The sequence below is a fragment of the Perognathus longimembris genome, chromosome 7, assembly GCF_023159225.1.
Source record: "Perognathus longimembris pacificus isolate PPM17 chromosome 7, ASM2315922v1, whole genome shotgun sequence".
Taxonomy (NCBI): Eukaryota; Metazoa; Chordata; class Mammalia; order Rodentia; family Heteromyidae; genus Perognathus; species Perognathus longimembris.
Window position 1 is genome coordinate 5,792,122 of NC_063167.1, and position 261,043 is coordinate 6,053,164.

At 47.8% G+C, this 261,043-nt stretch overlaps 6 protein-coding genes and 1 non-coding gene across 8 annotated transcripts; 3 read left to right on the plus strand and 4 right to left on the minus strand.

Annotated features, from left to right (window-relative positions):
• Positions 1-4,726: 4,726 nt before the first annotated feature.
• Positions 4,727-26,353, plus strand: Pik3cd (phosphatidylinositol-4,5-bisphosphate 3-kinase catalytic subunit delta). Its single transcript, XM_048350196.1, is given in 27 exon segments — positions 4,727-4,846; positions 12,947-13,082; positions 13,085-13,116; positions 14,324-14,399; positions 14,402-14,551; positions 14,626-14,655; positions 14,658-14,842; positions 16,137-16,316; positions 17,214-17,324; positions 17,326-17,364; positions 17,668-17,757; positions 19,686-19,907; positions 20,856-20,952; positions 21,035-21,165; positions 21,607-21,657; positions 21,725-21,892; positions 21,971-22,092; positions 22,178-22,321; positions 22,423-22,522; positions 22,646-22,824; positions 22,943-23,046; positions 23,203-23,281; positions 23,631-23,798; positions 24,295-24,418; positions 24,691-24,836; positions 25,108-25,240; positions 25,675-26,353. Coding segments are annotated over 26 exon segments (3,081 nt in total). The 5' UTR covers positions 4,727-4,846; positions 12,947-13,000; the 3' UTR covers positions 25,813-26,353.
• Positions 26,354-27,437: 1,084 nt separating this feature from the next.
• Clstn1 (calsyntenin 1) lies at positions 27,438-97,530 on the minus strand. The gene is given in 20 exon segments (XM_048350198.1): positions 27,438-28,903; positions 29,526-29,696; positions 29,698-29,711; positions 29,960-30,095; positions 31,391-31,536; positions 31,826-31,996; positions 32,399-32,625; positions 33,144-33,292; positions 33,529-33,686; positions 34,701-34,757; positions 38,443-38,605; positions 40,593-40,714; positions 41,066-41,314; positions 44,291-44,476; positions 44,587-44,736; positions 45,117-45,325; positions 46,595-46,790; positions 47,921-47,950; positions 56,712-56,834; positions 97,412-97,530. Coding segments are annotated over 20 exon segments (2,946 nt in total). The 5' UTR covers positions 97,503-97,530; the 3' UTR covers positions 27,438-28,705.
• LOC125355843 lies at positions 70,578-70,765 on the minus strand. The gene has a single exon (XR_007211767.1). It is a non-coding gene; the product is annotated as a U2 spliceosomal RNA (small nuclear RNA).
• A 19,184-nt stretch (positions 97,531-116,714) lies between the features above and the next one.
• On the minus strand, positions 116,715-174,532 carry Ctnnbip1 (catenin beta interacting protein 1). Its single transcript, XM_048350199.1, has 5 exons — positions 174,397-174,532; positions 142,421-142,505; positions 136,220-136,341; positions 135,489-135,579; positions 116,715-117,040 (listed from the first exon to the last, which is right to left on the minus strand). The coding sequence occupies exons 3-5, from the start codon at positions 136,313-136,315 to the stop codon at positions 116,982-116,984; spliced, it is 246 nt and encodes an 81-aa protein (XP_048206156.1). The 5' UTR covers positions 136,316-136,341; positions 142,421-142,505; positions 174,397-174,532; the 3' UTR covers positions 116,715-116,981.
• Positions 174,533-196,989: 22,457 nt separating this feature from the next.
• Lzic (leucine zipper and CTNNBIP1 domain containing) lies at positions 196,990-210,030 on the minus strand. The gene is made up of 7 exons (XM_048350202.1): positions 209,877-210,030; positions 206,954-207,062; positions 204,727-204,862; positions 204,250-204,348; positions 201,756-201,851; positions 201,529-201,610; positions 196,990-197,682 (listed from the first exon to the last, which is right to left on the minus strand). The coding sequence occupies exons 2-7, from the start codon at positions 207,052-207,054 to the stop codon at positions 197,624-197,626; spliced, it is 573 nt and encodes a 190-aa protein (XP_048206159.1). The 5' UTR covers positions 207,055-207,062; positions 209,877-210,030; the 3' UTR covers positions 196,990-197,623.
• Positions 210,031-231,009: 20,979 nt separating this feature from the next.
• Nmnat1 (nicotinamide nucleotide adenylyltransferase 1) lies at positions 231,010-238,523 on the plus strand. 2 transcript variants are annotated; one of them, XM_048350200.1, is made up of 5 exons: positions 231,010-231,307; positions 232,673-232,843; positions 234,340-234,523; positions 236,911-237,053; positions 237,342-238,523. In XM_048350200.1, the coding sequence occupies exons 2-5, from the start codon at positions 232,729-232,731 to the stop codon at positions 237,740-237,742; spliced, it is 843 nt and encodes a 280-aa protein (XP_048206157.1). In that variant the 5' UTR covers positions 231,010-231,307; positions 232,673-232,728; the 3' UTR covers positions 237,743-238,523. The 2 variants fall into 2 exon arrangements, with proteins under 2 accessions (XP_048206157.1, XP_048206158.1); XM_048350201.1 differs by lacking the exon at positions 231,010-231,307 and adding an exon at positions 231,965-232,015.
• Positions 238,524-250,133: 11,610 nt separating this feature from the next.
• On the plus strand, positions 250,134-255,810 carry Rbp7 (retinol binding protein 7). The gene is made up of 4 exons (XM_048350203.1): positions 250,134-250,255; positions 253,025-253,203; positions 254,306-254,407; positions 255,569-255,810. Exons 1-4 carry the CDS (start codon positions 250,183-250,185, stop codon positions 255,617-255,619), a joined length of 405 nt encoding a protein of 134 aa, XP_048206160.1. The 5' UTR covers positions 250,134-250,182; the 3' UTR covers positions 255,620-255,810.
• Positions 255,811-261,043: the final 5,233 nt, after the last annotated feature.

The window sequence follows — 261,043 nt, forward strand, 5'->3', positions numbered from 1 at the left end:
CCCGCAGAAGGGCCCCCCACCCCCGAGCGCTGCAGGCCAAAGCCAGCCCAGCCGGGAAAGCCCGGGAGACGCTGGTCCCCAGTAACAACCAAGAGCCATGGTGGAGCTGTGGCTCGCACAGCAGGGTGCTAGCTTCCATTGAAGACAGCTACGTGAGAGCACAAGGCCTTGAGCTCAAGCCCCGGTTATTCTGGACACCGACACACACATGCATACACACGCACACGCACATGCACATTATATGTGCTAGGTGTTTTTCTAGAGATGTCCTGTGTACCTTGTTATTTAATTCTCCTTTGGACAATCTATCATGGCTTCTCTCCCGGATTTGCCAGTGCGTTCTATCTTGGTATTCCAGGCGTGTGACTTTTGATAAGTTTTGCCATTTCAAAGAAGCCACAGCCCGGTGCCCCCAGTCTGCAGCCCCCCCTCCCCCTCCGCGCCCCCCCCCCCCCCCCCCGTCGTCATTGGCTCCATGGCTGACGGCGCAGGACTTGTCTTTGAGCTTGGCTGTAACTCAGCCCATACTAGGGCACAAGGGGCGTCTCTAGGCTGAAGGACAGGGCTGGGCTGGGCCCGTGGGGTGCAGATGGGGAGTCGGGTAGGGCGAGGTGGGGTCGGCGAGTCTTCCCTTGAGGGGGAGGGGGACACCCTCTGTGCCCAGCTGGCTGTCAGGGCAACTTCAGTCCCTGTGGGTCAAAAGTCCAGCTGTGACTTGTGACTTTTTTCCCTTTCTCTGGAGACATCCCCACTCTGGGGCGGAGGGGGGGGGGGGTGTCCGTGGTGGCCTGGGAGCCGGAGTCGGGGAGCTGAGCTATCTGGGGTGGCCCAGATCCGCTCCCAGACCACCGGCCCCCCAGGAGGGGAGGAGGAGGGGAGGAGGGCGAGGGGGCACGGGGCTGGGCAGGTCCCCGGGCCCGCTCTCCGCCGCCCCCGCCCCGGGCCCTGGCTCCGCCCTCTCCAGGACCGAGGCCGTCTGGCCGGGAACCACCGGCCGCACAGCCCGCGGGATGGGCGCGGGGCTCGGCGCCTCAGCGTGTGCCCTCGGGCGCCGGCACCCATCGCGGCGGCGGGACCTGTGTAGGGCCTTTGGGGGTGTGGCGTGCGGAGATGGGGGGCTGCCCTCTCCCGCCGCCCCACCCCGCCCCGTCGGATGCCAGCGGCGGGGCGCCCGGGCCTGAGGCTGGACCTGGCGAGGCCCAGGTCTGCGCCTGAGGTCGTGGGTTGGGCCCACACCAAACCGGTCCGGGCCGAGGCGGGGGGCCCGCCCGCCCCCGAGTGGAATGGGCTCCTCGGCCACTACCCAGGGGCGCAGCCCGGCCCAGTGACACGATGGGGCGGCAGGTGGCATCTTGGGCAAACCCACTTGCTTTCTAACTCTGACCTTCCGGGGACCCCTGACGGCGGGCCCTCGGCTGGGGACTCGCCAGCAGCCTAGATCCGGGCGCCGAGCGGAGGCTGGCTAAGTCCTCGGGTGCCGGCTCGAGTCGGCGCCCGGCCCTCAGCGCAGGCCCCCGGCAGCCACGCCCGGGGCCGCGGGCCGGTCAGGTCCTCGGGCATGGGGCAAAGAGACGCCCGCAAACCGCTCTCCACCAGGCGGGGCCGAGGCCAGGGCCGGTAGCGGATCGGGGGCTCCGCGCGCGTGGGGAGCGAGAGAAGAACCCGCCGGGCGGGGTGGGGGAGCGGTCGGCCCGTCCCGGCCACGCGAACCTGGCTTCGCGCCCCAGCGCTTCGCCGGGCTGGGGGTGTGAGAATTTGCAGACGGTGCCCCAGCGTTCTGGCGTCTGGCCCCGCCCCCTGCCGGGCCCGGCGACGCCCCGCCCCCCCCGCGACGCCCCGCCCCCGCGACGCCTCGCCCCGCCTCCGCCCCCGCGACGCCCCGCCCCCCGCGCCAGATGTTGCGCCCCGCCCCGGCCGCGCCCCGCCCCGGCCGCGCCCCTCCGCCCGCCGCGGCCCACACCTCCCGGCGCCGCCGTCCTCGCCCGCGGGCGCCGGTGCCGCCGGCCAGCTGCGGTCCCTCCCGGACCCGCCCATCGCATCCCCCGGGCAACTGTCTCCAGGGAGCCCGAGCCCCGCCCCTGGCACCGACTCCCGGTACGGAGCCCACCTGCGCGGGCGTCGGCAGGGTCCCAGGGCGGGGCGCCCCCCACCCCGCGCGCGCGCGCGCCCGGCACCGCCCAGCGCCGGGCTTTGTCAGCCCGGGTCCGGGGTGGGCGGCCACCGGGGGTCCGGGCGCGGGGCCTAGGGGCGGGGGCCGGTCCGGAGCGGACCGCACACGCGCTCACGCACGCGCGCGCAACCCCGCCCGGGCGAGGCGGGCGGAGCCCCCGGGCTGGTCCGGCGCGGGCGTGGGGTGCGAGCCGCTCCGTGTCCGCTGGCATCCTTTTGTGCTCTCCGGAGGACCGAGTCCGGGTGTCGGGGCCGCGCGGGCTCCGGGCAGGACCACGCGCCCCGACTCCGACCCCGCGCCCCGCCGCCTGCCCCGGCCTCCCCAGCGCCCGCGTCCGGGCTCGCAGCGGGCCTGGAGCAGGGTCACCCGCATCGGGGGGGGGCGGGGCTCCTGGCCGGCTTCCCCGGGGGGCTCGCCGCTCCCTGCCACCCTCCTGTCAATCCCGCCCCGGCGCCGACGCCCTGCCCCGAATCCCCGCGGAAGCCTCGCCCAGGCCTCCTAGCGCGTCCCTCCCCACGCTCCGGGGCGCATCGGGCTTCATCTTTCCCGTTTCGGAAGCGCGGTCCCCGGCCCGCTCCTCACCCCCGGCGTCCACCCTGCCACTCCGTGTGGGGCTCCTCCCTGCGGTGCTCACCCGTGGGCAGTGGCAGTTACTTCTTCCTTAGTCCTTGGCCTCCCGGGTCTCCTGCCTGCAGGGCCTTGGGGAGCCCTGGCCGGTCTCCCTGGACGCTATTGAAAGGTCCTTCGCATCCTGCACCCTTCCCCTCTGTCTCTCACCCTGGCCCCTGCAGCTGGGACGGCAGAGCGCCCTTTGCAGGGGCTGCTGGCAGGCCAGAGGGCTCCCTTTCTGTTCTGGGGTTCCTATAATAAATGCATTTGCAGTGGGTACCGAAGACCTCTGCTCCCCCCTCCCCCCCATGGAGAAGCCAGTAGTTTAGGTTTTCTGTTTATCAAGAGCCCTCCTCAGCTCACCTCGGGGCTTCCAGGCTGAAGGCCCACCCACTGTGGCCGGCCCACGCGGGGTCAGGACTGGGAGTGGAGCTGGTTCTGGAGTTCATCTGTCTGCGCTGGCGCTTCGGTGTCTTTCCCCCTTTTCTTCGGGGTCGTTGTGTTGTCAGGGGTGCCGGAGGTGCGGGAAGAAAGCATCGGTGCGTGGAGCAGGTGATCCCGCCGCTCTCCTGCTTTTCACCTCCCACCCAACAGGGATGAATTTTCCTTAGTCTTGGGCTTTGGAAACAGATCCACATAGGGGATGAAGCTAAATTCACAAACTTAACTCTTCAGAGCCATTGAATAGAATTCGAACTCAGGCATGGTTCAGGTTAATTACTTGGCTTTCAAAAAGCCAAACAAGGGCTGGGAATGGGGCTTCGTGGTAGAGTGCTTGCGTCGCATGCAGGAAGCCCTGGGTTTGATTCCTGAGCCCCACAGACACAGAAAAAGTGGGATGTGACACTGTGGCTCAAGTGGCAGAGTGCTAGCCTTGAACAAAAGGAAGCCAGGGACAGTGCTCAGGCCCTGAGTTCAAGCCCCAGGACTGGCAAACACACACACACACACACCAAAAAAAAACAACCCAGGCCAAACAAGTAGTTCTAAACTCCATGTGAATAACCTGTGTTTCTGACCCTGTTGCAGGCTCTGGAAGTTTCCTTTAGTGCCACCAAAGGGAGCTGACATTGATATGGAAGTTTCCTTTAGTGCCACCAAAGGGAGCTGACATTGATGTGGCATTGACAAAGGTGGTTAGGGGGCCCAAGAAAACACAATGGATTAGTTTGCAGCAAGAGAACAGGCTGAGGCTGCCACTTTTTTTGTGTATGTGTCATTAGGACTTGAACTCAGGATGATGATGCTGTCTCTTTTTCACACTCAAGGTTGGCACCCTACCACTTGAGCCACAGTTCCACATCTGGCTTTTTGCTGACTAATTGGAGATAAGCACCTCACAGACCTTCCTGCCCAGGCTGTCTTCAAACCAAGATCTTCAGATCTCAGCCTGTTGAGGAACTAGGATTACAGGTGGATGAGCCACTAATGACAATCTACGTTTCTTTTTGGTCCCAGTATTTGAACTCAGGGCCTTACTGCTGGAGTTCTTTTGTGTTCTTTTTTAAGTAGGGGCTCACATTGTGTCTGGGTGGCCTGGACCATGATTCACATCATGAGATTGTGTCCAGCTTTTATTGGTTGAGAAGAGGATCATGTTGTCTTTTTAAATGCGCTGCCTTCAACCATGATCTTCTTGTGTACACCTCTTAAGGAGCTAGCATTACAGGTGTGAGCCACTGTGCCCAGCCAGTTGTCACTTGCCTGCTTGCCTTCCTTCCTTCCTTCCTTCCTTCCTTCCTTCCCTCCCTCCCTCCTTCCTTGTTGTCGGAGAGCAAGACTCACCCTTGGCACCTGACACTTTTGCTCCTTACCTGGTCCTCTACCACCAAGCCACGCCTCTAACCTCCGGCGGCCACTCTTACGTTAACATCGTGTAAGAGAACACACGGTTTCTGACACATTCTTGTTTTTTTAAGATGTTTTTCTTTTCTCTCTTCTACTCCAGACCTATCAGGAGTTCAGATTCAGGGAAGGGTGGGATGAAGCTCGTTGATGCCGGTACACCTGTAGTCTGCCGGCCAGAGGCACCTTTGCTGGTGGTCTCTTGTGGCCCATCCCAAAGAGGTAGGTCGGAGGAAGGGAGCAGTACTGGGGAGGGGAGAAGAAAGAATGTGCTGTTGGTAAGTTAAGAATTTGGAGAAGGGCTAGGGATGTGGCCTAGTGGTAGAGTGCTCGTCTCATGTACATGAAGCCCTGGGTTCGATTCCTCAGCACCACATATATAGAAAGAAGCCAGAAGTGGTGCTGTGGCTCAGGTGGCAGAGTGCTAGCCTTGAGTAAAAAGAAGCCAGGGACAGTGCTCTGAGACCAAGGCCCAGGACTGGCAAAAAAAAAAAGGATAAAATCTACTGTCTCCAACTCTCTAGCCACACATAGCCTGAGGAAGAGAACAGGGCAGGGGACATGGTCCTAACGTAGCAGGCACAAGGCTCTGAGTTCCGTCCTCAGCACCAGAGAAAGACATACTGAGAAAACGGGAATCACAAGGGGGAAGTAAGCTAGAGCTCACCCAGCCGCCCAAGGAAAGCTTCTAGAGGGCCGGATGCCGCTGGGCCGGAGCTCCAACTAGGATTACAGAGGTGAGCTTCACATCTGGCCGGCAGGACTGTCAGCAGCGAGGGTGGCAGTGATCTAGGGGCGCCTCCTGCGCTTACTTAGTGAAAGTCAAGTGTTCTGGGTTTGTTTTGTGCTGGTCCTGGGGCTTGCATTCAGAGACACTGTCCCTGAGGTGGTGGTGGTGGTGCTTGTTGTTATAACGGGATGGACAGAGGAGTTACAGTTACGTAAGTCAAGAGTCCATTTCTTTTGGGACAGTGCCAGATTTTTCCTCCTGTCTCCACCCACAAGTTGTAGAGTTGATTTTCATTGCATTCCATTGAGTCTGTTCTCCCTTTTCTATGCCTCCTCTTATCCTCCCAAAGAGAGAAACAAATAAGACAGAAAGAAAAGAAAACAAAAACAGCAACAAAGGAAATAAGCTTCTTGTTTCCATTTCCTGGAGTTCATTTAGATGAATGTCATTTTGTAGGATCAGATGCACACAGGCATTGTGCCTTTCTTTGGGGTCCTCCCCCAAGCGCATCCTCCTTTGCTCTCACTGTGTGTGAACACCTAGAGTCCTGTGTAATTGATCATGTCCCAGTGCAGTTTAGATCTAGTTTCCATGTATGAGAGAAAACACGGGCTGTTCTTCTCTCTGAGCTTGGCTTACCTCACTTAACATGATTTGTTCTAGATGCATCCATTTCCCTGCAAATGACATAATCATATTCTTTCTAATGGATGAGTAAAATTCCATTGTGTACAGGTACCACGTGTTTTGGATCCATTCATCTATTGTGGGGCACCTGGGCTGTTTCCATAGCTTGGCTATTGTGAATAGTGCAGCAATGGACACAGATGTGCAGGCATCTTTATGGTGTCCTGACTTGTGATAGTCTGCATTTCCTCTCTGCTAATGCGTCGTTACTGTACAGAGATGCTACTGGTTTGTGCGGGTTAATTTTGTATCCTGCTACTTTGGCAAAGTTATCAATCAGCTCTAGGAGCTTGGGAGTGGAATCTTTTGCATCCTTTAGATATAAATTCATGTCATCTACAAATAAGGATACAAATGACTTCTTTTCCTATGTGAATCCCTTTTATATCTTTTTCTTGCCTATTGCTCTGGTGGGGAATTCCAGAATGACATAGAAGAGGAGTGGAGAGAGTGGGCATCTTTGCTTTGTTCCTGCAAATGGAAACCAGGGCCTTCTTCATGGTAGCCACATGCTTTACCTGCTACTGAGCTACACTTGTAAAGTCCACAAGTTCATTTTCTAAGAGGTTAAGAGTTGCTAAGTCAGAAGTGTACTGCAAGCTGTATGTATAGGAGGGAAATTTAGAGTCTGCTATTTGCTGTGAGTTTTAATGTTCTTTGTTTTGTTTTGTGGGAATAGGGCTTGAACTTAGGACCTCAAGCTTGCTAGGCAAGCGCTCTAACCACTGAGCCAGGCTTTCAGCCTTAATATCTTTCCCAGGCCAGTTTCAAATGTATAATCTTCCCTTTTCTGCTTCTCAAGTTGCTGAGGTTACAGACATGTACCACCATGTCCACTACATTTTAGATTTAACTTGTTAAATCATACGCCCACATAATTTACATAGAAATTAAAATTAAAGTGATCAAATTTATAATCATCAATAATATAACCTTTATTTTTTCTATGCCTTCTGAAGTCATTATATGCAAGCATGTTCCAATTATTGTAAACACATTTATTATTATTATAAAGATTATATACAGAGGGGTTATAGTTACATAAATCAGGGGCTAAGTACATTTCTTTTTTTTTTTTTTTTTTTGGCCAGTCCTGGGCCTTGGACTCAGGGCCTGAGCACTGTCCCTGGCTTCTTTTTGCTCAAGGCTAGCACTCTGCCACTTGAGCCACAGCGCCACTTCTGGTCGTTTTCTGTATATGTGGTGCTGGGGAATCGAACCTAGGGCCTCGTGTATCCGAGGCAGGCACTCTTGCCACTAGGCTATATCCCCAGCCCAGTACATTTCTTTTTCTTGAACAATGTCACCCCTCTAAGCACATTTTTTCTTTTATTTTAAATTAAATTTTATTGACAAGGTGTTGTGCAAAGGGGGTACAGTTACATAATAAGGCAGTGAATACATTTCTTGTGATATCTTACACCCTCATTTTTCTTTCCCTTCCCTAGATCAGGTAGGCATATATATAATATCTAGTGTACCAAAATCATATACAGTAACCATGTAGGGTATGCCACAGGAAATTCATCTAGAACTTTAAAGATAACCTCCACAATAGAATCTTCCTGTGTCCTTCTCTTGGAGTTGTTTTTGCTTATCCTCTCCTTTTTTTTATTAATTAAATTTTGTTGACAAGGTGTTGTACAAAAGGGGTACAGTTACATAATAAGGCAGTGAGTACATTTCTTGTGATATCTTACACCCTCGTTTTCCTTTCCCTTCCCTAGATCAGGTAGGCATATATACAATACCCAGTGTACCAAAAACATAAACAGTAGCCACGTAGCGTATGCCAAAGGAGATTCACCTAGAACTCTAAATGTAACGTCAACAATAGAATCCTCCTGTGTCCTTCTCTTGGAGTTGTTTTTGCTTATCCTCGTCTTATATGATCATGTGTACATAGCTGTTGAGCTATTGTGATCCACTGATAGGTCTATTCTAGACCTTTTTATGTTTGTTTAGTAGTTGTTTGGTTTTAGATACATAATGTAAAGTCGCTGACCCAAACATGTGGAAATACCACTTGAAAAGAAGTTTGTTATTTTGCAGACCTGGTCTCTACTGTTCCCCCCCTCCCCCAACAGTCATATATCAAGGAGACCATGCGCCTTTGTTCTCTGTGTTCTAGGCTTGTCTTGCTCAACATTATTTGTTCAAGTTCTGACCAGTTCCCTGCGAATACCAGTATTTTATCATTTCTAACCGCTATGTAGTATTCCATTGTGTATAGGTACCTCATTTTTTGGATCCATTCATCTGTAGTGGGGCATCTGGGTTGTTTCCATATTTTGGCTACTGTGAATTGTCTAAGCACATTTTTATCTCACTGTTTGTTGTAGTGGTGTATGGAGTTTGTTGTGTGGTATGCGAAGGTATCATTATTTTAAGATTATTTTTTATTATCCTAGAAGAGTTATACTGGGTGCCAGTGACTCATGCCTGTATAGCGTAGCAACTCAGGAGATTAAGATTTGAGCATCACAGTTCAAAGCCAGCTTGGGCAGGGAAGTCCACGAGACTCTTTTCTCTTTTCTCCAAGACGCTAGGAGAAAAAAGTCAGTGGTCAAGCTGGGGCTCAAGAGGTAGACTGTTAGCCTTAAGCACAAAAGCTCAGGGACAACACTTGGGCTCTGAGTTCAAATCCTGGCACACAGGGAAACAGATAAATCAATGAACCTAACCTATGGGCAGCACACAGCACTCCCAGCCCAGAGGACAAGCCCGTCAGCGCGCCGGCAGGAAGGCTGTCCCCGCCCTGGTGTGTGTGTGTCAGTCTTTGGGACACCGCAGTCAAGGGGGGGCGAGGGGGGAGACCCCGAGCTGTCACACAGCAGGCGGGGGGCTGAGGGCCGGAGCCTCATGTTGTGCTTTTCTGAACACTTGGGTGCTTTGTGCTCAAGGCTTCAAGGCTGGCGCTCTACCACCTGAGCCATCTCCACCGCCAGCGCTTTGCTTCTTTAGAGATAAGACGCTGGCTTTGAACCAAGATCCCCACACCTCAGCCTCCCAAGCAGTGAGGAGGACCGGCGTGAGCCACACAGCACCTGCCTTTCTCCGGACTCTTGGTGATTAACTTCCGCACAGAGACAAGCGGGGTCTCTAGGGTGCGATGCCTGGGAGTCCAGGCACGGTCCTGCGCCCTCTGTCCCGGCTCCCCGCCCGCCGCTCCCCGGCTGCCCGCTGCCCCTCCGCAGCCGTGGGAGTCCTCAGAACCAGGCCCCTGGCCGTCCAGTAAGCAGCTTGATTCACGCTGAGACCAACGCTTGCTGTCCTCTTCTTTATTCCCTCCCTCCCTCCCTCCCTCCCTCCCTCCCTCCCTCCCTCCCTCCCTCTCTCCTTTCCTCCTTCCCTCCATCTCTTAGCTGTTTCTTACTCAAGGCTGGCATTCTACCCCGTGAGCCACACCTCTACTTCCAGCTTTTTGCTGCGTAATGAGGGCTAAGAGTCTCGGCTTCGTCTGCCCAGGCTGCCTTTGACCCCTGATCCTTAGATCTCAGCCTCCCGAGTGGCTAGGCTTACAGGAGTGAGCCACCAGCACTGAGCAAAAAAGGGGGTGTTCACACTACAAGGGTGCCCTGCTATTTTTCCCCGTCCATTTCGGGTCTGGACTGGGTGCTCTGTGCCCGCTCAGCGCGCACGCTCCGCGGAGGCTCTGTTCCACCCTGTTCCCAGCACCCCCTGAAATTTCTGGCATGTATCAACCGAAATAAATACCAGTGGAATTAGCAGCTCGCTCAGACGGCGTGATCTGTACAAACTGCCAAGTCCGGTCACTTGATGTCACCCCACGAAACCACGCGCTCAGGAGTTGGATTCCGACAGTGGTTCCTGGGATGAGGGGAGGGCCCGGCTCCGGGCCCGCAGGCTCAGAGACAGCGTGGGAGGCTTAGGCAAAGCGGGGGACTCGGTGCCCAGAACCCTCGTACAACCTGACCATCTGGTAGGTGTCTGGCTCGCTCAGAATTCCAAGCTTGGGCCAAAGAGTCTAGACCCTGTAAGGAGGTGGGATCGGTGGGGGTACGGAAGCCAGCGAGGCCTTCGCAGTGGGGGGGGGGGGCTACCATCTGGTCCACCTGGTCAGAGGGGTTCCTCTGGGGTCTTCTAGGTGGCAGCACTGGGGATCAGGGATTGGCTGTCAGAGATGGGCCCGCCTCCAAGAGCTCCTCCCCTCGCTGGGCACCGAGGACACGCGGGACGCGTCCTGAGGAGGCGCATGGTTCCAGGTTCCCCCGTGCGGCAGAGTTAGAGTCCACCTCCCTGGAGGGAGCCCGGGCGCAGGGGCGCTGCCTCCTCTTCCAGCGGTGACAGGAAGCCCGCGGGAGGCGAACACAGGCCAGACACCTGCTCCTTATTTAAAACACAACCTGGAAAAATGGGGCCCTAGGTGTCCCTCCCCAGCAGAATGCCTGCCTAGCAGGTGCAAGGCCCTGAGCTGAAACTTAACCCAGGACCAAGAGGCAGGAAAGAAGGAAGGAAGGGAAGGGGGAGGGAGGGAGGGAGGGAGGGAGGAGGGAGGGAGGGAGTGGGAAGGGAAGATGAGTGGGAAGGGGAAAGGGCAGGGCAGGGCAGGGGAGGGGAGGGGAGGGGAGGGGAGGGGAGGGAAGGGAAGGTACAAATTTGTTGACTGCATCAACACTGGAAACGTTAGCTCACCAGAAAAAACACCACAAACAGAAGTGAAAAGATGACTCAGGCTTTAATCCACAAAGGGATGGGATGTGGAATAACCCAAGAAGGAGAAGATACGTAACCTCATCCGAAAACGGGCCAAGGTGATAAACAGGCCGTTTGGCAGAGGGTTACTGTTTGGCAGATAATCATGGAAATGCATATTAAAATGTCTGCCAAATTGGAAACAAATGAGTCCGTGTGAGTGCGCAGGGCTGGGGGCGGCTGGGATGCGGCCTGGGCTGGGGGGGGGGGGGTGGCGGCAGGGATGCGGCCTGGGCTGGGGGGGGCAGGGATGGGCCCTGGGCTGGCAGGGTGGGGGGTGGGGGGTGCTTCCCGGGCTGGCAGGGGTGGGGGCGTCAGGGATGGGCCCTGGGCTGGCAGGGTGGGGGGTGGGGGGGTGCTGCCCGGGCTGGCAGGGGTGGGGGCGTCAGGGATGGGCCCTGGGCTGGCAGGGGTGGGGGTGGGGGGTGCTGCCCGGGCTGGCAGGGGTGGGGGTGGGGGATGCGGCCCGGGCTGGCAGGGGTGGGGGTGGGGGATGCGGCCCGGGCTGGCAGGGGTGGGGGGTGGGGGGTGCTGCCTGGGCTGGCAGAGCGTGGCCGCCAGGGCCCCGGCCAGGTGAGGAACAGTGTGACGCTAGGTAGGGAAGTGGCCGGTGGCGCTGCCCGTCAGCCGATGCCCATGGGAGTTTGGAGGCGCGGGGCCCTGTGACGGAGGAACTTAAGGAAGGGAATTTCAGACCACAGTTCACATTAGTCCCGGTGGGCGCTGGCGGCTCCCTCCTGCAATCCTAGCTGTGCGAGAGGCGGAGATCTGCAGCATCGAGGGTGCAGGCCCGCCCTGCAGACTCCGTCTCTCAAATAACCAGCAAAAAGCCAGGTTAGAGGGATGGCTCACCTGGTAGAGTGCCAGGCACAGGCACAGGCACAGCCCTGAGTTCAAACACTAGTGCTGCAAAAAAGAAATTAAATTTATTAATTTTTTTTTTTTTTTTTGCCAGTCCTGGGGCTCAGACTCAGGGCCTGAGCACTGTCCCTGGCTTCTTTCTGCTCAAGGCTAGCACTCTGCCACCTGAGCCACAGCGCCCCTTCTGGCCTTTTCTACATATGTGGTGCTGGGGAATTGAACTCAGGGCCTCATGCGCTCTACCACTAGGCCACATTCCCAGCCCCAAATTTATTAATTTTTAAGTGAAAGAACAGACACATGATGACCAGCAGTGTGTTGAAACAGCTCGAGTCTTGGACCCTCCCCATCGCCTATGCTTCTGGAGGGCTAAATCTAACTGAGAAGCTAGCAAAGAAAATGCAACAGAGCCCACACCTGAAGTCAGTGATCAATGTCAAAAGGAGTCAATAAAGTATCTCATTAGTAATGAGATGGCCGACCATCTTCGAGTATATTGGGTCAACAGAAGGCATGAAATGTCGTCACTTTGCCTGCTGCCTCCCCCCCCCTTTTTTTTTTTGCTTTGGTGATCCTGGGGATTGATTGTGCTCTCCTAGCTGGAGCTCTACCAGTTGAACCATGCCCCCAGTCCGGATTGTGATCCTCCCACTTACACTTCCCATCTTCCTACCTGGCTGGCTGGGATGACAGGTGATCTTGAGCTTTTTGCCCAGGCTGCCCCCTATGTCCACCCCCCAGGAAGCTAGGATTATAGCCCCCACCTAACCACGTTTGCCCTCCCCACCCCCAACTGGGCAGGAAAATCCATGAGACTTTTTGTTTTTTATTTTTGCTAATCTTGGGCCTTGAACTCAGGGCCTGAGCACTGTCCCTGAGATTCTTTTTGCTCAAGGCTAGCACTCTGCCACTTGAGCCACAGCGCCACTTCCGGCTTTTTCTGTGTATGTGGTGCTGAGGAATCGAACCTAGGGCTTTATGCGTGCTAGGCAAGCGCTCTACCCCTAAGCCACCTCCCCAGCCCCATGAGACTTTTATCTCTAATTACACCACCAAAAATGTGGGAGTGGAGGTGTGGCTCAAGTAGTAGAGCACCAGCCTTGAACAGAAAAGCGAAGGGACAGTGTCCGGGCCCTGAGTTCAAGGCCTTTGTAGTGACATGAAAAAAAAATTAGGAGTTGTTTTGGTGTAAATAATTAGCATAAGGGAAGTATAAAAAAACAACACGCACAGGACCATCCACGAGTAGACTCGAGAAGACAACTAGAAGGGACGTGGGAGGGGAGGGCGCGTCTCAGCCCCCTCCCCTGCGCCCTCTCCCTGTACAGGACGGCTGGCCCCTGAGCAGTGACAGGCAGCATGTCCCCTGGGTGGACTGCCCCATGGAGTTCTGGAGCAAGGAGGGGGATCAGAGCGTGCTGGTGGACTTCCTGCTGCCCACGGGGGTCTACCTGAACTTGCCGGTGTCCGCAATGCCAACCTCAGCACCATCAAGCAGGTAGGTCTCCGGCCTCGTCCGGCGCTCGGGGAAGAGCGGCCATCCTGTGTCACGCTCGGGAAGTCCTGGCAGTGAATGTGTGCGTGGAGCGGTGCTGGCGCTGGGGCTTGAACTTGGGGCCGGAGGGCTGTCCCTCAAGTGTTTTGGTTTTTTTTCCGCTCAAGGTTGGCTCGCACTTTACCTCTGGGGCCACCGCTCCGCTTCTGGCGTTTTGGAGGATCGTTGGAGATGAGTCTCGTGGGCTTTCCCGCTTGTGCCGGCTTCAAATGTGACCCTCAGATCCCAGCCTCCCGAGTAGTTAGGATGACAGGCCTTGAGCCACTGGAGCGTGGCTTAGGTGGGAATTTTAAAAGATGTAAAGTGCCCAAGAATCATTTGTAAACTTTGGTTAAGCTCCGCTTGTTATTCCGAATTCAGCTTCCCTTGAACGGTGTCCTTTTCCTGTCGCCGGATGGCTGGGTTGTTGGCCACTGGACTAGATAGCAACGGAAACGGGACCTCCCCCACGACTGCGCCTCTGCCATGGCCGCTACGAACCTTCCCGCCCTTTGCTTTACAAATGTCACCGTGAGCCAGGGCCCGTGCGCGACCCCGGCTGTCACCCTAGCTACTCAGGAGGCTGAGGTCTGAGGATCCAGGTTTGAAGCCAGCTTGGGCAAAGAAAGTCCATGAGGGTAGGAAAAAAAAAAAAAAAGGCCTGTGAGACTCTTCTCCAATTAACCAGAAAATGAGAAGTAGAGTTGTGGCTTAGATAGTAGAGTGCTAGATTTGAGCAAAGGAAGGAAGGAAGGAGGGAGGGAGGGAGGGAGGGAAGAAGGAAGGAAGGGAAGGAGAAGGAGGAAGGAAGGAAGGAAGGAAAGAAGGAAGGAAGGAAGGAAAGAAGGAAGGAAGGAAGGAAGGAAGGAAGGAAGGAAGGAAGGAAGGAAGGGTCAAGGACAGCACCTAGGCCTGAGTTCAAGCCCCAGGACTGGCACAAAAGATAGATGCAGCCCTGAGACTCCGCTGGGGGGTCCCCGCTGGTCCCACCCGCCACCCGTGCACCTGCTGGGGGGGGGGGACAGCGGGGGGTGGCATCCCGCCGGGCCTGAGCAGGGAGCCTGGGGGCCACCCAGCGGGGCCCAGCTGTGGAGGCGGAGGGGCGTCGGGGGGCTTGCGGCCTCCCCCGGGGGACTGACCGGCCCGTCCCCCCCTCCGCCCCCCCCCGCAGGTGCTGTGGCACCACGCCCAGTACGAGCCGTTCTTCCACATGCTCAGCGACCCCGAGGCCTACGTGTTCACCTGCGTCACCAGACGGCGGAGCAGCAGGAGCTGGAGGACGAGCAGCGGCGGCTGTGCGACGTGCAGCCCTTCCTGCCCGTGCTGCGCCTGGTGGCCCGCGAGGGCGACCGCGCGAAGAAGCTCGTCAACTCGCAGATCAGCCTGCTCATCGGCAAAGGTGCCCCGCCCCGCCCCCCCCCCCAGGGCCGCCCCCCCCCCCCCCCCGCCCGCTCACCCGCCTCCTCCCCGCAGGCCTCCACGAGTTCGACTCCCTGCGGGACCCGAGGTGAACGACTTCCGGGCCAAGATGCGGCAGTTCTGCGAGGAGGCGGCCGCGCACCGGCAGCAGCTGGGCTGGGAGGCCTGGCTGCAGTACAGCTTCCCCCTGCGGCTGGAGCCCGCCGCCCGCCGCGCCCTGCCCGCCCCCAGCCGCACCCTGCTGGTCAACGTCAAGTTCGAGGGCAGCGAGGTGAGCCCGGCGGCCGTGCCCGTGGGATCCCGTCCCCCGTGAAACTCCTCATTCACCCACGAGGCCCCCAGTCTATCGTGTGTGTGCGCGTGTGTGTGTGTGCACGCGTGTGCGCGTGTGTGCGCATGCGTGCGCGTGCTCGTCCTAGGGGCTTGAACTCAGGGCCTGGACACTGTCCGTGAGCTTCTTTTACTCAAGGCTGGCCCTCTACCTCTTTTTTTTAAAATTTATTTGTTTATTAATTAAACACAAATTTTGTTGACAAGGTGTTGTGCAAAAAGGGTTACAGTTACGCCCTGTTTTTCTATCCCTTCTCTAGGTCAGGTAGACATACATACAGTACACAATGTACCAAGAACATATACAGTAGCCACGTGGCCACGCCCAAGAAAGTTGCCTAGGGCTTTAAATGTAATGTCGATATTAGACCATATGTCGACAGTAGTCCTTATATGTACGTACATACCTAGATTTTGAGCTACTGTGATCCTCTGAGAGGTCAATTTTTGACCTTTATATGTTGAGTAATTGTTTTGGTTTTAGTTACATACTGTTGGGTCGCTGCCCCCAATCCTGTGGGGAATACTATTTGACAAGCAGTTTTTGGTTTCGCAGACTTGGTCTCTACTGTCTCTCCATCTCCCTTTGTTAACAGTCATATATCAGGGGATCATGCCCCTTTGTTTTCTGTGTTCTAGGCTTGTCTCGCTCAACCATTAATTTGTTCGAGCTCTGACCATTTCCCTGCGAATACCAGTATTTCACCATTCCTAATCGCTATGTAGTATTCCATTGTGTATAGGTACCATATTTTTTGGATCCATTGGTCTGTGGAGGGGCATCTGGGTTGTTTCCATATTTTGGCTATTGTGATGGCCCTCTACCTCTTGAGCCACGGCGCCACTTTGGGTTTTTCGGAGTCAGAGTCCCGTGGACTTTTCTGCCAGGGCTGGTTTTGAACTAGGATCCTCAGACCTCAGCCTCTTGAGTAGGCAGGGTGACAGGTGCGAGCCACCAGTGCCCGGCAAATCTACCTTCCCGTCCGTGGCAGCATCGGGTGGCGTTCGCCGGGTCTCCGGGCAGGTGGCGGGCCTGGCCGAGTGTCCCGCAGGGCGACCCCGTGGCCTCCGCCCTCGGCCCATCGATGCCCTGGACCAGCATCTCGGTGGCGGCGAGGTGTCTCTGGCACCATCTGGGGGGGGGGCGTGTCTTCGGCACCCCATCCGGGGCAGGCTGTGCCCCGGGCGCTCGGGAGGCCCGCGGGGCGCGGGACCGACCCTCCCTCTCCCCCCAGGAGAGCTTCACCTTCCAGGTGTCCAGCGACGACCAGCCCCTGGCGCTGATGGCCTGCGCCCTCCGGAAGAAGGCGACGGTGTTCCGGCAGCGCCTGGCCGAGCGGCCTGAGGAGTACGCGCTGCGGGTCAACGGCAGGCACGAGTACCTGTACGGCGGCCACGCGCTCTGCCGCTTCCAGGTGAGCCGCGGGGGCCGGCGGGGAGGGGGGAGGCGGGAGGGGGGAGGCGGGAGGCGGGGAGGGGGGAGGCGGGAGGGGGGAGGCGGGAGGGGGGAGGCGGGAGGCGGGAGGGGGGAGGCGGGAGGGGGGAGGCGGGAGGAGGGAGGGGGAGGCGGGAGGGGGGAGGCGGGAGGGGGGAGGGGGAGGCGGGAGGGGAGGGGGGAGGCGGGAGGGGGGAGGGGGGGAGGCGGGGAGGGGGGGGAGGCGGGGAGGGGGGAGGCGGGAGGGGGGGAGGCCGGGAGGGGGGAGGCGGAGGGGGGAGGCGGGAGGAGGGAGGAGGGAGGAGGGAGGTGGGAGGGGGGAGGCGGGAGGGGGGAGGCGGGAGGGGGGAGGGGGGAGGGGGGGAGGGGGGAGGCCGGAGGGGGGAGGAGGGAGGAGGGAGGCGGGAGGAGGGAGGCCGGAGCTCGGTCTCGGGGCTCTCTTGAGTCTGAGCAGCCCGGTCTTTGGGGTTATGATTAAGAACGAGTCGGGCACCCGTGGGGGGGGCTCACGCCTGCGATCCCAGCTCCCGAGGAGGCTGAGATCCGAGGATCACGGTTCAAGGCAGCCCAGGCGGGGGAGGAAGTCGTGAGACTCTTTAATTAAACACCAACAAGCCCGACGTGGAGCTGTGGCTCAAGGGGGGGTCGAGTGTCTGCCTTGAGCAAAGAGTTCAGGGACATCACACACACGCGCGCGCACACACGCACACACACACGCGCACACACGCACACACACACGCACACACACGCACGCACACGTGCACGCACGCAGAGCGCCCCCTTTCCGGGGTGTGGGAAGGAGAGGTCGGGGGCTCCTCTCCGGGCCCGGGATGGGACGTGCCGCCCCCTGGGCCGCTCCCCCTGCACCCCCTCCCAGTACATCTGCAGCTGCCTGCACACCGGACGGACCCCCCACCTCACCATGGTCCACTCCTCCTCCATCCTCGCCATGCGGGACGAGCAAGGCAACCCCGCCCCCCAGGGCCAGAAAACCACGCACCAAGCCGCCCCCAATTCCCGCGAAGAAGGTGAGACCCCTCCTCCCTCCTGGGGTCCGGCTGCCTGCCGGGCAGCGCCCAGGGTGGCCCCGGGCCCAGGGGCCCCGGCTGGGTCAGTCCTTACGGAGACGCGGGGCTTTGGGAAGGAAGGAGGCCTCCTCTCAGAGGCCCTGCAGCCTGGGCCCTGGCCCTTCCCTGCAGATCCCGGGGCGCAGGGGGGCCCTGGGCGTGTGCAGGGCAGGGACGCGTGTTTGGGCCGTGTCACCAGCCCTGCCCGTCCCCCCCCCCCCCCCCCCCCCCCCCCCCCCCCCCCCCCCCCCCCCCGTCCCCCAGCCTTCCTCCGTGTCGCTGTGGTCCCTGGAGCAGGCATTCTGCATCGAGCTGATCCAGGGCAGCAAAGTGAATGCAGATGAGAGGATGAAGGTAGGTGGGAAGAGGGTGGGAAGGGGTGAAGGCAGGTGGGAGGGGGTGAAGGGGTGAAGAGGTGGGAGGGGGTGAAGGCAGGTGGGGAGGGGGTGAAGGGGGTGGGATGGGGGTGAAGGCAGGTGGAGGTGGGAGGGGGTGAAGGGGGTGGGAGAGGGGTGAAGGGGGTGTGAGGGGTGAAGGGGGTGTGAGGGGGTGAAGGGGGTGTGAGGGGTGAAGGAGGGTGGGAGGAGGTGGGAAGAGGTGGGAGGGGGTGGGAGGGGGGTGGGAGGGGGTGGAGGAAGGTGGGAGCCACTGGGCCAAGGGAAGAGCCTTGGGGTAAACAATGTGTTTGCAGGTGTGGGGGGGAGGCCGGGGAACAAGGGGGAGAAGCGTCTCACGAAAGCCACCTGACCACATTACCCAGAGTCCCCTGCACGGAGCGGCTGCGGCCCCTGCACAACAGGAAGAGGGGAGGGGAGGGGAGGGGAGGGGAGGGCAGGGCCCGCCGCCAGAGGAGGTTCGTGAAACCAGGATGAGCCGATTTCTGGGTATTTGACTTTGGGGGAGGTTGTGGGGGGTGAAGGAGGCGTGCGGTATGAGAAGGGGGTGCTCCGGCCCGCACAGGAGACGCCCGAAACGCGTGTAGCCGGGGGGCTGCATGGCCTGTCCCCTGGGGGTCGGGCCTCCCTTGGGGGTTCGAGGACAGTTATGACAGTTAGACCTGGCGGCGAGGACACTGTTGAGAGCCTTCCATCTACCCCGTGGCATAGCTGCCTGGCAGGGGTGGAGCGTGTGTGTGCGTGTGTGTGTGTGTGTGTGCGTTGTGTGTGTGTGTGTGCGTGTGTGTGTGTGCGCGCGCGTGCGTGTGTGCGTTGTGTGCGTGTGTGCGTGTGTGTGTGTGTGTGTGTGCGCCACTCGCACCGGTTCTGGGGCTTGAACTCACGGTAGGCCAGCGCTTGCCCCCTTGAGCCCAGCTCCACCTTGGCTTTGGGGTTAACACAGGAGCTCAGCGCCCCCGGATTTAGCTGCCTGGGCGCCTTGCTCGTCGGTCTGGGCCTCCAGGTGGCTAGGATGGCGGAGCCAGCGCCCGCTGCTGCCTGCTGTAGATTTGCTGTCCCACTTGCAGGATGTGATCCTCAGAGGCCTGGGTCTCTTGCTGGTCAACTTTTTTGGGGGGGGGGGCAGGGGGCGCCTGTCCCTTGGACTTGAACTCAGGGCCTGGGCACTGTCTGAGCGTTTGCTCGAGGCTAGTGTCCCACCACGTCGGCTCTGCGTTCAGTCGTCGGCTGGAGCTGAGCGGCTCACGGACTTTGCTGCCCCGGCTGCTTCGCACCGTGGCCCTCGGTCTCCGTCTCCCGAGTGACGAGCGTTCGGGCGCGCCATCGGCGCCCACCCGCGCACCGTGGGTTGGGGTGATTTCACACGCTGGCCAGGGCTGGGCGAACGAGCTGGGAGACGGATTGAATGGAAGGGGCTCTCGGGACGGCTGGCGGGGCTCAGCTGGACAGGGCAGTGCAAAAGCCTCCTTACCCCTGGTGGGAGGGGGGAGACTCCAAGAAGAGGGGGGCGGAGGGTGTGAGAGCCAGAAGGGCACCTGGAATCACCTAACCGGAAGGAGGCAGCTGCTCTCGGGCGTGAGATCGAGTCCCCTGCCTTCAGCGACGGTGGCCGCCTGTGCGGCTAGGACCATCTTCCTCCGTGTGGGGAATCCGAATCCAGACCCCCGTGAGAACGAGGGCAGTGGAAGGCTAGAGGCGTGGCTCAAGTGGTAGAGGATTTGCCTAGGTGTAAGGCTCTGAGTTCAAGCCCCAGTCCTGCCCCTGCTCCCCCCACCCCGCCCAAAGCACAAGGTTCCTTGGGGGAAGGGATTCGTTTGTGGGCGGGGACCGGGAAGCGAGAGGGGCGGGGCCTCAGCCCCATGGCCTGTCTCCCCCCCTCCCCCCCAGCTGGTGGTCCAGGCGGGACTCTTCCACGGCCACGAGATGCTGTGCAAGACCGTGTCCAGCTCGGAGGTGAGCGTGTGCTCGGAGCCCGTGTGGCAGCAGCGGCTGGAGTTTGACATCAGTGTGTGCGACCTGCCCCGCATGGCCCGGCTCTGCTTCGCGCTCTACGCCGTGGTGGAGAAGACCAAGAAGCCGCGCTCCACCAAGAAGAAGTCCAAGAAGACGGTAGGGGGGGCCGGCGGGGAGGGCTGGGGTTCCGCTGGGAGAGCCTTACCCCCCACCCCCCCCCCGCCAGCCCCCCTGCCTGTCTGCAGTCTGCCTAAGTAATCATCGTGAGCAGGCTGGCCCCGGGCTTGAACTCATGGCTTAGGCGAGCGTCTTCGCTCAAGGCTAACACTCTACCACGTCAGCCACAGCGCCACTTCTGGCTTTCTGGTGGTTCACCGGAGATAAGAGTCTCACCAACTTCCTCGCGTGGGCTGGCTTTGAACCTCGATCCTCAGATCTCAGCTTCCTGAGTAGCTCGGATGACAGGCGTGAGCCGCCGGCGCCTGGCTGTGGCTGAATCTTGAGTCACCGGCCTAGGACGTGCCTGGCCCCCTGGCCCTTCTGACTCAGGCCAAGTGAGCTGGGGCCAGCACAGTGGCTGGGTGGAGCTGGGTCAGAGCTTTCTAGAAGCCAGGAGCAGGAGAGCAGGCAAGCGCCGGCTTCATCATTGGAACCACAGCAAGAAAGAGGAATCAAAGCCAGACACTGGTAGCTCATGCCTGTAATCCCAGCTACTCAGCAGGCTAAGAGCTGAGGACCAGAGTTCCAAGCCAGCCTGGACAGGAACGTCTGTGAGACTCTTGGCTTTAATGAATCAGCAAAACTTCAGAAGCAGAGGTGTGGCTCAAACGGTAGAGCACCAGCCTTGAGTGAAGGAATAACAAGTCAGGGACTGCACCTCGGCCTTGAGTTCAAGCCCTAGTACTGGCATTTAAGAAAGGGAAGGAAGGAAAGAGGGAGGGAGAGGAAGGAAGGAGGGAGGGAAGGAGGGAGAAGGGAGGGAGGGAGGCCCGTGGGGCCTCGGGGCCGGGTCTTGTCCCTCCTGCTCGGCCTGGGGGCCGCTCCCCTGTGGGGCGAGCCGGGGCGGCCCCGACGCCCGGGCCCGACGCCCGCGTCCTTCCCCAGGACTGCCCCATCGCCTGGGCCAACGTCATGCTGTTCGACTACAAGAACCAGCTCAAGACCGGGGAGCGCTGCCTCTCCATGTGGCCCTCGCTGCCAGGTGGGCCCGGGGCGGCCCGGGGAGGCGCCGGCCGGTGGGAGCCGCCGCCGGCCCTGTCAACTGCGTCTGTCCCCATGCCCAGACGAGAAAGGGGAGCTGCTGAACCCCGCGGGCACCGTGCGCGGGAACCCCAACACCGAGAGCGCCGCCACCCTGCTCATCTGCCTGCCCGACGTGGCCCCCCACCCCGTTTACTACCCTGCCCTGGAGAAGGTGAGGGGGGGCCCCGCCTGCCAGCTCCTCAGGGGCGCTCGCGCCACGCCCGGATGTGCGGCTGGCGCCTGCTGCGTCGGTCACCAGGCCCATCTGGGGCCTTCTAGAAGCCGGTTCCCCACGGGCACACCGAGCAATGCCCAGTGACGTTGTGGGTGGGTTGTCACAGTTAAGGGGGGGGCTGGGGGGTGCTGCCAAACACCCTGCAGTGCCCACGATGGAATGGGCAGTGCCAAGGAACAATGCCCAGGGCTGGGCTGGGCTGGACTGGGCCGCTCTGGGCTGGGGCTGGGGCTGCCTCTGGGCTGTGCTGGGGCTGTGCTGGGCTGGGCTGTGCTGTGCTGGGCTGGGCTGGGCTGGGCTGGGCTGGGCTGGGCTGGGCTGCGCTGCCCTGGGGCTGGTTCGAGCCCCGGCAGCTGAGAGCAGCGTGGTTTGTTGCAGATCCTGGAGCTGGGCCGCCGCGGGGAGCGGGCCCGCGCCACGGAGGAGGAGGTGAGCGGGGGTCCCAGGCCGGGGTGGACACGGACGAGGTCGCGCGCTCATGGCCTGCGCCCTTCAGCAGCTGCAGCTGCGGGACATCCTGGAGCGCCGCGGGTCCGGGGAGCTGTACGAGCATGAGAAGGACCTGGTGTGGAAACTGAGGCACGAGGTCCAGGAGCGCTTCCCGGAGGCGCTGGCCCGCCTGCTGCTCGTCACCAAGTGGAACAAACATGAAGACGTGGCCCAGGTGGGCAGACGGGAAGAGCTGGGGACGGGCAGGCCGTGTCCCCCCCCCCCCACCTGACCACAAGCACCCCCCCCCCAGATGCTCTTCCTGCTGTGCTCCTGGCCCGAGCTGCCCGTCCTGAGCGCCCTGGAGCTGCTGGACTTCAGCTTCCCCGACTGCCACGTGGGCTCCTTTGCCATCAAGTCCCTGCGGAAGCTGACGTGCGTGCCGGCGCCCCGCGGCGGCCCCCACGCGTGGGGGGCAGAGCCCGGCCTCGCTGCCGACCCCCGGCCTTCCTCCCTGCAGGGACGACGAGCTGTTCCAGTACCTGCTGCAGCTGGTGCAGGTGCTCAAGTATGAGTCCTACCTCGACTGCGAGCTCACCAAGTTCCTGCTGGACCGGGCCCTGTCCAACCGCAAGATCGGCCACTTCCTCTTCTGGCACCTTCGGTAGCTGGACAGACGCTGGCTCCTTGGGAATCGCCCCCCCCCGCGCCCCCGGGGCTCCTGGGCTCTGCCCCGTGACACTCAGCCATTTGCCTTTCCTCCAGCTCGGAGATGCACGTGCCCTCCGTGGCCCTGCGCTTCGGCCTCATCATGGAGGCCTACTGCAGGGGCTGCACCCACCACATGAAGGTGCTGATGAAACAGGTGAGGCTCCAGGGCCCCCCCTGCCCCCCCGTGCCACTCCCGGGCACAGCCAGACCCTGACCCTGACTGACCCCCCTCGTTCGAAACCGCCGGCTAAAGCTGGCTTCCCGCTGCCCCCGCCAGGGGGAGGCGCTGAGCAAGCTGAAGGCGCTGAACGACTTGGTGAAGGTGAGCTCGCAGAAGAGCCCCAAGCCCCACGCCAAGGAGCTGATGCACGCGTGCATGCGCCAGGAGGCCTACGCGGAGGCCCTCTCCCACCTGCAGTCGCCGCTGGACCCCGGGACCCTGCTGGAGGAAGTCTGGTGAGCCCCAGGCCCCGCGCCCTCCCGGGGGGAAGGAAGTCCCCCGGCCCCCCGGCCCTGGGACCTGTGGGTGAGCCCCCCCCACCCCCCCGTCCACCGCCATTCTGCCTGGCTGCAGCGTGGAGCAGTGCACCTTCATGGACTCCAAGATGAAGCCCCTGTGGATCATGTACAACAGCGAGGAGGCGGGCAGCGTGGGCATCATCTTCAAGAACGGGGACGGTGAGCCAGGCGGGTCAGCCCAGCCCCTCCCCGCCCCGTCCTGTCTCTTGGGGGCACCTGGGGAATGACCGAGTCCTGAGACTTGAGAGCCTGGGCGGGGCGGGCGTGGAGAGAACCCCGCGGAAACTCGCGTTCCTCCGCTTCGGGCCGCTGCAGACCTCCGCCAGGACATGCTGACCCTCCAGATGATCCGGCTCATGGACGTCCTGTGGAAGCAGGAGGGCCTGGACCTCAGGTAGGGGCGCCCCGTCGTCATGGCATTGGAGCGTCGGTTCCCCCCACCCCCCGCGTACATGCTGGTCCTGGGGCTGGAAGTCCGGGCCTAGGCGCTGTCCCTGAACTTTGCGCCACAGCACCACTTCCTGCTTTCTGGTAGTCAGTTGGAGATGAGAGTCTCACACTTTCTTACTTGGGCTGGCTTTGAACCGTGATCCTCCAATCTTAGCTTCCTTAGTAGTCAGGATTACAGGCCACAGCCACCAGTGTCCAGCTTCCCTGTGGGTGTTTGTGTGTGTGTATGCTTCAAACTCCTGGGGCCCATGGAGAGCCCTTGGCCATGGCATTCCTCTCCCCAACTTGTGTAGGATGACCCCTTATGGTTGCCTCCCCACCGGTGACCGCACGGGTCTCATCGAGGTAGTGCTCCACTCGGACACCATAGCCAACATCCAGCTGAACAAAAGCAACATGGCGGCCACCGCCGCCTTCAACAAGGATGCCCTGCTCAACTGGCTCAAGTCCAAGAACCCTGGGTAAGCCTGTCTTTCCTCAGAGGCGCCATGCGGGAAGAGCTGGCCCTGTACCACCTCCGTGCTACTTGACGAGTCGAGCCAGGATCTAATCTGTCTGGGTCGGGGGAGGTCAGTTCGCGATTGCTGTGTAATTCTGTTCAAAGCTTAGGGCCTTAAAACCACCGTATGTCAGTGGGCTCCGCGGAATGGTTCTGCTGGCCTTGCTGTTACCCAGGCCTTTGCCTGAGCCTGGTCTAAGATGGCACCAAATGCCTGTCAGCCTTGCCTCTCTCTGCGGCCTCTTTCCACTGGGTACATCGGCCTCAGCTCCCCTCCGCGGTGCCCATGGCAGGTGGGGGGTGGCTTCGAGGTCTGCGAGCGATGCCTAGGCTCAACGCTCTGGCCTGGTGCCCACCGAAGCATCCCCAGGCCAGATTCACGGGGGCGGGGCGAGACTCCACCTCTCGAAGGGGCTGCGCAGCGGTGGTGGCCCCCCAGCTTTCGGTCTGCTCACCAGGGAGGCCCTGGACCGAGCCATCGAGGAGTTCACCCTCTCCTGTGCCGGCTACTGCGTGGCCACCTACGTGTTGGGCATCGGGGACCGGCACAGCGACAACATCATGATCCGGGAGAGCGGGCAGGTAGGGGGCGCGCGGGCAGTTCCCCTGCGGGCCCGTCCTCGCGTCCCGCACACACAGCTTCCAGAAGACGCCGGGCCGCCTTCTCCCCGGGACTGTCGGGGCGGGGGCTCTGCCCTTCCCCGCCATGCTGCTCCCGTCTCCCGGAGCTGCTGGGGATGGGCCCGGGCCTCATGCGTGCGAGGCGACACCCCACCACTGAGTGGCACCCCCGCCTTGTCTTTTTTTTTACCCCCTCTGGTGCCCTTCCAGTGCCTCCTCTTCCTTTCTTTCAGTTGTTCCACATTGATTTTGGCCACTTCCTGGGGAATTTCAAGACCAAGTTTGGAATCAACCGCGAGCGAGTCCCGTTCATCCTCACCTATGACTTCGTCCACGTGATTCAGCAGGGCAAGACCAACAACAGTGAGAAATTTGAACGGTGAGGTGGTCGGGGTCCCCGGGGAGACACGCGGTTTCTGGGCCTAGAAACCGGGTCTTAGCCTCAGCTCCATTCCCGGCCCCTAGCTCTTAATCAGTGGTGGGGTGCAGGGCACCCCTGTGTTCTCAGCAGAGGAGGCCCAGCCCTGCGCTGGGGCTTGGCTAGAGGAACCACGGGGCTCTGTGCACCAGGGTAGCGACAGCTGCTTGGCAAGGTGCTGGGCCGGCAGGGAGGAGGCCAGGCCTCACCCGCCCCGCCGCTGCCCCCGCAGGTTCCGGGGCTACTGTGAACGGGCCTACACCATCCTGCGGCGCCACGGGCTCCTCTTCCTCCACCTCTTCGCGCTGATGCGGGCGGCAGGCCTGCCCGAGCTCAGCTGCTCCAAAGACATCCAGTATCTCAAGGTGGGCCGGGGCAGGGCTGCACGGGGCGGCCACGCAGGGGGCCCGGAGCAACGTGGGGGCTGAAGGATCCCGTAGGGCATCGCTAGAGGGCTCCCCGTGCCGACCCCGGTCCCAGCCGCAGAGCCTGGAGAGACGCAGCGAGCTGGACTCCGCTGCAGTTAGATGAGCGCACACGGGGCTGCATGGCGCCGCTCTGCCCACCTCTGCGCGCAGAGCCCGTACGGCCGGAAGCCCCTCTGCCCTCCTCCCCCTCTCCCCGAAGTCAGGGCGAGACCCCACGGCAGGCGCTGGATCCGGCCAGGGCGGCTTAGAGAGGAGGCAGCGGGGCCCCTCGACCCTCTCTCCAGGGACTCGCCATCCCCTGGGGGAAGAAGAGGCAGGCGGATGGGGCCGCGACAGGGGTGGGAGCACTGACACTGGATGACTCTTCCCAGGACTCCCTGGCCCTGGGGAAGACGGAGGAGGAGGCACTAAAGCACTTCCGGGTGAAGTTCAACGAAGCGCTGCGGGAGAGCTGGAAGACCAAAGTGAACTGGATGGCGCACAACGTGTCCAAAGATAACAGGCAGTAGCGAGCGTGGATCTGAGCGCGGGGCCCCGGCACCTCAGTCACCCTAAGAGGGGCCCCAAAAGCCTGAGCCGCACCTCACAGGGAAGAACCACACCATTGCCTTCTGTTTACACTGGTTATTTATTTAGGACTCCAGATGTTTCAGGAACCAACAGCCATGAATGGGAATGCCCCCCGCGCGGGGCAGGGGCGCTGCCCTCCATCTCCACGTGGAGCACTGCGAGTTGGGCACCTCAAGATTGTACCTCCCGCTCGGCTGGGGACTGTCACCCCGCGTCTTCTGGCTGGTGAAACTTAGCCTGGAGATGACCACTCTTCTCTGAAAAGCCTTCCCAGGCTCCCACCAGACGGCCTGGATCTTGGAGGCACCCCCCCCCCCCCGCCGCCATGGTACCTCCCATCTAGATAGGACCCCTCAATCCTTAGCGCACCTCTGCCACCCTTGTGTGGCCCCCTCACTCTGGGCAGCTCCCGAGGGAGCGGGGTACCCCCTAGACTCAGGGACACAAGCTCTTCACAGCTGGGGTAAGGAGCCAGCCAGATGGCTCGCGCCCACAGTGTAACAGCGCACGCCCGCGGCCCTGCCACGAGCCTGGAGGCAGACCAAGGGGAAAGGAGGCCGCCATGGCGTCCTCTGTGCAATGATGGGTCAGGGCCTCTCAGACAAGGCGTTAGTGAAGGGCTGGACAGCACCGGATCTCTCCAAGCTATTTATTACCTTACCCTTTACCCTCTGAGAACCTTCGAAGGAACACAGCCATAAACCGCAGCGCAGGCGAGTGCAGGGGAGGAGCGCTGCCCGGTGTTCCCCGCCACAGCACCGACTGCACCTGAGCCCGCTGGGCGGCGTCAGGCGGCGGGAGGACTCCGTTCAGAGCGGCTCCGCGCCAGCCCTGGGCTTCCCCCAAGGTCAGCTCCTGGGCCGCTCAGTCTTCCGAAGCGCCCTGGGCGGACAGGCCCTGCACCTGGGGTTTGCAAAGCCCATCGTGGGCTGAGAGCCCAGCTCACGAGTCCACAGCATGCTTACCACGCGGGAGGCCTGGGGTCCCATCCCGGGACCACTGGCGACAAAACACACAGCTCAGGGGTGCTCCTGGGGCGCTGGCAGCCGCTGGGGCACAGCCTAAGGAGCCCAGGGCCAGCTCTCTCCGTTTTGATGAGCCAGGGATCCGGCAGCCACTGGTACCACTGCGGGGAACCTGCTTTGCCCGCAAGCGGCCGTCCCCTGCCCCCCAACTCAGTGCTGCATCCCCCACCTGAACACCTCACTTGCTCTGAGACAGGAAAAGCCTCGTGTACATGTATGTGTCGTGCTATTTATTCGTCTGGGTGCTCCCTGATGCGGCCTGCGGATCTGCACAGCCACGGCGTTGCTGGGTTGGCTGTGCAGTCTGCGTGCCTGGTGAGAAGAATATTTTCTATTTTTTTAAGTCATGTCATGTTTCTGTACGAGGAAGACAGTTCTGTGTCGATGTGGGCTGGAACAGGCCTGTGAAAACCTCGCACGAGGTAAAGGCAGGTGAAAAGAAATAAAAGCCTTTCTATGTTCTTATGTTCTTGGCTCCAACAGCAATAAGGGAACGCAGGGTTAAAACAGAAGCAAGATGGAAATCAGCCCAGCGTGGCTGGAGTTAGAACCGGAAGTTTTATTGTAGTGTACACACTTTCCAACCTAGCATCAATATACACATCTGAAAGGGGACACAGGACTTCTGCTCTGCGTTAGCGTCTTTCCCTCATCTGAACAGCAGCTACAGGGACAGGACACGGGGGGCGGCCACACAACAGCACAGCACAGCTGTCCGCGTCCACACAGCCATGAGGGGCCCGGGATGGTGTCCAAACATGACCCCCCGCTTGTGGCAATGTGAGGCTCGCGTGGGTTTACACCTGACTACTGAGCCCAAAGCAGGGCTCCTGGCTACCAGGGTACAGATTTCCTCCCCGACCCCCCCCCCCCCCGGCAGGGGCGCCCCCCAGGACCCGGGGTGGAGAGGAGAAGGCAGGGCTGTGTAGGACGCCCGAGCACTTTGCCTGGAGGCGGCAGGCTCTCAGGCCGTGGGTGTGTGCACACGGCGGGGCTCGGTGACGGCCACACATGCCTGTGCCAGCAGGGAAAGCATCGTCTACAAGGCTTGCACACCCAGTCCAAGCTGCTGGGCAGGGTGAGGGTGACCGGGAAAGGGAGGGTGAGAAGCCAAGGCCCACGCCACTCCCCACCCCCCACCCCCCGAACAGGTGGATTCCAAGGCCCGGGACACCCCCAGCTTCCAAAGAGGGACCCCTGCCCCAGTCCCATCAGCAGCACCCCAAAGCCTAGGACCCTGACCGCACAAGGAGACCAGACAAGGCGGGGTGGGCAGACCTCTCCAGCCTGGCTTGAGGCGGGACTCGAACCCTGGGACCCCCTGTGCCTTGCTTTCTCAACTTCACTTACATTTCTGGACTACACTAGCACAAAGGACACATAGAATCCCTATTTATTTACAAAATATTAAAAAGTCAGTTGGTCATCTACATATTAACCCCATTCTGCCATTTTGTACATGCACTAGTTTGGAAAAAATAAAAACTTTCTTTAAAAAAAAAAATGAAAGGAAGAAACCATGGTTACCCGGTGAGATGGGGCACTTGTACCCGTCAGCCCGGCCCTGCTGCAGCACGCGGGGGACGCTGGCCGCATGGGGGCTGCCAGGGAGGAGGCGCCAGCTCCTGGCATAGCTGGCAGAGCGACTGGGCAGAGGGAGGGCGGAGGGCGGAGCCTAAGGTCCTACACACCAAGCACGCGGACGAGGAGCGACGGGGGAGGGAGGGTCTGCAGACCTGCTGGCCGAAATCACTTTGTACACCGTGGCCGCGCTGGGCGGGGGGAGGGAGGACGGGCGGGGCGTGCGCTAGTAGCTGAGTGTGGAGTCGTCCCATTCCAGCTGCTGCTGCCGAGTGGCGTTCTGGCCATCTCCCGGGCCACCCTCCTCCTCCTCGCTGCTCTCTGACTCAGCGCTGGTGATATCCTCTTCCTCCTCCCCATCCTCGCTCTCCTCCTCCTCCTCTTCCTCCTCCTCCTCCTCACTGCTGTGCTGGTCCTCGTAGGTCTGGTGAGTAAACAGCGGTGTAAGCCCAGCTTGTGGCTCCATCACCACGAGGGAAGGGAAATGCCCCAGGGACTCTCCAGCGAGACAAGGGGTCCGGGGCTGAGGGGAGGGGCCTGCCGGGGATGGCCGGGGCTGAGGGGAGGGGCCTGCAGGGGATGGCCTGGGCTGAGGGGAGGGGCCTGCAGGGGATGGCCAGGGCTGAGGGGAGGGGCCTGCCGGGGATGGCCAGGGCTGAGGGGAGGGGCCTGCAGGGGATGGCCTGGGCTGAGGGGAGGGGCCTGCAGGGGCTGGCCGGGGCTGAGGGGAGGGGCCTGCCGGGGATGGCCTGGGCTGAGGGGAGGGGCCTGCCGGGGATGGCCTGGGCTGAGGGGAGGGGCCTGCCGGGGATGGCCGGGGCTGAGGGGAGGGGCCTGCAGGGGCTGGCCGGGGCTGAGGGGAGGGGCCTGCCGGGGATGGCCCGGGCTCCCTGCTGAGAGGCAGGCAACAGTGGCCCTGGAGCCTTGGGTCACCCATGTGAAAACGAGTCCCCTAACCTGCAGAGCTGTCATTCAGATGTGTGACGCGGGCCCACGCACGCAGAGGGGCCGTGGCTAGGCTCTGCGTCAGGCCCGTCCACTCCTACCTCCATGGGGTTGACAGTGATGGTCAAGGCAGAGTCGTCCCAGTCCATCTCGTTCTCCTTCCCCGTGTCCTGGTCCCGCATGCTGCGCTGGTGTGCGGCCCGGATCCGAAACACTCCCAGGATAATCATGAACACCAGGAAGCTGACACACACCACAATCACCACCGTGGCGGGTACTGGGGACAACTGCAAAGACACCGGGAGGTGACGCAACCCTGACGGCCGTGCTGAGTCCCACAAGCTCGTGGGACTGCCTCGCCCGACCTTCAGAGACCAGGATGGAATACAGCAAAGGCTCAACTCTCACGTGCTCTGTGGCCACAGGAGAGCTTTGTGTCCTTGTGTGACAGGACCAAGCACACAGAGAGGAGGTGTCTGCCCGACCCTAGGTGGATGCCCGTGTTGGGGCTCCAGAGCTTCCCCCACTGTCCTACCTGCGAACGGGTGAGGATTGGCCAGGTTGTGGCCTGACAGATCCACGAAGGAGCGGTGCTCGGGGTGAACGAACTGTGGCTGGGCGGCCATGTGGTTGGCGTGTTCCACAGGATTGGCCGTGTGGATCACATTCACCTGTGGCGAAGAAAAAGGGCGTCACTGCTGACGGAGGCCCGCGTGCGCCCCGGGGGCCCAGAGAGGAACGCGAGGCGGCGGCTGGCAAGCGCACTGAGCGGTCCCTGGATGGGGGCAGATGAGCGTGTGTGACCAGAAACAAAAGGGAGGCACGGGAGGCCAGGGCGGGAGCTCATGCCCGCCAGCCACGTCACAAGGAGAGTCAACAGAACACGGGTCCAGCCCGGGCATAAACGTGGGACCCGAGGCCTAAAAGAACTGAGGCAAGAGGGCTGGAGGTGTGGCTCAAGTGGTAGAACGCTTGCCTAGCAAGCATGGGGCCCCGAGTTCAAGCCTCACAACTGCACTCAGAAACTGCTCATACTGAGATGCTGCGGACCCGCGAGGTTGCCGCTCTCCTCCGCATCTGCTGCCGGCCTGTCTCATCTGCCGTCTGCGCGCACAAGCGTGCACAGAAGCAGGTCCTCGGCTCGTCACTGAGGAAGCACTTGGTGTAGAGCATCTTCTTCCTTTACCCCAAGGCCTGGCCACGTGACAGACCGCCAACCACAACTATTGCTGCCTTTTAAACCCGTTACCCCGGTTCAAATAAAACGCTCCTCAGCACTGTGAACGGAGCCTTCTGCTGCCACTGAGGCCACGGTAGAGAGGGTCCAGCAGGAAGAACAACTTTGAGTCCATTTACCAAACCACTGAGGCCTGAGCAAGGGAGAAGCTGTGGTACGGTCTGATGGCAGAGCAGCCAGGATGAACGCCGCCAACCTTGGAGGATTGGGCCAGCCTGCGGCCAGTGTCTGTGTCAGTAGCTCATCAGCCAGGGGCCTGCTTTTATCCTCAACAAGGCAAAGACCCCTTAGCTCCCTGGAGGATGTTCTTTCTAGAATGGTGCCCCCATGTCATTCTCACATGGGAAATCCCAAGAAACCACCACTCTAAGCCAGCAACACAGACCTGACCTGTAGCAGACCCCATGACGGAAGGAGCATGGCCGCTGCAAACGCGCTAGAACCTGGCCTGAGTAATCCTAGCTACTCTGGAGGCCTCAAGAGGTCAGAGGACTTGGGCTTGAAGTCAGCCTGGGCAGGAAGGTCTTTGAGATTCCATCTCCAGTTAACCAGCAAAAAGTTTAGCTGGAGGTGCAACTCAAGTGGTGGAGCACAATGAACAAGAAAGCTGAGCAAGACTGCAAGGTCCCGAGTAGTACTAGCAAACAACAACAAAAACCTGGAGTCAGCAAGCACCGGGCCGGGCGCGGCGTGCTAAGTGCTGAGTCCCGCTGGGATCCTTGGACTCACCTCCACCTTAAACTCGTTGCTGAGGTAGCGGCCATTTAGCTCAGAGCAGATGAGCTTGAACTTCCGGTCAAGCAGGGATCTGGTATGCCAGTTCCGATAGCGCAGGAGGTGCAGAATCTCCTCGTAGCTGGCCATGGTGTCCACACCTACAGGGCGGAAGGGACAACCGTGCCAAGCAGCTCACGTTTACGAGACTCAAAGGGCCACAAAGGCGAAGTCGGACCCCTTGATTGGCCACCATAGGAACACATTTGTAGCTGAGTGGGGGGAAACGCAAAGCCTATGGGGGCATTTTCTGCCGAGGGTATGTGCCACCCCGTGCCTCAGCCCCACCCTAGGTAAGCAGTACCCACTTCCCCTCCCCGTCCTGAAGGGGCCCGTGGTCAACAGCGTCCACCTTCTGTTCCGGGCCTCTGGCCCACTCCAGCCTCTCACCTGTGAAGACCACGCCCTGGTCGGAGTGGCTCACTTCTATGCCCTTCTGCTGCAGGCGGGCGGCATCCACCTCCAGGCTCTCCTGCTCGGGATTCAGCTCCTCCCCCTCCACTGTGACCTCACAGGTGTCCAGGTCATGCACGATTTCCTCAGACACCAGGGACTCTTGCACTGTAGAAAAGGTCCAACCAAAACTTGCAGAGGCCACAGGACTCAGTGGACAGCTGGTTCATGCTCAAACTAACAAAGCCTTTCTAAGAACCAGGGGATGTGGGAGGAAAGACTTGAGAACTGGGGTGCGGCTCAGTGGTAGAGCCGGTGCTTAGCATACACAGGCCCTGGGTTCCTTCCCTACCACTGGTGAAGAGCAAGGTACTTGATGAGTCCCCAGCAAGAACAATGGGAACGATGTCCATCTGGGCTGGCCTTCAAACTGCACCTAGGAAGCTGACAGGCTCCACAGGGAGGTTTTCAAAGACCATAATGACTCCAGTCACCAGCAGAAACATCCCAAAACCCACAGAGAAAAAGCGCTTGCTATATAAGTGGCAGCCAATGGCCGAGCACTCTCACCCGTGGGGTCCTCAGCCCCATCCCCTTCGGGCTCCACTTCTCTTGTGATGGTGCTGATGATCCGAAGCTCAGGGAAGAGGAAAACGCCTTCTGAGCTCTCAAACTCAGAAGCCGCGCGGGCAAAATGGTGGATGCCGCTCAGGCTGATCTTGGGCTCCTCAGGCTGCAAAACCATCACATAGCCTTCGACTGGGGGAACCACAATGCAAGTGGCCTCGTTGAAACACCTGACAGCAACAAGCAGGAGGGAAGGGAAGGGAAGGGAAGCGTCAGGGCCTGGGCAGCCCCTTGTAACCCACAACTGCAAGGGTTTGTGGAGGTGGCACCCACAGCTTCCACAAGGACTTGGAGGGGGCAGACGGTGCCCTCCCCAACACACTTCCCAATATGACCACAGACGGTTTCCAATCCCTCGGGAGCAAGTGATGGCTTGCCTTTCCTTATGCAAAGGAAGTAAGGATGCTCTAAAACCAAGTGTGAGGCAGTATCATGGCAGGATCACGGTCTGAGGCTAGCCCTAGGCAAAAGGTGCAATTGCCATCTGAATCACAAGGAAGCAAAAAGGGCTGGCACTATGCCTCAAATAGCAGGGTGCTTGCCTAGCAAGTGTTGAGACCCCAAGTTCAAACTTCGGTACTGCCAAAAAACAAACAACCCTCGACCCCCCACCCCAAAGCCTAAGTTCATAATTTTCTTCTCAAGGGTCACTGAGTAAAAACAAATTTGTTTGTAAAGGGAGACATACTTGACAGTGCTGGAGATTCGGAGCCTTCGGATGCCAGGTGTGGGGAACTGCCTTGAGTTGACATAGGACAGATGCTGCATGGCCTTGTCCAACTCCCCAACATCGTCTCCCTCCAAGGTCAACACCGACTGACTGGGGCTGGCTTGGATCTGAAATCATGCCGAGGGAGGGCAAAGGAGGAGAACAAGGTTCCAACTGCAGAGCATGCCCACAGCAATGTGAATTGATGTGGGAAAGAAAAGTGCAGATGAGACGAGCCCCTCTTTCACACAAGGGTAACACCCAAGGTGCACACACACCCAGCCCAATGGTCCGCTCCCCCCAGCACCTCCCCACGTGTGTCTAGGCAGCACCATGCACACTGGGTAGGCGAATGCTGTGTTACCTGCACACCCCGGCCACTGTCCTCAGGAAGCTGGAGGTCTAGCCCCTCTTTGCAGGTGTACAGACAGTCAATCACCTTCTTATCTGCCAGCTTCCCAGAACGGACCGTTAGACCAGCCAGGTTGCCGCGGAAAAACTGGGTCATGTGTAGGTCGCCACCTTGGGAAGAAAGGGAGAAGCGAGGCGTGAGGCGTGTGACGCAGAGGCTCCGTCACCTCAAGGCAGTGTTACCGGTGTGGCAGCTCAATGGATGGACATGCAGGTTAGTTCAAACCAAATCCTGTTAGCTTTGCACTCTACATGGAAGCGCAATGAAGACATTAAATCGTTTATGATCATGCACATGGTCTGGAGAAGAGGAGATGAGGTCTTTACCTAAAGCCCAGGAGCCAGGAGATCCTATCAGAGTCCCTGGTGCTGGTGGCTTACCCGGAACTTAGCACCCCAGGGCACAGCGACAGTTCAGCCAGCACCAGCCACTGCCACTGGTGGGCTGAGCCCACTGTGGGCTGCTGTCCCTAACTGTGGAAGCATGGCTGCAAGCATGACAGGAACACAGGGAGGTGCGGTCACCACCTGCACTAAAGCCCGCTCCATCCACACTATCTCCAGGGAGCCGCCCTTCGCCAAGGCCCATCCTCTCTCTCACAGGACGGGAAGAAGCCATAAGGAGAGCAACCACCCGGAGGATGCCCTTCAGACGACAATGAAGAGCCAAAAACTAAACAGGCCTCATTATGACAAGGGCGCGGGACACGGCAAGTCATTGCTAGGGACAGAGAACTCTAGGAAATGTCCATTTAGAACCTGATATCGATCAAAAGAGAAAATCTAGAAGCCAGTCTTTTCCCGTCTTGTGGCTCAGCTGCATGAACGCCATGGGAGAGCCAGGGAGGGCACAGTGGGAAATGGGGGGGGGGGGGGGGGGCTCAGTGAGGAACGAAGGACCCCGCCAGCACACGGCATGGACGAGTCATCTGCCTGTTTGAGCAGGCTCAGAATGGCAGACGAGGAAGTCCCAGGAGGTGACGGGGAAGCTCAGGGCAGGGAAGCAGCTGAGGGCGCCAGCGCTACGATGCAACCCGTGCATTTCATGCGACACACGGAATGAATCAATGGTTCATCTTTAAATGAAACACACTAGTGAATTATAGGGGGAAAAAATCCAGCAACCTGCGGAGGCCATAGTCACAGGTTCAGTTTCATTGTCACTTTCAAGTCCTGAATACTCTGTGGAAAAGCAAGACAAAGACAACAGAAAAGCACCAACAGGTTAGGGTCTTCAAACTGGACTGCAGAGATCAGTTTTGAAGCAAACATAAAACCCCAATATTTTCCAAAGAAGAAATTCCCTTTTTGCCCCCCTGGGGGACATGTTCCGTGTAGATAGATACAAGCTCGAACTCCACCACCTTTCCCTGGAGGGGTATTTTCAACCCCACACTTCTTTGATATCTTTTATTCTATCCTCTCATATCTTCTTGTCAGAACATAAATTCAAACTAAAGTGGTAAGGGCATGGGACACGGCAAGTCACTGCTAGGGACGCTGGGAAATTCAGTTTAGAACTTGGTATCACTCAGAAGAGAAAATCTAGACACCAGTCTCTTCCTGTCTTGTGGCTCAGCTGCATGAGTAGCATGGAAGAGCCAGGGAGGGCGCGGTGGGAAAGGGGTGGGGGGGGGGCTCGGTGAGGAACTAAAGCACGCACACTGACTCCAATGTTCTGTTCAGCGTAGGCTACCAAAGCAGGACACTGGAGAAGGCACAGCCTCAACGGCAGCATCACACCACATACAAAATCTGGACCAACATCGCCTTCAAACAAGGAAGACCATTTTTTTTTCGTGGAACTAGAGTATGAATTCAGGGCCTTATTGTTGCTTGGCTGGTGTTCTACCACTTGAGCCACATCTCCAGCCCTGGTTTTTGCTGGTTATTTTGTTTGTTGAGTCTCGCCGACTTTTCTAACCCATGCTAACTACAATCCTCGGGATCTCAGCCTCCTGAGTAGCTAGGATTACAGGCCACTAGCCACTAGCACCTAGCAACAGGAAGACGTGTGTGTGTGTGTGTGTGTGTGTGTGTGTGTGTGTGTGTGTGTGTGTGTGTGCGTGTGTCTGTGTTTTCTTCCCCCCCCTTCCTGGTCCTGGGGCTTTGAACTGAGGCTGTCCCTCTTTTTGCTTAAGGCTGGTGCTCTACAATTTGAGCCACAGCATCACTTCTGGCTTTTTCTGGGTAGTTTTTTGGAGATAAGAGTTTCATGGACTTCTCTGCCAGGGCTGGCTTCAAATGGCGATCCTCAGATCTCAGCCTCCTGAGCAGCTAGGATTACAGGCGTGAGCCACTGGCTCCCACTGAGTCTACATTTTGGAAGCTCATTGCCTGTCTGAGCTTTAAGCAACAGAAAAATGAAAGCATTTTAAAGCACTTTGTCTGGAAAGGAGACTAAGCAGTGAGGGATCTCACCCAGATGAACAAATCTCAGGGCGGACCCACGCTCTTCACTTGTAGAAGCTGCAGATCAGGGCTGGTCTGAAGCCCTGCCACCAGGCATCATCATCCACAAGTTTGGGACTGTGCTGTAGGGGACAGGCCTCCCCTCCCGGGGCTGCCCAGTGGGCTCAGACCCTCTGTGCACTAAGTGTGGGACACATCTTGGGCAAGGTCAGACCTGTCCAGGGGAAGTGGTGTGCCACTTCTACACCCACTGCCATTTCTTAGCACACAGTTACTGCTGCCACTGTGTCCAAGGTCCACCAGCTGCTGCCCACAGACTGGCCTCCCCAAAATGAGCCTGCAGGAAGAGGCTCACCTCCACTGGAGGGAAAGGGCACCCTCCTCCACGTTAACCAAAGCTTAAAGAGTTTGTGCTTGTTCGGTCTAGGAATTTTTGGTCTAGGCCCATTTTTCTGGCTGAGGATGTTGAGAGTGGAGGTAGAAGGAGATGAGAGAAGATGAACAGTAATTGCCATTTGACGGCAGGGGCACTGTGAGTGAACAGGAACCACAAGCAGCAGGGCAGAAACATGAGGTTTGATTTCCTTTCTTCCTGTTACCATCTCCCTCCCCCCTCCACTGGGAAGTATTCTACATTTGAGCCATGCCCACAGCACTTCTTGCTTTACTGTCTTTGGTGCTCTATCACTTGAATCATGTTTTGGGTAAGTGGTTTTGCAGATAGGGCATTTTTGCCCAGGGCCAGCTTCAGAATACAACACTTCTACCTAAGACCTCCCTCATAACACTTTTATCTATGATCATATGCAGAGACCACCATACCCAGTTGAGATAGGGTCTCAATAATTTTTTGCCTAAGCTGGTCTCAAGGGATGACCTCCACCTTCTGGGTAGCAGGGGTCACCTGCATGGGCCACCAAGCCCGATTCTTTCATCGTTTTGTTTTGTTGCCAGTCCTGGGCCTTGGACTCAGGGCCTGAGCACTGTACCTGGATTCTTTTTGCTCAAGGCTAGCACTCTGCCACTTGAGCCACAGTACCATCTCTGGCTGTTTTCTATATATGTGGTGCTGGGGAATTGAACCCAGGGCCATATTCCCAGCCTTCTTTCATAGTTTTTTTTTTTAATTAATTAATTAATTTTTTGCCAGTCCTGGGGCTTGGACTCAGGGTCTGAGCACTGTCCCTGGCTTCTTTTTGCTCAAGGCTAGCACTCTGCCACTTGAGCCACAGCGCCACTTCTGGCCATTTTCTGTATATGTGGTGCTGGGGAATTGAACCTGGGGCCTCATGTATATGAAGCAAGCACTCTTGCCACTAGGCCATATCCCTAGCCCTTTCATAGTTCTTTAATTCAAGTTAAAGCACCATGCTTCCAAAGGGAGAAAATAATATCCAAAGGGAATGGTTAACAAACACATGTAGTGATGGTGACCTTGAAATGACAGAAAGGAAGTCAAATGCAAAGGCCAAAGTAGGGATCACGCGCCTCAAGGTAGTCTGAGGGGTCCTCTGTTCTCTTAGATGAGAACAATTAATAGTTATTTCCATTAACTTCAGATCTTTAGCATCTCCTTTGGCCATAAATGTAGATGACAAACCATGGCAGTCACCAGTACAAGCACACTGATACCTTGATATCACACCCTGGCCACTTGCAGGTGTCAATCCATTGCCATGAAGCCTGAGCCTGTCTTGTTCAGAGAGCGCTGTGGATCTGGCGAGCTCCGGGGCAGGCAGTGTACTGAATGGTGTCAATGACGAGAATCCATTCCACAGGGAATGTTCTAACGTCTGGTCTGGCAGGATCCTGCAGGGATCCTGGATGCACTGGCTTTGTGATTCATCATCTGAGACACCATGGACCGGCTACTTCTGAGTTCAGTTTCTTTAGCCACACAAACAGGATTGTGAGGATTTCTGGAGATCATTTATATAAAGTGAATGGCACACGGCCTGCCATTTAATACGAGGGCCTCAAGGAGCAGTGTTTTTGTTTTGGTGGTGGGGACCATATTCCTCTCTAGTCTTTCCATAGACACAGTCACAGAATCCTCTTCAAACATGGCACGTGCTGAAAGAGTATATCAGTTCCTACCAAACTGTCTAGCTCTGCAGCCTTTGGGAGGATTGCTGCCCAGTGCTTGTCTTTGCAAACTTCAGTACGCAGATGTATTTATAAATGAGTTCCCTCAATTACATGCTGCCTCCACGCAGCACTCCCTCCCTCCCAGGTTCAAAGGGCAAAGGTGGTACGGTGCTCTACTCCATTAACACACCTTTACTCAACACCCAGAGATGGAGTTACGGCCATTTATGACACCATCAGTGTCCCCAAAGAGGGTATGCACAGAAAAAGGAAATAATAAATAAAATGAAGGAAAACAATGTGAGATTCCAATAATACACACATTCTTTAACTCCTGAGCCTTGGTGAACAGTAGCCAATGACTTACCTTGCCAGCAAGCACCAACTACAAGCTGAGTTTCGATCTTGGTTGGATGAAGTGGGTAATCCTCAGTCACAGAGAAGGGCTCATGAGAAACCCCATCCACATACAAAGTCACACTCGGGAATTCCACATTGAGGACGAAGTGGTGCCATTCCTCATCACACACCTACCCAGGGCAGACAAGCAGGAAAAGTCATGCATAATGAACATCCGTTTCCTACAAACAAGATTTGAAAAGAAATGTAACAACAAAGTATTCTGCAAACATATCTCACCAAAAAGGGACAAGTCAACAACATCATTTCTGGGACATTTCAAACCAGGTAGCATTCATTACTCACTCACCACAAGACAGGACCCCAGGAAGCAGCTCACTTTTCCACCAATAGCGTGACACAGGAAGTTCCTCAATCAGCAAGCTGGGTACTCACCTTCTAATGGCTGACTTAGGCTGCTACCTAGACATTCTTTTTCTGAATCAAAATTAAAAGCAACTCTGATCTCATAATAAGGTGCACAAGTTGTCAATTTCTTCAAGTTGATCATCTAAATAGGAATTTACTTGGGACCTGTAGTAGCTAGCTCAGTGCCATGTGCAAAAGCCCTTGGATGGATCCCTGGGACACACATGACATACATACATCATACATACATACACATACATACATACGAAAGTCAGAACCCATGGCTCAGACTTTAAATTACTGTGTTCCTTTCCTGTTGTGAATGGACATCATGAATATCTAACAACCAATTTCCATGTACAATCTCTATTTGGATCCTGATTCAAGCAAACAAGCTGCAGACACAAAAACATTTAATGAAGCCAGGCGCCAATGGCTCATGCAGGTAATCTTAGCTACTCAGGAAGCTAGTTCAACCCAGCCCAGATAGAAATGCAAGAAATTCTTACCTCCAATTAACCAGCAAAATGCCACAAGTGGTGGAGGCATGGCTCAAGTGGTAAAACACTGACTGTGAGCTAAACTTTTTTAAAAGGCTATCAAAAGCAAGTGGCCCTGAGTGCTGCCATTGAGCTTTTTTTACTCAAAGCTAGCACTCTACCACTGAGCCATAGCTCCACTTCTGCTGTTTTTGCTTCAGTTTTTGTTTTTCTGGTAGCTAATTGGAGGTAATGGTCACATAGACTTTGCTGTCAGGGCTGGCTTTGAATTGTGATCCTCAGATCTCAGCCTCCTCAGCAGCTAGGATGAGGCCAGTGCCTGGCCCCCAAAAAGTGTTAAAAGGTATTTTTAGCTCTTACTTCCTGCATGGGGAGCAGGAAATCTTTCTTGTATTTTTCCCTGCTCTAACCCTATTATAGTAAAAACAAATCCTTGCTAAAACTTGAGGGGAAAAAAAGTCACATCACTTAGAGATAATAGAACCAACTGGATACTCCACCTCACCACAACTGCATACTCTTCTCACTCATTAGGCCTGGGTTTCTATCTATCTTGCAATTGTTTTAGACAATGTTACCCTTGAGCCAACACAGGCACATCCTAATAATACGCCTTTGTTCACTCACTGCACATGAACCAAATAAAATTAAGCTAATGCCAAAGATTCCATTCTTATTAAAACCCTAAGTCAAGAGAAGAATTGATCTAATTCTAACAAGGCTCTCAGTTTATGGCCCCCCCAACCCCATCTCTTCATTTCCTGTAACACATGCATTTTGTTCATCTGATAACTGTCCAGCCTTGGGCAGTGCTAATCACAACCGTAGGAAAATTAGCTTTGCAAAGACATGATATCCTTAAAAAAATGTAATGTGATCTTATGTCAAAACTGTAAACTACCTTGTGTGTGGTGTTTCAAGGACGTCAAGATTACTGGTTCCTTGAAATTTTAAAACACTCTGTGTGCCTTAACTGCTGAGTCACTCCAGCAGTGACTCACCCAGGGCCAGAGGGATAAACAATGAATAAATTAATATTTAAGCGAATGGCCTTTGTAAGCAGTAATATTTTCAGTTTGATATGTATCTGTATCTCGTGTATAAAATCCACACATGGAAATAAAGACTATCAGGGGAAGCATGTCAGCGAGTTGAAGGTGCTGGCTTATGATCACAGACAGGCACCATGATATACCCACACAAGGCTGCAGGGCCTAAAGAGCCCTAGTGCTGAGGTGCACCTGCTCACCTGACTCAGCTTCCAGTGGAATTCTGCAGGTTTGTATTTCTTTTCCTCAGAGGGATCCTGGCGCAGGAGGAAAATAAGCCTGCACCCGTGGACATAGAGCGAATAATGGTGTCGGTTCATATCTGCAAAGATAGTTTCTATGGGTAAATTGCCAACTTAAGACCCAAGGGAGGGATAAGAGCTATTTCCTTAATGGATTTTAAGGACACAATTTTATCTGCATAAATGAACCCTCCAGCTGGGACAAGGCAGGGTTGAAGCACAAATCCACTTGGGTTTAACTGTGAGGTTAGGCCCACAATAACTGCTGAGTAAAACTAATCAATTCCTGAATGCCATGTCTCTTGAGGACATTGGGTCCCCAGTACAAAATAAAGACCAACAAGAGGCTTTGGGGAAGCCAAAGGCACCTACTTCCAGCCACTACCCCATGGAAACTGAAAAGGGGCATCATGTACAGAAACAAAACCTACCTGTTTTGTCTGAACTGCAGAGAATCGTCTCCTTCTTCCGGCCAAAAGGCCCGTGCCGCATCCACACAGAAATTGTAAAGGGCTCTTTGGGGTTGAGGGACACAATGCCATCTGGGATCCTCACTGCCTGAGTGCCGTTGAACTCGAATACCTGGTCACTATCGTGGCCGTTGTCAGTAGGGAGGCCGATGGTCCAGTTCAAGGAGCTGCTGGGAGAAGGAAGCAGCTCGGCAGTGCCAGCAGCAGCCCCTGAAACCACAGCAATGCCCAATGTAGGAGGGGTTCATAACCACACAAAAGCATGGGTGTTACCAGAGTATCACAGGGTTATTCTAGGTACTATTTCAAATTTACCTTTCCTCAAAAATAAGAGTAATTTTATTGTTCCTATTAATGTGCTGTACAGAGGAACCACCATTTTGTAATTGGGTAGTAAGTACATTTCTTTTTTTGTGAACCCCTTCCTTCACTTTCTCCCAGTTCCCCCACCCCGCCCCTGCCCACAAGTGGCACAGGTCATTTTCCAAACAGTGTACACTGAACAAATGCACAGCTGCATTTGTTCACCCTCCTTCTGCCTTCCTGTGCCTTCCCTTTACTCCCTTGGAAGAAAAAAAACCCAAAAAACTGAAATATAATAGCACAGATAGGAGAGAGACTTGACAAGTGGAACTGTATTAAAATAAAAGTTTCTGCACAGCTAAGGACATAGTTACTAAATCAGAAAGAGAGCCAACGAAATGGGAAAAGATCTTTACCAGCAATACATCAGACAAAGGCCTAATATCCAATATATACAAGGAGCTCAAGAAACTAATTCCTCCCAAAGTTAATACACTAATTACTAAATGGGCAAGGCAGCTACAGAAAGACTTCTCTGAAGAAGAGGTAAGAATGGCAAAGAAACGCATGAGGAAATGTGCCTCGTCCCTGGCTATAAAGGAAATGCAAATCAAAACAGCTCTGAGATCCATCGCACCCATTAGACTGGCCAACATTGTGGACTTGAACTACAGATGCTGGTGGGGATGTGGGGGGAAAGGAACACTACGGAACCACTGGTGGGAATGTAAAACGAGTACAACCACTCTAGAGGTTCCTCAAAAAACTAAACACAGACCTTCTCCACCACCCTACCGGTTCAGGGCATCAACCCTGAGCATCATGAAGCAAGATTTGATAAGGACACCGGCACATCCATGTTCACTGCTGTTCCATTTACAATAGCTAAGATATGGAAACAGCCAAGATGCCCCACAATAGATGAGTAGATACATCTATTTTACAATGACATTTTACACAGTCATTAGAAAGAATAAAATAATGTCATCTGCAGGGAAATGGATGGATGTGGAACAAATCACGTTAAGTGAGGCAAGCCAAGATCAGAGAGACAAATAGCTTGTGTTCTGTCTGATATGTGGAAGTTAGGTCTAAAACACACTGGGACATAAGAAATTGCACAGAATTCTAGATACTCACATACAGTGACAGCTAAAGAGGATAGTCTTAGGAGAGATTCACAAAGGTGCAATGCCTAAATGCCTCTTCATATTTATATAAAATACACATACTGAAATGAGTTCCAAAGATATGGAATCCAAATTTCTGATTTTTTTTTTTTTGCCAGTCCTAGACCTTGGGCCAGTCCTAGGGCCTGAGCACTGTCCCTGGCTTCTTTTTTGCTCAAGGCTAGCACTCTGCCACTTGAGCCACAGCGCCACTTCTGGCCATTTTCTATATATGTGGTGCTGGGGAATCGAACCCAGGGCTTCATGTATACGAGGCAAACACTCTTGCCACTAGGCCATATTCCCAGCCCCAAGGGGAAATTTTTATAACTGTCATTACATATTTTCAAGGTCAATTTTTTTCTTTTTGGTGTTAGGGATTACACTTAGGGCTTCTTGTATAGACATAGACTATTACTGAGTTGTACCTTCAGTCCCCCAAATTTAAATTTTTCCACCAAAATATTTTTCTGCAAATTCTTTAGTCTTGGGAGTAGCGCAACTCCTCTGGACCAGCCTGGTTGGTCTGTGGATTAATATGAGACCTTGACCCAAATCTCAGCTCTGCCACACTCTAAAGTGTACTACTGGGCAAGCTATTAGCCTCCCTTAATCTCAATTAGTTCCTTTATAAAAACAAAGACAATCCCACCTGCAGGCCTGTTGGGACGATTAAATTAAAGCACACATGGAAGTACTTGGCCTCTGGTATATTATATGCCAGGATTTAAATACTGAATCCTAGCTGGGTGCCAGTGGCTCAAGCTAATTCAGGAAGCTGAGAGCTGAGGATGATGGTTTGAAGCCAACCACGGGCAGGAAATGTCCATGAGTCTTACTGCCAATTACGCACAAAAAAAGGTGGAAGCGCAACTGTGGCTCAAGTAGTAAACTGCTAGCCTTGAGGGGGGACAAAAAAGGCTCAAAGACAGCCCATAGGGCCTAAATTCAAGGCCCAAGACCAACATATATATACAAAAAATTATCAAATACAGGCATGCTGTAGACAGCTGACAAACATATGTATTTGTCTTGTCATACACCAACTGACTTCATGAGCTTTATAGGACCTGACATTGTATTGCTGGATGATAGCCTTCATCCACCACACCAAGCTAAGGACTAATTTTAGTTTTTGATAGGTCATGGGACTTGAGCTTCTTTTGCTCAAGGCTAGCATTCTACCACTTTAAGCCACAGCGCTGGTTTCTGAGTGGTCAAATGGAAGTAAGAGTCTCACAGGGACCGTTCTGCCTGGGCTGGGCTTTGAACCACAATCCTTAGATCTCAGCCTCCTTGAGTAGCTAGGATTACAGGCCTGAGCCACCAGAGCCTGGTTGGACTAATTTTTTTTCTAAGTTGTATCATTTAATACTTTACAAAGTTTGTTTTTTGCAAAGCATTTTATATTTGTTATTTCATTTTAACATTGAATTTTCCACTGATGTATATTAAGTTGTACATAGTAAGTGATTTTATCATTAACATTCCATTCAGACATGTCTGAATAGATTTCAGAGGTTTATATACTCCCCGAAGCCCATTCAAGATGAGCAGCCAGTAAGGCAGCAAAAGCCTCAGATTGTAGATGTCTACTTGGCTTATAATGCACACTAAGAAATGCGCACCAAGAAACACATGTTTCTGGCTTTGAGGGTCTTTCTTGACTCCCCTGAAGACTTCACAGGCTTGGGAAAGCCATAGCAATACTTACCACAGAGCCGGTGAAGGGATTTCTCGGAGTAGGTGTCTCGGTCACAGCCTTTCCCGATGTGGCTGGTCTCCAATTCCACCGTGGCCTGAACTGAGGCAACTGGCTCCTCACACGTCTCCAGGTGGATGTTTGGGAAGACAGCCAAAGCTCCTGTGCCAGGCTCATACTCAATCCTACTGCTCCAGCCTGTGTTGGCCCACAGGTTGGCATGGGGAAAAAGGAAAACTCACACTAAGGTTTCAGAAACGCTAAGGTTTCCCAACAAACATGGGAGCTAGAGATAGAATGCCACTCACCTTGCCACCCCGGAGTGCAGGTGGGCTTAATGCTGATCTTCACCAGGACATCTTCAGTGGCTCTCTTCTTCCCACAATCGTATGCAGTGACAGTCAGCTTGTACTGGTGCTCTTTCCCATAGTTTAGCTTCTCTGTGTTTTTTATATAACCTGGAAGAAGAGGAAAACCACCAGTAAGAACTGCCTTGCCTTTTGTTGTCTTAGAACTGAGAAAGAGGCAGGAGATTCTGGTTGGAGAAGAGAAACAAGACTACAGAGCCATCTCATTCAGATGCACATGGATGAGAAGCGAGAAGATGGCAAGGAAGCATGCTGAAAGTGTTCATTTGATTTGGGTGGAAGCCTAAGAGGTTTCAGGGCTCTGGGTTCCAGAGAAGCGGTTGGGTCAGGGTAAAAACTAAAATGTGAAAGCATACACCCAGGCAGGTCTCCAGCCAACCAGTGAACTTCACTAGTACTGAGAAAACGGCCAGGTCTGGGTTTCAAGCCAACAGTTAAGAGGGGTCAGGTTGCCAGGAGATTCGCCTTACCATCTTTGTCCACAGTAAAGGGCACATCTGGAGTGATGATCTCATAGCTGCAGATCTGGCTGAACTGAGGGGAACAGTCTGCGTCCACAGCCTCCACCCTCAGGATGCTGCTGTACTGCTTCCCCTCCACAGCTGTCGCTTTGTAGGACTTCTCCTTAAACACGGGAGCATACTCGTTCACATCGTTCACCTGGATATGGACAGTTGCTCTGGACGAAGGGGGAAAAAACTCTTTTGGGGATTTTGTTTTAGCTATTTACCCAAAGGATAACAATTCTGTCCTAGTTCTAAGTTTCCCTTTTCTCCTGAAACACTTATGGATAAGGACAAAAAAGAAAACCAAACTTCATTATTTTATATTTGGCATGAGAGACAACAGAAAGGTAAAACTGGGTCAGGTATGGTGGCCCAGACTACAAGAGAGAATATTCAATGGTGGATTGCTTGTCTGGCAAAATTGGTTTTGTTGGTTGTGGGGCTTGAACCCAGGGCCTGGACACTGTCCCTGAGCTCTTTTGCTCAGGCTAGCTCTCTACCACTTTGAGCCACAGCTCCACTTCTGGTTTTCTGGTGATTAATTGGAAATCAGAATCTCACGGACTTTCCTGCCCAGGCTGGCTTTGAACCATAATCCTCAGATCTCAGCCTCCTGAGTAGCTAGTAGTAGATGTGAGCCACCAATGCCCAGCTTGGGTTCTTTGTTTTTTAATTATATAATTTTTTCTTTTTTGGTGCTAGGGATAGAACCCAGGATGCTGCACTTGCAAGACAAACACTTTGCCATTGAGCTATATCCCAGCCCGGGCAAATCCTTTTCTTTTTTTTAAAGGAAAAAGCAACATTACAATGTGTAAAAGGTAAGGAGTCATTCAGTGGCACACAGTACCCCACACTGTTCACTCCCATCTCAAGACCATACATACCCCTCTTTCCTTAGCAGCTGTAGTAAAGAGAAACTGAGGTCTAATGGGAATGGACTCGTAAATAGGAAAAGGCCTAGCTTTCTAAATGTGTCTTGTTCAGAGCCGTCTCTGTTACAGCATGCTTCCCAGCTGCAGGGGTGGAGTGGGGTGGGGTGCGTGGACACACGCAAGACACAGAAGAACGGGGGCTTGCTTCTCCCAGTGCTCCTTACCCTATGCCCTTAGGATTTACAAGAAAAGAAATAACAACAAAACCTTCCTGGGGCAAAGTGGGCTTTCCGAATGCTCACAGTAGCTTGCTAGCTTATTTACCAGAGTATTTTGTGAGATAAAATTATTCACTTATTTTTCAAAACCTACTACATGCCAGGCTCTTGCTAGGAGCTATGCCCACTGAGTTCCTGCCCTGAAAGACCACAACTGTGGACCCCTGAGAACCTCTCTGACTCCAATTTCAAAACCAGTCTGAAGAATGGGAATGGTGATGGCCCTTTCTTTTACATGCAAACGTGTTCACTCAGCAGGTTCTTTCTGCTTTTTGCCCAGCTTGCTTACTTGTGAGATTTCTTCACGCCGGTGCCATCGGGTCCTTTTCCACAGTCATAGGCCTGGATGGTGAATGTGTAGTCTTTCTGTAGCTCACAGTCCAGTTTCTCTTTTGAGCGAATTATTCCCTCACCTGTGGACTTATCCACTACCACTGCATCAAAAGGGACATTCTGCCCATGAATTTTAAAGCCACAAATCTCACCTGGGGAGGGAGTCAAAGCACAACAGGTTACAATGACTAATGTCTAATGTCACCACATTGCCCCCCTCTCCCAAAGAAAATAAACAACAACAATTTGGCAGCCAGGGGTTTAGAGGGTCCGGACAAAGCAGGGGCACTGTGCTTTCACACGGTGAGTTCTGGGGCTTTAGTAAAAAGAAGCAGATTCTGGCTTTCCAAGCAACTTGTTTACTTTGCATCCATTCATGCAGGAATACAAAAGACACACAGAGAGAGAGAAGACATAGACAGGCATTCCACAGGAGCACTTAGGATCGCTTGAGGGTAAAAGGAGTCTCATTAGCAAACAGCCAAGGCCTGAGCACACCAGACTGCCCTGGCCCCCAGAGGGCCGGGCAGTTCTTTCTTTGGGTTTAGATCAGAGAGAAGATAAAACGCAGTTAAAGTGTTGAGAGAGGAAGAAGCGTGAGATATAGGACCAGCACCGTAATTACAGAAATTCTGTCAAGAAAAAAAAAAAATCAAAAGAATCAAGTCTTCCTGTGCAATGAGCCTGGCTAAAATTAGGGAATCAAAACAAACTGCTAAAGGGGAAAGGTAGAAATACCAACTTTTCAGGCATCCATTTCAACAAGTGCCATCCAGTGTCTGGTTTGGGAGGGATTTGCTGTCTTCCCTTGTTTTGGGCTTTTCCCTAGCGACCCTGAGGGACACTTCACTATAGCTAAATTAGCACAGAAGCTGACATAGAAGTTAAAAAAAAATCTGTGTTTCTATTCTTGCCCATGGGACAACAAGAACAAATATTTTGCTGTATATATGAAACCTTACAAAATTTAAATCAAGACAGGACTCTTCAACAATTCTAATGAATAAGAAATTAAAACTAATCTCTAAAGTTCAATTAAACAAAAATGTATGGAACTATCAATGTGGTTCAAATGGATGTCTGATTTCTAGATATTTCTAACCGAGGGGTCTGGTTACATACAATTTCCATCAATACATGTTTAAAAACCAGAAACAAAGTAGGAGAATAAATGAGGGTAGAAGAGCATGACAGTTGCTTCTGTTTAGGGGCTGATTCCCAATTTTATAATCAAGTTAGTGGGTTAATACTCATAAGAGGGAGACAAAGAACCCTTGATCACCTTCTTTGGTGACTGTCACCTCAAAACTCTCTAAAGGGAGAAAAGATAAACAAACCCATGTCAGTAATTCACGAAAGAGTGAAGATGGAACAACAAGGAAATAAAGTCAAAGATGTACATATTACATAGAAAAGCTTGACATAATTTAGCCCTACACTCAGCAACCAGCTACTACAACTGCTGCAATTGAGTCAGTGCTTAGTAACTGACTCCTGATCACCATGAGCTACTACCATCTTAGAGTTACATTAACTAGCGGTGCAACATGGACTGCTATTAGTTTGCCTAATTCTAGTAAGTGTATTTAAGATTTTCCCTTTAATGACTATTTTGATGCCAATAAGTAAACTAAGGTCTTCTCATTTTTAAACGAAGTTCTCTTGGCTACATTGTGGTAACACTCAACTCATCATTAGATTTAATGAAACTAAAGTTCGGAGCAAAAGTTTTAATGCTTTGTTCTTATTAATACAATGTTTCCTAATTTAAAATACCCAACCAGGGCAAAAAATATAAATCCTTCTTTTTTTTTTTTTTGCCAGTCCTGGGCCTTGAACTCAGGGCCTGAGCACTGTTCCTGGCTTCCTTTTGCTCAAGGCTAGCACTCTGCCACTTGAGCCACAGCGCCACTTCTGGCCATTTTCTGTATATGTGGTGCTGGGGAATTGAACCCAGGGCCTCATGTATACGAGGCAAGCTCTCTTGCCACTAGGCCATATCCCCAAGCCCCTATAAATCCTTCTTAACTAAACATTGGCTTAAACACAAACAAAAACCAGATCAAAACTATCTGCAGTGATGCTCCAATGGCTACTGTTTTTTCATCTGTGAAACACTGTTCTACCACTGCAACAGAAATCCTATAGGCCACATGATGACTGCCACAGAGGAGAGACAACACATCATGTCTCCTGGCCCTTCAGAGACACATTCATGCTACTTCCTCTCCCCCAATGGTAGCAGTGCTTGAATTCCCTTCCTTTTACAGGGTATCAATCTCCCTGAACAATACAGTTTCATTCTGCTTGTTTTCAAGATTTTAAAAGCAGCATCTCATGACATGCAACTTTTTCCCCCCCATCAGGCATGGGGCTTGAACTCAGGGCTTGGGCACTGTCCCTGAGCTTTTTGGCTCAAGGCCAGTGTTCTATCACTTTAAGCACAGCACCACTTCCAGTTTTCTGGTGATTAACTGGAGATAAGAACCATAATCCTGGCTGGGGATATGGCCTAGTGGCAAGAGTGCTTGCCTCGTATACATGAAGCCCTGGGTTCAATTCCCCAGCACCACATATACAGAAAGTGGCCAGAAGTGGCATTGTCGCTCAAGTGACAAGAGTGCTAGCCTTGAGCAAAAAAAGCCAGGGACAGTGCTCAGGCCCGAGTCTAAGCCCCAGTTCTGGCAAAAAAATAAAAAAATCAGGAATCATAATCCTCAGAACTCAGCCTCCTGAGTAGCTAGAATTACACACATGAGCCACTGGTGCCCAGTTGATATGCAACTTTTGTGACCTGCCTTTTCACACAACCTTGTATCTAAGGTTCCTGATACGTATAGGTATGGTTTACTCATTTTTCACTACTATCTAGTAATGAGAATACAGTAAGCTAAAACTGTAAAGTGCTTAAAACGTTGCTTTGCTGATGGCCTAGTGGTAGAGTGCTTGCCTCGCATACATGAAGCCCTCCCTAGGTTCGATTCCTCAGCACCACATATAGAGAAAAAGCCAGAAGTGGTGCTGTGGCTCAAGTGGTAGAGTGCTAGCCTTGAGTGAAAAGAAACCAGGGACAATGCTCAGGCACTGAGTTCAAGCCCCAGGACTGGCAACAAAACAAAACAAAAAAACATTGCCTTGCATAAAGAACATACTCAACAAGCTTGGCTGTTACAGTAATCATTTTCTATTACGTAGATGTTAATGAACAGTGCTATGCTAAGTATTTTTTGTTTTGTTTTGGCCAGTCCTAGGCCGTGAACTCGGCCTGAGCACTGTCTCTGGCTTCTTTTTGCTCAAGGCTAGCACTCTGCCACTTGAGCCACAGCGCCACTTCTGACCATTTTCTGTATATGTGGTGCTGGGGAATCAAACCCAGGGCCTCATGTATACGAGGCAAGCACTCTTGCCACTAGGCCATATTCCCAGCCCCTATGCTAAGTGTTTTTGTGCATGCCTCCTGCGCACAAACACAATACTTCTGTAGATCTGTGCTGCACCTGGTACCCACTAGTTGCTAAAAATGAAAGTAAATTCACATTAAAACGAAATGGTGTTAAACACCTAGTTCCTCAGTCACACAGGATGTAGTGTGAGTTGCCACAGCGACACACGGCCGCTGACATGGAAGAATACCGGCCAAGAACACCCTCATCACCACAGCAGGCTCACCAGACCACTGCTCTGGAGCAGGGCTCTGCAAATGATGGTTTCTGGGGCCAAAGTTGGTCTGTCCCTGTCTTAAAGACCCACATCCGTAAGAAGGATTTTTTGTTTTGTTTTTTGGTCCTGGGTCTTGAACTCAGAACCTGGGAGCTGTTCCTGAGCTATTTTGCTCAAGATTAGTGCTCTACCACCACTTGAGCCACAACTCTACTCTTGGCTTTTTGCTGGTCAACTAAAGAGTCTCACAGACTTTCCTACCCAGGCTGGCTTTGAACCAGTTAGCAATCCAGGCATAAGCCATGGATGGGTGCCTGGCTTAAGAATGGCTCTTTCAAAGGGCTGAGGCAAGTAATCCTAACTATTTAGGAGACAGAAAGGAGGATGGAAGTTTGAGATTAGCCCTAGTAAAGAGTTAACAAGCCCTATTTCAACCAATTATTTTTTTTAAGAAATCTGGGTGTGGTAATTCATCCCTGTCACTTAGACATAAATGGGAAAACTGCTATCCTGGTTGGTCCAGGTATTATATGGAATCATAGCCCTGTAACTACACGTGCAACTCCATCCTTTGCTATCCTCAACTCAGCTTCCATCTTCTTTTTCTTTTCTTTTTTTTTTTTTTTTTTGGTAGGTATTCTCTCCCAACATCCCATGCATTTATTTGTTCTTTATGTTTCCAGGGTACAAAGTTCCTTTTTTGTTATTGCTGTTTGTCATGAGGCTTGAACTCAGGGCCTGGGCACTGTTCCTGAGCTTTTGCGCTCAAGGCTTCAGCTTCCATCTTCTATATGGAGAAGATCCTTCTTGGGAGAGGTCCTTCTATACGGTGCAAGGAAGACTCTCTTCCTATCACCTCTCATGTGATTACCTTTCTGCTCTGCTACTACCCACTCAACTCAGACTCTATACTAAAATCAACTAAAACCCTGCTGTCATCAAGATAAAAATGCCTGATCAAGTTTCCAAGCTGTAACAACTTGGGAGTGGATGAAACCTTCTCTAGTCTCCCCTCCTCACTGGCCTACCATTCTCCTAAGACCTTTCAATTAGGAGTAGATCAAATCTTTCTCAATTTATTCCTCCTATTTCCCTAAGAGCACACAAAATAGGAATGAACTGAATCTTTTTTTTTTTGTCAGTCCTGGGGCTTGAACTCAGGGCCTGAGCACTGTCCCTGGCTTCTTTTTGCTCAAGGCTAGCACTCTAACACTTGAGCCACAGCGCCACTTCTGGCCTTTTCTATATATGTGGTGCTGAGGAATTGAACCCAGGGCTTCATGTATACGAGGTGAGCACTCTACCACTAGGCCATATTCTCAGCCCTGAACTGAATCTTTTTCAGTGTCTTCCCTCCTTCATTACCCTAGGATCAAAATTGTCAAAAGTAATTTTGCTAAAGGTTCTTTAAGTGGTTTGGGATGTAGCTCAGTGGTACCATGTTTGCCCATCACATATGAGGCCCTGAGGTCAATCCCTAGTAAAACAAAAAACCATTTTTTCAAAAGTGAAAATATTGAGTCGGGTATGGTGGCACATATAATAACAGCACTGAGGAAAAAAAGCAAGAGCCTGTCTAAATAAATAACAAGAGCCTATCTAAACAAATAAATACATCCTTTAGAAACCAGGAAAGTAATAGTGGTGGGGCAGTAAACAAAAATGCTGCAAGATAGAAAGGCTGTGAGAGAAAGGCGTGTCTGGGCACTGCGGCTGCAAGCTGACATGTCTGCAGGCTCCACCAAAGCCTCGGGAGAGAGAATGGAGAGGTATTCCCAAGGGCAGAGTTCAAGGGGGCAGGGGGGGGGGCTGGAACAGGAAGATCAATTCAAACTGCATGTGACAGCAGCACATTCAACCAACTAGAGGCCAACCTGGTCCTTTAACAACAAAACACAAAACAATCGCAAAAAAGGAAAATATAAAAGCATACAAAGTGGATGAACTCAAATCTAGATTTGACTTCCCAATATACAAAGTCATATCTAGGGTCCTCAGCAGACAGACAGTTCCTTGACCTGCCTCTACTTTCCTCAACTGCTGCCTCCAGAATCCCAGCCACGGATGGCCCTGCTGTTCCCCCCACCTTCCTTCTCCATTCTGAGGATGGCCTCCAACTCCACACTCTTCCAAAGCCTCACTCATGGCTCTCCTGGCTTTGAGGAATCTTTCTTTTCCATGGCAAGTGTTCCTTTGCTCCTTGTGATAGTCAATAGTTCTCTGACTTCACAGAACAGACTCACTCTAGCTAATTTAGGCAAAATGGAATTTACTAGAATGCCAGTAGGAACTCATGTCAACTGACTGTAGGTCAGAGAAAGGGAATTGGAATGTCAGAAACCAAAGCAATTCGGAAGTAGGAACCCTAAGAGCCCCAAGGCAAAGCAACCTGGATAGAAATGGAATGAAACCACACTATTCTAATCTTTGCTCACTATTGGATGGAATTCTCACACACACACAAGGGGGAGGTGGGTAACAAGGCTGTGGTTGCTCTGCACCCAATGGACATGAGACTAGAGGCCATTAAGAAGGGAGAACAAACACCTGCAGCAGGCATCCTTTGCAATGTCACTACTAATCCAACTTTTTCCCTAGCCCACTTCCCTCTACTCTAAAGAGTCCAAACTCACAAAGGAGGGACACAGGCTGGGGCTTGGTTTTGGTGACTTGGCTTCCATGCTCACTGGCCCAGCCTTATTTGTGGTTCTTATCAGCACACTATCACAGTACATTTACCTGTTTATTTAGGTGCTGGGGATCAAAGCAAGGGCTTTACACATGCTACAAAAGTGCTACACCACTGAGCCACACCCTAAGCCCTTGTTTTGTGGTGGAATCTCATTATGTCATTAGGCTGGTGATTCTACTTTCAACTCCTCAGTGCTGGGATTACAGGCATGTGCCACCAACCCAGCTCTGCTGATGTACCTTAAATATGCAATTAACAACACACACACACACACACTCTGTCAGGGATATGTTCTTCACTTCATCACTGATTATAGCAGCTCTTTAAGTCTGAATGTGCCAAGAACTGTTTGGAAAGCTTGTTTAAACTGTGGTTTTCTAAACCTTATCCCCAGATATTCTGACTTAGCAGTTCTGGGGACAGATCCAGGAATAGCTATTTTTAATGAATGCTGCCAGATGGCTCTAGTGCAGTGTCTGCGGGCGAGAATGAAGAGCCCATGCGTGGTTCCTATAGCCAGCAAGCTGGACTGATCCTCAGGCTCTAGCCCTAGAGCACAGGCTGAGTCACCAAATGGACACAGGAATCCATATTTACACCAAGTAACGTGGACATAGTGTTAGTGTGTGCATGTGTGTGCTGACACTCCACCTGCTCTGTTAAGCTCAGCATGGGAATGTGTGCACTTGGAGTTAACCAGTGGATTCCAATCTGCCTAACACTAGACACTTAGAAAAACAGCTACTCAGGGCTGGGAATGTGGCCTAGTGGTAGAGGGCTTCCTAGCATGCATGCAGTCCTGGGTTTGATTCCTCAGCACCACATATACAGAAAGCCAGAAGTGGTGCTGTGGCTCAAGTGATAGAGTGCTAGCCTTGAGAAAAAAAAAAAAAGGGGGGGGGGCAGGGACAGTGCTCAGGCCCTGAGTTCAAGCCTCAGGACTGCCCCCACCCCTGAAAAAAAAAGGCAAAACAAACAAAAAAACCACAGATGTTCAATAGATTCTCCCCATGTCAAATTTCTATTATTATCCTATTTTCAACACACAAAATGGCAATTTCTCATGGATCAACCTGACTTATCTAATTCACAGAAGCCAACAGTGTCAGCCCAGACGTGTATGCTGAGAAAGTAACCCTGGGCCATCCCATAGCTATGGGCTACAGTTGGCCCTATCTGTGGTCCTCAGGGAACAAGTCCCATAAATTACCAAGAATGTGGAGAGAAAATATCAGACCTTCTGAAATACCTCTAGTGGCTATCAGTGAGAACATGACTCTCAATTCTTTTGGATTCTATTGATACAACCAATCTTGTCAAACTCTCCTGTTCAGACAGGAAAGGCAAGACAGAGAATGCTGCCAAAGGGAAGAAATCACAGGAGAGAGGGGCACAGACAGTCCCCAGGTCTGACACAAGTCTGACAACAGCAACACTATGGGTTGTAAATGTGGTTCACGCCCTCACTCTCCACTAAATCATGAAATGCCTTACCCTAAATCTATCCAGGCTCTTAACAGATTAAGGAAATGATAAAATAAGAAAGTGAGTCACTTACATTTCCTAAAATGCTTCATAAATATTAAGACTTTGTTCCCTTAGTCACCTCAAGAAAACAATCTGGGCTCCACTGTGTGTTCCACACCAACTGTGATGGTGACAAGGCATCCAACACCACACGCTTGTGCTTCAGAGCTCTGACAAACTAACTCAGTGGTTACTCCCACACAGACTTGCACAGGGCTTGGACTAGGAACCAGAGCCTTGGTAACTTTCAAAGATAACATCACAAGAGCCACACAATAATCCTTAAAACCCAGGCTACAGTTAGGCTGCTTGGCTCAAAGGCGACTTCATACTTATGAGCTGTGTTGCCTTGGGCAACTCATTGTACAGGGCCCTTACAAGGCACCTACACAGGTTCTTCCCGGCCTTTGTCCTAGGTGCTAGGCACGGGAGAAAAACACAATGTAGTCTCTGCTGTCATGTAACTGACATGTTCTGAGCCAGTGCCCTCATCCAGAAACGGGAAGAGCATGCCCTCCATACACATACACACATATGCATGCACAGCCATGTGCACGCATGTGCGTGCACACACACACACACACGTACACGCACTCTCAATGCTGAGAAAGACCAGGTGAAGTGGCCCCCACAGAGTTTTGGGACAGCCACATCAGTTACGTGCAAGCACCCCTCAGCCATCCTTATCATAGAGCTTCAGCAAACGACACCATTACTAAAATCAATCCAAGCTCAAAACAAGGCTCCACATCTCCACATCTGGCCTCAGCCTTGTACAAAATGTATTCTAAGAAACTGAGAAAATAGAACATTCTTAAGACTTTTGTAAAAAGATAGCAAAAATAATTCTCACAGAATATTTTTTTAAAACTCTAGAAAAAAAATTGAGAGTCTCTGTGCTCATCACTGACTCAGTAGCGTAAGCAGGTCCTCAGGTTATTTTTCTGAAATGGGGTACAGCACTTGAACAGAATGTACTACAAATTTATTCTTTAAATAGGTTTTCAGAAACAACCCCACTCACTTCCCTCAATTTCCTATAGAAAAATTACTGTATGCTATGTTTTCTACAAGTTCATTCATTTTTATTTGTTCCTAGATAAACAGAACAGTTTTTAATGAAAGTTTTTATTTGGGGGAAAAATCATGTGACAACTGCTCTTTTACAAGCCAGACATGGGGGGCTCACGCCTGTAATCCTAGTTACTCCAGAGGCTGAGATCAAAGAATCACAGTTCAAAGCCAGCCCAAGGCAGGAAAGCCCATGAGACTTATCTCCAATTACTACCAAAAAAAAAAAAAAAGAGCCAGAAGTAGAGTTGTGGTAAGAAAGTCAAAGAACAGAGCCCAGGCCCTGAGTTCAAGCTTCAGTACCAGCACACAAGAAAATGTTTAAATTAGCTTTGCTTCAGAGGTATGGCTCAAGGGGAAGAGCACCTACCCAGAAAACACAAGGTCCTGAGTTCAACACTCTCACCACCATTGATAAAACACACTTTTCAAGATCTATTCTGATTGTAAGGCTAACAACAAACAACACAACACATCCCTCCACCAGTTATGGACATGGCTGATGTTGTTAGGCAAGAACAGCTGATTTGGGAAGGATCAGTAATTGTCAGCAACATGGAAAATTATTATACATCCCCCAAAGTCCCCAAATCTATCCTAGAGATTTGTCTTTATAAAAATGTATTTATAATCTTATGAAGTAAACTCAGGCTGAAAATGTGTAAATTTATATTAAAAGTATTTCTCTATAAAGACTGCTTAACTTTTTCTACAGAAATCTAGGCGCAAGGAAGCTCTGGAGTCAAAAATCTCTAGATCCTCAGTACCTTCCGTGGTATCTGGGAGCAGGTAAAGCAGGTCCAGCTCAGGTTCCCCTGGTCCAACCACACCAAGTCTGCACTGAACACAAGTCTCGGTGTGCATGAAGAACTTTCACCCCCGCCGGTCTAGATTGTATCTATCAATTGCATCAAGGCAAGATGTGTAATAATACAATTAAGTTAAATGTCTTCTTTCTCAACAGTCAGAAGAAGTTTTAGTCAGCTATCTGGAGAACACATGGTGGCCAGAAGGCACAAGCAACCCTCAGCACTTTCCACCAGACTCAGAGAGTAATCCAAGGTGTGTGACACTTTCCTAGGCAGTCCACATTTGCCAAGAAGGAACAAAAGCAGCACCATACCTGCAAAACGCAGAGGGGCATCTTTATCCAGAGCGATGAGGGGAGGATCGAGCAGCACTGTGTTGTCATTCTCTGTAACTATTCCATGATAGGTAGGTTCAAGCCATGGCTTGTGCTTGTTAACTGTGTCAGAAAAACAAGACAAAACACAGAGTTGCTGTTTTAAACGCCACTACCTTAGAGACACATGTGTCAACTGTTTCAGAGCCTGCTGGGATTGGAACCCAGAGCCTCACAAAAGCTAAACACTCTTACTACTTAGCCACACCCCACAAATTATTAGTAAAATAAGTTCTTATTAGTCTAGAATACAACATTCATATCTCTGTTGTCAAACTAGGTATCTAGACCCAAATGAGACACAATTTTAAATTCTAGAGTAGACATTAGAAAATAAGTCTATAATACATCAGAAAATAAGAAGTCACTCTAAAAATAGAGAAAGATGATGGCTATAAATAAACTCAAACTACTTGTTTTCAGGAGCAGAAAGTTTACAAAGAAAAATGGCTACATCATTTTATTTACTACCACATTACTTTACATTAACATTATAGGGTTGGAAGTGTAGAGTGCTTGACTAGCTTTTTCTTTTTTTGGCCAGTCCTGGGGCTTGAATTCAGGGCCTGAGCACTCTCCCTGGCTTCATTTTGCTCAAGGCTAGCACTCTACCATTTGAGCCACAGCGCCACTTCCGGCTTTTTCTATATATGTAGTTCTGAGGAATTAAACCCAGGGCTTCATGTATACGAGGCAAGTACTCTATCACTAGGCCATGTTCCCAGCCCTTGACTAGCTTTTGAGAGACTCTGGTCCAATCCCCAGCACTCTTTACATACACATACACACACACACACACACACACACATCTACAAACAAAATAATTTACCATTACCAACAAAAACACAAAGTAGAAGTACAAAATAATGTTTAATAGTACAAAATTATGAATATAAAATACTAAAATAAAACTAAATGCAAAACTTCTAAACAGGGGCTGGGAATATGGCCTAGTGGCAAGAGTGCTTGCCTGGTATACATGAAGCCCTGGGTTCAATTCCCCAGCACCACATATAGAGAAAACGGCCAGAAGTGGTGCTGTGGCTCAAGTGGAAGAGTGCTAGTAGCCTTGAGCAAAAAGAAGCCAGGGACAGTGCTCAGGCCCTGAGTCTAAGCCCAGGACTGGCAAAACAAAACAAAACAAAAAAAACTTCTAAACAAAAATGACTCAAAACAGGTACATAATAACCCACTTTAAAGTCAGGCTCACTTGGGAACAGATCGTAGATCCCCTGGTCATGAATCAGGTGACCTTGAACGAGCAACTGATCCCTCCAACCTCAGCTTCCTCCTCTCTAAACCAGGGCTCTAGTCCTGAATTGTCATGTAAGAACTGGAGTTTTCTTCTAGACAAGCCACTAGAACAAAATTCTTTTGTCTTTAAGGTGAGACCTTATTCTAGTCTGTTTACTTCACTTACCTGATAAAATGAAGTTTAGTTTCTACACATCCTATTTTGCCTGGACTTGACTACCACGGTTTGTGCTGCACTTTTCCCACTGAGTCCTCCCTCAGCACACTGTGCTCACACTCCTGTGACCACCAGGACTGTGAGTGCTGTGTCTCACATTCCTTTTCTTTTCACCTTATAAATGTTAACTTGTGCTGGAATGTGGCTTAGCAGTAGAGTGCTTGCCTAGCATGCATGAAGCTCTGGGCTTGATTCCTCAGCACCACATAAGCAGAAAAGGCTGGAAGTGGCTCTGTGGCTCCAGCGGTAGAGTGCTAGCCTTTTGCAAAAAGAAGCCAGGGACAGTGCTCAGGCCCCAGGACTGGCTTTTTTAAGAAAAGTAAACTTGCATACTCTAACCCCAGGATAGATATCAACCAGGCAACAAACCAGTTAAGCCATCTAAAATGATGAGAGGGCACAGAAAGACTTTCTACTGGCCAAGAGGATTACACATTTTTTTCAGCAGATGCAATGCAGAAGTATCTTCAGGGTGAAGGCTATAGCTCAGTGGCAAAGCACTTGCATTGTACATGCAAGGCTGTAGGTGTCCCCACACCATAAAACATCCTACCCCCCCAAAAAAAACCCCAAAAACCCAGAAGCATTTTCATTCAGAGTTGCCACGTGATATTAGTCATATGCTGCATTAATAATGTTTCAGCAGGCCACATATGTGGCTGAGGTCACTGGATTATATAATTATATCGTCATCTGTTAAGTACACTCTGATGTTCACATAGCAGCAGCACCTAACAGCACACTCAGAACCTGTCCCGCTCGGGTGATGATCAGGATGTGCAGCCCTAGGCCTCACCTGCCTCTCCCAAGGGATGTATCACACCACACCCAAACCAATTGCAAATCGCTGTGCCTTCACTTGGATCATAAGCCCAGATATTGGAGAGCTAGTGTTTAATGGGCATAGAGTTTACTTTTGTAATATGAAGAATCCTGGGGGCTAGCGAATATGTTTAGCACTACTGAATTGTAAGGGAAAGATAGGAAATTTTAGGACTGCTTTTGTCACAATTTAAACAACAACCCCAAAGCTGGTTTTCTTCTGGGATCAATCCCCAGCAAAAGCAAACACCCACACTCAATGCCAAAAGTCATTTCTTGTCATCTCCATGCTCACTGGGCTGTCACAATAGCTCAGTAATAAACTTCCTGTTCTTATTCTCTCTCCTCCACATGGCTGTAACCATGAAACCCTCCACAGCAAAAAGTGACTGAGTCCTGAAGCTGGTGGCTCACACCTGTAATCCTAGCTACTCAGGAGACTGAGATGTGAGACCAAGGTTAAAAGCCAGCCCGGGCAGGAAAGTCTGTGAGACTATTCTCTCCAATTAACCGCTAGAAAACCAGAAGTGGCGCTGCGGTTCAAGTGGTAGAGTGCTAGCCTTGAGCTGAAAAGCTCAGGGACAGCGCCCAAGCCCAAGCCCCACAACTGACCCCCCCCCCCAAAAAAAAGTGACTGAGGTTTCCAACAGCATTTGCTTATGTGAGTCTATCAATCATGTTTCAGTGTATCAAAAAGGAAAGCCAAAGCATTTAGTACATTTATTCATTTAAAAAAACAAACAAATATCATACCACTAAACATGGTGGCTCCTGTTTTCCTAGCTTCAAAGGAGGATGAGATTGGGAGTATCACCATTCCAGGTTAGTTTTGGCAGGAAAGTTCATGACACTCCATGTTAACAAGAGAAGCTGGACATGATGGTATGGTATGTGTTTGCCAATCCAGCTAAGATGTGATATGGAAAACAGGTGAATCATAGACCAGGCATGCACCCAGGCAAGACGGAAGGAATCTCAAAAGTAACCATTGCAAAAGCAGGGCGCCAGTGTCTAATGACTATAATCTGTTACTTAGAAAGCTGAGATCTGGAGAATCAGTTTGAAGACAGCTCAAGCAGAAAAGTTCACTAGATTCCATCTGCAAAATGACCAGCTACGAGTGGAGCTGTAAGTATGGTTCAAGTGGCAGAACGTCATTCTAGCAAATATGAGGCACTGGCTCATGTTTATATTACAGTATATAAATACATGTAGTATGTATATACTGTATATAGATACATATATACATACTATAGTACATACTATACATACATATATACATGCTATACATACGTATAGTACATGTATTTATTGTATTACATATGGTATATATACACATATACATGTATAGTATATACACTATATATACATGCTACAGTACATATATTGTAGCATAAATAACACTTTTATGGAAAAATCTTCATACTTTAAAGTAGCATTTAAGAAATCTGGCAGAGCCTTGTACTTCTGCACATCTTTTGCTGTCTGGCTTCACAGCAGGGCTTCTTCTCTATCCCCTTCAGGCCAAACACTGCATGGTCACCCATTAGAGTCTGGAAATTTCCACTGTACCCTGGGAAGACACTTTCCAGAGAACTGGGAAAGGCAAATATCATCTTTTTTTTTTGTAATTTATTTATTAATTAAACAAAAATTTTTTGACAAGGTGTTGTGCAAAAAGGGTACAGTTACATAGTAGGGCAGTGTGTACATTTCTTGTGATATCTTTCTTTTAATTTATTTATTAATTGAACACAAATTTTTTTGACAAGGTGTTGTGCAAAAAGGGTACAGTTACATAGTAGGGCAGTGTGTACATTTCTTGTGATATCTTACGCCCTGTTTTTCTTTCCCTTCCCTAGGTCAGGTAAAAGTACCATCTTAAATGTATCAAAACTGTTCTAACCTCCAGCCTCTCAGTCTTGGAAGCTCACTTTGGATCTTGCTCAAGACCTCTTCCTACTGTCTGTCCTCCCTCTCTTCACTTTTGGACAATACTGGGAGATTTGAACTCAGGGCCTTACACTTGCCAGGCTGGTGCTCTACCACTGCAGCCACACTGCTAACTCTGAGTTTCACAGGTTATTTTTAGGATAGGATCTCCCTTCACGTCTGTGTGCCTGAGTGTCTACTTTAAATTGTTCATCATCATCCCTACAATTAGAAGTATGTAACACTGTGTCCCACTATCTTGACTGAGATAAGAGTCTCAAGGACTTTTTGCCTGGGTTCGCTCAAAACTGTCATTCTCCCAATCTCAGCTTGGAAGGGCTGGCTCATGCCACTGTACCCAGCTAGATTTGGGAAGACATGTTGCTAACTTTTCTGCTGGGGTTAGCCTCAAACCTCAATTCCCCAATCTGAGCCTCCCTCATTGCAAAGATTACAGGAATGGGGCACTGGCCCTTGGCTTCGTTTTCCACTTTCCTGCTCATCAGCATCCCTTCTCCCTCCCTCTGTTGGTCCAACATGGAGAGAGGTCAGGACCCTCAAGTGCACCTGTCTGATGAACACTGCCTGGGTTCTCATATCACCCTCCATTTCCTTAACTATAAAAGAAGACAGTGCCACTGGCATGCCCTAAGAGGCACAGCCCTCCCAGCACGCAGGTGCTGGGATGATAGTGCTCTTACCCATCAGACTCCAAGGACTCCTGTTCTTAACTAATCCCAAGGACCCAGTACTGTGCTGACCACTGAACTCCTTAGAATCTACTGAGCAATTGGATGCATGCGTAAGGAGCCAAGTCTGGTCTGTAGTCCTCTAATGGTGAAGTGAGCTCTGGAGCTGAGAACTGGTATGGTTTGGGGTTTAGCCACTGTGTGGTGTGCTTCTGGCCAGTGGATATCCTAAGCAAGGAAAGTGGAAAAGCCAGAGGCATCACACCAAACAGGCCAGAAGAGATTGCTTGCTTGTCTAGAAAGGGCTATGGTTTGGTTATGGGAGACCCAAGAAGAGATCGGCCACAGCTGCTCTGAGGAAAGATCTGTTAAACAGTTCAGATGGGGTGCCGCTGGTGGCACTGATTTTGAAAGCTTAACAAGCAGCACTGGTATTGAACAGAGGGCAACTGCACTCTGTGATGGAGCCGGGTATTTCACCTGACTGCTGGGCCCAGTATCCTCCTCAGGCAGCCTTTAAAGTAAAACATGCTATAACATGCTATAGCCTGGGACTTCACAGCTATATGCCGCAATCTTTACCTACTCCCTAGTATTCTAATTTTATAACTCAAAGTTTCTAAATTGCTCCCTTTAAGCAGTCAATAGAATGAAAGGACCTGCCAAGTTCCAGATACTGAACTTTTCAATATTTAATGAATGATATTTTTAATATTTTATCACATTCAATTTGCATTATAAAACATTTATAGACACAAGTGACTGTTTCTGTAATCATCCCCCCAAATCACCAATATAAAAGACTATAGACCTTAAATCTAGGAATTATCAGCTGTGTTGCAAGTCTATACCAGATTCACCATCATAACTAGACCATAAAGACCAATTACATTTTGAATGATAAAACACTAATTCAAAAATAACAGATGAGCAAAGCTGAAGTATAGGTATAGCTGGGGTACATAGTACTGTAACTTTAGGAAATGACTGGTTTTCTTGTGGCTGTGGAAGATTTTAATCTTAGAAATTGTCATTTTAAAAATCAAGACAGGGGGCTGGGAATATGGCCTAGTGGCGAGAGTGCTCGCGTTGTATACATGAAGCCCTGGGTTCGATTCCTCAGCACCACATATATAGAAAAGGCCAGAAGTGGCGCTGTGGCTCAAGTGGCAGAGTGCTAGCCTTGAGCAAAAAGAAGCCAGGGACAGTGCTCAGGCCCTGAGTTCAAGCCCCAGGACTGCCCCCCCCCACCAAAAAAAATCAAGATAGGGGCTGGAAATGTGGGCTGGGAATATGGCCTAGTGGCAAGAGTGCTTGCCTTGCATGCATGAAGCCCAGGGTTCAATTCCTCAGCACCACCTAAAATGAAAAAGCCAGAAGTGACACTGTGGCTCAAGTGGCAGAGTGCTAGGCTTGGGCAAAAAGAAGCCAGGACTCTTGAACTCCTGAGTTCAAGCCCAGGACTGGCAAAAAAGAAAAGAAAAAAGAAAAAAAATAAAGACAGGCTGGTATCAGTGGCTTACACCTATAATCCTAGCTACTCTAGAGGCTGAGATATGAGGATAGAGGTTCAAAGCCAGCTTGGGCCAGAAACTCTTATCTCCACTACACTACCAAAAGAGCCAGAAGTGGAGCTGTGGCTCAAGTAGTACAGTGCTAGCCTTAAGCAAAAGAAGCTCAGGGACAGTGTTCAGGCCCTGACTTCAAAGCATAGGACCAGCACACACATACACAAAAATATAGAAATATACACACCAGCTAATTTCCTAATAGAATTGCCAAGTAATGCCTCCCCAGTACATCATAACCCTGTGGCTACGAGAGGCAGGTCCCTTACTCAGTCACACAAGTGAGAAACTGGTAGACTGCTCCACCGCCTAGTGTGGAACCAGGTATACCAGGTACCCTGGCATCAACCATGTGCTTTATTATAAACTCTTCCCTTCCGATTTACTCATTTACAAGTAAAAACCCACTCTTTCCAAGTAAGAATTTGATGTGTATTTTATTTCAGATAACAACAGCTGAGTGTTTCAAGAGACTGTAGGCATTTTACCTATAAATCCAAGATGAATATTTTATAAAGATTTTACCTTTGCTAGATGCCGGTGGCTCACATAATCCTAGCTATTCAGGATACTGAGATCTGAGGATTGTGGTTCAAAGCCAGCTAGAGCAAGAAAGTCCACGAGACTCTTATCTCCAAATAAACTACTCAGAAAAAGCTGGAAGTGGCACATGGCTCAAGTGGTAGAGTGCTATCCTTGAGCACAAAGAGGCTCAGGGACAGCACTTATGGCCTGAGTTCAAGCCCTAAGACCAGCAAAATAATAATAATAATAATAATAAGACTAGACTTTTAAGCCAGGCACCGGTGGCTCATGTCTGTAATCCTAGCTACTCAGGAGGCTGAGAGTTGAGTATTACGGTTCAAAGCCAGCCAGAACAAGAAAGTCCATGAGATTCTTATTTCCAATAAACTACTAAGAAAAAGCCAGAATTGGCACTGTGGTTCAAGTGGTAGAGAGCTAGCCTTGAGTGCAGAGAGGCTCAGAGACAGAATGCAGGCCCTGAGGTCAAGCCCCAGGACTGGCAAAAAAAATTTAATTTTTAACTCTGACCCACCAGAAGAATTTGCAACTACAGATACTGCCACCAGGTGGCAACATATTCCTTTGCTTGCATGTTCCAAATTACCATGAATTAATTGATTGATTTTGTGTATGTGTGTATCTGTGTGTGTGCATGCATATCACACCTGGGGCTTGAACTCAGGGCCTAGGCACTGTCCCTGGGCAATTTGCTCAAGGCAATTCTACCACCTGAGCCACAAGTCCACTTCCAGATTTTTAGTGTTTAGTTGGATAAGAGTCTCACCGACTTTCTTGCCCAGGCTGGCACCAGCACCTGGCTCATGCTTAATATTTTTTAATCCTATAGTTACGAAGGAGTGTTAGCAGGCCCTCTGTTAAGGAGATATTAACAGAAATGTGTTTTAAACTATGTTTAAAATCCAGTGAATCAGTTAGGGCCCTGGTGGCTCACACCTGTAATCCTAGCTACTTAGGAGGCTAAAATCTGAGGATCTTGGTTTAAAGACATGACTAGCAGCACCCCCCCCCCAAAAAAAAATAATCCAGTGAATCAACTGAAGATGTCTTTTTCTCTATTTAAAAAAAAGAAAAAGAAAAAGGAATAGAGGATAGATTGAAACCCCTGTAAGAGCCCATATGCTGAAGTCTTGGTTGCCAACCTGTGGTACTATCAGGCGGTATTGGAACCTTTTGGAGGTGAGACCTAGAGGCAAAAATAATTAGATCACTGTGGGTGTGCCCTTCAAGAGGCCAGTAGGGCCTGGGCTCCTTCCTACGTCTTTGCTTCCCCACCATCATGAAAGGAGCAGCTTTTACTAAGTGACCCTGCCATGATGTATTATACCACCACAGGCCCAGAAACAATGAGCAAATCAACCGTGGAGCTCTTGAGCCAACACAAACTTTTCCTCTTAATTCTCTCAGGTATTTGTTATAACAATGGGATGCTAACAGAATATTTGTATAGCTTCAAAATGAAACACAAGTTCTTACATGAGAATCAGACCATCACTGGTCCTAACCAGCTTAATGGTCAAGGCCCTTAACATCTCATAGCCACTGTCTCAGTGTCTCCGAAATACCTCTGTGCATAAGGCAGGCTGCTCAGGGCTGGGCTCAGGAGCCTGAGAGAACACACGTGTATCACCATTCCAGAAAATGGTGTGATTATTAACAAATGAAGGTAGAGAACAAAGTGATGAAGCAATTCACTTAGTGTGGGGACCCCACCAGTGAGGAGTTGGCACAGCAGGAGCTTCAAACCAGGACCACTATGTCAGAAAGAGGAGCTGCATCTTCCTCCCAGAGGGTTACAAATCACTGCTACTCAGAATGTTGGGACCAGAAGTAGTCAGGAGGCTGCCCCCAAAGTCCAAATGGAGAGCAAGTACAGTTATGCAGGAATGTAGGGTCAAACAAAAGTATATGCAGAGACCTCGGGACATGTCTTCAAAAGGACCACTGACATGTAACAACAGTTTTTGAAACTAGGCCATATAAAAGTACGCATCAGGCACAAAGGCAGGAGAGCATATGGCTCATTTTGGAACAAGCAAGACCATGACAAACGTTTGGTTCTAAGACTGTATGACGGGGTGGCTGAACCTACAATTTAGGAAAATACTGTGAACGCCCTCACTCCTATGCCATACTGATGTGATCTCTTAATTCTATAGACAACAGCAGCTATTCAGGGTTTTAAACAGTGACAGAGCAGAAGAGACAGGAACCTCAGAATCACACAAAACATGGCTACTATGTAAATTCTGCTTCTACTTTACTCTGTGACTGAGTTCTGTGTCCTCCTGAGCCCCCACCCCTACAACCCCAGAGTTGGGGATGGAACACGGGCCCTTGCACATACTAGGCAAGTATGGGGAGCAGATTCATTCATTCATACGCCAGTACTAGGGCTTGATCTCCAGATCTCTCCAGCTGGTGCTCTACCACTTGAACCACACCTCCACTTCTGACTTTTTCTTTCTTTCTTTTTTCTTGTTAATTGAAGACTAAGAGTCTCCAATTTGTCTGCCTGAGCTGGCTTTGAACCACCATCCTCAGGTCTCAATCTCCTGAGTAGCAAGGATTATAGGTGTGAGCCACCAGTGCCTGACTGATTATTTAACTGCCATATACTTACGTAAGGACCCAAAAAACAGGAATGAGCCAGGCACTGGTGGCTCACACCTGTAATTCAAGCTACTCAGAAGATTGCGATCTGAGGACAGTGGTTCAAAACCAGAAAAGAAAAGTCTGTGTGATTTTTATCTCCAATTAACTACAAAAAATGCCAGAAGTGGAACCATGACTCAACTAGCCTTGAACAAAAAAGCTCAAGGACAGTGCCTAGGCCCTGAGTTCAAGCCCCAGAACTGGCACCAACTTTCTTCTAAAGGCTTGCTGTGAAGATTATGAATAAGTGAGGACACCCTCCACCCATGCCTGTAACACAGCCACATGTTCAATAAGAATGTCTTAATAAATTCATTCCGAGTAAGAGCTATGTTTTAGAAATAACTGTGAAGGGAGAAAGACCATGAGTTTCCAGTCGTTCCTATGATTATCTCCCAATTCATATTTTCAAAACAGGTAACAGCTCAGGAGCAGGCTAAAGCCTAAAGGGGTCTTATTTTATCCTCTTTTCTCAGTAAAGGGAGAGAGAGAAACAGGATTCACAGTGACATTACCAAGTATAAACAAAAACTTGGCACTCTTTTGGTCTGGGTTTTTTGGCCAGTTCTAGGGCTTGAACTGAGGGCCTGAGCACTGTCCCTGGCTTCCTTCTGCTCAAAGCTAGCACACTATCTCTCTAGCCACAGTGCCACTTCTGGCTTTTTCTACTTATGTAGTACTGAGGAATGGAAACCTGGGCTTTGTGCATGCTAGGCAAGTACTCTACCGCTAAGCCAAACTCCTAGACCACTTGGCACTTTTAACAAAAGGAAACTTTTGAATCAAGCAGTTTCACTGAGAGGGCATGTGAACTTACAAACAGAATATTCCTTTTTCAGCTGAGGTCACTCTCAATGCTAGGTCTGCTACACAATATATTTTTAACTACCCTGAGTTAATTTCTTTCTCCAGTGGAATACTTCCAAAGGTCTCCAGATGCCATGGCACCAATTTCTTTTCTTTTTTTTTTTTTTTTGGCCAGTCCTGGGCCTTGGATTCAGGGCCTGAGCACTGTCCCTGGCTTCTTCCCGCTCAAGGCTAGCACTCTGCCACTTGAGCCACAGCGCCGCTTCTGGCCGTTTTCTGTATATGTGGTGCTGGGGAATCGAACCTAGGGCCTCGTGTATCCGAGGCAGGCACTCTTGCCACTAGGCTATATCCCCAGCCCCCCATGGCACCAATTTCAACACATGCGCCGGATGTGATGTGAAGTGTTAGAAGAACCAATATGCGTTAGACCCACAAAATCAGGTTTCTCTGCCTCATCATGACCCCCTTTTGGGGGTCACTTCTGGTGTGGGGCCGTCCCATGCCTGTGGGAGACTTGGCAGCACCTCTGGCTTCCAACCACGAGACAGACACCTAGCACCTCTCCCAGCAGGACCCTCCCAGGAGGACCCTCATCCAGCAAGGACAACCACAGTTGTCTCCAGACATTACCTATAATTTCCCTCAAGACTCACAACCTGGATCCACATCATTAAGGAACTCCAATGTTTTCCACATTAAAATCACTATTGTACTTTAAAACTGCCAACTTTGCTGAGTGCTGATGGCTTATGCCTGTAATCCTAGTTATTCCAGGAGGGTGAGATCTGAAGATCATGGTTTGAACCAGGCCAGGCAGGAAAGTTGGTGAGACTCCTATCTCCAATTTTAAGCAACAAAAAGCCCAGAAGTAGAGCTGTGTCTCTGTGGTGGGGCACTAGCCTTGAGCACAAAAGCTTGGGGAAAGCACCAAGGGCCTGACTGAGTTCAAGCCCCAGGACCAGCACCAGAAAAAAAAAAAGTCAACTTTATGTGTATTACGTCAATGTGAAGTTAACTTTTAAAACAAAAACACATTCAGTATAAAAATCCTTAAATTATGTGAGAAAGCATTCAAGTTTTTAGTAAAAAGTACAGTGAAAATTTTCTTGTATTTGTTCACCTGCCCTTAATGTACCACAGTACGTGTGACAGAAGATGTTAAGCATCTCATTTTCTACAAGGTGAGGTTTCAAGCAGGTCAGACCTAGATCCAGCCTTCTGAAGGTGGGTCCACCTAGCAGCCGGCTCACAGGCACTGTGAAGCTACACAGGTCCCTTGTGTCAAGAATGTGACGTACATAAGGGAGAGGCAGAAGGTGGGGCTAAAGAGTGAAGGTGGGATAAAGCAGAACCCCTGCTTCTCCCTACATAAATCCCATCCAGACTGCAAAGGAGGGCAAGAATCAGAGAAGACTGCTCCTTCCTTGGACATCCCTTCAAGAGTGAATAGAATGGCAGGGGTCAGAAAGAAGGAATCAGACAGAGGAAAAGAATCACCACGGGGGAAGCTGAGGAACAGTGAGGAGCGAAGACTTCAGGGTAGGGTGCAGGCTTCTGCTGCATGGCTGATGAGGAAGCTGAACTCAACAGACTTAAAGTCAAGGAGAGATGACAAGGCTAAGGAGAATAAAGGGAAGGGTGGCTATGGTTTTTAACATGTTCCCCAAAGTTCCTATGTTGGATATCTGATCCCTAAATTCATATATTGATGGAACTTGGAAGCAGCACTTTGAAAGGACTTGAGGATGGGGTCCCCATGAAGGTATTAGTGGCTCTATAAGAAAAAGCAGGCTGGCTCTGCCTCCCATGTCATGCCCTCTACCATGCAACCAGTGGCTCACGCCTATAATCCTAGCTGCTCAGGAGGCTGAGATCTGAGGACCGTGGTTCAAGGCCAGCCTGGGCAGGAAACTCCATGAGACTCTAATCTTCAATAAACTACTCAAAGAAGGCGGAAGGAAGTGGCTCTGTGGTTCAAGTGGTAGAGAACTCACTTTGAGCAAAAAAAGCTCAGGCACAGAACCCAGGCCCAGAGTTCAAGCCCCAGGACTGGCCAAAAAAAAAAAAGCCCTTACCACATGCTATCACCTTGCTAAGCTTTTTAGCCTCCATGTCTGTGAGAAACACATTTCTTTTGTTTATAAATGACTGAGTTTTTAGTATTGTTATAGCAACAGAAAATGGAATAAGACAAAAGTTTCTTCCTATCTTCCTCTCTTCTAGCAAGCCTTTCATCCAACCATTTATCTACCTATCCACCATTACTGAGTTCCAAGTAGTCTTCTAGACACTAAGGAAACACAGGTGAGTAAAACAGCCCTGACCCTCATAGATCAGGTTATGTTATATGATACATTAGGTTAGGGTGAATTGAAATTTCAATTTGGGGCTGAGCCTTGTATGCCCTGGATTTGATTCCCAACACCCTACCTGTACTCTGCCACTACCAAGAAAGAGATCAACTTGAACCACATTCTGTAAAATAATTCTTAGGGAGTGAAATCATACTTTCTCTCTTTGAAAGCTTCAAGTGAGCCTTCTAATTTTAGCATCTTCTTCATCTTTAAGGGCATAGGTTCATGTATAATCATCACCATCTCCAGAACTCTTTTCATCTTGTAAAACCAAAATTCTGGGAATGGGGACATTGTTCAAGCAGTGGAGTATTTGAGGCTCTGAGTCCAAAGGCTAGTACCACTAAAAACCAAAAGGACTGAAATTCTGTTTCAATTGATTTCTTATTCTTCCAACCCTTAGCAACTCTGTTTCTTTTGATTGTGTATCTTTGGTTGGTTGGTTTTAAGTCAGGTCTTAATCTGTAACCTAGACTGTCTGAAAATTGCTATATTATGTAGCCCAGGCTAGCCTTCAAGTTATAATCTAATCTTCCTACCTCAGCCTCTTGAGTGCTGGGATTACAGGCTCACATTCAACTTTTGGTCTCTATAAATCAAAATGCACTAGGTACCTCATGCAAATGGAGTTATACTATAACATATTCATCCTACTGTGAGTGGTTTATTTCATCCACACAGATTATCATGTCAGAATGTTTTTCCTTTTTAAACTGTATAATATTCCATTATAATTATTCACTCATTCATGGATAGGCACCAGACGTGTCAACCTTCTAGTGACTGTGAATGATGCTGCTATGGCTATGGGTATACACATAGCTCCTCAAGACCCTACCCTGCCTTCGATTCTTTTGTACATTTACTCACCAGAATTGGAATTGCTGAATCATATAGCAATTCTAACTTCATTTGCTTTATTCTATTTACTTACTTTTAGATTATTTTTTGGTGGGGGGGTAGAAGGATGCACCATTCTTGAAGGTACTACAATGAGTATAATGGGCAGAGAAAAATTCCATTCCATTTCTTTGATACAAAAATCCACTTATTAATATACTGTCCTCAGATTGAGGACATAACAGATATTAAACCAATAAGAACAGAGACCACACTTTATCTGATCTTAGCCAAAAGACAGAGAAACTGTATTTCTAGATTTTTAAGACAAAGTCTAATTATGCAGTCCAGGCTGACCTCAAATTCCTCTGACTCTGTCTACCAAGTGTTAGATTACAGGCATGACTCATCATGTCCAGCTTTTTAGTCTTAATTTTTTATGAACTGCCACACTGGTTCCCATAATGACTGAGCCATTTTATATCCTCCCCAGCAGTGTGCACAAGTGTTCCAGTGTCTCCACATCCCTAACAATACCCCTTTTGTTTATGGTGATAGTCATCCTAATGGTGACCAAGTACGTTTTGTAACAAGTCACTTTATCATTTTATCACGTAATATAAAAATATTATATGAAAAGTACAATAGATTCAAAAGTAGACAAAGGAAACTAAGAACCTCATGAATCCATCACTCAACCACTGTAACACAGTCCCCAGACTCTACTTTTTTTTCTTAAGCAGTGCCTGGGTTTGAACCTAAAGCCTCATGCATGCCACTGGTCTACATCTCAAACTCCCTAATTATCCTTAAACAAAACTAAGCATCACATAACTTTACCCCTCAGTACTTCAACATACATCTCTAAATGATAGTAACTCTTTCTTAAACTAACCATAATAGCATTATCACCAAAAATTTAAAATAACTTTTAGTATCTCCAAATAGGTAGTCAGAGAGTTGATATTTATGTGATTATTTTGGTATACTACATAATTTAACTAAATGCACAAATCCCTGTACAATAAGTTTGAGTTGTTTTGTCCTGAATTCTGCTAGAAGAAAAAAAACTAAACTACTGATTGCCCTTAAGCAAGAATGCTTTAGGGGTTTCAGAGCTTTGGCAAATCTTTTTTTCACTATATTTATTAAGTAGGTTTTTGTAAATGTTTATCAAATTGAGATTGTTGGGGCTGGGAATATGGCCTAGTGGCAAGAGCGCTTGCCTCCTATACATGAAGCCCTGGGTTCAATTCCCCAGTACCACATATATGGAAAACGGCCAGAAGTGGTGCTGTGGCTCAAGTGGCAGAGTGCTAGCCTTGAGCAAAGGGAAGCCAGGGACAGTGCTCAGGCCCTGAGTCCAAGGCCCAGGACTGGCCAAAAAAAAAAAGGCCAGAAGTGGTGCTGTGGCTCAAGTGGTAGAGTGCTAGCCTTGAGCAAAAAGAAGCCAGGGACAGTGCTCAGACCCTGAGCTCAAGCCCCAGGACTAGCAAAAACAAACAATCAAATTGAGATTGTTCCTCTCTATTCCTATTTGGCAAGGGTTTTCTCATGAATGAATAAATGAATAGTATTTTTATTACATGTCATTTTCACATTAAGATGATTTTGTGGGTGTGTGCATAGGTGCGTGTGTGTGTGTGTGTGTGTATGTGTGTTCCTTCTTTAGCTTTTGAATGAGAAGTTTTAGTTTTTTGTTTTTTGTTTTTTTGTGTGCTGGAGACGGAACCAAGGGCTTTGCATATGCTACTCAAATGCTCTACCTTGAAGCTACATACCAGTCTTCTGTGGCTTTCTGGTGGGTAACTGAGGGGGTTGTGTGTATGTGTGTGTGTGTGTGTGTGTGTGTGTGTGTGCGCATGCGGGTGTGCCCCTGCGCATGTGTAATGGTCTTGGGGCTTGAACTCAGGGCCTGAGCTCTGTCTCTGAGCTTCTTTTGCACAAGGTTAATGCTCTATCACTTGAGCTGCAGCTCTACTTCTGCCTTTCTTTGTAGTTTCGTGGAGTAAGAGTTTCAGACTTTTTTGCCTAGGCTAGCTTGAAACTATGGTTCTCAGATCTCAGCCTCCTGAATAATTAGGATTACAGAGGTAAGCCACAAATGCCCAGCATAACTAATATTTTGAATAATGAAATAGTCTTATGTAAGTGGAATAAATCTTTTAGGCAATAACATAACACCTATTTACAGTATGGGCTTTGACTCGCTAATATTTTGTTGACACCCTTTTTAACAGCTTTAGTGAGTTTTTGGTTTGGGATTTTTCGGTCAGTCCTGGGGCTTGAACTCAGCTTAGGCACTGTCCCTGAGTTTCTTGTGCTCAAGGCTAGCCCTCTACCACTTGGCCACAGTGCCACTTCTGGTCTTTTCTGTTTATGTAGTACTGAGGAATCAAACCCAGGGATTCATGCATGCTAGGCAAGCACTCTACCACTAAGCCACATTCCCAGCCATAGTGAGATTTTTTTTTTAATAGATTTTTTTCAATAGGCTTTTTCCCCCCAGAGCTGAGGACTGAACTCAGGGCCTTGCGCTCACCAGGCAAGCGCTCTTCCGCTGAGCTAAATCCCCAGCCCTGAGATTTATTTATTTATTGATTTATTTTGGTCAATGCCCAGGCCCTGAAGGCCAGGCTCAAGACTGGCAAAAAGAAAAAGGAAAAAAAAGACATTTATGGAGCACAGACCAAGTGAGTGTCAGGTGCTATGTGTGCTGGATTTTGCTTATCACTGACTGATTTTCCAAAAAATTAACTACATTACTAGGAAAGAAAGGGGGAGCAAAAGTTACAATGTTATTTCTGAGAAATGAGGGTGTGGTGATCACAAATGTGCTTTTAAATTTTAAGATAAAAGCTGGACATCAGTGGCTGGACATCAGTGGCTGACACCTGTAATACTAGCTATTCAGGAAACTGAAACCTAAGGATCACAGTTTGAGGCCAGCCCAGGCAGGAAAGTGTGAGACTCTTATCACCACTAAACTACCAAAAAAGCCAGAAGGTGAGCTGCAGCTAAATTGGTAAGAGCACTAGTCTTGAGCAAAAGAAGCTTAGAGACAGTGCCCAGGCCCTGAGTTCAAGTCCCAGAACCACAACATACACAAAAAATGAATATAAAAAGAAGTCAAGAAGAGTTAGTATTTCTGCTACTAAAACAGGTTTCAATGTAACAACCTCAAACCTAAAACACAAATGCAGTAACTGAAAAGTTCATCATTAAAGTAGCAGGACAGGGCTGGGAATATGGCCTAGTGGCAAAAGTGCTTGCCTCGTATACATGGAGCCCTGGCTGGGTTCAATTCCTAAACACCACATATAAAGAAAATAGCCAAAAGTGGTGCTGTGGCTCAAGTGGCAGAGTGCTAGCCTTGAGCAAAAAGAAGCCAGGGACAGTGCTCAGGCCCTGAGTCCAAGCCCCAGGACTGGCAAAAAAAAAAAAAGAAAGAAAGAAATACAAGTAAGAAAAGTCTTGTGGCTGTACTTACAGAGGAGCTGACTCGGGGCATAGAAGTTGACAGTAACAAAGAAGTTCTTCTGAAGGAACTTAGCTTGAATAGGAGAGAGTACACGTGACATTCTCATTATCACGTCCCTGCTCAGCATGGATGAGCGTCTTGTTACACAGTAAACACACTCATTTCACTGTCCCGAGAAAGATGAAAAGGAAGCTAGAAAGATGGGCAGGCAGGATGGGTGAATGAGAAATTACAAAGATTTCTTCTGTTCTTGTTCTTGAGATCGGATCTCATTTTATTGCCCAGCTGGTCTGAAACTCCTGGGCTACAGCGACCCTCCTGGCTCGCCACCTGGAGTAACTGGGACAACAAACAAGCAGCACCACCGCCAGCAAGATTTCCTTCTGTGAACAAGTTCTAGGTGCCTCCTACAGAGGAAACACATTCACCATCTAAAGCACTGGTCCTGAACTGAGAATGGTTAGCATTTTATTCACTTTTATCAGGAACTATCCTAAAGGAGTCTCCAGAAAATGCTCTTTTCTTTTAGTGTTTACGTTGTGCTAGCCATGTAGGTCAGTGAGAGAGCATATGTTTAGGATAGGTGAGGCTCTGCATTTCATCGCCAATAACACCCCCCTTCCCCCCCCAAAAAAAAACACAAAGAAGGCAGTTTACACTGAATGGGGATATTCCTCAGTTCATTCTAATCACTCAGGTTTCCATAAAAGATTTACATTTAATTTTCCAAGGCACATTAATCTAATTTCCACAAACATTTCAAGAAGCTTATGGGAGTGATAGTAAGCACAAACATTAATTTCTTTTCTAATCAATGTTTTTTCCTCTGTAAGAGTCACCCTATGAAACTAGCAGGCACCAACCCAGAATGCAAATAAGCAGGTATGATGGTAATGTCTGCATCCCATATTTACTGTCTTCTGAGCGTCACACACAACTATTGCATGTGCTGAGGCCTCTCTTTAATGTCACAAATGTGATATAGTAGTCAATGTAGCATAGAAGCCTTAATAAGTCCAACTACAGCAGTAAGATTTCTACTGGCTAAAGCTCTTGCCCACTAGGAGTGTCTGTTGCTCAATGGGACAGTACTTGCCTAGCACGCTGGAGACTTTGGGTTCCATCTCTAGTACCAGAATAATGAAATTTTTTAAAAAAATCTCTGCACAGTCTCCTCAAAATCCCCAGACTTAGTATTAACAGGCAAGTACCCAGGAAAGGCTATCCTTAAATGTTTAGGAATAAGGTCTTCCTAATCAATTCAGCTGCAGAAATGGGACCAGGTGAAAGTGCTCCTAGGGTCACAGAATTTCTTTGGGTCTTGGTTATTAATGTCCTACAGCTGTCCCGGTCTCCTGACCAGACAGACCCACAGAGGCACAGAAGCCACACCCTTAGCTACACTATCCCTGGGAACAGAGCACACAGAAGCAACGCACAGACAGTGGCTGGTGTTTGACCAAGGTGGGTGCGCAGCAGGGTGAGAGTAGGAGTTCCTATAAAATTCTGCCAAGCTCTGCAGCGTCTGGCAGTGGCCATTCACATTTTAAAGGAAGGGTGAGTAGTGGTATTTCTGGATCACGTTGTGAGGTGAGGATGGGAGAGATGGAAAAACTGTCCCAGGCACCTCTGAAGGGAGTTAGCTGAGGTGGGAAACTAGAAAATCCTGAGAGCCTGCACCTCCAGGGCCCCTCCCTGGAGGCTGAAGTAGCTAGCCTGACCCATGCTGAAAGGTTTGGATGGAACATTCTCTAGGAGACTATGATGCACTCTCTAACTGAGAACCACTGTGTCACAGAATGCTCTGGAGTGGAGGCCATATGGGGTGCTCATGTAAGAGAAGCAATGTTGCTCAGAATTCCTGGGCCATCCTCACTTTTACTCTCTTAAATGCCTGGTGTGCCATTCCCACTTGGCGCGGGGGGTGTGAGGTTGCTCTTCTTGATACTTGTCATTTCATCGGCTATGGCTACTGGCTCCTTGCTTTTGCTTTAGCCTGAGAGTCTGCCTTAAGCAAAATCATCTCATGTGTGTGTGAGTTAACCATCTTAATTATCAGGTAAGCCATCTCCCACAGGCTGGGCTATTCACCTTCAGTGTCACCCACCGCCCTGCTGTTCAAGCTGCTTCCAGGTGCCTAGAGGCAACCCATGATTTCCATCACAGACGCCTCCTTCTATCAGTTAGTATATGCTTCCAGATCTTCTTGACTGCTTCCTTAGCATCAAATCAAAACTTAACGTGCTACTACTCTCCATTTCCTACTGTCTTGCTAACACTGGCCATCTAGTCTCAGACACTAACTGAGTTGGGTGCTAATGATAATGGATTAAGCGAAGTGCTGATGCATACACACTCATCAATGAACTCCTACAAGACCAATCAGAAATCTAGTCATTTAAGAAAGCATACGCTATGATTTCCTTAAATTTATAATTTTTCAATGTTATCAGAAAATACAGGCCTGGCTTGACCTTTTCTTCTTTATCATTATCACATTTGTCTTAAATTTAAATTATAACATAATAGCCTAGGAGTAATTCCAAATCCTGTATGAAAAGTTTTGTCTCCTGACCTTCATATACAATAGAAAACTTTTTATCAAAAATAGTTCAAAAAAGGTTACACAGTATTTAAGACCTGCTGACATTTTTACCAGCTGCTTGTTCAAAATGCCATCATAACTATGACTGCCTAATACATTTATCAAAGCTAGAAAAAATCAGGATTCTGACTCTCACTTTTTTTTCTCCTTTGTTATTTATTCCCCTACGATAAATACTAAAGTTATCAAGATTAATGCTGTAAAACAAATGTAAGGGGCTGGGAATATGACCTAGTGGTAGAGTGTTTGCCTCGTATACATGAAGCCCTAGGTTCAATTCCTCAGCACCACATCTATGGAAAAAGCCGGAAGTGGCGCTGTGGCTCAAGTGGTAGAGTGCTAGCCTTGAGCAAAAAGGAGCCAGGGACAGTGCTCAGGCCCGGAGTTCAGTCCCCAGGACTGGCCAAAAAAAAAAAAAAAAATTAAGATTTTTATAACAAAGACAGAAAATGAAATCACTCAATCATGCTTTACCACTGAGTCTTTCAGGAAGCACATTTATTTTTATAAGACAGAGCAGAATCTATATGACAGTGAGAGAAATAGCATCTAAAGTGGTGAAGAACATGAAGCAAAGAGAAAAAGATGCACTTTGCTAAGTTATTTTGGGTGTTCCAAATGCCAGGACACCAAGAAAGCCTATAGATAGCATTGCCAACCTACACTACAGTTCATCTTCAAGGAATGTGTGAAGCACATAGGCTTGAATTTGCAAAATGGGAAGGAGACGGACATGCAATACATTTGACAAGCAGTAGTAAAGGTCTAGGTTGGTTTCTGTGCCTTTAGAGGAGGACAGGAAATGGCAAGAGCCAGTGAAATGGTTCGCATGAATGAGTTATCGAAACACTTTTGCTTCTAAGAGGTTTACTAGGAGAGTCAAGGGAGAGCAAGACAAACAATGTCAGCTCTAATTTACTTAGTCCCAAGCATACACTTCACTCACATAACTCATTTGTGTCTCTGGACAGGGTCTTCCCTGTGGCAAGCATTTGACAAGGCATCTTCTCATGTGCTGTGACAGGATGTGACAGGATGGCTAGAGAGAAACTGGACAAAGGAAAGGATGTATGGTTACCATAGGCTGCTAGCACCTCAAAGGGGCTCTGAACAATCCAAGGCACATGCCTAGAATCCTAGCTACTCAGGAGGCAGAGATCTGGAAGATTGCAGTTTGAAGCTATCCTGGGCAGCAATGTCTGAGACACACCCCCCGCCCCCCATCTCCAAAATAACCAGCAAAGAACCGGGATGGAGGCATGGCTCAAGTGCTATAATACCTGCTGAGCAAGCAGGCCAAATAAGCAGGAGGCTCCACATTCAAACACTGCTAACAATGAACAATAATCCCCCAGAAATGAGGAACAGTCTGGCCACCTTTCAAAGGCTTCATACTTGCTTGGCTCTCTTTGGCTCTCTTCAACCATTATGTCAAACAATGACGTCAAGCCAGGATGAACAGATGGAATGTGGAATGAGGATGTGAAATTAATCAACAAAATGAAGTGGAAGGCCAAAGGCAGTAAGAGGAAATGTACTGAAGAAAATGGAAAGGCTTGCATTGAGTAAGACAAAGTTTAGAGATAAAAAGTGTTATTACATGTCAACATGGGGTGTGTGACTTGGGTAAAGAAATCCCAGTGGGACAGGCTGAGAAGATTAGGTGAGGAAAGACTATGCTCCTATCACTCCAGCGCTGCTCTTGGGTAACAGTTTCTGCTAAACCCTCAGCCCTACCTAAAAGGCAATAGCTACACAGTGGAGGAAGCATCCCGGAGGCTCATGGAGACCTTGGAAACAAAGCCACATGAAGAACAGCTCAAAGTCAGAGGAAGGCTAGCTTGGAAATGTGAAAAGCTCTGGGAGGGAAGAGGACAACAAGTTAACTTACTTTGATGATAGAATATAAAATGTTTTTGGCAGCTGGTTCCTAGATTCTTCAATAAACTTAACAGACTGAGCATATAAGTAATTCCAGTCTTAGGAATATACCAAAAACAAGTGAAAACAAGTACTCAGACAAATACTAACATATGAATATTCACAGCAGCACTATTCAAAATACCAGTAAGTGAAATAAACCCAAATTGAGCAACAGTAAATGGACTAACAATATGTGGTAGAGCCATACAATAGAAACACAAAAAGAATGACATACTGACAGCTACAGCATAGGGAACTCTGAAAACATTATGCTAAGCCAGGTGCTGGTGGCTCACGCCTGTAATCCTTAGCAACTCATGAAGCTGAGATCTGAGGATCCCGGTTCAAAGCCAGTCCAGGCAGGAAAGTCTGTGAGACTCATCTCCAATTAACCACCAGAAAACCAGAAGTGGCACCGTGGCTCAAAGTAGTAGACTGCTAGCTCTGAGCAAGAAAGCTCAGGAACAGCACCCAGGCCCTGAGCTCAAGCCCCACAATCAACAAAAACAACAAATACCTTATGCTAGGTCAAAGAAGCCAGATCTTAACAGATCACATATTATTTGATTCCATTTATATGAAATACTCAGAGTTAGGAGAGAGAGAGAAAACGGAGAGAGAGAGAAAGGGGGGAGGAAGAGGAAAGGGAAGAGGGAGGAAGGGACGATGAGAGCAGGTTTGACGCCACTGGGGGCAAAAAATAATAATAACATTCCATACGCTAGGCATGATCATGTACACCTGTGATCCCAGCTACCAGGAGTCACAGGTAGAAAGGACAGCAGTTGGAGACCTGCCACAGAAAAAGCAAGGCCCTACCCAAAGAGTAAACCAATAATGGCTCAAAGTGGTACAGTACCTGCCTAACATAAAACAACCAAATGGTCTGGGAATGTGGCTTAGTAGTAGAGTGCTTGCCTAGCATGCATGAAGCCCTGGGTTTGATTCCTCAGCACCACATAAACATAAAAAAGCTGGAAATGGCGCTGTGGCTCAAGAGGTAGAGTGCTAGCCTTAAGCAAAAACAAGCCAGGGACAGTGCTCAGGCCTGCGTTCAAGATCCAGGACACAAACACACACATACACACACACACACACACACACACACACACACACACACACACACACCCAAATGACGGGGCTGGGGATATGGCCTAGTGGCAAGAGTGCTTGCCTCGTATACATGAGGCCCTGGGTTCGATTCCCCAGCACCACATATACAGAAAATGGCCAGAAGTGGCGCTGTGGCTCAAGTGGTAGAGTGCTAGCCTTGAGCAAAAAGAAGCCAGGGACAGTGCTCAGGCCCTGAGTCCAAGCCCCAGGACTGGCAAAAAAAACCAACAACACCAAAAAAAATCCACCAAATGATACTTCTCAGGATATATATCACATCATCCAAACCACATGTGACTATACTAAAAAACTCAGATAGGGCCAATGCACAAGCCTGAATCCCAGCTACTTGGGAGTCTAAGAATTCAACATATTGAGATCCAGAAAACCAAAAAAAAAAGATACAGCTGGCATTGGCAGCTCACATCTGTAATCCTAGATACTCAGGAGGCCGAGATCTGAAGATCTCAGTTTGAAGCCAGCAGAAGCCGGAAAGTCCCATGGGACTCTTATCTCCAATTAACCACTAAAAAGACAGAAATGGAGCTGTGGCTCAAGTGGTAGAGTACTAGCCTTAAGGAAAAAAAAAAAGAAAAAACGGGCTGGGAATGTAGCTTAGTAGTAGAGTGCTCGCCTAGCATGCATGAAGCCCTGAATTCGATTCCTAAGTACCACATAAACAGAAAAGGCCAAAAGTGGCACTATGACCCAAGTGGTAGAGTTCTAGCCTTAAGCAAAAAAAGCTCAGGGACAGTGCCCAGGCCCTGAGTTCAAGCCCCAAGACTGACAAAAAAAAAAAAATCTAAAATCAGTAATTTAAGCTTCACCTTAGGAAAGCAGAAAAACACCAGCAAATTACGTTGAAAGTAAGTGAAAGAAACAGGAATAAAAATTAAGGCAGATATTAGTAAACAATTTTTAAAAGTCGACACAATCAAAAGCTGAGTGGAGTGTGGTAATCCCCAAATCCCAACATTCAGTAGAGAGAGAATGGAAGATCATGATTTCCAAACCAGCCTTAGCTACAGAGGAAAGGAAGGGGAGAGGGGGGTAAAGAACAAATCAAAACTTGTTTTTTGTCTTGTTTCGGGTACCATGGTCCAAACTTAAGAGCCTTGTCCTTGTTCTGCCTGGTCACTTGGCTTGCACTCTACCATTTGACCCATGCCTCCTAGCTTTTTGCTGGTTATTTTAGAAATAGAGCTCCTTGAACTTTCCTGCCTGGACTGGTTTGAACCTTGATCCTCTAGAACTCTGCCTTCTAAAGTAGCTAGGATTATAAATGTGAGCAGCCAGTGTCCTTAAAAGCTGGTACTTTGAAAGATCAAAGAAAATAAAAAATAAAAATAAAAAAGAAACAGCCAGGGTCATGCCTGCAATCCTAGCTGCTCAGGAAGCTGAGATCTGTGGATTGCGGTTCAAAGCCAGCCTGGGCAGGAAAGTCTATGAGACTGTTATCTCCAATTAACCACTGGAAAACATGAAGTGTTGCTGTGGTTCAAAGTGGTAGAGCAACTAGCCTTGAGTGAAAGAGCTCAGGAGGGTTGGGAATATGGCCTAGTGGCAAGAGTGCTTGCCTCATGTACATGAAGCCCTGGGTTCGATTCCTCAGTACCACATATGTAGAAAATGGCCAGAAGTGATGCTGTGGTCAAGTGGCAGAGTGCTAGCCTTGAGCAAAAAGAAGCCAGGGACAGTACTCAGGCCCTGAGTTCAAGGCCCAGGACTGGCCAAAAAAAAAAAAAAAAAAAAAAAAGAGCTCAGGGGCAGTACAGTGTCCAGGTCCTGAGTTCAAGCTCCATGATCAACAACAACAACAACAACACCCAAAAACCTGATAAGCATCTAGTCAGGCTAAGAAAAAGAAAGATCACACAAATTACTGGGGGCCGGGGGGAGAAGAGGAGTAATAGAAGAGATGACATTAATCAAGATGCACTGTATATCTGACATGCTGAATTAAAACCCCTTTCACAAATATTTAAAGATAATAAAACAAATAATTTTTTTTTCGCCAGTCCTGGAACTTGGACTCAGGGCCTGAGCACTGTCCCTCGCTTCTTTTTGCTCAAGGCTTGCACTCTACCACTTAAGCCACAGCGCCATTTCTGGCTTTTTCTGTTTATGTGAGGAATCAAACCCAGGGCTTCATGTATGCAAGGGAAGCACTCTACCACTATGCCATATTCCCAGCACCCAAACAAATGATTATTTAAACATAGTTTTTTTGTTGTTCTTGGTGGTAGTGGTAGTGATGTTTTGTTTTGCTTTGGTTTGTTTTTTTTGGGGGGGTGGTGCAGAAAGTGAAGGAGGAAGGGTGAACAATGTGACCTGCTATTCAGTAGACATTATGTGGAAAATGAACTATGTAACTTGTGGGCAGGGATGGGAGGCAGAAACTGGGGAAAGCAAAGGAAGGGGTGACATTGGCTAAAAATAGAAATGTACTTATTAACAGATTTATGAAATGGTAACCCCTCTGTACAAGATCTTAATAACAATAAAATATATTTTTTTTAAAAAAAAAAGAGGAAGCTGGATGCCAGTGGCTCACACCTAGAATCCTAGCTACTCAGGAAGCTGAGGTCTAAGGATCATGGTTCAAAGCCAGTCCAGGCAGGAAAATCCATGAGACTCACCTACAATTAAACACCAAAAAAAGCCAGAAGAGGAGCTGTGGCTCAAGTGGCAGCTCATTAGCCTTGAGCGTAAAAGCTGGGGGACAGCACCCAGGCTGAGTTCAAACCCCAGGACCAGGAAAAAAAATAATTCTCCTGACAATCCTACAACCTACCTATTATGATTACTATCCTCATCTTACATATGAAGAAACTGAGATTAAGTAACCTACAGAGCTAGGATTAGAATCCCAACAGTTCAGCTCCTAAGTCCTTGCTCTTAACTGTCCTACCAGTGCTTCTATAGAGCCAAAATTCCCAAGGCAGAACTATGACAAGGAAGTCTGCCCCTAAAATGAGCGTGCTTCCTGATGACAGAGGTTCCACAAGAGGCTGCCAAACTGATGTCCTTCAACTAGAGAGGAATGTCACATCCGATTGTGCACCAAATCATTTCTAAACTTTTGCTAATTCTACAACTGTGATTTGAGCTTCATGTGCAAATTTCTGTGATGTTTACACAGGGAAGTGCTATGGTTTTATTACTAAGATGTGCTATTTATCCAGAATTGGGGGGGGGGTGCACTAGGGACTGAATTCAACACATGCTAAGAATGTACTCTACTACTGAGCTACACCCCAGCTTCACCTAGAATTTCTTAAACTCCACTCTGATTTTATAGCCAACCTTTCTAGTTCAATTCTACATGAGAGATACATTATCAAGTCTTCTGAATTTTTCCCTCTGAATGTTCTTTATTACAAAAACATAAAACAGGGTTAAATAAACTCCAGACTGGACTCCACTGATCATTTGTTTATCATCGCATAGAAAAATATCACACTGACAATGGTAACAATCTCTCTCTCATCTCCTCTTCAGTAAAATGGGTTGAGCTACATGATTTATGAAGTCCTTTCCAATTCTAGAACTCTAACCATGTAACTCAGAAGCTGAGGTTTTTAGATAAATTAGCAGATTTTTTTAAGCTTATGGCTGTTAAAAGTACTTAACATCCTAATGCAATAATATACAAGTAACCAGAGCCTATTTAAGTGGAGAGGCAAATTGCCAGGTTTCAAAGTAAAGGACTCTCTCACACATAAAAGGGTAGAAAGGATTAGATGGCCTCTCAAGGGGAAACTGGATTTATGGAATGTAGTCTAGGCAAGGACATCAAGGATAAGGCCAAAGCAAGCAAATAAACAAACTGCCCTAGAACAGCAGTTCGCAACCTTTCCCACCCAGGGCACCCTGTGCAGGCTCCCATCAGGCTTCAGTGTTCCTGGGGAAGGCCAGATGCTGAGCAACCCCAAATGATTTCACAGGAAAATAATAAAGCAAACAGCAGCATGAACTCTGCTTGTCAGGTTAGTTGAAAAAGTGTTTGACAAAGAAAGCAACAATTTAAAGGTCTTTAAAAGGCCACCTTGGGAAAATAAACAAAAAAGGTAATGTTTTAGTTAACAAACCTTAAAAATAAAAAAGAAAGCCAGATGGGCATTGGTGGTTCACACCCGTAATCCTAACTACTCAGGAGGCTGAGATTTGAGGATCAAGGTTTAAAGCCAGCAGAAAAATCCCGACATTCTTATCTCTAATTAACCACCCAAAAGCTAGAAGTGGAGCTGCGGCTCAAGCGGTAGAGCACGAGCCTTGGGTACCCAAGCTCAGGAACAGCACCCAGGGGCCCTGAGTTCAATTCCCAACACCAGATTTGGTGGCTCATGTCTCTAATTCTAGCTACTCAAGAAGCTAGGATCTGAAGAATTACGGTCCAAGGCCAGTTCAGCCAGAAATTTGTTGGATTCCATTTCAAAAATAAGGGCAAAAATGTAAGGCTAGTGGCATGGCTCAAGCAGTAGAGCACCAGTCAAGCAAGAAAGGGTACTTTCAAAAAACAGTGTCCTAATGTAAAGGTAAAAAGAAAACCAGGGGCTGGGAATATGGCCTAATGACAAAGTGCTTGCCTAGCATGCATGAAGCCCTGGATTCGATTCCTCAGCACCACATATATAGAAAAGGCCAGAAGTAGCGCTGTGGCTCAAGTGGTAGAGTGCTAGCCTTAATCAAAAAGAAGCCAGGGACAGCGCCCAGGCCCTGAGTTCAAGCCCCAGACTGGCAAAGGAAGGAAGGAAGGAAGGAAGGAAGGAAGGAAGGAAGGAAGGAAGGAAGGAAGGAAGGAAGGAAGGAAGGAAGGAAGGAAGGAAGGAAGGAAACCACAGTCATCACAGACAGGCATACAAGATCCTGATTAAACATAATCTTACTGGGCAGCGACTGCATGTGCTGAGAGTCCCAGACCAGGCCAGACTTGAGGACCAAAACTTGGGCCCCTTCCCCACCCAAGACAGCAATCAACTATAAACAAGGAAGGAGCATAATTATAGGAAGAAATGAATTAACACTTATTTCCTTTTTGCACATCATTTGCAAGCTTTGCTTTGCAACTTCAACTGTTATTTAGAAGTAAATTACAGATGACTTATCCCCAGATGTACAGAGTAAGATCTGGGGACCCCTGGGGGTACCCACGGCCCTCCCAAAGAGTCCATAAAAACCCGGCTTTTCCAACTAGGTATCTGTGGGGCTGGGGATATGGCCTAGTGGCAAGAGTGCTTACTTGCCTCGTATACATGAAGCCCTGGGTTCGATTCCCCAGCACCACATATACAGAAAACGGCCAGAAGTGGTGCTGTGGCTCAAGTGGCAGAGTGCTAGCCTTGAGCAAGAAGAAGCCAGGGACAGTGCTCAGGCCCTGAGTCCAAGCCCCAGGACTTGCCAAAAAAAAAAAAAAAGGACCAACTAGGTATCTGTGCCAGGCTGGATTTTCTTCATCTACTTCAACCAAACAGACAACAACAGATTGAAGAATCTAGCTAATGTCTTTTTTTTTTTTTTTTTTGCCAGTCCTGGGCCTTGGACTCAGGGCCTGAGCACTGTCCCTGGCTTCCTTTTGCTTGAGGCTAGCACTCTGCCACTTGAGCCACAGCGCCACTTCTGGCCGTTTTCTGTATATGTGGTGCTGGGGAATCGAACCCAGAGCCTCATGTATACGAGGCAAGCACTCTTGCCACTAGGCCGTATCCCCAGCCCCTAGCTAATGTCTTAAGATGGATATCAAAGAGATTAGCAGGAAACAGTCACTCTTCTAATTATTAGTTTTTTCAGTTCTGGAAAAAAACAAACCCTGAGAGCTCTGTGTGTGCTAGGCAAGTGTTTGTTCTACCACTGAGCTACATTCCCAGCCCCAGTTCTCTGTTTTAGAAAACATGGTTGATTTCCCATTTTTTAAAAAATTCATTAAATTACTATGTAATGGAGTTTTTTAGTACTGTCTTAAATAAACTAAACAACAAATTACTTAATAGAGTATCACTTTTGATCTCTGATAATATGGACAGACAAAACCCATATAATCACTAGGTCTTTAAAGTCCTCCTGTTTTGACCACAGGGTGATGAGACCAAACAATCTGGGAACCTTGAGGGTTGGTTTCTCAAAAGGACCATCTTACACACTATAGGGGTACAAATATTTTGTTTTTCTGATTCTAGGTATGGATACATTGCCCAGGCTAGCTTAAACCTCCTAGACTCAAGTGATCCTCCATCCAGCCTCACCTCTCCAGTGCTAGAACTTGCACACACGTGGCTCTGAACAAATGTTTGTTGAATAAGTGATACTAGAAAATGCTATAAAAAAGGCTGGGAATATGGCCTAGTGGTAGAGTGCTCGCCTAACATGCATGAAGCCCTGGGTTCGATTCCCCAGCACCACATATATAGAAAGAGCCAGTAGTGGCACTGTAGGTCAAGTGGTAGAGTGCTAGCCTTGAGCAAAAAAAAAAAGAAACCAGGGGCTGGGAATATGGCCTAGTGGCAAGAGTGCTTGCCTCCTACACATGAAGCTCTCGGTTCGATTCCCCAACACCACATATATGGAAAAGGGCCAGAAGGGGCGCTGTGGCTCAGGTGGCAGAGTGCTAGCCTTGAGCGGGAAGAAGCCAGGGATGGTGCTCAGGCCCTGAGTCCAAGGCCCAGGACTGGCAAAAAAAAAAAAGAAAGAAAAAGAAACCAGGGACAGTGCTCAGGCCTTGAGTCCAAGCCCCAGGACTGGCAAAAAAAAAAAAAAAAAAAGAAAGAAAGAAAGAGCTATAAAATATTCTATAATATGATCACTTTTTGTTTAAAACTTTACATAAACTTTTAAAAGGAAAAGAAACTTTGCTAACATTTGTACAGAAATGTTAACACTTGTTATTTCAAAGAGGCAGCCGAGTATTTAAGTCTTTTAACCTTTTTCCCTGTTTGTACTAACTGCATTCTCTTGTCCTACTGGAAAGGGGCTAGAGAACCCTGAGCCACCGGGTTCTCCAGGAAGAGTCCAGAGACTAACTGAGTAAATTTGATTATACTCCTGCTTGGCAATTCACCAACACTTGTCAATACACTGAAGACTCTGAAAGCAGGGTGCCAGGGGCTCATGCCTGTGATCCTAGCTCCTCAGGAGGTTGATATCAAAGGATCATGGTTCAAAGCCAGCTTGAGCAAAAAAGTCCAAGAGACTCTTACCTCCAATAACTACTCAGAAAAGGCTGGAAGTGGCACTGTGGCTCAAAGTGGAAGAGTGGTAGCCTTGAGCAAAAAGAAGCTCAGGGATAGCACCTAGGCCCTGAGTAAAAGCCCTAGGATTGGCACCAAAAAAAGAGGCTCTGAAACGTCCTCCAGCAATGAGACCTGTAACAATATTTCCCACACCTAAACAACCAAGAAACTGATTCATTAGCTCATGGAAGGAACACCACCATCAATCTGTTGGCTCACAGGATAGTCTCAAAATGAAGCTGTAGTGGGTCATTTTATCATTATGTACAATGGATGACTCCTAGTAAAGATTTCAGTAAAGGCCATGCTCAAGTCCAAATAATGTGTGGGAATGGCCAGGCACAGTAGTACACAACATGATTCTAACACTCAGAGGCTAAGGCAGGAAGATCAAGAGGTTCCAGGCCATCCTTGAGCCTTTTTCTCAAAGTCAAAAGAGAAGAGTAAGATATGTAAATTACTTTTTTTTTGGGGGGGGGCAGTCCTGGGCCTTGGACTCAGGGCCTGAGCACTGTCCCTGGCTTCTTTTTGCTCAAGGCTAGCACTCTGCCACTTGAACCACAGCGCCCCTTCTGGCCGTTTTCCATATATGTGGTGCTGGGGAATCGAACCGAGAGCTTCATGTGTAGGAGGCAAGCACTCTTGCCACTAGGCCATATTCCCAGCCCCTGTAAATTACTTTTAACTCTTACGTTAGTGGAACACCTCAGCAAAAAAAGTAAATTTAATTCATATAGATTAAGGACCTTAACAAATCCAAGAAACAGTTTTAAATAGCAATTCTTATGTTAAATTCTTTAATCAAAACATTAAGTCCCGTGACCATAGTCATTCCTTCACATACTGTATTTAGGAAATATTCTCTGAAAGAGACAGGAATTATGGCACAGGCCTATAACTCTCCGAAAGCTAAAGTAGGAAGGTCACAAACTGAGGGCCAGCCCGGGTTACATACCTGTCTCAAGAAACAACACAATATGAAAGAGTAGAACAAATAAAAATAAAAAAGCCAAAGTATTCTGTGAAAGGAATGGCTAGTTCCTGTGCTGAACACACACCTAACTGGTCTCTTCCCCCAAGGGCTGCACCTGACCAGCAGAAGGTTCCACGGTATCTCCTCCCTCCCTCCCTTCCCTTCCTTCCTTCTCCAGACTAACTACCATGGACAGGCTACTGTGGCTCCTTTTCCTCTCTGGTATGATCATTAGAATTTAGGCGTTTTCCTTCTCCCTTGTCAACTTTTCTTCAGTCTCTCCTTCACCCATGTGTGACACCAGAGTGACTGGCCATGGCTGCTGGTCCCTGTGCTCTCAGGGGAAGGCCATGAGGAGTAAGTACTTTGGGCTGTCCCTCTGATCACACTTGCAGGTGTGTGTGTGTGTGTGTGTACACATACGTGTACAGGTATGCTGTTACTGCACATCTCTGCCTGGGCCCCCTCATCACAGGTTAAGTTTCTGATTGTCTCTTTTGAAGCAATGTCACCAGGCAGGAAATATAATCACTCCAACTAATATTAATATCATAGCTAGTAGTGGTAAAGTCCCCAGAAGGGGAGGGTATGAAGTCATCTAGGGCTGAGGGTATACTCAGTGGTAGAGCACATGGGCAAGATGGAGGGAGGGAAGGAGCCAGCCCCGTGGTACATATTCCAGTTCAGAAAAGTGTTTTAAACATGTCTAATTTCTTTGCTAAGGTTTGAACTCAGGGCTTCACACTATTTTGGTTTGCCTGCTTGCTCACTTGGCTGACACTCTTTTAACACTTGGGCCTCCAGCCCAGCTTGCTTTGAACTCAAACTGTTAAATTTTTTAAAAACAATAATGTTTGATGATGACTTTGGAGATGGAGTCCCAGACCTTTCTGCCTGGTTGGCTTCCACTCATGATGCTCTGGATTTCAGTCTCCTGAGTAGCTATGGTTACAGGCATGAGCCACCAGAAGCTAGCTTAAACATGACTTTTTTTTTTTTTTGGCCAGTCCTGGGCCTTGGACTCAGGGCCTGAGCACTGTCCCTGGCTTCCTTTTTTGCTCAAGGCTAGCACTCTGCCACTTGAGCCACAGCGCCACTTCTGGCCATTTTCTGTATATGTGGTGTTGGGGAATCGAACCCAGGGCCTCATGTATACGAGGCAAGCTCTCTTGCCACTAGGCCATATCCCCAGCCCCCTAAACATGACTTTTTTTATTTCCAGGACTGGAGTGGAACTTAGAGCCTCAGTATGTACTCTACCACTGAGCTATGCCTCCAGCCCCAAGATTAATTTTCTATTTAAGGCTTTGAAGGTTAAAAAGACACATACTATTCCTTGGTTAAGTAAGAGAAGGCTCTCATACACTTAGATATAAACATTTTTTAAACCCTTTCCAATCAAAAATGCTGTATTCTGGAATCACAGGCAGATACTGGTATTTACTCAGTAACAACAACAACAACAACAACAACAACAAAAACCCTCCAAAGAAAGTAGATCTTGCCAAATTGGAGCTTTAATTCCAGACACGATGGTCAAAGCATCCTGTTAGCAACAAGCTTACTCTTCATTATTATCCTCAAGTAGTTGTACCAAGGGGTTTCCATTCAATGTGTCAATTTATGAGCATAATGCATCTTCATGGAAGTATTTTAAAGTTAAACATAACCTGCTTTCAATCCCCCAAATCCTAAGTGGCTGCACTCCTCACTTAGCCTTTATCTCTCCCATTTATTCTCATTGTTTCTTGAGAACTTAGTTATGTTTGTCTCCTGGGAGGTGCTGGGGACAGAAAGAAGAGCAGGCAGCCTTCACCTTGAGTCTAATAGAAAATAAAGGTGTCAGTCATTTTCATCCTAGAGGTGACCTGCTTCCAGTCTATTGAAAGTATGTTCCTTTTCTAATTACTTCCCTATCCCTTTCACTACTTTTGCATCTTGCCTGAATTATCATGCTCAACACCAAAGATCAAGGCTGATGAGCTACATTAACTTTTCAGTTATGTGTAATACTCAATTCATGAGTTGTTCTTTGCTCAAATAAACTGTTATGCTTAAAATAATTTTTTTAAAGGCACCAGTGCCCCATGCCTGCAATCCTCGCTACTCAGAAAGTCCATGAGACTCAAGGCTAGCATTCTACCACTTTAAGCCTCAGCCTAACTTTCAGGGTTTGGTGGTTAGCTGAAGATAGGAGTCTCATAGACTTTCCTGCCTGGGCTGGCTCCAAACTGTGACCTTCAAATCTCATCCTCCTCAATAGCTAGGATTACAGGCATGAGTGACCAGCACCCTGGCTGTGAGACTCATCTCCAATTAACTATCAAACTCCCAGAAGCAGAGTTCTGGCTCAAGTGATAAAGCACTAGCCTTAAGCAAAAAGAAAGCTCAGAGACAGTACCCACGCCTTGAGTTCAAGTCCTAGGACTGGCACACACACTCAAAAGGCAGGAGTCTCACCACAGGACAGTGTCAGCTGGGAAGAGCAGCTGAAGGGGTTGTGCACCGACTGGTTCACCTGAGAAGGTACTCAGAGGTCAAGGGTTCCAGCAAAACCTGAGGATGTGGCCCACCTGCTGACTTCTAACACTTGGTCACAGGGCCTAGGGTGCAGCTCAGCGGCAGGGCGTCCTTAGTGTGTAGGAGCTTAGAATAAATGTCTCTGTTTCACTTTCAGTAGGTATTAAACAAAGATGGCATTCACTTTTGCTGAGTTTTACAATGCATTTTGAGTCTAAAGCTATATTTCTAAGTGTTTCATACTATGAAGACTAGGTAAGTAATAGCTCATTAAAGAATAAAACCAAAGGATCAGACAAAATAATTTACTTCTTAACAAACCATACTCTTCAATTAGTATAATAAAGAAATGGATTGAAAAAAATTGGCAAAAACAAACAAACAAACAAAAATGAATTGAAGAAAGAAATGTCATATTCGACACTAGTTTAGGAATCCTGGTATTTTTTTCAGGTCCTTTTTATGAAGTGCAACCCGGTCCCCCAAAGCAGAGGTATTTCTTCTACCTGTGCTCCCCACCCTGAGCCCACAAGCACTGTGTAGGCCAGCTCATTTCCAGGTCACCCCAGACATCTGGCCTGAGGATGCTGGCTGCTGGGCCTCTCTGTGATAGGTGGCCAACAGAGCTGCAGCCTGGACGGGGCCAAGCCAGGGAAGAGAGATAAGATTCAACACTAAGGAAAACAAACAAGAGTCTCAAGTACAGGGTTTTTTGGTTTTGTTTTGTTTTTAGAAAGGTCGCTTTGTAAGCAAGCTAGTGCCCAGGATCAATGAAGTACAAACAAGCTGAGTGGTAACTGACCAGGTTAGGGAAACAACATCGGGCTCCTGGGAAAGGCTGCAGAAGAGATCTTTCAAAATCCTGGGTAGTGGGCTGGGAATATGGCCTAGTGGTAAAGTGCTCACCTCATATACATGAAGCCCTGAGTTCGATTCCTCAGCACCACATATATAGAAAAAGCCAGACGTGGCACTGTGGCTCAAGTGGTAGAGTGCTAGCCTTGAGCAAAAAGAAGCCAGGGACGGTGCTCAGGCCCTGAGTTCAAGTCCCAGGACTGGCAAAAAAACAGAACAAAAACAAAATCCTGGATAGTAAAAGTTTAGAACTATAAGGGAGGAACCAGTTGAATGTACTGTCACTTTTTCTCCAGAGCAGAGGGGGGAAAATAATCAACTGAGCACTGGTAGCTCATGCCTATAATCCTAGCTACTCAGGAGGCTGAGATCTGAGAATCCTGGTTACAAGCCAGTTGGGGCAAAAAAAAACCTATGAGACTCATCTCCAAATAACCAGCAAAAAGCCAGAAGTAGAATGTGGCTCAGGTGATAGAGCATCAGCCTTGTGTGAAAAGCCATGCGTTCAACCCCAATACCAACTTCAAAAATAAAAATAAAAATTACCATCCTGGCCTAGCATCCATGGCTCATGTAAATCCTAGCTACTTAGGAGGCTGAAACCTGAGAAAGAGGTTTGAAGCCAGCCTGGGCAGGCTAAGCAGAAAGACTCTTATCTCCAAGTAACCATCAAAAAGCCAGAAGTGGAAGTATAGCTCAAGTAGAACACTAGCCATAAGTGGAAAAAGCCAAGCTCAGTAGCCTACCTACTGAGGATTTTCAGTAAGCTTGGACTTCATTTCCAAAATAACTAGTATGGCTGGACACATGGCTCAAGTGGTAAAGCACCAGCCGAGGGAGAAAACAAGCCAAGTAAGTGTGAAGCCTGAGTTCAAAGCCCAGTACTACTGGCTATCAAAAGGAAGGGAGGGCAAATTTTATGATATGTCAATTATATCTCTATAAAGTTGTTGTTTTTTAACTGAGTATAAGAAAAGATAACCTTCTATATCCTAAAACAAGGAGATATGGGTTGAGTGCTTGCCTAGCGTTCATGAAGCTCTGGGTTCAATATCCAGCATCAATTTAAAAAAAAAAAGAGGCAGACCTGAGAAGATTCAATAGTTCTTGCAACATGAGAACCAGACCAGTCTCAAATAGGTAGGTGAAACAAATAATACTCATGTCTGAGCAAAAGGTAAAAAGGAAACGCAGATTCTTCTTATGGTATGCTACCATGAACTTCCTGCTGGGGTTCTAGAATGAGAAAGGTAACCTTTAGATGTGTTTTATGGATTTTTGTTTTGTTTTATGATACCGAGAACTGATCCAGGGCCTTGCACTTGAGAGGTAAGATACTCTACCAATTGGGCCATTCCCCTTCCCCTGTTCTAAATTTAGCTAATTCGAAGTAATTAAATATCTTCCAATAAGCTTTAAAAATAAAAATTTTTTAAATAGTAAGTAACAGAACTTGTGAAAAAATTTAATATTACCCCAAGGGTAAATGAGAAAAGGAGCAAAAACAGGCCTAAACTCAGGGGAGTAATCGGAGAATGCCTAGAATGGTAGAGTGCCTGCCTAGTACACAGATATGGGTTCCATTTTTTTGTGTCTCCAACACACACACACACACACGAACCTACCAAACTGGGGACAACTCAGTGCAGCATTCCAATACCAACATGGTGCTGGTACTTACATGCAAAGGGGGTAGAGGGAGGGCTGCTTCTACCTGTGGCTATTTTGTAACCTCTGCTGGTATCAATGAAACATCTGATGTTTTCTCTTTTTATTAACAATGTAAGAACATGACTTTGCATAAATCATTTCTTCTCATCAGTTCCATATTCCTGATGCTGTACTTAAAACCTGCATTTTATAGCAAATTAGCATTTCAAGGTTTGTTTCATTTAGACTGGATGTTTATGGCTTAAGCCGTAGAGCACCAAACAAACTTGAAGTCCTCAGTTACCCCAGCAGGGGAAGGGATTTCATTTATCAAGATGCAACCGCACAGCAGTTCTTGAATTGACTCTGCTCCAGTCAGACAAAGTAGGGTCAGATGGTTGAAGCCTCAACCAGAATTCCTAAAGCAGGTTCTTGGTTTAGACCTTGGAAAACACTACCTGCCCCAAATGGTATTTTTCTGTTTTAGAAAGCAACAATTAAAATACTCCAATCCTTTTTTTTTTAATTATAAAATTTGTAAACGACCTCAAATTCCTCATTTTAAATATCCAGCCTTTTTTTTTTTTTTTTTTTTGCCAGTCCTGTGGCGTGGACTCAGGGCCTGAGTACTGTCCCTTACTTCTTTTTGCTAGCACTCTATCTCTTGAGCCACAGTGCCACTTCCAGTTTTTTCTGTTTATGTGGTGCTGAGGAATAGAACCCAGGGCTTTGTGTATGCTAGGCAAGCACTTTATCACTAAGCTACATTCCTAACCCCCCAGACTTCTTTTAAAATTAGCTTAACCAATTCTTAAAACTAATGCTAAGAAATCACAAGAGTTTCTAATTTCAATGTGAAAATATTATAGTTCATAAAAATTCCCTTTCTTGGTTCTAGTCTTCATATCTAAAAACCAAAACAGATGCTCTTTTTGGCTGAAAAACAATACTAACAGAGACATGATAGGAGTTCCTAAACCTTCCATTGGAAAAAGAATTCCTATAAACTACTCACCTTTAAGCTTGTTCTAAAAGTATGCAGACAAAGGATGAATTTCCAGCTCCATGAAGGCTGTAGTTTATCAAGTTAAAGCTTCTGGACTGGCATACACACTGAATTAATAATATCTTATCATTTCTTCAGCAATGATAGAACTACTCCATGACCAAAGTATTATTTTCTGTCGGCATTTTTTATGTTAGGCAGAAATATATATTGCAGAATTCAAGCTTGCTAATGTACAACCATACCCTAAGGTACAGCTATAAGGCCTTTTTTTCAGTTTGTTCCATTTATGTGCCAGGTGAAAATTAGGATGGAAAAAATATTATGCATTCGAAAAAGAAATACAGTTATCCCAAGCACATGACACATTTTGTGTCTACTGTTTGCATCTCCAGGCGTATGCTCTACTGTGAGAGCAGGTGATGTGCTATGAGGAAACAGTGAAGCAGAGAAAAGAGGCTCAGGACTTCAGGGAGGAAGAAATGGTTCAAACAGAACAATATGGAAGGCTGAGGATCCTTATCACATTGTCTGTACTGGTACTGCTTAATTTTTAATCCAAGAAAAACACAATACTTTTGGATACTGAGAAGTCTGTGAAAACTGGAAGGATAACAGTACATCATTTAGTTGCCTCTGAAATGCACTACATCATTGCATTTATCTTTCTGTAATATGCACATAGATTTCTATTTCCTCTACTTCCATGTCTATTTCCTGCCATAATTCTGGAGCTCCATGCCTAGAAAAAAGGCAGGCAGCCTGCAGACATGGCCACATAGGGAATGCCAATGATTGTTTCTTCTAATACTTTCATTCACTTCACATTTTTTGGAGAACTATAGCTGTAATTAGAAGTGACACTCTGGATTTTCTACAAAACAATTAATAATCAAGGGCTGGGGATATGGCCTACTGGCAAGAGTGCTTGTCTCGTATACATGAGGCCCTGGGTTCAATTCCCCAGCACCACATATATAGAAAATGGCCAGAAGTGGCGCTGTGGCGCAAAAAGAAGCCAGGAACAGTGCTCAGGCCCTGAGTCTAAGCCCCAGGACTGGCCAAGAAAGAAAAACAAAAACAATTAACAATCAAATACTATTTATGTGAGGACATCCATCATTCTTGCCACAAGTTTACATATGATCTTTATTGCACTAATCATGATTGGAGGCAGCTGGAGTATGAACATGTCTTTCTGTCTTGCTCAATAAAGGCTCTGATATTGGGCTGGGAGTGTAGCAGGGTAGTGGGGTTCCTGCCTAGCATATCTTAGGTTCTAGATTCCAGGCCTTAAGTTCCATCCTCAGCCCTAAAAGGGGGAGGGGTAGGAGACTCAGATGTTAGTTAGAAATGGTCATCTTCTCAAATGAGCCCATGGAAAAGACCTCTGAATTACATATTTACATATAAAATTCATCTATAACATTTCAAAATGAAATCATTTTATTAGCATTTCATGTAATATTCATGAGACATTTTCTAACCTCAACTTGAAAGAACAAATGCACCAAAATATCTGATGCTTAAAATGTTTTTATTTTGAAAACTAAGAATCCATAATAACTGCACCAAGAAAAGCTCAGAGAAAACTAGATTGATTACAAATGACTTAATTATTCAACACATTTGACTTGTCGGCCCACCATAATATTTATGAATTTATATCTATGCCACTGTTACAATAGTGCAAGTAATTAAATAATGAATAGCAAACACAGGTACCTGGACTTCTTTTTTTTTTTTTCCCCCCCAGTCCTGGGGCTTGGACTCAGTGCCTGAGCACTGCCCCTGGCTTCTTTTTGCTCAAGGCTAGCACTCTACCACTTGAGCCACAGCGCCACTTCTGGCCTTTTCTATATATGTGGTGCTGAGGAATTGAACCCAGGGCTTCAGGTATATGAGGCAAGCACTCTTGCCACTAGGCCATATTCCCAGCCCACTGGACATTTTTAAAACATGGATTTTAACAAGAAATGTTATCAGTGACCAAACCAAATATACTTGAGCTGCTCCCTAATAACCAAATCCAAGCACATATTTTTTTTAGTGTGTAGGGTTTTCCCAAGAGAAGTAAAAATCTGACCTCCCCCCACCCACATCCCCTTGAATATTGGACTTTCAGACCTCTATTCTCCATCTGGAAAGAATATTTCAAACTTGGCTTGATGTAACTTTTAAAAACCCAAACGAGGGTAACCAGACAATGACTAAGATCTGGATTTGACAAGGGCGGACAGAATGTTAAGAGATTAAATAAAGGGAAGTATTCAAAGTTTATCATCCTTGATGGGAAGAAAGGCACATTGGAACAAAAGATGCATTGGCCTCTCCTGCCCTTTAATCTGTGAATCCCATACTTCTTTCTTTCCTTAAGTCATGCCCAGAAAGAAACTAGAATTTTTTTTTTAAAGCTTGATAAGTTGAAATACGTGTACTTCAGTCAGGCTTCTATCAATCCTCCTCTCCAAAAATTTGTGTACATACACATATATGTATATGTGAATGCATATATACATATATATCTCAGAAGAATAGATTCAAGTACCCTATAGACTACACCTAGATTACTTTGGTTCAAGACTGAGGAAATGTTTATGATTTCAAGATCCATTCAGAAGCCTCTATCTGCAATGCGTAAGCTTTTCATTGGCAAGATCAGTCATTATGGGAAAGCAGGTAACGTTTAAAAGGTTAAGTGGATGAAGGTTAAAAAAATCAGTTTGCTAAAAAAAAATTATTATTTGCCACCTAGCTATAGAATAATGTCGGTCCTGCGATCCTAAGGATTTTCTTGTTTCCGCGAAGACCGTGTACGCGTCAGGGCGCGATCCACCTGAATTACCTACCGTCCGAAAGACTGCAGGACGTGAAGGAAGGCTTCCCACCCGGGGCGGGACGGGGTCTCCGGCCTCCGCACCATCTCCCATTTGGGGTTTAAAAAATAAGTAAATAAATGGGAGGAGAGCAAGAAGTTTCCGCCTGTGCTGGTCTGGAAACGAGGTTCCGTGTAAAGGGCTCGGGGGAGCGGGCAGGACGGGGGGCGAAGTCGCGGGGTCCACGCGCAGCGCGGCGGGAGCAGGGACGCGGGCACCCCGGGGCCGGGACGCGGAGGAGCGGGCTCTTACATAAGCACACGCCGGAGCCCGTGCGGCGCTCGGCGGACCCCGCCGCGGTGCGCGCCCGGCCCGCCAGCGGGGCTCGGAAGGTGGGCTGCCCGGCCGCCTCCGCGGCTCCCCACGCCCCCCCCCCCCCCGCACACACACACCCCGCCCCGGGGCTGCAGAGGGGGCGGCCAGGACGCAGGCGCCCCGCCCGCCCGGGAGCCGGGCTTCCCCGGGGGCATCTGCAGCGCGGCGCCCACGTCCTCCGGAGCGGGGCGCCGGCTCTGCGCTCCCGGACCCGCGCCCCCCGCGCTCGGCCCCGACCCCGGCAATCGGACCTCCGTGGGGATGCCCTGCGTGTGCCCCGACGCTCGTCCTCGGGACTCGAACACCGGCTCCCCGACCTGACTCCCCACTCGGGATTCGAACCCCGGGCCCCGACCTGACTGCGGCCCTCGCACCCTCCACCCCGCGCGCGAACGCAGGCAGCCCCGGCTCACCTCGCGCGGCCCAGACGCCGCCACCGCACAGCAGCCCGGCCAGCAGCAGCCCGGCGGCCGGGGCCAGCGCGGGCGCGGGGCGGCGCAGCATCGCTCGGGCTCCCGGCGCCGCGGCCGGCCCGCGGCGGGAGCGGCAGGGAGACGCGCGGGACGCCGAGCCGAGTCCTCACAGCCCGGGGCCGGCTGCTGCGCGGCTCGCGGGGCACCGGAGCCGGAGCCGGAGTCTGAGGAGGAGCCGCCGCCGCCGCCGCGGCCGCCGTGACGTGACGCCGGGCCGCGCGCTCGGCCGCGGGCGCCCTCCCTCCTCCGAGAACCGCTTCGCTGGAGGCAGCGGCGGCAACTAAGATGGCGGCGGCGCTCTCTCTCGGGTCCGACCAGGGTACCCGGCCGGCCGGGGGCGGGGTGGTGAGGGGAGGGGCGGGGAGGGGGGCGGCGGCGCGCGCGGGCGCGGAGGGAGGAGGGGCCGCGGGCGGGCGCGCGCGCGCTCCCGAACCTGCAGCCGAGCCCGCGCGCACGCGCGCTCCTGCAGGGATGAGTCCCGGGGAGCGGCCCTGGGATGGCTCCCGAGCCAACGCGAGGGACCCGGGCGGGGCGGGGGGGTGGGGATTGCACCGCCCGGGCACCGCCCCGCGCGCGCTCCCGGGCGGGCGGCACCTGCACCCTGTGTCCTCCCCCACTACCCATGGGGAGTGCAGATCCCGCTACCAGTGCCGGCACTCCCGTCCCTTGGAGTCAGTCGTGTCCCCTCCTAGACCCCCAGTGTCCTCTGGTGCCCAGTGGAGGTGATGGCGGGGAGCTCACGCTGGAGAAAGGTCTGGAAGGAGATGAGGTCCGACGAGCCGCGCGTGGCGGCCAGTCGAGTGCCGTGGGACACGCGCGTGGGTATGGCCGCGTTCCAGCCCGCTGGGGGCAGGGGTGCTGCCCTCTGAATTTACCGAAGAAATCTCCCCATGCCGTTTGGGAGTGGGAGGGACGGTGGGGAGTCGGGGGGGCTCTGGGGCTGGACCAGGGCCTGGAGTCTCTCCCTGAGCTTTTTTTTGCTCAAGACTGGTGTTCTTCCCCTTGAGCCACAGCACCGCTTCTAGCTTTTTGGTGGTTAATTGGAGACAAGAGGTGTATGGACTTTGAAGGATCCTCAGATCTCAGCCTCCTGAGTAGCTAGGACTATAAGCCACCAGAGCCAGGCTATTATTATTATTATTATTATTATTATTATTATTATTGAACTCACACCCCAGGGGATTAAAAAAAAATGTACCCCACAGGTTTCCCAGGGACCTTTGAGATCCTCAGAACATAAAATCAGAAAGATCTCATCTCAGGACCATGTTTGGAGTGCAGAGGATGATGGCAAGAAGGAAAACCTAATGTATTCAGTTCTATTAAAAAACACAAACAAAAGCTCTTCAGTGCTTAGACTCCTGACCTCTTTATCTCCTCACCCTCACAGTCCCTTAGAGAAACAAAGCAGAAGATGAAAAAGGTCCAACAGCAGGTGGGGCAGACAGACGCTGTTGAGCTCAGGGCAACCTGCACATGCTGAGATTCTGCCCACATGAGAGTTGGTCCAGCTGCAAAGCTCAGATTGAGATTTTTTTTTTATTTTTGGAAGCCAGAAAAGCCAGTAACCTTGACTTCTGGCCTGCCTGACAATAGCCTCAGCCGCACTGGCACTTTTCAAAGCTTGTGTTAGTCCTCAAAAGGGCCCTGAGATGGGGATGGATCTGAATTGAGGATTCACAAAGGGAGGACCCTGATCTAGGCTAAGCAAACTACCAAACAGGTGCAGCATCTTGGATCCTGGGCCAGTAGGAAAGAGACATCACCTACCCTTAGTGGGGAACATGACTCAAGAAGACCAGAAGTGCTTTCTTTGTAAGCTGGCCAAGGAAGACTTGAACTTCTGGATGAGAAGCAGTAAGTGGAGAGAACATGAAGATCTGTTGTCAAGATGCTGCCCCCTGTAAAGGTATTCTTGCTGATAATGCACCTCAGAACCAAGCTCTTTAACCGCAAAGGACGTTGGCTTCAGTCTCTCGTGCAGGGTCCTCTCCAACCATCCTCCTACGGTTCCCCTCTTACTGAAGAGCAAAAGAGTAAATTTGCTCAAGAGCGCATGCTAGAAATGAGGACTCCTAGGATTCAATTTCCTGTCTCTCTAAACCCAAAATGATGTCTTAGCCCATTTGTGAAATTATCCCCATGGATACCAAAACTGGGTTCCCTAACTGGAAGCCAGCCATCCGGCTCCCCACACAGGGAGATGAGCCTCCAGCTCTGGCTGCCTACCACCCAGCTGCACAAGAGTGTGAGAGCAGGTCTCAGGGAGCCTGGGCTCCCCGCTGGAGATGTTAATTCCCAGGTCCAGCGTCCCCCTGAGAAGGCAGAAATGAGCTGGCAGGCAGGAAGGTTCTTGGTCAGCAGTGCAGAGCCGTTCCCAGGTGGGCGGGGTATTGCTGGGCTGCACAATGGAGTCATGCGCAGGTAAGCAGTCATTACAGGCGCTCTCCTAATGCTGGGTTGGAAACAAAGCCACCCCAGGGCTGCCACTGAGGGTTAGGAGAAATCCCATGAAAGCAGCTGATTACTGCTTCTGGAAGTCTCCACCCCCAAACCACCACCACAGACCCCAGATGCCCAAGAAAGGGCCAGGGCCAGCTCAGACTCTGCCTTCTAGTAGCCTGGCCATTTCAATTCAGTGCTATAGAAGAGGTTTAACTATCTCCCTCAAATCCTCACTCCCTCCTCTCCTACCTTCTCTTCCCTCCTTCCTTGCCTCCTGTCTTTCCTTCCCTCCTTCCTCCTTTCCTCCTTCTGTCCCTCCCTTCCTCTTTTTCTTTTCTTGACTGACCATGCTGGGGATCAGACTCAAGGCCTGTATGCTAGAAGATTGCTCTATCACCAAGCTATAAGGGACAGTGGCAGGTATAATGATGGTGTACTTAGAAGCAGGATTTCTAGCTGAGTAGACTTGGGTTCAAACCCATTTCTATCCACTCTTGTTTTGTCAACTTCAGAGTAATTCAATGTTGTAGTTATAGTAAATATGTACGGGGGTCCCAAAGTCACATCTAGAAAGCAAGGTGTACGGAGAAAGCCAAATCCACTCCTCCCTCCCCCTGCCTATCTCCTCTTCCTTCTGTGGATTTGTTGGCTTGCCTTTCTGAGATAAAAGACAGAATATCGCACCTGCTGTTCTGCATCTTGATTTTTTTCACTCATGTATATGCACTAGGACTGACGGTATACCTTAGTAGTGGTAGGTGGCTTACACAAGAGGCAGGATGCCTTGTGTGCAATCCCTAGCACAGCTGGGGATGGAATCTTAGACATGGGTCCATTACAGTCTAGGGACTTAGCTATTCCTCTGTAGTGCTGAGGGTCTCTCACTCTTGCTCAGCTTTGTCAATCAGAGCTGGAGCTCTACCACTTGAGCCACACCTCCACTTCTGGTGTTCTATGACTTAATTGGAGAGAAGAGTCTTATGAACTTGTCTGAGCAGGTGGGCTTTGAACTGAACTCCTCAGATCTCAGCCTCTTGAGGAGCTGGGATTATAGACCCAGCAAAGATTCTTTTGTATAGCTACATAGTTCTCCATTGTGTGGACACACCAGAGTGTACTTCATCAGGCCTTTACCGAAAAACATTTCTCCCCTGTGGAAGGATGGTATCTGATAGTTGCTTTTACAGAAAGTGGTGAATCTATAATTAGCCATTTGGGCCATTTTTTTAGCTCTGTGACTTTGGGTAAGGTTCTTAACCTCTCCAATCACAGTGTCTCCATCTAGAAAACGGGGACCACTTAGCACTCTCCTCACTGGGTGTGGTGAGGAATAGTTGGTCCAACAGCACAAAACAGAGAGCATGGTGCCTGTAGTCAGAAGCAAGTGTTAAGACATTTGCTGTTATCAGCCAGGCTTAGTGGCTCACGCCTGTCATTCTAGCTACTCAGGAGGCTGAGATCTGAGGATCACAGTTCAAAGCCAGCCCCATCTGTGAGAGTCTTATCTCCAATGAACCACTGAGAGGCCAAAAGTGGAGCTCTGGCTTAAGTGGTAGAGTGCTAGCCTTAAGAGAAAATGCTAAGGGTCAGTGCCCAGACCCTGAGGTCAGGCTCCAGTACTGGCACCGAAAAAGAGAAGACATTCGTTGTTATCATTATTCCTGGCACTGCTGGCTGGGAGCCTGGAAACATGCAAGAAGCCTCAACTTCAGGAGGGACAGACAGCCTGTGACCGCCATGGGTCTCCAGGGTATCAACTTGAGAGCTGTGGACTTTCTAGCATTTTCTATGGAAAATTTGCAAAGGAAGTAAGAGACTTCCCACACATGAAGCATCAGCTATGACTGGCTAGCCAAAATTACCAAGGAAGGGAAACCTCACCTTCCCACAGAGAGCAGGCAGCTTGTTTCCGTGCCCTCAAAGAGGGACGGAAATTTCTACTGACACTGCTGTCTCTCTCCCCCCACCACCCAGCGTTGGTGGCGCGGGAATGGCTATGCATTCTGCAGCAGTCCTTATACAGAGTGCCCTGGACAGCAAGCCCGCGGACAGGTGTGAGCCTCACCCCCGAGGCGCAGAGACCAAATGCAAGGTGCACTGTCCACACCCAGCTCCCACGGGGAGAAGGACTGGGCTGAGCTCCGGGGACAGGTGGGGAGGAAGGAACGGTCAGGACAGAGATGGGAGCACCTCCTCACCATGGAAGAGAACGCAAAGCTGCTCTCTGAGCCCCACACAAACGGCGCCGAACTCCGAGTGAAGACACCTGGGCTTTTTAGCTGGCCCTAGGGGAGATTGGGAGCTAAAATAGTACACTGGCCACACTTGTAGGCACAGCTACTCAGGAGGCTGAAGCAGGAAGATCACTTGAGCCCAAGAGTTCAAGACCAACTTGGGCAACATAGTGAGATTCTATCTCAAAAGAATAAACAAAATGGGAGGGAGCAGGTAGTGAAATATAATGAAGGGGGTGAATTTGTTTAAAGTACACGGTACATACAATGGGATTATTTTAATTAACAATAATAAAACAGGAGCTCTATGCTGTAATGAGAGATTGTGTGTGCGTGTGTGCACGAGTACGCGTGCGCACTGGTAATGGGGTGTGAACTCAGCGCCTGGGCTCTGACCATAGCTTTTCTCTCAAGACTCTCTACTACTGAAACCACAGCTTCACTTCCATCTTGTTGATGGTTAACTGTAGATAAGACTCGCCTGGACTTTCCCACCAGGGCTGGCTTTGAACTTCCAATCCTCAGATCTCAGCCTCCTGAATAGCACCTGTGCCTGGCTCATGAAAGATTTTGATTGAGGCAGGCCTAGCTTCCTTTAACTCACAGAAAAGGCCAGACAATTTAAGTTCTTTAGTGACCTCATCTAGAAACCAGGCAGAGCAGTGGCAATAATGTCTCCTTTAGATCCCGGGAGGATGCATGTATAGAGTTTAGCGCAGCGTGGGGCCTGTGGAGGATTCCCAGTTCACAGCTAGCACTCTTGTGATGACGATGATATACATGGTATTCCTTGACACAGGAGATGATGGCTCTAATCATCACATTCACGCTCACACCTATAATCCCAGCAACTCAGGAGGATCAAATGTTTGAGAGTTAGAGGCTCGCATGGGCCAAGGTGCGAGAGACCATAGTTCAAAAACAAAGACAAAAGGCATGGAGGCCTAATTCTAGTGGTAGAATACTTGCCTGGTAAACACAGACCTGAGTTCAATCCAGTCCCCAAACAAAAACAAAAATAAAACAAAATACCCAACTGGTTTCACCTAGCACCAGACTTGACGTTTATTCGGTACATGCCTTTTTCAAAGGACATCTGCGTGTTCTTGAGGATGACAGCGTTCTCCTGGGCAGAAGCTTTTCTCCATCTCCATTATATTGATGGGAAGCAAGAGTTTATAGAGGGTGACTCCCAAAGCCTGTCCAGCAGAGCCGAGGCTTAGCTCAGCCATGGAATGTTTGCCTGGCGTGTTCAAGGCCCAGGATTCAACCCCCAATCTCACACAGGCTTCTCTGGCCTTTTTTATCCAGTACAGTTTTGTTAGTCTTGAAGCTCACAGGGCCAAAAGCTCCAATAAAAATCAGGAGCTAGCAATCCTTAAGCAAGGAAGGAAGGAAGGAAAGAGGGAAAGAAAAAGAAAGAACAGAAAAGGAAAAAGGAAGGAAAAGGAAAGGGAAGACAAGGAAAAAAAAGAAATGTAAAGGGAAGGAGAGGGGAAAAGAGGGAGGGGAGGGGAGGGGAGGAAAGGGAAGGGAAGGGAAGGGAAGGGAAGGGAAGGGAAAATGATGAGCCAGATTGTTCCTCCCGGGCTTCTGGCTCATGTTGTTGCTTGGGGAGATTTCCTTTCCCTCCTTCCTCCTCTGGGTAGCAGTATTAATCACCCCCCCAGAGATGAAGAAATAACAAGCTCAGCTCCCACATTGTTTGCTGTGAGCCAGCTTTACACAAAGCGAGCTACTTGCATTGTCTGATTTCATGCTGACTGCAATCCCACGCAATGAATCTAATTATTATCCTTCTTCTACAGACAAGGATACCAGGGCTCAGAAAGGTTAAGTGTTTTGCCCAAAATCACACAGCTTAGTTCAACACAAACTTCCGTCTGTCTGGTCATGTAACTGAAGCTACTAGCACACGCACACGCACACACACACACACACACACACACACACTACTACTACTACTACACCGATGGAGAAAAGTTCTGCAAAGCCACAGGAAAGTCGATGGCATCAAGGTGAAAGGTCTGCCTGGCCTGTCTTCTCCTCCCTCCCTCCAGCTCAGAAGTGTCCTATTGTGATAGGTGCCCGGAATGAGCCAAGATGTGGGAGAAGAGCAGTGGGGAGGCATTCCCTGGCCAAGCGGTGTCCCGACCCTCCCAGGCCACATCCGACCTTCACACATAGGCCCTTCTTTCTTCGTGTGCCAGTACTGCAGCTTGAATTCAGGGTTCAAGCTCTTGCTTAGCTTTTTCCGCTTGAAGCTGGCACTCTACCAAGTTGAGCTACAACTCCACTTTGGGCTTGTTGGTGTTTAATTCAAGATAAGAGAAGCATCTCCTAGAGCCAGGTGCTGGTGGCTCATGCTTGTTTTCCTAGCTACTCAGGAGGCTGAGATCTGAGGATCAGTGTTCAAAGCCAGCCCAGGCAGGAAAGTCCGTGAGACTCTTATCTCCAATTAATCTCCAGAAAATGGGATGTGGCACTGTGGCTCAAAGTGGTAGAGTGGTAGTCTTGAGCAAAATTGCTCAGGAACAGTGCCCAGGTCCCAAATTCAAGGCCTATGACCAAAAAAAAAAAAAAAAAAAAGAGTCTCCTGTGGGCTAGCCTCAAACTACAATCCTCAGATCTCAGACTCCAGAGAAGCTAGGATTACAGATGTGAGCCACAAGCTCCCAGCTTAGTCCTTATTTTCATGGAGAACTTTCTAAGCTTCTTGGGGCTCTACTCAATGAGGCCCAACTCTGCTACTTCCTAGCTTCCTCTGCTTTCAGTTTCCTCATCTACAATTTGGAGATTATAATGATGAGTGTCTTGTAGGGGTAGTGTGGGATTAAACAAGTTAATGCAAAAGTTCTTGGTACTGTGGTCTGGCCCCCGCATGTGCTCCACAAATGGTGGCTGGTTTTGGTCATCAGTTTTCCGTGTGGACAGGTATAGCTGCCTGACCCTTGTTCCCTCTCTACCTGACCAAACTCGGCTGGTTTGTTGTTTGTGCCAGTCCTGGAGCTTGATCTCGGGGCCTGGGCACTGTCCTCGAACTTCTTTTGCTCAAGGCTAGCGCTCTACCATTTGAGCCACAGTGCCACTTCTGGTTTGGAGACAAGAGTCTCACAGACTTTCCTGCCTGGGCTGCCTTCGAACTGTAATCCTCAGCTCTCAGCCTCCTGAGTAGCTAGGATGACAGGCATGAGCCACCAGCACCCAGCTACCCTGCTGTTTTTAAGAGTCCCTGTCCCAACTTCTCAGGAGATGGAATAGGAAGAGGATGGAGGTTCCAGGCTAACCCAAGTGAAAAGTGGGACCCAGTCGCATAAATATACAAGGAGTGGGGGTGCATAACTATAGCCTTAGCTCCTCAGAAGGCGGAGGTAGGAAGATCAAGGAGGAAAACCAGCCCAGGCAAAATCAAAAGATCTTATTTTAAAACTAAAAGGAATCAAAAACAGCTCAGGTGGCAGCCATGTGCTTGCCTAGCAAGCACAAAGCCTTGAATTCAAACCCCAGTGTTGCACAAATAGAAAGTTCTTTTGAACCAACTCCTCTCTCAAGTCTACTATGAAGGCCAAGTTGTGTGCCTCTCTCCTAGAGTCTCAGTCCGATGACTTGCCATCTTCAGATTCCAGAACCAGGGCCCGGAGTATCCCAGCAAGCCTTGGGAGTGCCCGGTGAGGAGGACCAGCAGACGGGAGCACTTGCCTGCGAGGGATCCTCGGCCCCTGCTCCTTTGTCCTTACCCCCCTCAGCCTCCACCTGGGTCCTGGGGGCAGCAGGTGGAAGGGCTCAGGTCCCTTGCAGGCCTGGGGCTGTGGTGAGCAAGAACACTGATTGGAGACATGCAAATGAGAAGCTGCCTGTCTGAGGACGGCAGCCCCGCCAGTCAGCAGGGCTCTGGGAATTCTCAATGAGCCTCCCTGAGGCTGGCTTAACAGAAGCTGGGAGGAAAGACAGTGGGGCCAGGCAGCAAACTGGGGTCCTTCCCCTCCACCCAGGCGACTGGGGCACAAGGACAAGCTAGGGGTCAGGAAGGAAGCAGGTGCTGCAGAGAAGTCTTTGAATTCCACTCCTAGCTGAGCAGAGCAGGCTCAGCGAGGCACTATGACCGAGGGGCAAATTAAGGCTGCCGGAGCTGCAGGCCAGAGGCTCCGTCAGCCCTGGTGAGCTGCATGAGCGAAGGTGAGGCGCCTGAGAGGCAGGCAGATGGGAGCCAAGGCTGGGAGCCCCACGCGGTGGGGGTGGGAAATGGCTGCCTGTCTCAGCACTGGGTAGAGGATGTTGCATGTCAGGACTGATACTCATGCCAGCCTCCAGCCGGGCCCCTTCCCCAGGGAGGAGGCAAGCCTGGGCAGCAGTTTCCACACGGCCTGTCCCTGCCACCATGGAGATACAAAGCAGCCACCCAGGCCTGGGCGCTGCGAGCAGAGGAAGTAGGGATAGAAAGCCGCGTCACAGTCACACCGGCTCCCACCTGTAATCCTAGCTACTCAGGAAGGCTGACGATCATCGTGGTTTCAAGTCCACCCAGGCAAGACAGTCTGGGAGACTCTTCTCTCCAGTAAACCACTCAGAAAAACCTGGAGGTGGCTCTGTGGCTCAAGTGGTAGAGGGCTAGCCTTGAGCAAAAGAAACTCGGGGACAGAGCCCAAGCCCACAGTTCAAGCCCCAAAGCAAGCTGGGTGTGGTGGTACATTTCTGTAATCCCAGCACGCCATGGATCAAGGCACAAGCCTTTCTAGTTCAAGGCCGGTACTGGCTATCTAGAAAGACTGTCTCAAAATGAAACAGAAGCTGGTCACTGGTGGCTCACATCTGTAATCATAGATCTCAGAAGGCTGAGATCTGAGGATCATGGTTGAAAGCCAACCCCAGGCAGGAAAGTCCAGGAGACTCTTATCTTCAATTAAACACACACACACACACACACACACACACACACACACACACACACACTCCAGAAACAGAGAAAAAAAAAAAAGTGCCAGGAACCATGAGCTTCATTTCCTAGGAGGCCCTTTCACCCCTGGATGTCAGCAGTCAGCCATCCGCCCTTGGACTCTGCCCACGCTCCTAGAATGGAGACATTGCAGCACCAAACACCGAGTTCCCAAATGCACCCCCAATTGTCCCATGAGGGCCCTCATGGCCTCCACATGTGTAAGCCCCCCTCCGCCCCCCCCCAAGCTGCAGAGAACAGAGTACCCTCTGCCTCAATTACTTGAATCTGTCTCCTCAAGTCAGGGGTCTGCCAACATGTCTGTCCCACTTAGGCTGTGACAGTGTCAGGACTTTTGGAAAGTTCTGGCAACCTCTTGCCTCAGTGGAGCTGAGAGGCTTCCTCTTGTTCATGGCCCTGAAGGCCAGGCCTGGATTCCTGGCTCTGCACAGAACAAAACTGAGGTGCCTACAGGCCATCTCCTCGCCCCAAGGCACCCCTATAACTCCCCTCTGAGCAGGGTGAAGGGGAAATGGATATTCATTTGCTCATCTGGGCTAATTTGAAAAGGAACATAAACAGCAGAGCTCAGCAGCGCAGCTCTGCTGAGGGTGGAGTTGAAGTCCAATTATGTGCTATTAGTGCATTCACTCTTTGTTCCCCGGGCATATTAATTGCAGATCTGGTATTGTGGCAATTAACACAATTAGGGGTTCACTTTCTCTTCCAGCAGGCCATAAACCACATGCTTTTGGCCAAGGAGTGGTCTGGTGAGATGGAATTGGGGAGAGGGGGGAATACCCACTGGAGAGAATGCCCACATTTAGGGTTGAATTGCATTCCCCCAAAATGTGTATATTGAAGTCCTGAGCTGCAGCACCTTCTTTGGAGACAGAGGCTTTAGAGAAGTAATCGAATTAAAATGAGGTCACAGTCACCAGTGTCCTTATAAGAAGAAGGGGTCAGGGGCTCCAGGTACGGCTCAAGTGGTAGAGTGCTTACCTGGCCTATGTGAGGGTTTGAGTTGAAATCCCAGTACCAGCCAAGCAATGCTGGCTCACGCCTATAATCCTAGCTACTCAGGAGGCTGAGATCTAAGGCTCAAGGTTCAAACCCAACCCAGGTGGAAAAGCCCATGCAACTCGTATCTCCAATTAACCCGAAACAAACAAACAAACAAACCAAAAACTAGAAGTGGAAGTATGGCTCAAGTTGTAGAGCACCAGCCTTGAATAGAAAAAGTCAAGCGAGAGTGTGAGGCCCTGAGTTCAAGCCCCAGAAAACACACACACACACACATACACACACACACACAGAGTTCTCACACAGCCTTTTGGATTAGGAGCAGAGCAGATTACTCTGACACCACCAGACTGCCTGTCACGCAACTTGAATGGCTCAAGAGCCTTCTGATGAACCTGGAATGATCGGAAACTAACAAGCCCAAGGTCTTTGGGCCTGACACAACATGGCTCCTTCCTTATTCCTGGAACCTGAAGGAGCCTGCGTCTCTGCTGGGGACCCAGGCTGAGAGGACAAAACATCTCTGGAACATTCCAGAGTAGTTTGTATAGAAAGTTTCCACCTGGAATTATCTACCTATCACTACTGCTCACATTTCATTGGCCAATCCAAGTTAGGGCCACTCTTCCTTAAAGGGGGTGGGAAAATATAATCATGCTATATGTATGCAAAGTGGAAGGTGGGGAACAGCAGGAGTGACCTCCCACAAGACTTGGCTCACCCCCATGTGCCCAGGCATCAGTGGAGTACCCCAAGTATGGCAGAGAATCCTGCAAAGCCAGTTCCTGGCTCTGGATTGGCCCAATGTATCCCCAGTGCCACGCCCACTCTACGCAAGCCCAGCCTCCTGGTCAGCCCGATGACCTTCCACAGCTTAATCTCCTAAGCGGCTCTGTCCCACACATAGCATTAGCTCATGTCAGCGTCTCAGGAGAGGAGGAGGGGGCCGGGCGAACCCCCTGTTGCTGTTGCCACCCAGGAAACTAGGACATCCCCTTGTGCCCTGACTCTCTCCTGAAATGTCTGGGGCCTTGAATGGGCCCCACAGCCTGGAGAGGGGAAAAGATGGAGCCTGAGCTGGTGGGAGCAGCTAGTCTCTAACAGCATCCCAGGCGTCAGCGGGAATCCTACCGGCCGGCTCTCCAGCACATGCTAGGCTTTAGCTCCAGCCCCCAGGCCTGTCCTGACAAATCAGCCCCCATGGTTGTCACTGCTGAAGCAGCTTCCTGGGGTCCTCCAGCAGGAGCCAGGAACCGTTATCCAGGGGGACCCACAAGCGTCCATGCTACCCCACCCTCCCTGACTTCCCCAGTGAGCCACGTGACAAGAGCAGGACAGCCCCAAGGGCAGGTGCAGGGACGCTAAGGAGCAGCTCCCTTTCCTGCATGCAAGCCTGGCTCTGCCAGTTTCAGCCAGGCCTCCCTAAGATGACCAGCAATTTTCCAAATCAGTCTCCTCCAGGGACCTCAGCTGGCTCAGGCCGGGCTGGGTCCGCCCCTCAGCTGGCTCAGGCCGGGCTGGTTAACTCTCTAGGAGTCTGGAGAAGGGGCCTGGGTGCCAGCCAGATGGTGCGAGGATCACCTCTGTAGGCCGCTGCGTGCGCGGGAGGCTCTAGTTGAGCTGTAGAAGAAGGGTCTGGATAGAAACTCTGATGAGCAGAGTCCACGAGGTCTTAGCCGGCAAGGGGGCCCAGGAGGAGAGTGCTTAGGGCCTGCAGGGTTGGGTGGGCCTGCAATTCCCACTGGGTGCTGGGCTCCTTCCACCCACCTTGCATCTGGCTGCACTGGCTCCTTTTACACCAGGACACACAAGGATGTGTGGCCTAGCTAAACAAAGGGCTATTTTTATGGCTCCATTGTTTCTTCTCTCAGCTTCCTAACTCCTCAGCCAAGGAACATCCCAGTGCTGCCTCCAGGATACGGCAGAGCTCCAGGCAGGCACAGCTGACCCTGCCCCGTCAGGTTACGTACCCGGCAGGCCTGGCTCCAGAATGGAAAGACCCAGCTCCTCGCCCAGCTGAGGCTGAGAAGGGCACAGAGGCACCCCGGCTGGCGGCCATGTGTCTCTACTTCCCACCCAGCCCACTTGCACCCAGTCAGCCTATTGTTCTCAAATTCTCTACACACAGCACATCTCTTATTGTCTGAACCCCAGAGGCTGCTCCCCCACCCCACATGTTCCCATCCTTGCCCACCACAGCTGGTGAATCCAGACAGCCGGTCGTTCCCACCTTCCAGGTTAGAAAGCCGACTCAGAGACTTTCAGCGCCTTGCCCATGACACACAGCTAGGAACGGGCAGTCTGGATTCAAACTCAGGTCCACCTGTCTCCTTGGGGGAAATGTGGGCCTTTTTCCCCAGGGCAGCCACTCTTGGGGTGAGTCCCTTGCTTCAACAAGCCTCCATGTCCTCCCATGGGGCGGGAGCTGTCTGGTGGGGGGGGCGGGGGCTGTCTGGTGGGGGGGCGGGGGGAGGGGGGGCTGCTGGGCCCTGGGGACTGGCTTGCCCTCCTCCTCCTGCAGCTTGCTTTGAAGCAGAGCCTGCTGCTGCGGGAAGGGGCCTCTGGTTGTGATGATTTCGTTTAGCCACCTGATTATGATCAAGGCTTTGATTCTATTCTTCACCCTGCTTGACTGTGATTCTGTTTTGGAGTGGGAGCACAGGCGAGCATTAGGGTCCCTGGAAGTCAAGGCTCCCATTTCCAGGCTGTTTGCCTGTCCAGCCATGACAAAGTCCATCTGGGGTGGCTCTCAGCTCTTCAGGCATTGGGAAGGCCGAGGAACACGGCTCCAATTAACACCCTTCTCCCACGCCAAAGCTAAAGCCTCTTAGGAGACAGAGACTCCGTGGGGGTTGGGAGCCGGAGGCAGCTTGGCCTTGGCTCCTACCAAGGGATCCTCTCAGCTCTTTCATCCTCATCAAAAAGCGTTGAATATGCACCTCATTGGACCTGGGGCTAGGCTCCTCCCCAAGTGTTGCAGACAAGCCCTTGCTCTAAGTGGCTTATGAGCAGAGAGGGTGGGGGGTGGAGGGACACGGTGACTTAATGATGACCATATAGCCTGACCTCCCACTCCGGGTAGGTCACTCTGCTAAGCTTGTCATATTATTACCTTTTTATTCTACAATAACTGCCCTAGGGGGCAGATGCTCTTTCTTCTTCTCCTTCTTCTTCTTCTTCTTTTTGTTTAAATAAGTTAGATCATCCATCTCAAATCCTGGCTGATCCAGGCTTTAACCTGCTGGTTGGCCTCCAGAGTTCTCACTCTACCATAATGTCTACCCAGCCCCAGCTCTGTGTACCTAAAGATTTATGCTGTGGGAGCAACCAGTATAAATATAGATTTAAAGGAAGAGGAACTTGTAGAAAAACCAGCTCACATTGCAGAGGAGCTATCAGAGCTGCAAGGTTGGCTTCAGATGGAGAACCAGAGTCAGGATGGACTCAGGTTGCCACCGAGAGCAGCCCAGGGCCACACTCATCTTAGTGAAGCTGGCTGTGCAAAATGTTACACACCTGGGCACACGTGACATCCACCAGCTGGTAGTAAAACTGGGACCGAGCTGGGTGCCAATGGCTCACACCTGTAATGCTTGCCACTCAGGAAGCTGAGATCTGGGGTTCATGGTTCAAAAACAGCCCCAGCAGGAAAGTCTGTGAGATTCTTATCTCTAGTTAACTACCCAAAGCAGGAAGTAGAGCTGTGGCTCAAATTCTAAAGTGCTAACCCTGAACCAAACACAAAAAGGGGAGGAGGCTAGGAATGTGGCCTGGTGGTAGAGCGCTTGCCTCCCATACATGGAGCTCTGGGTTCGATTCCTCAGCACCACATATTCAGAAAAAGCCAGAAGCGGCACTGTGGTTCAAGTGGTAGAGTGCTAGCCTTGAGCGAAAAAGAAGCCAGGGACAGTGCTCAGGTCCTGAGTCCAAGCTCCAGGACTGGCAACAATAAAATAAATAAATAAATAAAAAGCTAAGGGAAGGCCCTAAGCCCTAAGTTCAAGTCCAGCACAGGCATAAACCCAAGCCAAACCTGGGGCCTACTGTCTTATTTCACTTTATATTGCCATAACAAAAAACCTGAGACTGTATAATTCATAATGAATAGGAATTTATTTGGCTCATGCTTCTGGAAGTGTCAGGTTCAAGAGCATGGCACTGCCATCAGGTAAGGGCCTTCTTGCTGCATTATAACAAAGCACACATGGGGAGACAGAGCAAGCCTGTTTTTGGTGGCACTGGAGTTTGGAGCCTAACACCTGCAGGCAAATACTCTACCATTTGACTCATGCTTCCATCTCTGCCTCCCCCCCCTTCTTATGAAGCCATTAATGCCACGGGGGGAGGGTCCTACCTTCTTGACCCCATCCCACGCTAATGACCTCCTCAAGCTTCCCTTCCAAAGACCACTGGCGAAGAACGAGGGGGGTTAAGTTTCCAACTCATGAAAGCTAGAAGATGCATTTAAAGCGTAGCATCTGTATGAATGGCGTTTGTGGAAACTCTTGCACAGAAGCAGCATGCACAAAGCCAGGAGGTCGAAGTTCTTGAGGCTCTAGGACTGAAGTTATCTTCTGGAGCTGTGCAGGGCGGGACAGGGCTCCCATCAATGTGTAAACAGGGGTAACTATCTGTTATGCACACCTTCCTTCCCTCAGGGCCTCGGGAGGAGGCCTGGGCAGGGAAGGCAGGCCAGGTGGGGCAGGCAGGAAGTCAGTTATCCTGGCTTCCCTGCCCAGCAGGATGGGCACTGGTGACCCTCTGGGAAGCACACGTGATGCGTGAAAAGTGAGGGCAAGACACTGGGTGACAGCAAATGGCTTGAGTCCACTGTTGTGTGTGGAGGACTTCCTTGGAATCAGGATGAACTGCTGATATCCACCCCCCCCCCCCGCCCCAGCCACCGCCCTTCCTAAACACTCAGCTGCCTCTAAGAAAATCAAATGCTGTTGATGGACAGTGCCAAGGGGTGTGCTCATTTTCTGAATGGGTCCCAGGTGAGACTGGACCTAGTTCATCCTCCAGAAAAGGGGGCGGGGAAGGTGGCAGCCACGAGCAGCCCAGACAAAGGGCCTGTCCACAGAGGAGGGGCTGAGGGGGGGCTGCTTAGGTCCCCTGGGCCCCCCAGAGCTGCCCATTCAGGAAGCTGGCTCCTATTCCCACCAACCGGACCAGGTGCAAGGGACAGGATCAGTTTCCCTAGACAAAAGCTCTCTTGAGAGGCTGGGAGCAGGCTGATGCTCGCAGGTGCAGTTCACCTGTGCGGAGAAGAAGCACTTCATTCATTTTGAATCACCTTCTCTTTTCCCCCTCCCCGCCCTCTCCCCGCCCCCCCCCCCCCAGGGCCTGGAAAATACCAACAAAAGACAGGATGATCTGCTTCTCCTCTCAGGCCTCCCTTAGACTCAGCTGGCACCGCCAATCTTATATGGTCCACCTCCCATTACAGACACAATGGGTTAGAACCTTTTCTCCCAACTCTGTCCAAGCTCTGTGAGGGGGCTGGGCAGATGGAACCACAGCCAACCCACCAACTGCAAGGTTGACAGTGTGGCTCTGAACACTGGTGTGGTGTGTGTGTGTCTGTATGTGTGTGTATGTGGTCTGCACAGTTTAATCAGTATGGGCCCCTGCGTACGCCTATCTATGTAAGTTTCTGTCGAACACAGCTGCCTTTATCTTTCTTGCAGCAACTCCAATGTTCTGGAAGTTAGAGAGAAAGGCAGACCAACTCAACACAAGGATGAATCTGTTACTGGAAGAATGGGCTCACCTGTGGGGGCAGTGAGCGCCCAGTCCTAGCAGCTGTCCAAGCAGAGGCTGGACAGCTCTTTTCAGAGCCATTTCAGAGAGGATCCATGTTTCTGACAGCTACATGGACTACTGAGTCACCTAATATGTCTTCCAACACCAAGGTCTTTTGAGACAGCTCAGTCATGTTGCTTGGCGTGTCCTTGAACTCTTGGGCTCAAGTAATTCTTCTGTCTCACCTTCTTACGTGGCTTGGACTACATCCAGCTCAATAAGATTTAATGATGTTATTGTGCCATACAACCCCATACCCTGTATAAAAGTAGACTTCATGTAAACAAGAACAAAGAACCAGCATGGTATTATGAAGGGTAGAAATGAACACTGCCAGAAAATGTTTCCGAAGTAAAATTCCCTGACACAACATAATCGTTGCTTCCACAGCTGAATGCACAGCTGAATATTGACACATTTTCTATTTCTGGGATGGCTGAAGGTTGGTTATTCTGTTTGTGCCTCTGTAACCAGCTATATGGATGTGGGGTCTGAGGGATTGCTTAACAGGAAATAGGAAAGTGTCCCTGGAGATCAGTGATCTCAGTCACTGGGGATAATATTCAGACTCTTTCTACATCAAAAGACGACTTTCTTTCCCCTTAAGGCCTATGAGCTGGGCAGCGCAGATCTGGAAGTCCTTCTGAACTCTGGGTCTGGCCCTGGCCACGGACATCAGCTTGAGCTTGTTGTCCCCTCCTCCTGGTACCTTCCTGGGCAAGGCCCCAGTGTGACTGCCCCAGAGTACCAACTCCAAGGGAGAAACCAGCTCAGCTTACTTGCCAAGCTATGAAAAAAAGGTTGTCTTTTTGTTCCCCAATAGATATATATTGTAGTTGAACTCTAAAGCCACAGCAACACTTGTGGACTTTTCTTCTTTAGATGAGCCAGGCCAGGGCTGTCACTGTTGTAAGAGCAAGGCTGCAATCACGACACGAACAAGCTGGGGCAGAACACACACCACTGACCGGTGCTCAGGCCCTTGATGGGAGCCCAGATGAAGAGTGAGGGCAGCCAGAAACACCCGATTCCAGATGTTACAAGCTGGGGGAAGAGGAGTCTGAAACACCTGGAGCTTCAGGCCACTGAGCTGGCAGGAGTGAATGTGACAGGAGTGTTCCTCCGGAGGGAAGATCTCCCAAGCCCTTGCACCGTGCTGCCCACTGGCCTTGTTCCCTGGGGATCAACAGCCTGGGCTGTTCATGTCAGCTAACATAACCAGGGAGCCATGTGTAGTGGAAGACTTGGATCCTCCTTGTGGAACAAGGCTGAAGATGGTGTAAACCATCCACTGACGATGCGGTGCCACGCAGCCCCAGGACATGGTGGCTCTGGGCTCCTACACATCCATGACATAGGAGAGCCCCAAGCTCTGAGAAGAGGAAAGACACTCCAAGAGTCTCCCTGCCACCAGGCAGCCAGGGCAAGAAAGGGACCACCTACTTTTCCTTAAATTCCCAGCAAAGAAGTAGGGGTGAAGGGGGCTGGAAGCTCCTAGGCCCCATCCCCTCAAGAGATGCTCTGACATGTGATGCAGGGCTGACAGCCTAGTCGGGCCTGCTCACTGAGGCCCAGACAGGCATGAATAAACTAGGACGGGATCAGATGAGAGAACTCATCTGCTGTCCTGGCAGCAGATTGTTTGGGGAGCCTAGATCTCCTGGGCTTTAGGGGAGACAAGCTGGGCTTTTGTACCAGATCTAGGCCCCCAGGGAGACCCCTGCTATGACCTCTAGGGTCTTGTGGGATTTTACAAGCAGGGGTAGCAACTCTTCTTTCTAAGCAGAGACCTGAGAGTGTGACACAGGAATGGCAGAGGACAGAGAGGCCCAGGTGGCATTCTGCTCCGTATGGGCTGGCCATGGAGGCCGCAATAGTGTCTAAGCAGTTCCATTCTTCTTCTTTTTTTTTTTTTTTTGGCAAGTCCTGGGGCTTGGACTCAGGGCCTGAGCACTGTCCCTGGCTTCTTTTTGCTCAAGGCTAGCACTCTGCCACTTGAGCCACAGCGCCACTTCTGGCCGTTTTCTATATATGTGGTGCTGGGGAATTGAGCCCAGGGCCTCATGTATATGAGGCAAGCACTCTTGCCACTAGGCCATATCCCCAGCCAGCAGTTCCATTCTTATTGAGGGAAAGCTGGCCGGCTGCCAACGCATGGAGCTGGTGCACATAAATCCTGCCTCATGACCACCTCAAAGGTCAGGGCTGCTGGTTCAGGACCACACAGAGCTCCTTGGGGGCTGGGTTTTCCACCTGTGGACCCTGCTCAGTATCCCTGGGGTCCCTTGGCAGGTGGAGGCAGGTGAGATCACTAAAGCAGATGCAATCTGCAGGTGGACCCCCAGGCCCTAAATAAGCAGCAGAATGAGGTGATTCCATGGCAACAGGACTCGGGGGTGAGCCAATGGGAAACCAAATACACATATGGAATGCCTGTCAAATTCAAACACAAGCCCAACACGTGAAGGCAGCAGCAAGCTCTTTGTGTAATAAATATTGCAAAGCTCATTTGGTTTCTTTCTTTCTTTTTTTTTCTTTCAAGTCAAATATAACCACCAAGTCCCAAACCCCATTTTCTGCATTCAGACTAGAGAAGCTGTTGATATCAGCAGAACACCTGCAGCCAATCAAAGTAAAGACCATGTTCCACTAGCCAGCCAATCATATTCCTCTTCCAGTTTAAGAAGCCAATTGGGCCTCTTCACATTCCTAAAAAATGACCTAAATAAAGCACCAGAGCTCGGAGCACTTCCTGGGAAGCTAGATACCGAGGCGCATTTCTTTTAAAATAAAGAGTCAGAAATAAAAAATAAAAGGTTTCCGTTGGTCAAGATTTAAAAATAAAATGGTTTCTTCCTGCAGCCAATCATGAGTCCATCCCTTTAAGCCAATCGTAAACGCACCACAGCATCTCCCTTGATGCCAGCCCCACGGAGGGGCTGTGGGGCAGGGAATTTGGGGTGGGGAACACAGGAAGGGGGAAGATGGTCTGCTGCCACCCAGTCGGCCAAGGAGCCACACGGATCTTTTGGCCCCTGACAGCTTCCAGGGTGTTCCAACGGGCTTGGAGCTACTGCCTCCGGTCCTCTGTCTCCGACCTGGAAAACGCCATCACCACATCCTCTGCACCTGCAAACCAAGGGACAAGAATTGCTGGTAGGCTTATGGTGTTGGCCATAATTGGGTCAGGCAAGCGTTTGGGTCCTGTTGGAGCACTAATCCCCGCCCCCACACCCCCAATCCTGGCCCTAGTATCGTGGTTGTTTTCTAGGTAGCGTGCTTTGCTTGCAAGGAATCCCATAGTCTCCCCTCTGGTTTCCCCAGCAGCCTGGTCAGGAGATATGACCAACAATGCCAGAATTGAGCTGCAAGGCTGCAGGGCGGCAGACGAAGCCTGTCCAAGGCTACCCAGTTAAGAGGTCAGCCACAAAGGTCTTTAGTCCTAGAGCAGAGCATTTTTACAGTGTGTGTGTGTGTGTGTGTGTGTGTGTGTGGCATTGGGGTGGGCAGTAGGAGTCTTGATCCCTTTGAAGGATCTTGACTATTGCATGGTCCTGGGATTTGAACTCAGGGCCTGTGAGCTGTCCCTGAGCTTTATTTCCTCAAGACTAGTGCTCTACCACTTGAATCACAGCTCCACTAATTGGAGGTAAGTGTCTCAGGAACTTTGCTGCCTGGGCTGGCTTCAAGCCACAATCCTCAGATTTCAGCCTCCTGAGTAGCTAGGATTACAGGCATGAACCCCTAACACCTGGCTTCATTGCAATTTTTAATAACCATTCATCTTTTTAACAGCTTATCCTTTGCCCAAACCCAACACTTGTTCAAAGGAGATTGGCTAGGCCCGTTTCCAGCCCGCCGTCTGCCTGGCTCAAACAGAGACAGAAGATAACCAGAATCCTTATTATTTTTCTTAATCCTGAATTTGAGACTCTTGTCCAAGCGCTCATGAAATCACTTCCGTTGTCTTGTTTTTCATAAGACAGGCTCTGACAAACAGCCAGAAAAGGAGAGAGGCGGAAAGAAGCTGGCACTGCTAACCTGCCTGAGGAGGGAGCCAGCTAGAGCAAGTTGCCATGCCCTGAAGAGCCCACTGTTTCCTTGTCCCTCTGTCCCACTGCTCTCTCCCCCTTCTCTAAACAGTGGTTCTGGGCTCTCCTCCCAATGATAATGGGCTGTTTGTGGCCTTTCTGATACTTCTCGTCTGTGTTACTGGAGGAATTCTCGCTGGAGGGGTGGGTTGGAACAGCAGGCACAGGAAAGGCCACTCGCTTGGTGTGAGGAGGATGTGCTGGTGTCTTTGGACCACCTTGTCCCTACCTCTGGAGAGCCCCCCCTCTGGATTGCTACACCACACAGAGGCAAGGGGACACCTAAGGTGGTTGTGCAGCTTCTGCAGGAGGGCTCAATGCCAGCATGCGACATCACAAAGATGTACCTTCATTGGGCACTGGTGCACCCATGTGTTGCTAAGAGAACCAATCTGTCTCCACCCACCCTGCTCCCTGCCTTCACGGGATTCTCTAGCACCAACTCTATTCCTGAAAAGAAAAACAAGGTTGTAGAGAAGAGCTGAAACAATCTTGCTTCTTAGGATGAGGCTCGTTGGTTGAGAAGCCCTGCAAATCCTTCCCATCTTCTGGGGGAACATCCTGTTCTCACCCTAGTTCTGGGGCCACACAGTACCACTGCAGGCAGAACTGTCCTAGCAACCACAGACTCCAGATTCCATCATACCCCACACGGCAGCTGAGCTGGTTGCCTAACGGATGCCTGCTCTCTGAGCGCTGCCTCTCGGCTGGAGGAGGGAAGGAGCCGGAGGGCGACTGCTGGGGAGGTGGCAGCAGAAGACGCTTCAGAGGCAATGAATGGCGGCAGCCTGGCTCGCTTCCTTCCTCGCCCGCCTCGTGGGCTTTCCTGCAGGGACCTTGGGCCTCTGCAGTGAGCCACAGGCACGAAAATAACACTGGCTCCTCAGGAGGGAACGGTGAGTCTGCAAGAGGAATGGCCCCCGGCTCCTAAGAGGAGACCATACCCACCCAGAAGCTAGAGCTCTGGGCTTTGGAGCCTGCCCTGTGCTCTGAGGGCACAAAACGAGTAACCTTCTCAAGGTCACTTGGGGGCTCTGGTAAGTTGAACAAGATATTCTGAAGCAAAAGCTTTTTAAGTGTCATCTTCCCACAAGCTAGCTGGTTGTCTCTCCAAGCTGAGAAGCCACACGTCTCTGAATGCACCGCTGCAGCTGCAAAAAGGGTCTGCAGAGGGGTGGCCTATCCTGTGCCCTGTCCTTTCCCGAGGGACTTGTTGTTTTTCAGGCCTTACCACAAGGACTCTCCTTCCTTTGAGGCCAAAGAGGAGGCAGCTCCACCAGAGCTACCTAACGTTATCATTGGGTAGCCAGATACTCATTCGATAACAGCCTGGCCATGAACTTGATGAGCCTCGAGCTGAGGAGGCTCATTTTTCCTCTTCTCATCTCTACAAAATTTGGGTCCATTTCCAAAAAGAGAGAGTAAGTTACTGAATTAGTTATCACAACTCTAGCCCTTGGAGTTGGCCTCCTCTGAAGGCCAACAGATGGCAGAGCCTTTGGATTCCTCTTGGCTGTCCCAGAAGCACTGCAGGCCTGTCTTCTGCCTCCAGGCCACCAGCCCATTCCAAGATCAGGTTCTGTCCTCTCCCTCAGCTATCTGCCAACCATCTAAGCTGGTGTTCACAGCTTATACTTGTCCCTTCCCAGCAGAAGCACAAGAGGGTAAGAGTCCATTCTCTAACCCATTAAAAGAAGGGCTGGGAATATGGACTAGTGGCAAGAGTGCTTGCCTCACATACATGAGGCCCTGGGTTCAATTACCCAGCACCACATATAGAGAAAACGGCTAGAAGTGGCACTGTGGCTCAAGTGGCAGAGTGCTAGCCTTGAGCAAAAAGAAGCCAGGACAGTGCTCAGGCCCTGAGTCCAAGGCCCAGGACAGGCACACACACACAAAAAAAAGAATACCAAAAAGATAAGATAAAGCTGGGTGCTGGTGGCTCATGTAATTCTAGCTACTCAGGAGGCTGAGATCTGAAGATCGAGGTTCAAAGCCAGCCCAGGAAGGAAAGTCTGAGCCTCTTATCTCCAATCAATTACCCAAAACTGGAAGTAGCACTGTGGCTCAAAGTGGTAGAGTGCTATCCTTGAGCAAAAGGAGCAAAACATAAGACCAGACTCTCTCCTAAATATCCAGGCAAAAGTACTCAACTTAGCAAACTAAATATAGCAATGTATAAAAAGGAGTTCTATACATTGACCAAGTTGAGACCTATTCTAGGAACGCAACGCAAGGTTGGTTTAATATCATAAAGTAAATTAATTTAATATAATCTATCATTAGAAGAAATGATAAAAATCATATAGTTATCTTAATAGACATAGAAAAACCATCTAACAAAATTTGACATTCCTTTATGATTAAGAAAAAAATCTAGCTGGGTGCCAGTAATTCATGCCTGTAATCCTATCAACTCACTCAGGAGGCTGAGATCTGAAGATGGTGATTTGAAGCCAGCCAGGGCAGGAAATTCTGTGAGACTCTTAGCTCTACCAAACTACCCCCTTCCCCTAAAAAAAAGCTGAACGTAGAGATCATTGGAGAAGAGTCTCACAGATTTTTAATTGGAGGTAAGAGTCTCATGGACTTTCCACGCCAAATTGGCTCTGAATCTCAATTCTCAGATCTCAGCTTCCCGAGTAGCTAGGATTACAGGCATGAGCCACTGATGCCTGACAATCAATTAATTTTTGACAAGAATGTCAGGACAATTGAAAATAAACAGCTGAACAGATGGCATGGGGACAACTTGAAGAACTTGAAGCTTAGAAAGATGAAGAGGCTCAGTAAATTAGAGACAGAGAGGAAATGAGACCCAGTCTCCAGAGCTCGCACCTTCACCTTGATGAGGTACTTGGCCTTTTCTCTTAGAAGGAAAAGTGACCAGTCCCAGTCACTTACCACAGTAAGGCTTGCCAGGTCTCCTGGAAGAAACTGAACCAATCTGTCATTATCTTAACTGAACCAAGACCCAAAATTTAAAAAAAAAAAATTACCAAAACACCCCAGGCACACCTTAGAGAAATTCAACATGAAAGGCAGAGTGCCAACCTGGGAGGGGCCTTACTCTCTACATTCACACCCTGTCTTCCTTCAGCGCCGTCCTGCACTTGGAAATGGGGGCTAAAGTGCTGGGGAGGACCCAGCTCTCTGAAACGAGGGAGGGTTCTCCAAGCTGCCCTCCTATGCCACTCCCAGGGCCAGCTTTGCTTTAATGGAGCCAGGAGAATGACTGCAGAGAGAAAAATGACAACTATGCAGAAGCATAGAAAAAGGGAAGCTGGCTCCTGGCTGGAGGCGGGAGCCAGACAATGGGGCCACTGGTCTGTTGGTGAGCTAGGGAAAAATTCACACCAGCAGCGTCAGAACCAAGGTCTGACCTAGGCCGGCACTCACGGCAGGGGCAGTATGGTTTAGAGGAAGTCCTCCAGTTTGTGGGATCGATCCTTTTCTTTTCCCTCCTTTCCTTTCCCTTCTTCCATTTCCTTCTTCTTTTTTTATTTTTTCCAGAAAAAAAAAATGGTCTTGGTGTTTAGTTAGCCCAGGTGGCCTGAGATTCCCCATCCTCCTCTCTCAGCCTCCAAAGTGCCGGGATTACAGGTATGCACCACCGTGTCTAGCTTCATGCTTGCTATTTAAGGCTCTAAGATAAAACCTTTCGGTCTGGGGATATAGCCTAGTGGCAAGAGTGCCTGCCTCGGATACACGAGGCCCTAGGTTCGATTCCCCAGCACCACATATACAGAAAACGGCCAAAAGCGGCGCTGTGGCTCAAGTGGCGGAGTGCTAGCCTTGAGCGGGAAGAAGCCAGGGACAGTGCTCAGGCCCTGAGTCCAAGGCCCAGGACTGGCCAAAAAAAAAAAAAAAAAACCTTTCAAAAGTCTTTTCATCAATACGTCAGGCAGCTCGATGTGCTTTCTGCTTGGTGCGAGCAGGATCCTACTGGCCATGCGGGTTAGGGCTAAGTTTAGTGTGAGGGATGCAAAGGAGCATGGAACTGCTGCAGCCCCACAAGTCAGATCATGAAGCAAGGGCATCCCACGGTCTGGCTGGGAAGTCTAGCAGCCCTCTGCCTTCCCAGGAGATTCCAGGGAGATCAGAGCTACACTGTCTCCTAATATGCACAAAGTGGAAAAACAGGAACCAATGGCTCACACTTGTAATCCTAGCTACTCAGAAAGCTGAGATCTGAGGATTACAGTTTAAAGTCAGCCCAGAAAGTCTACAAAACATTTATCTACAATTACCACCAAAAAGCCAAAAAGAGGAAGCCAGCACCAGTGGTTCACACCACTAATGCTAGCTTCTCAGAAGGCTGAGATCTGCCAGGCATGGGTGGCTCACACCTGTAATCCTGGCTATTTCAGAGGCTAAGATCAGAAGATTGAAGTTGAAGCCACACCTGGCAGAGAAATCCCTGTGAGACTCTTATCTCCAAGTAACCGCTCAAAAACCAGAAGTGACACTGTGGCCCAAGTGGTAGAGCCCTAGAGGCTCAGGGACAGTGCCCAACCCCAGAGTTCAAGCCCCACAACTGACCAAAAAAAGGAAGGTTGAGATCTTAGGATTGAGGTTTGAAGCTAGCCCAGGCAGGGAAATTCACGAGACTCATCTCCAATTAACCATAAAAAAAGACAGAAGTAGAAGCGTGACTCAAATGGTAGAGTACTAGCTTTGAGCAAAAAAGCTAGGCAAGAGCTAGAGGCTCTAATCAAGCCCCAGTACCAGCACATGCATACACGCACAACTGCACACACACACAATGGGTGGGGCTACAGTTCCTGAAGGCTACAGCCCTAGAGAGACCCCATAAACCAGACAGGGCACAACCCTCGAGCAATGTCACTGGAGAAAGGGGACTTGCAGGAGTGGTATCAGACACGGGGGATGCTTACATACAACTTGGAGCCAGGGGTTCTCCCAAGGCCATGCCCCATGATAAGCTCATGTCCTGAGGACAGAGAGCCTTGCTCTGCCATCCTGAGGGAGACTGAACAGTCCCCCCTGCAAGGCCTTCACAGGACTGTTCTAATGTGGAATGCTTGGGGCTGTGGGCCTCCTGCATGCTTAAGGGGGCTTACACCTGGCTGGCATACACAATTATGACTTGGAAAGCTGAAAAATACACACCTGCAGATTCCAAATCCCCAGGGCTGAGAGAGGAGGGCCCTCTGTGAGTCACCATCAGCACAGGGAGTAAACTGGCTGAGAGCTTCTGGGTTGCCTAGCGAATCCACCTGCCAGGCCTAGAGAATGTTCTCAGTGCGCACAGCAGCCTGGCTAGGCCATGCTGGAGTGAAGAACCACGTGCTCCAAATGTTCAGGAAAGTCCCCACTATCAGCGCTTTCCCCCCTTCTCTAATCACTTCTGTTTGGTTGCAGCATCTCCTCTCTCACAAGCTCATTATCGCGTTTGAATGACAACTAGTATCTGGCGACCCAAGACTGCACACCTAGGCTACCCGCTCTGGGGAAATGTTGCCTGGAAAAACAGGTTCCAGATGGTTCTCGAAGGGGAACCTTCCAAGGGGAATGAGGCTGGGGTATAACTCTGGATGGGGCCTCCTCCCAGGCACACCAACTCCCCCTGGGTAGCATGCACTGTTTTTAGCAACCCAGAGCTACCAGTGGGGTGTTCTGTACATCTCAGCTGATGCCCTGAAGTTCCCAGGGGATAGTTTTCACCCAGAAGTGGCATGACACTCTAGTTGCTATGGGAACAGTAGCCACTGATTCACCAAGGCAGCCAGAGCAGCACCAAGCTTAGTGGTGCCACTGGGCTCCAAGGCTGACAGCCACCTTCAGAAGCACATGAAACCACGAAAAGGGAGGCTGAGGCAGCCCAGCCGAGCTGTCACACATGGACCCCCAGCAGTGGCCTTTGGGCCTCGTGGGCCAGCTAGGTCTAGCTCAGAGAGCAGCAGAAGGCCTTTTCCAGGACTGGGCTACTCAGTGCATTCCATCACCAAGACCTAACAGCTGGAACTTGAGCCTGGGATGCACCCTGACTCTGGGTAGTTCCTGTTCATCTAACCTCAGTGTATCATCTGCAGAATGTGATGAAGAGCACGTATCTGCTGCTGATTGGCTAGAAAATAATGTTCAGCATAAAACACCATAGGCAACATCTGCAGAGCCAGAGCGGGCTCTGCCTGCCTTGCTCTAATCTAAATGTGCCTCCTAACCTGCCCCCCCCTCATTCCCACTCCGCCAGCCACTCTCTCTTTCTCACACACCACCTCTGACACCACCTCTGCAGTTTGTTTTGTGCTCATTCTCCTCACTTTAATGAGCTTATGTTTGTCTTCTTAAACATAAGCTCTCCTTGACTAGAAAACTGACTTGTGACATACAAGAACAGAACATAGAGCTGGACACCAGTGGCTCATGCCTGTAATCCCAGCTACTCTCAGCCTTGCCCAGGAGGCTGAGAACTGGACAGTCATAGTTTGAAGTTAGTTAGGGCAGAAAAATTAGCCTCCATTTCCAAAATAACCAACAAAAAACAGGGATGTGGGTCTAGCTCCTAAAGTCCTGACTTATCCCAAATGTTAGGTTCTGGACATCAGAATCACCTTGGGAGCTTGTGTTCTCTATGTATATATGTATGTATGTATGTGTGTATGTGTGTATGTGTGTGTGTGTATGTATGTATGTATGTATGTATGTATGTATGTATGTATGTACGTACGTGACACAAGGTCTTCCGATGCTGTCCAGGCTGGCCTGGAGCTCCTAAGTTCAGGAAATCCTCCTATCTTAGCCACCTGATTAGGTGGGCCTACACTATGTTTAAAGTGCAGATTCTCAGGCCATGGTAGTGCTTAGGAGCCTAAATTTCCTCTTATTATTATTTTGCTGGTCCTGGGGCTTGAACTCTGGGCCTGGGTGCTATCCCTGAGCTTCTTTTGCTCAAGGCAAGTGCTCTAACGCTTGAGCCACAGTGCTACTCCTAGCTTTTTTCTTTTTCTTTTCTTTTTTTTTTTTTTTTTCCAGTCCTGGGGCTTGGACTCAGGGCCTGAGCACTGTCCCTGGCTTCTTCTTTTTTTTTTTTTTTTTTCTCAAGGCTCAAGGTACTCTTGGTACTCAAGGCACTCTACCACTTAAGCCATAGCACCACTTCTGGCCATTTTCTGTATATGTGGTGCTGGGGAATTGAACCCAGGGCTTCATGTATGGGAGGCAAGCACTCTTGCCACTAGGCCATATTCCCAGACCCTACGTCTGGCTTTTTTGAGCAGTTTATTGGAGATAAGAGTCTCACTGAGTTTCCTGCCTGGGCTGATTTCAAATCGTGATCCTCAGATCTCAGCCTCCTAAGTAGCTAGGATTTACAGGTGTGAGCCACCAGTGACTGGTTCCATTTTTTTTTTTTGGCCAGTCCTGGGCCATCAACTCAGGGCCTGAGCACTGTCCCTGGCTTCTTCCCGCTCAAGACTAGCACTCTGCCACTTGAGCCACAGCGCCACTTCTGGCCATTTTCTGTATATGTGGTGCTGAGGAATCGAACCCAGGGCCTCATGTATACGAGGCAAGCACTCTTGCCACTAGGCCATATTCCCAGCCCACTCCATTATTATTTTTAAAAAGAGACAGAGTACGGGCACTGGTGGCTCACACCTATAATCCCAGTTTCTCAGGAGGCTAAGATCTGAGGATCGCAGTTCAAAGCTAGCCCTGGCAGAAAAGTCCATGAGACTCTTATCTCCAATAAATTACTCAGAAAAACTGGAAGTGACGCTGTGGCTCAAGTGGGTAGAGTACTAGCCTTGAGTTGAAGCGCTCAGGGATAGCACCCAGGCTCAGAGTACAAGCCCCACAACTGAGAGAGAGAGAGAGAGACTGAGTTCCAGGCTGAGGCAGGTTGGCATGCAATGCCCTTTTTCTCCCCAGTGTGTATATTTTCACACACCCATAAGGCTCAGAGCAAATTCTATCTTTACCTGCGGTTTCCAGGTGGGTTCCCCAAGACCCCAAATGCTTATTATACTTTAATCAGTGCACCGAACGCTCTTCTGCATTTGTTCCTGTGCCTGACTGCCCTGCTGGACCAGCGGCCTGGGGACAAGGCCGTCACCTGACACTGTGCTGAGGGCACCGCAGGGAGGAGCTAATGTGAGTGAACTGGCCAGTCACTGGACTGAGCAGCCCCACCGTGCCCCCTTCAAGACAGGGGTCATCTCCTGTCATGGGGTCGGGAGGCTACAGTCCTACGAGGGGCTATGAGGCCTTTCAGGCTTTTTTTTCCCCCTCAGTTCTGAACCACAGAACCATGACAATGATGACAATGGGTGAGGAAGGGTCAAAGCAGCCTTCATGGGGCCCAAAGCATAATGCTGACGAAGCAGCTGGCCTTGCACACTGTTTTCCTTCTTGAGATTCTTTTTCTTTTAGTGACATGTTATACACCAAATCTGGTTGATTTCCACTTGTTTCAATGTATAGGTATTTTTGCCTCACTTTTGTTATTAGGTTACAGGTAATTCTCATCTAAGTGTTGATTAAAGTTAGAAAAAGATTAGCTTCCCATCCCATAACTAGAATTCTCCCTGGGTCTGACTGTAATTTCAGCTCATAGTCTGTTACCACTTACAGCCTGTGGGAGAAGCCTCCAAGCCACTCTGGGGAGAGGAGATCCAGAAGCAGCAGCAGCCGATCTGTCCAGTGCAGTGGCCGGGACCAAGGCCAGAGAAGAAGGAGCGCAGCCAGCCCGCTGCCCACAGAGGAGCTGCTCTGAGCAACTTGGCCTCCAAGAGGCTCAGGCTGCATTTAATCAAACAAGTAGCACTCTGAGCCAGAAGCTGGGCTGCAGCGATGCACAGCTGAGCACAGTACAGACGCTACAGAACTCCCCACACTCGGTGTCGGGGAAGATTTTCTTCCAGGAAGGTAAGATTTGTGTGGAGGTCTAGGAGACAGTGGGGGCATCAGATGACCCGAGGAGGGCGATAGAGGACTCACAGAGTGAAAGAACAGTCTGGAAAACAGCATGGGAGAATTCCAGAGAAAGTTCAGGCCACCACCTCCACCCACAGGGCACTGCAAAGTTCAAGCAGGGTAATGAACAGAGCCCCGTCACCCAGGAAGTACAGAGCAAGGGGTCTGCTTCCCAGAAGCCCTGGTTCCTACTGGCTTTTCCATGCCACAGCCACAAGGTTCCTGAGACCAAGGGCCCTATTTTGGGCTCTCTGCAAGTGTACTAAGCAGCCTTGGCTTCCACAGAGGAAAGCCAGGGACACCAAGACAGTCTAGAGGCCACAGTGGGAAGGTTTTCCCTGGAAGTCCCTTAGGGAGCATGTGATCAGATGAAGGTTTTGACAGACCTGGGGAGCCAGTGTGCCAGCCTGCGGCTCCCAGGGGCAAGGACAGGGACACAGGCAGACCAGAAAAGAGGTCCCCAGGCAGAAAAACAACCAGAAGCTTCCTTGTCAAAGTGAGCCATGTCTAGGAGAGTACCTTATAGCTCTGGGACAAAGGGCAAGGGTTCATCCATGGCACCACACACACAGTCTGGGGGCACTGGGCATGATGACATACACCTGTAAATCCCAGCACTGGGGATGCAGGAAAATGGTGAGTCCAATGCCAACCTGGCTACACAGTTTGAAGCCAGCTTGAGCAACATAGCAAGACTGTTTCAGAAACAAAAAGAAAATGATTCTGTAGGCAACTGGCTGGCTATAGGGTGGCCTTTGCAGCTTATCACCAGGGGCCTGATCCCAGAACAAAAGGGCAGCAGAAAGTGGTGAGCGCCAGTGGCTCATTCCTGTAATCTTGGCTACTCAGGAGACTAAGACCTGGTGGACTGAGGTTTGAGGACAGCTTGGGCCAAGAAGTGAGAGACTCCATTTCTAATTAACCAGTAAAATGCAGGGCTGGAGGTATGACTCAAATGGTGGAGCAAGAGCTGCGAGCAAGCAGCCCAGCCAAGCAAGTACAAGGCCTTGAGTTCAAGCCCTGGAACCAACAAAACAATGCCTAGAATAGGGGGGAGGAAGTGTTCTCCAACTTGTTTTGCCTTCTCTGTGATACCATGTAACTAAGCCACACCTGTATACCCCCTCCTCACATGATACACTACGCTGCTTAAAAATGCATAGTGGAGGGCAAGAGTGCTCGCCTTGTATACATGAAGCCCTGGGTTTGATTCCCCAGCACCACATATATAGAAAACGGCCAGAAGTAGTGCTGTGGCCGAAGTGGTAGAGTGCTAGCCTTGAACAAAAAGAAGCCAGGGACAGTGCTCAGGCCCTGAGTCCAAGGCCAAGGACTGACAAAAAAAGAAGAAGAAGAAGAAAAAAAGAGAAAATGCACAGTGGATAGGGCTGGGAATGTGGCTTAGCAGTAGAGTGCTTGCCTAGCACGCATGAAGCCCTGGGTTCAATTCCCCAGCATCACATATATAGAAAAGGCCAGAAGTGGCACTGTGGTGCAGGTAGAGTGCTAGCCTTGAACAAAAAGAAGCCAGGGACAGTACTCAGGTTCAAGCCCCATGACTAGCATTAAAAAAAAAAAAAAGTCCTGTAAGCCATTCCTGAATCTATCTTGAAATAATGAGGATTTATGTACAACAGTGGCAGGTGTAGGTTTGGACCGCACACTGACTAGCTTTATGGCTATGTGTTTCAGATTCTTTGGGCCAATTTTCCTGACAGTGGGGCCCAAGGCAGCACTTCACAGAGCTATGGTGAAAACCTACCAGGATAACTTTCATATGTTACTAGGCAAGAAACCTGGCTCAAGAGAAACGTGATGAATGCTTCCACTATTGTGATGAATAGAGACGAGAAGCAAGGATGCGACAGGAAGGGACTGACCAGTAAATTATGGCACAGTCAGTTGGCTGCATATTATGCCATCACTAAAATGTTTTTGAATTGTCTAGGAGCACAGTAAAGTTGTCCTAAATAAGAAATAGAAGTTAAAATGAATCCTGTACAGTTGTAATTTTGTGACACAAATGCAAGCATTATTTTAAAAGGGGTCTGGGCTACAGGTATATATTTGAAAATTGAAGAAAAAGTAATAAATAACAGCTATAGGTAGACAGTAGGATTTAATCTGTTATACTTTTTAATGGTTTCTCCCTCTCCCCTGTTTTCTGCAATGACCATGCATCACTTCATAGCCAGGAGAGACAATCAATACATACTCAGGAGGAACAGCACCGATGGGAAAGTGGTGGGCTCGGCACTCTGCAGCCTGCTTTTCAAAGCTGCGGCTCCCCCCTGCTGCAGCTTGTCCTTCTCAGAAAGGCAGCCTTCCCAGACAAGTATTGATTTCCTTTGGTTCAAAGCTAAGTCCTGCCTGGCTGTCAAGTCTGCTTGGTCACAGTGGGGACCAGGAGGTAGTGCTCAGAGCACTCCCTGCTTTTCTAGACCACCAGCTCTTATCCACTGTTGCATCCATGCATGCCTGGTGCCTAGTGGAGCCCACCCAGCCCCACTGATAAAAGAGTAGAAAGAAGCCACATCCCAAGCTCAATGGAGAAACAGAGACAGCATGGGAGTTAACAGACAAGGTATACAGGAGGGCCCGGTCAAAGTTGCGAGAGGTGCGGGGAGGGGGTCTAGGGCTGGACTCCTAGAAGCTGAGGGAAACACAGCAGGAAGGAGTTGACATACACATGAGACAAAGGAGGAGGAAGGGAAGGGGACAAGGAGGACAGGATGGGGAAGAAAAGGGGTGTCACAGTGGTCTCAGCTCAGCAGAGGCCAGGTAGACCAAGAAGTGGGAGGGCTCACTATGCAGTACTAGGGGCTCACCTACTAGAATCATTCCTGAAGTACAGGCCTATGCCCTAGGTATATCCAATACCTACTTGTACCCAGCAGACATGGCCAGGCTGTTGCTCAAATACAAACTCCTCTAGCCTTGGTATGTGTATATGTGTGTACACACACCTAAACAATGCTGAGTACTGTCCCATAGGTGGATCTGCCCTGATTCTCTGCCTAGAGGGGCCCAAGGGGAAATACAAAACCTTTATCAGCTCTGGGAAGCTTAGAGCAGAACCCTGCCATCTGTTGAAGGACAGCACCACCTAGTGGACAGGAGGTGCTCCTGCTAGGCCCCCTTTATCACATCAGCCTGCTCCAGGCCACAAGGGGCTGATAAAAGCTTGCTTGGTCCCTTTCCCCAGCCTATGTGATGGAGGTACCAATCCAAGCTTTGCTACCTGAGCATAGCCTGTGCCTCTGACAGCAGAAATTGGTCTGTAATGGAGAGGTGGCAGGTTAGAATTCTGGTAGATAACTGTCAACACATTGTCTAATATCGACATTACATTTAAAGCCCTAGGCGAATTTTCTTGGGCTTGGCCATGTGGCTACTGTATATGTTCTTGATACATTGTATATTGTATATATGTCTACCTGACCTAGAGAAGGGAAAGTAAAACAGGGCGTAAGATATCACTAGAAATGTACACACTGCCCTACTATGTAACTGTACCCTTTTTGCACAACACCTTGTCAAAAAAATTTGTGTTCAATTAATAAATAAATTAAATTAAAAAAAAGAAAAAGCTGGGAAAAAAAAAGAATTCTGGTAGAGAATCATTTAGCTTCAAGTCATAGACCTAAATATAAGCTCCGACCTTAGATCAGCAACTCCAGGAGGGACTAAACTGAATTTGTAGTTGTGTTTGTTTGTAGTATCTTCATCACACAAAATAACAGAAAATAGGGGATATGGCCTAGTGGCAAGAGTGCTCGCCTCGTATACATGAAGCCCAGGGTTCAATTCCCCAGCACCACATATACAGAAAATGGCCAGAAGTGGCGCTGTGGCTCAAGTGGCAGAGTGCTAGCCTTGAGCAAAAAGAAGCCAGGGACAGTGCTCAGACCCTGAGTCCAAGCCCCCAGGACTGGCCAAAAAAAAAACCAAAAAACAGAAAATAGGTAAAGCTTTTCTAGGCACAGACACTCCCCCTCCTCCCCCAATTCACAGATCTGGGGATTCTCAGGGCCTCCTGCAAATCATAGTTAAACATTTTGTGCTAGGAAGCAGCTCATAGGGTACAGAGACCCTCTCCAGACCCTTCCCCAGATGCTGTGATGCAGGAACCCAATGCCCCAGAGAGAGAAGTATCTAAGGACACTATTTACCTATGAGGACCCAGATTCCCACACACATACATGTATGGCCATGACCACCTACCTACAGCTGTTCCTAGCTGCCCAGCAGTTTCAGGGCTAGGTCAATAGTGAGGTAAGATCACTGTGACCTTAAACAATCCAGCAGAGCGCTCTCTCTCTCTCTCACTCTCTCTCTCTCTCTTTGTCTGTTGTGGGGCTTGAACTCTGGGCCTGGGAGCTGTTCCTGAGCTCTTCAGCACTTGAACCACAGCACAACTTCCAGTTTTCTGGTGGTTATTGGAGATAAGAGTCTCACGGACTTTCCTGCCTGGCCTGGCTTTGAATTGCTATCCTTAGATCTCAGCCCCCTGAGTAGTTAAGTTACAGGCGTGAGCCATCAGCACCTGGGCAAAAGGTTAGTTTTTAAAACTTTGAGACTTGGAAAGTGAGAGAACCTATACAGTCCTAACTCCTTGCTAAATTTTCTCTGAGGCTGAAGATGTAGCTTAGTGGTAGCGAAGCTCAGCACACACAAGGCACAAAAATTTTTCTTGGCTGGGCATTGGTGTTTCACACCTGTAGTCTCAGCTACTCAAGAATAAAGATCAGAGTTGGGGATATGGCCTAGTGGTAGAGTGTTTGCCTCATATACATGAAGCCCTGGGTTTGATTCCTCTGTACCACATATATAGAAAAAAGCCAGAAGTGGCGCTTTGGCTCAAGTGGTAGAGTGCTAGCCTTGAGCAAAAAGAAGCCAGGGACAGTGCTCAGGCCCTGAGTTCAAGGCCTAGGACTGGCAAAAAAAAAAAGAGTAAAGATTGGGACAATAGAGACTCAAAGCTAGCCTGGGCAAAAAATTAGTCAGACTCCATCTCAATCAATTATCAATAAGTGTGCCTCCCACTTACGATCCCAGCTATTCAGGAGGTAGAGGTTAGAAAGATGACTATCAGAGGCAGGTCCCAGGGCAAAAACTCCAAACAGGCTGGGAATGTGGCCTAGTGGCAAGAGTGCTTGCCTCGTATACATGAAGCCCTGGGTTCGATTCCCCAGCACCACATATATACAGAAAACGGCCAGAAGTGGCGCTGTGGCTCAAGAAGGGTGCTAGCCTTGAGCAAGAAGAAGCCAGGGACAGTGCTCAGGCCCTTAGTGCCAGCCCCAGGACTGGCAAAAACAAAACAAAAAACTCCAAACACTACCTGGCCTTAAAAAATATTATTAAGGAGTTGTAAAAGGGGCTACAATTCTGTAAGTCATTATCTGAACTTCTTTGTGTTTTTTTTTGTCTCAGCAAGGCAAAGTTTATTTCCAGGCAGAAGAGTGTGTCATTGGCAAGCACCCCTACTTGGACTTGTTTTTGTGGGTCGTGGGGCTTGAACTCGGGGTGTAGGCACTGTCCCTGAGTTCTGCTCAAGGCTAGTGCCCTACCACTTTGAGCCATACAGCACCATGTTTGGTTTTCTGGTGGCTAAATGGAGGTAAGAGTCTTACAGACTCTCCTGCTCAGACTGCCTTTGAACTATGGACCTCAGATCTCAGCCTCCTGAGTAGCTAGGCTTACAGATGTGAGCCATCAGTGCCTGGCTTTTTTTTTTTTTAATAGTCCCACCCAGACTTTTAATAAAAGCAAAAAATCTGGGGATGTGACTCAAGTGGTAGAGCACTTGCCTATCTTGCCTAACAAGCATGAGGCTTTGAGTTCAAACCCCAGTACAACCAAAAGACCAAAAACTTTTCGTTCTATTAACCATCTGGTATGTATTCCATCAGCTTTTCTTTCTTTATTCTCTCTTCCTTCTTCCCTCCCTCTTTCCTTCCCTCCCTGTCTCTTTTCTCCACTCCCTCCCCACCTCTCCTATGTGGAGTCTGAACTCAGTGCCAATGTTTACTAACTAGGTAACTAGGTGCTCTACCACTGAAGGCCATTCCCTAACCTCTTTTTTTTTTTCCTTTAGGTATTTTTCAAATAGGCTTTCTTGCATGACCCAACTCCACCTCCTGTTTAGATAGGATTACAGATGTGAACCACCATACCTAGCTTGGGTTTTGTTTTGTTTTGTTTTGCCAGTTCTGGGGCTTGGACTCAGGGCCTGAGCACTGTCCCTGGCTTCTTTTTGCTCTAGGCTAGCACTCTACCTCTTCAGCCACAGTGCCACTTCTGGCCTTTTCTATACATGTGGTGCTGAGGAATCGAACCCAGGGCTTCATGTATAGGAGCCAAGCACTCCTGCCACTAGGCCATGTTCCCAGCCCCCACAGCTTGGTTTTTTGAGAAAGGGTCTCAATTTTTTTCACTCAAGCTGGCCTCAAAATACACTTCTCCCATCTTTGCTTGTTACATGGCTCGGATTACAGGAGTGAATCACCATTCCTGGCTCTCTATCAGCTGTTCTTTTTTGACAGGACTGGGGCTTGAACTCAGGACCTGCACTTGCTAGGCAGGCACTCTACCACTTGAGCCACACCCCCAGCCCTGTTGGTCTTCACTATTTTTCACAGAGGGCCTTACATGTATGTGATCTGCCTGGTTATACCTCTTACTTAGCTAGGATGACAGACTACAACCACCCATCAACTGACTGAGATGGGTGGTCTCACATTTTTTCCTAGATTGACTTTGAACCACAATCTTCTGCTCTCTGCATCCTGAGTAGCTAGGATTATAGGCATGAGCCACTAGTACCCAGCTCCTGGAACTTCTTGTTAATTTGTGAATAGGGGCTTGCATTTTGCCTGGGCTAGCCTGGACAATGACGCTCCTCTTTAAGCTTTCTGTGAAGCTTTTCCTGGCTTTTCATTTTTTCCGAGATAGAGATTCCCCTCCCCCACAATCCAGCCTTGAACTGTGATACCCCTGATCTCAGCTTCTCAAGTAGCCAGGATTGCAGATATAAGATGCCAAATCTAGTCAGCTTCTCGTTTCTATACAAACATATGAGAGAGTGTACATAGCAGGGCATGTAGTGTGTTGTCTATGCTGACATGCAGTCCTACTACTTAGTTTGATTTTCTCCATTAAGAGCATCCCATTAGGGGCATTCTTACCACATCAGCTCCAACAGGTTAGTTAGGGCCCCATGACCACCAGGGAAGGAAGGTGAGTCCCTAGAGACTTAGGCTTAGGTTTTCAGGCAGATTTTAAGAGAGGGCTCAAGAGAGGACCCATGCTGGAAACCCCGACCAGCCCTGGAGGAGAAAGTGCCTGGCCCCAGAGACCCTGAGAGGGTGGATCTGGCTGCACACAGCTCGGCTGTACTGTTGTTTAGCACATGGCACGCCCAAGTAGGCATGTCTGGGCAGGCTGTGCATGGTGCGCATCGCCCCAGGCTGCCATGTGAGCTACCGGAGCAGCCTGGAAGGTTTCTGCTGAGCTGGGCACACAGGATGGGTCACACCCAGCATCAGTGCTTGGGAACCAGCCTCTGTGCCAGCCAGGTAGAACACAAAACATCCAGGATAACCAGGGCGGCAGCCGGGTATGCCAGATCCTCTGTCCTCCCCAGCAGCATGGCAGCATGGCAAATGGAGTCGTCAGCACCCTGCTCTAGGAGCCGATCCTGTCTGAACAGGCCGTGGATGTTCATTATTATGACCAATAATCTCAACAAAGCATAAAGCAGGAAAGAACTATGTGGAGATGCATGTCAGAATGTGGGGCACAGTTTGGGATAAGCTTTCTAGAGAGAAAGCCTCATAAGTGACTGAGGAACACAGAGCTGCTGGCTAGCCTCATCTGGGATGATGAGGACAGGCCATGAAGAGCTGCTCTGGAGCAGACTTGCAACCTGGTTCCCCAGTGACTGGCTGCACAATCAAGGGCAAAGACAGACTGCTTCCAAACGACTTCCTTGCTGCTAACTGCAAGCAATTCAATAGTCACTACCTACAGTAAAATGAAATGATGGGTATCAATTGCTTGACACAGTGCCTGTCATGCAAGACACACTCAAATGATACTTATGACCATGACTGACAGAACTCTCTTGGGCACACAGACATCTAGGCCCTCTGGGGTAGCCCTTCTGGCCACAGCAAGGGCCATACCAGTCACAGCTTGGCCTGTGCCCAGGTGACAGGGCAGTTTCACTGTTCCTGAACAAGGTTCTAGGTGGAAGGAGTTGGGCTGGAGGTTAAGGAAATGTAGCAACTACACCCTCTGAGGCTACAAGGCTCCCAGACAACTCCATTTCCTGCCTCCTCCAGGCCTACAAAGGATCCATCTTCTGCCTTGTTGAGTCCTTGACTCCAATGCCTACAGAAGGAGATGGCACCAGGTAGGAGCCTCTGTTTGGGGATGGGAGAGGGCTGAGGCCCTTCCTTGTCTGCCCCAACCCCCTGCATCACCACCATCTAGCTTTCCACAGAACCACTGGGTTCTCTGGGCCATGGCCCCAAACTCACCCTGGTCGATAGAGTGCTGAGGCAGTTGACTGAGCTGGCTGCTGACCACCCCGGCGTAGGTGCGCAGGAACTCCTCCTCACTGGCCGTTAGCTGCGGGTTGAAAGCACTGTGATAAGGGGCAGTACACACCTGCTCCCTGAAAGGCCTGCCTGACCCCATTGAGTGCATTTCCTTTTGCTCTGTGGGCTTCTATTCCGGAGAGCTGGCCCCTTCAGTTCCAGAGTGAGTATTCTCTCCTCCCTAAAAACCTGATCCCTGGGGCCCACAGGCCTTGCCACTTGCATAGTATCTGGGATCAGTGTCCAGTCTTGGCACTGGGCCAGTGGGAAGATATGGGCCCAGCTCAGGGAGCTGATGGTCAATTGGAAATCCCAAATCCCTCCTCTTTTCTAAAGATGGCCATACCTGCTTGTCTGCTGTTCTCCTCAGTGCCCCACCTATGCTCCCTGGGAGAAAACTCTATCAGGGGTTGGTAGAAGGGAAGAAAGGAAGATCAAGGCCCTCAGATCCTCACCCTCCTGGGCCCAAAGGTCATGGGGGTGGTGCCTCCGAATTGGACAGGCTATGCTCTGTTCCTGGGGGAGCTGAAGTGGACACAGCACTAAGCCACAGGCTCCCAACTCCTCCCTAGCCCACAGCGTAGCCGCCCCATAGGTGGCTGCAGCACCCCTTCCAATTCAGAGTGGCAGGTACCCTCCCTGGGAGCCCGTCTACCACCACACACACTCACGTTTGACCCCATCTTCCTCAGCATGAGCAGCACGCGGACCTTCTGCTGAATGTACATCTCCTCCGGACTCTTCCCGGGTGCTCCCTCGCGGTTCATCCCCCCTGGCCCAGCGCTGGGGACTCCTGCAGAGGGCGGGGCAGCACCAAGGAGAAAGGTGGTCAGAGTGACACATACTCATATATCAACACCTGTAGGCAACACATACCTTTCCCAAGTAGCCCCTCTCCACCTGATGGCTCACTTCTGAGAGCGTGGAGGCGATGGTGAGCTGCCCAATCCCTCCCTTGCCCTATCCACTCCAACGAGCCAGTTTCACTAAGCATCTTATTCCAGAACAGGGGCTGGAGGGGGCTGGTGGGCAAGCCTGCCACTTCTGTGCATAAGGCTGTTAAGTTGGGGAGAGATCAGACCAGATTTCAGGCCAGCTCTACCTTCCAGCCACTCCACAGCAAGACTCCTACCAGAGCTGCGGGAAATGCGGAGTGCATGAAAACGAAAGGGTCCTGTTTTTAAAGCAAGCAACTGGCACATCTGCAGAAGTGGTATGATCTGAGGTGGCTGGCTTGGGCATTTGGCTGAGATCAGCGCCCAGCCCCCAAACCCAGAGACAGCTCCCTGTGCAGAAGCCCCTGCCGAGTTCAAGAGGCCAGCTCCTGGGCTGGGCTCCAAGAAGCCCTTCAAGGGGGAGAGGCAGCTCCAGGGTAGAGAGGCAGCGGTATGGACGGAGCTGGCTGCCCTGTGCTCACAAACCTACCCCACCTGTCAGAGGGCCACTCCTGCAGGCAGCTGTGAAGGCCAGCAGGGTGTCCAGGTGTCTCAGGCCTGACCTGCAGCTAGGGACTGGGAGAGAAGCCCAGAGCCTCCTCCAGGAGGAGCTGGAGGAGAGAGGCGAGTGTGGAGGGGCTTGGGTTACACACTTGTAACTCCTGGATGAGTCAGAAATAACTCAGCAGCTGGTGGGGGGGCGGGTGTGGAACCTCTCAGTCTTGGAGCCAAGGAGCTGTGCAGGGAACTAGGAACAGAGTTGACAGGCTAACGTGCCTCACTCCTGATGTAGGCCACGGTCGAGGGCTTGCAAGCCCTAGACCAGGGGTTCAACCAAGGCAGAATGACACTCTTCCACATGTGGGAATGCGCCAGAGCCTGGGCCTTGGCAGCAGCCTCCCTATTGGTAGTTGTCAATGCTCATTCCTCCAAAGCTAGTTCCTTCCTTGCCCTAAAAAAATGGGGCCAGGGAGGGCTACATCATGGATGTGCACATGATGCAGCCTGGGGCTCATTCCAGATCCTTCCTTCACACTTTTAAGTGCCCAGACTCCAGATGCTCTTCCCCTACAATCTGAAAGCAACAACTTGAAAAATTGGGGAAAGGGAGTAGCTGCCTCAAACACAGTCTTGGGGAACATGCCAACCTTCAGACAGCCCTCATTTCCCAAAAGGCTGAGCAGAAAAGCGTGTAGTTGCAGGATAGCACTTCTCCCGTCACCCCATCATCTTCAGCACCCATGTAACACTGCTGGTCTGAGGTGGGATCCCACACAAACGCATGGACCAGTGACCTGACCTCCTCCCTGATGGCCCTGGCCAACTCCTCATCACCTCAGTTTCCTCTCCTCCCCATTCTCCTAATTAGTAGCCAGAACCATCTAAAAAGACCAGAAGAGGGCTGGCTGGACACTGGTGGCTCATACCTGGAATCTTAGATATTAAGGAGGTTACAATCTGAAGATCTCAGTCCAAAGCCAGCACATGCAGAAAAGTCCTCCTCGAAACTCTTATCTCCAATTAACCAGCAGAAGGCTAGACTAGAGGTGTGGTTTGAGGAGTGGATAGAAAAAGCCCAGCAAGAACATGAGGCCCTGAGTTTAAGCTACCGAGTAAATATCAGAAGAGATGACATCACCATCCACCTAATCCTACCAGAAGATACACTTCACAGTCTTGCCCAGGACCCACGAGGCCCATCACACTATGCTCCTGCTCTAGTGCGCTTCTCCCCACTCCTCCTCGTGGGTGTCCCCACACAGGGACTAGCCTGAGCATGGAACTGGCTTCTGATCAAATTCCACTTGAGCTTTCCTCTCCAGAGAAGCTTCTGACCGCAAAACAGAGCTGGTTCCAGGCCCCACCCCAGTCTTTCCTGGTCTATAGGCCTGTCTCAGTGTCCTAGTTTTCTGAGTACCTGCTTATCATCTCTCTTGCTGTATTCATTTTGCTCCCCCCTGTCGTCCTGGAGCCTGGCAGCTTACTCAACACTGCCCCGTTAGCTGAATGAAACTGGGCAACAGCCTACAGTATCTAAGCTTCATCTTCTCTATGGGATCTATAATTTAGAACCAAATGTATTGTTGGGGGCAGCTTCTGCAGACAGCTTTGAAGGCTAGCAGCTGTGTCCTGATACCACGGGGCTGCAGCGAGGCACCAGAGACACTCAGAACCTCATACAGGAGGAGCTAGAAGAGACAGGTAGATAAGCCCCATCTCTCATAAACAAACCACTTTTCCAAAGATTTTGTGTGTGGGGGGGGGGAGGTTGTCAGGCTTGAACTCTGGGCCTGGGCACTGTCCCTGAGCTCTTCAGCTCAAAGCTAGTGCTCTACCACTTTGAGCCACAGCACCACTTCTGGTTTTGTGGTGGCTAATTCAAGACAAAGAGTTTCTCATGGACTTTCCTGCGATCCTCAGATCCTCAGATCTCAGCCTCCCGAGTAGCTAGGATTACAGGCGTGAGCCACGGCCACCCGGCTTTCCAAAGAACTACTACTTCCAACATACTTGGTTTCCCTGAGCTACTATATTCTCCAGAGGACATCAGGCATGCTCCTCCAAGCCTTCAAACTGGGAGTCAGGGATTCCAGGAGCAAAATTCTTCCAATTCTGTTCTGTGTCCCCAGGCTAGTTTACACCTGTGAAAGACACGAAGGGACGCAAGAGATTGGCCACTAGGTGTCACCCCACACAAGACGGCTTGTGTTGCAGGGTGTTCAGTATTACCCCACAGCTAGTATGGGAAAGGGGCTCTTTGCAGGAGCTGCCTTTATTCTAAACCAGTGCTACAAACCACACCCCAGTAAGTCCGGCCCCATTCACTCCAAGAGCCAGTCCTACCCAGGCAAGGAGTGGTCTAGTTTGTGCTGCCCTGTCCCCAGGATCTCTTTCCTGTTGCTGGAAGCACAGGAGGGGCTGAATAGAGGAATGTGTCTTCTAGCATGGACCATCTACATCATGGAATCATTTCACATGGGGCTCCCATCACAAAGCAATTCTACCCGCTCCACCGGGAATGCACTGTCATCTCCTCCCCTGGGCTGTGGCAGCCTTGTTCCCAGGATACCTCACGCTGATTTTGACGGTAAGTTGATGGCTGTCCAGCCAGACCTGACTGGGTCTTTGGAGCTGATCATTTCCACTTCAACATACTTCCCTGGCAGAGCTATTTGTTCTGTCTTCAGGAATCTCCTTACTTGACATTCCTACAAATTCTAGTTACCTAGCATTTTCAAGCTCTTGCTTTGAGCTGATTCTTCCTGCCTAGGGCTAGATCTGGGGCAGGACATGGCCAGAGGCACCTCTTTCCACCCTTCACACACCAACTTAAATGCTCTAGAAATGCCACAATGCATTGGCATGATACTGTCCTAATCTTCAGTAAAGGATCTCAACGTGATGAGAATTAATAATTGAAGAGAATAAATCGTAATCAACTCAAACAACACAGGTATCGCAGCCAGGGGTATACTACAAGCATATCACAGTATGTTTAGGTTTGTTGCCTAGCTAAGCAAATGTGCTATTAAATTTTCATCACAATTGTGACAAGTATCACATTAACTTCAAATTGAGAATTCTTACTTCTTCCTGTAGCAAAGAGAACTGGTCTCCATTAAATAAGGGATAAATTATATAAGCTCTGCAACTAATTTAGATGCTAATTATTCATCCAAATTTAAGAATAAAAAAAAATGATGCTTGACTATCCCAATCACCTAAAATAGAGCAACACCTTCCTTCCAAATCCTAAGAAAAATCCTCAATATTAGCTGATGCAGTCAAAGATGAGCCAAGGAAAGGAGAATGAAAAGAAACAGGCAACTGTCAATTATGCAAATAAATGGGGTAGGCAGAGATCTGTGTGTGATTGCATAGTGTATGATAGCGAACCACAAAAATCTTTGAAAATTGGGCCATGCCAGAAAATTACATCTGATAGGGTAGATATGAATAACAAGGTATTACACAATTCCTTCAGATTCAGAGATTCCCCAAACACATACATGAGTTCACAGGCTCCTCCCGCCACACACACACTTTGGTGATTCTGAGTTGAAGGAAGCTTGACTTTGAAAGGTTCACAGAGAGAACAACTATGGGATTCATAATCTGGGAGGTCCCTGCATGCTCTAGGAGATATCCTAGATGTCTGCACGTATGCCGCCCTTCCTCTACACAATCCTAATGTTGACTACCACATGACCTTCAGCTTCTGAGACACCGATCTCACATTAGAAGAATGAAGAAGTCAGACAGAAGGCACCCAGAGAACAAGACAAGTATATGACTTGCAGCCACTGGAGGCTGGGTGGTTTGGGCTGCCTTTTGGGTCTCCCATCTTGGAAATGCAACTGATTCTGGTAAGATTTTGGAAAGCAAGCTTCCCTTTGGACAGGCTCGAGTGGCTTTGAATACAATCACAGCCACCTGCATTTTTCCCCCAGTCCTGGGGCTTAAACTCAAGGCCTGGGCACTGTCTCTGGTTTCTTTTGCTCATGGCTAGCATTTTACCACTTGAGCCACGGGGCCACTTCCAGCTTTTTCTGTTTATGTGGTACTGAGGAGTCAAACCTAGGGCTTCATGCATGCTAGGCAAGCACTCTACCACTAAGCCATATTCCCAGCCCCCTGCACTTATTTTTTTATTTATAAATGTGGAGCTAATGCTGTTTGGACACCCACAATTATATAAAGTGGAGTATCTATTTATATACATAGGGGTCTTGCACCTGCTAAGAAAATATCATATAACCTCAGGCCAGGACAAACCACAGGATGAGTCCTTGAGGCACACAAGTCACTTCTGAATTCTGGGTCACAGCATTTCTCTTTTGTTTTGTCCATTTATAAATGTGCCATAAGAGCTGGGTGCTGGTTGTTCATGCCTATAATCCTAGCTACTCAGGAGGCTGAGATCTGAAGACTGTAGTTTGAAGCCAGCCTGAGCAGAAAAGCCTGTGAGATTCTTATCTCCAGTTAAGTACCAAAAAAAGCTGGAGGCAGAGCTGTGATTCAAGTGGCAGAATGCTAACCTTGAGCACAAAAGCTCAGAGACAGCACCCAGGCCCTGAGTTCAAGCCCCAGAATTGGCACACACACAAAAAATATGAGGGGCTAGGAATGTGGTTTAGTGGTAGAGTGTTTGTCTAGCATGCATGATGCATGAGGCCATAAGTTCAATTCCTTGGTACCACATAAACAAAAAAGATGGGCTGGGGATATGGCCTGAGTGCTTGCCTCATATACATGAAGCCCTGGGTTCAATTCCCCAGCACCACATAAACAGAAAAAGCCAAAAGTGGGGCTGTGGCTTAAGTGGTATAGTGCTAGCCTTAAGCAAAAGGAAGCCAAGGGACAGGGCTCAGGCCCTAAGTTCAAGCCCCAGGACTGGCAAAAAGAAACCAAAAAGAAACAAACAAATATATATATAGTGAGGACTGGAGGTACAGCTTAGCATTACAGCATTTGTCTAGCATAGGCAAGACCCTGGGTCCCATCCTTAGCACTACAAACAACAAGAACAATAAAATACATCACGCTAGACTTTAAATACACTTAAAAAATATACATTTTCACCAAGTTTATACCAGACAAAAATACATCATCTAATTGTGTGACTAGTCATTTACATAAAATATTACCCCAGAGTCTGTTCAAATCGTAGCCTGAAGAAATTGGCAGCCCCACATTTACCTTAAGAACTCACACATTAGAGGGGGCAGCTCAGTAGAACAGCCAGTACTGACTATGCAGAGTTCAGCTCCCAGCACCATCAAGGGGGGAAAAAAAAGACTCCCCACATTTGAGGGAATGAGCATGGTGAGGGAAATAGAGAAAGGAGACTTGGGGCGTTACACTGACGGTCAGCCCAGCCTCTACCCACCACTGTCCCACAACTACACAGCAGGTGCCTTTCTCTCAGGTCCTTACCTGCTTCTGGAAATTAACTTCAGGCAAGCAAGTGCTGAACTGTGAGGGAAGGGCCGTGGCCAGGAAGAAATAGGAAGGTGGTGCCCTGTGGAAACAGAACATGGATTATGGGAGGAGCAGGGAGGCCCCCAAGGCCGCTGCAGTGGGGCCCGTGTACACGCCCCATGCTGAAGGAACCAGACTCCTGGCGGGAAGCTCACGGTCCTGGAGTCCAGAAAGACCTGTGTGTCAGGCAAGCCCAGGGGACCTGCTCCAACACCTCCAGGACAGAGTGCTGACTGCAGCACACAGACCTGTCATTTCCGGCTGAAGCAGGTCAGCCTGCTTGACACCACACACCTCTCACCTGGGTTAGTCACCAGTCTAGAGACATCATGGACCAGAATGACTCAGTGCAACAGCTGAGGGACGAGTCCCACATCTGCATGAGATGACGCCCCACCTACCAACCACACATGTGTACCATCGGTGCATCTGTCTGCTGGGCCAACCTCAACTGGCACAGACACACATTATACATACCCAGAAGTACAGTGACGCTTACTCCCACATCAGCCAGCCTAGCTGTAGTAGGTGAAGGTCTACGCCTTCAACACCCTTCCTCCAGGAATGGAAGAACACTGCTTTCTTTACTAATGCCCTCCCCACACAACCCCCTCACCCTGCAAGCTAGTGTAGAGACATGGCCTTCTGAGGGGTGGGGGTGGGAGCCCTGCTGACTGCTTCAAGGTGCACAGCCCTCCTAAGACCACCTCCAAACCTACCTCGCAGAGCACCTGACTTAAGGGCAGTCTGTCAGCACGCAGGCCTACCACCAGAGGCTTGAGGACAATACCAAGAAGCAGGTTCTGAGGACAGCACAAGAGCAAGGACAGCTTGGAAAACCCTCCTCCGTTGTCCTCAGTAACTTTTTGTTTTTTGATGCTGATCCTGGGGCTTGAACTCAGGGCCCAGACGCTGTCTCTGAGCTTTTGTGTTCAAGGTTAGCACTCCACCACTTGAGCCACAGCACCACTTCCAGCCTTTTGGTGGTTAGTTGGAGATAAAGAATCTCACAGACTTTCCTGTCCAGGCTAAACTCTGAACTGTGATTCTCTGATTCAAGCCTCCTAAGTGGTTAGGATTGCAAGTGGGAGCCACTGGCACCAATGGCTTTTGCACAGAAAGCTGTGTGTATCCAAGGGCTGAGAAAGATGTGTTTTCCAGAGGAAGTGGGACTTCAAAGGCCTCTTCTAAAATCCAGCATCGTTCTAAGCCTCTGACCCTCTGCTGTGTGCGTCCTTCCATGCAGAGGATGGCTCTGGGAAGGAAGAGCCACCATCCACACTGCCACCCCCCTCCACCATCAGACAAACCCTACAGGAGCCAACTATTTATAGCAATTAATTGCTCTGTTATTCCTGCAGGTATCAAAGCATCAAAATACCAAGAAACCCCAGGAACTTCAACCCAAGTCTCCACATTCCTTCAAAAAAAGATGAAAAGAGAGTCATTGCGTACTTTTGAAGGACTTTAATTTCTTCAGCTACCACGACAGCTAATTATCTTTCCCGTCTATAGGGTCAGGCACTTCCAAGGAACGGAGAAGAGCTGTGCATGCAGGACATCAAGGGAAGGGGTCAGAAGAACAGACTGACCAGGGGCTCCCAGTCAACTGTCCCAGCTGTCATTTATAATTAGGACAGAAAGAAAACAGAGACTCAAGGTGCCTGGGCCAGGCACAGGTCAGACAGTGCGTGTGCTCTGGGAGCAATCACTGACCTGCTGTGCAGCCCAAGGCCAGTCAGAGACAAGCCACCCTTCTCTGCACTTCATTTCACCATTCATAAAAGAAACTCCTGTTCTGGCCAATCTCCCCGGGAGATGTGAGATGAGGGGTAGCTTTATGGGCTGAAGGCTGAGCAGTGGCACATGACCTCTTGGCTTTCTGCTTAGCTGCTACCACTTACAAGATATTTGTGGATTTCTTGACTGTGAGCTTGCTTCCTTCCTTTTCCTTCCTTCCTTCCTTCCTTCCTTCCTTCCTTCCTTCCGTTTTCTTCCACCCTCCCTTTTTCCCTCCTTCCTTCTGTTTTCTTCCACCCTCCCCTTTTCCCTCTCTCCTCCCTCCCTCCCTCCTTTCTTTCTTCTCTTCTTCCCTTCCTCCTTCTTTTTTTTTCTTAGTATTGGGGCTCAAACTCAGGGGCCTCATGCATGCTAGGCAAGTGCTGTACCATCAAGCTATAGCCCTACCCATCCCCACCCCCACTCTGAAATTCTTTATGTTTTTTTAGCAAGGAGCCCTACACTGGATCCTACAGCTGGTCTAGAATACAAAACAGAGGTCAAAATGACTGCCAAGGGCCCTACAGCTAAAGTCCACACTACCTGGACTCAAGATTTGTCAAATCATTCTAGGTACACACATAGCCCTGCACCAGGATTGGGGAATAGGGATACAGAAGGGGACTATGACACAGAGCCTGCCTCCAGAGATGACCAAAATGACTGAGAAAGCCACATTATATAGCCAGAGAAGGCAGCACATATAAGGTATGTCAGGTTAAAACACAAGCCTTCCAAATGTCAACCATAAGACCACACACTGTGTCATGTGCCATCCCTGAGTTCAGAGGCAGGAAGGGGAGCAAGAGGGTGACAAAGCTCTTCAAGAATACAGAAGGACTAGTTACCAATGATGGGGTGCGAGGTGAGCTGGGCCCTAAAGAATGAATAGGAGTTGGCTTGAAGAGAGGAAGAGGAAGGGGCAGGGCACAGACATTCACCAAACCATTGCTGAGCATCTACCGTATCATAGGCAGTGAGAATAACATTGGATCCACTTGTGATGAGGGCATACAATACCAATCAACCCCAGGACAATGCATCTCAGACACTTTAACAAACTGGATGGATGTTCAAGGAGCCCTAGGGGCTGAGAGCTAGTACTACAGCCACGGCTGTAGGAGAGACTGCCTGATCCACAGTGATGGAAAATAAGCCAGGCAGCTAGGACTGAGAAAGCCCACATAGGCTCAGAAGCAGAAGGATGATGGGAGTAAGCAGGTGCAACAGTGAACATTGCAAAGCATTCTGAAGCCAGAATCAGATTAGGGATCAATAAAGGGGTCTTCTGAGTGGTTCTGGGATGGAACAGGGATTTTGGCAGGAGGCGAGGGGCTGGGTAGCAGGAGGCATTTCTTACAAGACATACATAATAGTGAGCACGTAGGAAAGACCTAAGCTGCAGCAGGAATGCTAAAGAGCAAGGGTTGGTCTGGGGGAGACCAGCTTCAACTGTGAAGGTCTAGCCTGCCATGAGGCATCAAGCCCTGGTCAGGGGGTCAATGAGCAGAGGGAAATGGGGTCTAAATGGATCTCAGTATGACACCTGAGTGTAAGTGAAGGAGAAAATGAGGCAGGAGTCCAGTTGAGAGCCCCTCCTAGAGAGGGGAGAGGCTTGGCTTCCAAGAGAGGAACATTAAAGACAAGGGAGGCCATCATGCTTGGCTGTGCATCCTCCCAAATTCCACCAGGGCCCTGTGTTCTTAGACCCTGTTCTCATCACAGCACTTATTAATCATTAACCCAGTGATTACTTAGGAGCCCCTTCCCCACACCCATCCCCAACAGTTAGGGATGCTTAGGTAGCATCTCTCTTGGCTCTGACAGGTCTGGCAGCCTGCTCCTAGGCTCTCTCCTGCCATAATCAGTGCCTTCCAGGGACTCAGTGACCTGCCTATCACCTCAAAGGGCACGACCGAGGTACAGTCTTATGGGTCCATGTACCTGCCTGGCTCCTGTAGTGCATGGTGGTCTCCTATGACTGGCTTGAACTTTGTGCATAATCTCTCTTACCCCTATTTTGCCTCCTCCACATGGGATCATCTGACAGTGATGGAGGGTCTCTGTGAGACAGATATTGTGGTGTCTCCAGAGACACCAAGAAAGAAGGAGGACTCAGGATGCTGGTGGAATAACATCACGAAGGAATAGAAGGGTAGGAGTAGAGAAAAGGTCCACACAGAGCAGGGAGGGTTAGGAAAGGCATGACTGACTTAGGCTAGGCCTCAACAGGCTGATCACCAAACTTCTTTCTTTGTGTCTGTCTGTCTGTCTGTCTGTCTCTCACATTGCTGGAACAGTGGTTATGGTGACTAGACTTCAAGGCAGGATCACTTGGAGAACTGTACCAGACAATTTCCTCAGCCTTTAGGATCCAGGGAAGGCCTCACTGAGGCCTTTCTCCTGGGTGGTGGCAGCCTTGGGGGAAGGAAGAAAGCATTCTTGTGGAGCCTGCTCAATGAAGGATGCCCTAGTTCTGGGCAGCATGAGCAGCCCTCTCCTCATCCACAAGACAGGAACTAAAAAGGAGACAGATCAGCTGCCTCTAGCATATAACCTCCAGGCATATAGAAACCAGAATCCCTGCTAATAGGTTCAGAGTCTGCTACCCAAAGAACCTCGAGAACGATGGGGAGGAAGCAGAGAGCCACTGGTGGTCACACATGCCCTGTGTCCGTCTCCCATGACTGGCCTGAGCCGGGTGGCACAGAAGTGGGCCCCAAGTCTTCCTTGTGTATTCCACCTCTCACTGTGCAGCACACAGAAATATGGTACAGATTAATGCTAAGTCAAAAAAAAAAAAGAACACACAAAATAATACATTAACCAACACCACGTAGTCATATAAACAGAGGTTTGAATTCTACAAACAGAATACTTCACACCAGGCAGTGCAGGGCTCTGCAACTGAATAACGGACACCCGAGGAGGGGATAGCGGAGTGTGCTGTTGTAAGACAGTGTCCTGCCGAAACCAGATGTGGCCTTGGGGAAATGTGTCCATTCATCCCATCCATAAACTTATGGAATACTTACTATGTGCGGCTTATCCATGAATAAACAGTTAAACTTTGTTCTACATGCATTCTAGTCAGAGGGGAGGTCAGATGGTAAAGACAAAACAAGTAATGGATAAGTAACAGGTAGTGAGGGAAAGTGCAGGTACAATGATAAAACTAGCAAGGTGGGAGGACCAGGAAGGTTGGAAGGCAAAGACGGTTAAGGGGTAAGCTGGGAAGCAGGGCTGGGCAGAGGTTCTAGAACGTGGTGGGTGAATATGGGACAGGAGAGGAACAGAGGGCAGATCATTAGGGCCATGGAGGCCTCTGTGACCTCTATGTGACCTTCATGAACAAGGCAGCTAGTGTGGAGCTAGGCCCCCTGGAATGCCTGGTCTTACTTGGGCGAGCATGGCCACGCTGACCACAGAAACAGAAAAGAGGTCATGGGTAGAGAGCAGAGGTAATGGTGGGAATCCAGGTGAAGCTGCTGGTCAGGGTGTGTGGCAGTCAGCCGGGACACATGGTACAAGCAGGCTTGCTGCCTTGCTGGGGCAGGGAGGGAGGGCGTTAGATCAAGGGTGCGTGGTGGGGGCTCCCAGGTGGTCTGGCTAAACAACAGAAGGTCTGTGTTCAGATCAACTAAGATAGGTAAGATGCAAATAGAGCAATTTAGGGAAATAATGAGCTGCTTCCCCCCCCCCCCCTTCAGGTGCTTGGGATCTAGGAATCCAGGGCCTGGAGCATACCAGGCAAGTGCTCTGCCACTGAGCTCTACCTCCCTAGAAAATGGATTTTAAATTGATGAGAGCCTCTCCCATCTATAAGCTTGGTACCTGCCTCAAGGGCAGTTGTGAAAAGTAGATGAGGTAATATAAAAACAACACTCAGACAGTGCTTGGTAACACATACTAGTTACTAATGGTAAGATGAGACCACCACAGGAAACAAGTAAGCACACAATGAGTTCAAAGCCTTAAATTACCCCCCTTCTTTCCCTCCCCTTTCCTTCCAAGTTCACCCATTAACTCCCAAATGGCTCAACGGAATGAAAGAGGTAAAGAACTGAGGAGGGACCTCAGTTCTGTGTTCCTCAAGCCACCCTGAGTCATTGGGAATACCTTACAGCAGGTGTCTCTCCTCCTCAGCACTATGGACACGTTAGACCTGATAAACCCTTGTTGTGGGACTGAGAACAGTCATATGGTCGGCAGCATCCCGGGCCTCTACCTACTGGATGCCAGCAGCATATCCTCCTGAGTGTCACAATCAAAATAATCTTCTAGCTGGGTGCTGGTTGCTCATGTCTGTAATCCTAGCTACTCAGGAAGCTGGTATCTGGAGGATCAACGTCCGAAGCCAATCTAAGAAGAAAAGTCCACTAGATTCCAATTAAATCAGCAAAAAGCTAGGCTGGAGGCATGGCTCAAATGGTAAATCACCAACCCCGAGCAAGCAAATGAATTGAGTGTGAGGCCACTGAGTTTAAGCCTGGTATAGGCAATTAAAATAAAAATCCTCTTTTGACATTGCCACATGTCCCCTAAGAGAAAAACCAATCCTGGTTGAAGATAATGCTCTACAGAACTGATATGTCCTCTGCTTGCCACTTGTCATATGCTGTCCCTAATCAAGCAAATAAACAAACTGTTCAGTCTTCATAATGGAAACACAAGGTGCAGAGAGGTTTTATGACTTTCATAGCTATTCCAGCCTAGAGCAGAATTTGAACTCAAGCCACTGAGGCCTCATAATAACTGTGCTTATTGCTTTCTGGGACATAAGTTAATCAATAAAATTGTGGTCAGAGCCAGGGAGAAGGAGGAAGGGCTGAAGCCTGACACATAGCTCCCGTCAGAGTCCCACATCAGGTGATACCTCAAGTCTTCCAGTGACATACAAAATGAGGGTGCCAGAGAGAATTTCCACCCTCTCCATTCTAAGTAATTAAACTGCAGCAATGTCCTGGATTCTCAGCCTCAGGGGCAGCCACCTTAACTAACACTGCAGCTTTCTCAGTCCAGAGTGGTACTTGCATTCTGGGTGGCTGTGTGTGCCACACTGATCTCCTGTACTGCGAGTCAGGAAGTTGGAAGGATACAGCACCATTCTTGAAGCATGAGCCTAGGATTGGAATTTGTCCTGAGGGTATCATCCCAGATTCAAACCTGATCCTAGCTCCTTCCTGCTAGGTGAAGCCAGGTGATGTTGCAGAATAGTGATAATTATTATTGTGGCTGTGGCGTTTCCTAAATGCCACACATAGAGTCAGTCAAGTTCAGCAGATTGTCTTGCTTAATTTTAGTCCCCACAAGCCTGACTGGTAGGAATGATTCCCATTTTATTGATTAGACAACTGAGGCTGAGAGAAGCCCAAGGCCATGGAACCATAGAGACAGAACTTGGATTTGAGTCTGTGCTTTGCCTGCAACCTATTAGTCCCTCTGGCTCAGAAATTGATAGAAATAACATCCATATGAACTAAAATTAGTATGAAACACCACCTTACAGGAAAAGAGAGAGGAAGTCAGAATCCAATGACTTCTAATCAGATATCAGAAAATTAGGCACAAAGCAAAGTAAGTAGATACAATAAAAGGTCCTAGATGGGGTCCAGGGCGGTGGAGGGGAGCCCAAAGACATAACTGGGCAGTTGAGGAAAAGGTCACAGTGAAAAACCTGTGATGAGCATATTGTATCAATGTTGTACGTGCTGAGCATGTGATTATATGGTTATACTGGGAAGTAGACTGGTTTTTAGGAGACACAGGCTCAAGTATTTAGGAGTGAATTGTCTCCATGTTTGCAACTTAAATGATTCAGGAAATATATGCACATATGTGTCTGTGTGTGCTCACATGCACGTGTGTGTGTGTGTGTGTATGTGTATGACAGTGACAGCAGGCAGGTGTCTATATGGCAAAGAATTAGCCAGTGAATCTAGTAAAAAATGAGTGTCCGCTGTATTATTACAGCTTTTCCATTGGTTTTAACTCAAAATTAAAATCTAGGAAGGGCCAGGCACCAGTGGCTCACACCTGTAATCCTAGCTACTCAGGAGGCTAAGACCTGAGGATTGCCATTGGAAGTCAGTGCAGGGCAGGAAAGTCTGTGAGATTCTTATATCCAACTAATCACCAAAAAGCTAGAAGTGGAGCTGTAGCTTGAGTGGTATAGCATCAGCCTTGAACAAAAAAGCTAAGGGCCTGAGTTCATGTGCTAACACTGACACAAAACGAAGCCAGCAAAAAGTCAGACTAGAGGCTTGAGTGCCAGTTGTGAGCAAGAAAGCCGAGTGAGCTTGAGGCTCTAAGTTCAGGCTCCAGTGCTGACAGGAAAAAACAAAAAGCCAAGAAAACATCAAAAGGTTATTTCGAAGGGCTTGAGGCACATCTTAAGTGATAGAATGCCTTCCTTGTAAGCACAAGGCCCTAAGTTCAAATCCCAGTACTGCCCATCCCCCCCATAAAGGGGATGGGAGGGAGGCTTGCAGTAGCCCTCTGAAAGTTCATGTATATATAGATCACTCCATTAGCCTCAGCTGACCTCCTCCAGTAAAAGGCAAGTGGGAGGCCCATATGGGGATTAGCCTGTCTCTCTGACCACAAGTCTCAGGAATGGCAATGATTCAGGAACTCTAGATGCTTACCTACATATCTCAGAACCACCTGCCTGTCCCATTCACAGTAATGCTATTCATTCAGTTCCACATGCAGCACACACTGATAAAGGCCCTTAGGTAAAGGGCCCTTCTTCAGTATTTATGCTGAACCCACCTAACCTGACTCAAAATAGTCACCAGAGGACCAGAATGCATGCCCATTGGTCATGGCTGCCACAGAAAAGGCACCAACGTTGAGTCCCCATAGTCAGGCCAGGAAAGAGATACCTAGCAGTACCTAAGGGCTCAGGAGCTGTCTAATTCCATTTTATAAGTTGGCTCCTGGCTCAGGGTAAGGCAATATACAAATCAAATGTGTTTCAGGACCTGCCTGCAGGCAGCTGCTCCAGGACTAAGGCTGGAAAGGAAGCCCACAGCAGGGGCAAGTGGCCAGATTCAAGCTCAACACTGTGTTCCCTCTACAGCCAGGGCCTCGGTGGAGGCAATTCTGCCACCCAGGAAACATTTGGTGAGGAAACAACTGGCAATGTCTGAGGATATTTTTTTTTTTCTTTCAGAGCTGGTGATCAAACCAAGGGCTTCATGCATACTAGGAGATCTCTTATCATTGAGCTACATGCTCAATACTTGTAGACCTTTTTTCCCCCATGCTAAGGATCAAACTTATGTCCTCACACATATAAACACTCTGCTGCTGAGCTACAACCCCTAATCCATGGGAGACTTTTTATTTCTTGGCAGTACTGGAGTTTGAACACAAAGTCTCAAGAGCTCTATCACTTGACTGTAGCTCTTTAGCTTTCTTTTTCAGACAGGGTCTTGCACATTTTGTCTGGACCAGCCTTGGCTCATAATCCTCCTACCTATTAACCTCCTGAATGCATGAATTACATGCATCACCAAACTTGGCTTGCTTGTTGATATGAGTTCTCACTAACGTTTTCCCTGGGCTGTCCTCAAACTTAAAATCTTCCTGACCTCTGGGTCATGCATTAGGTGTAAGCTACCATGTCCAACCATAGGACGTGTGTGTGTGTCTTGGGGCTTGAACTCAGGGCTTGGGTATTGTCCCTGAGCTTCTTTTTCTTAAGTTACTACTCTACCACTTTGAGCTACAGTTCCACTTCTAGTCTTCTGATGGTTACTAGTAGCTAAGAGTCTAACAGACTTTCCTGCCTGGCTGGCTTTGAACTCTCATCCTTGGATCTCAGCCTCCTGAGTAGCTAGGATTACAGGTGTGAGCCACCAGCACCTGGCTCAAAGATTTGACTGTCACATCTTCAGCGTATCCTACTAATGGCCCTCTATATTCACATTCAATTGACTTCAGATTAAGAAACAAAAACGTATTGGGGAGGTACGGTCCTGGTGGCTCATGTCTATAATCCCAGTTTCCTAGAAGGCTGAGATCTGAGAATCATGGTTTGGGATCATTCTAGGCAGACAAACCCACAAGACTCTTGTGTTCAATTAGCCAGCTAAAAGCTGAAAGTAGAGGAATGGCAAGTGCCACCCATGAACAGAAAAGCTGAGTGCAAGTCTAAAGTTCTGAGTTCAAGCTCCAGTACAAGTATACACACACACACACACACACACACACACACACACACACACACACAGAAACCCTCTCATGTTTTATATCCAACTTTTACATGTATTAGGCATGTGGGGGCAATTTAAAGTATACTAGAAGATGTACCTAAGTGGCATACAAATACAATACCATTTTTTTAATGAGGAACACGAGTAGCAGCAGATTAGATTTCAGCATCCAAAAATGATCCCAGAGCCTGGCGATATCAGGAGATGACTGTACAGGACAGAGCGAGGTATCACAACCCTCAAAAAAGAACTATCCAGGGCTGGGGATATGGCCTAGTGGCAAGAGTGCTTGCCTCGTATACATGAGGACCTGGGTTCAATTCCCCAGCACCACATATACAGAAAATGGCCAGAAGTGGCACTGTGGCTCAAGTGGCAGAGTGCTAGCCTTGAGCAAAAAGAAGCCAGGGACAGTGCTCAGGCCCTGAGTCCAAGCCCCAGGACTAGCCAAAAAAAAAAAAAAAGGAACTATCCATCACCCATATCCCAAGTGTCAAGGGTGAGAAACGGTGCTTGGTGGCCACATCAGAGTTGCCAATCGCACCAGTCTTTATACCTCTGGTCCTTTGCATCTGCTATTCCCTTGGTCCAGAACATTCTTCTCTACCTGAGTCATAAAATCCTTTACTACCAGCTGTTCTCAGATCCATGCCACAGCCTGGGTCTCCACGCCTGTCTGAACTGCTTTGTCTCAGGTCACTGCTCTAATACTGTACCTGGACTGTGTCTGATCATTTCTTTCCATCACCAGACTGGACATTGCTGTGAGCAGACAGAGGCCTTCACAGGCTTCATGAAATGTAATTCCTGTATAACTCGAAACAGGAGAGGGAGCTGGATTTTTTTCTTCAGGTCTCCAGTTTTATTTGTTCTTTTCTTTGAGACAGGTCTCATTCTGTAGCCCCAGCTGGCCTCTAATTCACAATCTTCCTGCTGCCTCAGTGTAGGCCACCACACCCACCAAGGACGCCCTCATCTGTGAAAGGATGAAATGACACTGAGGTGGAAAGATTATAATAGGCTTTATTTTCAATTCTAGTATTGGGCAACAATTCATTCCATGAGACAGAACAAAGACTGACAGACTCAGCCTCTAGAGAGGTTGGTTTTGTAGACAGAGAAGGGCTGGAAAAAATAGAAACAGAGAGTGAAAGTCATCTCAAGTGCCTTTCCTTGTAAGGCAGTGAGAGGGAGACAGAACAATAGAAAAATAACTGATTGTTAGTATAAGGTCACTTTGAGTTGAGAAAGAGGAAACTTCATGATCATGCAGTTGACACTGGCTTGTTTCAGAAATGTGGCTGCTTTTTCCATCATTCTGACTTCTTGAAAGTTTAGGTCAACAGCTTGGTTTTGCTTTGGTGCAGTACAACTTCAATGTGAATGGTACCATTTTGATTTCTAGTTTGTTTGGTCCATTAGGTATAATATAGAAGCCAAGTTGAAAACAATGGGTCTGCTGTAATTTCTTTGTTTTGCCAGTCCTGGGGCTTGAACTAAGGGTACTGAGCACTGTCCCTGGCTTCTTTTTGCTCAAGGCTTGTAGCACTCTATTACTTGAGCCACAGCGCTACTTCTGGCTTTTTCTGTATATATGGTGCTGAGGAATCAAACCTAGGGCTTCATGTATATGAGGCAAGCACTTAACACTAGGCCACATTCCAGTTTTTATTCATTTTTAATTTAAAAGTTTTTTATTTTTAGCCAGGTACTGGTAGCTCACCTTTGCAATCTTAGTCACTCAGGAGGCTGAGATCTGAGAATCACAGTTCAAAGTCCAGGCAGGAAAGTTCAAGAGACTCTTATCTCCAATTAACCACTAAAAGACCAGAAATGACGCTGTGGTTCCAGTGGTAGAGCACTAGCCTTGAGCATAAAAGCTCGGCATCTCAGCTTCCTGTATAGCTAGGATTACAGATGTGACTCACTCACTGCTCCAGGCTCAAAGTTTGTTTGTTTGGTTTTTTCCCCAGTAATAGGATTTGAACTTGCCATTGTTAAGCTAGTGTTCTAACACTCTAGCCATGCTTCCAGCCCCATGTTTCGCTGTTTTGTTGTTACTTTTCTGCCCAGGCTGGCTTCCAACCACTATCCTCAGATCTTAGCCTCCTGACTAGCTAAGATTATGGATGTAAACCACCAATGCCCACTTTTACTGGTTATTTTGGAAATGGAGACCCAAGGTTTTCTGTCAGGCTGCCTTGAACCTTGATCTTCCAAATCCCAGCCTCCTAAATAGCTAGAATTACAGGTGTGAGCCACTGGCACTTAGTTCCTGTGTTTTTGTTTTGTTTTATTTTTCATCTGAGGTCTTTAAAGAAGAAAAACAAAATACTGACAAGAAAAACCTACAAAAATCCCATGTTCCGATTACACAGTGCATCATATGGTGCTCTATTAATGCATGATTTTGCTTTTATGTATCAGTTAAACATGAATCTGCATTTAAAAAAAGCTCCCTAGATCTGACTGTCTCTTCTAGGCCTGCCTTGAGTTGAAAAGCACCTTTCCCTAGCTAAGCAGGAGCACGGAGCAGGCTGCTCTGTGGGTCAACAGAGAACAATGCAAACAGGAAGGGAATGCTGGGCCCGAGGAAGTCTCCTTGGTTGCACAATCACTCTGGATCCTGAGCAGCATCCTTAGCCTCCACAGTTCTGACACAGAGCTATGGAGGTTTCATCTCTGCACAGTAGGGGAAAGGGACAGGAGGAAAGAAAGGAAAGCATCAAGGCTTAATTTAAAAAGAGATTCTGTTTTCTTCTCAGAACAGCTGGAGCCCTGAAGGCTAGCCAAGTCAGGGTCTGAGACCTGAAGTCAGGAACCAGCACGCCCACAGAATCCGGCTAGGATCTTCCTCTAATTCAGTTTGACTCAGGACTATCACCCTGTAGAAGGTTCCAGAGGGGTCAGTAATACAGAGTCCACGGCCAGGTCTATTTATAAATGAAGCCTCAATTCCTAAAGGGCTACCAGCACCCCTCACTCCTGGGAAAAGGTCCCACAAGCCAGAGGAATGTTCCAGGGCTGTCTTGGCAGCAAGCTTCCATTAGAGCTGTGGGCAAAAGGACCCCCTATTTCTCCTATGAACGACATCAGCGCTAAATCCTCTGGGAAAATTTGTTTCTCTTTTTAACATTTTTATTAGTTTGTATCATTTGTACAAGGGGGTTTCTTTGTGGCATTCCCACACATGTACACAATGTATCACAATCAGCCTCACCCCCTTTATCATCCTCTCTTAAGGGAAATTTGACTTGCATTTGGTCATCAACTTCAGGCTGCAAGGATCCATTCCAGGCCCAATAATCCCAGGGAAAGAGCCTGGCCAGGAAGTTCTACAGAGCTTGGGCTGCTTCCAGAAAAGGAGACCAAAATGGAAATGTCAACCCATGGGAGCTCCATCAACCTTACTGTCCACAACTTTGTCAACTCTTGCAGGGCCATAATCTAAAATTCTTTTTTTTTTTTTTTTTTTTGGCCAGTCCTGGGCCTTGGACTCAGGGCCTGAGCACTGTCCCTGGCTTCTTCCCGCTCAAGGCTAGCACTTCGCCACTTGAGCCACAGCGCCGCTTCTGGCCGTTTTCTGTATATGTGGTGCTGGGGAATCGAACCTAGGGCCTCGTGTATCCGAGGCAGGCACTCTTGCCACTAGGCTATATCCCCAGCCCCCTAAAATTCTAATTAAGTTGGGAAGCTGATGAGGTTTTCTTTTGTTTTGTTTTTGGGGTTTCTTTTGCCAAATTTGGGGCTTGAACTCAGGGCCTGAGTACTGTTCCTGGCTTCTTTCTGCTCAAGGCCAGCACTCTACCACTTGAGCCACAGCACCACTTCCAGCCTTTTCTGTATATGTGACGCTAAGGAATCAAACCCAGGACTTCATGCGTGCTAGGCAAGCATCTTTACCACTAGGCCACATTCCCAGCCCACTGATGAGTTTTGTAAAGGGGGAGAGGAAAAGCCACAGTGCTAATATATTTATCAGGAAGCCATTCCAATTTCTTTTCTTTCTTTTTTTTTTTTTTTTTTTTTTTTTTGCCAGTCCTAGGTTTTGGACTCAGGGCCTGAGCACTGTCCCTGGCTTCTCTTTGCTCAAGGCTAGCACTCTGCCACTTGAGCCACAGCACCACTTCTGGCCATTTTCTATATATGTGGTACTGGGGAATCGAACCCAGGGCTTCATGTATACGAGTCAAGCACTCTTGCCACTAGGCCATATCCCCAGCCCAGCCATTCCAATTTCTCCATGAATTGCATATGGCCGCTTCCCTCAGCCACAGACATGTTCAGCAGGGCTCACCAAGACTTGTCTCATCCCAGAGGCAGGCCTGGACACAACCAGTCCTGCCCTTCCAGGGCCTCAGGGTTGTCCCAGACCATCCCAGGACAGGATGGCCAGCTTAAGGACTACCGCCCTCTCCAGATCTTCTGCCTTGGCCTCCACCCTCTCTGTATCACTTCCCCCTCACTAACTTCAATTCTACAACTAGTTGAAATACACTAGCTGACTGCACTAAGTTTCATGCACCCTTCTGAATCCCATGGCCCTGAGAACCCTACAGTATCCTAAAGCATTAGGCAATTAAATCAATTAGGTAGGCTACTTAATTGGGTTGTGTCCCCAGAGATGGCAGGCTTGGCCTGAGAGCCATCTCCCTTGGCTCCAGGGGCAGCCTTCTTGTAATGAAACTGAAGAAAGGTGGAGGTCCACTGCCTTTTTCCAGTAGGCTCTTGGTAAACATAGATGTTCTAGTTTGCAAAAAGACACAGACATATCTACTTATGCCACAGCATCCCTATGCATGTTACAGACTACAAGATTCATGAGAGCACACAGTGTCTGGGTAAATGTTCCTGCATCACTTTGCAGACTCCAGGGGAGGAGGAAACCTCCCCCCTAGTGGGCTGCTGGGGACTCAGTTTCCTTCCTCCCTCAATGTCTAACAAGCTAATAATAGAAATACTGAATGTTCTAAACAAGGCACCTCCAGGATCTCCCATTTGTTTATCCCATTAACTTGCTAGGGAAATGGTATCAAGAAAACACCCCCATGGCCTCCCCTAGCCCAAAGGCAGAGAGATGGAGGCTACAGCTGAGATGATGGAAGACCAGAAAGCTTCAGTTCTAAGGAAATGAGATAACAGCACTGGTTAAGAGCCACACATGGCACCCTGGAAAAAAGCTCAAAGCCAGGCACACCAAGGAAAAGCTCAGGAGATGACAAAAGATGAGCTTGGAACCAGTGTGGTGGTATAGACCTATAATCCCAGACACGTAGAAGGCCAGCCCTGGATAAAAGCACAGAATTCTATCTGGAATTAAACCAAAAAGTCTAAGGGAAGAGGATAAGTCAAGTATAAATTCAAACCACAGTACCACTATTAAAAGGGGAAAAAAGGCAAGGAAGGAAAGAAGGAAGGAAGAGAAAAGATAGGTAGATCTTGGAGCCGATGTGAAGGGCTCCAAAGCCCTGTCTGCTTTGCCAGTGGATTCAGGCATAAACACCCAGCACTGGACACACACCAGTAATCCAGTCCAGAAGCTGAATCCAGCCCAGGAGCCAAATCCCTACCACCCATTTATAATGACATCCTTCATTCCCAAAGCCACCAAACCACAAAAGGGATCAGAAACTCCCTGCAAGGCTGGCTTGTGAAATGTGTCCCTGGCAAAGACTACTGGTTTTAAACCAGTGACGCGCCCGAGATAATCACAATTCATAAATGAACACCAAAAGTCCTTAGGAGCCTGTATCCATAGAATGCAGCCAGGACCTGCTCTATTGCAAAACACATTCAGCTGAGAGGAAAAGGATTATCCCAAGGTTCAGAAAGAGGTTATACATGAATTTGATGGTATTTCTGAGTTCCAAGACAACTAAACTTACAACATACTTAGAAGACAGGATGTAATGTCTTGTTTTGTTTTCTTGTGCCAGTGACTGGGGCTTGAACTCAGACCCTGAGCTCTGTCCCTGAGATTTTTTGCCCAAAGCTAGCACTCTCCACTTGAGCCACAGCTCCACTTCTGGCTTTTTTCTGGTGGTTAATTGAGATAAGAGTCTTACAGACTTTCCTGCCTGGGCTGGCTTCTAACTGTGATCATCAAATCTCAGCCTCCTGAGTAGATAGGATTACAGGCATATGCCACTGGTGCCTGGATGTAATTTTTTTTAGACTATCCTTAAAAAAGCAAATCATGATCTTAAAAAATTGGTATCAAAGCATTCAAGTCATTCAAGACTACCAAAAATTACCTTATCACAAGACTTGCACAATCCAAAAAATAAATAACACACCCAAAATAGTTCCTAGAAAAAGGGAAGCAGGGGCTGGGAATATGGCCTAGTGGCAAGAGTGCTTGCCTCATATACATGAGGCCCTGGGTTTGATTCCTCAGCACCACATATACAGAAAATGGCCAGAAGTGGCGCTGTGGCTCAAGTGGCAGAGTGCTAGCCTTGAGCAAAAAAGAAGCCAGGGACAGTGCTCAGGCCCTGAGTTCACGGCCTAGGACTGGCCCCCCCCAAAAAAAAAAAAGAAAGAAAAGAAAAGAAAAAGGGAAGCAGATGAGTGTACATGCTGCAAAAAGGGCAATAAACAGAAATGCAGTCGCCCAACGGCCCAGGTTAAAGGTCTGGAGCCTGAGCTAAAGTAAGTTCCACATGAAACAAAGCTTTTGTTGTTGTAGTAGTATTTTGTTTGTTTTGCTGGTATTGAAATTTGAACTCTGGGCATCATACTTACTTGGCCTGCTTTCTCAGTTGGTATTCTACTACCTGAGTCACACCTTCAGCTCAACTTTTTGCTGGTTATTTTGAAGATTGAGTCTCAACAACTTTTCTACTGGGGGCTGACCCCAAACCCTGATCCTCCAGGTTTCAGCCTCCTGAATAGCTAGGATTAGAAGAGTAAGCCACTGGCAGACAGCTATTTTCTCATTTCTTTTTTCTTTCTTTCTTTCTTTTTTTTGCCAGTCCTGGGGCTTGGACTCAGGGCCTGAGCACTGTCCCTGGCTTCTTTTTGCTCAAGGCTAGCACTTTGCCACTTCATCCACAGTGCCATTTCTGGCCATTTTCTATATATGTGGTGCTGAGGAATCGAACCTAGGGCTTCATGTATACAAGGCAAGCACTCTTGCCAGTAGGCCATATTCCCAGCCCCTCTTATTTCTTTTTCTTTCTTTCTTTCCTCCCTTCCTTCCTTCCTTCCTTCCTTCCTTCCTTTCTTTCTTTCTTTCTTTCTCTCTCTCTCCCTCCCTCCCTCTTTCTCTCTCTCTTTTTCTTTCTTTCTTTCTTTCTTTCTTTTTCTTTCTTTCTCTCTCTCTCTCCCTCCCTCCCTCCCTACCTCCCTCCCTCCCTCCCTCCCTCCCTCCCTCTCTCTCTCTCTTTCTTTCTTTTTGCCAGTCCTGGGGCTTAGACTCAGGGCCTGAGCACTGTCCCTGGCTTCTTTTTTTGCTTAAGGCTAGCACTCTACCGCCTGAGCCACAGCACCGCTTCCAGCTTTTTCTGTTTATGTGGTGCTGAGGAATCGAACCCAGGACTTCATGCAAGGAAGGCAAGCACTCTACCACTAAGCCATATTCCCAGCCCCATTAATTTTCCTTTTAGTAACACTAAGGTTTGAACTTCAGCATCTCCTGCTTGCTAGGCAGTAGACAACCACTATACTAGGCCTGGCTCTACCACAGAGCCACAGCTCCACCCTACCTTTGTATCTTGAAATATCCTCAAACTATCAGAAAGGTACAAGAATATAATGCACACCCAATACCCAGAATCTAGAGTCACCATATTTAATATGTTGCTTCATTTACCTTATGCCTGAGTTGTGTTTGTGTTTGGGGGAGGGGGGGCTTCTTTGTGTGTGTATGCTTGTGGTGCTAGGGAGTGAACCCAGAACAAACTCAAAGCTTTGCACATCTAATGCACTCACTTCTCCATTGTTGCTGTACAGCCCATATCCAAATTTCCCTAATTCCTCCCCCCTGGCCAAGTTTGGCTTGTGCTAGTTTTTAACCCAAGATACAATCAAGGATTTCAAAATTGCACTGGGCTCCCATGTTCTTTAACCTCCTCAGTCTGGAATGGGTTCCCAGCTTTTCTTTACTTATCACAACATTAACATTTTTTAAGAATTCAGAATCATTGTCTTTTGAATTTCTTACAATCTAGACTTGTTCAACAGTTATTCATTATTAAATCAATTTTAAACAAGAATAAAATTCTTTTTGAAAAAGCTATCATAGCTGACATTATCAGTGTTCTAGCATTCGCCCCATTTTTGGTGCTATGATTTAGGTCTTAAACATCCCCAAAGACCCATGCACTAAGGGCTTGGGGTGCTTTGGGGAAGTGGCAGAATCTTCAAGAGGTGGGGCCTGGTAGAAGTTAGGTTATTAGGGCCATGCTCTTGAAAGGGAGTATTGGGGCCAGGCACTGGTAGCTCACGCCTGTAATCCTTAGTTATTCAGGAGGCTGAGATCTGAGGATCAGTATTCAAAGCCAGCTCAGACAGGACAGTCTGTGAGATTTTTACCTCCAATTAACCACCAAAAAGCTTCAACTGGAGCTGGTTGGCTCAAGCGGTAGAATGTTAACCATGAACACAAAAGCTTAGGGACCTTGCCCAGGCCCTGAGTTCAAGCCCCAGTACTGGTTCTACTTCCCAGCTTCCATGGTGTGAGCAGCTTCACCACCACATCCCCCATCAGGAAGTGTTGCCTCATGACAAGCCCAAAGCAGCATCCGACTGAAACATCCAGAACTGCTCATCGAACCTTCACACCCTTTGGTTTTTTGTTTGTTCTGGGTGTTGGTCCAGGGCACTGTCCTTGAGCTTCTTTGCTCGAGACTAGCATTCTACACTTCAGCCACAGCTCCACTTTCAGCATTTTGCTGGTTAATTGGAGGTAAAGAGTCTTACACTTTCCTGCCCAGGCTGACTTCAAATCACAATCCTCAGATCTCAGCCTCCTGAGTAGCTAAGATTACAGGCGTGAGCCACTGGTACCCAGTAAGCCTTCCTATCTTTTAAGTTGATTGTGTCAGATATTTTGCCTTAGTGACAGAAAGCTAACACACTGGGTTTAATATTTTAGTTGTGAATCAATGTTTTAAATGCTCAGTTCTGGCACATACACATAAAGTTTTAAATGCATAATACTGAAAGTAAATACATTAGGATATAGGAAAAGAAAACACTGAAAAGTAGGATTTTTTAAAAAGTCACATAAAAATCAAAACTCTGTATGGAAAAATAATATAATCAAAAGAACCATAATCACAAATTGAGGAAAACTTACGTAATACATATCATAGTCAATGGTCAAACTTCCTTAATATATGAAAAACATCAATAAGAAAAACTGTCTAGACTGCCAAAGAAGGAAACGAGCAACGAATGTAATAAAATGTTCATCTAAATGAAGCCAGGCACCAGCAGCTCACACATTTAATCCTAGCTACTTAGGAAGCTGAGAATGGGAGGCCTGAGGCTCGTGAACGCTCTTCTCAACACACAGATGAGGGCAGTGATGCATGCCTGCCATCCCAAGCTATGTGGGGGACCAAAACTGGGAAGGTTGCGGTTCCAAGCCACTCCAGGCAGGAAAGTCTGAGACTCTGTGGACACAGAGGCCCATGCCTGTGATCTCAGCAAGGATGAGAAGCCTAAAACTGGGTGGATCCCAGCTCAGGTGTGTACCTGGGTATGAAGCAAGACCTTATCCTAAAACAACTAGTATAAAATAGTGCTGAATGCCAGGCGCTGGTGACTCACACCTGTAATCCTAGATACTCAAAAGGCTGAGATCTGAGGATGGCGGTTTGAATCCAGACCAGCCAGGAAAGTCCATGAGACTCTTATCTCCAATTAACCACCAGAAAACTGGAAGTGGCACTATGGCTCAAAGTGGTAGAGCACTTGTCTTGAGCAGAAAAGCTCAGAGACAGGGCCCAGGCCTTGAGTTCAAGCCCCATGATGGACAAAATAAAAAGTGCGAGAGGTGTGGCTTAGCCAATGTCATGCCAGCCTAACATGCCTTGAGTTCAAATACTACCACCCAACAACAACAATAATAAAAAATAGGCAGGGGGCTGGGAATATGGCCTAGTGGCAAGAGTGCTTGCGTTGTATACATGAAGCCCTGGGTTCGATTCCCCAGCACCACATATATAGAAAATGGCCAGAAGTGGCGCTGTGGCTCACGTGGCAGAGTGCTAGCCTTGAGCAAAAAGAAGCCAGGGACAGTGCTCAGGCCCTGAGTCCAAGGCCCAGGACTGGCAAAAAATAAATAAATGAATAAATAAAATTAAAAAAATGAAAAAAGATAGGCAGTAAGCCTGATATGGTGATGATACACCTGTAATCCCAGCACTTGAAAGAGTAAGTCACAGAATGCTGAGTTTGAGACCATCATGGGCTATGTAGAGACCTTGTCTACAAAAAACCAGGCCAAGTTCAGTAGCTTCCACCTGTCATCTGGCTATCAGAGAGGAATAAGCAGAAACATAGCAGTCCAGGATGGCCTGGGCATAAGTGAGAGCCTAAAACAAGACTCTGGTAGCTCATGCCTGTAATCCTAGGTACTAAGCAGGCTCAGACCTGAGGATCACAACTGGAAGCCATTCTGAGCGGGAAAGTCCATGAGATTTTTATCTCCAATTAACCACCAGAAAACCAGAAGTGGAGCTGTGGCTCAAGTAGTAGAGTGCTAGCCTTGAACAAGAAAAAGCTCAGGGATAGCACTCAGGCCCTGAGTTTAAGCCCATGACAATAAATAAATAAAAATAAAACTATCAGATTCACCTATTAGATTAGAAAAAAAACTGACAAATTTTGTCCAAGTATAGGGGAAATAGGTATTCTCAAACTATGTTATTGAGCATATAAAATGAAATGATACCAACTGAACTGGGAATGTGGCTTAGAGTGCTTACCTAATACGCATGAAGCCCTGGGTTTGACTCCTCAGTACCACATAAACAGAAAAAAACAGAAGTGATGCTATGGCTCAAGTAGTAGAGTGCTAGCCTTGAGCACAGACAAGCTTAAGGACAGTGCCCAGGTCCCGAGTTCAAGCCCCAGGACTGGCAAAAAAATAAAAAAAGAAAGAAAGAAAGAAAAGAAAAGAAATGTGACTATTCTATGGAAGGTAATTTGGCAATACCAAAATCTTAAACATTTGTACCTTTGGTCCTATAATAGTAATAAAACATAGAAAATGTAAATGTTTACCAGTAGAGAATAACAAAATAAATAAAATATAAGCAATCAATAAAGTACCATGGAGTCATTAAAGTGAGTCACATGGTCAGGCATGTGGTGTAGGCTGGTAATCCCAGCCTTTGAGATTATGTAAGACTAGGAAGTGTAGGTCATTGCCACAGCCCATGCCCAGAATTTGGTTCCTAGCCCAGAAAGATATATATATATATATATATATATATATATATATATATATATATATATATGCCCTTGGTTAACATTTGTCACTTTGGGGGAAGGGTTTTGAGTGCCTGTGAATACAGGGAGGTAGGCAGATTTCGTTTTCACCATATACAGCCCTTTGAATTCTATGTCTATTAACTACTCAAAAAAGGGGAGGGAGTTCTTTCAAGGAATGGCATGGGGTCAGAAGATCAGAATAGAAGAACCTTCATCCGGGTGGTCCTGAGGGCCCAGGACACCATCTGATGTGAGTACTTCAGTATTCATGCATGCTGGTCTCATTCAGGCTTTAAGAAGCCTGTGCTCTGAGGAGGCTTGAGCGGGCAATCACCACCCAAAATAGAGGAAAGGCAGACAGTTGCCTGAGACCCCTCAGGTGGCAGCAGCAGCCCCTCCCTAGGAAGGAGGAAGATCTGATCTTTAGGCTGGTTCCAACTGTATTGTCCTCCACTGAGTCCTGCCACAATCTCCAGAAGGCTTCATGGGGAGGAAGCAGAATGGGGGGGGGGGGGGATTAGAGGGATACCCTACTGCCATACCTGGAAGCCCTGCATCATACCCTCCTAAAAATCACCAGAACCCCATCTTCCTGCAACCCCAGAGGAAGGCCATATCCCTGAGATTAACAGTACTGACAGATGGGACCTTTCCTCAGACTGAAATTTCAGCATGGAATATGCTGTCAAGAACAGGCTCACATAGCCAAGCCAGAGGCGACCTTGGCAGTTGTGGGGTTTGATCTCAGGACCTGGGTGCTGTCCCTGAGCTTTTTCTTGCTCAAGGTTAGCACTCTACCACTTTCAGCCACAGAGGCACTTCCAGTTCTCTAGTTAATTGGAGATAACAGTCTCACGGTCTTCCCTGCCTGAGCTGGCTTTGAACCACGATCCTCAGATCTCAGCCTCCTAGTCCTAGTAGCTAGGATTACAGGTGTGAGTCACCCAGTGGCAGTTGCCATCTTTTGTCCACCCTCTCCCCCTTTTTATTTTGTGCCAGTCTAGAGGGCTTGAACTTAGACCCTGAGCACTGTCCCTGAGTTGTTGGCTTTTTTGGGGGGACGGGGTGGGGGAGGGCTGGTCCTGGGGCTTAAACTCAGAGCCTGGAAGCTGTCCCTGAGCCTCTTTTTTTTTTTTTTTTTTTTGGCCAGTCCTGGGCCTTGGACTCAGGGCCTGAGCACTGTCCCTGGCTTCTTCCCGCTCAAGGCTAGCACTCCGCCACTTGAGCCACAGCGCTGCTTCTGGCCGTTTTCTGTATATGTGGTGCTAGGGAATCGAACCTAGGGCCTCGTGTATCCGAGGCAGGCACTCTTGCCACTAGGCTATATCCCCAGCCCCCCTGAGCCTCTTTGTGCTCAAGGCTAGCGCTCTACCACTTGAGCCACAGTGCCATTTCTGGCTTTTTCTGAGTAGTATATTGGAGATAAGTGTTTCATGGACTTTCCAGCCCAGGTTAGCTTTGGATCATGATCTTCAGTTCTCAGCCTCCTGAGTAGCTACGATTACAGGTGTGAGCCATTGGTACCTGGCTTGTTTTACAAACAAAATGGCATCAGGGGCTCAGAACTGCCTACCACTTTTCCAGTTTAGATTCTCCAAACTGTTCTTTTAGTACTCATACTGTCCTGTCTATACATCAGCACTCCACAATCACATACAAAAGAAAAACATAACAAGTGTCAAGTCATTAAAATATTCTCTGCTTGGAAGAAACCTAGGGGGTCCAAACAAGTTCTATTGCACAGTCCTGCAGCAGCAGAATCGTCAGCCAGAGGAAGGGAAAGATGGGTTTCTGGAAAACAGGGCTGCTTGGGGCAGGAGGCTATGAGACCTCAGTTTTCCATCTCCTTGGAAACTGGTCCATAATTTGCCTGGAGATTTAGCAGGAAGAACCGACGTGGGGGCCCACATAACAAGAAGTGTTTAATCTGCATGATCTCTGCAGGAAGCCCTGCTGGGAGAACCCAAGGTGGCCAAATGACAGGCAGTAACTTCATTTGCTCTGAGTTTGTTATTCAGTTCAGGGATGCGGACCACAGGATTCCAGCAGCAGGAAACATGTGGGTTGGATACTTGGGCAATATGTAGGCCTGAAAAAAATCTTAGTTGGAAGAACTGGTCTCAAAGCCTCCCTGCATGTGGAAGAGGAGATGGAAGTGGGTCACACTCCCTGGCTGCGATGGCATCACTTCAGCTCTGAGCACACTTGAGTGACCTGGTCTCCTCAACAGGTCAGCCGTTTCCTAATCAAACACAGGATTCTGCCCCAGACTGAAGGGAGTCAATTAGCAGCAGGAACATTGTACAGGTCAGGGGCTGAGTGAAAATAAAATCGCCCAGAGCCTTGCCACACTCTCTTGGCACCATCCTCTCCCTCCAAATGTGGGCAGTCTCCCTTTGCCCTCTCCACCCCTGCTCTGGTTGAAGGGAGAGAGAAAACACCATACACTTCCTTGTGAAATGCTGGGCCATCCTGACCTTGGTCTCAGAAGAGAACTGGTGCTCTGGTTCCAGGAAACCCTGGGGAAGAAGAATCAGCTCCTACTCTGTTCTCATATGCAGGCCCAGAATGAGACTCAGTGTCTACAGTCATCAGTTCATTCAGGAACTCTGGGCACACCAGTATTGCCTACCAACATGTTCTTGTTTCCCATGCTGGCAGAGGGCAATATCTGACTGGCAGGAAGAGACAAGGTCAGACTATTACATAAGAAAGGCACCAGGTTGATAACAAAACTTCAAAATCCAATCCTCCAATCAAAACCTTTGGGAAAAGGCCCATGTGATCAATCTTGAGCTTTTTGTTTTGTTTTGTTTTTTGCCAGTCCTGGGCCTTAAACTCAGGGCCTGAGCACTGTCCATGGCTTCTTTCTGCTCAAGGCTAGCACTCTGCCACTTGAGCCACAGCGTTACTTCTGGCCATTTTCTGTATACGTGGTGCTAGGGAATTGAACAGCCCATGTGATCATTCTTAAAGTAACATACACAGGGCTAAGGCTTTAAGTTGGAGTGAAATTCTTACTAAACATGGCTTTAGCTCTTGGTGGCTAAAGATGCTTGTGCTCCTTCACCTGTGACAGAAGGGCCCTAATCTCTTATCTCTTACCCTACTCTTTTAGGAAGCTGACACAGTCCTCCACCTTAATGTCCATCTAGGGCAGGTAACCCTTGGGGTGGATGTGTACATCTGGAAACCATCTGACTCTCCAATTCAAATACCCTGGCCAGGAAGTCTGTGAGACTCTTATTTCCAATGAACCACCAAAAGAGCCAGAAGTGGAAGCTGTGGCTCAAGTTGGTAGAGTGCTAGCCTCGAGTGAGAAAGCTAAGGGACAGTACCTAGGACCTGGGTTCAAGCCCCAGGACTGACACAAAACAAAACCCTGGACAGTACATTTTTCATCCACACACCCTGCTAGAAGAAAAGCTCGTGGCTGTAGATTGTAGTTTGTATAGAGACTTTTTTTCTATGTGTGCCAGTCCTGGGGCTTGAACTCCAGGCCTAGGCACTGTCTCAGAGCTTCTTTTGCTCATGACTAGCACTCTACCACTTGAGCCAGAGCTCTACTTCCAGCTTTCTGGGGGTAGTTTATTGGAGATAAGAGTCTCATGAACTTTTCTGCCCAAATTGGCTTTGAACTGTTGATCCTTAGATCTCAGCCTCCTAAGTAACTAGAATTACAGGTGTAAGCCACAAGCGCCTGGCTAGCTTTAAAGAGAATTATTTTTAATCACCTACCTAAGTATGTCTAGTACCTACAATGATGACCTTGTTATAGTAAGATCTCACTAAGTTTTTTCAGTGCTGAGTTGAATGGGTGAAACTTGGTGCCTACAACATAGTAGGCAAGTGCTCTACCACTGAGATATGTATGTACAATTGACCCCAGAATATTTATTACCTGAAGCAATGAGAAGACAGGAGAGAAGGGAAGGAGGATGAATGGAAGACAACTACCACACTTCTTGGTATCTCTGTGCTTGGCTATAACACAGCTCCTTTGCTACATGACCCAGCCATCCTGTTATGATACACACCACCCATCTGCTTACAGCAGCTTATACACAGCACAATACAGCCATGAAAAACACAGATACACTCATGACCCTCAATCCTGCAGGAACTTCAAAAGGTGGAAAACAATGTGTTTTGGCCTGCCACAAAAGGATACCTTTCCCTCTGGGGACCACTGTCTTTACCTTTTCAGCAAAGCATGGTGGACCAGGGCATAACATGTCTTTAATAACTAAGTATAACAGCAGTTGGTGCCCAGTTCTCTTTCATAAAAGAAGTTCAAAAGCACTTTGGCTCAAACATCGTAATGCCCTTGGGAACTATGAAGACACAAGTATCATCATTCCCATTTACAGCCAGGGAAAGTGAGGCAAAGTGAGGTTAATTGGCTTGCCCAAGGCCAGAAAAGACAAGGGGAAAAAAAAAAAAAGGATTCAAATCTTTTAGGGCAACTAACAAGCCAGCCCTGGCAACATAAGAATGTCAGCTATCCTGGGCTTAAGAGGGATATTTTTTTTGTTTCTCTGAAGTTTCTGCTGAGAAACAATATGTAATTTGGTGCTCACAGCTTTGCTTGGGAATGATATTCCCTGGGTTTGAGTATGTTAGTGTGTGTATGAGATTTGAACTCAGGGCTTGGGTACTGTACCTTAGCTTTTTTGCTTAAGGTTGGTGCTCTACCACTTGGACAGCTCAATTTCTGACTTTTTGGAAGTACACTGGAGGTAAGAGTCTCACAGACTTTCCTACCTGGACTTGCTTCAAACTTTGAGCCTCAGATCTCAGCCTCTTGAGTAATTAGGATTATAAGCATGAGCCACCAACTCCCAGTAAATATGGCTATTCTTAATGAGTTTCCAGGTTCCAGCTTCTGAATATGTAAAATGGTAACAATTGCACATCTCAGAATCAAATGAGACAAAATTTGTAAGTGCCATTACCATTCATTTTCTTATTGTCTAAATGAGCACATATCATCCTCATAATAAGAAAACCAGTTACATGAGAAAAAGGCTAGCCAACCACTTTGTGTTTAGATTGTACAAGACCACAAATGTCGTGTGAGTAAGAGGCATTTTGAACTCTGCCAATAAAATGCCCAGGCCCCTGATCATGTCTTGTAAAACAGAAGTTGTATTAGAGTCTCACTACCTCCTATTGGTCTTTGGAGGTTGGTGAGGCATGTGGCATCATGGACAATAATGGACAGTGGCATGCCTGAGGGAGGATCCAAAGTCAGCCACTGTACCAGACCTGAGTGGCCAGCTCTGGCTTCCTGCAAGTTGTTCCCCTTGATCTGAAACACCTTTTTTTTTTTCTGAGCTGCAAATTCTACTCATCCTAGATCCAGGAGGGCCTATGCTTTCTAGATGCCACAGTGTTCCTAGCAAGAGACCAGATGAAGTACTCAGAAGTGACAGTATGGGCTAACAGTTTACAAAGGGTCTGGTGGTACTTGACAGGAGACTGGAAGAGGAGGGGAGGCAGGAGAGCTACTTACTCAATCTTAATACGTTATAAGCCCCAACATATATGTATAAGCATGATGGGCATATGAACACTGCCAAAACTCCAAGGTTGCTGAAGAGCCACCATGCCAGTGTTAGATTTGAGCTGGGGGTGTAACCCTGTAACACACACACAAACACACGATAAACTTTAGAGCATGAATCATGGCCATTTTGTTCTTGGCTATATCCTCAAGACTTTCAACAGGGGCTAGTACCTGGTAGGTACTCAATAGATCAGTCAATTTAACTATTTACCGAGTGCCTACTAGGCTGAGGTAATGAACTATAAAAGGAGGGGGAAAAAGGACAAAACTATTCTCAAAGAACTTCAATTTTGATTGAAGGTAAAAACAGATCAATAACACAATTAAAATAACATTAATAAAAAATAGTCCAACAACTCACATACTAAGTGCTATGTGCTCTTCTGAGCATCTAATAGGTATTACTTAATTTAATCCTCCCAACAACTCTCTAAGGGAAGTATTATCACTTTACACATGGGGAAACTCCAATACAGAACAGCTAAATTACTGCTGAAGATTACACTGCCCATGATGGCAGAACCAAGATCCAAACCCAGATAGTCTTGGCACAAAGTCCATGCTCTAATTAAGAGCTACACTTCATATTTGCTAAGTGTCGAATAACTACTTGCTCAGCACCCTCGGCAGCTGTTCCCTGGGGGCAGGGCTGGAGGAGGGCAGCCCCATCAAGGAAGGGCTTCCCTGTCCCATGAGTATATAAGCCACACATTCCTGGGCTCCCAACTGCATCATACTTTGCACCTGGAGAGGCGTCAGCAAATTAGGACAGTCTACTGAAAAGACAGTGTTAGGGTCGGGATTCCTGAGTGCTAGCTTTAGGTACTATAAGACACCCAGGACAGTCAACTATTATTTGATTGGCTTACACTTTTTAAATTTATTCCTTTATTGTCAAAGTACTGTACAGAAGGGTTAGAGTTTCATATGTAAGGCAGTGTGTACATTTCTTATCCATCTTGTTACCTCCTCCCTCAATCCCCCACCCCCCCCCCGCCCCCAGGGCTTACACTTTGTATAAAGCACCCATCTTGACTCTGAAGTATGCAAGATGAATCCAAGGAAGATCTAGCCTCAGACATTAGAGTCAAGCACATACGCATGGAGCTTGAAGAGGTAGAAAGTGACAACACCATAGGAAAAGGTATAAACTACTATGTCAAGGGACTGCTAGGGGCCACCACTGCCCAACCACAAAAGGAGTCTGGACTATGTAACTTGCAAGGTCCTCTCATTCTGACAGAATAGATTTGAAGCATATGGAGATCAAGGTTAATTTAAATTAACAGCTCAAGCTCATGGCCACTCAATTCTACTTACAATAAAAACAGTCTCAGTTCCTTTATTTGGTGTGCTAAGGACTGAACCCTGGGCCTCTAATGTGCTAAGCTCTACCAGTGAGCTACACTCAGCCCCTCCAATTTCTTTGTGAAATATCTTAGAAGACAGGCAGAACAACAATGTTCCTATTTAAATAATACAGCTGGATGCAGAGAAGCCAAGTGTGTTTTCCATTATAATTGGGTTTTAAACCTACATGCTCCCTCCTCCTCCTCCTCCTTCTCCTTCTTCTTCATACATAGGCAGTGCATACATTTCTTATCCAACTTGTTACCTCCTCCGTCATTTTTCTCCCTGGCTTACACTTCTTTGCCAGTCCTGGGGCTTGATCTCAGGGCCTGGGTACTGTACCTGAGCTCTTTTGCTCAAGGCTAGCACTCTACTACTTGAGCCACAGCACCACTTCCAGCTCTTTCTGTATATGCGGTACTGAGGAATCAAATCCAGGGCTTCCTGCATGCTAGGCAAGCACTCTACCACTAAGCCACATTCCCAGCTTGCTTGCTTGCTTGCTTCCTTCCTTCCTTCCTTCCTTCTTTTCTTTCTTTCTTTCTTTCTTTCTTTCTTTCTTTCTTTCTTTCTTTCTTTCTTTCTTTCTCTCTTTCTTTCTCTCTCTCTCTCTTTCTTGTCAGTCATAAGATATGAACTTAGGGCCTAGGCACTGTCCCTGAGCTCTTTTGCTCAAGGCTAGCACTCTATCATTTTGAGCCCCAGCTCTAATTCTGGTTTTCTGGTGGTTAATTGGAGATAACAGCCTCTTGGACTTTCCAGCCTAGGCTGGCTTCAAACCGTGATCCTCAGATCTCAGCCTCCTGAGTAGCTAGAATTACAAAAATGAGCCATCAGCACCTGTTTCACATACTCGCTCTCTTCTATATCAAGGGGGAAAATGACTATTTCTATAAGCATATTGTTTTAACATAGAAATACTCCACGTTAAACCACAAGATCCACCTACTTGTGTCCCATTTCCAGAATCTAACATAGTACTCAATTCCTAACAGATTCAGAACAAGGTTTGCTGAATTAAACCAAAACACTGTTGGGTGTAGAGATTTTCTACCAGACAACCAACTTTTGCCCAAGTTTTGTTTTCCAACTCCCAGGGTCTCTTAGGGAGGATGGATTGGCTCTATTTCCTCTCTTACACTGCCACCAGCTGGGTCCTGGAGGCCACCATTGTCTCTTGCTGGGCAGCTAGTCAGTCAACTGGCATCTCTGAATCTACCTTTGCTCCTCCCAATCCTGCCTCCACAGAGCAATCAAAACAACCTGGTCAAAATGAGGTTGGGGGGGCTGGGAATGTGGTGTAGTGGTAGAGTGCTTGCCTAGCATGCACGAAGCCCTGGGTTCGATTCCTCAGCATCACATAAACAGAAAAAGCTAGAAGTGGCAGTGTGGTTCAAGTGGTAGAGTGCTAGCCTTGAGCAAAAAGAAGCCAGGGACAGTGCTCAGGCCCCGAGTTCAAGACCCAAGACTGGCAAAAAAAAAAAAAAGTGAGATTAGGCTGGATGTGGTGGTGGCACATGTATAGTGCCAATACTCCAAGAGGCTCAGGAAGGAGGATCACAAGTTAAAAGCCAACCTGGGGTACATAGAAAGCTGTCTCAAAAAAGGAGAAGAGGAAGAGGAAGAGAAAGAAGAGGAGGAGGAGGAGGAGGAGGAAGAGGGGAGAAAAGAAAAAAGGGAAGGAAAAAAGGAAAGAAAACAAAAAGGACTTGGGAGCCTGGCTCAAGTGGTAGAGCACCTGACTATAAAGTGTTAAGTCCTGAGTTGTTCAAACCTCAGTACCAACAAAAATAAATCAATAAAGGAAAACAGATCAGCTCTTAAATCTCTCTGCTCAAAACACTCCACTTGTACCCTTAACTGTACTTAGGATAAAATGTAAATTGCCTACAAAAATCTTTTTTTTTTTCTGTTTTGTTTTAACACAGATGCTTAGCATCCTGGCCCTTCACCACCTTCATGTCAAGTATCACTAATGAGATGATTTTGTCTAGTTAATCGGCTCATTCATTCATTTATCATCCCTCCTCCTTCCTCCTTAGAATGCTAACTCCAGGAGTGCAAAGGCTGTGTGTGTCTTCACCAGTGAAGCCCTGGAGCATGGAACATCTGGGCACATGGTAAGCATTCACTACTGGATGAATGAAATCTCCGTCCAGAAATGACTGTGTCTACAAGGACCACTAACTCCACCAGGAAGCCACGAATGACACACTGCCACTTAACAGCCAGCACTTTTATTTATGATTCAGAGTCCTGTTTTAAATCTGAGGAAGCGTTGGCACTTTAATGGCACAAGAGATCAGTTATCACTTAGCCTCCGGAGCCAGGAACAAGAGCCAGAGGTTGTAGCAGGGAGTTAAGAGCCTTGGAACAGAACCCCAAGGCAAACTCTGACTTGCCTCCAGGTCCCTTACCCACATAGCCAGTGCCTCAATTTACTCAGTGGCAGACCGGGTACACTTCCCTAAGATCTGTGAGTGACAGAAGACAAAATAATTAACAGTTAGGCCACAGCTAGATTCTCAGATAGGAGGTGCTATCAGCCGTGTCTCATTATTCATAAAACTCTTGATTTGTGGCCAACACCATCCCCCTGGGCCTCACAGAGGTACTGCACAGACAAGTTTGGCACAGGGGAGGGGGAGGGCTGTAGCACCTAAAGAGGTGGGGTGTCAGCTGGGAGCCTATGGCTCATGCCTGTAATCCTAGCTCCTCAGGAGTCTGAGATCTGAGGACTGAGGTAATGATGCCGGTGCAAGCAGGAAAGTCCATGAGACTAGGAATCTCCAAGTAACCACCAAGGAACTGTGGCTAAAGTGGCTGAGTGCCTTCCTAGAGTGGAAAAAGCTAAAGTGCCCAGGCTCTGAGTTCAAGTCCCAGTAGTGGCACACGCACACACGCACACACGCACACACACACACACACAAAGAAGTTTGGTGTCTGGATCTCAGGTCTTGGATTAAGGAAGATGGTTTGGGTGGGTGTGATGAAAAGGTGGGGAGAAGTGCAGTTTGGGGTTCCGAGTGTTTAATTTGACAAGTCCTCCTGGGAGGAGGGCCATGCGCCTCCCATGGGTAGCGAGCAGGCACCCTCACTACGGAGAAGTGGAATCAATCACACTAGAGACGTTGGAAGGGCAGCGGGTGGCAGAGACCTTGGAAGCATTTCGCTGGGAAAACATGGAGAGTCGGGATGCAGGGAGCGGGGCGCAGGTGAGGGAAGGCAGGGAGCCGCGGACCGCGAGGATGGGCGGGCGCTGACAACCCCGCGGGCGTCGCGGGGCTCCGCCGCAGGGTGGGTGGCTGGACACCTGTGGAGACGACCCCTGGGCGAGGTGAGAGAGGCACGGGGGGCGTCTGCGGCGCGGCGCCGAGGGGCGGGCGGGGCGCGGAGGCCTGGCCCAGGCCAAGGGCGCCATGCCACCAGGGCCGGGCCGGGGGGTCCGAGGGGGGCCGGGGGTGCCCTCCGCGGCCCCTCCCCGGGAGACAAAGGGCCGGCGGCTTCCCCGGGCTCCGGCGCGGCGCAAGCCCGGCGCTGCAGGCGCCGACCGGCCTCGCGCTTACCTGGGCCGCCCGACCCGGCCGGGCCGGCGGGGGCTGCGGGTCCGGAGCGCGGCGCGCGACGGCCTGTTCCGGGACGCGCCGAGCCGGAGCAGCCGCGGCAGCGGCGGCGGCGGCAGCAGTAGCAACAGCGGCAGCAGCGGGAGCGGCCGCCTCAGCCTCCGCCTCCCCCTCCGTGAGTCACCGCGCCGGGGAGGGAGAGAGGGAGGCGCCAGGCCGCCGGGGGAGGGACCGGCGGAGGGGGCGGCATTTGACAACGCGCGGGCAGCGGAGGCGCGGCGGTGGCAACGCCCCTGAGGAAGACAGGCAGCGGAGGGCGTGGAGAGCGGGCGGGGCCTGAGGACAGGTCCTGGCCTGGTATTGGTTAACTCAGCACGCGGGGCGGTGCTTATAGCTATGGGCTGGGCCTGACGGGAGCGCGGGTTTGCTTATTGGGCTCCTCGGGTAGAGAGGCGGGACCAAGGCTTCGAGGGCGGGGCCAGGCGGTGGGCGGGTAGAACCAGGCCATGGGTTAGTGGCAAAGTCCGAGTTGAGTGCAAAGGGGAGGAGCGGAGCGGGCCGGCTGGGCCCGGGAGGAGCTGGCCGGGTGGGCTGGGGAAGCTGACCGTAGCTTGGAGGAGAAGGCGGGACGGGGATGGAGCGGACGCTGTGGTGAAGCCGCTGTGCGAAGTGATCCGGAAAAATAATGGTCGCCTTTACATACTACAGACAAGGCGAGATCGGGCGAGGCGAGTTTACCCAGAACCCCGGAAAAATCAGAAATGGAAGAGGTTGCAGAACACTTAGGGGTGTGGCCTTCCTGCTGAGCTGGGAGCGTGGCTACCTTAGAAACAGGCCCGTTCTTGTACTTGGGGCCTAACCTGGGATAGATGGAACCCCGGTCGCCCAAGAGTGGGCCTCGATCTTTCGGCTAAACATAGAATATCGTATCCCCTGGTAAAGCCTTTTTTAGGGGTGAGGTCAGGGGTCTATAATTAGAGGAAGTCTTCCAGGGGAAGTCTGGCACTATCTGCAGAGTACAGGGAGAAACCGCCCATTTTAGGCAAAATGCAAAGAAATGCTTTTAACACTTGCCTCCTTTTAAAAGGACACGTATCTTTAAGTGTGGTCTCATTGCCAACATTTTAGCTTGCCACCTACATAGTGATACTAACCCCCAGTTGAGAAGCCCTCCTGGCCTGTTTCAACAAACTTTCTTTTTGCCTCTGTCCCATCTGCTTTCACCCACCCCTGCATTTCTTTCCGTACCATTTGTAAGAATACAATAATAGACTTTGTTTTTCCATCCATACTTCTAGCTGAATATTTTGCTGGTTATTTTGGAGATAGAATCAATGAGAACTTTTCTGCCCAGACAGGGATTCTCCAGATCTGAGCCTCCTGTGTACCTACAATTACAAGAGTGAGCCACTGGGCCAGCTACACTTACTTTAAAAAACAAACCCAAAAAAGCCTTTATATTCTGAAATGTCCGTATTACTCTTCACTCTTGATCAATGACTTCATTTTAGTGACAATTGAATACTTCAGGTTAATCAAAAGTCATGAGATTATAAATCCTTAAAGGCCAGAAATGTCAGGTCTGTATCACCAACAATGTCCAGAAGACAATCCTACCTATAGCAAAGGGTTCAGCATATATTTACCAATGCAGTATACCAATGGATCCTTCCATCTCCCAGTGAGCATTCTAGTGTACGTAAATTGTTTGTGTAAATATTAATGTTTAAACAAATCAATTAAAACTGAACATGTGGGGCTGGGAATATGGCCTAGTGGTAAAAGTGCTCGCCTCGTATACATGAAGCCCTGGGTTCGACTCCTCAGCACCACATATATAGAAAACGGCCAGAAGTGGCGCTGTGGCTCAAGTGGCAGAGTGCTAGCCTTAAGCAAAAAGAAGCCAAGGACAGTGCTCAGGCCCTGAGTCCAAGCCCCAGGACTGGCAAAAACAAACAAACAAACAAAAAACCCTGAACATGGCACCTGGTATTGAGAATACAGAGGAAAAATATATTTACCCAGGCATTAGATGTTGCTCAAGCCTATAATCTTAGCTACTCAAGAGTCTAAGACACAGAGGATCACCTAGAAAAGTCTATGAGATTATATGCAAAATATCAGACTAAAGGCATGGTTCAAGTGGTAGAACGCCAGCAGAGCAAATGTGAAGCACTGAGTAGAAATGCTACAAAACAAAAAAGGTATGTTCAAGGATGAACATACTAAAGTAGTGTATTAGATTAAAATTCTCTAGAGGCTGGGTTCTGATGGCTCATGCCTGTAATCCCAGGTACTCAGCAGCTTGAGTAGCTACTCAGTAGGTTGAGATCTGAGGATAGTGATTTAAAACCAGCCCCATCAGGAAAGCCCATAAAACTATTACCTCCAATTAGCCACCAAATGGCTGGAAGGAGAGCTATGGCTCAAGTAGTAGAACAATAGCCTTGAGCAAAAGAGTGCAGGGACAGCGCTCAAAGCCCTGAATTCAAGGTCCAGGACTGCACCAAATGGAAAAAAAAAAAAAAAGATATACTAGCATGAAATAATGGATTCTCTTCCTTCCTTTCAAAATTTTCATATATATTACTTTATAGTTCAAAATTATAGCTGAAGAAGCCAGGTGCTGATGGCTCACACCTGTAATCCTAGCTTTTCAGGAGACTGTTCAAAGTCAACCTGAACAGAAAAACCCTGGAGACTAACTCTCAGAATGCTGGACTGGAAGTATGACTCCAGTGGTTGAGCACCAACCATGAGCAAGCAACACAAGGCCTTGGTTCAAGACCCAGAACAGTGCAAAAGGAAAGAAGGAAGGAAGGACAAACAAACAGGAGGGCTGGGAGTATAGCCAAATAGAACCACACTTTTCTAACATGTATAAGGCACTAACTAGGTTTGATTCTTCAATACCACACACAAAAAAAATTTTAAGGGTGGGAACAAAAAATTTAAGTTAAAAAAATGGGAGCAGGTTTGGGAGTTGAGCAGGGTATATTGCCCAGACTGGTCTTGAATCACAATCCTCCTGCCTCCTCCTCCCAAATGCTGGCATTACATGTGTGCATCACCACAACCAACAAAAACTAAAATTTGAACATTACTCATTTCCAGTATGAGAAACACTGAAAGCAAAACAGTGATCTCTTGCCTCAGTCCTTTTGTCTCCAATTCCTATTTGGTATGGTTCTAACTTTCCTGAAGACAGTGGCTTGAAGGGCAGATCCACAGCACACACATAGTGCTGTGGGCATAGGACCTCCTCAAGTTGTGCCTTGGCAGTACTCCTCACCTACTTTTCCTTTGGAGATAATAAGGAATTATTAAACACAACGATGAAAGCATTTTGTAGATCAGTGAATGTACATACTTGGTGTCGTGAGTGGGGTGTGTGCAGCTGTGAACATCTGGCTAGCTGCCAGCCTGCCCCGAGTGTGTTGGTCTCCACAGCATTTTAATGGGTAGATCTGCCCTACATCACACAACCCCACTATAAGGCTTGCGGGACAGCATAAAGAAATAATGATACCTCTCTGTGGCTGAGTGTTTTGATAGGCCCACGGGCTATGTAAAAGTGTATTGTCAGTGCAGGCTCAGACATTCTAATTGCCCAGTAGACCAAGCAACCCAGACTTTGCATACAAATACTCAGCCTTATACCTTTAGACACAGTCGTCTGTTCACCTTTTCTCTTACTGGTTGTTGTCCAATTAAAAACCATCCCTAAAACCAAATAGCCTATATCCTTTGGGGGTAAGGGTGAAAACATCTGTGATTCCCAGAGTATATCGCTGCCTCTTGTACCTGCCCGTGCTGCGATGCTTACACACTGTTGGTACATTCAGGTGGCAATGAGAAGCCCTTTGCTGACTAGCAAGCAGTTCCTTTCCGACCCTAGTTAAGTGCACAGACTGCTCAGCTGTTCATTGTTGCACAAGGGCCACAAAAACTGTTGCTAGTAAACATCTGTATCTTTGCTATAAGATGGTAGTAGTTTTCAAGACTACAATCCCCAATTCACATTTTTGTGTTTTGTTAGGGTTTTTCTGATATCCTCTGCTATTTGTAATGCTGACGTCTCACAGAGTTTGCATTGCATCCAGCAGAGATTGCTCATTCTAAATGAACTTGATGGTTTTGTTTCTCCACATTCCATACCTCATTTCTTCATTACTATTCTTCCAGGAAATTACTTCCCAACAGCAGTATTTGCCCCTAGCTGGTGAAACAGAGGGGGATCTTTTTCATAGTTAATAAACACTGAAGGCTGAGGAGGGCAAATCTACACCCCGGTGCTAGCTAATGAAGGCCTCACATGAAAGCTTATGCAAAGGGGATGGGCTCGGTGCAAATGCCCTGGGAACCGAGATTACTCACTAGTCTCCCACTCCATGTGGAACAGATAGCAACGATGATTAATTATTTAAGCCATGAACATGAGAGCCAACATAGGCAGTTAAAAAAATAAAAAAGGAAGCTGCACTCTAGGATCCTTTGTTGAAATCATTTTAATGAACATAAGCTAGGGAGCCAAAAGAAACAGACCTAGATACTTACTAGCAAAATAATTTTAACATTTTTTTCTACTATTCTTTTTCCCTTCTATAAAAAAAAAGGGGGGACTTGAAAGTAGCAATGGAAGGGGGAAAGACAGGACAGAAGGATGAAAGGGGCAACATTGATCAAGATGCATTGAACTCATAACTTGACTTCTGGAATCGAGTACCCTTTGTACAACTACTTAATAAAAAATAAACAGCCAGGTGCTGGTGGCTCACGCTGGTAATCCTAGCTACTCAGGAGGCTGAGATCTGAGGAATGTGGTTCAAAGCCAGCCAGGGCAGAAAGGTCTGTGAGACTCTTATCTCTAATAAAGTACTCAGAAAAAGCTGAAGGGGCACTGCATTTCAAGTGGTAGAGGACTATCCTTGAGCACAGAGACTCAAGGACAGCACCTAAGCCCTGAGTTCAAGCCCCAGGAGTGGCCAAAAAAAAAAAAAAAGAGAGAGAGAGAGAGAAAAATGCTGGGTACCACTGGCTCATACCTGTAATCCTAGCTACTCAGGAGGCTGAGATATGAGGACTGAAGATGGATGCCAGTTCAGGCAGGAAAGTCCATCATAGTCTTATCTCCAAAGAAGCTGGAAGTGGAACTATGGCTCAAGTGGCAGAGCACCAGCCTTGAGCTAAAAAAAGCCAATCTATAGCATGAGGCCCTGATTTCAAGTCCTAGTACCAGTACCAAAAAAAGAAAAAGATTATTCCAACAGGTTCTTTTCTGTAAAAGCATATCAAAGAAAGAAGTGGGACTATTTTTTCCCCAGTCCTGGGGCTTGAACTCAGGGCACTGTCCCTGGCTTCTTTTTGCTCAAGGCTAGCACTCTATCACTTGAGCCATAGGGCCACTTGTGGATTTTCTGTTTATGTGGTGCTGAGGAACCGAACCCAGGGCTTCATGCATGCTAGGCAAGCATTCTACCAGTAGGCCACATTCCCAGCCCCCATGATGCTATTTTTTTTTTTTTGGCCAGTCCTGGGCCTTGGACTCAGGGCCTGAGCACTGTCCCTGGCTTCTTCCCGCTCAAGGCTAGCACTCTGCCACTTGAGCCACAGCGCCGCTTCTGGCCGTTTTCTGTATATGTGGTGCTGGGGAATCGAACCTAGGGCCTCGTGTATCCGAGGCAGGCACTCTTGCCACTAGGCTATATCCCCAGCCCCCCATGATGCTATTTTTAAAGAGCCAAAAAAGGGGCATATTTTCAGATTCTATGACTGTTGTCACTTATCTGAACATCACTAGGTCAGTCACAGTCCGACCTTTCCATGTTACCAACCTCCCTGCAGCTAATGACATTTCCTTGTATTGTCATTTCTAATTGGGTCACACTGAAACATCTGACTTTTTACTATAACTACCCTGGCACTATGAGTAAATGACACCGTGCTTCCTTTGTAGCTGCCTTTCTCTGACCTTGGTCCCGCACTCATCCACCAGATGCCCCCTTCTCACAAGATCTTTCAGTTCTTGGCCAACATCACATGTATCCAAGAACATTCAATCTCTTGAGTCCCTTGCTCACCCAAGGAATATTCCTTCCTGCTTCTCAGGCACAGGGCACCATGCTAGGCAGGAGATAAGGCCGCGTCATTATACATATGGGGGGGCACTAATGAGTTACACAATCAAGTAATTCTTTGTGACTATAGTTAAATGTTAAAAGCTGAAGCCACAGGGATTAGGAGTCCATGTTTCTGGAAGCTAACCTCATATTAGAGAGATTCCCTGGGAAAGTAATGTTTAAGCTTCCACTTGATGTATGAACGGGAGTTAACTAAGCAAGTAGACCAATGCAAACAACATATACAACAGTCTTGAGATGCCAGGCACAGGTGGCTCATGCCTGTAAACCTAGCTACTCAGGAGGCTGAGCTCTGAGGATCACAGTTTAATGCCAGCCTAAGCAGGAAAGTATATGAGACTCTAACCTTCAATTAACCACCAAAAAGCTGGACATGGAACTGTGGCTCAACTGGTAGAGAGCTAACCTTGAGTAAAACAGCTCAGGGACAGCACCCAGGCCCTGAGTTCAAGCCCCAGGACCAGCACACACACACACACACACACACACACACACACACAGAGAGAGAGAGAGAGAGAGAGAGAGAGAGAGAGAGAGAGAGAGAGAGAGAGAGAGAGAGTCTAGAGAAGGCAAGAGAACCCAGTGGGATCTCACAGCGGAGTGAGAAGACTTGGGTATGAGGGGTTGTTGTGCTGAGTGATAGAGAGAGAGGCCCCAAGGAGGCTGGTCAGAGGCTAGAAAAATATCCTATGGGACTTACCTGTCATACTATACTTTTGGTCTTTGCCCTAAGAGTAATGGGAACTACAGAAGAGTTTAAGCAAGGATGAGACCTTAGCAGATTTGTTCTTATATGACTATGGAGGAAAGGTGGAGAGGTGTAGCTTAGTGGTAATGTACTTTGTTCACTTAACATCACAAGGCTCTAGGATCAAACTCCAGTACCACACACAACGACAGCAATGACTACAACATGAATAAGAATAGTATATAGGGGCTGAGAACATGGCCTAGTGGTAGAGTGCTTGCGTCGTATACATGAAGCCCTGGGTTCGATTCCTCAGCACCACATATATAGAAAAAGCCAGAAGTGGCGCTGTGGCTCAAGTGGCAGAGTACTAGCCTTGAGTGAAAAAGAAGCCAGGGACAGTGCTCAGGCCCTGAGTTCAAGCCCCAGGACTGGCAAAAAAACAAAACAAACAAACAAAAAAAGAGAATAGTGTATAAATCAGTTATTACAGCAACAATACTATATTAAACAAAACAACAGATGTTGCTAAACAAAAGGAACATAATATACTTATCATCCAAAATGGAGAAAATGATTTTATGGTTAAAGTTCATAGACTTCATAAGCTATGTAGAGTGGAATGATAATTTTCATCATTGTGAAAGTTAAAATGTATGCTGTTATGTAATAACTTAAACCCAATATAAATAAATAAATAAATGCAAAGGTCTAGGGGTATGGCTCAAGTGGTAGAGTAAGCATGAGGCACTGAGCTCAATCCAACTACCACTCCCCCCAAAAATAAACCTTCTGAAATTAAAAAACAAAACAAAACCTCAAAACCTGGCAGGTCTAGCCAGGTGCCAGTCGGTGGTTCACACCTGTAATCCTACCTACTCAAGAGGCTGAGTATCATGGTTCAAAGCCAGCCCAAGCAGAAAAGTCTGTGAGATTCTTATCTCAGCTAGCCAGCAGAAAACTGGAAGTAGCACTGTTGCTCAAGTGGTAGTGCTAGACTTGAGCTGAAGAGCTCAGGGACAGCTCCCAGGCCCAAAGTTCAAGCCCTACATGGACCAAAAAACAAACAAACAAACAAAAACTGTAGCAGTTCTGTTTTTTGCTCAAGGGCTGAGAATTCCCTAGCTTTAGGCCATGGGTTGTCTGTTACTGCTGATTGGGGCTGTATCAGAAGGGACTGATCAGGCGGACTGGGAATATGGCTTCGTGGTAGAGTGCTCATCTCGTATACATGAAGCCCTGGGTTTGATTCCTCAGCACCACAGATAGATAGTTAGTTAGATAGATAGATAGATAGATAGATAGATAGATAGATAGATAGATAGATAGATAGATAGATAGATAGATAGATATAGATATAGATATAGATAGATAGAAAAAGCCGGAAGTGGCACTATGGCTCAAGTGGCAGAGTGATAGCCTTGAGCAAAAAGAAGCCAGGGACAGTGCTCAGGCCCTGAGTTCACGGCCCAGGACTGGCCAAAAAGAGAGAAAAACCAGAAGGGTACAGCTGCAGATAGGGACTAAGTCTGTCCCACCTGTCTCTCTTGCCCAGGACCAGTGGCTGATCATACAATAAATGGCCGAAGAGTAAGAGCGCCAAGCCCTACTGTGGAAGTAACTGAAGGTCCCTCCTGGAGTCAAATCCACCCGCATTCCCTGGCCAAATTGTCTCATGGCCAAACCCCAAACCATGAGGCAGGGAGCATGCCCCAACCCAAGGAGGGAGGCGTGAAGAAATAATTTCTGAGTTACAGTCCAATGTAGCAAAGTAACTGATGGAAATCAAGTAAACAGTAGAGTCTATTCTTTTTTTTTTTTTCATACTATGACATTTCAGTCTAGTTCCCAAACCATCTGCTTTTAACTTTCCCTTCGTTTTTTAAACACACATCATACTATATCAGCATGTTATCATTAGTCTAGGTTGGATTTCCTTCCCTCCCTTCCTCCTGCCTTTTTTTTTTTTTTTTTGCCAGTCCTGGGTCTTGAGCTCAGGGCCTGGACACTGTCTCTGAGCCATAGCTCCACTTCTGGCCTTTTCTGTTTATGTGGTACAGAAGAATCCAACCCAGGGCTTTATGCATGTTAGGCAAGCGCTCTACCACTAAGCCACATTCGCAGCCCCCTCCCTTCCTTTTTATTTCTTTTTTGGATGGAGTTTTGCAGTGCAACCCAGGCTACTCTCAAACTCAAGATCCTCCTGCCTCAGCTTCCCAAATGCTGGAATTACAGGGATATGCCACCACACTGGGCAGTCCTGAGTTTTTAATGAGAAGCCAGTCGTGGGCCCTGCTGAGAACATCAATATTTTTGCTGGGGTGTGAGGCTAAGGAGTTCATGGAACTTGGGAGCATCCCTGGACAATGAAAGCAAGCTATTTTTAGCCGAATTCAAGTGGAGGCAATTCAGCTAAAGAATTCAAAGGTTTGAGCAATATCTTAAATTACTTTAATGAGCAGTTAGACGGAAATAGCTCCAGGCTCCAGGGGGTAGACAGAACCTATTGAGAGCCTTTCCTGGGAGCTAAAAGGGGCTTAAGTAGCTTAAGCAAGCAAAGTCGAGTGAGCTTTTTCATGCCCGGGGCTCAGTGCTCAGTGTGCGAGCAGTTCTGCTCATCTGACTAATTGGTGGCAGAGTACAGATAGAACAGAAAGGGTCACTATTTTACTAATAAGCAGAAAAGCTTTCTGAGGAGAGAGAGGCAGGATGACACTGAGGAGGAAGCAAGGAGTCCTTAGGCAAGCAAGTGTATGGGTTACACTAGGGCCCCCTCCCCTTTTCTTTGGTGTTACTAGAATTCCACCCAGGCCCTTCAACTTGCTAGAAAGGTCCTCTGCCACTTCAGTCATGCTCCCAGTACTCTTGCTTTGAGCTTGATGGGGTCTCCTCTAACTCTGCTGTGGCTGGCCTCAAACAGGAATCTTGCTACCTCCACCTGTCAGCAGGTGGGGTCACAGACTGTCCCACCACTCCTGCCTTTGTGGTATTGTTTTTAAGTCTGGGGGGGGGGGCTTTCTTGGCGGGGGGGGGGGAGGTCAGTATGTAGCCAAGGCTAACCTGGAACTTGCTATCTTGCCTCAGCCTTGTGAGTGCTAGGATTGTAGAATGTGCTACCAGACCCAGCTGACATTTAGGACTCTCTTTTTGTGCTGGTGCTAGGGCTTGAACTCAAGCCTGGGCACTGCTCTTGAGATTTTGTACTCAAGGCTAGTGCTCTACCACTTGAGCCACAGCACCACTTCTGGCTTATTGGTAGTTAACTGGAGATAAGTGTCTCATAGACTTTCCTGCTCGGGCTGGCTTTGAACTGTGATCCTCAGATCTCAGCCTCCTGAGTAGTTAGGGTTACAGGTGAGCCACTAATGCGTGGCACATTTAGAACTCTATTTTTTTTTTTGGCCAGTCTTGAAGCTTGAACTCAGGGCCTGAGCACTGTCCCTGGCTTCTTTTTGCTCAAGGCTAGCACTCTGCCACTTGAGCCACAGAGCCACTTCTGGCTTTGTTGTAGGGAACTGACTCCATCTTGACTAGGGAATCATGGTAGGAAATGTTGGAGGGGGGGAGTAGATTAGGCCAACCTGACCCCCAAATTCTGCTTCTATAAATGGCTTGCTTAACTAGTTTGTTGCTTGCTCTACCCTCTGCATCAAACCCCTACATCTGTGCTACACGTTTACCTTTATAAACCCCAATATGAGGACCGCTCGGGGTCACAGTGTCAGTGCCCAAGTCTGCACTGTGTCCCTGGCCGATCAGCCTGCTTTTCACTGTCGCAGTTCAGCTCCTGAGTCTGTGCTGTGTTCCTGGCTGGTCAGTTCACTTTTTACTTCCCCAATAAATCCATCTTTTTGCTTGAGACTGTCTCTGAGTGGTGGACTCTTGGAGGGACCCCCTCTCTTGAACCCCGTAACATCTTTTTCTGTTTCTGTGGTGCTAAGGAATTGAACCCAGGGCTTCATGCATGCTAGGCAAGCACTCTACCATGAAGCTACATTCCCAGTCCGACATTTAGGACTCTTTTTTTTTGGCCAGTCCTGGGCCTTGGACTCAGGACCTGAGCACTGTCCCTGGCTTCTCTTTGCTCAAGGCTAGCACTCTGCCACTTGAGCCACAGCGCCCCTTCTGGCCATTTTCTGTATATGTGGTGCTGGGGAATTGAACCCAGGGCTTCATGTATACGAGGCAAGCTCTCTTGCCACTAGGCCATATCCCCAGCCCCCATTTAGGACTCTTTAAAACAACTTTTTTTGTTGGTGATGGTGGTGGTCATGGGGCTTGAACTCTGGGCCTGGGTGCTGTCCCTGAGCTTTTCAGCTCAAGGCTAGTGCTCTACCACTTGAGCCACAGCACCACTTGTGGTTTTCTGGTGGTTCATTGGAGATAAGAGTCTCATGGACTTTCCTACCCAGGCTGGCTTTGAACTGCAATCCTCCGATATCAACCTCTTGAGTAGCTAGGATTACAGGCATGAGCCACAGGCGCCTGGTCAAGAAAGACTTTTGTCTTTAATTAGCCAGCTAAAAGCTAGAAGTAGAGGCATGGCAAGTGGTAGAGTCCCACCCATGAACAGAAAAGCTGAGTGAAAGTCTGAAGTTCTGAGTTAAAGTTCCAGGACAAGCACACACAAAGAGTCTGTAAGACTCTTTAAAAAAAAAATTAGCCAATCCTGGGCCTAGAATTCAGGGCCTGAGCACTGTTCCTGGCTCCTTTTTGCTCAAGGCTAGCACTCTGCCACTTGAGCCACAGTGCCACTTTGGCCATTTTCTATATATGTGATGCTGAGGAATTGAACCCAGGGCTTCATGTATACGAGGCGAGCACTTTTCAACTATGCCATATTCCTAGCCTGTGAGACTAAGCTCCAATAAACTACTCAAAAAAACCCAAAAGTGGTGCTATGGCTCAAAGTGGTTGAGTGCTAGCCGTGAGCATAAAGAGGCTCAGGGACAGCACCCAGGCCCAGAGTTCAAGCCCCATGACTGACCAAAAAAAAGAAAAAAAAAAGTTGTGTTAAAGAGTCCTAAATGTGGGGCTGGGGATATAGCCTAGTGGCAAGAGTGCTTGCCTTGTATACATGAGGCCCTGGGTTCAATTCCCCAGCACCACATATACAGAAAACGGCCAGAAGGGGCGCTGTGGCTCAAGTGGCAGAGTGCTAGCCTTGAGCAAAGAGAAGCCAGGGACAGTGCTCAGGCCCTGAGTCCAAGGCCCAGTACTGGCCAAAAAAAAAAAGTCCTAAATGTGCCAGGTGTCAGTGGCTTGAACTCTGGGCCTGGGTGATATCTTTGAGCTCTTTTGCTCAAGATTAGTGCTCTAGCACTTGAGCCACAGCGCCACTTCTGGGATTTTTTTTTTTTTTTTTTGCCAGTCCTGGAGCTTGGACTCAGGGCCTGAGCACTGTCCCTGGCTTCTTTTTACTCAAGGCTAGCACTCTACCACTTGAGCCACAGTGCCACTTCTGACCATTTTCTATATATGTGGTGCTGGGGAATCGAACCCAGGGCTTCATGTATACGAGGCAAGCACTCTTGCCACTAGGCCATATTCCCAGCCCCCTGGGATTTTTTTTAGTAGTTTATTGGAGATAAGAGTCTCACAGACTTTCTTGCCAGGGCTGGCTTTGAACTGTGATCCTCAGATCTCAGCCTCCTGAGTAGCTCGGATTATAGGCATGAGCTCTTTAAATAACTCTGAGCTGGCATTTTCATTTCATTTCAGAGAAGGAAACACATGGAAGAATCTAAAGGGCTTTGGAGGGTCTGCAGAAGAGAAAGGCACCAGTTTTCATTTGCCTTTCATTTCTGTTGTCAGTGACATCCTGCAGAGACAAGGTGAATATTAGCACATGAATTCCCACAAACCCAATTACATCCTTTCACCAGGAAGTCGTGGACTATTATAAGACTCTTAGGGCCAATTTATATCACTAAGAGGAAATATAACAAAGTAATTTACTTTCAGGAAAGAAAAAGGCAGGAGTAACAGAATTGTAAGCTTTTTCCCCACATTAGGTACTCCCAGTTACTTTTTTTTTTATTTTTTTTTATTTTTTGGCCAGTCCTGGGGCTTGAACTCAGGGCCTGAGCACTGTTCCTGGCTTCTTTTTGCTCAAGGCTAGCCCTCTGCCACTTGAGCCACAGCGCCACTTCTGGCCGTTTTCTATAGATGTGGTGCTGGGGAATCGAACCAAGGGCTTCATGTATACAAGGCGAGCACTCCACCACTAGGCCATATTCCCAGCCCTCCCAGTTACTTTTATGATCTTCCCTTCCCATTCTTTCAAAGATCTAGACTACAAACACGCAGGCTTTCCTTAGTCAAGCCAAATGTAATCGCCTCCATTTTGTTTAGTGTTCTTAAAATGCATATTTTATTCTTTTAAATAGTTTAATAAAATTATTTTGCTTTTACACAGACCCTTGTATTCCAAAGCAATGTATATATTTAACAACCATTCTTTTTATTTTTTCCAATCCTGGGGCTTGAAATCAGGGCCTGAGCACTGTTCCTGGCTTCTTTTTGTTCAAAGCTAGCACTCTACGTCTTGAGCCACAGTGCCACTTCTGGCTTTTTCTGCATATGTGGTGCTGAGAAATGGAACCCTGGGCTTGATGCATGCTAGACAAGCACTCTACCACTAGACCACATTCCCAGTCCACTTAACAACCATTCTTTATAAAATATCTTCATAAATGTAGGATAGGCCATTTGACAAACTGGGACAAAACTAGGTATAAAAGAGTGGTGTAACTGGGTACCAGTGGCTCATGCCTGTAATCCTACCTATTTAAGAGGTTAAGATCTGAGAATAGTGGTTCAAAGCTAGCCCGGGCAAGAAAGTCCTTGAGACTCTTATCTCCAGTTAAACACCAGAAAACGAGAAGTAGAGCTGTGGCTCAAAGTGGTAGAGTGCTGGTAGCCTTGAGCAAAGGAGCTCAGGGACAGTGCCCAGGTCCTGAGTTTGCCAGGCACCAGTGGTTCACTTCTGTAATCCTAGCCCCTCCATTCAAAGCCAGCCCTGGCAGAAAAGTCCATGGCACTCTTATCTCCATTAGCCACCAGAAAGCTGGAAATGGAAGTGTGGCTCAAGTGATAGAGAGCCAGCCTTCAGCAGAAAAACTAAGCAAGAGTGTAAGTCATCCCTGAGTTCAAGTCCCAGTACTGACTGTGTGCCGTGCATGTGCACACACACACACACTCCCAGAGTTTCTTTCTCTTTCACACATACATACACACACACTCCCATTCCCCCCCGCCCCCCCCAAAGATTAGTGTAATTAGGACTGGAAATAGAGTACTCTAGGGCTGGTGGTTTAGCTCAGAGGTAGAGCATTTACCCAGCACGTGTGAGACACTGGTTTGAGCCCAGTACCACATATACAAATACATACTATCCTAATTTTGTCTCCAAAAAACTCCAAAACAGCTTGCTTATTTATTTAATACTGGAGATCCAGGGCCTCTCACATGCTACAGCCCTATTATAAATAGCTTAATAACAAATATCGTAATGAGATTATGTACTTGATCAAATTAATTACAACAAAAATTTTAAAAATACAGGTAAGAGGTCATTTAAAGCAAACTGTATACTGTTTACAATATGCACACTTAATAATATGTAAATTAACATTTGAAATGATTCTAAGGACCCAGATAACTATGTTTCAGATTCATTGTCAGATCTACTTAACAGTGCTGGGGGATCAAACCCAGGGTCTTGTGTGTGCTAGGCAAGCACTCTACCACTGAGTTACATCCTCCTTAGGTAATTCTACTGAAAACACAACTTTGTAACTGTAAAGCAAAACTCTATGGCCCAGCATGTTAGTTTACACTTATAATACTCACAGGAGGATACAGAGCTCAAAGACACCCTGTACTACATAGCAAGACTCTGTCTCAAAAACAAAAACTCTGAATGCTGATGGCTCGTGCCTGAAATCCAAAGAGGTTGAGATCTGAGGAGCATGGTTTGAAGGCAGCTTAGGTGGGAAAGTTTGTGAGACTCATCTCCAATTAACCACCAAAAAGCCAGAAGTGGACCTGTGGCTCAAGTGGTAGAATACTAGTCTTGAGTACAAACAGACCAGCCTTAAGCTCAAGTCCTAGGACTAGTGCACACACACGCCAAAAAAGTAACATACAAAAAACAGCCTAGTGCCAGTGACTCATACCTGCAATCCTAACCGTTTGGGAGTCTGAGATCAGGAGGATCATGTTTTGAGGTTTGATCATGGTCTAAGCCCAGACAGAAAAGTCCTTAAGATCCCATTCCGACCCATAGCTGTGTATCTGTCATGTCACTTGGTGAAAGGTTGAGATTGGGAGGGCTGCAGTTTCAGATCAACCCAGGCATAACAGTTCATCAGACTCCATTTCCTTGGAGGGAAGCTGGAAGTGGTGGTGCATACCTGTGATCTCAGCAACTACTCCAAGCCTAAAACCCAGGACTGCATTTCAGACGTGCCTAGGAAGGAAGCCAGACCCTATCCTAAAAATAGGCAGCAAATATCAGGGATAGAGGCACGGCTCAGTGGTTGTACACCGGCCCAGCAAGGTCCTGAGTTCAAACTGCAGTACTGCTAAATAACAACTCTATGTAATATAATTTTATATTTAAAGCTGTCATTAATGAGATAAACACTTAGCCTGATGCTGGTGGCTCAGGCCTGTAATCCTAGCTACTCAGGAGGCTGAGATTTGAGGATCCTGGTTTGAAGCCAGCCAGGGCAGAAAAGTGCATGAGACTCTTATCTTCAATAAATTACAAAAAAAAAAAAAAAAAATCCAAAAGTGAATCTGTGGCTCAAGTGGTAAGAATGCTAGCCTTGAACAAAATGCAGCTTGGGGACAATGCCCAGGTCCTGAGTTCAAGACACAGGATCAGAAAAAAAAAGATATAAACACTTGGAGAGACTCATTTTGAGAGTGGAGGAAACACTGTATCCTATATCCACTTTAGAAACTGGGGGAGGAGGGGGGAGAAGCCAGGTAATGTCTCTGGCATATACAAACACACAGCAAATTTCTGATGGAAGATTTGATATCAAAATCAGAGGTAGCAGGGGCTGGGGATATAGCCTAGTGGCAAGAGTGCCTGCCTCGGATACACGCGGCCCTAGGTTCGATTCCCCAGCACCACATATACAGAAAACGGCCAGAAGCGGCGCTGTGGCTCAAGTGGCAGAGTGCTAGCCTTGAGCAAAAGGAAGCCAGGGACAGTGCTCAGGCCCTGAGTCCAAGGCCCAGGACTGGCAAAAAAAAAAAAAAAAAATCAGAGGTAGCAGAAACTTCCCTCACACCGACATTGCTGTTTTTTGTTTGTTTATGTGCTGGTCCTGGGGCTTGATCTCTAGGCCAGGGCACTGTCCTGGAGCTCTTTTGCTCAAAGCTAGTGCTCTACCACTGCAGCCACAGCTCCACTTCTGGCTTTTTGGTTGTTTATTGGAGAGTTTCATGGGCTTTCTTTTCTGGGCTGGGTTCAAACTGCAGTCCTCAGATCTCAGCCACCTGAGTGGCTAGGATTACAAATGTGAGCCACTGGTACCTGGCATATATAACTGTTTAACTGTTGCAATGCTCTCAAAGTATGTTTTCTTTTTTTTTTTTTTTTTTCAATACCTAATTCCCACCTAAGGGGCCTAGTGCCCACAATGTATCCAGTGCTTTGTTTGTAACCAAATTGACTTGAGACAATGCATCTCCTGCTCTGGCACAAGTAACATGAGGGGAGACCAGAAAGGCCATGAAGCCGCAAAGGGCAGCACAGTGCAGGTCAGACTCCCTGCAGAGAGGCCTGGCCCAGTGAGCACATGTCCACAAAGAAGGAGAGCCCACATTTTCTCAGAGTGGCACATCTATCTCTATCCCTTTCTATGCAATCTGGTACTTTCTGCCCCAGGAACACACTGCTCACCCTCTGGAAGATGATGTAAAGAGAAATGCTCTAAGGCTGAGGCTGGGTGATTGAGGGAGTTGGCTGCACATGTTCTCAAAGAACAAATGCTCTCTGGGCTGGGGATATAGCCTAGTGGCAAGAGTGCCTGCCTCAGATACATGAGGCCCTAGGTTCGATTCCCCAGCACCACATATACAGAAAACAGCCAGAAGCGGCGCTGTGGCTCAAGTGGCGGAGTGCTAGCCTTGAGTGGGAAGAAGCCAGGGACAGTGCTCAGGCCCTGAGTCCAAGGCCCAGGACTGGCCCAAAAAAAAAAAAAAAAAAAAAAAAAAGAACAAATGCTCTGAATAAGTATAAAACAATACATAAATAAGTTCTAACTCAGTTTTTGGCGGTTTTGTTGTTGGTCATGGGGCCTAGACACTGTCATTTTGCTCAGGGCTTGTGCTCTACTACTATGAGTCACAGTGCCACTACTGGTTTTCTGGTAGTTAATTGGAGAGGAGTCTTGTGGACCATCCTGCCCAGGCTGGCTTTGAATCTCAGCCTCCCGAGTAGCTAGCTTCTACCTCAATTTTTAATGTGGCTTAATGAATATTGGGGGAATAGTGCCAGACCTAAACAAATTTCAGTTTTTCATCATCTACCCCCCCCCCCATCTCTTCTTAAAGAATAGCCTCATGTAGCTGGGAGTATTGGCTTTTACTCATAATCCTAGCTGAAATAAAGGCTAGGCTGAAACAAAGACAATTGCTAGCTACTATCAGTTGAGGAATGGGGTAAGGGTGTTGTTATAAGATACTTTTTCAACCACTAAAAAGCTCAGTGTCATGGCACATGTCTGTCATCTCAGCTACTTGGGAAGTAAAAATAAGAGGATCAGCCTAGTCCAGAAAGGACAATAAGTGAGACAAAAGCACAAGGGCTTAGAGTGTGATTCAAGTGGTAGAGTGTCTATCTATAAACACAAGGCTCTGAGTTTAAACTCCAGTAGTACCATCATCAAAGGGGTGAGAAAGCCTCATGTAATATAACAACTTGATATGATCTTACACATTTTAAATTGGGACTATAACCCAGCTTTATCAAATTAGTTTTTGTCAGTTGTAGGGCTTGAACTCAGGCCTGAGTGCTGTTCCTGAGCTCTTGTGCTCAAAGTTAGCATCCTATCACTTTGAGCCACAGCACCACGCCTGGTTTTCTGGTGGTGAATTGGAGATGATTCTCACAGACTTTCCTGCTCGGGTTGGCTTTGAACTGTGATCCTCAGATCTCAGCCTCCTGAGTAGGTAGGATGACAGACATGAGCCACCAGTGCCCAGACGGATGTTTTGTAAGAACGTATCAAAAACTCATGGTTAAGGCTAATAATACCCTAACTACTTGGAAGGCAGAAGTAAAAGGACCATGGGCTGAAGGTTTCAGAGCAAAACTGCAAGACCCTATCTGAAGAACAAACAAAATATGGAAGATACTTTTGCTTTTTTTTTTTTTTCTTCTTCCGAAGCTCAGGATTGAACCCAGGGCGTCTCACATGGTGAGCAGACTCTGCCCTGGTGGCTGACTGGGGCCAGAGCAGTCATCTCTTAGGCAAATCGAAAATCATCAGGATGCTTCCAACAACAGGCTCAAACCTTCCCCGAATCTGGAACAGCTGGCCTTCCCAGTGTAAACGTTGAGAACATTGCTGACCCCTTGTGTCAGCAAGGCAGCCTCTCTGCACTGCAGCCAGTGTGAGCAAGGAGGAAGACTTCACAAAGGAAGCCAGTCAGGATAGCAAAAGGCAGTACACATGCCAAGAGAAATAATTTATAAGAGCCATATGTTAACTTGCATTTTTATGAGTTGGCGAAATATTCAATGTTTCTCCAGTTTCTAAAATCTTTACTTCCACGGCCAGATAGAATGGCAGCAATTGTAGGGTACAACTGTTTGTGGAAATGTGGAAATGCTGACAGCTTTAATTTACATACTAGTGTTGAAAAGCATTTTGAGAGGGGGAACAAAAGCTTGCTTGGATTTCAGTAATGGATAGAACTTAAAAAATCAAAAAGCTTGGAGAGGAAGGTGGTTGAAAGGCTATAGGCAAAATAGTTTTATTCTATAATGATTTCAATTAACCATCACTCACTGCAATAAGAAACATCAGGAGTCTTCTATTTTGCTAAAGAAGACCTTTCTTTTTTTTTTTTTTTTTTTTTGGCCAGTCCTGGGCCTGGAACTCAGGGCCTGAGCACTGTCCCTGACTTCTTTTTGCTCAAGGCTAGCACTCTGCCACCTGAGCCACAGCGCCCCTTCTGGCCGTTTTCCATATATGTGGTGCTGGTGAATCGAACCGAGAGCTTCATGTGTAAGAGGCAAGCACTCTTGCCACTAGGCCATATTCCCAGCCCCTAAGGAAGACCTTTCCTTGACTGTGTGTCTTCAGTAAAAGTTCTAAGAATCCAAGTTAACAAGTCCAACTCTTTCCTGGGAACAACTCATTCAGATCACCCATTTTCATTATTATTATTATTATTTTTCTTTGCCAGTCCTGGGGCTTGAACTTAAGGCCTGAGCACTGTCTCTGGCTTCTTTTTGCTTAAGGCTAGCACTAGACCTCTTGGGCCACAGCGCCACTTCCGTTTTTTTCTTTCTATATAGTGCTGAGGAATCGATCCCACGGCTTCATGTGTATGAGGCAAGCACTCTACCACTAGCCCATATTCCCAGCTCTCACCCCGTTTCTTGAAAAACCACCCACCTAGAATACCTACTTTCCCATGCTCAGAATAAAGACAAAACACTGAAACATAGGTAGGTTTTAAATGATTAGATTTCATTTAAGAATCCACTTGGATGCTTGCTTATTTATGCTTCAGTCCCAGTACTTTGAGAAATAGAAGAATTTTCACCACAACATTCGCCTGACCCAAGAATGTTGAAAAGTTAGCTGCCTTAGTGTTATTGCAACCTCTCGTTTCCAAAGAGATTTTAAAAGTATCAAATGATGAACAGGAAACACAGTTTAAAAGCCATTTAATAACTATAATTGCATACAATATTCTCACTTTTCAATTTATTTTTCTGAATGAATACCAAATTTATGAAACAAGATATTTCAAATGGCCCCACGAAGAGCTGTTAAGTAGCGGATTAGCGCCAATGCAAAATCTTTTTCAGTATTAAGAGAGAGGAATGTCTTATCTCCATTAAACAGAAAGGAAAATGAGCCTCCAACTGATGATGATGACCACATAACCCACTGAAGGTCACACAACTACAGCTGTCAGTGTCTTGCTGGGTATAGCACTCTCTTTTATGCTAATCCTGGGGCTTGAACTCAGGGCCTGGGCACTGCCCAAGCCTCTTGTGCTGAAGGCTAGCACTCGACCACTTTGAGCCACAGCACCACTTCTGTTTTCTTTGAGTAGTTTATTGGAGGTAAGAGTCTCACAGACTTTTCTGTCAGGGATGGCCTTGAACTGTCATCCTCAGATCTCAGCCTCCTTAGTAGCTAGAATTATAGGCATGAGCCACCAGCGCCCAGCTAACCTGAACTCTTTTAAAAAGGAAGGTAAACTGAATATATTGGTATGACTGATAACCAAATATTTTGCTGATGCTGGGCTTTTGTTGATGTTGTTGTTTAGTTTTTGTGTTGGTACTGGGGCTTAAATTCAGGGCCTGGGTGCTGTCCCTGAGCTTTTAGTTCAAGACTAGTGCTCTACCAAAGCTACAGCTCCAATTCAAGCCTTTTTTGGGGTGTATGTTTAAGTGAAGAGTCTCACAGACTTTCTTGCCCAGGCTGGGTGTGATCCTCAGATCTCAGCCTCGTGGGGCGCTAGGATTACAGGTATGAGCCACCAGTGCCTTGCCGGATGTCATTATGTAGCTCAGGTTGGCTTCAAGGTCATGAGCCTCTTGCCCCCCTTCCCAAGTGCTTAGGATAACAGGCATGTACCACCAGACCTGGCCTGTTGATGGGGGTCTTAGGAAATGTTAAGGACAACTGCCCATTCCTAATGTTTTCTGAGGAAAATTTACTTTCATGAGCAGGCAGGCTCATGGCTTAGAACACAAACATAGATATTCCCCATAGGATCTGGAAAGAGGTATTCAAACAATTTTTTTTTTATTTTTATTTTTGCCAGTCCTGGGCCTTGGACTCAGGGCCTGAGCACTGTCCCTGGCTTCTTTTTTTGCTCAAGGCTAGCACTCTACCACTTGAACCACAGCGCCACTTCTGGCTGTTTTCTGTATATGTGGTGCTGGGGAATTGAACCCAGGGCTTCATGTATGGGACGCAAGCACTATTGCCACTAGGCCATATCCCCAGCCCCCTCAAACAAATTTTTATAAAGAAATGTTCAAAGAAGCCCACAAGTAGAATCAACCCAAATGCTAATCAAATACTTGGATAAACAAAATGGAGTATCTATATAATGGGATATTATCCAGCCATAAAAAAAGAATCAAAGCTGGGTGCTGGTGGCTTACATCTGCAATCATGGAATCAGAGGACAGAGACAGAAAAGTCTGCAAGACTCCACTTTCTATTAATCAGCAAAATGTTGGAATGGAGGAGTAGCTCAAGTGGAAGAGCACCAGCTAAGCAAGCAAAGCTGAGTAAGTATAAGGCCATGAGATCAACCCCAAGTACCAGTGCAATAAAAACGAAACAAAACACACAAATCCCCCAAGTATAAAGTATTGAAACATGCTACAATGCAGATCAAGTTTGAAAATATTATGCTAAGTGGAAGAAGTTAGACACACAGAAAGGTCGTATATTGTATTATTCCACTTAGTAGGTAAATCTATAGAAACTGTAGATTTATAGTTTTTGGAGGGCTGGGAGAAAGCATTAGGGAATAATTGCTTAATTGGAAGGTAAAAGATATGTTTTGGAACTATAGGCAATGGTGGTACAACGTACCAACTGCTGCTGAACTACATATATACTTAGTGGTGAGTTTCACACTAAGGTAAATTTCATCTCCAGTTAAAAACCCCAGAAAATGAAAGTATGGCAAATGCCTGAAAAGCCCTAGATGGTAGCAGACAATCTTCTTTTTCTTGATTTGTAACAAATTCCCTTTGTTTTTGTTTATTACAAGCCAATACATAGACATAACCCATGTGCTAGGCACAGTGGTGTGCCTGTACTTACAGCCTCTTAGAAGGCTGAAGCAGGAGGATTGCTTAAGCCCAGGAGTTTGAGGCCAGTCTGGGCCACATGAGAGACCCTGTCTCAACAAAAACCAAGAACCATTAACTGTTCCAAATAAGGCATCAATATAGTTCAGGTCCCCTAATTTGTCCAGTTGGCAAAGCACCTAGTAGAATTTAAGTATATAAGAAGCACTAAAAATGTTTTTTAATTTGTATAAAGTATAAAGAAAGAGAATACTAAGAAACACATTTTGGAAGACAGAAGGACCAAACCCTAGGAAAAAGCTAATACACATGCACAAGAACAGGTCTGGGTATACAATCATGTACAGAGATGTAAACACTCTGGAGAGAAGCTTGTTTATCCTCACTGTTGCCACCCTCTGAGTTTGGCAGGTCATTCTAGGAGGGCCTGAGCTGCCACTTTCTATTGCTTCTGCAGTGAAACAGTGCAGGAGGTTAAGTTACTTCAGGAGATTCTCAACAGGGCTCCCATTGTTCCAAGTTAGACATTCGGAGACACAAGGGCCCCATTCATGGCAGGGCTCACAGGCTAGGGAATAGTCCCTTAGTGTCCAGTCAATGCTGGGTTAGGACTCAAGAGTTTTCATAGACCCTAACTTGCACAAATACAAGTTCATTATTTTTCAAAAATGGTGAGAGAGAGAGAAGAGAGAGAGAGAGAGAGAGAGAGAGAGAGAGAAGAAACCTCAGTGGGTAATAAAGTGGGAGTAAGGACCCACAGGACTTGTCCTGATCCTCAGCTCTGTCTGATGTGTCTTTAGCAAATCGCTTGCTCTTTCTGAATCTTTCCTTGTTTGTAAATAAAATGACTTCTAACATCACTGGGGCTCTAAACTCCAGGAGCACACAGGAGGATTGGTGAAGCTGCTGCACCAGTCCAGTGATGGAAATAAATCAATAGCAAACATCTTTTTATTCCCTATCAGCATTTAGAACCAAAGAAACTGGGCATAACCCACTGCTTGGGAGGCTGAGGTTTCACTATCACAGGTTTAGGCCAGCACGGGCTACAGAGGAGTTTGAAGCCAGTATGGGCCACATGGTGAACAGAGCAAGTCTATTTTCTGCTCTCTCTCCAACAAACAAATCATAATGAAGCCAGCCCAATGAGTCTTAAGTCCAGGGTCACTCAGCCAGGAGCCCTGCACAGAGAGAGGTGAGGAAGAACATAAACAGCAGTGACAGTACGTCTCCATGTTACCTAGTCCCAGGATACAAATATACTTTCAGAGTATCTGTTTCTTTGCAGTGACTCAGAATCCTCAGAACACACCACCATGTACAGGAGGAGTGGATTCACTGTTCCCAGCTCTCACACTGTCACTTTTGAGCTTTTCCAACCTCAAAACTTGCTAGAGCAAGGACTTTGTCTCCAGAGCCTAAGGAGAAAATCATAGTAAGAACATTATTTCAAATGCACTGACAATTTTAGGTAAAGGTAGGCAAATTCTAGGTAAAGATATTGAAACAGAAAACAGAATCCTTATTGGCCTCCATCGTCAATGCTTTAACCCATTGCTTCTTACTTCTCAGTTTCTTCCGTCTGCACAAATAATTCAGTTACACAGGTAGCTTATAGGTTACAAACTCTACTATGTGTAAAAAAGAATGCACATAATTTTAGTTAACTTTTATAGTTACATCTAGCTGTTCTGATTTTCTTTTTCTTTTTCTTTTTTTGCCAGCCCTGGGGTTTGAACTCAGGGCCTGGGCACTGCGCCTAAACTTCTTTTGCTCAAGAGTAGCACTCTACAACTTGAATCACAGTGCCTGTTCCAGCCTTTTCTGGTTATGTGGTACTGAGGAATTGAACCCAGGGCTTCATGTGTGCAAGGCAAGCACTCTGTCACTAAGCTACATTCCCAGCCTTACAGCTAGCTGTTCTGAACAAGGAGTTTAGACCAGTAGGCTGCAAAGCTGGGACGAGTGATAAACACCTATAGTCCCAACTATCTGGAGGCTGAGACAGGAGGATCACTTGACCCCAGGAATTCATGACTAATCTGGGACATAGTAAGATGACATATTGAAGAAAAAGGAAAACTAACAAACAAAAGGCCAGGTACTGGTGGTTCAGCCTATTACCCTGTAGCTCTAACTACTTGGGAGGTTGGCACCTGAAGGATTGAGGTTTGAAGCCAGCCTGGGAGAAAAGTCTGAGAGACTCCATCTCCAATTAACCAGCAGAAAAGCTGGACTGAAAAGTAGGGCTCCAGTGGTACAGCACCAGCTATGAGCAAAAGAGCCCAGCCAGAGCTGGACAATAAACAATGAAAGGACAAATATTATTATTAAAATTAGCTATATTAACTATCTCTCTTTGGAGGCCTAGAATGGTCATTGATATATACTTATAATCCCAGCACTAAGAAGACAGAGGCAGTAAGAGGATCATGAGTTCAAGGCCAGCCTGAGCTACATAGTGTAGAACTGTCTCAAAAAAAAAAGTATTATGAAATGAAACCAATGTAAAGGATTTACAAAGAAAGTAATTGTAGCCAAGTGCTGGTGGCTCATGCCAATAATTGTAACTGCTCAGGAGGCTCAGATAAGAGGATCATGATTTAAAAACAGCACAAGGAGGAAAGTCCATGAGAGTATTATCTGTAGGTAACCACCAAAAAGCCAGAAGTAGAACTGTGGCTTAAGTGGTAGGGCACTAACCTTAGGCAAAAAAAGTTAAGGGACAGTGGCCAGGCCCTGAGTTCAAGCCCTAGTACTGGCACATGCACATGGACACACACAGACAAGAAAGTAATTGTGAAGCCTCTTAAAGGTGGATCTCAACCATGTTCTTTGTCTATGAAACTGCAATACATGCCTAGCTCTCAGAAATATGAGAATAAGAAACTGAGGTGGCGATATGTGTTTAGCATGCATGAGTCTCTGATTTAATCAACAGTTCCATTAAAAAAGTAAATAGAAATAAGGCTGGAGGACTGGGAATGCAGATTAGTGGTAGAGCGCTTGCCTAGCATGCATGAAGCTCTGGGTTCAATCCCTTGGTACCACATAAACAAAAAAGAAATTAGTAAATATTTAAAAAAGAAATAAGGGCTGGACATATGGCTCAAGTAATAGTGCATTTGCCTATCAAGTATGAGCCTTGAATTCAAACTCTATTACCACTAAAAATGTTGTTTCTTCTGATTTTGTCTGTATGTGAGTAGATACTATTGAGACTTGATTTACTTCATGTTCCTTTTATTTAGAAAAAAAATTATGCTATATGGTCTTTTAGATCTAACCCACTTGTACACTGAAAAAATTACCTAGTATTATCATGAAGTCCATAATCCATCAGACACTACTATTCTAATTCTAGTATCTGCCTAAATATAAGTGTCATCTGGTGGATTTTGAAATATAAGAGAAAACTACAGCTGAATGAGCTATTAATGTGTGTTCCCCTCAAATACTGATGTCAGATAAAAGTAGAAACTAATAGATACAGGTCTCAGAGCTAGCTTGAATTAATCTTCTTTGATTGGGGGATGTTACATGGAAGATGACAGTAACTGACTGTATTGTGTATTGTATGACCAGAGGTCAGTTTTCATCGTTTGTTGTATAGTCAGTTTTTCAACTCCTATAATAGGATCCTTTTCTACCTTTTACATTATTGTTGCCTAAAGTTAATAAACCTAGATATATGGTTAAAAGAAAAGCCCTAAAAGAGATACATATTCATGGACATGTACATGTGTGTATATATATATGTGTGTGTGTGTGTGTGTGTATCAACATATACATAATTCCTTATATGGTTAGACACAGAACATGAATCAAGCTAAGGACTACTCGGGGAGGAGAGAAGAAAAAGAAGGTGAATAACTCTAACACATTGCAACTATATAGGAAAGTAGTAAGAGGAACTCAGTGGAAGCTGTTGAACCATAGGGAGATGGGGGAGAAAAGTAGACTGCTGGTGGGCGGGGACTAGAAGGAGGGGGTTGTACTGGTGGGGAGGATGAAGGAGGCTGAATACTGTTGAAATAGATCATTTGCCACCATGAAAACAAGACAAGGAAATGTGATTACTTTGGAGGGGAGGGAAGGAACATGATAGAAAAGGTAAGATCCACTGGAATACAGTTATACATGTGTGGAAATATAACAATAACTGCCCTCCCCGCAACAATCTATTTTTTTCCCTGTTCATTTCTTTGTTTATTCAATGAACATGCATTAGAAGCCAATTCTGTAACATACACAGGGCAGATAAACTCAACTTGGAGCCTGGTAAAAGCAGGCATAGAATTCACACACAGAGAGCACAAGAAATGTACACACTGCCCTACTATGTAACTGTACCCCTTTTGCACAACACCTTGTCAAAAAATTTTTGTTTAATTAATAAATAAATAAAAAGGTAAAAAAAAAAGAATTCACACACAGAAACTCTTAGGGGAGAAACACAAAGGTGCAAAGCCTCTGTGCCTCTGACTATATGAATTAATGTTTATCAAAATGGAAACAAGAGGTTTGTTTTCCTTTTTCTTTTCTGTCTTGTTTGTTCATTTTTCCATCTTTGGGGGACACAAAAATGGAGGGACACGGTGAACAAATGCTGTAGTGGTATTCAGTGAAAACTGTGTAAAATTGAACTATACAACTTGTAGGTGGGGACAAAGAGGGAAAAACTAGGAGAAACAAAAAAAAAAAAAAAAAAAGGAAGGGATGATATAGTCCAAAAAGAAATGTACCCACTGCCTAACATATGAGATGGTAGCCCCTCTGTGTATCACATATATATATTTTTTATTTTTTTTGGGGGGGGGGGCCAGTCCTGGGCCTTGGACTCAGGGCCTGAGCACCGTCCCTGGCTTCTTTTGCTCAAGGCTAGCACTCTGCCACTTGAGCCACAGCGCCACTTCTGGCCGTCTTCTATATATGTGGTGCTGGGGAACTGAACCCAGGGCTTCATGTATGTGAGGCAAGCACTCTTGCCACTAGGTCATATTCCCAGCCCTGTGTATCACCTTTATAATAACAATTTTTTTTAAAGCTACCATAGAAGTAGGTCATTTCTTTCAGGGCTGCTTTTGCTTTTAAAATGTCATGAACATAGATCACTGAAAGGTACATAACCAAACTGTAGAGCATGTATAAAGGAATACTCTACAGTAATGAAAAGGAATGAACTACTGCTTCATGAGCATATTATAGACATATTACAGTGAGTGAAATTTACGAGGGAAAGAAAGAATCATGAGGATACTCACCAAGGTCTGTTGAGACTTTCTCAAACTGGCTCAGGACAGCACTAGCATTTGCTGACAAGAAGGTCTCATCATCTGCTGTCAGCTAGAAAAGGGTTCAGATATCACAAGTGGCTTCTTGTGTCACACTTAAAAAGGTCTGAGGGCTACAAACTACATCACAGGCCAAGAAGTTCTGTAACAAACACCAGCTGTTTCCTATGCCTAATACATTAAATTAAATACAGTACCTTCTCTCCAAGTTTCCTGAGAGCCGTTAGTATCTCCACTTTCTGCTGAGTGTATAGGTCTCTTTCCAGTTTTCCTACCATCAGATCTCTATCCATCTATAATAGATAAATGAACGCAAGGCACATGTAAGGGATAAACACTGCATAAAAATCTAGTTTTTCAGGGCTGGGAATGTGGCTTAGTGGTAGAATGCTTGCCTAGCATGCATGAAGCCCTGGGTTCGATTCCTCAGTGCCACATAAACAGAAAAAGCCGGAAGTGGGGCTGTGGCTCAAGTGGCAGAGTGCTAGCCTTGTGCACAAAGAAGCCAGGGGCAGTGCTCAGGCCCTGAGTCCGAGCCCCAGGACTGGCACAAAAAAAAAAAAATCCAGTTTTTCAGACCTACTTCTTTAAAAGAACCCACATATAATATTAATATTATTTAATAGTATCACTATAGAAATAATCTAAAGGCAGATGAGATAAACACTATTGCATAGTTTTAATAAGTTTAATGCTGGAAATAACAGCTCTTTGTTATAAACTACACTGAAAAGAAGGTCAATTGCTTTGAAAAGAAGCCATAATCTAGGAAATTATTAATCCTTTTTTCTGGTACCATACTGGGACTTAAACTCAGTACTTCTCACTCTCACCTTAGCTTTTTTTTTTGCCAGTCCTGGGCTTTTGAACTCAGGGCCTGAGCACTGTCCCTGGCTTCTTTTTGCTCAAGGCTAGCACTCTGCCACTTGAGCCACAGCGCCACTTCTGGCCATTTTCTATATATATGGTGCTGGGGAATCGAACCCAGGGTTTCATGTATATAAGGAAAGCACTCTTGCCACTAGGCCATATTCCCAGCCCCACATAGCTTTTTTAGATCAAGGCTGGCACTCTACTTGAGCCATACCCCACTTCCAGCTTTTTGCTGGTTATCTACAGGTAAGAGTCAATGTTTTTTCTGCTGAGGCTGGCTTTGAATCTCAATCCTCAGATCTCAGACTCCTGAGTATCTAGGATTACATGCATAAGCCATTGGCAGCTGGCTTTATAACTTTTTAAAGTACAATACAGTCTATACAATTGAATGCGATAATTGGCATTATTCCTAAAACTTATGTTAAATAATATTCCTTCACCAGAAACACGTGTGTGTGTGTGTGTGTGTGTGTGTGTGTGTGTATAGCATTAATATTATTCTAAGTGCTTAAATTTTTCTTTAAGTGCTGGGTACCAGTTGCTTACACCTGTAATTCTAGATATTCAGGAGGCTGAGATGTGAGGATCATGGCTCAAAGACAACCCAGGCAGGAAAGTCTTGAGGTTCTTACCTCCAGTTAAGTACCCAAAAAGCCAGAAGTGGAGTTGTGGCTCAAGTGGTAAAATGCTAGCCTTGAGCAAAAAAGCTCAGGGACAACACCCAGGTTCAGAGTTCAAGCCTCAGGACTAGAATGAATGAAGGAACAAACAAATAACAGTGCTGGGAATTAAACTCTGGACCTTGTACATACTGGGCAAGTGCTCCATTACTGAACTATGTGCCCAGCTAATTCTCAAATTAATTAATTAATTATTGAGACAGGGTCTCCTATGTTATCTAGGCTAGCCTCAAACTTCTAGACTCAAGTGATCTTTCTGCTTCTGTCTCCTAGGTCCCTGTAACTATTGTGCCTGGCTTCTATGTGGGTTTACATATATCATTTCATTAATCCTCACAACAACCATAAGAGGTAAGGACTAACATGATCACCTTTCTACAGACAGACAAACTGAGGAACAAAGGGGTTGAATAAAATAACTTGCCAAAGGTCAAATATCCCAGTATGCAGAGCAGGGATTCAAATCTATCCAAATCTGTTTTTTGTTTTGTTTTTGTTGTAATGGGGTTTGAATTCAGGACCTCACACCGGTTACTCATGTCCTGTACTGCATGCATACTATACTGTATGCAACTATTGGTTTAAAAGTGATGTTGAAAACTTTCCTGCCCAGGGTGGTCTCAACCTGTGACCCTTCTAATCTCAACTTTCAAGTAGCTACTATTACAATTATGATCAACCAGTGCTTGTCTCACATCTATGCTCTTACTCACTACATTAATTATCCAGAGTTGCAAATAACTTGTTAGTCCTTAATTATATTCAAGTCTATAAACTGTAAAGGTTCATAAAGGTGCTTGAAATTCTTAGAGAAAATGGGCCAAACATGCATAAGAGAAGGGTGTTAAGGTATTCTCAGTGGGATTTCAGATTAGGGCTCTAAAAGAGGATGTGAGAATAGTAAAGCCAGAGTCCAAGCACAAGTATTCTGAGACCAATGAAATTGTTGTACACTTTAAACATCCACATTTATTATGAACTATAACTGTTCAAGGTATAAATGTTGTCAGAAAATTGCAGGCTGTAGCTCTAAATCAATTAACCCATTTTAATACTGTAGACCATGACAATGAACACATTCTTGAGCTACAGAAGAAAAATACACAACAATTAGATCAATTTAAATAAGCTTTACCTCTGCTAACCTGGTCCGAAGCTGACCTGGTTGTTTCTTTGCAAACAATCTGATGACCTCTGGAGTTTTAAAGGCCTGGCTGATGGCTGCCTGAATAGCCTAGAAACACAGGAAGGCAAAAACAAAAACATTCCAAAATATCAGATTTGCAAAAATCGACTGAAGAATCTTTATCAATAAGTCTTTGGGCATCAGAGAGCTGCAAAATCAGTTTTCATTTGCGACTTCTGTGTATGTCATTGAAAGCAAATACATAACTAAATCAGGATCTGAAAGATATACATATCCTATTTCATGCACTAGGTAGACAATAATCAAGAAATAACTAAAAAAAAAGAAAGATACTTTCTTTTGTAGTGCTGGGAATGGAACGTCAGGCCTTATATATACCAGGCAAGCCCTCTACCACTAAGCTACACCCTCAAAGCTACATTTTCTCTCACAGAAGAAAAAAAGCAATAAGTACATTGTGCTTACCAGCTGCATTCCACTTAGTTCATCTACCAGAGTCATGTTTCCAGACATAATTTTCTTCAGCGAATCATTAAATTCACTTAGCTGCTCCAGAGTTTCCTTTTTGGTTTCTTCATATTCATCTGCATCAAGCTCTTCTCTGAAGTACAGTAAATACAATAATGCAGAAAAATAAAGATTTCCAAGTGAAAAAAAAAAAGCTATCTTAGTACTAAACATGAGAAAATGGCTGAAGGAAACATCACAATGCTAAAGACAGATGTGCCCACATAACTGTTAACACATGAACATATTAGTATTAAGTATCTCTCTCTCTCTCTCTCTCTCTCTCTCTCTCTCTCTCTCTCTCTCTCTCTCATGCTTGAACTCAGAGCCTGGTGCTTTTCCTAAGCGTCTTTTTCTGCAAGGCTAGTGCTCTACCACTTGAGGCACAGCTCCACTTCCAGTTTTTTCGTGGTTAATTGGAGGTAAGAGTCTTACAAACTTTCCTGCCCAAACTGGCTTCCAACTGTGATTCTCAGATCTCAGCCTCTGAAGCAGTTAAGATTATTGACATGATTGCTGGGGACTGAACCAAGACCAGGAACAAGAACACAAGTTCTACCACTGAGTGACATTGCCAGTCCCTAGTAATTTTTATTTGTTTATTTATTTGTTTTGTTTTTGTTGCCAGTCCTGGGGCATGGACTCAGGGCCTGAGCACTGTCCCCGGCTTCTTTTTGCTCAAGGCTAGCACTCTACCACTTGAGCCACAGCGCCACTTCTGGCCGTTTTCTATATATGTGGTGCTGAGGAATCGAACCCAGGGCTTCATGTATACGAGGTGAGCACTTCACCACTAGGCCATATTCCCAGCCCCCCTAGTCATTTTTATTTTACCAAAATAAGGCACACTTAAACCACACAACAGCTTCTCTTTAAATTGTCACTGAATAACCTTGGGCAAGATACTGAACACAGCTAAGCCTCAGTTTATCTATAAAGCTTTGGGTAATTATGGTACCTATTTAATAGGGTTGCTATGAGCACTAAATAAGATAAAAGAAAGTGCTTGGCACATATAGTAACAGGTAAATAGCTGTGGTTATTATCATCGTCATTAATGGCAGGGAAGATTGTGTGTGTCCTTCAAAACAACAGCAATGCAGTACATGCCATCTGAGTAAGAGGTTATTTTTATTCACCAAACAGGCCACTTATTAAATATTTATGGAGTTACAACAGCTGCCACTTAGTGATCGACTACTTACTGAGCACCTATACTGGGCCAAGCACTGTGTCATCCACTTCATTTGCAATATTTACATCCCAGCAAAGCTCTTAAGTATGCAACGAACAATCTTGTTCTTTTTTTTGGTGCCAGTCTTGGGGCTTGAACTCAGGGCTTGGGTGCTGTCTCTGAGCTTTAATGCTCAAGGCTAGTCCTCTATCACTTGCGCCACAGCTCCACTTATATATTTTTCTGATGCTTAGAGATAAGTCTCATGGCTTTTCCTTTCTAGGCTGGCTTGGAAAGATGATCCACAGGTCTCAGCCTCCCAAGTAACTAGGGTTGCAGGAATGAGCCACTGGCACCGGCAATTTCTTTTCTTCCTTTCTTTTTTTTTTTTTTAGTGCTAGGATCGAACCCAGGCCTTGGCATGCTAAGCACCCATTCTTCTACTGAACCATACTCTGCCCAGTCTCAATCTTTGAGTACACACCAAGAGTTCATACCAAGCATGGCTGTTTAAATATTAAAACCAAGTAGGTAGCCAGGTACCAGTGGCTCATGCATGTAACCCTAGCTACTCAGGAGGCTGAGATCTGAGTTCAAAGCCCATGAGACTTTATTTCCAATTAAGCAGCAAAAAGTCAGAAGTGAAGCTGTGACTCAAGTGGCAGAGTGCTGGCCTTGAGTGAAAAAGCTCAGGGACAGAACCCTGGTTCTGAGTTCAAGTCCCAGGACTAGCACATACACATAAAGACAAGATAGTGTTATTATTTCCACTCCAAAGAGGTAAGCACTTTACCAAGTTCACATGCACTTAGTACTATTACTTCAAACACTTCCACATCCCAGGACTTTTGACTCCAAATTTGCACTGAATTTACAATTCTAACAGACAAGACATTGAAAAATACTACAGAGGAAAGCAAAATTACACATGGGCCTGCATCCATGGAACTTGTAATCTAGCTATAGAAAAAGGGCATTTTATATTGTAATAACGCACAATTATACCATTACCTGCATTCCTCCAGATCTTGTAATTGCTGCATTAGTCTATCCAACTGTTCTTCTAAATTCTGCTTTAATTTGCTTGTCTCTGTCTTTCCTCTGGAAGCCATTTTAATCCCTGTACAACAATAAGCCACATACATCATATTAATGTGAAAAGAATATTAATTTGAAAAGAATCAACAAATTAGTGCAATTTAAAATTAAGTGAGTTTAGCTGGGTGCTGGTGGTTCACACCCTGTAATCCTAGCTATTCATTAGGCTGAGATCTGAGGATCACAGTCTAAAGCCAGACAGGGCAGGAAAGTCCGAGAGATTCTTATCTCCAATTAACCACCAGAAGACTGGAAGTGGAGCTGTGGCTCAAAGTGGTAGAGCACTATCCTTGAGCAAAAGAGTTCAGAGATAGTGCCCAGGCCATGAGTTCAAACCCCACGACTGACCAAAAAAAAAAGTTTAACTTAAATTTAAGTTCTAAGTTCCAGATATGGGAATAAGAGCTAATCAAATAAAATCTGTTTGGATATAAAAATTTAAACTCACTACAAAAATACTCCACAGAAATGCCTGATAATTTCACTACAAGTCTTTGCTATCGATCTACATTATTTTAAACAATTCTGAAATATGAACATACTGATTCTTCTTTTTTGTCCAAGACTGAGACATTTTTGCTCATTGGCTGAGCCACACCTCCAACACGAACATCCTGACTTATACAGAAATGGTCAGGGTGCTGGTGGAATGGCCCAGGTATACCTGCATGAGATACTAAGTTCAATCTCTAGAAATGTAAAAAAAAAAAAAAAAAAAAAAAAAAAAAGGTGAGGAATTTAAATTTTCTGGTCCAGGGCTGGGAGTATAGTTCAATAGCACAGTGACAGCTGTGTGAAGTAGGCCCTAGGATAGATTCAAATATCAGCACTAAAAACAATCTTCTTAGTCTAACCACATTGATTTATAATTGTTTTTTTTTTTTTTTGGCCAGTCCTGGGCCTGGACTCAGGGCCTGACCACCATCTCTGGCTTCATTTTGCTCAAGGCCAGCACTCTGCCACTTGAGCCACAGCGCCACTTCTGACCATTTTCTATATATGTGGTGCTGGGGAATCGAACCCAGGGCTTCATGTATACGAGGCAAGCACTCTTGCCACTAGGCCATATTCCCAGCCCAGTCTAACCACATTGAATGTCAAAACGTGCTACACAATTTTTCTTCTTTTTTTTTTGTTAGTGATTGAACCCAAGACCTCCATGCTTGCCCAGCCCAGCACACCTTCTACTATTATTCCCAGAACTTCATTCTCTCTCTCTCTCTCTCCCCTCCCTCCTTCCTTCTCCCCCTCCTCTCTCTCTCACAGGGATAGTCCAGGCTACCCACAAACTCAAAATTTCCCCTTTTCTGGAATTACACACACATATAATACCCTTCTTTTTTGAGCCTCCATCATTTTCTACCAACTAGTAGAAATTCTAATCCATCCAACATCTAGGTTCAAGTGTCATCTTTCTCCATTTAGGCCTTTCTTAATTTTCTCTCAATCACAAGGTGGTGAATTCTTTGAAAGGAAGGACTTTACTAGTCCTGGGTACAAAATGTATCAGGCAAATGACTAATGGAAATTGTTTGTATGCTGCACATTTTATTCTCTATTAGCATCATTTTTTGCCATGGGTTATGCAATTTTAATATTAATTTAGGGCTGGGAATATGGCCTAGTGGCAAGAGTGCTTGCCTTGTATACACGATGCCCTGGGTTCGATTCTCAAGCACCACATATACAGAAAATGGCCAGAGGTGGCGCTGTGGCTCAAGTGGCAGAGTGCTAGCCTCAAGCAAAAAGAAACCAGGGACAATACTCAGGCCCTGAGTTGAAGGCCCAGGACTGGCAAAAAAATATAGATAATAATAATAATAATAATAATAATACATATTAATTTATTGTAGTGCTGGGGATAGAACCTAGGGCCTTGCACATGTTACTGAGCCACATGCCAAGCTTGTCCATGATTTTATCACAGCTCATTATTTGTCTATGTTCCCCTCCTAACTAAATTCTTTTTTTTTTTTGCTTAAGCTTAGCACTGTGCCACTTGAGCCACAGCGCCACTTCTGGCTATCTTCTATATATGTGGTGCTGGGGAATCAAACCCAGGGCTTCATGTACAGGAGGCAAGCACTCTTGTCACTAGGCCATATCCCCAGCCCCCCCTCCTAACTAAATTCTTGAAAGCCAAAAATTTTTAGTTTTTCTGTTAGCCTTCTCAACACTTAAGTATTTGATTGTTGAATCAAGTACAAAAAGGCTCAACATACTTAAAATCTATTTAAAAAAACCCAAAAACCTGAGGTTGGAGGCATGGCTCAAGAGGGCCGGAGTTCGATGTTCAGTACAGCCTCCCCTCCTCACCAAAAAATGATTTTTTAAGTGTTAAGGATTGAACACAGGGTCTCATATATACTAATCAAGCACTCTGATTGAGTACATCACCTGTCCCAACATGAATTTTTTTTTTTTTTTTGCCAGTCCTGGGGCTTGGACTCAGGGCCTAAGCACTGTGTCTGGCTTTTTTTGCTCAAGGCTAGCACTCTCACCACTTGAGCCACATCGCCACTTCTGGCTTTTTCTTTGTATGTGGTGCTGAAGAATCGAACCCAGGGCTTCATGCATGTGTGGCAAGCACTCTACCGCTAAGCTACATTCCCAGCCCCACCCCACCCCCAACATGTTTTAAAAGAGGCAAAGCTATTCTGAATAAGATTCAGAGAAGATAGGGGGCACTTGAAAAGCCTTCACCTGAAGCTATCCCAGAAAGATTTAACTCGATGGCACCACCTGGTATTGAATGAAGGCAGTGCACATCTTACCAAACTACCGGAATGGCTGTCAAACCCTGTATGTAATCTGGAAAGTCCTCATTCACGCTCACCGGTCTTCCTAGTACATAGAATTCTGCAGTGCCGATCGCTCTCAATCGCATAAAACTCCAACCCTGGAAGTTCCGAGTGTGATCAGTTTGAGGAAAGCGAAGTTGTCCATCAAGACTGCAAGAGGCTCGAAATTCAAATCACCTGGAGGTGAAAAGTATTAGCAAGCAATCTGCTATACACGGGCAGTCCTGTTAAGCTTGCACTTGAGCCACCCGTAACCGAACACACCCTTCCTTCCATTCCTTCGGAGGACGAGGGTGTCTACTCCCTGGACTGCTACTCCGAGAGCCTTTTTCAGGGTTTTTTTTCCTAACCGGGTCAGGAACTGGACACGCCTTAAGCAGCCGTCAAAGCCCGAAGTTTCGTAACCCTTTCCTGCCTGGAGGTGAGCAGCGTTTGCTTTGGCATTAAAGCACGGGCACCGGGTTGGGGACCAGCTCCAGCCACCGCCTCAAAGTCCATTCTCCGCCGGGGGAACCCGAAGCTCGCGTATTTAGGTCGGGCTCAGCTAGGCCTCAGTTGCCCCCAGGCGGTGGCCGCGACCCCGCCTCCCTGGAAATTCCCTTTGGTCCTCGCTCCCCAGAGCCCGGCCAACCTCCTCCGGACTCGGGAGTGCTCGGTCTGCCTCCCACCGCCCGTGGATCCCAGAGATTGGAACCAGGGGCCCCGCCTACCTGAGGTCTCCGGCCGGGCGGACCGAGCGGGAGGAGCGCTTCCGCCGGGCGAAGGCACTTCCGGTCTCCTGCCACCAATGCGAATGCGAGCGCGGTGTTCCCTCGCCGGCGTCCGGGCTGCGCCTGTCTCCGGGAGGACTGGGCCGCTTGGCTGTGAGAGCGTGGTAAGCGCCCGGGCCCGCCGGGGAACGCGGGTCCCTCCGGACCTTGCCACCCTTTAGTGTCCCAGGCAGCGGCTGGGACCTTCAGAGGCCAATGCCGCTGTCCCCGAGGCAAGGTGATGATGCTTAGGTCTTGACCCGTAGTTCTCCCTGTGGGATCCCCGGTGACCTTTGGTACAATTGAGTTCACTGTGTGTGTTGCTGGGGGGCGGGGAGGACGGGGTGGGGGTGTGCTTCCCTTTCTAGAGGCGTCTTGCGCGGTAACTCTTGGGCTTGGCGGGGAGGAGGAGAGGGAAACTTCCTCCACTGTGAAAGGTTGTTCCCTTCTCATCGTAAATACTTCTAAACCTGTGAAAGACTAGGAGCATACGCAAACGCCTTGATGTGATGTGATTCAGTGGCACAACTACAAGCAGAGAGAGCACTTGTTTTTGAATAATTATTTATTGTCAACGTGATGTACAGAGGGGTTACAGTTTCATACGTAATGCAGTGGGTACATTTCTTGTGCAATTTGTGACCTCATCCCCCACCCCCCTCCCAGAGCACTGGAACCCTGGGTTTGAGCTCCAGCGCACGAACACAAGCACACCTGCCCAGGGTGCACTCACTTAACACACTCTTCAAGAAAGAGGCAACTAGCTGTTTGACAGCACTTGAAAAGTTACCCAGAAACTGAATGGGAACCCCCCGCCCGCATCTTCCTGAAAAGGCAATACGGGGTGGTCCACAGAACGTCCCTGTTGTCTACAACATTTGTTCAGAGATTTGGTCATTCAAGTCTGTATTTCAGCTGCTCAGAACAAATGACCAAATTTGATGATCTTAATACTCTACAGAATGAAGTGTTCCTGCCAAGTTTTGCCTTGCCAATTCTTTTTCAGAGGTACAGTTTGATTAGGAAATCAGGGGCAAGAGTGCTTGCCTCCTGTACATGAGGCCCGGGGTTTGATTGCCCCAGCACCACATTTACAGGAAGTGGCCAGAAGTGGCGCTGTGGCTCAAGTGGCAGAGTGCTAGCCTTGAGCAAAAAGAAGCCAGGAACAGTGCTCAGGCCCTGAGTCCAAGGCCCAGGACTGGCAAAAAAGAAAGAAAGAAAGAATGATTAGGAAATCACTTTGCTAGTCCATGATAGCATACCCTGGTTAATGTTTCAGATTCAGAGTGCCTCTTATGTTAATGCAGTTATTTTTAATTTTCATATATGAATATGTCAGTCAGTGTTTTGAGTAAAATACAACTCAGTGGTACTTCATGTGAAGAAACTTCCTTCTTTGTGATAATAGAAATAAAATTGAGGAGGAGAGAGTGAACTTTTCAGGTAAAAGTTTAAATTGAGGGCTGGGAATATGGCCTACTGGCAAGAGTGCTTGCCTCATATACATGAAGCCCTGGGTTCGATTCCTCAGCACCATATATATAGAAACGGCCAGAAGTGGCACTGTGGCTCAAGTGGCAGAGTGCTAGCATTGAGCAAAAAGAAGCCAGGGGGGCTGGGGATATAGCCTAGTGGCAAGAGTGCCTGCCTCGGATACACGAGGCCCTAGGTTCGATTCCCCAGCACCACATATACAGAAAACGGCCAGAAGCGGCGCTGTGGCTCAAGTGGCAGAGTGCTAGCCTTGAGCGGGAAGAAGCCAGGGACGGTGCTCGGGCCCTGAGTCCAAGGCCCAGGACTGGCCAAAAAAAAAAAAGAAGCCAGGGACAGTGCTCAGGCCCTGAGTTCAAGGCCCAGGACTGGCCAAAAAAAAAAAGTTTAAATTGAGAAGGAGCAAGGGTGGCTAAGCAGACTGATTAATAGATTCTGACAAGAAACAAACTTTGGGATGGAATAAAGCTCAGTGGTAGAGCACTTCCCTGTGATGCATGAGGCCCTGATCTCTAGTGCCATAAAAACAAATCTACTTGGGCATTTTATTGGGTTGCTGGAGTAGTTTGGGTGGTCTGACAATGACATTTGTAAGGTCTCTTCCTCATGTTTCACGACTTTTTTTCCTCATATAAGATATGGATCAGTGACCAGTTTGTCTTTGGGGATGAACCTATGGTACCACCCTATGCCTAGACAGTTTTGTCCCTGCAGTAAAGAGTAGTGGGATATGCCAGTTGCCTGTGGCCCCCACCTGTAATCCTAGCTACTCTGATCTATGAACTATCATCTGAGGATCATAATTTGAAGCCATCAAGGGCAGGAAAGTTGGTGAGACCTTATCTCAAATAACCAGCAAAAAGCCAGAAGTGCGGCTGTGGTTCAAGTGGTAGAGCCACCAGCTTTCAATGAAAAAGCTGGGGAACGGTGCCCAGGACCTGAGTTCAGGTCCAAGTACCAGGAGAAAAGCAAAGGAGCTGAACAGGTTCTGGAGCCCTATTTTTTTTTTTTTTTTTTTTTTTTTTTTTGCCAGTCCTGGGCCTTGGACTCAGGGCCTGAGCACTGTCCCTGGCTTCTTCCCGCTCAAGGCTAGCACTCTGCCACTTGAGCCACAGCGCCGCTTCTGGTTGTTTTCTGTATATGTGGTGCTGGGGAATCGAACCCAGGGCCTCATGTATCGGAGGCAGGCACTCTTGCCACTAGCCCATATCCCCTGGAGCCCTAATTTTTAACCTCTTACCTACTACTAAGTAAAGCATGTCTGGTCACTCTGTCAACCATCTATGGAATGTGCCCTCCCCCTTATCCTTCTACTCATGTGTGTGAGTGTGCGTGTGCCTGCACCCATGCACCCATATTGAGGCTTGAACCCAGGGCCTTGGCTCTGTTCCTTAGCTTTTTCACTCAAGAGTGGTGCTCTGCCACTTTCGCCACAGCGCCACTTCTGACTTTTTGGTGACTTTCTTCCTGGACTTTAGAACTGGGATCCTCAGAGTAGCTAGGATTACAGGCTATGAGCCACGATGCCTGGCCTGTCCATTTCTTCTTCCCATGAAAATCCTTGTTCTACCTCCACAGTGACAAGTAGGATTCGTACAAACAGCAAAATCCTAGAAATGAGAATATATACATGCTTTTTATCCACTTAGGAGAATTTGATAAGCAAGTAGTTGCTCACAGTGTACTTCTCTTAGTTTTGGTGATGATGGTGTACTATTCTTTTCAGACATGATGGTTTAATGTGTGTAATTTTAGAAATTGTAAAGGAAAAGCCTTGCCATTTGTGCAATGTACCTGCCTGCTCTTTTTCAGTAACAATTTGATTCTGAAGTTCTGTGCTGAGGGTGTTTGTTGTGTTGTTGTTTTGCCACTTCTGGGGCTTGAACTCAGGACCTGAGCACTGTCCTTGGCTTCCTTTTGCTCTACCACTTGAGCTACAGAATCACTTCTGGCCTTTTCTGTTTATGTGGTGCTGAGGAATCGAACCCTGGTCTTCATGCATGCTAGGTAAGCACTCTACCGCTAAGCCACATTCCCAGGCCCAAGGGTGTTCTTATATGCCTTTGGGTTCTTGTTTTGAGTTAATGTATGATGATAACATATTCATAGGACATAAGTAGAAGAAGTAGTTGGTATGGGTTCCATTTATAAAACAAAAATAGAACTCAAGCCTTCAGATGGGAGGCAGAAAAGAAATTGGAGAATGAAGAATGGTATGTTAAGTTGGTAGTCACTGGAGACAAGACTAAGGAAAGTAACTTCAGAACTGAGAATCATAACTGGGAAACCAGATAAATGCTACTTGACAGCTGAAGGAGTTTAGGACATTTCATCCTGGACTTGGCACAGAGCTAAGATAGGGAAAGTGCTGAGGCAGATGAAACCTGAGTGACTCATACTGTGAACACTTGAACCTTTAAGTGCTGGGGATTGAACCCAGGGCCTCTTGCATATGAAGCTAATGTTCTACAATTGACCTATACCCACAATTGAACTTCTTTTAAATGTCTACCAGCAGATTCTTTGTACCATTGTTGCACCTATCTTGTATAATAGAGGAAAGCATACATTTCTAGGATCAAGGATGTTATTCTAGGGGCTGGGAATATAGTCTAGTGGCAAGAGTGCTTGCCTCATATGCATGAAGCCCTGGGTTCGATTCCCCAGCACCACATATATGGAAAATGGCCAGAAGTGGCGCTGTGGCTCAAGTGACAGAGTGCTAGACTTGCTCAAAAAGAACCCAGGGACAGTGCTCAGGCCCTGAGTCCAAGGTCCAGGACAGCCAAAAAAAAAAAAAGAAAAAGAAAAAAAGGATGTTATTCTAGCATCCTTGAGATTCTGAGCAAGTTAACCTCTCTAAGCTTGTGTTTTCTTGTCTGTATAAAGGGCTGTGTGTGATAATCATTGGCTGTATCACAAGGATTCCATGAAAGTTTAGAGATTGCGCTCTGTGTGTGTATGTATGTGTGTATGTCCTGTGGCTTGAACTCAGGGCCTGGGTGCTGTCCCTGATCTTTCTTTTGCTTAAGGCTAGTGCTCTACCACTTGAGCAACAGCTCTACTTCCACTTTTGTGTCTGTGTGCTTAATTGGTGATATGGATTTCATGGACTTTCCTGCCTGGGCTGGCTTTGAACCACAATCCTCAGAGCTCAGTCTCTTGAGTAGGTAGGATTACAGGTGTGACAGCATCAAGTTTAGAGATTGCTTCTTATATGTCAGAAGAATTCAATGAATATTGCTGTTATGACTATCATGATTACTGTAGTAAAAAATAATTTTAAAAAATATATATGGATCAGGCCCACCTAAAAAGAATGAGTACATCTATTACCATCTAACAGGAACAAAGAAAATGAGGATTCTGTAAGCCAGAACCCTGAAACTTTCTACTCTTACCAATTTACCACTTACCACCCCCAGCTCATCACAGGCAACTACTGATCTGTCTTTTGTTTATAGATTAAGTTATACGTTTAAAAGTTCATATAACTGGAATCTTATGGTGTATACAATAAGCCATCTTATTCGTGGATGTGTGTGTGTGTGTGTGTGTGTGTGTGTGTGTGTATTGCCAGTCCTGGGGCTCGAACTCAGGGCCTGAGCACTGTCCCTGGCTTCTTTTTGCTCACCCACTTGAGCCACAGCGCCACTTCTAGCTTTTTCTATATATGTGGTGCTGAGGAATTGAACCCAGGGTTTCATGCATACGAGATAAGCACTCTACCACTAGGCCATATTCACAGCCCTTATTCGTGAATATATTACAAGTGGTTTTGACCAAACGTGGTAAAAATAATAAATTTAAAAAAGCACATTTCATGGGGCTGGGAGTATGGCCTAGTAGTAAAGGGCTCGCCTCGTATACATGAAGCCCTGGGTTCCATTCCTCAGCACCACATATACAGAAAAAGCCAGAAGTGGCATAGTGGCTCAAAAGGTAGAGTGCTAGCCTTGAGCAAAAAAAAAGAAGCCAGGGACAGTGCTCAGGCCCTGAGTCCATGCCCCAGGACTGGCAACAAAAACAAAACAAATAAACAAAAAATCACATTTCAGAGAGAGAACTTAATTTCTCTTGTGCTCACTGTGCAGCTCAGTTGATGCAAAGAAGTTCTGTGTTATTTGCATGGAGTGATCTTCCCACTGTTTCTTTTTTTTTTTGGCCAGTCCTGGGGCTTGGACTCAGGGCCTGAGCACTGTCCCTGGCTTCCTTTTGCTCAAGGCTAGCACTCTGCCACTTGAGCCACAGTGCCACTTCTGGCCGTTTTCTGTATATGTGGTGCTGGGGAATCGAACCCAGGGCCTCATGTATACGAGGCAGGCACTCTTGCCACTAGGCCATATCCCCAGCCCCTGGAATTGCTCTTTTACAAATACATTGTATTTTGGGGTTTTTTGTTTGGTTTTTTTTTGCCAGTCCTGGGGCTTGGACTCAGGGCCATATCCCCAGCCCCTTCCCACTGTTTCTTGCCCTTAATTTTGTGAAAAATATCCTTCCAAGCCAAGAAAGGGCAGGTGGTAATATTCTGAAGCGTATTGTCATTGTAAGGAAATGGAAAGACTTGAAAAAAATCATATTAGGTGAAGTAAACCAGACCCAAAGAAACATATAGACTCCATGGTTTCCCTCATTTGTAATCATTAGTATAAGACTAGGATAGTCCTAGCAGAGGATCACAATAGCTCAATAGCTACATACACATGACCACATAAAATGATGCTAAGTGAAGTGAACTCCAAGATATGGAAACAAGAATCTTGTTTGTTTTTTAGTGTACTGTTTTTAGTTATTTCTCCTCATTTATTCTTTGTGGTCACTGTCTTCGATTTTGATACCCTTTGTCTTGTATATAAGTTTATCTGATTTGGGGAAGGGAAGGGGAACCATTCACAGAAATAGTAGGGCAAAGGGTGAACCAATACAATAGCAATACTCACTAGACACTGTGTTGGACATGAACTTTACAACTTGAGAGAAGGTAGGGAAGGGAAAGCAGGAGAAAATGAGGGAGGGGAGCCTGCAAAAGTAACTAATACTATGAACTTCATTGGGTTAAAATTTAGAATTAAAGATTTAGCAGTATTACAGTCTTGAAAGTATTGACTAATAATTTCAGCATCACACACACACACAGAGATGAATTTAACTGGGACAGCAGTCCTTGATTTTGGTGGGCTGGTCTCTTTTTCTCCATGGCTTATTAAGACTTAAAACAACTTGCTTCCAATGGTTGTTGTCTTCGCATGTTTCTGTGATGTTTAGGTGATAGCCTAGGAGACGGTCATGCTTGTCCACAGGTTGCGGTGATGCTTGAACAGTCTCAGCCTGCTCAGGTGTGTATTTGAGGCAGCAGAGCATCAGGAACCAAGTGCAAACTTCAGATTGTTGGGTTAGCATCTCTCCTTCTCACCCTGGACAGCCAGATGAGCCCCATGCCTGAGAAAAGCACTGCAGGGTAGAGAATGGGACCTCATTGAATAAATGAACTCATGAGAGATGGTGTTTGTTTTTTTTAATGTCCCACCTGGAGTCTTCCCTTTCCTTACTCCGTATCATGACTTTTGTGGTCCAGTGGTTACTTCCCTTGAAGGAAGGGGTAGTGTGATCTGACAAGGACAGACAAGTTAGGCTTTGCTTACCTGTGGACACTAGGCTGCCCACTGACAAGAGCACAGACAAATAGTAAAGTTCAGGGGTGGATTTTTCCTAAAATCAAGAAGAAAAAAGTACCATGAGGAACAATTTATCTTTTTACTGTGGCTTGAACTGAGGCCCTCACCCTTTGGCTTGGCTTTTTCACTCTATGTTGATAGCTCTATGATGAGCTACTTCTGCACATCTAGATTTTTGTGGATTAACTGGAGATACGAGTCTCTTGGACTTTTCCACTCAGGCAGGTTTGGAAACATGATCTTTGTATCTCAGCCTCCTGAGTAGCTAAGATTACAGGTGCAAGCCACCCCAGGCTCACACCTGTAATCCTAATTACTCAGGAGACTGAGTTGTGAGGATCACAGTTCAAAGTTGAAAAAGTTGAGGCAGAGCACTAGGCACTGAGATCACGTACAATGAAGAAACAAATAGTCGGGGGCCAGTGGCTCACACCTGTAATCCTAGCTACTCAGGATGCTGAGATCTGAGGATCTCAGTTCAAAGGCAGCAGAGCAGGAAAGTCCATGAGACTCTAATCTCCAATTAACTACCAGAAAACCAGAAGTGGTGTTGTGGCTTAAAGTAGTAGAGCACTAGCCTTGAGCTGAAGAGCTCAGGCACAGCACCCAGGCCCAGAGTTCAAGCCTCACAACCGACACACCAAAAAAAGGCATACTGCTTAATGTTCTAGACCCAACTAACAGTTCCACAGTTGATTAATATCTACTTTTAAACATTTTTTCCAGGTGTGTTGGCTTATGCCTGTAATTCTAGCTACTAAAAAGCTAATATCTGAGGATTGCAGTTCAAAGACAGCCCAGGTAGAAAAGTCTGTGAGATTCTCATCTCCTCTCAACTACTCAAACGCTACAAGTAAAGGTGTGACTCAGGTAGTAGAGTGCTACCCCTTGAGTGAAAAAAGAAAAGAAGCTAGGGACAGTAGCATTCCCTAAGTCCAAGCCCTAGTGCTGGTATAAACAAATAAATGGTAGGCCTAGGAATGTGGTTCAGTCGTGGAGCACTTGCCTAGTATACACAGGACTTTGGATTTGGTGCTCAGGACCACACACGTGAGAAAAGATAAAATTTTAGTGAAGTGGAACTCGTCCACAGATAGAAAAAAAAAATCTGCTGTGAAATTGTTTTGTGGGATCAAACCCAGAGCCCTGAGCATGGTAAGCACAATTCTATCACTGAGCTAACCCTCCGCTTTTTTCTTTTGGTTGTGGGACTTCACTTAGGACCTGGGCTCTGTCCCTGAGCTCTTTTGCTAAAGGCTAGCGCTCTACCACTTTGAGCTACAGTGCCACTTCTGACTTTTGAGTGGTTCATTGGAGATAAGAGTTTCATGGGGACTTTTCTGCCTGGGCTGGCTTCAAAATGTGATCATCAAATCTCACCCTCCTGAGATTTACAGGTGTGAGCCACCCGTGCCCAGCAACCCCTAGATGTTTGTAGAATGTTTTAACTTTCATTAGAGTAGTGTTTTAACTGTGACATGCATCCCATTAGGAATTCTGTTTCTGCTTATCTCTGTATTTAGGGTAAGTAGATAATAAATCTTGAAGACTAATGGTGTAATGTTTATAGTCAAGCTTTCAGGTTAAGCGGGGCCTATAAATCTTCAGTAGGTAGAAACATACACAGTCTGATGCCAAAACCGTAAACCCCACGGTGCACACTCCTCCTCCGAAGGACCCCACGCCCAGCACGCAAAGCATCCCTTTCAGTGCCCGCGGGACTGGCTCCAGCTGAGTCAGCAGCACGGCGAGTCCTGAGGGGGCAAGGAACAGCACTGGCTTAGTACCTTCAACCAGCCTAGAAACGTATGCTTTTGCTCTTTCTTTTGTTTGAGACAGGCCTCACTGTGGAGAGTAGACTTGCCTCACTCTCTTAGTCCTCCTTACCTCAGCCTTCCAAGTGCTGGGATTGCAGGCATGAACCACCATGTGCCACATGTTCTTGAGGGGAATCCTAAATGTAATCTGTTTCTTTGCTTTTTATTGTGGAACATAAATACTCAAAAACCTAGCCAGACTGTTTTTCTTTGATGCAGCATGTGTGTGTATTAGCAATGCTGGCAATCATAAATGGGATGCAAGCATTTCTATCTTATCCTTATTTTATAAATGATGAGCGGTTCAGAGAAGTTTGTTTGCAGAGTGATACCAATCACTAAACCCATGTTCTTCCTCATTACACTATGTTACCTCTAGTGAAGCTGCAAGACTCTCTTCAGCCTATAGAAGTGTCTAAGGCATTTAATAACTACTTATAATAATTTTTTGCTAGTCCTGGGCTTGGACTCAGGGCCTGAGCATTGTCCCTGGCTTCCTTTTGCTCAAGGCTAGCACTCTACCTCTTGAGCCACAGCACCACTTCCAGCCTTTTCTGTTTATCTAGTGCTAAAGAATTAAACCCAGGGCTTCATGCTTGCTAGGCAAACACTCTACCAGGGCCTTGCATATGTTACTGAACTAGGCCCCACCTCTAAACATCATTTTTGTTTAAACCAGGAGTCACATTTCTTTTCTTTCTGTCTTTTTTGTGGTGGTGGTAGTAGGGTTTGAACTCGGGGTACTCTACCACCTGAGCCATGCCCTCAGCTCTTTTTGCTTTAGTTATTTTTCAGATGGGGTCTTGAAGTTTGGGGCAAGTAGCCTCAGATTGATCCTCCTACTTACCTCCCATGTAGCTGGAAATGACAGGCACAAACCCGCATTCTAAGCTTATTTGCTGAGAATAAAGTCTTGTTAACTTTTTACCTGACCCGGAACTATAATCCTTCCTACCTTTGCCTTTTTTTTGTTGTTGTTAGTCTTAGTGCTTGAACTCAGTGCCTGGGTGCTGTCCCTGAATTCTTTTGCCCAAAGCTAGTGCTCTACCACTTTGTGACACAGTGCCACTTCCAGTTTTTTGAGTGGTTTAATTGGAGATAAAAGTTTCATGGGGACTTTTCTGCCTGGGATGGCTTCAAACCATAATCTCCTATCTCAGCCTCCAGAGTAGGTAGGGTTACAGGTGTGAGCCACTGGCCCCTGGCTCTTATCTCTGCATTCTGAATCGCTGGAATTATGGTGTAAGCCATCAGGTCTGGCTGGCATAATTTGTGGGCAGCCCAGTTTTTGTAGCTAGTATCATCTTCTGACCAATAATAATTTATTGTATGAATAACTCAAGCTGGTAATTTAATACTATGAATAATTTTGTGACACAAAGCATTTGCATTTAACTTAAGCAGGCTTCATATTCAAATTGTAGGACAACTATAGAAAGTACAAAGAAATATTTTATTTTTTCACCAGAATAATCTTTATTATTCATCTACAAACTTGTAATAAGCAATACTGCCTTCTGACGGTTTTTACAGATACTAAACCAGAGAAAAGATGTAATCTTAATCAAATAATTGCTATGGTACAAATTACAAAGAAATATATATATATATATATTTTTTGGCCAGTCCTGGGCCTTGGACTCAGGGCCTGAGCACTGTCCCTGGCTTCTTTTTACTCAAGGCTAGCACTCTGCCACTTGAGCCACAGTGCCACTTCTGGCCGTTTTCTGTATATGTGGTGCTGGGGAATTGAACCCAGGGCCTCATGTATACGAGGCAAGCATTCTTGCCACTAGGCCATATCCCCAGCCCACAAAGAAATATTTTTAAAACACACTTCATCTGTATTTTTTGCATGTGTTTGCCTGTCCTGGAGCCTGAACTCAGGGCTCTGAGCTCTTGCTTGGCATTTTCACTCAAGGCTGGTGCTCTACCACACGAGCCACACCTTTACTTGAGGCTTTCTGGTGGTCAATTTGAGATAAGAGTCTCATGGACTTTTCTGCTCAATCTGGCTTTGAATTGGGATCCTTAGATCTCAGCTTCCTGGGTGGCTAGGATTAGAGGAGTAAACCACCAGTGCCGGCTTCATCTATATTTTATTTTATTTTAATTATTTATTTATTTTGCCAGTCCTGGGGGTTTGGGGCTCAGGGCCTGAGCGCTGTCCCTGGCTTCTTTTTGCTCAAGACTAGCACTCTACCTCTTGAGCCACAGCGCCACTTCTAGCTTTTTCAGTTTATGTGGTGCTGAGGAATCGAATCCAGGGCTTTATGCATGCTAGGCAAGCACTCTACCGCTAAGCCACATTCCCAGCCCTATATTTTATTTTATTTTTTACTATTGTGGGGCTTGAACTCAGCGGCTAGGTGTTGTCCCTAAGCTATTTCTTGCTCAAGGCTAGCACTTTACCACTTCGAACCTCAGCACCACTTCCAGTCTTCTAGGTAATTGGAAAGAATAGTCTTACAGACTCTCCTGCCTAAGCTGGCTTTGAGTCATGATCCTTAGATCTCAGCCTCCTGAGTAGCTAGGATTATAGGTGTGAGCCACTAATACCCAGCTTTTTATCTGTATTTTAAAAGTGAGTTGCGGGGCTGGGAATATAGCCTAGTGGCAAGAGTGCTTGCCTTGTATACATGAAGCCCTGGGTTCGATTCCCCAGCACCACATATACAGAAAACGGCCAGAAGTGGCGCTGTGGCTCAAGTAGTAGAGTGCTAGCCTTGAGCAAAAAAAGAAGCCAGGGACAGTGCTCAGGCCCTGAGTCCAAGCCCCAGGACAGGCAAACAAACAAACAAACAGTGAGTTGTTACCCCTCACCTTTGGGGTCCAATCTGACAGAAGAGCAGAAGCCATCTCTTAACCATTTTAAGTGTTCCAGCAGTGTAGCAAGTTGTAATACTTACTGGGTACTTGACAGACAACGTCACACTTACCAAATGTGAAGAAGGTCAATACGATATTGCCAACCAGGTTGATCAGGAGAGGTTGACTGCAGTAGCGAGATGACCTTGGTCTATAAATCAATATTCTTAATATTGTAGTTCATTACTGATTATGAGAAATCCACTGAACAAGTACTATACCAGAAGCCACCATCTTTAAATTCTAATCCTAATTTTGATGCTAAATTCTCTTTGGCTCTTTGCAACTTCTATTGGGAAAATTAGTAATAAGGCATTAATAATCAAAATTGTTAAACAAATCTGTTTTTCTAGTTCATTCTATTGATAAGTGGGCAAAAAGGGGTACTTTGTGGAAATTCTGACCTGGGGTAAAAACCACAAATCTCTTATAATGGAACCTGGTTGGATTGAGTTAAGACTAATTATAATCAGCCCCCCCTTCTTTCCTATCATTTAATGGGATGTGTGTATGTGTATGTGCATGTGTGTGCTTGTGTGTGTGTTGCTCACTTGTATGTGCCATTCCTGGAGCTTAAACTCAGAACCTAGACTCTGTACCTCAGCTTTTTACTCAAGGCTAGTGCTCTACCACTTGAGCCACAGCTCCACTTCTTGCTTTTCAGTAGTTAATTGGAGATACGAGTCTTTGGACTTTCCTGCTTTGAACCACAGTCCTCCATCTTAGCCCCTGATAGCTCAATGCTGGCTCTCTACTACTTGAGCCACAGCTCCACTTTCAGCTTTTTAGTGAGTAATAGAGATAAGAGTCTTGCAGACTTTCCTGCCTGAGCTGGCTTTGAACCATGATTCGCAGATCCTACCCTACTGCGTAGCTAGGGGGCCCTTAAGTGAATTCTATTTTTTTTTTTTGGCAGTCCTGGGCCTTGGACTCCGGACCTGAGCACTGTCCCTGGCTTCCTTTTGCTCAAGGCTAGCACTCTGCCACTTGAGCCAGAGAGCCACTTCTGGCCATTTTCTATATATGTGGTGCTGGGGAATTGAACCCAGGGCTTCATGTATAGGAGGCAAGCTCTCTACTACTAGGCCATATTCCCAGCCCCTGAATTCTATTTTTGTTTGTTTGTTTTGGGCTGGTTGTGGGGCTTGAACTCAGGGTCTGGGTGCTCCCCCTGAGCTCTTTTGCTCCAGCATGTTGAGCCACTGCACCACTTCTATTTTGGCAGTTAATTAGGGATGGAGACTTACAGATTTTTCTGCCTGGGCTGACTTGGAACTGCAATCCTCAGATGTCATACTCCTGAGTAGCTAGGATTACAGGTGTGAGACAGCAGTGCCCAGCTTTTAAGTGGATTTTTAATCCTCATATGTTTCAGATTTCAAAGGTTTAGAACTGCAGTTTTTTTTCTCTAAATGGTCAAGTTGTATTTGCTTCCTTTGCTCACAGTGTCATTAACTACCTGGCTGTTTCTGGCATCAAATCAGAAAGAAGATCAAATCATATTCTAGGTGAGTATGCCTTTGTTGCCCTGCAGTCATTAGCTAATGCTAGACCCTTGGGAATGTCCCCTCGGAGATCCACTATTTGAGGCATTGGTGCTCTTATTGTTTGTCTCCACGACTGGTTTCTTATACTGAAAGTGTGGATCAAAACAGATTCTGTCCGCTCACATCTTCACCATCCTCACTGTATTGAGATTGTTGACTTTTCAAAGAAGGGAACTAGTGACTGCCATTGACAGTAAGGGCAGAGACAATGGGACAGGCTGTTGTTAAAGATGTACTGGCGGTCACAGAGGGCGTCTACACTGCTTCCACAGGGAAGAACTGCATGCTGGCTGCTGCCTGCCTGTAAGAGCTACTTCAGGGCTGGAGGCATGGCTCCCGTGGTAGAGCCCTGCTTAGCAAGTCTGAGGTCCTAAGTTCAGTTCCCAATACTGCCCCTCATCCAGAGAAAACAACTTACCGTAGCAGAACATAGAACTGGAGAAGCAAAGTCACGACCCCAAGGAAGAGCACTGTCACCTGGCTGCACAGAACACAGCGAGTTATACTTGCCTTATCTACTGAGATTGCAGTTCTGTTTTATGATAAAACTCTAAATGTAGCCAAGATGAGTTCAGGTTCATCCCATTAGAATAAGATTATAGCTAATAATACTTTAATAAGATTAATAGTACCATTTATTCCAGCATTTATTTATTTAATTATGGTCCTGAGGCTTGAACTCAGGGCCTGGGCACTGTCCCTGAGCTTCTTTGTGCTCAAGACTAGTGCTCCACCACTTGAGCCACAGAGCCACTTCCGGTTTTTGAATGGTTAATTGGAAATAAGGGTTTCACGACTACACCATTTATTAAACTCCTACTGCAGAGCAGGCATTGCCAAAAGTGGTCTCTAAGGAATCTTTAGAACATTGGTTCCTTTGCCATATCTAAGTTAGTGCTATAGAAGAATTGACAAATACATTAAGTTACTAGCTGGGTTACTAGCTCATGACTGTAATCCTAGCTACTCAGGAAGCTGAGATCTGAGGTTCACAGTTCAAAGCCAGCCCAGGCAGGAAAATCTCTAATTAACCGCACCAAAACTAGAAGTGGAGCTATGGCTGAAAGTGGTAGAGTTCTAGCCTTAAGCAAAAAGAGCTCGGAGGCAGCACCCAGTCCCTGAGTTCAAACCCCATGACTGACCAAAAAAGCGAAAAAAGTTATTAACAGAGAAAGTAAAAGTAGGTAGAAAATAGGAAAGACAAAAATACAAGAGTTGGGGCTGGGAATATGGCCTAGTGGCAAGAGTGCTTGCCTCCTACATATGAAGCTCTCGGTTCGATTCCCCAGCACCACATATATGGAAAACGGCCAGAAGGGGCACTGTGGCTCAGGTGGCAGAGTGCTAGCCTTGAGCGGGAAGAAGCCAGGGACAGTGCTCAGGCCCTGAGTCCAAGGCCCAGGACTGGCCAAAAAAAAAATAAAAAAAATACAAGAGTTAGCTGGGAATATGGCCTAGTGGCAAGGGCGCTTGCCTCACATACATGAAGCCCTGGGTTTGATTCTCCAGCACCACATATAGAGAAAACGGCCAGAAGTGGCGCTGTGGCTCAAGTGCAGAGCTCTAACCTTGAGCAAAAAGAAGCCAGGGACAGTGCTCAGGCCCTGAGCCCAAGCCCCAGGACTGGCAAAAAAAAAAATAAAAAAATACAAGAGTTATGAGCATTTATATTGGAATAAGAGCATCACATATTTTTATGCACTATATACTTAGTATTTACAGGATTCTAGGAGTTAAGGACAATAGTCCCCATTCCCTTTTCTCCTTTCTTCCCTCTTTCCTTCCTCCTCTCCCAAGAAATGGGGGCTACAGGCATGCACCCTCTGCCTTACGCCCTCATTTGGAAATGAGGAAGCCTAGACTCTGAAGGTTTTAAGTGACTTGTAAATTGTCCTTTATGAAATAATAGCTTTTCTCTTTTCTTCACCACAAACTCTACCCTCTTTGGTTGTTTATATTACTAGTAGAGTTTATCACTGAATGACTTCAGATTGTAGGAAACTAATCTACCCTCCAAAACAAAAATGAAGGTACTCAAAAGAAGATTCAACTTCAGAGTACACTTCTAAGAGTAGTTAAAGCAATCTAGCATTGTTGGAACAAGAAATGGGTACATTTAAAGTAACTATTTTGAAAGAAGTAGCAACTTTTGGGGGTCTACATTCTGAGTGGTCAGCTCAGTCACATTATTTGTGTATGTATATGTATGTATGTGGGTGTGTGCTGATACTGGGACTTGAACTTGGGGCTTGGCGTTGTCCCTGAGCTTTTTCACTCAAAGGTAGCACTCTACCACTTGAGCCACAGCTCCACTTATGGCATTTTGGTAGTTAATTGGAGGTAATAATCTCACAGACTCTCCTACCTGGGCTGGCTTTGAACTGCGATCCTCAGATCTCAGCTTCCTAAGTAGCTAGGACTACCAGTGGGAACCACCAGCACCAGTATCAGTAACCGTTATTTAACAACATAGGTTTATACCAAGCATCCGGAAATGTGACAAGGAGAGCAAATAACTACTATTCTCTTTGAAAAAGTTCAGTGATTGCAATTCATCTTTTAAAAAAAATGTTACATTGGGCTGGGAATATGGCCTAATAGCAAGAGTGCTTGCCTCGTATACATGAATCCCTGGGTTCGATTCCTCAGCACCACAGCACCACAGAAAAAGCTGGAAGTGGTGCTGTGGCTCAAGTGGTAGTGCTAGCCTTGAGCAAAGGAAGCCAGGGACAGTGCTCAGGCCTTGAGTTCAAGCCCAAGACTGGCAAAAAAAAGTTACATTAAAATTTACATCACAGTGGTTTTTAAAATCTGTGAAGCTCAGATATTTAAAAATTGGAAGTAAATTTTAGTTACACCCGAAGAGTGCCTCAAGAGGAAATGGACTCCTTTTCGACCCAGCCGGGGGGAGGGACACTTACAGCCTCCGATGCTGTGACCTTGGCAGCTGGCAGTGCAAGCGATAGGCTATGTGAGCCAGACAGAAGTGAATCATGGTGACTCCTCTCGACCCAGAACCCCTGGAGTGGGGCAAGGAGGGTCCAGGACAGTTCTGTGAGAGCTTCCAGCCGCCTCTGCACCCATTTGTCATCTGCCGCGGCAGGAGAGGCCACTGTGGCAGGAGCCCACTGTAACCCAATTCATCTCAGTGAATTAATAAAACTGGATATTTGAGACAGGTCATGAAGGTGACGAGGGACAAAGACAGCATCCTTTATGCTGGGAGATCAGCTCTGCCCTCCCCTCCCATCCTCTAGGGATGATGGGAAACCTGAGCTCAGCGAGGGGCTGGAGCTCTTTGTTCCAGGACCACAGGTAGCTCTCATGAGGCCTCACACACATCTTTCTTTCACCCCACTCTCCCTGGGCACAGCACCTGGTACCAGCTGACTCCGGTTCCTCCACAGCAATCCTGGAGAGCAGAGCGCATGCTCCAGAGCCGGGGCTCTTAGGTTCACTACCACCCTCTGAGGTCACACGTTTCTATGAGAAGGAGATGGGGTGGGGCTGGGAGGAGGGTTGGACCCTGGGACATCCTGAGGATGCTGACTGAAGTGGACCATTTAAATCCTGACCTAGCTTCTCCATCTTTCTTTTTTTCCTTTTTTTCTCTGATACTAGGGTTTGAACTCAGGTCCTAGATAGGTACTCTTACTGTTAAGCTATGGATCCAACCCTTTAACTCATCCTTAATGTCATGTGTCCTCGTGATCCCTCCCACTGGGAATTTCACTGCCTTGTTTTGGTGTGTGCGTGCATGTGTGTGGTTTCTTTTTTTAAGATTGGCTCTTACTATGTTGCCCAAGCTGGTCTCACACTCATGCACTGTCAAGTAGCTGGCATAACAGGTATACCATGTCTTGTTTGGAGATGACTTCAAATACAGCTTGTTTCTATTCCCGCTGACTGTTCAATTCTAGGCTCTCCTTGCTTCATGTCTGTATTTCCCCTTTGAGCCAATCCACAGCAACTACTCTGTATCCTAACACTTTGCCATATATTATCCTCAAAATTACTGGTTGGGGCCTGGGTGTAGTTGAGTGGTTAGTGTTATGCCAAGTCGCGAGAAGACCACCAAGAAGGCCACCGAGACTCAGATGTTCCAAAATGCAAAAGCAAGGCTTTATTCAGGCGAGCTGCAACTCAGGCCTTGTCCTACCCACCGACACAGCGGAGGTTAGGAGGAAGCCCCGAGCTGTGATTACACAGGGCTTATAAAGGCAAAAAACAAAGTTACAACAATCAGGTGTTCAAGCAAGCAAGATTAGGACACGGGTACAAATCTGATTGACTCAGGGCTCAAGGCACAGGGCTCGAGGCATTCTGGGGGCAGTCAGAGTTAAGCATTCCCAGCGGTTAGAGTTCTTGACCAGCTGGGCCCTAATAAGCTTGTCCTGGGTTTGCTCACAGGGCCTGCTTATCTCAGGTTCACGTGGTAAAGTGGGGTTCACGTGGTAAAGTGGGGCCTGACTTCAAAGTCTGGCTCTTCAGTTAGCGTACTTGGTGAGAGTGAACAAGACCTCTGGGTTTGGTCCCCAGCACAACCCAAAAGGAAAAAACTCAGAACAACTGAGATTGGACCTATCCCTGTTCCCATTTCACAGATGAGAAACTAAACTTAGAGTTGGATAATTAAGCTCGAGCTTACATAACCAAGTAATGTGACTTAGCGTCACATTCAGAGACTCATGCCTTGCAATCTCTACTACTTGGAGGAAATCGGGAGGGCTGTGGTTTACGGTTACCTGAGCCAGGCACAAGTGAGACTCCATCTCAGCTAATCCAGCTGGGCATGGTAGTGAGCATCTGTAATCCCAGATATGCAGAAGGCATAGGTAGAAGAAGGGTCTCAGTCCATGGCCAGCTCTGAGAAAAAAATAGGAGACCCTATCAAAGAAACAAACAAAAAATTAGAACTAGAACTAAGATCTAGGCACAGTGGCTTAAGCTTGTAATCTTAGCTACTTGTGAGGTAGACATCAGAGGATTGGTTTGGTTTTTTGTTTGTTTGTTTGTTTTGCCAGTCTTGGGGCTTGAACTCAGGGCCTGAGCACTGTCCCTGGCTTCTTTTTGCTCAAGGCTAGCACTCTACCACTTGAGCCACAGTGCCACTTCTGGCCTTTTCTATATATGTGGTGCTGAGGAATCGAACCCAGGGCTTCATGTATACGAAGCAAGCAGTCTTGCCACTAGGCCACATTCCCAGCCTGAGGATTGGGGTCTGAAGCCAGCTAGAGCATAAAAATTTGCGAGACGACTTCATCAATGGCCGGGCCTGATGGAAAGTGTGTGTGTCATCCCACAACAAAGGGAAGTACAGTTAGGATCGCAGTCAAATATGATTGCAGTCTAGGCTGGTCCAGGTATAAAGTGAGTCTCTACCTCAAAGATAACCTACATGGAGCCAGTCACTGGTGGCTCATGCCTGTAATCCCAGCTACTCGGGAGGCTGAGAGCTGAGGACTGCAATTCAAAGCCAGTCCAGGCAGGAAAGTCTGTGAGATTCTTACTTCCAATTAACTAAAAAAAAAAAAAAAAAAAGCCATAAATGCAGCCATAGCTTGAAGTGGTAGAGCACTAGCCTTGAGCAAAATGAGCTCAGGGACAGTACCTAGACCCTGAGTTCAATCTCCATGACTGAAAACAAAACAGAACAAAACAAAAACCAGGAGAGGGAATTGGTAGAATAGCTCAAGTGGTAGAGCACCTGCCTAGCTAAGGTGAAGCCCTGGGTTCAAAACTCTAGTACTACCCCTCCCCCAAAGAAAGGAAATCAGTCATCTCTCTGAGAACTAATAAAATAAACTGTTTTGGTGCTTTGGACATCAGATTTCCAGGCTCTTTGGCCTTTATTCCTTTTTTTTTTTTTTTTTTGCCAGTCCTGGGGACTGAACTCGGGGACGGGGCACTGTCCCTGAGCTTCTTTTTGCTCAAGACTAGTGCTCTACCACTTGAGCCACAGCGCCACTTCAGGAATCGAGCACAGGGTTTCATGCATGCTAGGCAAGCACTCTATCACTAAGCCACAGTCCCAGCCCCCCTGGCCTTTATGTTTCTGTCTGTCCTAAGGACTTAACTCGGCTTCACACTTGCAAGACAAGCACTGGCAACTTGAACTAGGCCCCCAGCCCCTCCCTGACTTCAATTCCTCAGCACCACATACACGGAAAAAGCAGGAAGTGGCTCTGTGGCTCAACTGGTAGAGTGCTAGCCTTGAGCAAAAGAAACTCAGGGACAGTGCCCAGGCTTGCCTTGAGTTCAAGCCCCAGGACTGGAAAAAACAAACAACAACAACAAAAAAAAACCCAGAAAACCTAGGGCCTCATGTATACTAAACAATTCTACTATGGAGCTATATATCCCCAGCCCTCACAATTTTTAAATTTTTTTTTTCTGATGTTGAGGCTGGATGCCAAGACTTAGCACATGCTAGGAAAGCCTCTACCACTGAACTATAGCCTAAGACCTTAGTTTTGTTATTCTGAGAAAAGCTACTGTGTAGCCCAGCTTGGCATTGAACTTCAGATCTTCTGCCTCAGCCTTCTGAGAACTGGAATTACAGGCACGTACACCATACCTGATCTCAGGTCCCAAGTTTTTAAATCAAATGTATTCTATTTTCATTAGGAAAGAAAGATAGATAACTAATATAACAAAGAATTTGTAAATTATAGGCTACTGTTCAGTACTAAATGATACTGTGAACATGTTGGCAAGAGGCAGAAATGATGTTTGTTTGTTTGTTTGTTTGTTTGGAGATAGGTTCTGCTTGTGTGGCCCAGGCTAGTCTTGAACTTGAGATCCTCCTGTCTCAGCTTCCTGAATGTTGGAATTACAGACATGTACCACCATACCCAGCCAAAACAAAATGCTGACGGGTTGTATAGATGTGTATTTGGCAAATGTGTCAGTGAACTATGGCCAGTCATCAATCCACATTCATTCTTGCTTTTAAGTCAGGGTCAACTGGTGTGAGGTGAGCCTTGTTGTGCTCCATCTCGGCTTGTTTTGCCTGGCTTTGCTGTGGCTCAGCAGGTTGGTAGTGTTCTGCTGGCCTGGGGGCTACAGTCACATATGGGGTGGTTGGCTAGATGTCAGCTGGGATACCACTCTCTTCCCCGTAATCTGTCATCCTTTAGCGGGCTAACTTGGACTTGTTTTCATGGCAGAGGCAGGAGTCCAAAGAGAGCAGATGGGAGCAAAGCATCTGCTATGGTTTGGGTGTGCTGGAAGGTTCTGTTCTGGAAGCTTGATCTCCAGTGGTGACCTTTGAGACGTGTGACCTTCTGGAGAGTAACTAGGGCTGGAAGGCTCTTGAGGTGAGTTAGTTCTTTCTTTTTTTTGCCAGTTCTGGGGCTTGAACTCAGGGCCCTGAGCACTGGCCCTGGCTTCTTTTTGCTCAAAGCTAGCACTCTGCCACTTGAGCCACAGTGCCACTTCCAGACTGTTCTGTTTATGTGGTGCTGAGGAATCGAACCCAGGGCTTCATGCATGGTAGGCAAGCATTCTACCACTAAGCCACATTCCCAGCCCCATAGTTCTTTCTTTTTTAATGTTGGTACTGGAGCTTGAATTCAGAGCCTCCATTCTTAGTTGGCTTTTTCACTCAAGGCTGGTACTCTGCCATTTAAGCCATACTTCCATTTCTGGATTTTGGCTGGTTAATTGGAGATAAGAGTCTCATGGACTTTTCCTGTCTGCCCAGTTGGCGTCAAACCGTGATCCTCAAATCTCAGCCTTTCCTGAGTAGCTATAATTACAGGTATGAGCCACCACTGGTGCCCAAATGAGTTAGATTTTTTTGTTGTTATTATTGTTGTTGTTTTGGTCATGGGGTTTGAACTCAGGGCCTGGGCACTATCCCTGAGTTCTTTTTGCTCAAGTCTACCACTGTACCATTTGAGCCACAGAGTCACTTCTGGTTTTCTGGTGGTTCATTGGAGATAAGAGTCTCATAGACTTCCTGCCCTGGCTGGCTTTGAACCATGTTCCTCAGATCTCAGCCTCCCCAGTAGGTAGCTTTACAGGTGTGCCCCACCAATGCCCAGCACATGAGTTAGTTAAGAGAGCAGGTTGTTACCTAGTAAGTCCATTCCAGGCACTTGACCCCCTCTTGCTCATGGCCATTTTCCTTTCTGCTATGTTGTTATGAAGCCAACAGTGTCATCACTAGGGTGCCAGCACCACCAGGCTTAGCCCTCCAAAATCCCTTTACTTTAAAAAGTATCTAAACTGAGAGGCAGTAGCTCACACACTTGAGCCACAGCTCAAGTGGCAGAGTACCAGCCTTGAACAAAAATGCTCAACAAGGACATAAGGCTATGAATTCAAGTCCCAGTATCAATATAATAAGCAAGCAAACAACAACAAAAAACTAGTCTTGGCTCTCTTGCTACAGCAATAGAAAATACTGTTGTAACAGCCTGTTAGAGCTAGGCTCAGATCCAGCAGTGTCATTTCTGTTATGTCTTTTGTGCAAAGAGAGTCACAAAGGATAGAGATTCTATCTCTTTCTGGTAGAAAGTACAATTTTACATTGGGAAGGGGGGTTGGAGAAGTGAGGCCCTTTTTGTAGTATATCTAGCATAAGCATTGAAGCCAGACAAGTTTTATCTGGCTAGTTTGGAAGGAGAACAAAGGAAGGACATCCGAATATCTGTAACTGAACTTCTTTTGCTTTATAGACAGCAAGGGAGGTGTCAGAACTTTCCATTTAGATCAGCAACTTCAACTTCTCACCATGGACAAATCTGAGAAGACCGACGTGGTTCTCCTCGCCTGTGGCTCCTTTAATCCAATCACCAACATGCACCTCAGGTTGTTTGAGCTGGCCAGGGACTTCCTGAACGGAACAGGTAGGAACAGTAACCAAAAGCAACTTGAGACTAGAGAACTGGCTGGTGCTGGTGGCTTATTCCTGTAATCCTACTGAGGAGACAGAGCTGAGGATGAAGGTTCAAATCCAGCTCGGGGGCTGGAAATATGGCCTAGTGGCAAGAGTGCTTGCCTTGTATACATGAAGCCCTGGGTTTGATTCCTCAGCCTCACATACATAGAAAAAGCTGGAAGTGGCACTGTGGCTCAAGTGGCAGAGTGCTAGCCTCCAGCAAAAAGCCAGGGACAGTGCTCAGACCCTGAGTTCAAGCCCCAGGACTGGCAAAACAAAACAAAACAAAACAAATCCAGCTCTGGCAGGAATTCCGTGAGACTCTTATCTCCAATGAACTACCCAAAAGCCAGAAGTAGAGAACTGTGGCTCAAGTGGTAGAGTGCCAACCTTAAGCACAAAAGCTCAGGGACAGTGCCCAGGCTCTGAGTTCAAGTTCTTGGTCTGGCACAAAACAACAACTAGAGGACTGGAAAGCTAATGGAGAACAATGTATTATACTTATAAACTAATTGGTTGAATTGAAATCCCTTTCTGTAAGTACTTGAAGATTTTTTTTAAGTACTAGAGGAATATGGTCAAAGTAATTTGTTTGCATGTGTGAAAATGAAACAATGAAACCTGTTAAAATTGTTTTCAAGAAGATGGGACAAGGGTAAGGAAAAGTGATGGAGGGAAAGTGACTAGGATACATTGTATGCAAATGTAGAAATGAACTGCCATTGTAAAACTGCTATTAAAAAAATTGTGTTCAACCGAAGTAACTCCTTTCCATATTAAGAGGGAAAAAAAAAAAGCAGGTTGGGAATATGGCCTCAGAGTTGAGTGCTTGCCTCATATGCATAAAGTCCTGGGTTCAATTCCTCAGCACCACATATATAGAAAAGGCCAGAAGTGGCGCTGTGGCTCAAGTGGCAGAGTGCTAGCCTTGAGCAAAAAGAAGCCAGGGACAGTGCTCAGGCCCTGAGTCCAAGCCCCAGGACTGGCAAAAAAAAAAAAAAAAGAAAGGCAACTAAAAACTAGAGTTAGCCCATGCTCATGGCTTACTTTGTAATCCTGGCTAGTCAGGAGGCTGAGATCTAAGGATCATGGTTTGAAGCCACCCAGGCAGGAAAGTCTATGAAGTGGTACTGTGGCTCAAAATGGTAGGATGCTAGCCTTGAGCAAAAAAGCTCAAGGACAGTGTCCAGGCCGTGAGTTCAAGCCCCACAACTCACACACACACACACACACACACACACACACACCTAGAATAGGTTGGGTATAGGCTCATGACTGACACCTCTAATTCTAGCTGCTCAGGAGGCTGAGATCTGAGATCATAAAGGAGAGAGCCCTGGTCCTGAGTCCAAGCCCCAGGACTGGCACAAAACAACAATAACAACAAAACAGTATTGATCCTAATATTTTCTGTGCGTAAAATGTAATATGTTATAACTAACAGCAACTCTTAACTCTGTCCAGGAAAATACAGAGTTATCAAAGGAATAATTTCTCCTGTTGGCGATGCGTACAAGAAGAAAGGACTCATCCCTGCCCACCACCGGGTCATCATGGCCGAACTTGCCACCAAGAATTCAAACTGGGTGGAAGTGGACACGTGGGAAAGTCTTCAGAAGGAGTGGGTAGAGACTGTGAAAGTGCTGAGGTAGGTATGGCACAAGGCACTTTGTCAGTTCTAGAGGGGGAGGGGGGGAAAAGAGCTGCCACCAGCTTCCCGTGGGAGGGGCCCCAGGCCCGGAGAGCAGCAGCTGAGCACAGATGCTCCTGAGCTTTCTCCTTCCAGGGTGGCATGGATGTTCACATTTGCAGTCTTTCCATAGCTCTGGTAGAAGGTACAGGAAACAGCTAGGTACAGTGGCTCATGCCTGTAATCCTTTCTACTTGAGAGGCTAAGAGCTGGAGGATCAAAGTTCAAGACCAGGCCAGGCAAAAAAAAGTCATTGAAACTCACAGCTGTGCATGGTTCACACTTGTGCTTCCAGCTACCTGGGAAGTGTAAATAAGGATCACCACTCAGGGCAAAAAGCAAAACTCCATTAAAAAAATCAATGAGATGGCGCACGCTTGTCATCCCAGCTACTCGGAGGCTGAGATCTGAGGATCGTGGTTCAAAGCCAGTCCGGGCAGGAAAGTCCGTGAGACTCTTTATCTCCAATTAACCATCAGAAAACCAGAAGTGGTGCTGTGATTCAAAGTGGTAGAGCACTAGCCTTGAGTTGAAGAGCTCAGGGACAGCACCCAGGCCCAGAGTTCAAACCCCATGACCGGCCAAAAAAATAATAATAATGAGGGCAAAATGGGATAGAGAATGCCTGGCTAGCAAGCACAAGGCCCCAAATACAAACCCTAGGAACTCAAAAAAGAAAAAAACAAAGAGGGCTGGGGATATGGCCTAGTGGCAAGAGTGCCTGCCTCATATACATGAGGCCCTGGGTTCGATTCCCCAGCACCACATATACAGAAAATGGCCAGAAGTGGCGCTGTGGCTCAAGTGGCAGAGTGCTAGCCTTGAGCAAAAAAAAGAAGCCAGGGACAGTGCTCAGGCCCTGAGTCCAAGCCCCAGGACTGGCCAAAAAAAAAAGAAAAGAAAAGAAAAGAAAAGAACAAAGAGCTGGGAATATGGCCTACTGGTAAAGTGCTTGCCTCGTATGCCCTGGGTTCGATTCCCCAGCACCACATATATAGAAAAAGCCAGAAGTGGCACTGTGGCTCAAGTGACAGGGTGCTAGCATTGAGCACAAAGAAGCCAGGGACAGTGCTCAGGCCCTGAGTTCAAGCCCCAGGACTGGCAAAATAAATAAGAGGAGGGGAGGGGTGGGAAGGGGAAGGAAAAAAAGGAAAGGGAAGGGAAGGGAAGCCTGTTGTTTAGGGGTTGCAGAAAGGGGCTGGTGGTTAAGGACGAGCATTGGGCCATGCTTGCCCAGGCACTGGCCTGAACTTGATGTGCCATTTTGGGATGGCACAGAGGATTCTGCAGATCTCCTTGTCAGACCTTTGAAACTGATGTCGTTGAAGAAGCAACATGGAATTTTATCTATGATCTCCAGGGCATTCTGAAAACACTGCCTGTCCAGTGCCAGTTCCTGGCAGTTTCAGCCAAGGAGGAAACCGAGCACTCTGGGTAGTTTGCAGGGAGGGTCTGGGTGCTCAGGCATAAGTGTTAGAGCAGCTGGGGAGGACTGCGGCGGCTGTGGGCGCTCCTGCTCCCCAGTGGTGGCGGAGCCGCTGCTGCACCTCTGTGCTGGGAAGTAGCTGTGGACCACAGGCCCAGAACTGGATGGCGGGGAGAGGGGCCTGGCTGCACACGTGCTCTGTGAGATTCCTAGTCAGGCTCCATAGCCAGGGCGTGACAGTGGCCTCTGTCCCCAGGTCTTTCAGGAGACAATCTCATCTCTCACTCAATCCCAGAGTTCAAGCCTCAGTACCAGCACACACACATACACACACACACACACAATGTGAGCTCTGGACCAGAATGCTGGGGTTCAAACCTGGCTCTGCTGTAATCCAGCTGAAAGACCTAGGAGGGCAAATTGAGCAGCTCCTCTCAGTGGGGATGAGCAATTCCGATAGAAAGGTGGCAGCAACACCACTGCTTTGCAACAGTGAAAACATGAGCTCTATTAAATTATTATTGAATGCCTACAGCATTGCAGGAACTCTGCTAGAGGTAGAGTTGCAATTCTAAGCCATCTTCCCCCCATTCGTGGGGATAATACTAGAAGTGATACAGGAGGTGGAGAAGATTGAATCAAACAACACCTGCAAAGGATTTAGTGTGGGCATGACACAGATAGATTGCTAGTGTTAACACTTGTTATTTGAGACATACACATACCTTAGAATAATAACAGCCACCACCTGTTGGCAGCCAGGTTTTCCTCATAGTGACCATCCTGGCTGGTGGTGGGACATTTTCAGTATTGTCCTGCCTTTATCACTGGGTCAGACCCTTGTTGGGCATGTCCAGGGGGAACAGTATAGTGGAGCAAGTGAGAAAGAGGAACTGGCTGTTGTTTTGTGGTTTTGTAGACACCATCAGGAGAAGCTGGAGGCCAGCAATTGTGATCACCGACGGAACTCACCTGTGCTAGAAAGGTCTGGGCGGAAGAGGAAGTGGACTGAACAAAGACAGAATTCTAGTCAAAAGAAATCTCTAGAGCCAACACCAAAAGGTTTGTATGTTGCACCAAGACTCAGGGGCTACAAATCGCCCAGATTCAAAAGCTGAGTGTCCTGCTTAGTTATGTTGATTTCACAGTGCATACCTGGAATGATGCCTGATTTTATCTAAGAAGGAAGGAAGAATGAAAGGCATAACACAACTGCTTCTCTCCTTTAGTTTTGAGGTGTCCTGGAAAATTAAACCCTCTTTCCCAACACATAGACGCATGCAAACACACACGCTCACATGCTCATTTGAACACAGATGGTTTGTAGAAAAGCTTGTTTGATTCTCCCAGGTGTGCCAAAGGTGAAGTTGCTGTGTGGGGCAGATTTACTAGAATCCTTTGGGGTGCCCAATTTGTGGAAGAGTGAGGACATCACGCAAATCGTGGCAGACTATGGCCTCATCTGTATCACTCGGGCTGGGAGTGATGCTCAGAAATTCATCTATGAGTTGGATGTGCTGTGGAAACATCAAAGCAACATCCACCTGGTAAACGAGTGGATCACCAACGACATCTCGTCCACGAAGATCCGGAGAGCCCTCCGAAGGGGCCAGAGCATTCGCTACCTGGTCCCAGATCTTGTCCAAGAATACATTGAAAATCATAGTTTGTATAGCTCTGAGAGTGAGGACAGAAATGTGGGGGCAGTCTTGGCCCCTTTGCAGAGAAATACTGCAGAAGCCAAGCCATAGCGTCCTGCAGCAGGGAGGTTGGGACTGCTTTTTTGGAGGTCTGAAATTATCTGGGGGAGTAACTCAGAGAAGACATGTGATCCTGTTCCATTATCTAAAGCTTCAAAGTGTGATAAACATCAATAGAAAATTTAAATGAGGTTTGACTTTTTTTCTGATTGAAGTTACTAAAATGATTGGTTTTATTAAGACTTTTTTTCCCCTCTCAAAGAATGTACAAATCACCGGGCGCTGGTTGCCCATGCCTATAATCTTAGCGAAGCAGGAGGCTGAGATCTGAGGATTGGGGTTCAAAGCCAGCCTGGACAGAAAAGTTTGTAAGACTGTTAACTCCAGTGATCAATTTTAGCAGCTCATTAAACAGAATGAATCTTAATAGAAACTAATCTCAATTGATAAAGGGCATGATGGCTCCACTACACAAGACTGCAAGGTCTGAACTAAGTATAACTTTAGCCAGGCTCAGAAATGCATGCCTGTTGTCCCAGCTACTCTGGATACTTAAATGAAGGGTCACAAGCTCAGGAACTGGAGACCAGCCTGCACAGTATACCCAAACCCCAAATAAAAAACAAAACAATGATGAAAGGAGTGACATCAAGCAAGATGCATTGTACTTATAAACTGATTTGTTGAATGATAACCCTTTGTACAGCTGCTTAAAGATAATAAAAATATAATTACAAAAAAAAACCCTAGAATTCTACTTCTGTTATGAAGAGCAGTGAGATTATATGCAGGCCTAAGGCTGTGACATCTTCACCCAGGATGGACAAAAGAAAAAAAAGTATTTAAAAAAGTAGCCTTCGATTTTTGTCAGTTGGTCATGGGGCTTGAACTCTGGGCCTGGTCGCTGTCCCTGAGCTCTTCAGCTCAGGACTAGCACTCTACCACTTTGAGCCACAGTGCCACTTCTGGTTTTATGGTGGTTAGTTGGAGATAAGAGGCTGAGATCTGAGGATCGCAGTTTGAAGCCAGCCTGGGCAGGAAAGTCCATGATACTCTTTTTTTGGCCAGTCCTGGGGCTTGGACTCAGGGCCTGAACACTGTCCCTGGCTTCTTTTTGCTCAAGGCTAGCACTCTGCCACTTGAGCCACAGTGCCACTTCCAACTTTTTCTGTTTATGTGGTGCTGGGGAATTGAACCCAGGGCCTCATGTATACGAGGCAGGCACTCTTGCCACTAGGCCATATCCCCAGCCCCATGATACTCTTTTCTCAGAATAAGGCTGGAAGTGGCAGTGTGACTCAAGTGCTAGAACACTAGCCTTGAGCAAAAAGAAGCTCAGGGACAGTGCCCAGGCCCTGAGTTCCAGCCCCAGGACCAGCAAAAAATAAAAATAAAAAGTTATCATAAAATATATCATCAAGCCAGGTGCCAGTGTAATCCTAGCTATTAAGGAGGCTGAGATCTGTGGGTCACAGTTCAAAGTCAGGCCACACAGTAAAGTCCATGAAACTCTCATCTCCAATTGAAGTGTGGCTCAAGTGGTAGAGCACCAGCCTTGAGTAAAAAAGCTAAGGGACAGTGCCAAAGCCCTGAGATCAAGCCATAGCACCCACACACACAGAAAATATATCAGTGCTCAATGGTCTTCCAGATACACAAATAAAGGCTGTGATTGTGCCTGGCAGTGATCAGAATGCATCATGGTTCATGACACATGACAGAACGGCTCATCAAACTTGGCCAGGACCATCTGCCTGGAGCTCCGTTTTTGTAGGGGTCTCCCAAGGGGACAAATGTTGGCAAAGGTGCACAGGTACTTGTGATACCCACCATTGGTGGAGAGCCACTGCCTACCAATTATATCCATTTTAGCACATGCTAGCTCCTCCAGTCACCATCAAGGACAGCCTCAGAGATGATTGCACAGTACCTCGAACAGTCACAGAATAAGGGGTCTCATTTGAGGTTTTTACTTTTATTGGAAGCTTAATAATCAAAAGATGAGTGGACATGAACAATGAGAAATGTGGTCTGAGGCAGCCCTGTGAGGAAAATCCTGTGCTGGTAGTCTCAGTCTGTCCCATGCTCTCAGACTACCCTGTACTCTCAGTCTCGGTCTATTCTCTGCTCTGTCTGTCCTGTACTCTCAGTCTACTCCACACTCTCTGTCTACATCATTCGCTCTGCCTGCCCCATGCTCTCAGTCTATCCCACGCTCTCTGCTTCATACTTGCAGTCTCTCCTGTGCTTACAGTCTACCCCGTACTCTGTCTGCCCTCAAGTCTAAGTTCTGAAGAACTTGTTTCTGCTCTATCTCACTGTGATCTACTGTTGGTAAAATTATGCAGAAAAAAAAGGTCTGTTGTCTTTCACTTCTTCTTCTTGTCCTTTTATATGAAGCAAGTTTTACCAAGGTTATGCTGGTGGCTCGTGCCTGTAATCCTAGCTACTCAGGAGACTGAGATCTTGAGGATCATAGTTTAAAGCTGGCCCAGGTGGGGAAGTTCATGAGACTCCAATTAACTACCAAAAGCTGGAAGTAGAGCTGTGGCTGAGGTGATAGAGCAACAGCCTTGAGAATAAATAAGTATTGACCATAGCTACTTTTCTTCTTCTTCTTTTGTTGCCAGTCCTGGGGCTTGGACTCAGGGCCTGAGTACTGTCCCTGGCTTCTTTTTGCTCAAGGCTAGCACTCTACCACTTGAGCCACAGCGCCACTTCTGTCTTTTTCTGTTTATGTGGTGCTGAGGAATAGAACCCAGGGCTTCATGCGTGCTAGGCAAGCACTCTACCACTAAGCTATAATCCCAGCCCTCTTTTCTTCTTCTTTTTGGTGTTTTGAGATTGGCTGCCAACATGTAGCCCAGCCAGCCTCAAACCATCCTCCCTCCTGATCCCCTTCCCTCGGCTCCCAGAGCACTGGAATTACCCAAAGAGCCAGTGCACTCAGCTCTGAAGTCACAATCTCATATTAAAAACACAAGCTTGGGCTGGGAAGGTGGCTTAGTGGCTTACCTAGCATACGTGAAGCCTTAGGTTCGATTCTTCAGCACTACAGAAACAGAAAAAAGCCAGACCAGAAGTGGCACTGTGGTTCAGTTGGTAGAGTGCTAGCCTTGAGCAAAAGAAGCTCAGGGACAGTGCCTAGGCCCTGAGTTCAAGCCCAAGGACTGGCAAAAAATCAAAACAAAAAAATGTAAGCTTAGGGGCTGGGGATATGGCCTCGCGGCAAGAGCGCTTGCCTTGTATACATGAAGTCCTCGGTTCGATTCCCCAGCACCACATATACAGAAAATGGCCAGAAGTGGCGCTGCAGCTCAAGTGGCAGAGTGCTAGCCTTGAGCAAAAAGAAGCCAGGGACAGTGCTCAGGCCCTGAGTCCAAGGCCCAGGACTGGCAAAAAAAAAAAAAAAAAATGTTAGTTACAAAAAAATGTAAGCTTATTATTCTGCGTTGCTACTGATTAAAATGTTATGATCTGGGTGCTGCTGGCTCATGCCTATAATCCTAGCTACTGAGGAGGCTGAGATCTGAGGATCACAGTTCAAAGCCAGCCCAGGGCAGAAAAGTCTGTGAGACTCTTATCTCCCCTAACCAACAAAAAGCTAGAAATGGAACCATAACTCAAACGGTACAGCATCAGCCTTGATCAAAAAGGCTTAAAGGACAGTACCCAGGCCCTGAGTTCAAGCCACACAAAGTTCAACACACACAAAGAAAAAATAGAAATGGGGTATACGTATGGCTCAAGCGGTAGACTAACAGCTGTGAGCAATAAATAAATAAATAAAAGCTAAACAAACATGAGAGGCTCTGAGTTCGAGCCCTGTTACCGGCACACACACACACATAAAGTGAAAAATACAGATCTAGAGGCAGATGAGCTTTGCCTTCTGGAAAAGCACAGCTATGTCATCTGAAGTATGTCAGCTGTAGACAGTTTCCAGGGCCAGAAACTTTCCTGAGACTGCAGTGCCTTCTTACCTAGAAGGGCCCAAGCCCTGCTTGTTTACCCTGTCCTTGGACCCACCAGGTAGGCCTGCGCAGACCCTCCCAGGAGACCCATTGTCTACGAATTGTCCTATTGTTACACTGTTTATGAACCACCAACTTTGTGTAGCATAGCCTGGTGCTTGGCTTTTTGACCCAGTTGCAAGGATGCTGCTGAGCGGATGCTGAATAATAATAATAATAATAATGGGTGGGTGTTCTCAAGGATGGAACTTCCTCTTTGGCTAATGGAAATAACAATGATTTTCACCAGGGAATAAATACTATGGACAAGTGTGACTTCCTTTCTTTTTTTTCTTTCTTTCTTTTTTGTGTCGGTTGTGGGACTTGAACTCTGGGCCTGGGCACTGCCCCTGAGCTCTTCAGCTCAAGGCTAGCACTCTACCACTTGAGCCACAGCGCCACTTGCAGTTTTCTGGTAGTCAATTGAAGATAAGAGTCTCATGAGGGGCTGGGAATACGGCCTAGTGGCAAGAGTGCTTGCCTCGTATACATGAGGCCCTGGGTTCGATTCCTCAGCACCACATATACAGAAAAAGCCAGAAGTGGTGCTGCGGCTCAAGTGGCAGAGTGCTAGCCTTGAGCAAAAAAGAAGTCAGGGACAGTGCTCAGGCCCTGAGTCCAAGCCCCAGGACTGGCCAAAAAAAAAGGAGTCTCATGAACTTTCCTGCCTGTGCTGGCTTTGAACTGTGATCCTCAGATCTCAGCCTCCTGAGTAGCTAGGATGACAGGTGTGAACTACTGAAAGCGGTGGTAGCTGTGACTTCCTTTAAAGGAGAAGAAAATAGTCACTACTACTTGCTCCCCCTTGTTCCCTTATCACATCTTTTTCATCATTTGTTTTTGTAACGTGGACTTAGGGTTTAGAACACGTGATGCTGGCATTTTGTTGATGAGGGCAGATTGTAGGTGTGAACTTTCCATTCCTTTTTTTTTTCTTTTTTTGGTTCCAATTCTGGAGCTTGAAGTCAAGGCCTGCTCCCTGTCCCTGAGCTGCTTCTGCTCAAGGCTAACATCCAACACTTGAACCACAGTTCCATTTCTGTCTTTTAGATAGTTAATTCAAGATAGGAGGCTCACAGACTTTCCTCTGGTATGCCCCTGTCGCGAGAAGACCCCCAAGAAGACCACCAGGAGCCAGACCTTCCGAAATGCAAAAGCAAGGCTTTATTCAGGCGAACTGCAGGTCGGGCCTCATCCTACCCACTGACACAGCAGAGGTTAGGAGGGATCCCCGAGCTGAGATTTCACAGAGCTTATAAAGGCAAAAAACCAAGTTACAGCAATCAGGTGTAATCTTAGATACTGAGGAGGCTGAGAGCTGAAGATCCTGGTTCAAAGCCAGCCCAAGCAAGTCAAGGAAACCCTTCTCTCCAATTAACCAGAAAAAAAAGCTGGAAGTAGAGCTGTGCCTCAAGTAGTAGAGTACCAGCCTTGAATGTAAAAGCTAAGGGACGGCGTCCAGGTCTTGAGTTTACGCTCCAGTACCTGCATACACACACACACACACACAAAAGAATTGGGGCACAGCAATAAGACTAGTGTAAATGCTGACACAAGGGTTTGAGTCTAAGCAGTGTGTCTTTAGAGCCTGTACTTATTTTTAATATATAATTTTATTGTTATTATATGGAGGGATTACATTTCACAATTCAGATAATGCATACATTTCTCTTTTAGACAATGTAACCCCTCCTTTGCTTTCCCCCGTTCCCTCCTTAGACCCTGTTCTCTTAACCTCAAAAAAATGAAGTCTTGGAAATTTCATCTACCTTAAGTAGTTGAGCATAAATAAAAGCATTCTCATGTTAGGCCCCAGTGGCTCATACCTCTGTCCTAGCTACTTAGAAGGCTGATCTGAGGATTGCTGTTCAAACCAGGAAAATCTGTGAGACTTTAATCTACCATTAACCACCAAAGGCAAGGCGTGGAGCTGTGGCACTTGGTAGAACATTAGCTTCAAGGGGCCACACCTAGGCGCTGAGTTCAAGCTCTTGAACAATTATCCTGAGCTTTTTTTTTTGTTCAAGGCTAGAGTTCTACCACTTGAGCCACAATACCACTTCTTGTTTTCTGAGTGGAGGAAGTTTCCAGATGTGGTTGTTTAGGGCTATGCCAATCAGCAGGTCCTTCAGAGTCCCTTCGAGTAAAATCATGATGATCTCTGAAGTCCCTCTCTGATTTGCAGTATTATCACCCTGATAGAGAGTTGGCACTTACATTAGCTTTTTACCTCTCTGAGCCTTCCTGCCTCTTCCCTTCTGCTTGACCCGGAAGTGTTTCTTGGGGCGCCCGTACTACACAAAGAGCTACCCAAGGGGCAATGCATGGCCTCTGCTACCAAGTTGCTAACAGTCTAGTGAGGAGAAAATGTCTGGCATCTGAGCATCAGACAGGAACTTTCCAGAACTCAATGGAATCAAGAGAGAGAGACAGAGACAGAGAGGCTTCTCGTGAACATAAGAGGATAAGAAACAGGAAGGACTTCCTTCCCGGAAAGCAGCAGAAAGATTTGATCCTAAAAATGTGTTGTTTACCTGCGGTTCAAGGAGTCCTGGTTTTGTTTGTTTTGTTGCTAACTCTGGCAACCTTGCGGGGCGGGGGGAAGACAGGCATTGTGCTCTGTGGACTCCATCATGGACTGGTAAACACTGGAACATTCCTCAAAACAATAAAAGCCATATACAACAGACCAACTGCTAATATCATATTAAATGGAGAGAAACTTAAATCATTCCCCCTAAACACAGGAACAAGACAAGGATGCCCACTCTCCCCACTTCTGTTCAACATAGTGCTGGAATCCCTAGCCATAGCAATAAAGCAAGAGGAGGACATCAAAGGGATCCACATCGGCAAGGAAGAAATCAAGTTATCCCTATTCGCAGACGACATGATCTTATATCTCAAGGACCCAAAAAACTCAGTACCCAAACTCCTACATCTAATAAACCAATTTGGCAAAGTAGCAGGATACAAAATCAATCCGCAAAAGTCAGCAGCTTTTCTGTACACCAGCAATAGACAAACAGAAAAGGAAATTATGGAAACAATTCCATTTACAGTAGCCAAAAAAAGAATAAAGTACCTAGGGATCAACTTAACCAAGGACGTGACAGACCTATTCAATGAAAACTACAAAAATCTAATAAGGGAAATCAAAGAAGACACAAGGAGATGGAAAGACCTCCCATGCTCATGGGTAGGCAGAATCAATATAGTGAAAATGGCCATATTGCCCAAATTGTTATACAAATTCAATGCAATACCTATCAAAATCCCAGCCACATTCTTCACTGAAATAGAGAAACCAATCCATAAATTCATATGGAACAACAAAAAACCTAGAATAGCCAAAGCAATTCTAGGCAAAAAACATAGTGCAGGAGGTATCACCATACCAGACTTCAAGCTCTACTACAAGGCCATCATAACAAAAACAGCATGGTATTGGTATAAAAACAGATCGGAAGACCAGTGGATTAGAATTGAAGACCCAGAAATAAAACCGCACTCTTACAGCCAACTGATATTCGACAAAGGAGCTAAAGACATACAATGGAATAAACATAGCCTCTTCAACTACTGGTGCTGGGAGAACTGGGCAGCCATATGCAGAGAACTCAAAGTAGACCCAAGCCTATCACCATGCACCAAGATCAACTCAAAATGGATCAAGGACCTCAACATCAGACCTGAATCCTTGAAACTACTGAAGGACAGAGTAGGAAAGACACTAGAACTTATAGGCACAGGAAGGAACTTCCTGAATAGAGTCCCAGGGGCACAACAAATAGGGGAAAGACTCAACAAATGGGACTACTACAAATTAAAAAGTTTCTGCACAGCTAAGGTCATAGCCACCAAAATAGAAAGACAGCCAACGATATGGGAAAGGATATTTACCAGCACAGCAACAGACAAAGGCCTGATATCTGTCATCTACAGAGAACTCAAAAAACTAAGCCCCTCCAAGCCCAACAAACCTATTAGGAAATGGGCAAAAGAGCTAAAGAGAGACTTCACAAGAGAAGATATAAAAATGGCAAAGAAACACATGAGGAAATGCTCAACATCCCTGCTAGTAAAGGAAATGCAAATAAAAACAACCCTGAGATACCACCTCACCCCAGTTAGAATGGCCTATACTCTGAACTCAGGAAACAACAAATGCTGGAGGGGCTGTGGGGAAAGAGGAACCCTTCTCCATTGTTGGTGGGAGTGCAAATTAGTACAACCACTTTGGAGAACAGTATGGAGGTTTCTCAAAAAGCTCAATATAGTCCTACCCTATGACCCAGCCATACCACTCCTAGGCATCTATCCTAAACAGCAAAACCCAAGATATCAAAAGGACATTTGTACTTCCATGTTTATCGTGGCACAATTCACAATAGCCAAAATTTGGAAACAACCCAGATGCCCCTCCACAGATGAATGGATCCAAAAAATATGGTACTTATACACAATGGAATACTACATAGCGATTAGGAATGGTGAAATATTGTTATTCGCAGGGAAATGGTCAGAACTCGAACAAATAATGTTGAGTGAGACAAGCCTAGAACACAGAAAACAAAGGGGCATGATCTCCCTGATATATGACTGTTAACAAAGGGAGATGGAGAGACAGTAGAGACCAAGTCTCTGAACACTGTATATGTGCTTGATACATTGTATATTGCATATGGGTCTACCTGACCTAGACAAGGGATGGAAAAACAGGTTGTAAGATATCACAAGAAATGTACACACTGCCCTACTATGTAACTGCACCCTCTTTGCACAACACCTTGTAAAAAAAATTTTATGTTCAATTAATAATAAAAAAAATTAAAAAAAAAAACCCTGCGTAACCATCACCAACTCCAGGCAGCATCTTGCTAATCTTGTATTTCTTCCCTCATCCCTGTCCCTCTACATACACCTTGGTGTATTCTTTGGATGAATGACTGTTTTGAGGGTGATTTTTGTTTTGTCTTGTTTTATAACAGGGTCTTGTTATTTTTCCCAGGCTGGTCTAGAATTCCTGAGCTCAGAGCTTTGCCTCTCTAGACTTGAAAGGTCTGCAGATATGCATAACTATGTCAGGGTTGGTGCTGGTATCTCTTAAAGAAAATCCTAGATGTGTGATTTTACCTATAAATACTTTAGTGTGGGGAATGATTGAGACTCTTGTGTGTCTTAAAACAATAGTACAAGCCAGGGACAGTGCTCAGGCCCTGAGTCCAAGGCCCAGGACTGCCCCCCCCCCAAAAAAAAATAGTACAAGCCTGTAATCCTAGCTACTCAGGAAGATTGAGAATCAAAGTTCAAAGCCAGCCCAGGCAGGAAAATCTGTGAGACTCTTATTTCCAAATAACCACCAGAATACCAGAAGTAGAGGTATGGCTCAAAGTGGTAGAGTGCTAGCCTTGAGGAAAAAGCTCAAAGACAGCAACCAGGCCCTGAGTTCAAGTCCCATGGCCAACAACAACAAAAACAATAGTATTGAGCCAGTGGCTCATGCTTGTTATCTTAGCTACTCACACAACTGAGATTTGAGACCAGTAGTTTAAAGCCAGTCTGGGCAGAAAAGTCTGGGAGACTCCATCTCCAGTTAACTAGCAAAAAGCTGGAAGTGGAGATGTGGGTCAAATCGCAGAGCACCAACTGTAAGTGAACCCCCCCCCCCCCGACACACACACACAAGATACGTAGCCTGGGCTGGTCTGTCTCAGCCTTCCAAGCACTGGGACTGTACGTATATGCCATCATGCCTACCAGAAAATAGAGTATTTAAAGTCCAGAGTTTCTCACCAGAAAGGATTTACACCAACACAAAGTATGTTGGCAACCTTACTACAGTCATGAAGTTGTATTTAATGTCATTCAGAGTACAGCTTGCTTTGAATCCATCGCAAAGTTAAGAAGTGAACTGTAATTTGACCTCAAGTAGATAAAACGCGGGTCAGATGCTTAAGAAGAAAGAGTACGTGGATTTGATGGGCCAGCTGGGGCAGGCTGTTTTTCTACCACAAAAAAAAAGAAAAAGAAAAAGAAAGAAAGCTCAACTCTAACAATAAGGACATTTGTTCCCAGAAGCACAGATGTAGGACAGGATTGGGGTGAGCGGGCAGGTGAATCAACGGGGTCATCAAGGTCCTAGGTTCTTCCCCTTTCTCTGCTCTGTAGCCACCATGTCCTACATCCAGTGTCCTTTCAGTTGTAGGGTTGTCACTAATGCCTAGAAGAAACAGAGGGAGTTGAATGCTTGGTTGTGTGTAGTAGGGGAGAAATACTGGCCCTGGGTTAAAAATCAAAGAAATCAAAATAGCTTCCCTATAGCCCTGTGAATGCTCCCATTGTATCTCAACTGGCTGATTCCAATCGTTAGAAACTGTGTATCCCAAAAGCCAGTCCCTGGCAAAGGACGTAGGGTTTTTTGTGATTGGGTTAACCTTAAATTACCCTGGAATTTAACCACCCTCTTATGTGCTTTTTTTTAATTTTTTTTTTGTCAGTCCTGGGGCTTGAACTCAGGGCCTAAGCACTGTCCCTGGCTTCTTTTTGCTCAAGGCTAGCACTCTGCCACATGAGCCACAGTGCCACTTCCAGCTTTTTCTATATATATGGTGCTGAGGAATCGAACCCAGGGCTTCATGTATACAAGGCAAGCACTCTTGCCACTAGGCCATATTCCCAACCCTGCTTTTTTTTTTTTTTTTTAATTCTGGTACTAGGGCTTAAACTCAGGGCCTGGGCTATCTCTTAGTCTCAGCATTTTTTTTTCTCTCAAGGCTGGTGCTCTACCACTTGAGCCACAGCTCTTCTTTTGGCTTTGGGGTGGTTAATTGGACATAAGAGTTTCATGAACTTTCCTGTCTAGGCTGGCTTTGAACTATGATCCTCAGATCTTAGCCTCTTGAGTAGCTAGGATTACAGGTGTGAGCCTTTGGCGACTGGCTGAACCAACTTCATGCTGGCATTGTTTCTTTGCAGTAGAAGATGAAGTGGAGAATTGTGTAACATCTACTGTGATGTCTACATAGCTTTACTGGGTGGACATCACACTATCAGGTGACAGAAGAGTATTCTCACTGCAAGTGAGCTTGTCAGTCCCCATCCATTATCCTTTAGGTGGACAAGTGCTATACACAGCTTCATCTTGGCTATAATTTTATGGTGTAAGTCACAGGATCAACAAGAAGGGATCAAATTTGTACAAACAGGTATCTTTTGTCTTGAGAGCTAGTTTGTTGTCCTGTCTACAAGGAAGAACTTGACTTGTAGAGGAGAAAAATAACTCCCTGTCCACAATAGATGGCCTTTGCTCAAGCTGGCCCAAAGCCATACCAACCAGAGCAAAGGCTACAATTATTAGTAGTTACTTTAGTGACTTTAATTTGGAGTTCAAGTTTTAGAACAATAAGATTTTAAGGATAGGAAGTATGACTTTTGTATGTCCTGTTCCCATGATCCAGAAATCTGGTTAGAGTTCATACTTCTTTTTTTTTTTTTTGACCAGTCCTGGGCCTTGGACTCAGGCCTGAGCACTGTCCCTGGCTTCTTTTTGCTCAAGGCTAGCACTCTGCCACTTGAGCCACAGCACCACTTCTGGCTGTTTTCTATATATGTGGTGCTGAGGAGTTGAACCCAGGGCTTCATGTATCCGAGTCAAGCACTTTTGCCACTAGGCCATATTTCCAGCCCCTAGAGTTCATACTTCTGTGTCCTTTAAATAATAAGCTATGGAACCAGGCTCTGGTGGCTCAAGCCTGCGATCCTGGTTCCTTGGGAGGCTGAGATCTGGGGGTCACAGTTGGAGGCCAGCCTGTACAGAAAAGTCTGTGAGACTCTTATCTCCAAGTAACCACCAAAAAGCTGGAACTGGAGCTGTGGCTCAAGAGACAGACCATCAGCCTTGAGTGATTATGGTTCAAAGCCAGCCTGGGTAGTAAAGTGTTTGAGACCTTATCTCCAATTAACAAACAAACACAAAAAATGGGACATGGAGCTGTGGTTCAAATAGTAGAGCACTATCCTTCAGTAAAAATGCTCAGGCCCTGAGTTTAAGCCCTAGGACCAGCGCGCGCGCGCGCACACACACACACACACACACACACACACACAAAAATAATTTATTGACATGCCTCCTTACTGAGTTAAGCATCTAGGCACATTGTCATTTGCGGTTGACCCTGTGTTTAATGTCATGAACTTGAAAGCCATCCCTTGGTGGTGAATTCACATGCAAAGTGAACCGTGTGGCCTGGGAAAAGGAGGGGGTGCGGAGGAGAGAGCCACAAGGGAAAGTGAGAGGTTGCCGAGGGCTGAGGGAGGGAGGAGCAGGGAGGAGGAGGGGGAGGGGCAGGAGCACACAGAAAGGAAACCAGGAGGGAGTAGTTCCAACAGGGAGTGTCTAGGGCTGTCCCCCCATCCCTCAGCCCCACCCACTTATAGATGAAGGCAGGCACGTGTGTTCGCCCTTGATCTTCAACCATGCCCACCGACCTCAGTGGCACCTGGAACCTGCTCAGCAGCGACAACTTCGAGGGCTACATGCTGGCCCTAGGTAGGTCGGGAGGAGTCTGACCACCAGAGGGACCTTAGACGGGGCGCCAGGCCCTGGCCTGCAGGTCTTGGGTGGGGGAAGGTAGCCTAACTTGTTTGTTCCCTGTCCTTCTGTCCAGCCCCCCTACCCCCCTTTCTCATGGCTCAGTCCTTATCCCCTCCCTCTCTCCATCCATCCCCCTGTCCCATTCCATAGTCCTTCTAGCGATCCTTCTATCTTGCCCCAGCTTGTCCCCCTTTGTCCCCGAGCCCTCGGGAGCCTCTGTGCCCTTATCCATCCCCAGGCTGACTCTAAGACCGTGCGGGCTGGGGGAGACGCCGGCCACCTGGGGCTGGAGGGGAAACGGAGATGCGGCAGGAAAAGCAGGGAGCCAGGGCCATCAGCGCCCGAAGCTGCCTTGCTCTGGGCAGTGACTGTCCCATAGAGGTCAGGACAGACCCACAGATATCTGCGGGGTCCGCCCCTGGGCCCCTGCAGGCCGCCCCAAGCCACGCCCCCCACATGGGCTGGGGACCAGGTGTCACCTGCAGACTAGTTCTTGGGGTGAGCCTGGTGCGCAGGCTGTAGCAGTGGGGCTGGGATCCAGTGCCTTCATTTCCCAGAGGGGCGAGTGGACGGGTTTCCTGCCGTCCAGGCGTGGCGCTGCCCTTGGGTGCTGTGTGGGTCCCGTCTTGAACCCCGTTCTGCCCTGGATTTTAACACCTATTGTGTGACAAGCACTTTGCCTGGGTGGCACCCACTGTTCCTAGGGGCTTTTGACAAGTGATAGGGCAGTTTGGGGCTTAGGGGCTGCTCTGGCTCCGTCTCCTGATCTAGTGACACTGGCCTCAGCTTTCCAACTGGAAATTGAGAGCGAAGGTGTCCAGCATGTTTTTCTTTTTAAAAATAAAGGGAAGGGGGGGGGGCTGGGAATGTGGCTTACGTGGTAGAGTTTGCCTAGCATGCATGAAGCCCTGGGTTCAATTCTTCCGGAACACATATATAGAAAAAGCTGGAAGTGGCGCTGTGGCTCAAGTGGTAGAGCGCCAACCATGAGCAGAAAGAAACTCAGGCCCTGAGTTCAAGCCCCAGGACTGGCAAAAAAAAAAAAAAGGGAAGGGGGCAGGGGAGGAAGCTGAAGGTGTGCTCTGTGGTAGAGCTTGGATAAAAACTTGGGTTCAGCCTCAGCACAAGAAAATAAGAGGCAAAAGAGGATATTTCACATTTGTACCTTAACCAGTGCAAATGCACCATTCTGTGGCTGGAGAGTTGTTTCTCAGGACTCAGCCTGTGAGGGGTTCTGCACTCCAATTCTCTCACTAATTCCTGGGTAGGAACATTTCCACCTTCTCCAGCTAAGTCAACCCCTTTTGTCCATCAACAACATGGTCTAGCTTTTCTGTATATTCTGTTATGACCCATGTTCGATACTTTTTCCTCTGGCCTACTTTTTCCTCTAGCTCTCCTAATTCTCCTGTCTCAGCCTCCTGAATGTGGGATTATAGGTCATGAGTACCGGGCATGGGGAAGCCATTATCTTCTCTCCTACTTCTTGTTCTTATATTTGGTTCTGGTTCCAGAAAGATATTAAATCCAACTAATTATTTTATATTTTATGCTATTCATATATTCATGAAGGAAAACAAGGTCTATTTAGAGTAGACTAAAAATAGTACCAGGTACTGGTAGTTCATGCCTGTAATCCTAGCTTCTCAGGAGGCTGAGATCTGAGGATCACAGTTTGAAGCTAGCCTGGGAAGGAAAGTCCATGGACTTTTATCTCCAATTAACCACCAGGAAACTGGAAGTGGAGCTGTGGCTTAAAGTGGTAGAGCACTAGCTTTGAGCACAAAAGCTCAGGAACAGTGTGTAGGTCCTGAGTTCAAGCCCCACAACTGACCAAAAAAAAGGCTAGGTATTTAGTAGTTCACACCTATAACCCTAGCTACTTGGGAGGATGAGATCTGAGGATCCTGGGTCAAAACCAGCTCAGGTAGAAACCTCCACAAGACTCCTACCGCCAATTAACTGGCAAAAAGCTGGAAGTAGAGGTGTGACTCAAGTGGTACAAGTGGTAGAGTGTCAGCCTTGAGTGAAAAAGCTAAGGGACAGCACTCAGGCTCTGAGTTCAAACCCCAGTACACACACACACACACACACACACACACACACACACACAGCTACCAAATGGGTTGGTAGTATAGCTCAGTAGTAGACTGGGATTTCAACGCTCTGATGTTCTTAGCATTGCATGTTTCCATGAATAACTTGAAAAACTTATCGAAGGCTTCTAAATATACTGTAGTATATTCATGAATGCAGTGGTTGTGCCTTCTTTCCTTCCTTCCCTCTCTTTTCCTTTCCACCTTTCTTTTCTCTGCTTGAGATGGAACCCAGAACCTTGCATATGCTAGGCATGTGCTTTGTCTCTGAGTTATACCCCCAGCCCACAATGCTATCTTAATTAAAAGTGTAAATATACACAGCAGAAAAGGGCAAAGTTGGGATTGTGGCTGGTTTCCTTGCCTTCCTTGTCAGTCTCTGGAGGTTTCCAGAACTGCCCCACCATGCCCAGCAAACCCATTGCCTAAGGCATGGCCAGACCAAGACTCTCATGAAAGCCACCCAGACTTTTGCCTCAGCCTCTAGCAGGATGTTTGCCAGGTGGCTTTCCCTGTGGTGCCAATGAACTTGAAAAGAAACGCTAGCCATCCCATGTGATACTTTGACAAGCTCTCAAATTCTCAACTTTTGCACGTCAAATGAATGGATATTTAACAATTCTTCTAGGCATTGACTTCGCAACTCGTAAGATAGCCAAACTGCTGAAACCACAGAAGGTGATTGAACAAAATGGGGATTCCTTCACTATCCACACGTACAGCAGCCTCAGGAACTACCTCATCCAATTCAATGTTGGAGAGGAATTTGAAGAAGACAACAAAGGCCTGGACAACAGAAAATGCAAGGTAAGGTAAGCTCACTGGCCAGGGCACTGGAGGCTTATGCCTGGAATCCTAAGTATTCAGGATGCTGAGACTGCAGTTCAAAGTTAGCCTGGGCAGGAAAGCCTATAAGACTCATATCCAATTAACCATCAGAAAACCAAATGTGGTTCTGTGGCTCAAAGTGGTAGAGCACTAGCCTTGAGCACAAAACCTCAGGGACAGTGCCCAGGCACTGAGTTCAAGCCCTATGACTGACAAAAAGAAAAAGAGAAAAAAAGAAAAGAAATGTGAGGTCCTGGGTTGAACCTCCCTTATTACAAAAAAAGCAAAAATACATATTAAAATAATAACAGGCTCCTAATTTTGAGTGGTTAACTCGACATATATTCTAGTGGGTAATATTTTTGTGTGTACTGGTACTGTGACTTGAACTCAGGGACAGGGCAATCAATATATCTTCAGCTTTTTTTTTTTTTTTTTTTTTGGCCAGTCCTGGGCCTTGGACTCAGGGCCTGAGCACTGTCCCTGGCTTCTTCCCGCTCAAGGCTAGCACTCTGCCACTTGAGCCACAGCACCGCTTCTGGCCGTTTTCTGTATATGTGGTGCTGGGGAATCGAACTTAGGGCCTCATGTATCCGAGGCAGGCACTCTTGCCACTAGGCTATATCCCCAGCCCATCTTCAGCTTTTTTACCCAAGGCTTGTGTACTAACACTTGATCTACTCCTCCTTCGCTTTTGGCTTTTTGGTGGTTCATTGGAGATAAGAGTCTTGTGGACTTTTCTGCCCATGTTGATTTGGCATCTCAATTCTCAGATCTGAGGCTTCTAGTGGATAACAGCTGAGGATCCTGTCAAAGAAAATCAACATCTTGGGGCTGGGGATATAGCCTAGTGGCAAGAGCGCTTGCCTCATATACAGGAAGCCCTGGGTTCGATTCCCCAGCACCACATATACAGAAAATGACCAGAAGTGGCGCTGTGGCTCAAGTGGCAGAGTGCTAGCCTTGAGCAAAAAGAAGCCAGGGACAGTGCTCAGGCCCTGAGTCCAAGGCCCAGGACTGGCAAAAAAAAAAAAAAGAAAGAAAGAAAGAAAATCAACATCTTCTTTCCTCCTTAATGTAGAGCTTGGTTACCTGGGACAATGAGAAACTCACCTGTGTGCAGAAGGGGGCGAAGCAGAACCGAGGCTGGCGCCATTGGATTGAAGGAGACACACTCTACCTGGTACCTGACACATGATGCTTTTGTTTTGGGATGATAACAGCGCAATATTTAGAAAGCTGGGCACGTGTGGCTCATACTACAGCTCCTCAGGAGGCTGAGATCTGAGGATCGTGGTTCAAAACCAGCCTGGGCAAAAAGTCCATGAGACTCTTAGCTCCAATGAACCACCAGAAAAACCAGAAGTGGTGCTGTAGCTCAAAGTGGTACAGTGCTAGCCTTGAGACCTGAGAATCAAGGTTCAAAGCCAGCCCAGGCAGAAAACCCCATGACACGCTTTGACCAGCAGAAAGCTGGCAGTGCAACTAAAGTTCAAGTGGTAGAACATCAGCCTAGAGTGAAAAAGCTAAGGGAAAGTGCCCAGGCCCTAGGTTCAAGCCCCAGTACTGGCATGGAAAAAGAAACTAAAAATGAAGCCAGGCCCTGGTGGATCATGACTGTGATTCTAGCTACTCAGGAGGCTGAGAGCTGAAGATCATGGTTTGAAGCCAGCCTGGGAAGGAAAGTCTGGGAGACTCTTATCTCCAACTAAGCACCCACAATGCTGGACGTGGAACTGTGGCTCAGGTAGTAGAGCAATGCAAAAAAAAAACAAAGTTCAGGGACAGCATTCTCGGGCCCTGAGTTCAAGCCCCAGGACCATCACACAATCACAAAAATGTCAGCAGACCTGAGATGGATCAGGCCTGTAATACTACCTACTCCTGAGGTTGAGATCTGAGAATTTCAGTTCAAAGCCACCCCTAGGCAGGAAAGTCCTGAGACTCTTATCTCCAATGAATCATCAAAAAAGTCAAGTAGAGGGGCTGGGAGTATGGCCTAGTGGAAGAGTGCTTGCCTCCTACACATGAAGCTCTCAGTTCAATTCCCCAGCACCACATATATGGAAAACGGCCAGAGGGGGCGCTGTGGCTCAAGTGGCAGAGTGCTAGAAGAGGCCAGGGACAGTGCTCAGGCCCTGAGTCCAAGGCCCAGGACTGGCCAAAAAAAAAAAAAAAAAAGTGAAGTAGAGGTGTGGCTTAAGTGGTAGAGGACTGGCCTTGAACACAGAAGCTTAGACACAGTGCTGGGTCCCTGAATTCAAGCTCCAGAACCTGCACACACACGTCAAGAGTCAAAATAAACCACAAACCAACTTCCTTTCTTGGCTTCTCTCTGTTCCAGGAGATGTTCTGTGAAGGCCAAGTGTGCAAACAGACATTCCAGAGAGCCTGATCCACACCCAGCAGTGCAGCCCGTGCGTGGCTACAGCTTAATGCCAAATCATATTGCAGAATGCACACGTTTGTCTTGGTTTGGTGAGAAGGGGCTTACAATTGGGAGAGAGGTCATGCAACTTGAACTAGAAGCCATTTGAATTGTAAAAAAAAAAAAAATTCTCCTTCAATAAACCTATCCAAGTGACTCTGATATTTTTCTTTCTAAGTGTCTGTCTTCTTATTAAGTATTTGAAAACAAAAGGTACACAGTGAACAAGATGGGATTTCCACCTGCAAGGCCGGTGCAGAAGTTGGGGAAAGGAGCAGTGTAAACAGTAGTAATGACAGCCAGCTCTGTTGGGGCGGCCCTCACTTCTGGGATGAGTATGGTATCGCTGCAGTATCACAGAGGTGCCTAAGCTAAGACCGAAGCCAGAGTGAAGAAGTGCAATCAGAAAACATCTTGAGGCTGGGCGCTGGTGGCACCTACCTATAATCTTAGCTCTTTAGGAGGCTGAGATCTGAGGATCACGATTCAAAGCCAGCCTGGGCAGAAAAGTCCAGAGAAACTCTTTTTGTTGTTGTTGTTGGTTGTGGGGCTTTAACTAAGGGCCTGGGCATTGTTCTTGAGTCTCTTTGTGCTCAAGGCTAGTGTTCTACCACCTGAGCCACAGTGCCACTTCAGGGTTTTGAGTGGTTAGTTGGAGATAAGAGTCTTTTGGGGTGGTCTGGATTCTACTGTGATCCTCAGATCTCAGCTTCCTTAGTAGCTAGGATTATGGGTGTGAGCCCCAGAAAGACTCTTGTTTTGCTTTGTTTTGGCCAGTCCTGGGCCTTGGACTCAGGGCCTGAGCACTGTCCCTGGCTTCTTTTCGCTCAAGGCTAGCACTCTGCCACTTGAGCCACAGCACCACTTCTGGCCGTTTTCTATATATGTGGTGCTGGGGAATTGAACCCAGGGCTTCATGTATACGAGGCAAGCACTTTTGCCACTAGGCCATATTCCCAGCACCCCAGCAAGACTCTTATCTCCAATAAACCACTTCGGAAAAGCTGGAAGTGAGGCTGTGGCTCAAGTGATAGAATGTTAGCCTTGAGCACAAAGAGGCTCAAGGACAGTGCCCAGGCCTTGAATTCAAGCCAGGGGTGGGGGGGAGGAAGGGAGAGAGGGAGAGGGAGAGGGAGAGGGAGAGGGAGAGGGAGAGCAAGAAAGAGGGAGGGGGGAAGGAGGGAGGGAGGAAGAAAACATCTTGAGCTGGGTGGTGCAATGGCTCACACCTGTCATCCTAGCTACTTAGGAGGTTGAGATTTGAGGATGGAGTTTTGAAGCCAGCTGAAAAGTTCAAGAGACTCTTATCTCAAATGTGCAAAAAGCTTGAAGTAGAGCAATGGTCCAAGTGGTAGAACACTAGCCAAGCCTTGCTTCTTGGTTTGAAGATGCCTGACATCCTTTTTGTCTCCAATGCTGGGGCACAAACTCATCATTCCATTTACAGTAGGAAGATCAGAGTAATAGGGCCCAAGTGCTTGGGGGTGTGGATGTGGGGGTGGGGGGTGTTTTCTGGTGCTGGGGCTTGAACTCAGGGCCTGGGTGCTATCCTTTCACCTCTTTTGCTCAAGCCACAGTTCCACTTCTGGCTTTTTTTTTTTTGTGTGTGTGTGTGTGTGTGATTACTTAGAGATAAGAGCCTCAAGTGTTAGGAAAATGGAGGAGAAAAAAACAGGCTGGACTTGGTCTCAACAGGTGAAGACTGTTTATTACAGCAGCCAGAGGCAAGCAACCTTCCCACGGGAATGGAAGTTGTGCAAGGAGGTGGGGTGGAGGCTAAGCTTTTATGGGGTCTGAGCACAGGGATAGAGGTTACCCAAAAGGCTATTAGGGCTGGGGGAGGTGACTCCAGGTATGGGCAGAAAATAGGGCATCAGTCTCTCTGTGGTTACAACCATGAACCTGAGGTGGAGTTTGTGTACATAGTGATAATTGCCTCCCTTACCATTAGGGAGTGAAGAGTTAAAGTAAACCCCATTTTCAGGCAGCCCCCGTTTTGTTGTCTGTTTAAACTTTGAGTAACCCAGGCCACCAATTATCCCGGCTATCAGGACAAGCGTATTAGGGCCCAGCCAGTCAGGAAACTCCCTGCTTAACTCTAACTGCCTGGGAATGCTTAACTCTAACTGCCCCGGAATGCCTCGAGCCCTGAGCCAATCAGATTTGTACCCGTATCCTAATCTTGCTTGAACACCTGATTGCTGTAACTTGGTTTTTTGCCTTTATAAGCTCTGTGAAATCTCAGATCGGGGATCCCTCCTAACCTCTGCTGTGTCGGTGGGTAGGACGAGGCCCGATCTGCAGCTCGCCTGAATAAAGCCTTGCTTTTGCATTTCGGAAGGTCTGGCTCTCGGTTGTCTTCTTGGTGGTCTCGCGACTTGGGCATAACAGGAGCATAGGGGAGTGATCTTATTTCCAAACTCTCAAGCTTTCACATTCCAAACAGCTCTAACTGAAACACATTTAGGGTAGTAACTTTATACATCTGTCTTGCCTTGACTATTTGACCTTTTCAGGGTCCAGTTCTCAGCCTGCTGAGTATTCCAACCTCTTAACCCTTTCCTGGTCTTACAGCTCAGCTCTGAGTTCCCTACAGGTTAGGCCCCCAATGGAATGTTTATGGCCAGGCTTAGGTCCAACTTCCCTGACTGTATCAAGCATGTCTGTGCATGCCTGGGGTTTTGCTGGGCATCGTATAAGCCTGGGATAATAGGGTGGGGGTCAATCCCTCTTCAAGGACTTTTCTGCCTGGGCTGTCTTTGAACCCTGATCCTTGTCTCGGCCTCTTGAGTAGCTAGGATGCCAGGCATGAGCCATCTGCGCCTGGCTTAGCCAGATACTTTTAAGAGCAGAAGGAGGGACTTTGGAGATGATTTGAGAGCTCTACCAGGAAGTAACCCTTCTTCCCATCCTCGCCTTTCTTTTCTTCTTTTTCTCTTTGCTCCAAGGAAAAGGCTGGGGCTCAGCCTCTACAGGGAGAGGGGAAGGGGGACCTGTAACCACAGATAGTTTTTTTTTTTTTCCTGTTGGTTTTGAGGCCTGAACTCAGTGCGTGGATCCTGTCCCTGAGCTCTTTTGCTCAAGGCTTCTCATGAACTTTGGTGCCCTGGCTGGCTTTGAACCATGATCCTCAGATCTCAGCCTCCTGAGTAGCTAGGATCACAGGTGTTAGCCACCAGCACCCAGGGAAGCAGATACTATCTTTATCCCTATTTTATGTTAGAGTCACAAAGATGTTGTAAGGGAACTGTACTGTTGAGAAACAGAGAAGCTACATTTTGAGAGGTCAAATTGGGACTCTTTATTGGAGAGCCAGCAACTGCAGGTGGATTCCTCCCTCAAAGACCTGCAGTTCACTAGAGTTTGCACAAAGCTTCCCCCGCCCCCACCAGTCCTGGGGCTTGAACTCAGGGCCTGAGTACTGTCCCTGAGCTTCTTTTGACTCCAAGCTAGTACTCTACCACTTGAGCCACAGTACCACTTCTGTATATGTGGTGCTGAGGAATCGAACCCAGGGCTTCACGTATGCTAGGCAAGCACTCTTCCTCTAAGCCACATTCCCAGCCCTACACAAGGCTTTTAAAAACAAAAACCAGGGGCTGGGAATATGGCCTAATGGTAAAGTGCTTTCCTCACATACATGAGGCCCTAGGTTCGATTCCTCAGCACCACATATATAGCAAAGGCCAGAAGGGGCACTGTGGCTCAAGTGGTAGAGTGCTAGCCTTGAGTAAAAAGAAGCCGGGGACAGTGCTCAGGTCCTGAGTTCAAGCCCCAGGACTGGCAAAAAACAAACAAACAAAAACAAATACCAAGTGTGTAGGGTGGAGATCCAATTCCAATGGAAACAGACCATTATAGGGAAATGCTAGGTACCAGCAGAACTTTCGGGAGGGGGGGGGAGTAAGCCTCAAAGTTTCCATATAGGGAGATACTAAGATGTGAGCGCTTCAAGTCATTTAGGGAGATAATGAAGGACATGTATTCTTTGTAGCAAAAGCTCTCCCAAGGCTAAACAGCATGACATCTGCAATTCAATGAGTGACCTCTCTCACCCCTAGGTTCTTCAGAGCTGAGTGGAAAGCCCCCTCCACACAGCCAGGTACCAGGATGGCTGGGAGAAGAAGGTAATGTTACTTAGACCCAGTCTCCTTATTTCAAGCTATTAACTTACCTATGGTCATGGAGTCAATATAATGAAGGAAGCAGAAGTTGAAACCAGGGTGTTATACTTCACTCTATGACATGTGTAATGGGGTCCTTCCAAGGAGGAGACCACAGTGTAATGGGGTCCAAGGGGGGGCGACCCCCCATCCCTCCAAGAGCCCACCACTCAGACACAGTCTCAAGTAAAAAGATGGATTTATTGGGGAAGTAAAAAGTAAACTGACCAGCCAGGGCCACAGCCCAGACTGGGGGAGGGGGCGGGGGGAAAGAGTACAGGTCCTCAAAACTGATTGGCTTAAGGACAAGTACTATGAGCACATTTGGCCTAATCTGAGTTCAGGATTTTTTTTTTTTTTGCCAGTCCTGGGGCTTGAATTCAGTGCCTGGTTGCTGTCTCAGAGCTACTTTTCCTCTAGACTGGCACTCTATCACTTGAGCCACAGCGCCACTTCTGGCCTTTTCTGTTTATGTGGTGCTAAGGAATTGAACCCAGGGCTTCATGCATGCTAGGCAAGCACTTTACAGCTAAGCCAACTTCCCAGCCCAGAATTTGTTTTTTTTTTATATTCAAGGGAGAGGAGGACTGGTGTCCAAAAACCACTCACTACTACCCAGGAACTCATAAATAAGCATGGGCTCCACCACTGAGTTATACCACCAACGCCAAGACTGAAGGAGTTTTTACTTATTAGTGTTAGGAAGAAGTTTATTCTCTCTACTTTTCCTTCAAATACACTCTTTTAGTACCTAAGCCAAGTTGACTTGGGCTCCCTATTATTGCTCCACAAGCTTAACTTATGGAAATGCTTTCTAATAGTAGTGTACGTTTCCCTTATTGTCTATATTAGAGAATAAAAAGATGAAAGATGGAGATGACAATTTACTTGAAACCTATCTGATTCTAGAATTCATGTTACTGATCATTGTTCCTTCTGTCTTAACTGCCCCGGCCTGTCCCAGTGTTCTTATCTTCCAGAACACTGAACAGTATTGAATATCATTAGATATTATTCTGAATCTTCTAGTATGGCTATAATAAAAATGATGGACTATAACAACTGTTGATAAAAATGTGGAGAATTTGGAAGCTACATAGTGGTGAGAATGTAAAACTAAACAGCTGCATGCAACCTTGCAATTTCCCTTCTAGCTATATGCCCAAGAGAAATGAAAATATGTCACCACACAAACTTGTGTATGTAAGTTTATTGCAATATTATTCAG

Coding starts and splice junctions, on each gene's coding strand:
- Ctnnbip1 (XM_048350199.1), bottom strand. CDS start 136,315: ATGAACCGCGAGGGAGCACCCGGGAAGAGTCCGGAGGAGATGTACATT. Junction 135,580..136,219: donor TGAGGAAGATGGGGTCAAAC/GTGAGTGTGTGT, acceptor TTCAACCCGCAG/CTAACGGCCAGTGAGGAGGA. Junction 117,041..135,488: donor TCAGCACTCTATCGACCAGG/GTGAGTTTGGGG, acceptor CTTGGTTTGCAG/GTGCAGAGGATGTGGTGATG.
- Lzic (XM_048350202.1), bottom strand. CDS start 207,054: ATGGCTTCCAGAGGAAAGACAGAGACAAGCAAATTAAAGCAGAATTTA. Junction 201,611..201,755: donor TCAGGAAACTTGGAGAGAAG/GTACTGTATTTA, acceptor ACCCTTTTCTAG/CTGACAGCAGATGATGAGAC. Junction 197,683..201,528: donor GAAAGTCTCAACAGACCTTG/GTGAGTATCCTC, acceptor TTTTCTCCTTAG/GCTCTGGAGACAAAGTCCTT.
- Nmnat1 (XM_048350200.1), top strand. CDS start 232,729: ATGGACAAATCTGAGAAGACCGACGTGGTTCTCCTCGCCTGTGGCTCC. Junction 232,844..234,339: donor GGACTTCCTGAACGGAACAG/GTAGGAACAGTA, acceptor AACTCTGTCCAG/GAAAATACAGAGTTATCAAA. Junction 234,524..236,910: donor GAGACTGTGAAAGTGCTGAG/GTAGGTATGGCA, acceptor GTGGTTTTGTAG/ACACCATCAGGAGAAGCTGG.
- Rbp7 (XM_048350203.1), top strand. CDS start 250,183: ATGCCCACCGACCTCAGTGGCACCTGGAACCTGCTCAGCAGCGACAAC. Junction 253,204..254,305: donor TGGACAACAGAAAATGCAAG/GTAAGGTAAGCT, acceptor TCCTTAATGTAG/AGCTTGGTTACCTGGGACAA. Junction 254,408..255,568: donor AAGGAGACACACTCTACCTG/GTACCTGACACA, acceptor TCTCTGTTCCAG/GAGATGTTCTGTGAAGGCCA.